We start from the raw sequence: 288358 nt of genomic DNA, 5'->3' as shown, positions 1-288358 counted from the left end.
GTACACCATCAACATAAACCATCAGGGCACTATATATTACTGAGCAACCTCCAGTCTGTACATATATCTTGATACAAGCAATGCTTCTGACACCAATCACTTCCCGAGATAAAATACAGTTTGTAGGGGAGTAATTTCCACACCACATAAAACAGCACCCTCCCACAAAGGAAACATTTATTTTCATACCAAAAAATACGCTCCCAGTGCTGAGTAATACAGTCACCCAACACAAAATAAATGCAGTTCTGTACTTCCCCCCAAATTGCTATATTTAGTCTCATTTTCCAACCTAAATATTAATTTCTTACCCAGAACAGAAAGTGAATATTAAGAATCAGTTCTCAAAACTTGAAATAACTGTATATTTTCTCTACGCTCTTTTTCTCCTTGAGATTCATCAGAATTTCTTGGCCAAAATAGACTATGGTTCTAAACAATAGATATGAGGCTGCTTACTGGCAACAAATAAATTATTTCAATATGTGGTATCTCTTTCTCACGTCCCTAACAAGCCCTAGATGGATAATAGGTACCTAATGTTTATTGCATAATCTAAAAAAGCTTTTCATAATCACTGCATTTAACACACCCTGACTAACATCAAGATTAATGTATTTTCATCTAGTATAACACTCAGCTTGTGGCATATTTCAGACTTCTAAGAACTCCACAAATGATAAAGGCATACATTATTGCCATCCAGCCACTACCAAGAGGAAACGTGGTCAGGAAATTATTTTCAAAAATAGAAAATGATTTTTGCATATTAAAAATTTTTAATTTAGTTCCATTAAGGTAAAAAAATTCCATGAGAAATTAGGACTTTTAGGTATTCCTATGTTGTTCCCTCTTTCAAGAGTCTCTGAAAAGAGGAACAAGATCAGGAATTTAGTGAAATGAATCAGATCATAGAAGCCAATCAGACCTAATTTAGTAGTCGATCAGATTTGTCAGGAAGGTTTTTTAAATGTTACTCCATACCATAGGGCATTGGTGGAGCTGAGCTCAAACTACAAATTACCACTGGATTTTATCGGAGTGTTCCTCTGATGTACTTTAAAAACGAAAGTGATGGATCTATTATTCCCATACCTCCCTCATCCTAGGAACCTACACATAGGTAAAGCCAAATCAGATCAACTCTGACCACTGACCATTTGCTATGATTTATAGTAGCAATCGCAACAGCTATGCATTTGAAGTAAGAAGAGATATATTTTTAATATTTATTTAAATCAGAAGGTATTCTCAGTTTCAATCCCTTTAGATATTACCTAGAAATAAGAATCCATATCAATTCATACAGTTTTGCCAGAAAAGAAAAGACCAGCATGAGAACATTATTTCATACCCTACCAGACCAGGAAAGGAAAAGAACAGATTAGAAGAGAGCGGGTTTAAAAACAGTCAGGTCTGACTTTATGACTAATTTATAGTATATATATATGAAAAAAACTACAAAATTTCTAAAGCTAGGGCTCTGGAGCTTACCACATGTATAACCAAGTATCTACTAGCCTTTGTCCTTATTCCTAGGAGGGTGACTCTAAATCCTTGGAATTTCCTAAGAAAAAGGAGTGTCTTTGTTATTCATGCAATCGTTGACTCACTTGTTGTGTGACTCTTTGCAGCTCCATGGACTGTAACCTGCCAGGATTCCTCTGTCCATGGAATTTTCCAGGCAAGAATACTGGAGTGGGTTGCCATTCCCTCCTCCAGGGGATCTTCCTGACCCAGGGATCTAACTCAATGTCTCTTGTTTCCCGCATTGGCAGGCAGATTCTTTACCACTAGCACTTACCTGGGAAGCCCTTGACTCATTTTGAGTTTATGCTAATTAAATGTTAGGGCTCTTGATAGTTGGAGGATGAAGGCTGATTATCTTATTAGAGGACTGAGACTTCAATATGTGATATCTGCCTGACCTCCCAACCTCTGGGGTCTGGAGATTCAGTTCAGTTATGTGGACGATCATTCAATCAGCCATGCTTACATAATGAAACCTCAATGAAAACTATTAGCACCAAAGCCTGAGGCACGTTCCTGGTTGGTAAGTGCGTTGATGTGGCAGGAGTTTGATGTGCCCTGAACCCATGGGGAGATAGCATGGAAACTCTGCATTCAGGACCCTCCCAGAGCCAGCCCTATATGTCTCTACATTTGGCGGTTCCTGATGTACATCCTTGATAATAATCTTAATCATAAGTCCAGCTCTTTCCTGAGTTCTTGAAGTTGTTCTAGCAAATTATTGTATCTGAGAGAGTGTTATGAGAATGCCTTAGATTTGTAGCCAGTTGTTCAGACGTGCAGGTGGCCTGGGACCCCTAAATTTACAGCTGGCATCTGAAGGGAGGGCAGTCTTACAGGGGACCATGCACTTAAACCTATGGTATCTGATGTTAACTTTGTGTGACCTAGATGGGAGGGATGGTGGGTGGGTGGGCGAAAGGTCCAAGAAGAAAGGGATCTGTGTATACATATAGCTGATTCATTTCATGGTACAACAGAATCTAACACAATGTTGTAAAGCAATTGTACTTCAGCAAAAAGCAATAATAAATAATTTTTTTAAAAAACTGTATTGCAGTGTATCACTGAATGTCCCCAGCAGGTATCTAAATGCCTACGTGTCTTTTGCTTTAAACTGGTTAAGGAAAAATCAAGGACAGTGCACCATCATAGTTATACAACTGGAGCATGACAGAAGGGAGAATAAAAGCCAACTCTCCAAGGCTATTCTTCTACCCATAAAGATAGAATGTCTTGCCACACATCATGCAATCACTCATGTTGCTATCATCCTGCTTTTACTATCCCAAAAAATACACTGGCAATGTTCTATTGCAACCCTGAAAGATATCAAGTTTGATACTTGCCTCCAAAGAAGATTGTTAACACTGTCCCTGAAGAAATCTGAGAGTAAATAATACAGTTCCCATCTTCACATTTCAGTAAAATACTGATGGGGATGTCTGCTTGCTAGATAAAACATATCTATCTTTTTCATTACCTGGAATTCTTTGGACATATCCACTTGACCTCAGATTCCTAGAAATTTTCTGCCTCTTGCTTTCATTTTCTAACACTAGCAATATAAAACAAACTGAAACTTTATATTCGTATCACAGATAAATTCTAAATATAAGTCGAATTTATAATCTACAGTCCCTTAGAAGGTAATGGCTTTGCAAAGAGAGGTACAATATAAACAATACAGGCAGAATGAATTATATCATAATGCCATTTCTTCTGTATTCTTTGGATTTACCTCTTGAAACTTTTTTCTTTTTTTCCTTTTCTTTTGAAAGATTAAGTATATTAAAAGCTAAGCTTATAATTTAATGGTTCTCAGTGTTACACTGGATCATAATATAAAGCTATCTACTCTACACAAAAAATATAGTCAATACTAAACTCTTCTATTAGAAACTATTCATTTATTTTTTCCATGTGATTCCTTTAAGGTAAAAATTTTCTGAATTTTGCATTGTTATTTATAAAATAATTTCTTTCTAAAAGAAAATCCATGTTTAAATATTCTTTATTTGGTAAGAAAATAATAGAACTCCAAAAAAATCTCAGAAATGAACAAAAGAAAATTAAATGATTTACTCTAAATCATGCAAATAATGAGGCTAGTTAAGTGCCAAAATCTGAGTGGTTTTGCAAGATTTGGGGCTATTTCTATTACGTTACTTCTGCTTCCATCATTGGTATTGTAACCAGTGATTTCAAGGACTATTTAGAAGGAAGCAATTATAGAATACAATCATTAAAAGTAGTGCAAAGAAATAGAAGAAAACAAAAAATGGGAAAGACTAGAGATCTCTTCAAGAAAATTAGAAATACCAAGGGAACATTTCATGCAAAGATGGGCTCAATAAAGGACAGAAATTGTATGTCCCTAACAGAAGCAGAAGATATTAAGAAGAGGTGGCAAGAATACACAGAAGAATTGTACAAAAAAGATCTTCATGACCCAGATAGTCACGATGACATAATCACTCACCTAGAGCCAGATATCCTGGAATGTGAAGTCAAGTGATGCTTGGGAAGCATCACTACGAACAAAGCTAGTGGAGGTGATGGCATTCCAATTGAGCTATTTCAAACCCTGAAAGATGATCCTGTGAAAGTGCTGCACTCAATATGCCAGCAAATTTGGAAAACTCAGCAGTGGCTAACTGCCAGGGTCCAGCCCCAGTGGATCCAGGGTGATTCAAAGGTGGGGATGGAGTCGGCGTCCTTGGAAATAACTTATTTAATTACAGATAGAGAGGGATTAGAAAATTAGCAGAGAAAAAGAGGCTGAATAACTTGGTTCACATGGAATACCAATCACCACCTACGTAGGCTGCAGGCATCTTCCTGTTCTCCCCAAGGAGAGGAGGCACTGAGGCCCCCCTGGTCCGATCTTAGAAGCCCAGGCAAAATTAGTAGGCTTGGTGGGTACCCATGCACCAGATGGGAATTTGGCCAGAAAATAGTAGGAGAGAAAAAGAGGCTGAATAACTTGGTTTACGTGGGATACCAATAAAATTCCAAGACAAGGAATTTGCACCATCTATGTTGGGCCACCGGTGCCACTTGAATATCGGAAGGTGCTCCTCCTTGGGCTCCTTCTCGCGTGGGCTTGAAAACCGGGGCAAGTAAGCAAACATGGCGAGCACCCACGCTCCAGATGGGAATTCGGCCAGAAAAACGGGGAGCAAGAAAGAACGACATGGGGGAATCAGTCTTTCCGGAAACTGATCCCGATTTCTTTATTTTTAAGTTTGCTTATATACCTTTTGTTACACATAGGGATGAATACAGAGTCACATGGGGGTCAGCAGTCCTGACCTTTATCAAAATCAGGTGCTTTACATAAAAAAAAGATCTTAGGGGTTTTACATCATCTTCTGGCCATGAGGCCTGCTGACATTTTACGACCCTTTCTTTCTGATAACCAAAAAGTTTATTTTTTCCAAGGGTGTTTTTTCTTAAACCAGGCACCACCCTCCAAATAAAGTTGCATTCCTATAGGGTGGGGGTATAGTGAGTTACAATCAAAAAAGGAATTTATTTAACCCAAGGTTAACATGATTAATCTTAAAGGTTAATACTTATTTCTCCTATATGTTAGTTATATTCATTATAAGGGCAGGAAATATGGAGATTTAGCAGCAAACATCAGCCCAACAAATGAAAATCTTTTCACCAATGTTCCCCTTAAGATCTATTTAGTCTTAAGATAGTGATAAAGTTACATTTTTACATAGCAAGGACACAGTGATTTATAACAAAGTACAGTGACCTATTACAAAAGAGAAAATTCATTAACTCAAAAAGTCTAGTATTGCTAACCTTAAAAACTACTGTATTTCCTTTTCTATATTCCAAATACATTGATTAATATATTCCCAGGTGCCTGGCAGCAATTATTGACTCAACAATGAGAAAAGCCCTATGCTAATTAAGACTTTCAAAATACTCCAAACTCTCTGTGCTGTTTATGGTTGAGAGGTAGTAAACAATCATGTGCATAGTGGCAGGAGTATGGATAATCCTGTCACACAAGTTAGTCTGTCAGCAGAGAGGTTTGACCGGAGACACCCTTGTCACACCCAGGGCAGGGAATTAGCAGCAATTATTGGCACAACAAATGAAAAAACCCTTCACCAATATAATTCCTAACCAACCCACTATACTGACAATTTCCAACTTCCCAAAGGAATTTGCCTTTAGTAAGTCTAAAACATCTCCTGCCTCTCAGGTTGGGAGGCTGTAAACAATCACATGTGCCGATGAACCTATACAGGCGGGCTAGATAACCTTCAGATGAGTCCGTAAACTGAAACACTCTTGTCACGCCCAGGAATTTTAATTGACTTGGAGCTGCACGTTTACTCCTTCTCTGAGAGAACCAGTGGGGAACAGCCCCCCACAGGCGAGAGCATGAAACAGTAAAGTAGATAGACTTTGGTTTTGGGGGTAGATGCTCCGGAACAGGGGGTTTCCTGAGACTTGATCACGCCTTTACATATGCCAAGACTCCTTCCTCATGACCTTTGCCATGGGCGGAGTTCCTCACGCTGGCCCGCGGCAGCTAACAGGACTGGAAAAGCTGCAGTTTTCATTTCAATCCCAAAGAAAGGCAATGCCAAAGAACACTCAAACTACCGCACAATTGCACTCGTCTCACAGGCTAGTAAAGTGATGCTCAAAATTCTCCAAGTCAGGCTTCAGCAATACGTGAACCATGAACTTCCATATGTTCAAGCTGGATTCAGAAAAGGCAGAGGAACCGGAGATCAACTGGATCATCGAAAAAGCAAGAGAGTTCCAGAAAAACATCTATTTCTGCTTTATTGACTATGCCAAAGCCCTTGACTGTGTGGATCACAATAAACTGTGGAAAATTCTGAAAGAGATGGGAATACCAGACAACCTGATCTGCCTCTTAAGAAATCTATATGCAGGTCAGGAAGCAGCAGTTAGAACTGGGCATGGAACAACAGACTGGTTCCAAATAGGAAAAGGAGTATGTCAAGGCTGTATATTGTCACCCTGCTTATTTAACTTATATTCAGAGTACATCATGAGAAACGCTGGGCTGGAAGAAGCACAAGCTGGAATCAAAATTGCCAGGAGAAATATCAATAACCTCAGATATGCAGATGACACCACCCTTATGGCAGAAAGTGAAGAACTAAAGAGCCTCTTGATGAAAGTGAAAGAGGAGAGTGAAAAAGTTGGCCTAAAGCTCAACATTCAGAAAACGAAGATCATGGCATCCGGTCCCATCACTTCATGGGAAATAGATGAGGAAACAGTGAAAACAGTGTCAGACTTTGTTTTTTGGGGCTCCCAAATCACTGCAGATGGTGACTGCAGCCATGAAATTAAAAGACGCTTACTCCTTGGAAGAAAAGTTATGACCAACCTAGGTAGTATATTCAAAAGCAGAGACATTACTTTGCAGACTAAGGTCCACCTAGTCAAGGCTATGGTTTTTCCTGTGGTCATGTATGGATGTGAGAGTAGGACTGTGAAGAAGGCTGAGGGCTGAAGAATTGATGCATTTGAACTGTGGTGTTGGAGAAGACTCTTGAGGGTTCCTTGGACTGCAAGGCGATCCAACCAGTCCATTCTGAAGGAGATCAACCCTGGGATTTCTTTTGAAGGAATGATACTAAAGCTGAAGCTCCAGTACTTTGGCCACCTCATGTGAAGAGCTGACTCATTAGAAAAGACTTCGATGCTGGGAGAGAGATTGGGGGCAGGAGGAGAAGGGGACGACCCAGGATGAGATGGCTGGATGGCATCACGGACTTGATGGACATGAGTCTGAGTGAACTCCGGGGGATGGTGATGGACAGGGAGGCCTGGCGTGCTGCGATTCATGGGGTCGCAAAGAGTCAGACACGACTGAGTGACTGAACTGCACTGAACTGAACTGAACTGAAGATCATGGCATCCGGTCCCATCACTTCATGGCAAATAGATGGGGAAACAGTGGCAGACTTTATTTTGGGGGCTGCAAAATCACTGCAGATGGTGACTACAGCCATGAAAATAAAAGATTCTTATTCCTTGGAACAAAAGTTATGTCCAACCTAGACAGCATATTAAAAAGCAGAAACATTACCAACAAAGGTTTGTCTAGTCATGGCTCTGGTTTTTCCAGTAGTCATGTATGGATGTGAGAGTTGGACTGTGAAGAAAGCTGAGCACCAAAGAATTGATGCTTTTGAACTGTGGTGTTGGAGAATACTCTTGAGAATCCCTTGGACTGCAAGGAGATCCAACCAGTCCATCCCAAAGATGATTAGTTCTGAGTGTTCATTGGAAAGACTGAGGTTGAAGCTGAAAGTCCGATACTGATGCAAAGAGCTGACTCATTTGAAAAGATCCTGATACTGGGAAAGATTAAAGGCAGGAGAAGGGGATGACAGAGGATGAGATGGTTGGATGGCATCACCGACTCAATGGACATGAGTTTGGGCAAAGGGAATTGGTGATGGAGAGGGAGGCCTTGCATGCTGCAGTCCATGGAGTCACAAAGAGTCAGACACCACTGAGCGACTGAACTGAACTGAAAGTAATGGAATCTTGCCTTACACAACATTCCATTTTGACCATTTTCAAATAAGTATAACTGAAAGGCAATCCTGTCAAGTGTTTATATGACATAGACAAAAATGTGGCAAGATATCCACCAAGTTATCAATGATGAAAAGTCATACTGGGAAATGGAAAACAACTTGAATATTTTACCTTGCATATTTTTGTAATACCTATGTCTTACTTTTGTAATTATGTCAACTTTGAAATTCAAACATCAGACTTCTTAGATTTTTGCTGTTTTTAAACTTTTTAAATTTTCTTGATAATTTCCCAAACCAGGTTGATTTACTTTCACACAATGAAAAAGGATAATTAACAAAAGACACTCTCCTCTGCAGTCATGGTATGCTAATTTCTAGGGCAATGTCTGTGGCTGTGGATCAAAAAATGTCAGAGTAAACTGAATGACATTTTTAAAGTTTCAAGAATGGATAGCTCAAGGGCCAGAGGCACTGGCATATTCCATTCTGTAACTAAGAAGCACAGAGGACATATCACTTAAATCTATAAAATCACAAGAGGTTTAAATAACTAGGTGACCACTGATTCATTCCCATACCCTGAGAAACCAGGACTGAATCTCACCAAAGGCAAAAGGAAGACACCTTTATTATAAATAAGATACATTTCAACATAGCTAGTAGCACTGTAACCTCTGTTATTGAGAATATGTTTGGCAGAACATATGAGAATTCAATCTAAACATATACATTTAGCTGATTCACTTTGCTGTACAGCACAAACTAACATGAACATTGTAAAGCAACCACAAATGTGTGTTAGTTGCTCAGTGTCCAATTCTTTGAGACCCCGTAGATTGTAACTAGCCAGGCTCCTCTGTCCATGAAATTCTCCAGGCAAGAATACTGAAGTGGATAACCATTCCCTTCTCCAGGGGATCTTCCAACCCAGGGATCAAACCCAGGCCTCTTGCATTGTGGGTGGATTCTTTTCTGTCTGAGCCACCAGGGAAGCCCAATTATACTCCAGTAAAAGTTTTTAAAAATAAAATAAAATTTGTAACATGATGTAAGAGAAGTTAAATACAAAATAAATGGATTCTGAAAGTTTAAAACAATCTCTGCCACGTCTTATTGAGGATCTAAGAGCTTTGAAAAATGTTTTTAAAAAGCCAAAACAGTTAGGATTGTCACATACATATACAATGCACACATTCGACAAATTAGCACATTTAGCAGAAAAGCATACAGTGTAGACTAGGCTGTTCACAAGAGAATCAAATGGTTTCATGGAATGAGGAGGGAGGTGGGAGAGGGGTTCAGGATTGGGGGGGGGAACACATGTACACCTATGGATGATTCATGCCGCTGTATGGCAAAAATCACCACAATATTGTAAAGTAATTAGCCTCCAATTAAAATAAATAAATATTTTTTTTTTTAAGTACACAGGGCTTTATAGGTACTGAGGTCAGGTCAAGAGACAAAAGGCTATGGTTTGTGATGAACAGCCTTTAAAAATGTCGGCACATCTCTGAGACTCTATACAACTAATCTTGAAAACTAAATTGGGGCCTTTCTGAGATCTGAGCCCAGAGTGCCCTCTTCCCACCCCTGAGATAGAGTTTGGTCTACATTTACCTTTTAAAGGTTACAGTGAGACTCTACCAGTATCCTTGACAGAGAACACCGCATTAGAGTAACCAGGATCAGAAATATTTCCCTGTCTACACTCTTAGGTAGACACTGTTAATACTCTCTTTAAGCAACAAACCTTGTTGGGGAACTCAGTGAAGTATTACAAATTCTATCTTTATTTCATAAGCCTGCTTTCTCATTTAGTAGAAAGAGCTACCTTCTCACTCTAGAAATGGACTCACTTTAATATTCAAATATCCAGGGACAGGCATTTTGGTACCGTCTGATGCCATGGTATCAGGATCCAATCATTTCAGCAAGCATGTACACTGGCAAGCACAGGCGAAACAGATCCAATAGACTGTCTAGTGTAGATGAATGACTGTGTATCTGAATAAATAGAAGAGAGAAAGAACAAGAAGAGGTAGAGGGAAGAAATAGACAGCACAGGATAGAGGCAGCAAGCAGTGAATGGTGCATTTGGGTGGACCAGAGAGTCAAACTGGGGATAGTTCACCCCTGAACCCATCAGTCTTCTGGAGCACAAGGCTGAAAAAACCCATAGTGGACATGAGCAGTGTGATTTGGTAGAAAACATGATTGATTTAACGTCAGAAGATTTGGTTCTAACTAGCAGTGTGACCTAAGATGAGTCACTTAACCTTGACCTGAGCTTCATTTTTAAAATAAAAGTATTAGATTAGATTATCTTTATACTTCCTTCAGGATCTAATATACTGGGATTCCATCTCTCTTTATGCTGTGTAGCAATTGTAATCAAATCAATGGACAGAAAAGAATCTCAGCAGATTATCAAATTAATGAGGATAAAATGAAATCTGAGATTTAAAAGCTCTTCAAAAAGTATTACATGTTTTATGAGAGGTAGGTATTATTATCTCCATTATTGATACAAAGTATCTGATGTAAGAATTCTAAAATAAAAAGCAGTCTAAAGTTTCCAAATATTTAACAGAGAGGCCATGTATTTCTATTTAGGCAAGTGTCAAATTTGATATGTCCTTATACTTTATTATCTTTTTCAAATGTCTACTCGCAGTTATTTTGAAGCTCCATAATGGAGTAGTAAGTCCTTTATGTTCCTGTTTCCATTTCAATTTGATTGGAAGCATCTCCAGAGTAGGAATCATGTCATTCATCTATGTATGCATGCTGCATGCTAAGTCACTTCAGTCGTGTCCGACTCTTTGTGACCCTGTGGACTGTAGCTCATGAGGCTCCTCTGACAATGGGGATAGAGAATCCTACAGAATACTGGAGTGGGTTGCCATGCCCTTCTCCAGGAACTCTTCCTGACCCAGGGATCGAATCTGTGTCTCTTACATCTCCCGTACTGGCAAGCAGGTTCTTTACCACTAGCGCCACCTGTATACAAAGCCAATTTCATGGGAGAAAATATGGACCAAAATTCTTTGGAAACTGTAAAAAGTTATACAGACTCCATATCCTGGTAAACTATAAAGGGCTCTGTAAACTAAAGAACAGAAAGAGAAGGAGTAAGTGCTCAATGGATGTTAGTTAAATTCAACTCATTTGAACCAAAGGATTTGGGTTCAAAAGCTATGCAGAACAAGGGTATTATAGATGTAATCGGAGAAGGCAATGGCAACCCACTCCAGTACTCTTGCCTGGAAAATCCCATGGACGGAGGAGCCTGGTGGGCTGCAGTCCATGGGGTCGCACAGAGTCGGACATGACTGAGGGACTTCACTTTCACTTTTCACTTTCATGCATTGGAGAAGGAAATGGCAACCCACTCCAGTGTTCTTGCCTGGAGAATCCCAGGGATGGGGGAGCCTGGTGGGCTGCCGTCTATGGGGTCGCACAGAGTTGGACATGACTGAAGCGACTCAGCAGCAGTAGCAGCATAGATGTAACAGTGAGTCTACGATGAACCCCTCTCAGGTTTACTGCCAAGAGTTTGCTGAACAAAATTCAAGCCGAAAAACAAAAGGAAGAATTTAACCGCATTTCTACAGTTGGGATGCAAGGAATATTAACTTGCCAAAGATGTCTGGAGTAGATAATAATCTGGTATCCCTGATCCTAAGAAGAAGTGTAAAGAAAAAATTGTTAATGAAATATTTTTGAAGAGAAAAACTACATTGCACAATAGATGGCTAAGCAATAGTCATTCTCTAGTTTATCAACTGCTTCATCTGTGTCTCTGAAAATGTCTTGAAATAAAACAACCAGAATATAGTTCATTTATGAGCGCCACATTCTGTAATCTCACATTTTGCCATTATATCAGTATTACAATGATCTAAATCTGAATCATTTGGCTTACCATCAATGTAAAATTTTAAAGGAAAAAAAAACTGCAACAGAAGGGAGAGTTTGAAAAAGTAAAATAAAACTTTTTTTCTTATTTACACAGACTTGGTCTCCAATCCACTCTTTACAACAATCTCTGATTATAACATTTGGCTAAATTTATGTGAGTTTTTTTTCATATTATCAGTCTCTTCCCACAATATTTTAAACACTACAAACTTGAATTTCCTCCTACGATATTCTTGCAAATTCTTCTAAGTCCTTTAATTGACAACAGTCTTTTTTTCCCCTTCGTATCATTTTTAATTCATTGTCTTGCTGCTGCTGCTGCTGCTAAGTTACTTCAGTCGTGTCCATCTCTGTGCGACCCCATAGACAGCAGCCCACCAGGCTCCTCTGTCCCTGGGATTCTCCAGGCAAGAATACTGGAGTGGGTTGCCATTTCCTTCTCCAATGCATGAAAGTAAAAAGTGAAAGTGAAGTCACTCAGTCGTGCCCAACTCTTAGCGACCCCATGGACTGCAGCCCACCAGGCTCCTCCGTCCATGGGATTTTCCAGGCAAGAGTACTGGAGTGGGGTGCCATTGCAAATTACAACATCTTTTAAAAAGAAAAGCAAAAGAAAAAAGTACATGACCGTAAAATATCACTATAGACTATTCAGCAGTAAAATTCAACACATTGAACACTTTCACTAGTAACTGTAATATTTTCCTATTTGCCTTATTGGGCATACTTGGGTGTTCAAAGCACTTTGCTAACAAAATGTCTGTTACAGTTAAACACAGTAAGTTAGCCTGTAATTAGGAGGTATAGGGCCTGACCAGGCTTAATTGGGAATGCCTGCCTTTGATCTGTTTCTTAGATGAGAGAAAGCAACCTGCATTAGGGAAGAAGTTCAAAATGTCAACTAGTAGAATGCACACAATACCTGTGTGATGGCAATCAATTCATCATCAACCCCTTCATCATGATGACTTTGCCAACTGTTCATTAGTTTCTTGTGCACAAACACTGCAGACAGATATCGAGTCATAATAAATGCCAGTTATTACAGAACAGGAGAGACAATGTAAATAAGACTTCCCAATCAAAAAAGGGATGTAAAAAATAGAAATTTTTAAATGTTTTAATCTTTTCCTTTTGATAAAGCCTTTTGGATTCTACAACCCCAAAATCTCATTTCAAAAACCTATAGCAAAATTGCTTCAGTAATTTATTATCACTAATACTATCCTGCTGATGAACCTTGTATCAATACTGTTCATCTTTATCTTCTTCTTTACCGTCACGACTACAACCACCACCACCATCATTATCATCAATATCATCATCTTTACAGGACGCTCCACTGAAACAAAATCTAAATAAATGGAAATGGTACTTCTAAAACAAATAGATTTAGAGATTATATCCTTTAAAATTATGATATTTACATACTGGTTTGTGGGTGGGGGGACCTGCTTTTAATAGAAAAATCACCCCAATGGATTTAGTATAGGGTTTAATTTTTAAAACTTTTAAAATATAACTTTTTAGGAAACATTTATTATTGAAACCTACAATACTAAAATTCCCAATTTAGTCCAATTATCTACAGGTTTACTTAGCTCTGACCTAGGTCCTGTCTACCACCTCATCACTTCATCATAGCAATCTTGCCTACTTGATCAAGGAAAGACAGACAAGCTCTGGAAATTTAATGAGCTCTGTCTTGTAAAGTGAGTCTGAAGGACAAAGGGCTGTTGTTATTGAGTGTGTGTGTGCACACATACATATGCTTACAAGTGTTGACTGACAAACATCTAGTGCTTATTTTCAAATCAACTATGCTTACAGAGAAGAGAAAAAAACATGGAATATTTTAATACACAATTTACTTCTAAATTCCATTTTAACCATGGAATATGACCTTTGTCATCTGCTATTAATTCCTGCTAAGTAGCAAAGCCAAATGTTAATCCTTATTCAGTGGTAACTAATCAGAAACAAAAGCAACACACCTTAAATGCCGGCACAGGAGTGCAAAGAAGCCCAGGAAGCATGGATAATCCAAAACTTCTAAATAATTTAGTGGTGGCCACATGTTAGTAGGCTCTCCAGAACACAGCTCTATTGAATTCTCAGCTTTCAATGAGGGGCTTTAGAAAAAGAGTGTGCATTTCCTCAAAAAGAAGAACGGAAGTCTCTTATTACCTAAAACTAAAGGAAAAAGTCTTTACCTCCATCATGAAGGTGTGCCTTCATACGGCTTGAAATCATGACAGTCGCCATTTGCACTAACTTTTCTGCCAGATTCTCAAAACACAATACATTCTACTTTTTCTGAAAAACCAAAACCAAAAAACACCTGTCTCTCCTTCCAGTGATGAGGCCTGAAACAGGTATTCCCCGAAGTCATTCTGACACGCCTATTCCACCCATGCTCTGCATTGCTGGCCACACACACCACATAGCCTAAAACAAAATCTGCATCTCTATACATTCAGTTCAACTGAACAAGCACTTCCTAAATGTAGTGGTTAAAAGCAGGGGTTTTAAGTCAGAGAGACATGGGTTCCAAGTGTGACATGACCTTTTATTACAGTGTGAGCTTGGAAAATTTATTTAACTTCGTTGAGCCTCACTTTTCTCATTTATAATATGTAAATAATAAATAATCATTGTAAGATTAGATAGAATGATGTCCATAAAGTGCTCACCCTTCAGCTGCTTGATATCTAGCACAGAATAATCCTATTCTCTGTAGAAGCCTTTGCACCAGTTGGTTTGTCGTTGGGTTTTTTTTAATCATATATTTATGCTTAATTACACTTTTTCTTCTTTCACTAGTCTGCCTTTTTCTTTCTTTTCTTCTTTTCCTTATTTTTTTCACCCACTGCCAAATCTTATTCTCCCAGGTGAAAGTGGGAGGAATATGGCAACAATGAGGAAGGTTGGCGGAAATGCTCAAAACTTGAAGAAACGGCCAATTAATTTTACATTCCTCTTCTCTCCATCCACCACACACACACACACACACACACACACACACACATACACACACACACACACACACTCTCTCTCATGCACACTGGATACTTCAATTCACTCAAACAAGTGACCAGTATAAGACTGTTTTAGCTACAACACTGGCCTAGATACCAAAGCAACCAAATCCGCGTCACAAATTTTGCATGTACACCTGTCAGCAGCCTTAAACCTTTGGCTCTACCAACTTTCACCTTTAGCAACAAAACCTCAAAATAAGAAAACCAAGTGGGAAAAATCACCTTTCAGCTACCAAGTGAGGCGAAACCATGTTGTGGTTATACAGAGTATTAAAAGCCAAATATAAATATTCAAGAAATTAAATCCCTGGACCTTTATAGATTTCACTTCAGGGCACAGTAATACACAGAAAGACAGCAATATTTTTAATTTAGTTTCTTAGAATGAGAGAGAACAACCAGAGAAAACTATCTGCTAGTCACAAAAACAGCAGCATCTGATTCTAAAACAATTCCTACTTTGATACATAAAATATATGAATCCATGCAAATACATCTTCTGAAATATTAGCACAAGATAAGATAAACATTTGTAAGACAAATATTGCTAGTGAGAATTTTCATCATGGAAATATTCTGTCCAATAACAAGGAAATAATCTAATTCCTAAAATTAGTATATTTTTTAATTTAATTGAACCATTGTACATTTTAAAAACACCAACTCTAAAAATTGTTTAGTCTGCAAAACAACGAAAGTATAGAATCAGAGTTATCTAATTTCCCTCAAAAGTAAAAATGAAAGTGACCTGATTAACTTAATCTGTTTATACCAAAGATTCTCCACAAAAGAAATTTTCTTTGATTTCAGATCACTGAAATAGGGATCATGGGAGTAATTGTTTAAATTATCTCTTTGCTTAGCTTGCCATGAGCATACCTAGTATATTAAAATAACCTGACTCAGAAAAGTTTATCCCCTGTAGCTCCCAGAAGTATGGGACCATAAGTAGTTATTTTTCTGTTAGAAGCATACAAAAGTATCTATAACAAAACCCAAAATAAAAGAATTATTTACAAATTTCATTTTGCATTTCTGTCCATGAGGGTCTTTTACTGAGGATGACGATAATATTGTACTTTGTGGATAAATTAAAGACTTTAACACTCAGGCTGCCCTCCTTATCCCCTTACTTGTTTAGTGATAAAGACTTGGGATCTATTTTGGCTTTATCTGAGATATTGAGCAAGTCTCTTTATCCCTCTTCTTCTCTCATCTGTACAATTGATAAAATACCTTCTCAATATATATCACAAATTTGGGAATCTCACAACTCACTTTGAAAAATGTCTACCAGCTAAAGGGGTAGGAGAGCTTTAATAGTCTTGCATGTTCAACAAGAATATATCCTGGGAGCATTTGCCTAGCAAGAACCAACATAAAATCACTATACTTGAATTTCTATAGATCAAGGAGAACATTTTCTTTCCTATAGGAATTCTTCAAAAGCCTTCGTTGTACCATGGTATTTCCTTCTTTAATTCATTCCACATTTTGGTAAAAACAGAAGCAACATCAGATTATCTCATAGAAGACATTTGTGTATGGCACATGCTTCTTTTTTAACTTCTTATATATAGGTCTTTTTTCTGCAATGAAATAACAAACTCCGTCTTATATATACCATACATTTTAGTCCCTCATGTAGTTCCTGACATAAGAAGTGCTCAAAAAAAATTTATTCACCTGTCAAATATTTATTGAGCACCTACTGCATGGAATACCTTGAGCTCTGCTCAGGAATACAGTGGCCTAAGACAGTCCATAGGCTTTGCTCCGATGGACTTTACAGTCTATAAGGGGCATGTATCTGTGCTCAGTTGCTCAGTTGTGTCCAACTCTTGTGACCCCATGGACTGCAGCCCATGGGGCTGCTCTGTCCATGGGCTTCTCTATGCAGGAAAACTGGAGTGGGTCACCATTTCCTCTTCCAGGGGAATATTCTCCACATAGGGACTGAATCTGTGTCTCCTGCAAGGGGAGCAAAGCACATATTTGTTTAACCTTCATTCATCATTGAGCACTCACTGTAGGTCAAGAACAAATAAATACCCAAATATCTTTATATTTACAATTGTGATCATTCCTCTGAATACGAGAGGCACCAGGAGCTCCTCTATGAGAGGCGTTTAGTTATCTCAGCAGGTGTTTATGAATTCAGTCAAGAAGTATTTATTGAGCTCTTATAAGAGTGAGAGCTTTCACAGAAATCTCAGATCCTACACCCCCTGAGTCTATCCAGTATCTCCCTTCCACTCTCCATGCACCCATGCTTCACCATCCTCCACGTTTCCATGACTGTTGCCTCCATGATCCATTTGTCTGCAATGAAACTGTTTCCAGAACTATAAAAACAAAATTCACATATTCGAGTCACAGAACAAAACCTTGCTTTTAGAAAAATGCTATGGGATTTTTGGTTAATTATGAAGTATGCGTGACTTAGAAATTGGTTTAGTAGCTGATATATATGGCTATTGAAAGCCCTCCCGAGGTCTGTTATCAAAAGAAAGTGAAAGTGTTAGCTGCTCAGTCATGTCTGACTATAACCCATGGACTATAGCCCGCCAGGCTCCTCTGTTCATGGGATTTACCAGGCAAGAATACTGAAGTGGGTAGCTATTCCCTTCTGCAGGGGATCTTCCCAACCCAGGGATCAAACCCAGGTCTCCTGCAGTGCAGGCAGATTCTTTACCATCTGAGCCACATGGGAAGCCCTCTGTTATCAAAGGGGGCAGTGAAAGAAATAACATCCTCTCCAGTTTCTAATGTAAAAGACTGCTTGGGAACCTGATCCACCCAGCTTTCAGATACATCTAGTTCCATGAGGGAGAGGGTGGGCCGAGGGCAGATCCCTACAGATATAAAATATGATTCTAAAGTGAGCTAAACTGCTTCTAATAAGGACCTTCTATTAATAATCCTTCTGGATTTGATGGATCACATCAGTGGGACAAATAAAAAAGATGTTCTTGTGAATTGAGGGTGGGAGTTCTTCCTTCCCAAGAATCAAAAAAGGAGGGACCTAGTCCCCCTTTACCTCCCTCTCTGGCTTATTTACTCGTGTTGGAAAGGAGCCTCCAGGGCGTCCAAAACAATTAAAGCGGAGTCTGCTCTCTCAGGAGGGGAGGTCTGTGTGTGAGAGCCGGCGGGCACGGCGAAGCCCTTCCACCAGCCAAGTGCTGGCACAAGGGCTAAGCTGTGACATTACATGCTAGAGGACAAAATTCACAAACGCAAAGCGGGGAAAAATTTGAATCCTGGCCTCCTTCTTCCTAGTGCAGCCTCGAATCTCTACTTCAAACACCCCCCAACAAATCAAACAAGAAAGGCAAGCAATAAGCTAAACCCACCACCCAGCAGGCACAGGAAGATGGGCTGGAAGGGTAAGTCGTTTCTTTGAGCTCATCTCACATGCAGCCAGCTGAATATAAATTTCCCTCTATCTCATCAAGCTCTCACTGTTTGGCCTCCTCTGACTGATATTGGCTCATCATACTTAATCTAGGGTGAAATTTCCTCGTCTGAGCTAAATTACTCGCAGCCATCAAGGGAAGCGATATTTATTTTTCGTGGGGCTAATGACCTGTCCCCCAGACCCACCCACTGATGGTTATTTACTGGGGCCCAGATGCTTGAGCTCAAAATGAGTGCTAATGTCAGCAGGTGCCATCCCTCATTCAGCTCAGTGATTGAATTGGAGCGATCCCATTGACATTGACTCTGTGACTTTTAAGGCCATTACCCTCAGCCAGAGAAGAACCTCTCATCATGGCTATGACAGTGACAGCTGATTAGCGACAAATTACAAGCAGGAAGGTGCAGAGGCTTTAGTGGGCAGGGAAGGACCAGTGCTAAGGGTGAGAGGTGTGGGGAGAAAGAATAGTAGGGAGAGAGAGATGCGGGGGGGAGCAGAGAGGAGGCAGAGGGAAAACCTCATACACTCCTCTCCAGTATGTTGTTTAATCAGTTCTTAACTAGGGCCCCTGAGCATACTTATGTTTTGCATCTATCTGAGTATTATATTTAAACACACAGAAATTCACATGTGTTTAAACAGACACTTATGACTCAATGCACAAACCTTTCACAAGGAAGAACGCTTACCTAGGAAACTTAGGTTGTAAAAGAGAATATAATATTTTAAGAAACAATAATACATAGACTATCCAGGCACAAAGAATCTTTCACTAAACAAAGCAAATAACCATTTTCTCTCTTATCTTTCTGTGTATTTGAGATTGCACTGACCAAAAAAAGTTTCCTTTGGAATTTGTTTGTTTAAAAAATGTTTTTATCATCTGTAGCCAGATGGTCTTAGTAGCCTTATGTGGATTGCTGCTTGAAGAATATGAATGTAAAGTTCTCAATATTATCTTAAATCAAAGCTAGTTCTAGGAAGCCACTCAGTTCCTCTGACTGTTTATTTGGTAGACTTTAAATCAAAGCTTTGGGGGGATTTTTAACTTAATTATAAGAATTAAAAGTTAATTCCTGAACATCCTTTAAATTGAAATTGATTTTGCTTTGTTTTCTGTTAGGGGGCATGTAGATTGTCTTGGCGTGTTTTGTAGTTAATCACATGATTCCAAAGGCTCCCTGTAACTCAGATGGTAAAGAATCCACCTGCCTTGTGGGAGACCTGAGTTTGATCCCTGGGTCAAGAAGATCCCTGGAGAAGGGAATGGCAACCCACTCCAGTATTCTTGCCTGGAGAATTTCATGGCCAGAGGAGCCTAGTGGGCTATAGTCCATGGGGTTGCAGAGAGTCAGACATGACTGAGCGAATAACACACACACACAAATAATTCCAAACTTCAATATCCAGGAAGGGAAAGTTTGATTGAGAATTCTAGTTAACTCAAGATTTTGAAAGTCAAAACCTGAAGACTTAAAGAACACCAACAGTTGTCATTCATACATCAATTAAAAAATATAATAAAACATCAACAGAAACGCTGACACTGATGGTTGAGGCCTTAATACTTTTTAGTTAAGTAGCAGTTTGGGCAAACACCTTGCATTCTGGACACTCCATGTAACAACACACTGAGAATGGGGCTCTAACAGCCACACCAGTGTTCCTCCAGCCTCCACAGCCTCACAGAAGTTAACCCACCAGTAAGAGGGGCAAGACCCAGCACCCACCCACTCCCCCTCTGGTGCAATGCAAGACACTGTGAACAAAACCAAGGGAAAAACTGTAGCATGCTCCTGTCCCTTTTTCTTTTTTTTTAATCAAAGTATAGTTTGATTACAATATTGTGTTACTTATTACTATACAGCAAAGTGACTCAGTTATACACACACACACATATATATATATATATATATATTCTTTTTCATATTCCTTTCCATATGGTCCTTCTACCTCTTGATCTTTATAATTAATATCTCCTCTTTCAACCTGCTTCCTTCCACAACTCCTGTTCTCCTTGATTTCACATACGTTCCCTTGGAAGTATTGAGTTGGCCAGAAAGTTTGTTTGCGTTTTTTTCTGTAACATCTTACAAAAAAAACTTTTTGGTCAATCTAAGACCTTCCACCTGGGTGGGAACTACTCCCAACATATTTGGGAACGAACAAGATAAAATATGCTTTTTGTCAAAATTATAACAAAATATAACACCTCTTACAAAATATCCTATGCCAGGCTGAAGTTGACTAAAATGTCTGCAGAAATGTGAAGAGGGTGCATAGCGAGCCCCCACCAGCTGGCAGGTGCTAATTTTACATGTCTCTTCCCAGCTCTGCGGTGAGGGAGGTCAGGCTGAAATCCTGAAATCAACCAACATAGGAATATTGATAGCACAGAAATCAGCAATGCTATAAACCAAGATTTGTGTGTGTGTTGTTGTTGTTGCTGGGTTATTTTTTATTTTAATCCCACCCCTCTAGGTCATCAGAGAGCACTGAACTGAGCTCCCGGTGCTCTACCACAGGTTCCCACTAGCTATCTATTTTACAGATGACAGTGTATATGTGTGTGTGCTAAGTCGCTTCAGTCGAGTCCAACTCTTTGTGACCCTATGGACTGTAGCCCACCAGGCTCCTCTGTCCATGTGATTCTCTAGGCAACAATACTGGGGTGTATTTCCTCCTCCAGGAGATCTTCCTGACCCAGGGATCGAACACACATCTCTTATGTCTCCTGCACTGGCAGGCAGGTTCTTTACCACTCAGGCCACCTGGGAAGCCAGGTAGTGTATACATGACAACCTTAATCTGCCAATTCATCCCACCCTCCCCTTTGCCAATAAATCTGTCCTCTACATTTGCATCCCTATTCCCACCCTGGAACTACGTTTATCTGTAGCATTTTTCTAGATTCCACATACATGCATTAATATATGATATTTGTTTCTATCTCTTCTTCTTTTCCCAGAAAGTCGGTTGTTTAACTTTTACCAGCATACACCACTGCATGTTGTCTGTTGTTCAGAAACACATTTGACTGCTGGGGTAAGGCCAGCCTCTGGGATGTCCGAGAGGGTAGACAGGGAGAAATATGGCCCTCCCACATGCTTTTCTATCTTCTTGCTGATAAATCCGCATTGTGAGTTTCCACAACAGATATACTTTTGAAGACTGATTGCTAACAGCAAGAAGCATACTTCCTGCTAAGTGCTCTTATGTCAGCACCCATGGTGGAGCCAATAAATACTTACTCATCATTGTCTTATGATAAAACATAAAGTTTATTCACAGCAGCTTTTAGTTTATCTCATGATTGAAAGGGGCCCTTCTTCCTGTAATTCACATGTGCATGCTCAGTCGCTCAGTCATGTCTGACTCTTTGTGACTCCATGGACTGTAGCTCATCAGCTCCTCTATCTGTGGGATTCTCCAGCCCAGCTTACTAGAGTGGGTAGTCATTCCCTTCAGGGGATCTTACCGACTCAGGGCTCAAACCTGGGTCTCCTGCATTGCACGAAGATTCTTTACCGTCTGAACCACCAGGGAAGCCCTTTTATTGGAATAGGCATGTTCAAAGTATTCAAATGATAAACAAGACCTCAGTCATCCACAGGAAATGAAAGAAATCGACTGATAGACTGATCTTTTTGAAGCTGCATAAATCAATGAGTTTAGAGATCTTCTGTTCATAGTAAAGCACAGAAAACTTTGAAGCTTTATTCAAACAGTGTCTATCACTTTTCATTACTAAAGGCACTAAAAATTATCTTACCCCTCCAGAAACGTACTAGCTCTCCATCTTATCCACTCCTGTGACCTCAGCTGAGAGCTGCATACTCTGGATGGCACAACCCTTTCTCCAGCCAGGCCCACCTTTCAGACTCCACATCCACCTGCTTACTGCACAGGCCCATTTGCTAATCTCACAGGCACCTCACACTCAGCATGGCCCAGGCGGTATCTATAGTCATCAAAGCCCCCTGCAGCCCGATTCTCCTCCCATGCTCTCTGTCACTGGAAGTACCCAGGCACCACCCTAGAAACCATCCTTAATGCCTTCTTAGCCCTTACCTTCAACTCCTGTACCAATGAACAAAGGAATCCTATAGATCTTACCTTCTAAATCTTCCTGTAGTCCATCCACTGCTGTAGCCTTGCAGCTATTAATACTATGCCAATTCAAAGCACTTTATCACACCTCACCTTGACTTTCCCACAGCCTGTACCCTGGTTTTGCCAGTGTCTGAACTTATATTTCTCCACTTTGCTCTCAGAGCAGCCACAGCAATCTCTCTAAAATAAACTCTGGGCCAGATCCCTCTCCTGCTCAAATTCCTTCAGTGGCTTCCAGAACCCCGGACATGAGCTTTTTGCTGTCCTTCTCTCAGGGTCACTTCCCAATATCCACCACACCACACTCTATGAACATCCTTGGACAGCATCCTGTGCTCTCTTACCCTTTGGGTTCTCATGCATGTTGCCTCCAATACTCTTACCCTTCTCCCAGACTTAGCTGACTCCTACTTATCCTGCAAATCCAAGACTGGACAACACTACCTCAAGACAGGAAGCTCTCCTTGACCTCTCAAGGACAGCTGGTTGGGTGTCCCTTCCTCCTTGGTGTCCCAGCAGGGCCCTACAATTCCAGCCCTTCCCACAACAACCTCTAATCTCCCTAATTCCTTCACTGCTATATAAAGTCTTTTCACTAGAATATGGTCTACTCCCTGCAAGTGCTATGCACCTGATGAAGACTTGATAGATTTTCATTGCTTGCCCAGATGAGCAAAATGGATTAAAATTCACAGTGAATCCTAGTCCTAGTACCTAAGTTGTCAAGACTGGGTAGGGAGAGGGCCGTGACTTCAAGACAAAGTGGACCTCAGATCTCAAGAGTCTTTGGGCCTCCCCAGCTCCCCAAATCTTTTCCTCTTCATGTGCCTCTGCTGACTTTGATTTCACATTTTCCAAAGCTTTGTCCTCATATTTATCAATACCATGTGAGGCAGGTTTCTCTAGGGGATCCACCAACGCAGTGTCTAACCTGCTTACACCTTGACATGGGTGTTTAGTGTCCTCTGTGTTCTCCCAGAACCTGACTCTGTGCTCAGATATCTCAGCCTCACCTAGATACCTTCTCCGTGTGTGTTGACAGCAACTTGTGATCATCTAGGCACTTCTCTCCAAAAGGCAAAAAGGCATCCCTGACTAGTAAAGCAAAAACTGAAAGGCTATTTCAGAGGATCACAGGATCATAGGATCACATAGCTGTTTTGAACACTGAATATATAAGAGTTAATGTCTAAGTCTCCTCCTTCAATGTCTGTTTTTTCTGTTGGGAAGAGAGAAAGAGACTAAGTTCTAAAGAACTAAAATTGCACCTGATATTTATAACCAAGGTAACTGGGACCGCAGAGCCAAGGACATGAGCAAAGTAAAATACTGCATGGGAAAGCCAAGGTACTAAAACATGATAAGGAGAATTCAGAGGGTCACCAAAATAGAATGGGATCAGGGCTTCTATCCAAGTCAGGATATGGAACCAGAGAAAAATAAAAGCCAAAGAAAGTGTTAGGAAGTCAGAAGGAAGGTGAAGGCAGTTTCAAGTCCATACCCTAGAGTGGCCTTGTGTATAAGTCACCAGAGAACATTGAGGGTGTGAGTTGAACCAACATAAGGAGACAGAAGCAGCATTCAGACATATGAGAAACTGTGTGGCATTAATGACCACCCATAGCAGCAAGACCCTGAGTAAGCTACCCAACCTCTCTAAACCTCAGCTTCCTTACGTGAAAAAAAAAAATTGGAATCAATCATCATGTATACACAATACATTTGTTATAAGAATTGAAGTAACACACAAAAAGTGAGTAGGCCATTGTTTGGCACATGTTAAGTGTTTAATGAATAACACTGATTATCATTATTAATATTATTATTATTCAATTGAAATTAATTCAGAAGGTAGCCCAGATAACAACCATATATTTTTTCCATGTACTAACAGTATTATTTGGGCCTCCCTGGTGGCTCAGAGAGTAAAGAATCTGCCTGCAATGTGGTTGGGAAGATCCCCTGGAGAAGAGCTTGGCAACACACTCCAGTACTCTTGCCTGGAGAATCCCCATGGACAGAGGAGCCTGGGGTCACAAAGAGTCAGACATGACTGAGCAACTAACACAGCACAACAGTATTATTCAAAATTTATCTTAAGAATATAAAATTAATACACAGAAATCCCTTGCATTTAAGGAAACAATTTCATTCACCATTGCAACAAAAGAATAAAATACTTAGGAATAAATCTACCTAAAGAAACAAAAGACCTATATATAGAAAACTATAAAACACTGATGAAAGAAATCAAAGATGACACAAATAGATGGAGAAATATACCATGTTCATGGATCAGAAGAATCAATATAGTGAAAATGAGTACACTACCCAAAGCAATCTAGAGATTCAATGCAATCCCTATCAAGCTACCACAGTATTTTTCAGAGAACTAGAACAAATAATTTTATAATTTCTGTGGAAATACATAAAACCTCGAATAGCCAAAGCAATCTTGAGAACAAAGAATGGAACTGGAGGAATCAACCTGCCTGACTTCAGACTATACTACAAAGCTACAGTCATCAAGACAGTATGGTACTGGCACAAAAACAGAAATATAGATCAATGGAACAAAACAGAAAGCCCAGAGATAAATTGATGCACCTATGGACATCTTATCTTTGACAAAGGACGCAAGCATATACAATGGAGAAACGACAATCTCTTTAACAAGTAGTGCTGGGAAATCTGGTCAACCACTTGTAAAAGAATGAAACTAGAACACTTTCTAACACCATACACAAAAATAAACTCAAAATGGATTAAGATCTAAACAAGACCAGAAACTATAAAACTCCTAGAGGAAAACATAGACAAAATACTGTCTGACATAAATCACAGCAGGATCCTCTATGACCTACCTCCCAGAGTAATGGAAATAAAAGCAAAAATAAACAAATGGGACCTAATTAAACTTAAAAGCTTTTGCACAATAAAGGAAACTATAAGCAAGGTGAAAGAAAAGCCTTCAGAATAGGACAAAATAAGAGCAAATGAAGCAACTTCAGTTCAGTTCAGTCGCTCAGTCATGTCCGATTCTTTGCAACCCCATGAATTGCAGCACACCAAGGCCTCCCTGTCCATCACCAACTCCAGTTCACTCAAACTCATGTCCATCGAGTCGGTGATGCCATCCAGCCATCTCATCCTCTGTCATCCTCTTCCCCTCCTGCCTCCAATCCCTCCCAGCATCAGAGTCTTTTCCAATGAGTCAGCTCTTCGCATGAGGTGGCCAAAGTATTGGAGTTTCACTTTTAGCATCAGTCCTTCCAATGAACACCCAGGACTGATCTTCTTTAGAATGGACTGGTTGTATCTCCTTGCAGTTCAAGGGCCTCTCAAGAGTCGTCTCCAATGCCACAGTTCAAAAGCATCAATTCTTCTGCATTCAGCTTTCTTTATAGTCCAACTCTCACATCCATACATGACCACTGGAAAAACCATAGCCTTGACTAGTTGGACCTTTGTTGACAAAGTAATGTCTCTGCTTTTCAATATGCTATCTAGGTTGGTCATAACTTTCCTTCCAAGGAGTAAGTGTCTTTTAATTTCATGGCTCCAGTCACCATCTGCAGTGATTTTGGAGCCCCAAAAAATAAAGTCAGCCACTGTTTCCTCATCTATTTGCCATGAAGTGATGGAACCAGATGCCATGATCTTAGTTTTCTGAATGTTGAGTTTTAAGCCAACTTTTTCACTCTCCTCTTTCACCCTCATCAAGAGGCTCTTTAGTTCTTCTTCACTTTCTACCATAAGGGTGGTGTCATCTGCATATCTGAAGTTATTAATATTTCTCCTGGCAATCTTGATTCCAGCTTGTGCTTCCTCCAGCCCAGAGTTTCTCATGATCCTTGGGTCAGGAAGATCCCCTGGAGAAGGAAATGGCAACCCTCTCCAGTATTCTTGCCTGGAAAATCCCATGGATGGAAGAGCTTAGTAGGCTATAGTCCATGGGGTTGCAAAGAGTCAGACATGACAGAGTGACTTCACTTTCACTTTACAAATATTATACAGTATGGATACTGATTATTTGTTAATTACGGAGCAACTGCCAAATAATTAATCTCAAAAATATACAAGCAGCTCCTGTAGCTCAATTCCAGAAAAATAAATGACCCAATCAAAAAATGGGCCAAAGAATTAAACAGACATTTCTCCAAAGAAGAATACAAATGGCTAACAAACACATGAAAAGATGCTCAACATCACTCATTATCAGAGAAATGCAAATCAAAACCACACTGAGGTACCATCTCATGCCAGTCAGAATGGCTGCTATCAAAAAGTCTACAAACAATAAATGCCGGAGAGGGTGTGGAGAAAAAAGAACCCTCTAACACTGTTGGTGGGAATGCAAACTAGTACAGCCACTATGGAGAACGGTGTGGAGATTCCTTAAAAAACTGGAAACAGAACTGCCATATGACCCAGCAATCCCATTGCTGGGCATACACACTGAGGAAACCAGAATTGAAAGAGACATGTACCCCAATGTTCATCACAGCACTGTTTACAACAGCCAGGACATGGAAGCAACCTAGATGTCCATCAGCAGATGAAGGGATAGAAAGCTGTGGTACATATACAGCCATTAAAAAGAATGCATTTGAATCAGTCCTAATAAGGTGGATGAAACTGGAGCCTATTATGCAGATTGAAGTAAGTCAGAAAGAAAAACACCAATACAGTATACTAATGCATATATGTGGAATTTAGAAAGATGGTAACGATGACACTATAAGCAAGACAGCAAAAGAGACACAAATGTAAAGAACAGTCTTTTGAACTCTGTGGGAGAAAGCGAGGGTGGGATGATTTGAGAGGGTAGCGTTGAAAATTGTATATTATCATATGTGAAAAGGATCTCTGGTCCAGGTTTGATGCATGAGACAGGGTGCTCAGGGCTGGTGCACTGGGATGACCCTGGGGGATGAGATGGGAAGGGAGGTGGGAGGGGGGTTCTGGATGGGAACACATGTGTGCCCATGACTGATTCATGTCGATGTATGGCAAAAACCACTACAATATTGTAAAGTAATTAGCCTCCAATTAAAATAAATAAATTATTTTTTTTAATAAAATAAAATTTATCCCAAGAATTCCTAGGTCTGTTGACCTATCTCTGAGAGGTCAGTAATAAAACCATCCTGTTCCCCCTTCTGAGTTTGTAACTAAAGGAAAAATACATGTATAATTCAGACAGATGGAGATCAAAACATTTACCGTAAAACATTTACTGGTAAAATTGTGCTAGAGAACACAAGTGAGATTTTGAGCCATAAAGCTGGCTGGTGTGCCCCTGAATCAGACTCATACCCCTGGGTATGGGCAGCTGGACGAGCACAGCATAGAGCTGCACTGCCAAGTGGTGTGAGCTGAGTGGATTGCACCCTCTGTGCAGACCTGGGAAGGTCTGGGCCATGCTCTTTGCTTCTCCTCCCAAGTCACCTTTCAAGCCAGGCTCTTCTCCTTCTCCAGGGTAAAGAGGAGCCAGTAGGGATCTATAGATCCTAAGCAAGCTTCTGCTTGGAGACAGGACTCGGGGGTAAGAGTTCCTGCCTAGCATGGCCTCAGCTGCTGCACATCCTACTTCAGAATATGTATTCCCACCAAAAACCATGGAACTACAGTATTCATTAGCCTAAATTTCCTTTCTTGAAAGCCAGCACTATTATACTATGAATTGCATGATTTGTTGTGAGAGATGCTGAAGGACTGCAGATTTTTCATGGCAGTCCTTGCATTCCTCATCTCTGGCAGTCACTCCTCCCCACCCTCTAGTATACGGGCTGAGCCCCTAACTGTGCCACTCCAGCCCTCTCGATAAAATCCAAATTGCTCAGTAATCACTGCTCATCCACAGAATAAATTCTATCTCCTCTGAGAACTGTCCTGAACCAAGCATTCCAGAAACTGGCTGAACTTTGGCTAGTCCCCTCCCGCTGAAGCCCTACAAAACATTCCACATCTTTCTCCAAGTTACAATGCCCCATCAGAGTCTCTTCGAGCCGACATCCTCAATAAAGACCCAGGCCAATTATGCTCTAGTTTATTCTCCTCCACATTGGCATTCTCTATTGGATCATTCTACCAAATCCATAGGCTGAAACTGGCTCATGTTCAATATCATTACAGTGCATTTCAAATGCAATATATGAATGTATCAAACCATAGAGACATATAAAATTCTAGAGCTGAGAGAAAGGGACTGTTGGCTTCACAAATAAACCAAGTTACCTTAAATGGCCCTTGTGGTCTGACACTGACAACTGCCTATTTAACTGTGGCCTTCTCAGCAAACTCAAACAATTCAATGTATTAACTTCAATGTGATTCTTAGGCTTGATATGGCAAAATGAGTATGTTAGAGACCCCAGGAAAGAAAAACTCAAGGATGACAAATTAAAAAAAAGTTACTCCTCCAGCATAATAAAATCAACATAATCCACTGCCCACAGTACTTACTGCTTCAAACAAGTCAAAAGATCACTTACTCACAAGCTATTTTGTGCAGGAAAAAAATCAAATGGTAGAAAATGCCAATAGCAATGCCTTTTGTGGTGCTTCAGATGGTGGTGCAGTAAAACTGTCCCCGAGTGAGTCCAGACTGCTGCAAGTCAAAGCAGTAGTGTTATCAGAGAATTGAGGAAAGGGAATGAGCCTGTGACCCCATGAGGGGCCTATTCACCATAGAGTGTTTGTGAGACAGAGTATCCAAACAAGATAATGTCCTCCTCACCATTTTGACTGGTCAATTTGGATGACATATTTTGGGCATCTCTGCTGATTCCATGACTGCAACTTGTACACCGTCCACAAATCCCCATCTGCAGCTACAGATGGTCCACAATTTTTTTCCAGTGTTTATAACAGCTCTTGGAGGTGGGGTGGGGAGAATGAAGGTTTTGCAGCCAAGCTACCCCAGTCAGGTGAGCGCTCAGTCCTACTGAACTACAGTGCATCCAAAAAACAAATTCACAGGGCTATACTTACTCAGTGCTGGCAAACCATGTCCCAGGAATTCTGCTGTGGATATACGCAAATGCTACCTCATAGGAAGTCATCGTGGGTGCAGTGCACATCATTGAACTTTCAGAAGTGTTGATTGAAAGGATGCTTTCCTTTCAGAATAATGTACACTTCCAATTATGACCTGGACATTATAAAGCTGTGCCCTCCAATACAATAGCCATCAGCCAAGTTTGGTTATTTAAAGTAACTAACATTAAATACACTAACAATTCAGTTCCTCCATATGACTAGACACATAAAGTACTCAACAGCCACATGTGATTCATGGCTGCCATACTGGACCACTCAGAAACAGATCCTTCTACTATCACAGAACTTTCTACTGGATAGTGCTATCTCGGAGGAAAATGGCTTTATCAACAGTGAATACTTTTGCTATAATTTTATTGAGTCTTAACACCTCTGAATTTGCCCAATGCTTTTATTCCTGTCCCACAAACCTCCTACAAGATATTTTTACAGCAAGATCAATGGCTTCTGTTTTTTTAAGGGAGGTACCAGAATGACTGTCCTAAAATATCTTGCAAACCTCTGGTGACTGTCTCCACACAATTAAAAAAACTGAATACTAGATTTTTAGACTCTTGATAGTTCTGCAGAATTTGAGATTACATGTAGACTTGGAATGAAGGTATTGCTCCAGTAACTGTCTCTACTTTGCCCAGTTCACATTTACAAACAACTGACTGAGAAGGGCTTCCTGTCTGCATTACTTAATGAACAGAATGGCTAGTGGAATGCTAAGCATCCCCTATTCTCATCCTCACAACATGGGTTTATTGCTTTTATCTTGCCCACATCCCAATTTTATTCATGAGAATATGAACATTGAGAGAAGTTAGCTTATTAACTTATTAAAATAATTCAGCAGAGCCAAGCCAGGAGCCAGGTCTGGCTGACAACACTGCCCCTGGCAACTATGGAAGACTGTCCCTTGCTGAGTTAGATGCTTTATGAACGCTCATGAGAGCATATCCAAACAATGCATCGGTGAGCACACCTGTATTGTGATTTCTTATATTTCCATGGAGTTTATGATGCAAGAGAGAAACATGCTCTAGAAGCTACACCAATCATTGGCTCTCAAACCTGATACTTTTAACTCTACCCAGAAACATGTGCAAGTGAGGAAGACTTCCCATAAACCCAGGGAAATCCTTAATTGTTCACCTGGCACAGCAAAAAACAATAGTTTATATTCATAAACACAAAAAATGTTTGGCAAACAATGTTTACAGCTTTATTTTTGGTTGGTGGGTGGTTTCCCCTGCTCTTGTTTAAAAAACAACTATCATTGATATTGAAAAATTATATATACTAAGGACTAACATGTTATGCTAAGAGATAACTGGAAGAAAAGTTTGCTATTTCTCCATCAAATATTTAGTCATGCAGTTTTTCACAAGAAAACTGACTCACATTGTTGGTGTCACTAACAAAACTTCCTTTCTGCCAAATGTTGTACTTTTTGTTTTGTGCCAGTTGGCTGCTGTCTTCCATAACTAAGGCAGCTGCATTTCAGCAGAGAAAGAAGTACAAAGAGACGAAAAGGTCTACTGGGATTTCTTCAAATGAAAGGAGTTGTATGGGTGTGTACACATAGAAAAGGGGTGTGAATCAACCTTTTCTTACAAAGATAAAGGAATTATGTCTTAAGAAAGAGCATAGACAAGCTAATGGAAACTCTTACAGAGAAAATCTCAGAACAGTGTATCTACTTCTAGTGTTTAGGTTTGTTATCTTCAGGTGAAAATGAGACTTTTATTATGGCTCATGTCATTATTAAATCTGTTCTAAACACTATTACATAGGACAGCTCTCTATGACCATGAGTGTTGAACACAGGACAAGATGAAGGGGAACTAGTCACATGAAAGAGATCATATATCTGTGTATTTATTTAAATAACAAAGTAATGTATCCGTTAAAAGAAGTCAGGATATTATGATAATTTTCCACCAAATGGCAGTAAAGTTTTTGAACAAAGGGTGCTGTTTTTAATATATTCAAAGTTGCTTTAGGAGCTAGTTAGTGATTGTTTTTTAATAACTATACATAAAGACCTTTTTAGGATAGAAAAATATACTTGTCAACATTGTGACTGAGCCTTTTATCCCAAGAAAGTACTTTTTAACTTTTAATTAAAATATAACATATTCAAGGACATGACTATTTGAGTCAAGCTATAAAACCTGTAAATGATAGAAGTGTTCGTTTACTCCTTTGTTTGTCCATCCAACAGGTATTTGTTAAATATCTGTTATCATCCTGGCAACATGCTAGGTGATGGTCATTTAACAATAATCAGAATTCAAGATGGCCTTAAATTGATAAACTTAAAACAATACTAAGAAAAATACCAACAAGACTTTTTATGGAACTAAACAAGTTTACATGAAACTTCACATTTTAAAAACAAGCATGTAAAAATAATCACAAACATATTGGGAAAAAAAGTTATCTGAGGAGAAGACATGAGATATTACACATACTATAAATAAAAGAGAAGACGCTAATACATGAATATTTAGACAAGACGAACAGAATAGAAATTGCAGAAACAGACTCAAATACACATGGATATTTACTATATAATACAGGTAACATCTCAAATCATGAGCACAGATATAGTTTTTAGTAAACTGCTTTGGTTAAACAGAATATCTGTGTGTAAAAAGATAAACTATGAATATCCAACATCATATACAAAAGTAAATTATAATAAATCAGAGATCTAATATTGAAAAATTTAAGCTATACACTGCTGCTGCTGCTAAGTCGTTTCAATCATGTCCGACTGTGCGACCCCATAGACGGCCTCCTGCTAGGTTCCCCCGTCCCTAGGATTCTCCAGGCAAGAACACTGGAGTGGGTTGCCATTTCCTTCTCCAATGCATGAAAGTGAAAAGTGAAAGTGAAGTCGTTCAGTAGTGTCTGACTCTTCGTGACCTCATGGACTGCAGCCTACCAGGCTCCTCCATCCATGGGATTTTCCAGGCAAGAGTACTGAAGTGGGGTGCCATTGCCTTCTAGAAAGTAAATGGGAAAAAGCTTTCTAACTATGGCTTAAAATCAAGATTCACTAAAAGAAAATACTGATAAAATTTATTTCCACATGAGTTTAAGAAAATATCATAAGCAATATCAAAAATCAAATAAAAATCAAAGGAAAATATTTATAATACATAAAATGGGAAAAGAGCTAATGTCCCTAATAAATAGAGAACTCAAAATCAAGGGAAAGACCCAGAAACCTGATAGAAAGAGACAAAACAAATAGGTAAGCAATCATTTGAAAATTATTGAAAGGTGGCTTATAAACATATGAAAATATGTTCAATCTCACATATAAAAAAAGAAAAATTAAAACTACATTGAATATTTCTCAAAAGAGAAAAAATTCAAAAGTCTGACAAAATATTCTATTGATTAGAGTAAGGGAAAATGGACATTCTAACACATTACTGCCGAGAATGCAGAATGTTGCTTTATTAGAAGGTAAGTGTAACAATATCGAAAAAAGCTACATATGCACCTAACCTTTAACGTGGTAATCATACTTCCAGAAACTTGCCCAGAATACACACTTCTAGCACTACAAAAATACATATATAAAAAGTTATGGCCTTGTAATTATGCAATGTGGAAATATCCTAATTGCTCATATATAGGAAACTATTAGACTATGATAAATTCACAGAGTGTAAAAGGGAATAAGATGGGTCTCTGTGAACTTATAGAAAGAGATCTGTTGTCTATCATGTTAAGTGGGGGGGAGACGGTATAGAATATAAAAATGTATAAGTTATATAAAATGTGCTGACTTCTGTGAAAAAGATGTAGAACTATACATTTATGTACACTTTGTTTTTCAAAAAAAAAACAAAAGGAAGGAAAATCAAAAATTACAAGTGTATGCTGGGACAAAGGAGGGGGGTAAGCAAGATAAAGGAGATGAAGAGGGAATAATAATTTTCTAAATATTTCTTTTTGTAAAGTCTGGGTTTTTTGAACTATATTAGTGTTGGAATAAATCTACCTATGTAGGCAAAAGACCTGTACTCAGAAAACTATAAGACACCAATGAAAGAAATTTAAAAATGACAGAAACAGATGGAAAGATATACCATGTTCTTGGTTTAGAAGAATTAATATTGTGAAAATGACTATACCACCCAAAGCAATCTACAGATTTAGTGCAACCCCTATCAAATAACCAATGGCACTTCTCATAGAATTAGAACAAAAATTTTGCAATTTGTATGGAAATACAAAAGACCTTGAATAGCAAAAGCAATCTTGAGAAAGAAAAACACATCTGGAGGAACCAGGCTCCCTGACTTCAAGCTACACTACAAAGCTACAGTCATCAAGACAGTATGGTACTGGCATAAAAACAGAAATGTAGATCATTGGAACAAGATAGGAAGCCCAGAGATAAACCCACACACCTATGGTCACATAATCTATGACAAAGGAGGCAAGAATATACAATGGAGAAGATGGCCTCTTCAATAAGCAATACTGGGAAAACTGGACAACTACTTGCATTAAAGGCCTAAGTGTAAGACCAGACACTATAAAACTCTTAGAGGAAAACATAGGAAGAACACTCTGAAATAAATCACAGCAAGATCCTTTTGACTCACCTTCTAGAGTAATGAAAAGAAAAAGAAATAAATAGAACTTAATTAAATTTAAAAGCTTATGTACAGCAAGGAAACAATACACAAAACAAAAAGATAACCCTCAGAATGGGAGAAAATATTTGCAAATGAAGCAACTGACAAGGGATTAACCTCCAAAATATACAAACAGCTCATGGCAGCTCAATATCAAGAAAACCAAGCAACCCAATCAAAAAATGGGCAGAAGACCTAAACAGACATTTGTGCAAAGAAGACATACAGATGGCCAACAGACTCATGAAAAGATGTTCAACATCACTCATTATTAGAGAAATGCAAATTAAAACTACAATAAAGTATCAACTCACACAGATCAGAATTGCCATCATCAAAAAATCTGCAAACAATAAATGCTAGAGAGGTATGAAGAAAAGGGAACCCTCTTGCACTATTGATGGAAATGTAAATTACTGAAGCCACTATGGAGAACGGTATGAAAGTTCCTTAAAAAACCTAAAAAGAGAACTACCTTATGACCTAGCAATCCTGCTACTGGGCATATATCCCAAGAAAATTACAATCCAAAAAGACCATGCACCCCAACAATCATTACAGCACTATTTACTACTTACAATAAATAGTCAGGGCATGGAAGCAAACTAAATGTCAATCTAAAGATAAATGGACAAAGAATACATAATATTTATGATAAGTGGAATAACAGCCATAAAAAGGAACAAAGTAGGGTCATTTGTAGAGACATGGATGGACACAGAGTGAAATAGAGTGAAATAAGTCAGAAAGGGGAAAATAAATATCATGTATCAAAACATGTATGTGGAATCTAGAAAAATGGTGATGAACCTCTTTGAAGGGCAGGAATAGAGACACAGATGTAGAGAACAGACCTGCAGACATTGGGGGAGGAGGGGTGGGGTGAATTGGGAGATCAGGGTTGACATATATACACTATTACATGTGAAATAGATAGCTAGTGGGAACCTGCAGTATAGCAGAGGGAGTGCTCTGTGGTGACGTAGAGAGTTGGGATGGTGCGGGGAAGGAGGTCCAAGAGGGAGGGGATATATGTACACATATAGCTGATTCACTTCATTTTACAGCAGAAACCAACACAGCATTGTAAAGTAATTACACTCCAAAGAAAATGATGCTATGCAAAGGATAGAACAGAAAATTGAATAAATACACTTTGATAAATTGAATAACTAGAAGAATTGGGTAAATTTGTAAAAAAAAAAAAAATACAGCCTACCAAGACTAAAGAAATAGAATAAACAGAAAATCATGAAGAAATAGAAAGGTCAATAACAAGTAAGGGGACTGAATCTGTAATCAAGAATCTTTTAACAAACAAACACACTGGACCAGATGGATTCACTGGTGATTTCTATCAAACACCAAAGAAAGAATTAATGTGGATTTTTTCTCAAATTCTTCCCCAAAATTAAGGAGGAAGGTATATTACAAAACTCTTTTTATGAAGCCAGTATTACCCTGTTACCAAAGCCACAAGAACACCACAAGAAAAAAATTATAGGCCAATAACTCTAATGGAAACAGAGAGAAAACTCTCAACAAAATACTAGCACACTAAATTCAACAAGACATTAAAAGGAATATACTCCATGACCAAGTGGAATTCATCCCTTAGACGCATGGATGGTTCAACATATGCAAATCAATGAATTGTGACACATGACATTAACAGGATGAAGGATAAAAATTATATAATCATCTCAAGAGATACTGAAAGGTATAAATGAAAGACTTAAACATGAAACGTGGAACCATAAAGCTCCTAGGAGAAAACATAGGAAAAAGCTACTTGACATTGGTCTCTCAGCAATGATTTTTTTGGTATAATAGCAAAAGGACAGGCAACAAAAGCTAAAATTAAACAGTGAGATCACGTCAAACTAAAAGTCTTTCGCACAGCAAAGGAAAGAATCAACACAAAGGGAAAAAAAAATCTGCAAATATCTAACAAAGGGTTAATATTCAAAATATATAAGGAATGCATGTAACCCAATAGTAAATAAATAACCTGATTAGAAATGGACAAAGGACATGAATAGACATGGCTCCAAAGACATACAGATGGCAAATAGGCATATGGAAAGGTACTCAATATCACTAATCATCAGGGAAACACAAATCAAAATCCTAATGAGATGTTACCTCCCATCTGTTAGGATGGCTATTATGAAAAAAAAAAAAAAAAAAAGAAAACAAGAACAGTGATGATATGGAGAAAAAGAAATCCTGGTAAACTATTGGTGGGAAAGTTAAATTTGTAGAGCCATTTTGGGAAATAGTATGGAAACTACTAAAACATTAAATATAGAATTACCATATGAGCCAATAATCTCACTTCTGTGTATTTAGCAAAAGAAAGAGAAACACTAACTCAAAAAAGATATATCCACCCCCATGTTCACTGCAGCATTATTTATAATAGCCAAGACATAGAAGAAACAGCTTAAGTGTCCATCTATGGATAAAAGAAAATGTGATAGATACTATTCAGCCATGAACAAGAAGGGGAAAAGAAGGCAATTTGATTATATACTCAGTGTAAAGACGAACTACAAAGAAAATCTGAATTCCATTTAGTAAAGTTGCTGACAGTGATGGTAAAGAAGTATTCTGAAACTACTTTAAGTGTGTGATATAATTTAACAAATGTGTAAACAGAGTGTGTGTCAGTCACCCAGTCATATTCAACTTTTGCAACACTATGGACTCTAGCCCTCCCGGCTCCTCTGTCCATGGGATTTCCCAGGCAAGAATACTCGAGTGGGTAGCCATTTCCTCCTCCAGGGGATCTTCCTGACCCAGAGATTAAACCTAGGTCTCTGGCATTGCAGGAGGATTCTTTGCCATCTGAGCTGGAGCCAAGGTCCTCATGGTCAGAAAAAAGAGCTACAAATAAGGAATGCGTGTGCTAAGTCACTCAGTTGTGTCTGACTCTTTGCGATCCTATGGACTGTAACCAGTCAGGCTCCTCTGTCCATGGGATTCTCCAGGCAAGAATACTAGAGTGGGTTGCCATTTCCTCCTCCAGGGGATCTTCCCAACCCAAGGATTGAACCCATGTCTCCTGTGTCTCCTGCACTGCAGGTGGATTCTTTACCCACTGAGCCATTGGGGAAGCCCCCACAAATAAGGGATGCAGGAAAGTAATGAATAACCTTGAAGTGGCTTGGACTGGAATTAGAAGTATCCATATGAGGAGGAAAGAAAGGAAGAAAGAGGATCATAGAGAGAGACAGAAAAGGAGATAAATAGATTTCCTCGCTTATTCTGCACATACACACACACACGTTTAAAAATAAGTGACACTGCAATAGCCGTAAGTATAGCAAGTACCTAGATCTTAGTTTACAAATATCTTCCTCTACTAACAAGAACCAGAGATCCTTGGAATATAGCATTCCAAGAATGCCTTTTTTCTTCCACAAAGTAAAGAAGTTCTCAAAAACTATATAAACATGAAAAAGAAAAGAACTTAGGAATCAGCTTAAAGGGGCACCCATCAGCCAAATCTGGGACAATTTGAGCATTAAAATGAATAGTGATAGCAGTTGATTATAACGAACTTAACTTTAAAAATGCGTAAGATCACACTGCTAATGAGATAAGATGATAGAAGGAAAATTCTTCTGTGTATTAAAATGCCAGTTAATAACTATTAAAAGACTTAGTTATAAAATATTATTTTACAGACATCATGGAAATGACTGATACACATAAAAACCACAAATAAATGCTGAAGTGAAAGCTTAAAGGGGAATAGAATATCTACAATGTCTTATATTATCTCCCCACAGATAAATTATTAACTAAAAAAGGGAACACCATAACTACACAGTGGAGAAATTAATGAATATCACATTAACTGACCAATTAAATTAATATCAGCAATAATGAAACAAACTGACATTGTGCATCCCAATGTGATACAGTGGGGGACAAAACAACAGATATCATACTTTCGATAAAAATGCATAACTTAGACATGTGAAAACAGTCAGACAAATCTTAACTTGAGGAATATCCTTCAAAACAATTGGACTTCCGCCTTCAAAATAAATGCCCATGTTGTGATAAAGACTGAATCCTGAATCTATGCTAGATTAAACTGAGCTGAAGGGACCTGATATCTGAATGCCATGAGAGATTTTGAACTAGGTCCTGAATTTGAAAAATTAAGGCTATTATTTAATTAGCTGGCAAAACGTGTGTATGCTAGATAACAACATTGTTTCAACATTAAATGTACTGAATTTGATCACTGTACTGTATTTTTCTAAGAGAATTTTCTTATTCCTCAGAAGAAGAGGTTGACATTTTAAGAAATACAGAGGAATGATAACTGTATTTTCAAATTGATCAGCATAAACAATACAAGCAGTAATAAGAATACACATGTGCACTTGTGCATATGTGTACGTGTGTGTGTGTGTGTGTGTGTGTGTGTGTGTGTGTAGACAGAGTAATAAAATAGAAGGGGCAAGTGGTAACAATTGGTAAAGCTGGGGAAAACTTCTACAGGAGTTTGTTGTATTATACTTACCCTTTTCAGTTTTACTGAGGTATAATTGACAAACAAAAATTGCATATATTTGAGGTACACGATATGATGATTTAATAAACTTCCTTGGTGGCTCAACAGTAAAGAATCTGCCTGTAATGCAGGAGATCCGGGTTCGATCCCTAGGTCAGGAAGATCCCCTGGAGAAGGAAATGGCAACTCACTCCAGTATTCTTGCCTGGGAAATCTCATGGACAGAGGAGACTGGTTACAGAGGGCTACAGTCCACGGGGTCAGAAGACTCCGACATGACTTAGCAACTAAACCACCACACATTATGAAATGCTTACCACAGTCAGGCTAACACACATCCATCACCTCAGACAGTTACTTTATTTTTGGTGTGTACAGCTTCAAATTTACTGTACATTTGAATTTTGCAAAATAACCAATTACTTTCTAAAAGAAAGCAATCACTTTCTCAGAATGATGGGAAGATGTTAAATAATTATACATGAAGAATGAGAAAGACACTGGGAAGAGAGAAGATGAAGCAAGACAGGCGTTGTTTTTTTTTTAATCCACTCCCCCCTCCCATGAAAACAGACATAGAAAATAGAATGGCAAAACCAAAGGCCTATAGACAACATCTACAACAAAACTACGGGATACGGTATCCTCAGGAACTCCAAAAGATGAATAGGTATGGATGAACCACCATCACTGTAATATCAGCTACAGGATCCCTGTGGAATCAAAAACAGTCTAAGGAGAAGTAGAGGGAAGGCAATAGGGATTCTCAGAGCTTCAGAAGACCAGACTCTCAGACCTTCCCAACAGTAAATGCAGCGGGGAAAGATGAGAACAGCCACTGAAACTGGAAACGTGCTACAGACTCCAACTCAAGGGTGAATGCAGACAGCAGTAAGTTCTGGTGGTGCTAAAACAGTCTTGGCTCAACAAACTATCAAAATTAGTATACCGAATCTCACTTTTCAGGACAAAAATCCCACATCAAGAAAAACTGCTTGGAGTAGAATCTAACTGAGCAGGATACAGATAATAAGCGCAAAAAATTAAGGAGGACAAGATAAAAGTGTGCCAGATGAGCAGAAGAACAACTCAGGAAGTATGGAGAGATCACAGTAAGAAAAAACATAAAGACTGTCAGAGCAGTAAAGTTAGGACAGATATCAAGGACATAATAATGTCTTGAAATTGTAAGAATACACAATAAAAAAGCAGCAGTAAAGAGTCATGCTCAAATTTCTTTTATGGAAAGTTATTTTATGGAAAAAATAATAATAAATAATCAAAGAAAGCATGCCAGAAATGTATGTTGACAAAGAGATAAAAATATAATAGAGTAAAAGGAATTAAAAGAAAGGACAGACACATGCTTGAAAAACAAATAAGAATGAGGAAACCACACAAATGAAATGACTGAAGGAAAGGAACATTTGAAAAGAGGGGTAGCAGAATTTGGGAAAGAATTAGAAATAAAAGGGAAAAACTGAATTTTTAGATTTTAGAACATGAGGCACAATGACTAAATTTTAAAGGACGCAAGAGTAGGGGCTTCCCTCGTGGCTCAATGGTAAAGAATCTGCCTGCAGATGCAGGAGACTTGGGTTCAGTCCTTGGTCTGGGAAGATCCCACATGCCTCAGGGCAACTAAGCCCAGTGCCACATCTACTGAAACCGCGTGCTGCAACCACTGAAGCCCGTGCATTTAAGAGTCTAGGCTCGGCAACAAGAGAAGCCACTGCAAAGAGAAACCTGCACGTGGGAACGAAGAGTAGCCTCAGCTCGCTGCAACTAGAGAAAGCCCGCACAAAGCAAGGAAGGCCCAGCACCGAAAGACTCAAAAATAAACAAATATCATATGGATAAATATACTTGTTGTAAAAGTATGATGATCTGTATCGAAATAATAACCTTAGTTTCAGAACTGTAGCCACCTTTGGGATTCAGAGGAGAATGCAATGGAGGAGGGATACTCAGGGGTCTGTAATATTTTATTTCTTAAACTGGATGATGAGTACAAATGTATTCTATAAATTATCATTTTGATATAAATTAAATATTTCCCCATTCATTTTAAGAGGGGGAGGCTAGACTGAGATTCCAAATCCAGAGGTTACATCTGATGAACAGGCAACAGGAAGTCACTTTCCACCACGGTATAGGGATTCTGGGAGACAGCAGTGAGCAGAGTTCCCCAGACAGACCTCAAATGGTGAGGTTCTTCCCTAGGCCTTGAGAAGTGAAAAAGAAGAGAAAACTCAAGACAGTTCGTGGCTTCTTTCCTTTTACTTGCACCCCTGAACTCTTCTTTACACTCAGAAGGACATGCGGAGGAAAATTCAGCCAAGAGGACACTTTGGATAAATTTCACATGCCAAAATCCAGCAGGGCTATGTTTCGTGTCATTTAAATGTTGCCTCAAGGGAACACTAACAAATAGGAAACTTCTCTGCTACCTCCAACCTGGCAAACCTCAAGCTTTAGACTGTGCCCTTTTTATTTGGGGTGACAAATATGTTGAGTTTTATTACTGCAGCACATGACTTTTCTACTCTGCCAAGCACATAATATTAGTTTATTTTATATCTAACCAGTTGGTAGTGACTTCTGTTCTCAGCACGGCTGACTAAAATTAAGAGTTCATGCAGAGTGTGTCTCTCTCACCCAACCTAGCCTCTAGCATTCCTGCTGTGAATTCCCATCTATATATAGAGAAATTTGCTGACAGAGAATATCTCTCTGTATTTGAGTTGTATGTATGTGTGTGCTCAGTTGTACCTGACCACATGCGACCCCACGGACTACAGCCCACCAGGCTTTTCTGTCCATGGGATTCTTCAGGCAAGAATACTGGAGTGGGTTGCCATTTCCTTCTCCCGAGGATCTTCCCAACCCAGAGATCCCACCTGGGAAGCCCACAGAGAAGTATACACAGTTATAACACATAGTTCTTTTGCTATGAAAAACTTAATAGTGTTAGACTTTTCTCATCTTTGTAGTTAAAAGGCTGGACTTGAATTACATGTTTTAAAAGGTTGCATCCAGCATGAAAATTATATTTATTAATTTCTGAACTCTGCAGTTTATAATTGTCAAAACATTTTAGAATGTATTCTCTCATTAAATCCTGACAATATGCCTGACTATGCAGAGAGCACTTATTATCGCCGTGATCCTCATGAGAAAACATGCCACAACCCACTCTGCAATGTGGTCTGAATTACAGCATAGAAGAGCCTGGAGCCCACCATTTTCAGGTCCTAGACCCAGATCTTTCCACCATATAGAAATTTATGTTTTGAATTTTGGGTCTATACAGAGACACAACAATCAAGGAAATGTAGCTTTACCAGTATTCAGTGTTTGCAATTGACTTAGATACTACGATTAGATGGTCAATAGTCAGGGCTGCTGAGACTGTTCTGGTGGGGGAAAAAAAAAAAAAAGGTGTGTATCTGAAGGGCTGTGGGAGATGCTGTACCCAGAGGAAGTGGCTGAAATCAGAAACATGAAGCCAGATGTGGATCGATACTCAACATGATCAAATCAAGCCAATAATTTGTACCACCTGCCCTGATGCCCTAACTGCACCTTCCTCCCATACAAACACCTGCAGACAGGGTTCTCTGTGCATCCTCTAAGCACAGTCCCAAGCCATCCTGTACAGAGGGAGGAATGAGTGAAAAGCCAAAGCTTGGGGGATGCAGGGAATAAGGAGCATTTGAAAACATCTAGTGCTCTGTGTAAGAAACACAGTGAGTACTTGCAAGTCAGTACAGCTACAATTAAAGTTTGCTTTCTAACTGTGTCCTTAACAGCTGATGAGTGCATGAGTGCTAAGTCAGTTAAGTAGTAGTCAACTCTTTGCAACCCCAGTGGACATAGCCCTTCAGGCTCCTCTGTCCATGGGATTCTCCAGTCAAGAATACTGGAGTGGGTTGCCATTGCCCTCCTTCAGGGGTTCCCAAATCCAGGGATCCAACTTGCATCTCTTGTGTCTCCTGCATTGGCAGGCAGGTTCTTTACCACTAGCGCCACTTGAGAAGCCCATAGAGATGTATATGTAGATATAATACATTTACCAACAAGTGTCTGTTGACAGTGAAAAAGCAGGTTGAAATTTTATGAGGTCTTTTTAGACTACTTTTGAGATTAAAATAAACTTTTGTTATCATGAGAAGTGGACGGTTTGTTACTTATGTTTGATTTTTTTAATTTAAATAAGTAATGGGTAGTTCAGTCACTCAGCTGTGTCCAACTCTTTGAGACCCATGGACTGCAGCATGCCAGGCTTCCCTGTCCATCACCAATTCCCAGAGCTGGCTCAAACCCATGTTCATCAAGTCAGTGATGTTATCAAACCATCGCATCCTCTGTTGTCCCCTTCTCCTCCTGCCCTCAATCTTTCCCAGCATCAGGGTCCTATCCAATGAGTCAGTTCTTTGCATCAGTGGCAAAAGTATTGGCACTTCAGCTTCAGCATCAGTCCTTCAAAGGAATATTCAAGGCTGATTTCCTTTAGGATTGACTGGTTTGATCTCCCTGCAGTCCAAGGGACTCTCAAGAGTCTTCTCCAACACCACAGTTAAAAAACACCAATTCTTCGGCAAACAGCTTTCTTTATAGTCCAACTCTCACATCCATACATGACCACTGGAAAAACCATAGCCTTGACTAGACAGACCTTTGTTGGCAAAGTAATGTCTCTGCTTTTGAATATGCTATCTAGGTTGGTCATAGCTTTTCTACCAAGGAGCAAGTGTCTTTTAATTTCATGGCTGCAGTCACCATCTGCAGTGATTTTGGAGCCCAAAAAAATAAAGTCTCTCACTGTTTCAATTTCCCCATCTATTTCCCATGAAGTGATGGGACTGGATGCTATGATCTTCGTTTTCTGAAAGTTGAGGTTTAAGCCAACTTTTTCACTCTCCTCTTTCAGTTTCATCAAGAGGTTCTTTAGTTCTTTGCTTTCTGCCATAATGGTGGTGTCATCTGCATATCTGAGGTTATTGATACTTCTCCCAGCAATCTTGATTCCAGCTTGTGCTTCACCCAGCCTGGCATTTCACATGATGTACCCTGCTGCTGCTGCTGCTGCTAAATCGCTTCAGTCGTGTCTGACTCTGTGCGACCCCACAGATGGCAGACCACCAGGCTCCCCTGTCCCTGGGATTCTCCAGGCAAGAACACTGGAGTGGGTTGCCATTTCCTTCTCCAATGCAGCATATAAGTTAAATAAGCAGGGTGACAATATACAGCCTTGACATACTCCTTTTCCTATTTGGAACCAGTCTGTTGTTCCATGTCCTAACTGTTGCTTCCTGACCTGCATACAGGTTTCTCAAGAGGCAGGTCAGGTGGTCTGGTATTCCCATCTCTTTCAGAATTTTGCACAGTTTATTGTGATTCACACAGTCAAAGGCTTTGGCATAGTCAATAAAGCAGAAATAGATGTTTTTCTGGAACTCTCTTGCTTTTTCAATGATCCAGCAGATGTTTGCAACTTGATCTTCAGTTCCTCTCTGCCTTTTCTGAATCCAGCTTGCACATCTGCAAGTTCATGGTTCATGTACTGTTGAAGCCTGGCTTGGAGAATTTTGAACATTACTTTGCTCACCTGTGAGATGAGTGCAATTGTGCAGTAGTTTGAACATTCTTTGGCATTGCCCTTCTTTGGGATTGGAATGAACACTGACTTTTTCCAGTCCTGTGGCCACTGCTGAGTTTTCCAAATTTGCTGGCATATTGAGTGCAGCACTTTCATAGCATCATTTTTTAGGATTTGAAATAGCTCAATTGGCATTCCATCACCTCTACTAGCTTTGTTCATAGTGATGCTTCCTAAGATCCACTTGACTTCACATTCCAGGATGTCTGGCTCTAGGTGAGTGATCACACCATTGTGGTTATCTGGGTAATGCAGATCTTGTTTGTATGGTTCTTCTGTGTATTCTTGTCACCTCATCTTAATACCATCTGCTTCTTTTAAGTACATACCACTTCTGTCCTGTGTTGTGCCATCTTTGCATGAAATGTTCCCTTGGCATCTCTAATTTTTCTTGAAGAGATCTCTGGTCTTTCCCATTCCATTTTTTTCTCTATTTCTTTATATTGATCACTGAGGAAGGCTTTCTTATCTCTCCTTGCTATTCTTTGGAATTCTGCATTCAAATGGGTATATCTTTCCTTTTCTCCTTTGCCTTTAGCTTCTCTTCATTTCTCAGAAATTTGTCAGGGGACTGGAATGCAAAAGTAAGAAGTCAAGTGATACCTGGAGTAACAGGCAAATCTGGCCTCGGAGTGCAAAATGAAACAGGGCAAGGGCTAATAGAATTTTGCCAAGAGAATGCACTGGTCATAGCAAACACCCTCTTCCAACAACACAAGAGAAGACTCTACACATGGACATCACTAGATGGTCAACACCGAAATCAGACTGATTATATTCTTTGCAGCCAACGATGGAGAAGCTCTATACCATCAGCAAAAAGAAGCCTGGGAGCTGACTGTGGCTCAGATCATGAACTCCTTATTGTCAAATTCAGACTTAAATTGAAGAAGGTAGGGAAAAACGCTGGACCATTCAGGTATGGCCTAAATCAAATCCCTTACAATTATACAGTGGAAGTGACAAATAGATTCAAGGGAATTAGATCTGTTAGACAGAGTGCCTGAAGAACTATGGGTGGAGGTTCGTGACATTGTATAGGAGGCAGTGATCAAGACCATCCCCAAGAAAAAGAAATGTAAAAAGGCAAAATGGTTGTCTGAGGAGGCCTTACAAATAGCTGAGAAAAGAAGAGAAGCTAAAGGCAAAATAAGTAATGTGAGTTCACCTCTATATTCTCTGTTACACCAAACTGTTGTCTATCTCATAGTATAATTGGATGTTGGCAAAGCATCTGACCAAAAATCTCATGATACATTTGTGGTTACAGTGGAGATGTACACACAGAGTTTGTGCAGCTAAGACCACTATCCACTGGTTGAGTAGTGGTGACAATTGATGAAGGGATGGTACCTTGAAAGGCAAGTTTGTGTGTGTTCTGTTGCTCTGTTGTGTCTTGACTCTTTGCGAGCCCATGGACTGTAGCCTGCAAGTCTCCTTTGTCCATGGAATTTTCCAGGCAAGAATACTGGAGTGGATTGCCATTTCCTTCCAGGGGATCTTCCCAAACCAGCAACTGAACCTAAGTGTCTTGTATTTCCTGCATTGGCAGGCAGATTCTTTACTGCTACACAACCTGGGAAGTCCAAAAGGCAGGTTGACTCCTAGTGACTGGACTAAGCCACACCTCCACCCTGCCATCCTACATTGTAAAATATTCAGCCTTTGGCACCTCAAATTAGCACACTGATGGTGTATTGATTATGTTGATCTAACAATCACATGAAAATGGGATGATTTTTACCATAGATGAGAAAACCAGAATCTAAAGTGTTCTATATTATGGCCCTCATGCAACAAAATTTTGTTTTATTAGAGATAAATGCAAACTCATTTATCCATCAAACATGCATTTCCTAGATACCTTGCACCACACCCCCAGTGCCGGTGTTGAGGGAAGTCCTGATCTTCACTGCTGACACTTTCTTCCCAGTGGAGACACATTCATTCATGTAACATCTCTGATCTCCCTCACCTCCTGCCGGGTGGCTAAGCTACTTTTCAGTCTGATGAGTTGGGAAGAAGCCTCATGTTTCCTGCATTGGCAGACAGGTTCTTTACCATTAGCGCCACCTGTGTAGGGAATAGTGAGTACTTGCAAGTCAGTACAGGTGCAATTAGTTTGTTTTGTGTCCTTAAAAGTTGATGAGTGAATCCGGAATGAATGACTGAGGGTTCAGGGCATCTTCCAACTCAAAGGAAATATTTAAAGAGTGTGCAAAGGATAGCACCTGCAGGCCTTTCTTCTTAACCAATCCTCTAATTAAGATAAAGTTGATTAGAAAGTAGACTTACTGGACTTTCATAATGGTAAAAATAAATAAATAAAATATCAGGTTAGAAGTATATGGAAAGCAATACATGTCATCCATACCAAAAAAAAAAAAAAGCTGCACATTTTTGCAAAGACTTCTATCTAAACTGGGAATGCACATTACCATTTTTTTAATGTTTTCAAATACACTTCTCCCAGTGATCTCATGAAATAGCAGGCATTTGAGGGAAGTTTTTAGCTGAGCTACAAATATAACCAGGAAAGTACCCAGATTACTGGGGCATCATGCAGCCTGAGGAATTTTCCCAAAGGAAACAAAACTGTGTAAATCATGCCCCAGTCAAGTAAGAGACCACTGGCAGCACCCCAGAAGCTCCACAACAACTCAAGTGTCTCCTGACACTTCCACACCCAGTAATTCCCGTCCTGACTTCTCACAGAATAGCTGCATTTTGTCTTAAAACCGAGGAAACTGGGATTTAGAAAACTGCAATGCCCTTTCCACAGCTATACAATTCTTTAGCCACCCAGACCTGTGATTCCCAGCTGGTGCTCTGCTTTTTATCCCGAACTGCTAGATTTTCCTTCAATTTCCTAAAAAAGAGGTAGTTCTTGTACCCTTTGTTGCTCACGTGCACTTAAAACTGAAAGGCAGCTGCAATGATTAATATGGATGTCAAAATATGGTTTGTTATAATATTCCCAGCAGCAAACACCACTCCTGGTTGCTGCCTTTCTGGTGGTGGTTTAGTCCTTTTAGTCGTGTCTGATGCTTTGCAACCCCATGGACTGTAGCTTGCCAGGCTCTCTGTCCATGGGATTTTCCAGGCAAGAATACTGGGGTGGGTTGCCATTTCCTTCTTCAGGGGATCTTCCCCACCCAGGGATTGAACCTCGGTCTCCTGCACTGCAGGTGGATTCTTTACCAACTGAGCCTTTCTATTCTGTGTTATAAATGAACTCATACTGAAAAAATAAAATATCATACTAATTTTCAGCCCTAGGTCACACAGCTAAATAATTACATTCATGTCATCTTCAGAATGCCACATGTTGCCAATATATTCTTCTTTTTCAAATTCTGGTGAAATAGCTATGAAAATGTTCTAAATTTGATTGCAGTGATAGTTGCAAAACTCTGAAAATAATCATTGAATTGTACAGTTGAACTGGGTAAACTATATAGTATGTGAATTATATATCAATAAAGCCATTACACCCCCAAAAATCCTGGTGAAATACTCTAATATTTTCTAAAGAGGAAAGACTTCCTAGCAAGTACAAGAGAAACATAAAAATAGCATAATCCTCATAACTACTGATAATAATAGTTTCTATAGAGAAATAATTCATTTCTTTAGAAAAGTTAATGCAGGGATTCCCTGATGACTCTGTGGTAAAGAATCCTCCTGCCAGTGCAGGAGACATGAGTTCAATCCCTGGTCCAGGAGGATCCCACATGTCATGGAGCAACTAAGCGTGTGAACCACAACTATTGAGCCTGTGTTCTGATAAGCTGGGATTCCCTGATTGCTCAGTTGGTAAAGAATCTGCCTGCAATGCAGGAGACCCCGGTTCGATTTCTCGGTTGGGAAGATCCCCTGGAGAAGGACTAGGCTACCCACTCCAGTATTCTTGGGCTTCCCTTGTGGCTCAGCTGGTAAAGAATCCACCTGCAATGCAGGAGACCTGGGTTTGATCCCTGGGTTGGGAAGATCCCCTGGAGGAGGGAAAGGCTACCCACTCCAGTATTCTGGCCTGGAGAATTAGATGGACTGTATAATCCATGGGGTCTCAAAGAGTCAGACATGACTGAGTGACTTACACTTTCTGATGAGCTGACATTTAAATGAGCTGATCTCTCTCTCTCTGATTTTCCTTCAGTGTGATGAAAAAGAATTTGCTATGACATGATGGTTTTTCAAAGTTATCACCTTACAACTTCCAAGTACAATAGATAGAATAAGCTTGGTCCAAAAATCACTTTAAAGAACCAAAATATTTTATTTAGAGCAATTTTGCTTAGAACCCATTTATTTTGTTTAGAGCAACTCTGATACCTCAGAATTCAGTCAACAGATCAGAATTCATCTAAGCCGTAGTTTTTTAAAAAGAGAAATGATGGCTGTTCTGCTAACACATTTCACACAACCGCAGATAACAAGCCTACAATAGCTGAAGACTGTTAAGATTATGCAGGAAAAAAATCTCATCCCTAAAAGAGTAGGGAAGCAAAAGGCTTCAGTTCCTTATTAATGTCAGCATCAGAAACCAACCGGAAAATAGCAAAAGTCAAAACAACTTCTGAATGAGGTAATATAGAAACACCATTCTTACTATTGCACTGAATTATTCAAAAATATAATGAAATTCCAGGAAACATCAGATGCTGCAGGTACATGAAGATAATTTTGTTTTTATAACCAATTTCAGGCAGATAAATACTAGAATCCTTTCCAATTTCTCCCCTATGAAACTGAAGTGTCACCAAGATTTACAGCCCCTCAAGTTCCCTTTTCAGAGGAACATTCATTTACATAAACAGATAATCCTAGATAAAAATTTCCATTAGACAAAGGTGAAATGGATCAATTTTCTCTGCCAAGACAAATCTTAAATCTTGAACAGATAGGGTCATTATTACACCAGCCCCATTTCAGAAATAATGTATTTTTAAAAAATCAGCCGATAGCAGCCATTTCCAGCTTTCCAATTATCTTTAAGAAAAGCTTATTCTGTGGACAATAAAGCACATTACTGCACAATATGATACAGTCCATAAAGATCACAATGTTTTATGAAAGGTTAAAGAAAGCTCAGCACATTTAGGAGAATGTCATAACCCACAAAGTCTTTCAAGACTCAGCTACAGCCGTGGGCGGGCTGTGCAAATATTGTGATAGGCAATGTAGTATTCCTTTTTCAGTATCAAAACAGTGAAAAAGAAAGCATATGCCAGGATGATTCTATTGTGAAACCTGGGATTCCTACAGATAAGATGAGAGAGGCAATCAAATCACAAGAAATAACTCTCCTCATTTTTGAAGCAACCAGATTGTCACAGGAGAGTTATCACCTGACAACAAGGCAACTCCATTTTCTTGGTACCCAGTGCTTGCTTTCTTGTTTTCTCTTCAGGCAACTTTTTCATGCTGCTTCATGAATATTAATTTTTAAAAAAAACGATAGCTATTATGAAACAGTCTCTGATTTTTTTTCCCATCCTTTGAAAAATGTCTCAGCAGTTTTAACTGACTGAGGAAGGAAGGGATGTGTGCAGTGATATTCACTGTTTTAATTAAGTTGTTTTTGCAGTTTAGTCACTAAGTCATGTCTGACTCTTGGCGATCCCACAGACTGCAGCTTACCATGGGATTTTCCAGGCAAGAATACTGGAATGGGTTGCCATTTCCTTCTCCAGGGGTCCTTCCTGACTCAGATATTGAGCCCATGTCTCCTGCTTGGTAGGCAGATTTTTTTTTTAACCACTGAGCCACCTGGGAAGACCAATTATAATTAAGCAAATGTAGTCAAAAATTCTTGGATGCCTGATTGAAGATGGTTTTGGTATATGAGCATGGAGATTTGGAGACCAATCCATATTTTCTTCTGTACTAACCAACAACCACATGAAAAATTTCAGAGGTTAACATTCTCTTACCAAATTAAGAGAGGAAGACCTCACTCTACAGAAAGAACTGACCACCTATTATGGGCAAGGCTACAAGAGGGAAAGGGTATAAAGGAGACTCAGTCTCAGTCCCTTGAGAAATTTACACATATCATGGAGGGTACGAGTGGACCACTTAAGGAATGCTGTATTTAGCTTCAGATTAGAATGCAGAAAAGAAGATGGAAAACAATTCAGTCAGATTCATTCCATATACAAGCACCCTGAAAACAAAGCAGCATTGCAAACACCCAAAATTATAGTTTAAGGTAAATAAACACTTTCAAGAATCTTGAGACAGTCACTGATACTTATTCCACATTATCCAGGGATGGGAAATATAGCAGCATCTTTTACTTTTATTTTGTATTAATTTTTATTGGAGTATAGTTCCTTTACAATGTTGTGCTAGTTTCTTGCTGTAGAGAAAAGTGCATCATTCGATTTCCTCCCCATTTAGGTCATCACAGAGCAGTGAGTAGAGTTCACTGAGCTATACAATATGTTCTCATTAGTGATCTATTTTATACATAGCAGTGTATATATGTCAGTCCTGATCTCCCAATTTATCCCACCCCTCCTTCCTCCTTTGGTAACCATAAGTTTGTTCTCTACTACGGTGAATCTTACTTCTGGCTCCCAAATAAGTTCATCTATACTATTTATCTAAATTCCATATATATGCAGTATTATATGATACTTTTTTTTCTCTTTCTGACTTACTTCACTCTGTATGACAGACTCTAGGTCCAGCCATGTCTCTGCAAATGGTACTGTTTCATTAGTTCATTCCTTTTTCTGGCTGAGTAGTATTCCATTGTATTACCTATATTATAGATGTATATTACACCTTTATCCATTCATCTGTCAGTGGACATGTGGGTTGCTTCCATGTCTTGGCTACTGTGGTGCAATGAACTTCCGGGTGCCTGTGCTGTGTGCGCTAAGTCAGGGCCAACTCGGTGCAACCCTGTGGCCTGCAGCCCGCCAGACTCCTCTGTCCATGGGATTTTCCAGGCATGAATACTGGAGTGGGTTGCCATGCGCTTCTCTAGGGGATATTCCCAACCCAGGAATCAAACCTGGGTCTCCTGCATTGCAGGCAGATTCTTTACTGTTTGAGCCACTAGGAAAGCATGGCTTTCCCTTGATACATACCTAGGAGCAGGATTGGGGGGTCATACAGTAGCTCTCTTTTTAGTTTTTTAAGGAACATCCATACTGTTCTTCACAGTGGCTTCACCAATTTACAGTCACAACAACAGAGGGCTCCCTTTTCTCCACACCCTCTCCAGCATTTATTATTTGTAGAATCTGTGATGATGGCCATTCTGACCAGTGTGAGATGACACCTCACTGTAGTTTTGATTTGCATTTTAATACTTAGTCATGTTGAGCATCTTTTCATGTGTCTGTTGACCATCTGTAAGTCTTCCTTGGAGAAAAGTCTAATTAGGTAGTCTGCCTATTTTTTGATGGGGTTGTTTGTTTGATATTGACCTGCAGGAGCTATTTGTATATTTTGGAGATTAATCCCTTGCCAGTTGCTTCATTTGCAAATATTTTCTCCCATTCTCAGTGCTGTCTTTTGTTTTGTTTATGGTTTCCTTTGCTGTGCAAAAGTTTTAAAGTTTAATTAGGTCCCATTTGCTTATTTTTATTTTCATTACTCTTATTTTTGTGTATGGGGTTACAAAGTGTTCTAATTTCATTTTTTTTCACATACCTGTCCAGTTTCCACAGCACCAATTATTGAAGAAATTATCTTTTCTCTATTGGATATACTTGCCTCTTCTGTTATAGGTTAGGTGTCCATAGATGTGTGGGTTTATTTCTGGACTTGCTATCTCATTGCATTGATCTATATTTCTGTTTTTGTGCCAGTACCATGCTGTTTTAATTACTGTACTTTGTGGTATACTGTGAAGTCAAGGAGCCTGATTCCTCCAGCTCCATTCTTCTTTCTTAAGATTGTTTTCACTATTCAGGGTCTTTTGTGTTTCCATGCAAAGTGTAAATTATTTGTTCTTATTCTGTGAAAAATGTCCTTGGTAAATTGATAGGGATTGCACTGAATCTGTAGACTACGGTTCAGTTCAGTTCAGTCGCTCAGTCGTGTCCAACTCTTTGCGACCCCATGAATTGCAGCACGCCAGGCCTCCCTGTCCATCACCAACTCCCAGAGTTCACTCAGACTTGCGTCCATCGAGTCAGCGAGGCCATCCAGCCATCTCATCCTCTGTCGTCCCCTTCTTCTCCTGCCCCCAATCCCTCCCAGCATCAGTCTTTTCCAATGAGTCAACTCTTTCCATGAGGTGTCCAAAGTACTGGAGCTTCAGCTTTAGCATCAGTCCTTCCAAAGAAATCCCAGGGTTGATCTCCTTCAGAATGGACTGGTTGGATCTCCTTGCAGTCCAAGGGACTCTCAAGAGTCTTCTCCAATACCACAGTTCAAAAGCATCAATTCTTCGGCACTCAGCCTTCTTCACAGTCCAACTCTCACATCCATACATGACTACTGGAAAAACCATAGCCTTGACTAGACAGACCTTAGTCAGCAAAGTAATGTCTCTGCTTTTGAAATATGCTATCTAGGTTGCTCATAACTTTTCTTCCAAGGAGTAAGCATCTTTTAATTTCATGGCTGCAGTCACCATCTGCAGTGATTTTGGAGCCCAAAAAAAGAAAGTCTGACACTGTTTCCACTGTTTCCCCATCTATTTCCCATGGAGTGATGGGACCGGATGCCACGATCTTCGTTTTCTGAATGTTGAGCTTTAAGCCAACTTTTTCACTCTCCTCTTTCACTTTCATCAAGAAGCTTTTTAGGTCCTCTTCACTTTCTCCCGTAAGGGTGGTGTCATCTGCATATCTGAGGTTATTGATATTTCTCCCGGCAATCTTGATTCCAGCTTGTGCTTCTTCCAGCCCAGCATTTCTCATGATGTATTTTGCATATAAGTTAAATAAGCAGGGTGACAATATACAGCCTTGACGTACTCCTTTTCCTATTTGGAACCAGTCTGTTGTTCCATGTCCAGTTCTAACTGTTGCTTTCAGGCCTGCATACAGATTTCTCAAGAGGCAGGTCAGGTGGTCTGGTATTCCAATCTCTCTCAGAATTTTCCACAGTTTATTGAGATCCACACAGTCAAAAGCTTTGGCATAGTCCATAAAGCAGAAATAGATGTTTTTCTGGAACTCTCTTGCTTTTTCCAAGATCCAGCAGATGTTGGCAATTTGATCTCTGGTTCCTCTGCCTTTTCTAAAACCAGCTTGAACATCTGGAAATTCACGGTTCATGAATTGCTGAAGCCTGGCTTGGAGAATTTTGAGCATTACTTTACTAGCGTGTGGGATGAGTGCAGTTGTGCGGTAGTTTGAGCATTCTTTGGCATTGCCTTTCTTTTGGCATTGCCTTTCTTTGGGACTGGAATGAAAACGGACCTTTTCCAGTCCTGTGGCCACTGCTGAGTTTTCCAAATTTGCTGGCATATTGAGTGCAGCACTTTGACAGCATCATCTTTCAGGATTTGAAATAGCTCCACTGGAATTCCATCACCTCTACCAGCTTTGTTTGTAGTGATGCTTTCTAAGGCCCACTTGACTTCACATTCCAGGATGTCTGGCTCTAGAGGGGTGATCACACCATTGTGATTATCTTGGTCACGAAGATCTTTTTTGTACAGTTCTTCTGTGTATTCTTGCCACCTCTTCTTAATATCTTCTGCTTCTGTTAGGTCCATACCATTTCTGTCCTTTATCAAGCCCATCTTTGCATGAAATGATCCCTTGGTATCTCTAATTTTCTTGAAGAGATCTCTAGTCTTTCCCATTCTGTTCTTTTCCTCTATTTCTTTGCATTGATTGCTGAAGTATAGACTACAGTAGTATAGTCATTTTCATGATGTTGATCCTTCCAATCCAAGAACATGGTATATCTCTCCATCTCTTTGTGTCACCTTTGATTTCTTTCATTGGCATCTTACAGTTTTCTGAGTACAAGTCTTTTGCCTCCTTAGTAGGTTTATTACTAGGCATTTTATTCTTTTTGTTGTGATGACAAATGAAACTGTATCCTTAATATCTCTTAGTGTATAGGAATGCAGGAGATTTCTGTGTATTAATTTTATATCCTGAAACTTAACCAAATTCATTGATGAGCTCTAGTGGTTTTCTGATAGCATCTTTAGGATTTTCTATGTATAGTATCATGTCATCTGCAAATAGTAATAGTTTGCTGTTTCTTCTCTGATTGCTGTGGCTAGGATTGCCAAAACTATGTTGAATATAAGTGGTGAGGATGGAAATATTGTCTTGTTCCTGATTTCAAAGAAAATGCTTTTAGCTTTTCACCACTGAGTAGCATCATTTAAAAACACTGAAAAGAAATTATCATGGGAAGATCCACTGAAGCCTAAGTTATCATTTTTTTTTTTTTACTTATATCTTATTCTTTTATTTTTCTATGTTTGGATATCTTTTTATTTTTTTATTTTTTTTTCTTTTTTTCCTTTTTTTTTTAAAATTTATTTATTTATTTTTAATTTTTACTTTACAATTCTGTATTGGTTTTGGCATAGATTGACATGAATCCACCACAGGTGTACATGCGTTCCCAAACATGAGCCCCCCTCCCACCCCCCTCCCCACAACATCTCTCTGGGTCATCCCCGCGCGTCAGCCCCAAGCGTGTCATATCCTGCATCAGACATAGACTGGCATTTCGATTCTTACATGATATTATACATGTTTTAAAACTTGGTTGTTAAATAAAATTCAATTCCTTTATAACAAGTACAGTCTTTAACATTATATAACTAAAACTAGATTAAGTTTAGGAAATAAATTACCCTTGATATCATAATCCAAGTAGATATTCACACTATATTTGAGTATTTCATTTACAGGAAATAGCAGAGCCAAATATGTTCAGTTTATTATTCTAATAACATAAATCACTTATATGTGTCTTGGTCTATTTTGGCTGCTAAAACAAAATACCACAGACTAGACCGCTTGTAAACAACAGAAATTTATTTCTCACAATTCTGGGGGCTGGAAGTCCAAGATCAGGATACCAACATGGTCAGGTGAGGGGCTTCTTTCAGGTCATATACGAAAGGGGTAAGGAAGCTCTCTTGGCCTTCCTTTATAAGGGCATTAATGTAATTTATGAGGACTCTGCTCTCATGACCTAATTACTTCCCAAAGACTTTACCTCCTAATACCATCATGCTGGACATGAGGATATGAACATTTGAATTTGTCAGGAACACAAATATTCACACTACAGCAAGATATGAGAAGAAAACGGTAGGTATAGGAAAAATCACTCTGCTCTGTATTTCCAAAAAGCCTTGTGGACAAACCTGGACAAAAGCCTTGGACAAACTTGGACAAAAGCCTTGGACAAACTTCCAAAAGTTTCTATGTGATGGGCCAAAGTAGCAAGGGAGATAGACAGAATGAAGCCACTTGGTTGTCATTTGGATGATAGAGATTTACAAGTTTTAAAACAAAGAAAGAAAAAAAAAAAAAGATGAGATTGGATTGTGTTTCCAGGATTGAGCCAGTTAGACTGACCAAAGACAAATCACTTCTCTTGATTGAACATTCTCATGCAGCGCTAGAGAGAGGAAACCAAAAGACCAGTGTTTCCCCTTCTAATAGCTGTCCATCCAAAACTTCCTGCTAGTGCTATTCTTCCTTCCTGTCTGCCTTCCTTTCTTCACTTGCCCAGAAGGAGGACCACCAGGGGAAAGCTTGGGTGAACTTTCCCTTCATTATAACTGGTAATGCCTGTGAGCAAAATTCTTAGCAGGAATAGAAAATATAAGTCTTCAGTGAGAAGGGAGAAATAATTTTTCACTTAAATTGGCACCAGACTTTTTGTCTGAGGGGAAAAAAAAAAAAAACACCTTGAAAAGTACATGGAATAGGAGATGAGCTCCCAGGGGGGCAAGCTATGCTCTGAAAAAGACAAGGAAAGAAATGTGTTTGTTTCAGTGATGGGGGGACACCAGGCTAGAAGGGAAGCAGGTAGAGCCAGAGAAATGGGAGAAGGCTGTAGGGCGCACAAAGTGACTTAGTCTTCCAAATTCTTAGTAAAACCCACAAGAGTGTTAGTTGCCCAGTTGTGTCCGACTCTTTGCAACCCCATGGACTATAGCCTGTCAGGCTCCTCTATCCATGAAATTCTCCAGGCAAGAATACTGAAGTGGGTAGCCATTCCCTTCTCCAGGGAATCCTCCTGACCCAAGGACTGAACCCGGGTCTCCTGCACTGCAGGCAGATTCTTTACCACCTAAACCACCAAAGAAGCCCACAAAAACCTCACCACATGTTAAATGTGAGCAGATTCCATATAGAAACCAGTAAAAGAACAAAATAGTAACTTGCAAACATTGAAGGCAAAGGTTGGAACAGACCATACACCCATGAGCCAATGAAATTAGTAGATACCTTTAGGAGGCCTGAACTCTAAAGGGCTGTGGGTTGAAGGTAGAAGGCAAGCCCACCTTGCTGTCAAGGTTGAAGAGGTCCCAAGGATCAGTATGGAATAAGTTTTGTAAGCTGCCTTTTGGTTTGTAAGGGATCTTTACAGGATAAATCAATATGGGAAAAATGAATGAGGACCTTGTGGTATAACTTTTACAACCTCACTTTTCTAAGTGTAGGTGCACCTTAAATGTCATTTTAACTTTTTATGCGCATGTAAATAGCTATTATTTCAGTTGCTGGAAGATTAGTCATAACATCTAATGATGTGGAGATTGTTGCCTTATAAAACTCACAGCTGGGTGGCTACATGGCTCAAGGCAAAAGCCTATTTTAAAACCCATTGCTTTAGGAGGAGAATGTTTATTAAAACATTATATCTATTAAAAATATATGATGCATCATTGGTAATTCTCTGTGTTGCAATGCCAACCAGTTTTTCCAGCAAGGCATTTTGAGTTGATACCTGGAAACCTGGCAAGGTCCACAGCCTCATAATTTATCAGTCCATCAAAAAATAAATAAATTCCAATAACCAGAAAGTAAATCACCAAAGGTGCCTGCATAGCAGCCCATAAACTCATGTTTACACAGGCTCCACGGGGGTAGCTCTTGCTGTCAGTCAACTATTTCTAAGCTTGTCAGGAAGTAAATGTTCACAAAGGAATAAATGTTTGATCTCTTTGTAACAGAAGTTGAATGAATTAATAATAAAGATATAGGAGATGGGCTTGATATTTGTAAAATATAGAAGTGAGATGAGAAAAAGACAAAAAGCTAACAACCAAAGTGACAAGGGCTAAAAAATCATTTAGAAATGCTGGAAACTCTGTGTAATTAAGCTAGTTCTACCTTCAACAGCTCTCACAATGTTACTTAAGTTATAGAAGAAAATGGATTTTTCATCAACTTGACAGCAACAAACTGTGAATAACTTGCATAAACTTAATTTCCCGAGAAACCCCTGACTTCCTTATTGTGCCATCAGTCCAACTCAGCTGCCTGCTTGTACTTAAAAGGAGGTCTTATCCATGGATTTTCTAATACCTAAAATAAATATTTCATGAAGATGTATATGGTCTGGACTTAGTACGAGTCCCATAAACATGTCACACCGAATCCAGGTCTTTTAATTGCACTGAGTTTCTTTCTGCTATCCAACTTTGTACAATTATTTTTGCATAATGCTATTTCCTTCAGGATAGACAAAGGAAGGCAGAGATGAAAATGTTCAAAGAAGGTAAATGTGACAAGGCACATGGATACTTTTTTTTTCCAACAAGTTTGAAATTTGAGATTTAATGTCAGGTTTATCTTTGGCTTTCAGCTATCTCAGTTCTCTATTTTTCACCTTCAAGGAGATGCAGAAGCAATGAAATGGGTTATTACTGGAAAGTGAAACTAAGTAAGTAAGCAACTTTTTAAGCCAATGGCATAGAAACTATGGGCTTCCCAGGTTGCACTAGTGGCAAAGAACCTGCCCACCAATGCAGGAGACATAAGAGACAAGGGTTCAATCCCTGGGTCAGGAAGATCTCCTGGAGGAGGGCTTGGCAGCCCACTCCAGTATTCTTGCCTAGAGAATCCCCACAAGCAGAGAAACCTGGCGGGCTACAGTCCATAGCGTTGCAAAGAATCAGAAAGAGTCAGATATGACTGAAGCGACTGAGCATGCATGCACATAGAAACTTATAAACCATTTTTCCAGAATCCAACTGAGTGCTCGATTTGGTGCTGATCTCAGTCCTCTGCTTTTGCTGTCTCCACATTCACTCACTGATAAAGGACAGCTCTGGTGCACCACCCAGCTCCTTGCTTCAGGACTGAAGCACCCATTTCCCCTGCTCCCTGGATGTGCTGGCTGTGGGTACTGCCCTCAGAAAAAGGGAGCTGCATCACCCCAAATCAAGCAAACTTCCCTGGGACAGCCACATACCCAGCAACGGGTCAATATGGGAGTACCAAGGCCCAGTCCCCTCATTCCTAGTGGTTCAGATGATAAAGAATCTGCCTGCAGTGTGGGAAACTCAGGTTCAGTCCCTGGGCTGGGACGATCCCCTGGAGGAGGGCAGGGCCACCCACTCCAGTATTCTTGCCTGGAGAATTCCATAGATGAGGAGCCTGGCAGGCTACAGTTCATGGTCACAAAGAGTCAGACACGACTGAGCGACTAACACAACACCCCTCACCTCAATTTAGAACCTCTCTAAAGGGTTTGTCAAGCTTCAGAGTTTCCTGTGGCATTAGCTGAGGGCTCTGTTGAAACTATATCACAGTTCAACTCTCTTTCTGCCCAATCCTACTTCTCAAACAAGTATTGTTCCTATAAGACTCTTACAAAATTTGCTGCACACAAATCTCTACCTCAGAGTTGACTCCCTAGAACCTGATCTACCTGGACTGAAACCGAGAGAGGAAAAACCTCATTGAGAAATACCCAATGGTTACTTTTTTGTTCCTGACCCCTCCCTACTGTTCCATCTAAGAGGCACCCTTTTGCTAACAGCCACCTACCTTTACCAAGGGTGAAAAATCATATTAAACTTTATAGAAAACTCATGTTGGGGGAAGGAGATAAGGAATAATTCAGTAGAACAGTAAATGTCTCAATATCACCTTATTCAATACTCAATAGTCTTCATGGAGCAAGCTTGATCATATTCCTGAAACAGGACGAGGACATAGAGCTGAAGTTGAATAACTCATGAAGATTCCCAACAGGAGACAGATTCATTCCAACCAATTTCCATCTCACTGAATCAGTAACTCCCTCAAGTGAAGCTTTCTGCTTTATCTAGGGCTCCACAGATGGAAATTTCAAAGCTTTCATACATCAAAGTGCTGGAAGGTACAGATCACCTCCTTCCATCAAGGCTTTTCTCCAACTACTGACTGAACCCAGGTTTCCTGCTTTGCAGGCAGATTCTTTACTGTAGGCACCACCACCTGTAGTGAGTAAAATTATTCTCCCATCCTTAGAGTTATTCATCCAGATTTATTTGGGAGGAAGAATAAATGACTTAACATGTAGAGTTTTTGTTTTGGTAGTCGTGGTAGATTAGTTTCCTATTACTCTTTTACCAAATTACAAACATAGTGGCTTGAAACTTGCAATTCTATAGAAGACTTCATTCATTCAGGAGTTCATTCTGTAGACTTCATTCCAATTGGTCTTACAGGCTAAAATCAAGGTGTTGGCAGGGCTGTATTCTTTCTGGAGGTTCTAGGAGAGAGTCCATTTCCTTACCTGTCCAGCTTCTAGACGCTGCCTATGTTCCTTGGCTTGTGGACCCACCCTCCATCTTCAAAGACAGTGTAGCATCTTCAAACCCACCTCTCTCTCTGCTTGTATCATTACATTATTATTTCCTTCCTCTGATTTTTCTGGTTCCTTCTTACAATGACATTTATGGTTACATTAGGGTCAATAGATAATCCAAGATAATCTTCCCATCTCAAAATTCTTAACTTATTCACACACAAAATCCCTCTTGGCATGTAAATTTGACATATTCACAGGTTTCGAGCATTTAAAAAAAACAGATATCTTGGGGGAGGAAGGGCATTATGTGGCTGATCATACATGGCTCTCCATTTTTCCAAGGAAATGAAAAAGCATGATCTAAATCCTCCAGGAGAACTTGTTTTAAAGTTCAAGTCACAGTTTCACCTCATAAATACCAGTGCAGTCTCCTCCCCGCAGTGCTGCAGCTGCATAAGCAAACATCACTGTGCTGATGGAAACTCACCCATTCAGCTGCCTGGATTCTGTGAACTCAGATGGGAGCCTATAAATTTAGTCAAACTGTTTTTGTGGAAATTTCTCCCAGCTTTACAGGAGTGGAAAGCTAGGATGACAACCTTTTCCTGGACAGGCAAAAACTGGAACAACTTTGTGACTAAAATTACACTCGAACACTCTCAGGCATAACTCAAGAATCAAAATGATGGATTATAGAATTTGATAACTTGTAGGACTCGTAAGGGGTCTATTTAACAAATTCTTTCATTTTACCAATGAGAAAACTAAGGAGTAGAAAGATTAAGTCAAGCTCAGCAGTCTCTGAGTGTCAAACCTGAGATACAGCCTCTATACCTTCTGCTCCACTGCCAGGAGGAGATGAGGGGAGGAACACAAGAAAAAAGGCAGGCAGGCCAGAAGGAAGGAAGGAAGGGAGAAAGGGAGGGTAAAATAGAAAGAGGAAGGGAAGTTGGAATTTAAAATGATTTTGCTATCCACCCTGTACTAAACCTCACACAAGTCACTTTTCTGCATATTATCAATGTCATCCTTACAAACATCCTGAGTGACAGAGGTATTGCCTTCATTTTTCATCAGTCAAGAAAACAAAGTTCAAAGCAATCTGGTATGTCTACTCAAGTTCAGACAACATCAGCTCTTGATCAAGAAGGATAAAGGGAGAGACAAATCAAAGTCACGTATAAACCAAAACCCTGATTAAAACAGAGCTCTTCAGACCCTATTACCAAATGAATTTATATAAACATATTTCCTTGTAATTATTTCTAATATTTAGGAATGCACTTACCACTCCACAGATGTCCAAAAATATAAAAATAATTTTAGTGCAACTCATTAGGAACACTAAATACCACATGTATCACTTGATGAGAGATCACTAAAAGCTTGTTAAAAATCTAATTTCTAGTTGCTTCCTAGTTAATCTCTTTTTTCTACATATTAGAACAGAATCAAGTTGGGCAGAGAAGGAGTCTCAGGGCTTCAGTCTCCTCTTCCTTCCCTTTCTTAAATTCCTCTACCCTGTCTTCGTAGTACTTGAATCCACAGCCATCCATCCAAACTCCCTTTGTCTCTGCTTAAACTACAGTTTCCTCTTTAAGGATCCATTGGCTAAAGGCTAGGGTCCAGAACTAATCTGATTGTCTAACTAGTGGGGAGAGAGGTAGGAGGTGATGGTTACCTAACAGCTGCAAGCAATGAAAGCCTTCAGATATGCACTTTCAGTACACTTTCTATTAATGATAAAAAAAAAGAGAGAGAGACCACAATCCCAAATAAGAAACGACCATAACTAGGTAGCTGACTATTAAAAGATGCTTGCTCCATGGAAAAAAGTTATGACCAACCTAAACAGCATATTAAAATGCAGAGACATTACTTTGCCAACAAATGTCCATCTAGTCAAAGTTATGGTTTTTCCAGTAGTCACATATGGATGTGAGATTTGGACTATAAAGAAAGCTGAGTGCCAAAGAATTGATGCTTTTAAACTGTGGTGTTGGTTTGGAGATGACTCTTGAGAGTCTCTTGGACTGCAAGGAGATCAAACCAGTCCATCCTAAAGGAAATCAGTCCTGAATATTCATTGGAAGGACTGATGCTGAAGCTGAAACTCCAATACTTTGGCCACCTGATGCAAAGAATTGACTCACTGTAAAAGACTCTGTTGCTGGAAAAGATTGAAGGCAGGAGAAGAAAGGATGACAGAGGATGAGATGGTTGGATGGCATCACCAACTCAATGGACATGAGTTTGAGTAAGCCCCAGGAGTTGGTGAAGGACAGGGAAGCTTGATGTGCTGAAATTCATGGGATCACAAAGAGTCAGACCCTACTGAGCGACTGAACTGAACTGAACTAAATGAAGCTGAGATGTGAACTTCACTTTCCAGGATTCCCACATCTTTTCTTCTTTATGATTCACTGCCTAAAAAGCAGGAAGCAGAAGAGGTATGTGCTCAATAGCTGGCTTCAAGGCACATACAAACCCAGTATCATTTTGCATCATGCAAGAAAACAGAAAATGAAAGTTGTACACAAAGTGAATTTTCATTAAAAAAAAAAAATCACAAGTTGCCACTGACTTTGAAGATGCTTACAGAGATGCTTCTCAACAAGCCCTATAAATGAGCTTCTCCCTTGGCCTGGAATGCTTCTTCAGCTTCTCTGCCAGCCAACCCACCCTTCACACATGCACACACACACATACACACCTTTCCTTGGCAGCGTCTTTCTAGCCCTCCTCATCACTTCATCATACAAGGCTTCCAAGACCCTCCATATTGAGTTTAAAACCCACCTGATCCTTTCATTGTCTCTACAGCTCTTCTCACAGATGTTAGTTGAGTCAGCATTTGTTAGTAGACTAGAACAGTATTTGGGCACCAGGTTCTGGAGCCAGTCTTTCCTGGATTAAAACATCAGCTCTGTCATTTATTAGCTGTGTGATCTTGAGCAAGTTTCTTAACCTCTAGTGCCTCAGTTTCTTCATCTGCAAATTGGAAATCAGAGTATCCACCTCCTAGGATTATTGGGTGGAATATGTGAAATAAAGCAAATGGACAAATGTTCACCAATGAGTTCCAAGTGAAGACCTTGGGAGGAATGAGAAACTTGATTATAAGGGCTGTTGGGAAAGTCATGTCAGAGACTTAATTTGCTTGTGACTTTCTAGGCTGTTATCCAGGCATGCGCTTGCATGAGGAAACTAAGTATCAGTAGAAGTCCCCCATAGGTTGTTTGGTCAAACGAAATGAATGCCAAAGCAGCAATACAATGGAGTAGCTTAACTAAACTCTGGACAGATATTTCTCCATTATCTTAAAGGACTGGTAAAGAGGGTTCTCCAAACATATGTTGTGTTCACACCCACACACACACATATCATGAGCTCTTTTCCCCACCTCTCATTATGACTACATTTTCAGATAGTAAGTACCCACTGTTTCTGTCCTTTTCATGGGGCTCTTGTACAAATCCAAGGACTCGACCTGTTGCTCTATCCTTCGATGTGACTCTTAACCCTGTATCAAGCCAGGCATCACTACCATCTATTCAATGCAGAATACCTGGCAGCCTCAGCTTTTCTTCTCAACTGAGGCCTACCTATGAGCATATGAGATTTCTATTCATATTTTTTAATAAACACACAAACATCAATCATTTACCCACCTTATAACTCAATGGTTATCAAACACGAATACATCTGCAAATCTACAGAGTTCTGCCAACTCCTGTTTAAGAGCCATATCCCAAACTTTAAACTAGTGAAAAAACTTCAACTGGTTTTAAAAATTAGAGCTAATTAAGATTTATAAAATCAGATTCAATTTTCTCTTTGAAATCTCTTTCATTAGTTCACTAACTATCCATTCAGTGCCTCGTACATGGGCTTGCCTGGTGGCTCAGACAGTAACGAATCTGCCTGCAATGCGGGAGACCCAGGCTCAGTCCCTGGGTTGGGAAGATCCCCTGGAGAAGGGAATAGCTACCCACTCCAGTATTCTTGCCTGGAAAATTGTCATGGACAGAGGAGCCTGGCAGGCTACAGTTCATGGGGTCGCAGAGTGGGACACAACTGAGCGACTAACGCAAACACACACACATGCGGGTTAGTTTGCTCGGCACTGAGGATGCAATGGTAATCAAATATAGACCTGGTCTTAGTTCATGAGGAGCTAAAGGTTTACTTCGTGAAGTGGGCATGTCCAGAGAATACTTTCTCCAAGGCTACAGACAGTAACATGTAGAACTCTGTCTGAAAAGCCATTTTTCTGACTTGAATACAATGCTTGCTTTAAAAAAATTTTTTTCTAATTAATCAAGAAGATTGAAATTTAGAAATCATGGAGAATGACTGTTCAAACTTAAGACTAAGGGAAAAGCCAGATAATATACAAAATCATAGCTTTTTTTAACCTATCATGAGAACTGAAAACATAAAGCTAAATTAATTAAAAGTAAGGATGACCCCATTCTAAGAGAAAGGAGACCAATAAATGCTTTCATCTGTGGAGAAGTAGTAGGCGGCAGAATGCTTCATAGAGGGGAAAAGGAGAAACTAGCTTAAAATAATAAAAACTATTAAAAAAATAAAGTCAAACTTGGTTCTTTGAAAAGATTAATTCAATTGATATATGCTTAACAAGTCTTATCAAGTGAAAAGGAAAATATATATTATTACTACTAAGAACTAAAGAAGGACTATCAGGATAGATGCCCTAGATTTTAAAAGAATAAACCTGGAATATTATAAAAACTTATGTCAATAAAATTTATATCTTTAATGAAAAGGACACACATCTTCAAAAACACGAACTTCAAAATTTACACTGGAAGAAACTGAATACCTAAACAGGCCTATATCTATTAAAGACATTAAATATGTACTCAAAATCTTTCTACAAAAAAAATTCTAAGCAAAGTATGCCTGACAGGTGATTTCTACTAAATATTCAAGAAAGAAAAAAATACAAATACAAAAACTCAGAAAATAGAGGTTAACATTCTCAACTCTTTTATGAAGAGTTGGGAAGTTAGCATAATTCTGGACCAAAAACCTGACAAAGATATTACAAGTAAAGAAAACCAAAGGACTAGATCCTTCATAAACTTTTTTTAAAGAAAAGAAAAAAAAAACCCTGAAACCTGCATCAAAAAAAGAAAAAAAAAAAACAAACAAAACAAAACCATGGTCATGTAGAGTGTATCCAAGAAAATCAAACTTGGTTTTATATTTAAAAAATAAATCGGCATACATCCGCTACTGGCCATTATAGATTAACAAGTGTTAGTTACTCAGTCGTATCCAACTCTTTGTGACTCCATGGACTGTAGCCTGCTAGGCTCCTCTGTCCATGGCATTTTTCAGGCAAGAATGCTGGAGTGGGTTGCCATGCCCTCCTTCAGGGGATCCTCCCAAGCCAGGGATTGAACCCATGCCTCCTGCGTCTCCTGTAATGCAGGCAGATTCTTTACCACCAGGGAAGCCCCAAGAGAGTAACAAGGACTAGCTTTATTCTCCTGCTTGAAACAAACTATAGACAAAATATATGAAATAAACAGTGGTTTGAAAGACACTTGACATCAGGTAATAAAGAACAGGGACTCCTACAGGGGGAAAAGAGGCGTGCCTTAGGATTGGGCTATGTCTTAAGACTCAGAGTTTTTAGGAAGAGAGACCACCGGCAGAGACTCAGAGACTCACTGAGTAGGAAGACACTGCTGAGGGTTCAAGACTCCCAAGGCAGCAAGAGTTTGCTGTGGTACACCAGAGAGGAGAGGGCTGCACAAAGAGAAGACCTGAGCGATCTACCGTGAGTCATTCTTGGGTATTTATCAGAGTACTTACCAGCACAGACACATAAGGAAGCTACCCAAGCTCCAGGAAAAAAAACCACCCTGAGGTAGAAATGCCTGGTACCTACACAGGACTGTAAATAAAAATGCCTATTCCCACCAACCAGACTGGAAAACTTTAAGATTCATGGGGCTTTAATTAGAGTATATAGAAGGTCTTACGTAAGCAGTGGAAAACAATCCTTGAATGGACACTGTTCAAGCTTACATCTAACAAATCAAGACCCAAAGGATCAAACAGTTTCCAAGTAATTTAATGACATTCCAGAACAACACTCAGGTATATTTAAAAATACCCATCATGCAACAGGATAAAACTCACACAAATTTTAAAAATTCCAGGCATATAAAAAAGTAGGAAATCATAACCCATAATGAGGAAATAGTTAGCTGAATCCTAATAAAAAATAACATAAATCATAGATTATTTTAAAATGCATTCCATAAGTAAAAAAATTAAGCAGAGACATGGAAAATATAGAAAAGAACCAAATCAAACTTATAGAGATGAAAAATACAATATGTAGGGTAAAAAATACTTTGAATTGGACTAATTGCAGATTAAACGTAACAGGGAATAATAAGATTAGTAAACCTGAAGGTATAGATACTATCCAAAATAGAAATAGAGAGAAAAGAGAATTTTAAAAGAACAAATAGAGCAATAGTGAGCTGTGAGACACCTTAATGCAGTCTAGTACATGTAAAATTGGTGTTCACAAAAGAGAGGAGAAGGGCATGGGACAGAAAGATAGTTTGAAGAAATCACGGCAAAAATTTTCAAAATTTGATAAAAAACTATAATAGCTCCAAGCAACTCAAGAAAAATAAACAAACTCAGGCATAAGTAACATGAAAAACTACACCAAGGCACATCAGAATCTCATGATCATCTCATTGATCATTAAAATGATCTATCTCATTTTGATCAACCGATCAAAATCGGTTTTATAAAGAAAATGAAAAAAAAAAACAGACTAAATGCACACACATACAAACACACACACATTACAAAGAGTGATACAAAAATAAAGCTGATGACAGATTTTCTGGGGGAAACAGTGCAAGCAAGAAGGCAACGAAGCAACATCTTCAAAGTATAAAAGAAAACTGTCCATCTAAATTCTGTATCCAGTGAGCATATCTTCCAAAAACAAAGGTGAAATAGACTTTTTCAGACACAGGAAAGAATTCATTACCAACAAACTGAAAGTTTGGTGATGAAAAAATTCATCACCAATAAACTCACACCATAAGAAATGTTAAAGAAAGTCCTTCAGGAAGAAGAAAACTGGTACAATATGGAAGTATGGCTCTATTAATACATAAGGGAATGAAAAGCACAAGAAAAGTAACTACTCAATTGAAGATATTAGATATTTTCTTATTTAAATCTTCTTAAAAGATAATTGTTAAAGATAATAGCAATGTAGTGTGCAGTTTACAGAATACATGAGAACAAAATATATGATAACAGTAGCATAAAGATTGGGGAATATAAGAAATATACTATTTTCAAATTCTTATACTATATGTGAAATGGTCTAGTAACATTTAAAGGCAGACTTTTATAAGTTAAAGACGTGTACTATAAACCCTAAAGCAAAACTAAAATTGAAAAACAAAGACTTATAGCCTTAAGCCCAAACAAAAGGAGATAAAATAGGATTATGAAAAAATGTTCAATTAATTCAAAAGAAGGCAGAAAAAGAACAAAGAACAGGTGGGACAAACAGAAAACAAATATCAAGATAATAGGGTTAAATCTAACCATATCAATAAACTTAATGAAAATAAATGGTCTGGACAAAGTTTGTCAAACTGAATTAAAAAAAAGAAAAAGCAAGACGAAATTAAAACATTGTCAAGAAACAATTTGTCAAATATGAAGACTTGAATAAGCTAAAAGTAAAAGAATGTAACAAGATAAAATTACTAATAAAAATAAAAGCTGTGTGAACACATTGATATCAGACAATATAGGACTTAGAGGGAAGAAAATTATCAGAAATAAACTGGTATTTTGCAATGATAAGAGGGTCAAATCAGCAAAAGGACATAATAATCCTAATATTTATAGATCTAATAACAGAGGCCAAAATACATAAGCAAAACTGATGAAACTACAAGGAGAATTAGACAAATACATACTTATAGACTGAGATTTAAATACTCCACTCCCAATAACAGAAAGGGAAATTATATTGAAGATTAGGGTAAGTATAAAGGAAATTTGATCATGGATGAATTTCAAAATATACTCTATGATAGAAGCCAGACCAAAAAAAAGAAGAGTTCAAACTATATAATTTTATTAAAGCAGAAGTTGGAGGAAACTTAAAGTAATTAATATGTATATTAGAAATCAATAATCTAATCAATAATCTGAGTTCCTACCTTAAGAACCAACAACAACAACAACAAAAAAAGAGTTAAAATAAAATGACTTAAATAGAAAAAGAAACACTAAATATCAAGAAGTGACATTATCAGTGATGCAATGCATATTAAAATAATACTCAGGGGAAAGTCTAAACAACTTTATGCCAATAAATTTCTCAAGTTAGATGAAATAAACAAAAACTTTTGTAAGATGTGAACGACAAAAGCTCAAGCAAGAAGAAGCAGATAACATGGGCAGCCCTATATCCATTTAAAAAATTAGATCTGTAGTTAGAAACCTTCTGTCTAAAGAAACTTCAGTTCCAGGTGGTTTCGTTGGGGAATTTTACCAAGTATTTAAGATAGAAGAATGACAATCCTAAATAATCTCATCCAGAAAATTGAAAAAAAAGGAATACTTCCCAGTTTATACTATGAGATCAGCATTACCCCGATATCAAAATAAAGAACATTATAAGAAAATTGCAGACCAATATTTCTCATGAAAAGAGATGTCAAAAATATAAGAAAACTTTAGAAACTGAATCCAATAATATTAAAAAAGATTATATACCATGACAAACTTATATTTATCCCAGGAATGTAACATTGCTTTAACATGAGAAATCTATCCATGCTATTCAGTCTATAAACAAATGAAATAAGATCTTTGCAGAATAGGCACATAAAGCATTTGACAAAACTCATCATCCATTCGTGATAAAATCAAGCAGGAAAACAGGAATTGAAGGGAATTTTCTCAACCTTATATGATGCACCTATGAAAAACTTAAGAGCTAACATCATACTTAAAGATGAAAGTCTGGAACAAGACAAGAATATTCACTCTCATTTCTTCTATTCAACTCGGTAATGAGATTCTAGCTAGTGAAATAAAGAAAGGAAAAGAAATAAAAGGCATACATGCTATTTACAGAATAAATAGCATATAAAACTGTCTCTGTTCACAGAAAACATGATCATCTGTGTAAAAGTTTGATGAAATGTAGAGTAAAAGCTACTAATAAGTGAGTTTATGAAAGTTTTAGGATTTCAGCTCAGCATATAAGAACCAATTGAATTCCTATACACCAGCAACAAGTAATCAGAAACTGAATGTTTAAAATGTCATTTATGATAGCATCAAAAATACACAATACTTAGGGATAAATCACACAAAAATAGAAATCCCGAACACTGAAACCCTGAAAACATTATTAAACAGAATTAAAGAAAAACAAAATAGAGATAGCACATACAATGATCAGAAAGTATCAAGACAGTGTGTTGCTGACTTAAAGTGAACTTGAGCAAACAGGACAGTTCAGAAATATACCTACAACATATATGGTCAATTGATTATCAACAAAAGTGGCACGTAAATTTACCGAGGAAAGAAATTCTTTTTTGCAAATTATACTGGAATGATTAGATATCCATGATATCCATGTGGGAAATAAAAAGATAAACCTCACCTCCTACCTTACTCCATGCACAAAAATTGACATGAGATGTAACACAGATCCTCACATAGAATCTAAAACTACAAAGCTTCTAGAAGAAAGCTTAGGACAATATTTTCATAATCATAGACTTGGTAAAGATTTCATAGAACAAATAAAACTGCTAAAACCATAAAAAGAATGTCTTGTTCTTTTTAAAGTAAGAAACATTGTGTTTAAAGTCCCTTTACTGCCATCCACAATACTGTCTCCCCACTCTCTTCTTCAATACAATAAGCTCTTTATAATTAATTGTTGCTGGTAGTGGCATCAATACTGTGTGATGGTGGTGGCTGTGGGAGGGAGGAAAGGAGGACTAGTAGAGGAGGATACAGAGGAGGAGGACAAAGAGAGAACAGGAGTTCAGCTGTTCCTCTACTAAGGACTATGAATAATTCCAGCTTCTTATTATTGCAAATAATTCCAGCTTCTTATTATTGCAAATAATTCCAGTTTCTTATCATTGCAAAGAGACTATAATAAACAGCCTTGTACATGTTTCCTTGTACATTTGAGCTAGTATATCTTTACAAAAGTGGGATTTAGGGATCACAAAAATTGCTCTCAAAGAGCTTATACCTAACTAAAGTCTATGAGTACAGAAGGTATTTGTTGTTGGGGGATGGATATGGAGCTTCTGTAACACCACTGCAATTGATTCCCTTCTTAAAGTATAATAAATGCTTAGCTGTGGTTTTGAAAAGTGAAAGTATTAGTCACTCAGTTGTGTCCAACTCTTTGTGACCCCATGGACTGTAGCTCACCAGGCTCCTCTGTCTATGAAATTCTCCAGGTAAAGCTGCTGGAGTAGGTTGCCATTCCCTTCTCCATTGGATCTAACCAACCGAGGGATTGAACCTGGGTCTCCTGCATTGCAGGCAGATACTAAACCATCTGAGCCTGTGGTTTTGAAAATGTCCACAATTTAGTGAGAGATAGACAAAGATGACACTGGGAAAGTGCTGCACTCAATATGCCAGCAAATTTGGAAAACTCAGCAGTGGCCACAGGACTGGAAAAGGTCCGTTTTCATTCCAATCCCAAAGAAAGGCAATGCCAAAGAATGCTCAAACTACCGCACAATTGCACTCATCTCACATGCAAGTAAAGCAATGCTCAAAATTCTCCAAGCCAGGCTTCAGCAATACGTGAACCATGTATTCCAGATGTTCAAGCTGGTTTTAGAAAAGGCAGAGGAACCAGAGATCAGATTGCCAACATCTGCTGGATCATGGAAAAAGCAAGAGAGTTCCAGAAAAAACATCTATTTCCACTTTATTGACTATGCCAAAGCCTTTGACTGTGTGGATCACAATAAACTGTGGAGAATTCTGAAAGAGACGGGAATACCAAACCACCTGACTTGCCTCTTGAGAAACCTACATGCAGGTCAGGAAGCAACAGTTAGAACTGGACATGGAACAGACTGGTTCCAAATAGGAAAAGGAGTCCATCAAGCTGTATACTGTCACCCTGCTTATTTAACTTGCAGAATACATCATGAGAAACGCTGAGCTGGAAGAAACACAAGCTGGAATCAAGATTGCCAGGAGAAATATCAACAACGTCAGAGATGCAAATGACACCACCCTTATGGTAGAAAGTGAAGAGGAACTAAAAAGCCTCTTGATGAAAGTGAAAGAGGAGAGTGAAAAAGTTGGCCTAAAGCTCAACATTCAGAAAATGAAGATCATGGTATCTGGTCCCAGCACTTCATGGCAAATAGGTGGGGAAACAGTGGAAACAGTGTCAGACTTTATTTTGGGGGGCTCCAAAATCACTGCAGATGGTGATTGCAGCCATGAAATTAAAAGATGCTTACTCCTTGGAAGGAAAGTTATGACCAACCTAGATAGCATATTCAAAAGCAGAGACATTACTTTGCCGATTAAGGTCCATCTAGTCAAGGCTATGGTTTTTCCAGTGGTCATGTATGGATGTGAGAGTTGGACTGTGAAGAAAGCTGAGCACCAAAGAATTGATGCTTTTGAACTGTCATGTTGGAGACGACTCTTGAGCATCTCTTGGACTGCAAGGAGATCCAACCAGTCCATTCTAAAGGAGATCAGTCCTGGGTGTTCATTGGAAGGGCTGATGCTGAAGCTGAAACTCCAATACTTTGGCCACCTCATGCGAAGAGTTGACTCATTGGAAAAGACCCTGATGCTGGGAGGGATTGGGGGCAGGAGGAAAAGGGGACGACAGAGGATGAGATGGCTGGATGGCATCACCAACTTAATGGATGTGAGTTTGGGTGAACTCCAGGAATTGTGATGGACAGGGAGGCCTGGCGTGCTGCGATTCATAGGGTCGCAAAGAGTTGGACATGAGTGAGTGACTGAACTGAACTCAACTGAACTGAGACAAAGATACAAATGATCACATATGACAAAGTAAAAATTATAGTATAGGCATGTGAAGTAGGAGTAAAAAGTAGGAAACTGTCTAAGAAAGCCAGGGAAGTTTCTCTTTCTCACACACACACACACACACACACACACGCACACAAAGGTATCTGAACTGAATCCTAAAGAACAAGTGCAATACTGAGAAACAGAAAAAAAAGTCTTAGAAGAGGGAGAGGGCAGAACATGTCATGAAAAGGGTGCCTATAACTCTGTCTTCAAATGCCACCTGGATACAGGTTCCCCAGAAACTTCAGGAAAATCACAAATGTTAACAGGGATGGAAATATCCTTCAACCAATTTTGCATTTTACATATGATGTGTCTGAAGCTCAAGCCCAAACTGATTTTCCCCAGATGATAAGTAAAATTGTTAGTGAAAAACTCAAGGGCAGAATTCAGGTTCACTTATTTTTAGCTCACTATTTTTCCAATACAATGAGCTGTCTCCATGAAGCAACAAAGAGCACTTTAAAAAAAAATAAATAAAGAGTACTCCTTCTGTAATCAATATCCTTTTATTCCTAATTCATCAGGTTCAAAAACTACTACTTTCAAACAAGATACCATCAATTAATACATATATGTGAAATCTAGAAAAACGGTACAAACTAATCTATTTGCAGGGCAGGAATAGAGATGCAACGTGGAGAATAAGCCAACAGACACGGTTAGGGGAGAGGGTTGCCATGAACTGGGAGATTGGTATTGATGTACATGCACAGCCATGTGTATAAGAGATCGCTAGTGGGAACCTTCCCTGGGCTTCCCTGGTGGCTCGGACAGTAAAGAATCTGCGTACAATGCAGGAGACACAGGTTCAATCCTTGGGCTGGGAAGATCCCTTGAAGAAGAGAATGGCAACCCACTTCAGTACTCTTGGAGAATTCCACTCCAGTATTCTTGCTGGGAAAATCCCATGGACAGAGGAGCCTGGCAGGCTACAGACCACGGGGTTGCAAAGAGTCAGACATGACTGAGCGACTAAACAACAACAGTGGGAACCTACTGTATAGCACAGGGAACTCAGCTCAGTTGCTCTGGGGTGACCTAGAAGGGTGGGATGGGCTGGGGGAGGAAGGTTCAAGAAGGAGGGGATCTATGTATACACATAGCTGATGCAATTCGTTGTACAGCAGAAACAAACACAAGTTGTAAAGCAGCTATACCTCAAATTTTTAAAAAGCCCTATAAAATTCTAAAAGGTTTTCTGATTCACAACATGTTTTATTACTAACCATGACTCAGTTTAGTTTTTAAAATTGACAATCTATGAATACTAGTAGAATAATTTTAGATTTACCACATTATCAATAATTGAAAATTAATAAATTATTTATAAAATGAATACATTACTGGTTGGCCAAAAAGTTTGATCAAATTTTTCAGAAAAAAAAAAATGGGATTTTCCATAACATCTTACAGAAAAACCCAAACAAACTTTTTGACCAGTCCAATACATATTAAATGTACACTGTATGCAATACTGTGTTGGGTGCTCTGGAGCACACAGATGTTGCAATTGGCACCTATTATCTACCCATCAGTTTATTTGTGCTACTTAGTGGTTTAACTCATATGACATTCGAAATATCTGGACTTGATGCTGGCTCCACTTACTTGCTATGTGATCTTGGCCAAATAACCAAACCTCTTTAAGCTTTGATTTCCTCCTCTATAAAATGAAGTAACAATGTTACCCAGTTTATGAGCTGTCATGAATATTAAGTGAAATGAATTCAAAGCAGTCATCATATTGCTTGATACACAGTAAGTGGTCATTAATATGTAATGGCTGAGATCATCATCATCACCATTTTTATCATTTTAATCTTGCCTTGGTGATCAAGGTCTACACTTTAGCTTGGGTCTCTAGAAGACAGATACTGGATCAAGATTAAGTGCTGGTGCTTTCTTTGGGATGTAAAAAATTGAAACCAAGGCAGTGAAAGCCATACAGGGCTCCTTCAGATGAGCTATGTGACTGTGTGGTTGGAATTGCCCATGGGAAAGAGGAAGAAGAGGGCAGGGATGTTTACTTTCTCCTTCCCATCTTCAGTTTCCCATGGATCAAAGTTTTTTCCATGGGAATTAGCACATCACACTTCTGGACTGTGTCACCCAGCTCTTTAGGTGGCCACATAAGATGGGAAATGCCACACCCAGGACAGTGGGATTCCATTCAAGTCTAAAGTGATGAGAGGAGTCAGAAACTCAGAGTTGTAGCCAGAAAACCTGACTTTACTGCAGCAACCACAGACTGTGACAGCAGTTTCTATCTGAGTGTACATAAAATCTATGTCAGATAATCTCTGGTTCTCACATACCAACAGGATAAAATTAGATACCATTAATAAAAGTGCATTAGTTAGGCTTTACTGCAATAATGCTGCATAACAAATAATCACTGAAGTTTAAAACAAACAAAAAAAGTATTTCTCCCACAAGTCTGCAGGCTGGGAGTGAATTAAGTTCAATTTCCAGTGGTCATGTGTGGATGTGAGAGCTGGACTGTAAAGAAAGCTGAATGCTGAAGAATTGATGCTTTTGAACCATGGTGTTGGGGAAGACTCTTGAGAGTCCCTTGGACTGCAAGGAGATCCAACCAGACCATTCTAAAGGAGATCAATCCTGGGTGTTCATTGGCAGGACTGATGCTAAAGCTGAAACTCCAATACTTTGGCCACCTCATGCGAAGAGTTGACTCATTGGAAAAGACCCTGATGCTGGGAGAGATTGGGGGCAGGAGGAAAAGGGGACGACAGAGGATGAGATGGCTTGGATGGCATCACCAACTTGATGGACATGAGTTTGAGTGAACTCCAGGAGTTAGTGATGGACAGGGAGGCCTGGTGTGCTGCGATTCATGGGGTCACAAAGAGTCAGACATGACTGAGCAACTGAACTGGAACTGGGAACTGGAAGCTCAGCTTGGCCAACATTCAGGCTGGTTCCTTGCATCTCTGATTCTTAGTGGAGTCGCTCAGTCGTGTCCAACTCTTTGCGACCCCATGGACTGTAGCCTACCAGGCTCCTCTGTTCATGGGATTTTCCAGGCAATAGTACTGGAGTGGATTGCCATTTCCTTCTTCAGGGGCTCTTCCCAACCCAGGGATGGAACCCGGGTCTCCTGCATTGTAGACAGACACTTTACCATCTGAGCCACTCTGATTCTTGGACCAAGCAAAAGGGCTGTTGCTACCTATGACCTGTTCTTCTCATGGCAGATTGCAGGTACTTAAGAGAGGCAGAAGGAAGCTTGCCATGTCTCTTAAAGCCCTGGCTCAAAGCCAGCACACTGTAGCTTCTATGATAAACAGAGACGATAACTCACAAAACCAAATTTATAATCCACATTGTCCTTCTAGCAGTGCCCCTAATCAAACCAATCCCTATCTTTGATAGTTCCTATTTCTTCAGGATAATCTGTATTTATTAATACCAACAGTAGCATGGATATTTAACAAATTTGGTTTCCATATTCACATTCTGAATCCGTTGAGGTATCGCTTCATCATCTTCTTGGTACTAAAATTTGACTATTGAACACAACTTAAATTTTGCTTCATTAACCAGACCATTTGTTCTTATTAACACCCCCAAAGATAAAGGGCATCTAGAGAAATGCAGAACTCCACGTACAATGCATTCATGAACTGGAATTCAAAGTTCCTAAGCAATAGGGTTCTCGATACCAAGAATAGCCTAGCTGTTCCCTAGCCTTCTTCCAAGCCCCATGTGTTTGCTTAGTTAACACACTCAACTTTTTTTTTTTCCTTTTACTACTGCCAGCATTGCAAAGTCAAAATAGCTGTGGAGGAACAAGCTGTTCTGCCTCATGTCTCATCAACATTCCTTGCTCAGTGTATCAAAACACAGAGAGCACACAGCGCAAAGGCAACAACTCCAAAAAGTTCCCTATTGGGGATTTGCTTCCTGTGAAACTATCCACAGCTGCCTACTCGGAACAGAAGAAGAAAGGTGGGTCTCCCAGTTAAATCCAAATGAAGTCACAGCAAGCAGGTATGGATTAGTCTCACTGTGTTACTTGAAAAACAAAAATCATTATGTAGGCCTGCATGAACTAACAGCAAGTTAAAACGTGCACAAAGTTTTCTTTCCAAAGAATCAGTTTTAAATTATTCAGTTCAGTTCAGTTCAGTCGCTCAGTTGTGTCTGACTCTGCAACCCCATGGACTGCAGTACACCAGGCTTCCCTGTCCATCCCAACTCCCAGAGCTTGTGTAAACTCATGCCCATTGAGTTGGTGATGCCATCCAACCATCTCATTTTCTGTTGTCCCATTCTCCTCCTGCCTTCAGTCTTTCTCAGCATCAGAGCCTTCTCCAAGGAGTCAGTTGTTCACATCAGGTGGCCAAAGCACTGGAGCTTCAGCTCCAGCATCCGTCCCCCCAATGAATATTCAGGACTGATTTCCTTTAGGATTGACCAGTTTGATCTCCTTGCTCTCCAAGGGACTCTCAAGAGTCTTCTCCAACACCACAGTTCAAAAGCATCAGTTCTTCGGCACTCAGCTTTCTTTATGGTCCAACTCTCACATCCATACATGACTACTGGAAAAACTATAGCTTTGACTAGATGGACCTTTGTCAGTAATGTCTCTGCTTTTTAACGTGCTATCAAGGTTAGTCATAGCTTTTCTTCCAAGAAGCAAGTGTCTTTTAATTTCAGGGCTGCAGTCACCATCTGCAGTGATTTTGGAGCCCCAAAAAATAAAGTCTGTCACTGTTTCCATTGTTTCCCCCCTATTTGCCAAGAAGTGATGTTAGGGGAAGTTATATCTGAAAGTTCATTTTTTTAAAAAGTCACTGAGCCAACATTGTAACCCAAATCACCTTACAAACCTCAGAAGGATGTTCATTTCAAATAGCAGTCATATTGTAAGCCATCCTATGCCAAGTACATAAGTCCATTTAAAGAAAGCTAGGAAGAAAGATTGATAAGATGATCACTGCCATTTTCATTCAGGCCACAGTTAAGCTAATCAACGTTGCCTTTAAGACAGAAAAAAAAATCAATAGGAGAAAGACTAACCTATTTTCCCCTATTTGAACATATGCATGCATGCATGCTCAGTCGCATCCAACTCTATGCGACCCCATGAACTATAGCCCACGAGGCTTCGCTGTCTATGGAATTTTCCAGTGGGTTGCTGGAAAATACTGGAGTGGGTTGCTATTTCTTACTCCAGGGGATCTTCTTCACCCAGGGATGGAACCCACATCTCCTGCATTAGCAGGCAGATTCTTTACCACTGCGCCACCTGGATAGCCGATTTGAACATATATAAAATTAAATATTCAATTTATAGTCTTTCTCTTATACATGATCTTATAATTCAATGAATATCTATCCCAACAAAATAGTTTCTATTAATATAGATAAACATGAAATTCTCATTTAACACGACAATGGTTCAGAGTTAGAATTAGGATAACACTTGAACTAATACTTAATAATTACTAATATTATAACTTTCAGAGGAGACACAATGAAAATAGCCAGAGAGAACATTGGTGAGATGGTAGTGATATTTTTAGAATACTGGCAAGAAGTTGTTGCCTTCCCAATAAAAGCCAAGGTGATCTAAACCACCAGTCCCTTTTACCTCTGCTTCTACTTTCCTACATCATACAGAAGAAAACTTTCCGTGGCATTCTTTCCAAACAGCTATCGTAAACAATTGTGCTAGACACATGGGCGATAGCCACATGCCCTACATCAGTCTTGCATTAAGGCCAGAAAATGAGAGAGCTATAAGAAGAACTGTATGGTAGGAAAGACGATACACTAAGCCTAAAACTTGTGCAACTGCAGATAGAGAAAATGATAATTCTCTGACCACAGAGGTCATGTTTAACACAAGAAAACATCAACTGAAAGTAGACTATGAGGATTATTATTTAGTACAGTACTCACAAGAGAAAATGGTATGGAGCCAGGTGACAAAAATAAAGAGATTATGAATAAGATAGACCTAATCGTGTCCATATTCTCTCTTTGCTCTAAAATGTTTCACTTACATTTTGGTGATGAAATATTAAGAGTCAATGTTAGCACCTCATAGTGGGTATAACAGCATTTTTGAAATTTGCTGTTTTAGTCATTATGTGGAGAATTCCTCTATTTATTATGGCTAAAAGCTATGCTGCTATAATAAAAACACCTGCATACTCAGTTGCTCAGTCATATCCAACTCTTTGCAACTGCATGGACTCTAGGCCACTAGGCTGCTCTGTCCATAGGACTTCCCAGGCAAGAATACTAGAGTAGGTTGCCATTTCCTTCTCCAGAGGATCTCCCCAACTCAGAGATCGAACCCACGTCTACTGCGGCTCCTGCACTGACAGGCAGATTCCTTACCACCGAGCTACCTGGGAAGCCCAGTAAAAAGGCCTAACAGTTAATAATCATTCGTCTTCCATTAAACAGCTCTGAAGACAGCAATGCATTTTGATGGGACAGTTCTGTTCCATTCCATCATTTGAGTTTCCAGACCCCTTTCACTATGCAATCTCATCATCCTCCAGAGCATTACTATTACCTGGCATGGTTGAAGCTGGATGACCTGGGATTCCAGTCGGAGGAAAAGGGAAGGCATGAAAGAGGCGCACCCACCACTGACTTCAGGACTGGGGTCACAGTTTAGACACCTCACCCTTCTTTACCTTCTGTTAGTGAGAACTTAATCACATACGAACGCAAAGGAATATGGGAAATGTGGTCTGATCTTATTTTTTTAGAGTCACTGTATTATTTGTGGATTGCTTCCTTATAGAAACTTATCCTTTTACTCTAATTTCTGGGCATGCGAAAGAAGAGAATAAATTTTGTTGAACAATTAGAAATCCCCATATTTATAAAAATAGCATGAAAACAAGATGATTTTTATTTGTATGTTTAAAATCTATCAATAAAAAAATCAATTCTGTTCACAATCTATCCCTAAATCATAGGGAAAAATTCAATGGAAAGAATTTCAGAGATAACCAAGTTTAAATCTCATGAGAAATTGAGGCCCACAGGTGTGAAGTTGCCTGCTTAAGTAGCTCGTAAGAAAAACTAGACTGGAATCCATGTTCATACAGTCTCAGCCCAACATTTCTCTCAGAATGGCATGAATTAGCTAAAATATGCACTTGATTAAGTCAGGAGACTTAAAGAGATGCAGGTTTGATCCCTGGGTCAGGAAGATCCCCTGGAGGAGGGCATGGCAACACACTCTAGTATTCCTGCCCGGAGACTCCCATGGACAGAGGAGCCTGAAAGGTTACAGTCCACAGGGTTGCAAAGGGTTGGACACAAGTGAAGCCACTTAGTACACACACAAGTCATTTGAACACCTCTAGTCAATCAAAAAAGGTCGGGGTCCAAAGTAGGTATTTTTTCCTCCTAATTTGGTGGTTTGGCTATCTAACAAATTCAGAAGATCCAATAAATGCTATGCATTTATATATTTTATATTTTAATGTAAATAATTTACTTACATGAAAGAGGATTTGGAAAGGACTAGGGACTGTTCTGTGCATTTAGCAGCATCCTGGCCTCTACCCACCAGATGATAGTATCAACCCTCTGATTCCCCAGTTGTGACAACCAAAACTGTGTCCAGACATTTTTAAACAACCCCTGGGGAGAAAATTACCTCCAGCTGAGAGTCACTAATTGAGCCTGTTAGAGGGGTTAAAAAGAAGCAGGATGTGGACAAAAGATCCCAGAGAAAACTGTAAGAATGAACAAGAATTGGAGTAGGCTAGAAAAATAATCCTCAATAACTGAGTAGCTTAAAACAACAGAAACATTTTCTCACAGTTCTGGAAGCTAAAGTTCTGAAATTAAGATGTCAGCAGGGCTGAAGTCTCCAGGGAAGAATCTTTTTTGCCTCTTCCAGCATCTGATCATGGCCAGCAAGCCTTGTCCTTCTTTGACTTGTAGATGCATCTCTCCAGCCTCTTCCCCTCCCCCCTCATGCATGTTACTTCTCTGTGTTCACATCTTCCACTCGGCTTATTAGAGCTTCCCTAGTCTTTTGACTGCAAGGAGATCAAACCAGTCAATCCTAAAGGAAAATCAGTCCTGAATATTCATTGAAAGGACTGATGCTAAAGCTGAAACTCCAATACTTTGGCCACCTGATGGGAAGAGCCAACTCATTAGAAAATACCCTGATGCTGGGAAAGATTGAGGCAAAAAGAGAAAGGGATGGCAGAGGATGAAATGGTTAGATAGAAGCACCAACTCAGTGGATATGAATTTGAGCAAACTCCAGGACAGTGAAGGACAGAGGAGCCTGTGGTACTGCAGGCTATGGGGGTCACAAAGAGTCGAACACAACTTAGCAACCAAAAAGCAACAACAACTAATCCAGTATGACATCATCTTAAGTCGATTATGTCTGCAAAAACCCTATCTTCATAGAGGGTTCAACTCAGTTACAGGTTATAATAGTAGTTAAGCAAGATTTAGAAAAATGAAATTTTATCTTTTGTCTGCCTGAGTTTGTGGCTTACAGTTTGTACCACTCACAGTCAATAAAGAAAAAAGTAATGGCTAAAAGCTGTATATTCCAGATCTTGACTAATAAACTATGTCTCTACTATGGCTCTGAAGAAAATTTAGAATCTTCTTCCAGCATAAAAGACAGCTGTATCTGAACATGTGCTAAAACCATCCATTAATAAAGGAAAATCACTGACACATATAATTGACTCTTAAAACCTTTTTTGAAAAATTAACTAACCTGAGTTAAAATAAAAAGAAGAAAGTATGAAGAACTTTCCCTCCCTCGCTAGCAGAAACTTTTCTGCTTCAATGTGTTTTTCTTCTCCTGCAAAACTGATTGGGAATATCATGGTAACAGCACTAAGAGAGGGCATTCACATCTAATATGTGATTTTGAGCAAAGCCAAAAGAAAAAGAGAGGAGAGCAAGACACAGAAAATGGTCTATTAACAAAAACTACACATTCAAATAATTCATTGGTGGACTCAAAAATATACCCACATTTACAGAAATTCATATTTCCTTCTATTTGACCCACACCATTAAAAAAATCATGCACTATTGAGAATGTCAGCAATGCACCAAGCTGAATTTGATGCGAAAATTCTAATGGAAAAAAACACAGGATTTATTACAGTATCCAGCCTTTTTGTCTAGTTTTTAAAATTTTTTGTTGTGGTAAAAGTCACATAATATAAAACATACTATTTTAACCATATTTAACTGCGTGGTTCAGTGGCACCAAGTACATTCACATGATAGAACAACTCTCAATGACATGCATCTCCCGAATTTTTCATTTTCCTAAACTGAAACTCTGTCCCCACCCATTATGCACCAACTCCCCATTCCCCCTCCCTACCGCCCATCCCCCAGCCCCTGCCATTTACTAACATACTTTCTGACATACACACATTACTATGTATAAAGTGGATGACTAATAACGTACTATATAGCACATGGGGAAAAAAAAAAAAGAAGGTACAATCTGTGTATAGGACATATATATAGTAAGCTAACCTTAAAAAGAGTGAAAAGTGTTAGTTGTTCAATCATGTCCAACTCTTTGGGACCCTATGAACTTTAGCCCACCAGGAACCTCTGTTCCTGGAATTTTCCAGGCAAGCATACTGGAGTGGGTTGCCATTTCCTCTTCCAGGGGATCCTCCTGACCCAGGGATGGAACTTGGATATCCAGGGATCAAACGTGGATCTCCTGCATTCAGGCAGATACTTTACCAATTGAGCCACCAGGGAAGTCCTTAAAAATGCCTTCCAATATACACTGAAAGTGCTAGTCTCTCAGTATAGCACTCTTTGTGACCCCATGGACTGTGGCCTGCCAGGATTCCCTGTCCATGGGATTCTCCAGGGAAGAATGTTGGAGTGGGATGCCACACCCAACTCCAGGGGATCTTCCTGACTCAGGGATTGAACCTGGGTCTCCCACACTGCAGGCAGAGTCTTTAACATCTGAATACACCAGGGAATACATTCAGTTCAGTTCAGTCGCTCAGTCATGTCTGATTCTTTGTGACCCCATGGACTATAGCGCCAGGCTTCCCTGTCCATCACCAACTCCCTGAGCTGGCTCAAACTCATGCTCATTGAGTTGGTGATGCCATCCAACCATCTCATCCTCTATCATCCCCTTCTCTTCCTGCCTTTAATCTTTCCCAGCATCAGGATCTTTTCCAATGAGTCTTCGCATCAGGGGCCAAAGTATTGGAGTTTCAGCTTCAGCATCAGTCCTTCCAATGAGTATTCAGGATTGATTTCCTTTAGGATTGACTGGTTGGATCTCCTTGCAGTCCAAGGGACTCTCAAGAGTCTTCTTCAACACCAGACAATACATTAGGCAGGAAATATATTAGGTGCTTTTCCAGTGGTCATGTATGGATGTGAGAGTTAGACTGTGAAGAAAGCTGAGCACCAAAGAAATGATGCTTTTGAACTGTGGTATTGGAGAAGACTCTTGAGAGTCCCTTGGACTGCAAGGAGATCCAACCAGTCCATTCTAAAGGAAATCAGCCCTGGGATTTCTTTGGAAGGAATGATGCTGAAGCTGAAACTCCAGTACTTTGGCCACCTCATGAGAAGAGTTGACTCACTGGAAAAACTCTGATGCTGGGAGGGATTGGGGGCAGGAGGAGTAGGGCATGACAGAGGATGAGATGGCAATACTGACTCAATAGACATGAGTCTGAGTGAACTCCAGGAGTTGGTGATGGACAGGGAGGCCTGGCATGCTGTGATTCATGAGGTCACAAAGAGTTGGACACGACTGAGCAACTGAACTGAACTGAAATGATATTAGGTGCAGACAAATACTGCTTGATTCCATTAATTCAAAGTACCTAGAAGAGTCAGATCCTTCTTCTCTATTTATCTGTTTGCACAGAGGAAGAAGACACAAAGAAGACAAGGCTGAAGAAGACAACTGTCATTCCCCTGCCAACAGGCAGACAGGCAGTACTGAACAGAACCACCTGACCAAGCCACGTGGCTGAGGGATGCCGAGATCCTGGTCCCCTCCCAGCTCTGCCCTGGCTGGCACATGGCTAACACCTCCACCACCAAAGACACGGTACATCTGTATGTACATGAGCACAAACTACACAGAGAAGATATGCTTCACACATGAAAGTTTTTGAGTTCCTACTATGTACTAGGCTCTGTTTACATAGCTATAAAAGTGAATATCAAGGATGACAGCAACATAGGAAAGACACAGGAGAGGTGGTCTGAAGATTGAGCTGGGGATACTGTTGCTTGGCATTGACCCTGAGTCCCCTTCACAGTTACCTTAAAGAGTTAGGGGTGAGAAGACTAATGTTGTGTGTGTGTGGGGGGGTGTCAATATTTCAGTTGAATATAAGCCACACAAACCTTTTTTAATTAAACTATTTATTTGTATTATCATAAATAGTTAGCTGTTGCATTCAAACCTTTCGTTTTTAAAAAAATTTTGTTTATTTATTTCTGGCCACACCACACCACACCGCATGTAGGTGGGATTAGTTCCCTGACCGGGGATCAAACCTCTGCATGTGGGTGGGATTAGTTCCCTGACCGGGGATCAAACCTCTGCCGCCTGCACTAGAGTCACTGAGTCTTAACCACTGAACTACTAGAGAAGTCCCCCACACAAACCTTTTAAGGACTTTTCTTCTCCCCTTACTTCTTTATCCCTGATCATGTCACTGTATTGTTCTAACCACATGACTTTCTCATCAAAGGGCAAAGAAATATAAAGAAATCTAAACATAGATGGTTCTGGAGATCATGTCATTTGATAAACCACAGACAGGATTCTGATAATATTTAAGTGCAATGAATCCTGGGGAACAAAGTTACATAAAATTTCTCAATCATATTCACCATTTATTTTGTGGTAATCCATCAGTCTGGTAGATTGTTGAAAAATGTGGCAAGCTGAATCAGTTTTTAATTCATCCAATCATAACATATAGATCAATTACCAGCATCTAGTTGTTTGATCACCCCCAATGTGTTCTTAGTACCCAAAGTATTTACTAAATGGTAACTTAAAATAATCATCTACTCAAAAAGAGAAACACTTACCTGATTTATTAATGTATCCATCAATCCAGCAAGCCAGCCAGCCAACAATACTTATTAACCACCTATTATATGCCAGACACTGTGCTAAGCAATTAGGGATATCAATAAGAAACTAAATGATCCAAGTCCATGAGAAATTCATAATATTGTACACTGGTCTCAAATACTTTTTGCCATACACCACAATCAGGAAAGGGCTTCCCCGGCAGCTCAGTGGTAAAGAATCTGCCTGCAATGCAGAAGACGCAGGTCCGAGCCCTGAGTCAGGAAGATTCTCTGGAGAAGGGAATGGCAACACACTCCAGTATTCTTGCCTGGAAAATTCCATGGACAGAGTAGCCTGCCAGGCACAGTCCATGGTGTCACAAAGAGTCAGACTCGACTTGAGCATGCACAGAACACAACCATCAGGAAAAAAATTTTGAGCACATATACCCAGTCCCAAAAAATGTAAATTTCCTAATTTATAAATTATGAACAAGTATTGGAAAGACTGATGTTGAAGCTGAAACTCCAGTACTTTGGCCACCTGATGCAAAGAGCTGATTCATTGGAAAAGACCCTGATGCTGGGAAAGATTGAGGGCAGGAGGAGAAGGGGACGACAGAAGATGAGATGGTTGTATGGCATCACCGACTCAATGGACATGGGTTTGGGTGGACTCTGGGAGCTGGTGATGGACAGGGAGGCCTGGTGTGCTGCGGTTCATGGGGTTGCAAAGAGTTGAATGCAGCTGAGCAACTAAACTGAACTGAACTTAACTGAATACTGTAGTAATAAAGTATGTGTGTATATATAATACACACTACTATATTCACAGAATGTATATCTATATGTAGCTAGAGAGATAAATTATATGAAAATAAATCAGAGTTAAAAGGAATGAAATGAAAAATAAATAGTTCTAAACAGAGTAAAAGAGTTCAGAGGAAAGAAGCAGACCCTTGAGTTAGTAACAGCAGGGGCTATCACTGCTCTTCTAAGCACTCAGTGGCCCCAGTGTGGCTCCATCCACATTGGTCCCAGCCATTGCTCATGCCAGTCTGCCCTGTTCCATCATGATGACTGCAGCCTACAAGATGCCCAGGTGTGGGAGAGTAGTGTCAGCCAGTCCTACATAAATGATTTAGAATAAAATTTAGGGGACAGAGAAAAATAGTTTTGCTTTGGAAAATCCAAAGCCACCTTAATTTTAACTTTGTGAAGAAATCTAAAAGAGACTTCAGGTTACTAACTGAAAGCTTAAGTAGAAAAAAAAAATTATCCATGAGCTCTTTTTTGTAGTCATTAATAACACAACAATGAAAAGCCAAATTCTGCCACATTATTGGCAACCATCCTTATATCACTAAAAAGAATGATCTTATCATTGACAGATGCTAAGACTCAGTGGTTTGAATCACACCATGTGTTACAAATTAAAAGGGCTAAAATCACAATAATGCTAATCTAGAAAAGACCAGGAGAAAGACAATTGTTAGAGGATGCAGGACCAGCATTTAAAAGTAACCACAAAAAAGTTATGCATAAACATATTAATCCAATATGCGTCGAGCAAGTCTTGGTCTAGTCTGCACAAACCTTTCAATGGAAAAAAGTATCCATAATATGTTTCTATTTCTATTAAATATATATATGTTTATACATAAGAAAAAGTACAAGAATATATTGTTATTATTTAGTTGCCAAGGTATTTCTGACTCTTCCAGACCCCATGGACTGTAGCCCACCAGGCTCCTCTGTCCATGGGATTTCCCAGGCAAGAATACTGGAGTGGGCTGTCATTCCCTTCTCCAGGGATCTTCCCAACCTAGGGACTGAACCCACATCTCCTGCTTGGTAGGCAGATTCTTTACCACTGAGTCACCTGGGAAGCCCATATAAGAATAAATACTGAACTGTTATCATTACTTGTACATGGAAGGAAGTTGGGAAAATGGAAACTTTTACCTTCTTAAATATCCATGTCTCTAAGTTTGAATTTTATAAGGATAATTTTACTATGCTTGTAATCTGGGAAAATATGTAATTATTTTCAACAAACAAACAAAAACTATTCAAAGAAATCATATTATGGTGTAATAAAAAACATATTGAACTAGAAATGAGTAGCACGTGCTTAGTCACTCAGTCACGTCCAAATCTTTGTGACTCCATGGACAGTACCTCTCCAGGATCCTCTGTCCATGGGATTCTCCAGGCAAAAATACTAGGAATACTAGAATAGGTTGTCATTCCCTTCTCTAGGGGATCTTCCCAACCCAGGGGTTGAATCTGCACCTCCTGTATGGGCAAGTGGTTTCTTTACCGTCTGAGCCACCAGGAAAGCTTTGGGTTCAAAAGATCAATGCTGTCACTCAGCAGCCATGAAATAGATGGTCATTAATAGCAGTGAATGCTGTTAGAGCAAGAAAATTAAATCAGTTGACTCCAAAGAACCCCTTACATTTGCCTGAGTCACTTCTTTTGTAATTCAGCCTCTTTCATATATATTATATTCCAGCACTGCCCTCTACCCACTTATATGCTACATTACAACCTACTCAAAAAGATGGGCTTTTTTTCCACCCGTAACGCACATATTAAAGATATCATATAATGAACTTTCATCTTTACAAGACCTCACAGATTCTTCGCTAGAGGATGGGCAAGCAACACTGCTTGGCAGAAGATGAAACAAAGTAAAAGTGTTAGTCGCTCAGTTATGTCCAACTCTTTGCGACTCCATGGTCTGTAAACAAAGTAAAAGTGTTAGTCGCTCAGTTGTATCCAACTTTTCACGACTCCATGGTCCATAACCCACCAGGATCCTCTGTCCAGGGAATTTTCCAGGCAAAAATACTGGAGTGGGTTGCCATTCCCTTTTCCAGGGGATCTTCCCAACTCAGGGATCAAACCCTGGTCACCTGCACTGCAGATGGATTTTTTACCATCTGAGCTGTGAAAGATGACATGTATGTATTGAATGGTCATCTCTGGAAAGTGAGAACTATCTTCAAATCCTCACTGGGAGGCTCCCCAGCCAGTGACTCAGGAGAGCACTCCATCTCTCTGTTCTGCTGCAAAATGGCTCATCCAAAGACCTGAGAAACCCTGGGTTCTAGTCTTGAATCCATTTCTACGCTGTGCAGCACCCAGGAAAGTCCTTTAACTCTGGGGGAACATTCCAGGTGCATATGTAAAACTGAGGGTAACTTTTCTGTACCACATGAGTTCATGGAAAGGGATTCCTAGGGAGCTTCTTGAATTTTATTTCAGCAAACATTTAGCAAGTGCTTTTATGTGCTAGATATCATGTCAAGAACTGGACATGAGTGCGACATGGCCCCTCCCCTAGTGTTCGCTATCATAGTATCTCAAATTGATACATGGAAACAGACATGAAAGGCATGCATTTCCATTCATAGATTCATTTCTTCACGTTAAAGATGAAGCATCCCTGGGCCTTATCCTCAAGGAGGTATTTATTATTAATATTTGGTTTACACTGATTTACAGAGATAGAAGTGAGAGTGGGATTTTTGAAACATCATTTTGTGAATCAGTATATAGGAAGCACCTACAATGTCCGAGTCACTAGGCTCGATGCCAGGAATACAAAAAAGATAACAATTACTTCCAAGAAGCTGACAGGAAACAAATTAGAGAGCAAGGCAATAAGTGCTGGACTCTGTGACCGATCAACCACTCTCCTGGTAGGCTTGAATTTGTCCCTGAGGAAGGACACAGGATCAGATCTTAAGAGATCATTTCTTACTCAGTAACGAACAGAAGAGAAGAAGGGTAGCCAAGAATACCACCTGACAACTGGGGCAGAAAAGGGAAAAGGTTAAGAAAAGGTCCTGACTGTGCCAGGCTTCGCGTAGCATAAGCATGCTGGAATTTAGGTTCCCTTGACACTAGCAGTAGGGGCTTTATTCAACCACTGAATTCTGGGAGAGTCTCAGATCATCTTTAGTGAATAAAGCCTCTGGGGATAAATTTCAGCTGAGAACAAGGAATGGGGGAAAGCTCTGAAGATACCCACATGAACAGGGATAGCAGTGGACACCTAGGACCAAATCAGACTTGTAATCTGGGCTCCTGGAACTGACGGCTCCGGGAGCACCGCTTCTGTGTGTGTGCTCAGTCACTCAGTCACGTCTGACTCTTTTCAGCCCTGCGGACTGTAGCTCACCAGGCTCCATTGCCCATGGAATTTTCCAGGCCAGAATACTGGAGTGGAGACCCATTCCCTTCTCTGGGGGATCTTCCTGACGCAGGAACTGAACCTGCATCTCTTGCATCTCCTGCATTGACAGACAGGTTCTATACCACTAGAACCATCTGGAAGCCCTGCACTGCTTTTGAGTATTTCTCAAACTTCAGTGCAGGAAAAAAATCAATATAATTTCTTGTACATCCTCCAGAGAATCTGGGTCTATGGTTCTGCTGCTACTGCTAAGTCGCGTCAGTCGTGTCCGACTCTGTGCAACCCCATAGATGGCAGCCCACCAGGCTCCCCTGTCTCTGGGATTCTCCAGGCAAGAACACTGGAGTGGGTTGCCATTTCCTTCTCCAATGCATGAAAGTGAAAAGTGAAAGTGAAGTCGCTCAGTCGTGTCCTACTCTTCGAGATCCCATGGACTGAAGCCCACCAGGCTCCTCCGTCCATGGGATTCTCCAGGCAAGAGTACTGGAGTGGGGTGCCATTGCCTTCTCCATCTATGGTTCTGGAGAGAGGTAAGTCAAAGACTTTGCTTTTTTTTTTTTTTTCCCTCCCCTTAACTAACATCCCCTAGATTCAGATGCACATGATCAACAGACCACACTCTTTAAGAAGTACTGCCATCAGAGCCGGTCTGATGGAAGAGGTAAAATTTCCACAGCTCTGAGATATGAAACTCTAAATGTTTCCAAAGTGTGCAAGAAAATCAGATGCTGTCTCTGTGTATGACACACTGACTCACCAGAGCTGCAGGGGTAAAAATATTTTGCGCATTTGCCCAGAAGCAACAAGAAAGTGATGGAAGCCTAGAAGAGTGTTTTTGTAAATACCATGGGATAGTCATTTTAAAACTGCTATTTCTGGGCATGCTGCTAATTCTGCTTTACTCTTCCATCCTGTCCTGGCATGTCTCTGAAGGGCTATACACTGAGCGTGGGGCCTCACAGGTGGCACTAGTGGTAAAGAACCTCCCTGCCAATACAGGTAGATGCCAGAGACAAGGGTTCAACCCCTGGGTTGAGGAGATCCCCTGGAGCAGGGCATGGAAACCCACTCCCAGTATTCTTGCCTGGAGAAACCCATGGACCGAGGAGCCTGGTAGGTCCATGGCGTTGCAGAGTCGGATATGACTGAAGCGACTTAGCACACGCACATAAATCTAAGCACGACAGGTAAAGAATCCTCCTGCCAATGCAGGAGACGTGAGTTTGATCCCTGGGTCGGTAGGATCCCCTAGAGAAGGGCATGGCAACCAACTCCGGTATTCTTGCCTGGGAAATCCCATGGACAGAGGAGCCTGGTGGGCTACAGTCCATGGGGTCACAAAGAGTTGGACACGACTGAGTGACCGAGCATCACGCACGCTGAGCAACTGCCGCAGCACACACTGGAAGGACAAGCAGAGGCCCAGGTGGAGGTGAGTAAGGCTGACGCATGGTGCCTCTACCCAGGAGCCAATCTGATTTGACCAGTCATTTTCCCAAGCTCAGTCACACCAGCCCTTCCAAGAAAAGGGGAAAAAGTCATAAACGAGGTGGAGAGAACAGTTCAACATGAGGCATAAGCAGAGGCCAGAAGCTTTTCACTGATCTAAGCTGGAGCTTGCCTTTCAAAAAAAGTCTTTCTTTCAGTTTTCCTAAAGAAAATAGCACAACAAACTATCTTCTTTAAGCTAAAGACAAGGTCAAACTGCAAAGCTATTCAAAAAGTATGTGAACTTAATCATCAAGGTTTCTTTTTTTTTTTTTTAATGTCATTAATAATTCTAAGGGCTTCCCTGGTGGCTCAAATGGGAAAGAATCTGCCTGCAATGCAGGAGACCTGGGTTCAATCCCTGGGTCAGGAAGATTCCCTGGAGGAGGAAATGGCAATCCACTCCAGTATTCTGGCCTAGAAAATTCCATGGACAGAGGAACCTGGTGGGTTACAGTCCACGGGGTCGCAAAGAGTCAGACACAACTGAACAACTAACTTTCTTAACTTTTAATTTTACCTTACTGTCAGGCTGATTCATACTTAGGAAATCAGCTCAGATATAGGTAATAAATAAATTTTTTTTTTTTTTTAACCTTAGAGTACCTACTTTAAAAACCACTGTTTTCTTGCCCTATCTCAGAACAAGGCTCAAGTCAAGGACTCAGTGGGTAACATTCTGCAGGGAAAGACTGACATCTGCAGGAGTCCTGTGTCACTACATGGGAGAATCCACAGGAATTCTCAAAAATCTGCCAGTTCCGCAATGTTCAGGTTTCATACTCAGAGTGCTGCCTGGCATACCATGGACTCTCAACAAATGATGGCTGTCATTTTCAAGATGGTCATGTTAGTCGTAAATGCATTTTTGCACTTCTTGAAATTAAAAAACAAAAATTTAAAAAGCTCAAAGATGAAAGGAGTCAGAGGTTCATCAAATTATTCTGATCATTCTTGTTTTTTCATAGAAACCCTTCCAGACAGACAAGAATCTTGTCTTGTTTCTAAAGATATTACAGAAAGAATTCCATAACCTCGCCCATCCACACTGTGGCTCAACAATCTCCAGGAGAGCCAGGCTCAAGCAAACTTCGGTTAGGTTTATAAATTTAATTTAAGAAGCTCCAGTTCTCTTTTCAGAATAGACACACCTCCCAATTTTAGAACAGGCTTCCCAGGTTGCTCAGTGGTAAAGAATCCGCCTGCCAGTGGAGGAGATGTGGGTTCAGTCCCTGAATGGGAAGATCTCCGGGAGGAGTAAGTGGCAACCCACTCCAGTATTCTTGCCTGGGAAACCCCATGGATAGAGGAGCCTGGCGGGTTATGCCCATGGGGTCACAATGATTCAGACACAATTTAGCAACTAAGCACAATTTTAGAGTATCTATTCAATAAACATTTGCTGTGCACCTACTATGTTCCAGGCATCTCAGGTACCACTAGGTAAAGTACCCACTTGCTAATACGAGACACTTAAAAGACTTGGGTTTGATCCCTGGGTTGGGAAGATCCCCTGGAGAGGAAATGGCAGCCCACTCCAGTATTCTGGCCTGGAAAATCCCATGGACAGAGGAGCCCAGCGGGCTGCAGTCCATGGGAACAAGTCGGACACAACTAATGCAGCTTAGCACATGCTATGTCCCAGGCACTCCGGTATTCAGTCCGTGGTATTCAGCATGGTGTACAGTGGGAACTAGACATATTTCCTGCTCATGAAAAGTTTCCAGTCTGCTGATCCTAACCCCAGGGGGCTCCTGCTTCCTTTCCCCTGTCTCCTACCTCTTTTTTTTTTAAGCGCCTCATTTGTTTTTCCTTATAAGCACTTGATGCCAACTTCCTGTAATCTTCCTCACTTTCAACAAAACTAAACCTCCTGTGCTTCATTTTCACAGGGCTCCAATCTAGGTAGAAACTAGCTGACCTGGTAAACTACTCCAGGTGAAGGGCTAATGGATCCTATCACCAAGGTGATTTGAACACATATTTTAATGGGGTCTTCCTGAAGAAGACTAAAATCATTTAGACCTTTGTGTTGGGCTCATGGAGACAAGTGATGCAGTCCTATCTCACCCATGTGCTAACTAGTTGCCAGAGGACAGAGTCAAACCCTTGATGTTTTTGGTTTAATGTCACTATTTAAATCTATTTCCTTATTAGCCTCAATAGAGTTGAAACACTCAATCACTTTTTATCGTAGAGTAACTCCTTTCTGTTCCTGGTCAATGTCTCTTCTCATTCTTCTTTATGACATACAGAGGCCGCTCAGAGTAATGTAAAGCTGCCATTGAAAAATACAAAATGAAGTCAGCTTGCATTTTGCATCAATTACACTTATTTTCCTAAATTCTGCAGAGCAAGTAGTCAGGTGGAATGGCTACCACTATCGAAAGTATCAATTCAAATCAGATACAAAATGATCAGAAAGCTACTATTCCTGCTTGTTATACATGGTGATCACTCCAAACAGTTGTGATCTGTGCTCCTGGCCATTTGCCAAATGAGTGTTTGTTTAAAATTTTGGCTCTGTCAGTGCTGATCTTGTTTCTGATAGCATGTAATTATTCAAAATAAAAATACATTAGTCCAAATTAAGAAACACAACTCCTTCACTTAGTTGAACTGAATTATAGTGGATATATATTCATTAACAAGAAAAAGAAGTCAAGAAATATGAAAATAGGGTTTGTGTCCCAAGAAGCCAAGTTTTTCAATGGTACATAACTGTTTTTCTTCATACTAATATCCACCTTTAATACTAAGAAGGCCCTTTAGCAGATTATACCAGCTACCCTTCAATATTTCCTTGGATTGACATTTTTTAAACTTTTATATCTCCTGGACAATATGAACAAAGTGTATAAATAAACCTTAGGAATTTATTTCTCAGGAAATTAAAAGTGCCATAAAAGAGTTTAGGATTAACAGATGCAAACTATTATATATAGAATAGATTAAAAAGGTCCTACTCCATAGCATAGGGAACTATATTCAATATCCTGTAAAAAAAATTATGGAAAAGATATGAAAAAGAATGTATGTGTGCAAAGCACTTTACTGTATAGCAAAAATTATCACAATATTATCAAAATATAAATCAACTATACTTCAACAAAAAAAAATTTTTAAGATAAATCCAATTTTTTTTTTTTAAATGCCACAAGAAAAAGGAACTGAACAGTATAGATGCTTTTTACATAGTACACTTTGTACATGTTATTTCATGTTTCTCTTGAGAACCCTGTCAAATCAGGTAGATTGCTTAGAATTATCTTCACCTAACAGATGAGGAAAATAAAAGCCAGGAGAGACTCTGAAACTTGTCAGTAAGTGACATTGTTCATATTCACCTTCATGTCCATCTGGGTCTAGATTACAAGCACCTTCCATGACACCTGAAAAACATTATTCTAAGTGCAGGGTATGAATTTCTAATGAAAAGACAGACTTGGTATGAAATGAGAATGCTATCAAGGACGTAGCACCTTTATGGTGTCCAGTGGAACACATAAAAATAGAAAAAAATTTAAAGGGCTTTATGGTGGTGCTGTAGAAGACTCTTGAGAGTCCCTTGGACTGCAAGGAGATCCAACCAGTCCATTCTGAAGGAGATCAGCCCTGGGATTTCTTTGGAAGGAATGATGCTAAAGCTGAAGCTCCAGTACTTTGGCCACCTCATGCGAAGAGTTGACTCATTGGAAAAGACCCTGATGCTGGGAGGGATTGGGGGCAGGAGAAGAAGGGGAAGACAGAGGATGAGATGGCTGGATGGCATCACTGACTCAATGGACATGAGTCTGAGTGAACTCCGGGAGTTGGTAATGGACAGGGAGGCCTGGCGTGCTGCTATTCATGGGGTCGCGAAGAGTCGGACACGACTGAGCGACTGAACTGAACTAAACTGATGATTACACATTTAATGTACATTAGTGATTAACAAACTATGTTGATCATTTGTGGGGGCTTTTAAATGTAATTTTCAAAGAACAGCCATTTAGAGATTAAACATTATAGTGCAGTGTGTACACATCATTGGTGAGAAATTTAACCTCACTATTGCTATAAACAGTTTAGGATAAAAACCCTGACTCTGAGAGTAATGAAGAAGCTTATCACATTTAAGCTTTATTGATTTCTGCTCTGCAGTATGTTTCAGTGTATTTAGAATATCGCTCTTGTGGCTAATATGATTGATTGTGCAATTAGTTAAAAACAGATTTATTTGATCCTAATCTTCACTCTAAAGATTTTGAACAATGCTATTACATCATTCCTTTATCCATTAAAAATTTTTGTAAAACAGTTTGGGGTTCCATATAAGCAAGCAATTGCCATATGACCATGGCAAACACTGCATTTGGGAGCATTTACACCCAGTAAACAAAAAAATATGTTTACCTGAAAATCTGTATACTATTGTTCCTACAGCTATATTTGTAATAGACCCAAACTGGAAAAAACTCAGATGTCCTTTAGCTGGTGGCTGGTTAAACAAACGGTGGTACATCCATACTATGGAGTACTATTCAACAGTAGAAAGAAACAAATTATTGCTGTGTAAAACAATCTGAATGAACTGCCAGGGAATTATACAGAGTTGAAAAAGGCAACTCTAAAAGGCTACACAATGTATGATTCCATTTATATAATATACTTAAAATGACACAATCACAGTACCAGAGAACAGATTCATGGTTGCCAGAGGTTAAGGAGAGGGTGAGAATAAGAGTGAAGTAGGTGTGGCATTAAAAGACAAGAGGAGAAACCCCTGTGGTGATGAAAACATTCCATACCTGGACAACTTTGATATTATAAACCAGTGTTATCACTGAGGGAAATAATACTATTATTTCTTACAACTGCATGGGAGTCTTCAATGATCTCCAAAAAAAGTTTATTGAAAAAAAAAAAGATACTGAACACCTAAGGCACTGGAACTACAGAAAGAATAAAGATTCCTCAAAGGACACTAAATACCTACAAGTGAAAGTGAAAGTGAAGTCACTCAGTCGTGTCCAACTCTTTGTGACCCCGTGGACTGTCGCCCACCAAGCTCCTCTGTCCATGGGATTCTCCAGGCAGGAATACTGGAGTGGGTTGCCATTTCCTTCTCCAGGGGATCTTCCCAACCCAGGGATTGAACCCGGGTTTCCCACATTGGAGGCAGACGCTTTAACCTCTGAGCCACCAGGGAAGCAAGAAAGAAGGTAATTCCACAGTTGTGTGGTAAATTTCTCTATTCTGCATATATGTCAAGGAGACACAGAGAAAAAGCACTGAACCTATCCGTTCAGTTCAGTTCAGTCGCTCAGTCGTGTCCGACTCTTCTCGACCCCATGAATTGCAGCACGCCAGGCCTCCCTGTTCATCACCATCTCCCGGAGTTCACTCAGACTCATGTCCATTGAGTCCGTGATGCCATCCAGCCATCTCATCCTCGGTCGTCCCTTTCTCCTCCTGCCCCCAATCCCTCCCAGCATCAGAGTCTTTTCCAATGAGTCAACTCTTCTCATGAGGTGGCCAAAGTACTGGAGTTTCAGCTTCAGCATCATTCCTTCCAAAGAAATCCCAGGGTTGATCTCCTTCAGAATGGACTGGTTGGATCTCCTTGCAGTCCAAGGGCCTCTCAAGAGTCTTCTCCAACACCACAGTTCAAAAGCATCAATTCTTCAGCGCTCAGCCTTCTTCACAGTCCTACTCTCACATCCATACATGACCACAGGAAAAACCATAGCCTTGACTAGATGGACCTTAGTCAGCAAAGTAATGTCTCTGCTTTTGAATATACTATCTAGGTTGGTCATAACTTTTCTTCCAAGGAGTAAGTGTCTTTTAATTTCATGGCTGCAGTCACCATTTGCAGTGATTTAGGAGCCCAAAAAAAGAAAGTCTGACACTGTTTCCACTGTTTCCCCATCTATTTCCCATGAAGTGATGGGACCGGATGCCATGATCTTTGTTTTCTGAATGTTGAGCTTTAACCCAACTTTTTCACTCTCCTCTTTCACTTTCATCAAGAGGCTTTTTAGTTCCTCTTCACTTTCTGCCATAAGGGTGGTATCATCTGCATATCTGAGGTTATTGATATTTCTCCCGGCAATCTTGATTCCATCTTGTGCTTCTTCCAGCCCAGCATTTCTCATGATGTACTCTGCATATAAGTTAAATAAGCCGGGTGACAATATACAGCCTTGACATACTCCTTTTCCTATTTGAAACCAGTCTGTTGTTCCATGTCCAGTTCTAACTGTTGCTTCCTGACCTGCATACAGATTTCTCAAGAGGCAGGTTAGGTGGTCTGGGATTCTCATCTCACATGCTAGTAAAGTAATGCTCAAAATTCTCCAAGCCAGGCTTCAGCAATACGTGAACCATGAACTCCCTGACGTTCAAGCTGGTTTTAGAAAAGGCAGAGGAACCAGAGATCAAATTACCAACATCTGCTGGATCATCGAAAAAGCAAGAGAGTTCCAGAAAAACATCTATTTCTGCTTTATTCACTATGCCAAAGCCTTTGACTGTATGGATCACAATGAACTGTGGAAAATTCTGAACCTATCCGTGGAATAGGGTAAATGAAAAGATTTCCAGAGAAGGTGATGCTGCAGCAGAGGCTTGAAAAATTACTAGGAAGTATTCTGGCAAAGAAAGGGGAGAAATTGGTGAAGGCATTCCAGCCAGAGGGAGCAGCAAGGGTCAAGGCAAGGAGATTGGAAGCAAAGTGATACCTTTAGGAAACTGAAATTCGGGATGTGCTGTGTCTGGTGGGTCAAGTTGCTGGGAGAGACAAGGCTCATGTCAGTCCTAAAGCACAGTCCAGGTCTCAACATATATTATTTTAAGAGGCTTGAAGTATATCCTGTAGGGCATAGCTAGAGATTATAGGTCTGTCTGTCTGTCTGTTTACAGCAATAAATAAGATGTAGCTTTTAAAGGTCATGGAGGAAGAGACTAAATTGTGAGCTGACGGTGGGGACCAGAGGTAGCCAGTGATAGGTGATAAAGATTTAAACTACAGCAGAGACAGGACTTCCCTGGTGATCCAGTAGTTAAGAATCCATCTTCTAAAGCAGGGGATGTGGGTTTGATTCCTGCTAGGGGAACTAAGATCCCACATGCTGCAGGGACAACCCAGCCTACCCGCCACAACTGAAGAAGCACACGTGCCACCACTAGAGAGCGTGTGCAGCACAACTCCTGAGCCCACGTGCTCTAGAGCCCGTGGTCCACAAGGGAAGCCTGTGTGCTGCAACTGGAGAAGTGCCCGCAACAAAGTGCTGCACTTCTGCAACGAAGTGCTGCAACGAAGACCCAGCACAGCCAAAACTAAATAAATAAATAAAATTAAATTTTAAAAGAACCCACAGGGCTTCCCTGATAGCTGAGTTGGTAAAGAATCCACCTGCAATGCAGGAGACCTTGGTTTGATTCCTCGGTCAGGAAGATCCCCTGGAGAAGGGAAAGGCTACCCAACTCCAGGATTCTGGCCTGGAGAATTCTATGGACTGTATAGCCCATGGGGTCGCAAAGAGTCAGACACAACTGAGCGACTGTCACTTCACTTCACAGCGGTGACAACAGGAATGCAGAAAAAGGGTGGATCTGAGACACTAAACAGAGACATAATGCAACAGTATATGGTAACCGAGTGTGATAAGGGAACACTCTGAGGCATGACTGAAGATGAGCAGGGTTAGAATGCTGCTTCCCAGCCCAGAACAGACATCCCTAATTAATAATCATGAAAGTGTTGAAAAGCGAAAGTGTTAGTTACTCAGTCATGTCTGACTCTGTGCGACCCCATAGACTGTAGCCCACTGGGCTCTTCTGTCCATGGAATTCTCCAAGCAAGAATACTGGAGTTGGTTGCCATGCCCTTCTCCAGGGGATCTTCCCGACCTGGGTACAGTGTGTGTCATGAGACACATCCAAGTAGAAGTATGTAATAAGAAACTGGATATTTCGGTATATAACTTAGGATGAAAATTGGGACCTGGCATTCTAATAGCATGTATGTGGTATTAATAGCATATATGTGGAAATTAAATCAAGATAGTTACAGTCTAACTATAGTATGTAAAGGGACAAGAAAAAAGATTAAGAGCAGAACCCTTAAGAACATGGATATAGGAATTTCCTTGAAGGTCCACTGGTTAAAACTCCACACTGCTAGTGCAGGGGACATGGGTTTGATCCCTGGTCAGGGAACTAAGATACCATATGAGAGTGTGGCAAAAAAAAAAAAGAAAAAAAAAAAGGATATCTATGTGACAGACAAATAAAGTGACTACAAAAGGGACTAAGATAGTATGTTAAGAAAAATAAGAAAACCGGGAGAGCATTGTTACTGAAACTGAAGGAAAGAGAAGGAAAGTAGTGAGCAATTAAGTGCTACAGATAAGTCAGTAAAATAGCACTAAAAAGAACCTATTGACAGAGATTTGGAAGAGATGGTGATGATGGTGGCATCACAGATTTTGAACCCAGTCCAATCCAGGTTGATCTCCTCTTGCAATCTTAAAATTTAATTGCATGTGCAAAGGTCATTCCTTCAAATAAGGTGATATCCACAGGTTCCAGTAAAATAAAAAATTTATATGCTGCCTGATAATAAAATTATTTTCTGTTAAGTAAATTCCATGTTTCATTTTTAAGTGAACCCGTTCACTTACAAAAAAGTAGTGTCTCTGCTTTTTAATAGACTGTCTAGGTTTGTAAGAATATACAAGAAGGAAGGAGGGAAGGAAAGGAAAGGAAAAACATCTCACTCATCCACAATGTTTCATGGAGCCCCCATGTCTCCCCATTCCAGATCACGGAAAGTCATCCTATAAAATAAGGCACAATCTGAGTTTCCCCAAACTTCAAACGCCCATGTGATACAATTTCCCATCCTGTCCCTTCAAGGGCACCGAGATTTCTGCTAGATGCAGCTATGGATGTCCCCACCAGGCGTTATTCCTCCATCTGGCATGCCACTGAAGCCTTCTATCCAGCATCATAACTAAAGAGCCAGAGTGCTCAAAGTACTAAAAGCCCAGTGCTACGTGAGGGGAACTGTGCTCTCTCCCTTCCCTGCTGTCTCCATCAGGTGCTCCCAGTGCAGTGTTTCTCCTGTTTCCACTGCCTTACAGACCTGAGTGAAAGAACTCTTCCCCCCCTTTTTTTTTAATTCATAGACTTCTTTTTCTCTCTAGGATTCAGACACAGATTGTTGTATACCTATCTTTTCATATTTGTCCATTCATTTCAAAAGTGGGGGGTTAAGTATTTAGTGTGAAAGAAGGCTTAATTTAAAAATCAAAACACATAAATATTTCTTTAGAGAGAACTGACAGGAGTTATAAAGTATTGAAGTCAGTCCAGAAGTCATTTTGCAGCAGGTCTCATGACAATCAAAGTAGCTTCCATTCTTAGTTTTTCACTCCAGTGGTCCCTCTGTTACCATGTACAGTCCTCTGCCTCTGATGATCTCTGGGCATCTTCCTACTTCTGTTTCAAATACTGGGCTGGAAATACTCTTCCCACATTTCCAGGCCAAATTCCCAACAAAGAAACTGATTGAAGAAAGCTAATTACCATGCCACTTGCATGGACATTTGTGTTACGACATCTCATGGGCCACTGATCCACCTTTGGGTCAGCTGTGGCCACATGGTAATCTCATGTGGCACCAGCATGAATACACTCAGAAGAGCCTCCCAGAAGGGTGGCGAGAGGAGAGATGGTTGGATGGCATTCAATGGACATGAGTTTGAGCAAATTCCATGATATGGTGAAGGACAGGGAAGCCTTGTGGGCTGCAGTTCACGGGGTTGCAAAGAGTCAGATGCAACTTAGCAACTGAATAGCAACAATACACAGAAAACTTTAGCAGAGCTAAGGTGCTGGCCACAGAGTAAATTTTTAAATATTAATTTTAGCTTCATGGCTTAAAGAAGATTCTCAAAATTTCCTTTTACACAGTTTAAGTCCATTTAGGATTTATCTAAATTTTTCTAGTTTTATCTATAATATATCTTCCATTGAACTCTAATAATAGATTCAGCTTGTTGGGGCTAACAATATGTTTGGCAGTTTTCTAAGAGCGTTTTATGGATTCACTGATTTAACCCTCACAACACAAAGTTCTGTTATTATCACTATTTTACTAGTAAGAAAACTGAGACACAAAAAGGTTAAATACTTGTACAAGGACACATAGCTAATACATGGCTGAATTCAAACTCAGGTAGTTTAGAAAGGCTTCAAAGCCCAGAAGTTATAAGTAAACCATGCTGTTGCTGCTGCTGCTAAGTCGCTTCAGTCGTGTCCGACTCTGTGCGACCCCACAGATGGCAGCCCACCAGCCTCCCCATCCTTGGGATTCTCCAAGCAAGAACACTGGAGTGGGTTGCCATTTCCTTCTCCAGTGCATGAAAGTGAAAAGTGAAAGTGAAGATGCTCAGTCGTGTCCGACTCTTAGCAACCCCCATGGACTGCAGCCTACCAGGCTCCTCCGTCCACGGGATTTTCCAGGCAAGAGTACTGGAGTGGGGTGCCATTGCCTTCTCTGAAGTAAACCATACTGCCTCTCAAACATCAATACTACTTGCACAATAACAATACACAAATAATTGGCATCATGAGTGACTGTTACCATGGCAAAACACAGGCTAAGGATTCTACAAACATGGATGCAAAACTGACGTTCTCCCAGTTGCCATTATGACTAAACATCTGCATTATAACTGGAAGTCTGTGACAAAGATATAACATTTGCTCTAAGCATTGTATAAGCTACACCACAAGTTTTGCTATATTCCACTTTTATCACTCATTTCACTAGATTTTCTCATTTCCATTGCAATTTCTTCATCAACCCCCTAAATATTTAGAAGCATTTGTTTCAATTCCAGACATTTGGGGGTTTTCCGTTTTCTTGTTAATTTCTAGTTTAAGTCTATCATGGTCAGAGAAAATACTCAGTGGGTTTGATGCTTTGAATGTGTTAGGGCTTTCTTTACGGCTCAGTGTATGTTCGATTTTGGTAAAATTCTATGTACATCAGATTTCTCTATTTCCAACTACTTCAAAAGACTGACCTTAGCCGAGAAAACCTCTGACACCAAGTGTGTGAGATTCCAAGAATAACCGGTAAGAGTTACTTCTAGTTCTTATTTTTCTTCCAGTTAGTCTTTTCTCCTTGATTTTCAGAATGAAACACATACTGCTTCTAATTAAACACAGAATAAGAAAAAACCCGCTGTACTTGCTATACAGTTTCGCACTCTTGTCATCCGTAAGTAGACGCGGCCCGCCACCCCAGGCGCTCAGGTAGCGGACCTCCTGCGGAGACCTGCCTCCCAGGCACACAGGCGCGCCCGCGCGGACCCCGGCCCCGCCCCCTCCCCTCTATAACCACGCCCCCTCCCGTCGCCAACCACACCGATCGTAGCCAGGGCCGAGGGGTGGAGCCCGCAGCGGCGTGCTGACGTCAGAGAGGGCTGCGACGCCGCCCGGTCCGCCGGGGTGCTGACGGCGGTGTACGCTCAGTTCGCGGAGCCGGGCCTGGGCAGCGGCGGGGCCGTAGGACCTCGCGCAACGTCCGCTGGCTCCGGGGCGGGGGCTGCGGCGGCGGCGAAGCCCCCTCCCCGGGGAGGCGGGGCCTGGGTGAGCTCCCCGCTTGGGGAGCGGCGGCGGCCGGGAAAGGATGCATCAGAAGCTGCTGAAAAGCGCACATTATATCGAGCTGGGCAGCTACCAGTACTGGCCGGTCCTGGTGCCCCGCGGCATCCGCCTCTACACCTACGAGCAGATCCCCGTGTCCCTCAAGGACAACCCGTACATCACCGACGGCTACCGGGCCTACCTGCCTTCCAGGCTGTGTATCAAAAGGTACAGACTGGCCGCCTCCGCTGGGTGCGCCAGGGGGGAGCGCCGGCGGCTCCTCCTCCTCTACACCCTTTTTGTCTGGTCCGCCTGCTGCTTTCCCCGCTGTTCTCCGCGCCCCCTGTTCCCTAGCTGCTCCATCCTTTTCATCCTTTTCTGCCACCTCTCCTCTCTTGTGATCTTTCTTTCTCCCCCGCCGGGGTACTTGATCCATGGACTAATGACGGTAACAATGATCATGAAGTCACTATCTCCAGTGGGGCTTTGCTGTTTACAAAGGGTTCACATCCTTTATTCCATTCGGTGTTCATTGGGGGTACATGTTGGAATCGACCCCACTGGCAATGGCGAGGACATACTTGCTCCTATGTATACCTAAGCTTTGTTTATTTTTAAGGCAGCCGTATGGAAATTCAGATATTTGGGGCCAGATAAATGCCGGTATAATCGGAAACAAGTTCATATTGGCATATAAATTTTTAAAAATTCCTGATTCATGCATTTAATAGGTAGTATGGAGCCCCTGACAGTTTCCCTACCAGGTCCTACAGAGGAACGTAGGTATGGCCCTCGTTCTCGTGAATCTACTGAACTCTAGCCTGGATGACACACATTAAAGAGCTAATTACACTATTACGTAATAACCATTGTGAAAAACGCTGTGTGGGAAAAGCACTATAGCAAAGGGGGCCTATAACGGGGTGCCGCCCTCCATTAGAGCACTGTAGAAACATCTTTAAAAAAGGAATGTCTTCATCATCTACATTCTTAAAATTGAGTCCCTTGAAAGCCTGGGTTTAAAAAGAAAACAAAACTGAAAAATTAGTGTTCTAGTTCTTAGACTAGACTTCTGTTACAACTCACTTGCCTGCATGCTCAGTCTTTAAGTCATATACAACTCTTTTGCGACCCCATGGACTGTAGCCCACCAGGCTCCTCTGTCCATGGAATTCTCCAGGCAAGAATACTGGAGTGGGTTGCCATTTCCTTCTCCAGGAGAGCCTTCCTGACCCAGGGATCAAACCTCCATCTCCTGCATTGGCAGGCAGATTCTTTACCACTGAGCCACCTGGGCAGCCCTAAAACTCACTATATGTACTTAATTACAGGACCCCACTTTAAAAGAATTGAGATACTGATGTTGGTTAGCTCTAGGTCAATGTAGTGACAAACCCCACTGCTGGAATGTGAGCTATTGAGTTGCTCAAGCAGCAACCACATGTTTGATTCTTGATCTTCTTTTTGGCACCATCTTTCCACTGTTCCTTCACCCTGCCTGCCTTTGAAGTACTTCTCTAACTCAGAGTCACAAGGTGACATCACTGTCCATCTCTGCTTGGCTTCAGTGAATGGCTCCCCGCATTTGACAGTTTGATTCCTGAGTGCCATTTCCTCCCCATCACCTTCTTTGCATAAGTTATTACACAAGAAATCAGAGCTAGCTCCTGCTGTGGATGTGAAGTTCCACATGGATAGAGCGGGTAATGAATTATCTTAAATAATAGCTTTAAACCCACCTCTGCATTCTGATGTTAGGGTCTAAATCTCATAGATCAAGGAGTGAAAATACAGTGCTTTAGATCTCAGGCCGTTGAGTGAAAAAGACTTGAGTATGCAGATCTGCCACTTCACAGCTGTGGGACCTTAAACAAAAGTTAACCTCTCTCTGCCTTATTCTCCTCATTTGTAAGAATGAGGGTAATTACAGTATCTGCTTCAGAAAGTAGTAAGGACTAAATGAGTCCTTGTGTATGTAAATGCTACACCCAGCCTGGCACATAATAAACACTCAGTAAATGGTGACTTGTTAACACCATGATCTTTTAATTTGAAGCCAGATAGATGCTGATGAAGAAATTGATTGTTGATTTTGCAGCTGATCAGAGTATGTGTCTAACTTCTCATTTTAAAAGTAGATCCCCTCCTAGGGATATTCTTCTAAGTGCCCTTCCTACCAGCTTGGTGTTTTCCAGGTTCGGCTTTTGCCCTCTCTTCTTTTAGCTGCCTAGAGGGCCAGCTGTATGTCTATATCTATATAGATACTGATATCTATATCTTAAGTATAAGGAGAGGCTTAGTGTGTCACAGCTGTTCTGCCAGGACTCTGTTAGTTGGAAGGAACGTGCCATGACTGTGCCTCTCTGCTCACTTAACCAGGTTACACTGGGTTTCACCACATGAAAAGATCTGAGGTAACAGATGTGTATTGGCTGTCAAACAGTCCTGGGCTTAGATATGTTTCCTCACATTCCTGCATCTCTTCTCCCCCTCCCCAATAAAAGTAGTGTTTATACTTGGAGCTTGTACAGGATAAAGCCTGACATTAATGATACGAGGTCCGCTCTATCCTTGGTGATCATTTGATTGTGTGAGACTCCACTATGTTTATGGCATGGGAATATGGGAACCATGGTGACTGCTGCAAATTCTGTGTTAAAGTTATACATTTGCTTGCGTGCTCCCTCATGTCTGACTCTTTGCAACCTCATGGAATGTAGCCTTCCAGCCTCCTCTGTCCTTGGGATTTCCCAGGCAAGAAAACTGGAGTGGGGTGCCATTTCCTCCTCCAGGGGATCATCCTGACCCGGGGATGGAACCCAAGTCTCTTGCATTGGCAGGTGGGTTCTTTACCACTGAGCCACCTGGGAAGCCCTATTTAAACTCAAAACCAGTTAGGGCATATTGAAAGAGGTCAAGTAGTACTGATATTAAAAGTTCAGTTCAGTTCAGTCGCTCAGTCATGTTCGACTCTGCGACCCCATAAATCGCAGCACACCAGGCCTCCCTGTCCATCACCAACTCCCGAAATTTACTCAGACTCATGTCCATCGAGTTGGTGATGCCATCCAGCCATTTCATCCTCTGTTGTCCCCTTCTCCTCCTGCCCCCAATCCCTCCCAGCATCAGAGTCTTTTCCAATGAGTCAACTCTTGCATGAGGTAGCCAAAGTATTGGAGTTTCAGCTTTAGCATCAGTCCTTCCAAAGAACACCCAGGACTGATCTCCTTTAGAATGGACTGGTTGGATCTCCTTGCAGTCCAGGGGACTCTCAAGAGTTTTCTCCAACACCACACTTCAAAAGCATCAATTCTTTGGCACTCAGCTTTCTTCACAGTCCAACTTGCATATCCATACATGACCACAGGATAAACCATAGCCTTGACTAGATGGACCTTTGTTGGCAAAGTAATGTCTCTGTTTTTGAATATGCTATCTAGGTTGGTCATAACTTTTCTTCCAAGGAGTAAGCATCTTTTAATTTCATGGCTGCAGTCACCATCTGCAGTGATTTAGGAGCCCCAAAAATAAAGTCTGACACTGTTTCCACTTTTCCCCCATCTATTTCCCATGAAGTGATGGGACCAGATGCCATGATCTTCATTTTCTGAATGTTGAGCTTTAGGCCAACTTTTTCACTCTCCTCTTTCACTTTCATCAAGAGGCTTTTTAATTCTTCTTCACTTTCTGCCATAAGGGTGGTATCATCTGCATATCTGAGGTTATTGATATTTCTCCTGGCAATCTTGATTCCAGCTTGTGCTTCATCCAGCCCAGCATTTCTCTGCATATAAGTTAAATAAGCAGAGTGACAATATAGTCTTGATGTACTCCTTTTCCTATTTGGAACCAGTCTGTTGTTCCATATCCAGTTCTAACTGTTGCTTCCTGACCTGCATATAGGTTTCTCAAGAGGCAGGTCAAGTGGTCTGGTATTCCCATCCCTTGAAAAAATTTCCACAGTTTATTGTGATCCACACAAAGTCTTTGGCATAGTCAATAAAGCAGAAATAGATGTTTTTCTGGAACTCTCTTGCTTTTTCCATGATCCAGCGGATGTTGACAATTTGATCTCTGGTTCCTCTGCGTTTTCTAAAACCAGCTGGAACATCTGGAAGTTCATGGTTCACGTATTCCTGAAGCCTAGCTTGGAGAATTTTGAGCATTACTTTACTAGCGTGTGAGATGAGTGCAATTGTGCGGTAGTTTGAGCATTCTTTGGTATTGCCTTTCTTTGGGATTGGAATGAAAACTGACCTTTTCCAGTCCTGTGGCCACTGCTGAGTTTTCCAAATTTGCTGGCATATTGAGTGCAGCACTTTCACAGCATCATCTCTCAGGATTTGAAATAGCTCAACTGGAATTCCATCACCTCCACTAGCTTTGTTCGTAGTGTTGCTTTCTAAGGCCCACTTAACTTCACATTCCAGGATGTCTGGCTCTAGGTGAGTGATCACACCATCGTGATTATCTAGGTCGTGAAGATCTTTTTTTGTACAGTTCTTCTGTGTATTCTTGCCACCTCTTCTTAATATCTTCTGCTTCTGTTAGGTCCATACCATTTCTGTCCTTTATCGAGCCCATCTTTGCATGAAATGTTCCCTTGGTATCTCTGATTTTCTTGAAGAGACCTCTAGTCTTTCCCATTCTATTGTTTTCCTCTATTTCTTTGCATTGATCGCTGAGGAAGGCTTTCTTATCTCTCCTTGCTATTCTTTGGAACTCTGCATTCAGATGCTTATATCTTTCCTTTATGGCTTCCCTGGTAGCTCAGCTGGTAAAGATATTAAAAGTAACCTCCTGTTATTCCAACAAAGAATAAACTCATGCCACCTGGAAACTAGTTTGGTTTCAAAACAGCCTCAGCACAGTTGTTGCAGCATGCCTGTCTTAAAGGACATCTCCGGTGGATCCATTTGTATTTATCCTGCTTATCTCAAGTCCATTTAACTTTGCACTTGCATGTCATATATACTGAAATCAAAGTGTTAGTTGCTCAGTCATGTCCAACTCTTTGTGACTGCATGGACTGTAGCCTGCCAGGTTTCTCTGTCCATGGAATTTTCCAGGCAAGAATACTGGAGTGGGTAGCCATTCCCTTCTCCAGGGCGTCTTCCCAACCCAGGGATCGAACCTGGGTCTCTCGCATTGCAGGCAGGTTCTTCACCATCTGAGCCACCAGGGAAACCCAGTGTATACTAAAAAGGTATTTTGAAGTGTGCGTAAGCTTAGCAGATTTTCAGATGCCTATAACCAAATGTCAGACTGTGTTAGCTAGCACCCCGTTTTAATCTGCATGTTTATTTCTGTAGACACGTAGCATCTAATCTGAGCAGGACCCTGTGCTGAGAATGGTATCATAAAGATGAGTGGTGCCAGTTATCAGGGAATTGATATGCTGGAGAATGAGATGGAATTTATACATAAATAACTGAAATGGTAAATATAATAAGAGATGAGAAGGGAAAAAAAAACTGTAAGATCCCAGGATTGATGAGTTGTGGAGAAACTTAAACTAAATGGTACGTCAAATTTAAAAAGGCTAAGATGGAGTTAAGGGCTTAAAGTAGCAAGTATTAGATAACGTCTGCCACCAACCAAATTGTCCCTACCCTTATAAATGCCTCCAGTGAGCCAGCAGATCTGAATCTGAGCTGCATGTTTGTTTGTTTGTTTGTTTTTTTCCAGTTTGTTCATTTTATCTAATGAGACAGTAAACATCTGGAGTCATTTGCTAGGTTTCTTCCTCTTCTTCACGCTGGGAATATATGACATGACATCTGTGTTACCTTCAGCAAGTGCATCCAGAGAAGATTTTGTAATTTGTTCTATTTGTCTCTTCTGCTTCCAGGTAAGTTTCATTTCACAAACACTATTGTTGATAAAGAGAACTTTGGTCCCACAGGCTTGGCAGGTGGCTGTACTCTACACCCACCACTTGCTGAAAAGAGACCCAAAGCAGCATGGAAGCTAGCTTATTCGATTTCCTAATAGAAGCACCCAAAGTATGTTTTTCTGAAAGTGTATTTGAAATCCATGAAGTTTTAAAGATTGAGAAAATTTCTTTCTTTTTTCTTCCTTTCTCTACACATCTGTGCTATAAAATTAATCCAGAGATAGAAATCTCTCATTGTGTTCTATTTGCTGTCGCTTCAGTCGTGTCTGATGCTGTGTGACCCCATAGACAGCAACCCACCAGGCTCCCCCGCCCCTGGGATTCTCCAGGCAAGAATACTGGAGTGGGCTGCCATTTCCTTCTCCAGTGCATGAAAGTGAAAAGTGAAAGTGAAGTCACTCAGTCATGTCTGACTCTTCACGACCCCATGGACTGCAGCCTACCAGGCTCCTCCATCCATGGGATTTTCCAGGCAAGAGTACTGGAGTGGGGTGCCATTGCCTTCTCCGGAAGTAGAACCCTACTGTGTGCTTAAAACTTGTTTGGGAACATTTTTCACCTTTAATGTGTCTATGACTTTTGTACTTGTTTCCTTATTGTCTTAATTCTGTTGCCTCGTTTTGCTGGTATTAATCTTTTCTCTCACTTTAATGTTTGATTTCCTTTGGGCCTTTTGCACTTTCCTGATTTCAAATACTTTCAGTTTCTTCTCTGTGCCATTTCCCCTATTGACCTAACATGTGTTAGTCCCTCAGCACTTTCACTTTTCTTCAGGAATCTGTAAAAGGGCCTTTAAAAGTTATGTTTAATATTTTTTCAAACAGTTTCTAAAGAAGAAAGCTAATATAGACCAAAATCCAGTTGATATTTTTTAAATTAAAAAAAATTGCAAAGTACAGATAAACATAAAAATGGAAAGAAAAAAGTATCATCCTTCTTCCCCCAGACATAGGCCAGCACTTGCAGCAGTTAACCTGCTGCTGCTCTGAAAGGGAAATCCATAAGTCAACCACACAGCTGTTGCTTTCGTTGTGTATTCATCAGTTTCAGGCCTTCATCATCTGAACTCAAAACTCTGGACTTATATGATTAAGAAACACAATGGAAACATCCCCCTCTCCTTTTTCTTCTAATTCTAGTTTCTAGAATAAGATTTTTAATTTCTTTGAGGGAAAGAATACTCTGTATTTTTGTGTCATTATTAGAAAATTGTTTTTTCTTTAAGTATTTTTTTTTACAGTATATGCATTCTCAGGTTTAATTTTGTCCTGATCGGAGCCTAAACATCTCTTAAAAACCTATCTCCATTTTTAAAATGGAAATGAATCCATTTGCCCATACTAACCTGTCTCAGATGGTAAAGAATCTGCCTGCCATGCAGAAGACCTGACTTTGACCCCTGGGTCAGAAAGATCCCCTGGAGAAAGGAATGGCAACCCACTTCAGTATTCTTGCCTGGAGAATTCCATGCACAGAGGAGCCTGGTGGGCTACAGTCCATGGGGTCTCAGAGTGAGACACGACTGAGTGACTAACACACCTGGACACTAGACTGAGATGCTCTTATAATCAATAATCAGAAAAACTGGTTTATGCTCTACTGCTAGTCATATGGATACTGTCTCCTTTGAGGATCCCACAAGCTTTCCTCTGACCCTCGGCCTGCCCTTTATCCTCCCAGCCACAGCTGATGTTAGTTCAAGGAATATATGTTTATTTTCATAGTGATTTAAGAAAGCACTGCATTGCAAAACTGAGAAGATGAAATAATTAAAACACCTGCCAATGAAGAAATGCCTAAAGTGTTCGAGTCACTTGCTTAAGGCTGTTCAGTAGGACAGTAAAGTCCTGTTCTCCTAACTGCTAGTGCAGTGATCTTTCTGTTACACACAGCACAGCTTGCTGAAGTCACATGAGCACACCTGCCCTACTTACAAATACCATTTTTGTGATTTTTATGATATTATAACTTGCTCACCCAGTTTCCCCAGATTCTTCGAGTCAGCAGGCAGCATGGTAAATCATCAATGTAGTAATACTGATATACATTTAATTTTTAAAGATATATAACATTTTTTTTCCTCTTTCCTGCACTTTTTAAATGCTCATGCTTTCCTACCAACAAGATTAATAGAGTGCATTCTGAATAGTAGAGTGTAATTTCAGGGACTTTGCACTTTCCCAGAGATCTTTCTATCTTAGAGAAAAATAAAATTTTAGAATGCCTTTCCCTAGATTCAGTTCCTTAATATATTCAGTTCCAGAAATATTTTTTTCATATCTCCTGTCTGTATCCAGGCACTAAGCCAGGTATTGGGACTCTGGTGCAGAACAAAACCACCCTGTCATCAAGATCGAGTCACAGAAGGGAGAGTGAGGCAGGGAATTGAAGCATAAAAAATGTGTGGACCGGCCCGGAAGAAGAGACAGCTTAGCATTTTCTGGACTTGTAGGTGTTGTTGTTTGTCTACCTGAATGGAGTGAGATATTCCACAGAAGGAAACTTCCCAGAAAACAGACATACTCAATATGTCAGATAATTTTTCAGCTAGTTTTTTTTTAAACAACTCTAACAACACATCCCTTTCAAAACAGAACATACTTAGTCTAGGTTAGCTTTTCAAACATTCAGATGTCCTCTATGAATACCATATATTTTATTAATCCTTTCCACTTAATACTGTAATTTTTCTCTTTCCAGTTTTACTTTCCTTTTCACGATGAAAGTAGCTTTCTTGTTATTACTATAAGATACGCTCATGTAGAAATTCGAGCAAACAAGTGGTATTTGGAAGAAAGTATTATAAAAAGTCATTTGAAATTCCACTTCCGCGGTGGACATTTGGGGTGAAATCGCTCCAGATGTTTGTGGGTGCACACGTGCCTCACACTTGCCTGCCTACCTTTCTGTCTCCCTCCTCCTGAGCGGCATCGACTCTGCTTACTGTTTGATGTCACTCGGCACTGTGGCAATGAGATCTTTTCCAGTCAGTGAGAATGTGCCCCTTCATGTTCTCTGGATGTATCCTTTTATCTCAAGGATAATAGAAAACATAACTTCTTAAAGTTATGTTTAATTTGCTCAGTGCACTCTGACTTGCAGTTTAGTAGCCAAAGCCACAGAGCATTAAGCATTTTAGACAGCAGAAGAAGAAATGAGACTCTGGCTAGGAACCTTGTTTTGAGCATTGATATTGAGGCTGTGGGAACTGATTTGTATATTGTTTGTTTTTAGTCGCTAAGTTGTGTCCAGCTGTTTGGAACCCATGGACTGTAGCCCGCCAGATTCCTCTGTCCATGGGATTTTCCAGGCAAGAATACTGGAGTGGGTTCCCATTGCCTTCTCCAGGGGATCTTCCCAACCCGGGGATCGAAGCCGCATCTCTTACATCTCCTGCGTTGGCAAGCAGGTTCTCTACCACTAGCACCACCTGGGAACCCCATAGAATGGCTGCTGCTGCTAAGTCACATCAGTCGTGTCCAACTCTGTGTGACCGCATAGACGGCAGCCCACCAGGCTCCCGTCCCTGGGATTCTCCAGGCAAGAATACTGGAGTGGGTTGCCATTTCCTTCTCCAGCGCATGAGAGTGAAAAGTGAAAGGGAAGTCACTCAGTCGTGTCCGACTCGTCGAGACCCCATTGACTGTAGCCTACCAGGCTCCTCCGTCCATGGGATTTCCCAGGCAAGAGCACTGGAGTGGGGTGCCATTGCCTTCTCTGATAGAATGGCTAGATGACCGTGTATCTGGCCCATTTTCCCCATCCCCACTGTCCTTGCCTTAGTGTAGGCTCTAGTCATTGTTTCCTAAGGCTAGTGTTGTAACCTCTCATGTCAACCTTTCTATAAAGGTGCATTTAAAATAAAATCTTCAGTAGTATCACAGAGTCCATAATACTGAAGTTAAGACTCCTTGATGTATAGGACTTGTCCTAATCATATCATGAAAACCACATGGCATTCATTGCTCAGGGTGTTGTGTTTAATATGCTGCTTTTGCTGTGGACCCACCAGTAACCATGCGCATACCTTTGTTTCTGTCCTTGATGAATGCCAGAGCAACTGAAGGTGCAGCTCAGGTGGCAGCCCTCTTATAAAATATGTAACTGTCTTTCTCCTACAGCTCCCACCCTCCAGTGCACACATGCGCCCACAGACCTAGTTCCCTCCCTCCTCTGTTTTCTAACTGTGCTCTGCACTGTTCCTATAGGACTTCCAACATCACCATTTGCTCACTTGTCCAAAAAAAATCTCTTTGATAGTAGACAACAACAATAAACAATATACAAATAAACAATATACAAATCAGTCCCCACAGCCTTCATCTTTGTATCCCCAGTGCATGACACACAGCTGGTATTTAATGACTAGAGGGAGTTCAGCTACAGAAACCTTATCAATCTTCAGAGCAGCTAATTGAATCAGATAAGCTTTACTCTCAACTTGGCAACATATAGTCAGCATAAGTCACAATTATTTTTCCTTGAATGCACCAAAGCCGTGTTTAACTTTAACTTAAAAGTAAACTCTATACAGTGAAGTCTCATACAGGCATAAAAGATCTTGAATTAAGTGAAAAAAACAAATAGAGCAAACTATATGATTTTATCTGATTAATTTAAAATGTGTTCTTTTATGTGTATATATAGACTTCTGTATCATAGATGTTTGATATGTTCATTGAAAATATCTGGACAGACACATAAAAGATATTATCAGTGGCTATCACTGGAGAATAGATTGACTGGGTGGGGCTTATTTTTTTTACATCATCAAATTCCTTTTTTTTTTTTCATCTTTCTAAGGACATGCCTCACTTCTGTAGTAAGTAGTTTTTAAAAGGAAACTTACTCATGGATCAAAATAAGATGCAATAGATAGATTTCCTTCTATTGCACTACTCATTTAAATTGTTTATCTTATAAAATAGCTATCATTATAGATTTCTTTATGATTTTTGTCCCCGTTTTACCCATGAGGAAACTGAGGCTTAAGAAAATGATATACAGTCAGGCACAAAGCCAGAGTCTGTGTCTAGGTCTGTTTGGCTGAAAAACCTGGACTTCACCTGACCACCTCCCTGAATGTCATGCATGAGTTGCTTTTATCATTTTGTTTGTTTCACTTTGATAAGAGTTGTTTTATTTTCCCTAGGTCTGTATGCTTTGCTCCGTGGGCTATCATCTCTTTTCCTGCCATCGATCAGAAAAAACCTGTCGAAGATGGATGGCATTAGATTATGCAGGAATTTCTATTGGAATACTGGGCTGCTATGTCTCTGGTGTATTTTATGCATTTTATTGTAATAATGTGAGTAACTTAAAAACATTTTACATGCTCCCTTTCAGGTATAGGTCTTTTATCTTTCCATGATTCCCTGGAACTTCTGAGTAGACACATAATTAACTTATCAAAGAAACAGTAAAGTCTAGTGGAGGCATAAAACTCATTTTTCAAAAGGGCCCCATGATCTCTAACATCTGTTATTAGCTCCTACTCCTTTTACTGATTTTCCGTGGAAAATATATATATGCTATCTTCTGAAACTTAAACATTAAATTTTACTATTTCCCCACTAAAACCATATAGCTACCTGAGTCCTCAGATGCACATTACACATCTTTTATTTGTGTGTTGCTGGAGTTGAAGATCAAGTTAGTGCTGGTCAAAATTATGAGGCTAGGTGCTACTTTCCATTTTCCCTTCTTATCCTTTATTCCTCTCTCAGTGGGAAAAAAAAAGAAAAAGAAAAGTATATCTGTGAATGTGTTGACCCATATTCTTATATAAGAAATATATTTTCCTTTCCTTAGTCTTATATTTAGAGTTAGACCTAGAGACAGACCAGATGGGTGGTGAGTGTTTTTAACAAATGTTTCTACTCTGAATTCTAACATATCTTATAGCTCAAATGGTAAAGAATCTGCCTGCAACGCAGGAGACCGGGGTTCAGTCCTTGGGCTGGGAAGATCCCCTGGAGAAGGGAATGGCAATCCACTCCAGTATCCTTGCCTAGAGAATCCCAGGGACAGAGGAGCCTGGCGGACTACAGTCCATGGGGTTGCAAAGAGTCGGACACGACTAAGCAACTAACACTTCTACTACTACTCTGAATTCTTGATCACTGCTGCTTTCTGAGCCTCAAGTTACAAAAGTCAGTTTTTGCCTTGGGTAAGCAGCATTTGAAACACTGTGATCAAATTATACAGCAGCTGATCTGAATATATTGACCAACTCCCTCCTCATCTCATGTCTCAGTCAAGAAGGCAAACTGAACCTTCCATCTCAAGACCTCCCATTCAGAAAGTCCTCACTGACCCGCCTCTCTTTTTCTCTTGCCCCCCACCACCACACCATTTTCTCTTTTCCTTTTATCCTTTTAGTTCCTTCCCTTTCAGAGCCAAAACTGAGCTACTCTGCCAGGAACAGCAGACCTGCTAGTCACAGGATGAGAGTCTGTCCTGTCTGAGCCCTCCCCATGGAATGAGGGTCCAGACCATATCCCCAGCCTTCACTCCCTGGGAGGGTGGGCTGCAGCACAGGAGACCTCTGATTGTTGGAAATTCTTAAGTAGGATCTTTGTCACTCCACAATAATAGAGAAAAATGGCAACATTGCTAGAGTGTAAAACTAGCAAAGTGAAAAATCAGAATTTGGTTTGAATGTAAGAACATTATTAATGATAGCCACTTATTCATAAGCCATTTGTTCTTCAGGCCTGATTACATTGGAATGGAAGCATATAATTAAATATATATGCCATTTACCTTGTTGAAAATTGATTTGATTTTAGTAGTAAACTGCCCATATCTGCTCACCTTTCACAACTTACTCGTTTTACATGAAAATGTTGACATCTTTAAAAACAGGCTTTTGAGTATGTAATACTAGAAATTTTTTGCTTATTCTGTATTTCTCTGAAACCGGTTTTTTGTTTAACTCTTCCCAAGCATATCTGATAATCAAAGAGACTAGTGGGAAAACTGTAAATCTTTTTTCAGAAGAACCAGAACTCCAAGGTAGATTAAAGAGGAAAAAAGCAAAAATCTGTTAGAGCTAATACAATCCATAATCATTTAAAGGAAAAATTGTTTTCTTCTGATATCTCATCATTTAACCAAATATTCAGTTGCTCTAATGGCACTTTACCTTTTAAGGAACACAGGCTGCTTTGAGAATGAAATTGAAAACTGTGGACCCTCCATCCCAGATAATATGCGTTTGGGTGCAGACTGATCAGTCATTTTGACATGTGAGTTTCATGAAGTTGTAATGGTTCCAGAGAAGTCCTTGGAGCCCAGGTTAAGAATTCTGTCCTAACTGAGTTGTTAGGACAACTAACAGCTTTTGAGCTTCAGGACTAGCTTTTCAACCTCTCATTTAGATACCTAAATATTCTGTAAGTCCTTCACACTTGATATATTTTGAAATGAATGATATTTCATGTTTCACCATTTTCTACCCTCAATACACACACACCCTCATCCTGGATCACTTTGTTCATTTGTTCCACTAATAGAAGCCATCTGCATGGCCTTTTCTACAGCAAACAGTTGACCCATCCTCTGCTGCCCTATCCCATAGACAGTCAACCAGTAAAATTTTAGTTTATTTCAAAAATGTCTCCTGAATCTGGTGCTCACATCTGTCTTCTTGTTCAGCAGCAGTCCAAGCTATTTTCTCCTTGAATCAAATATTTAATACCCTTCTAGCTAGCTTCCTGTCACCTCTTTTTCTTTTTCTTTCTTTCTTTACACTGATGTCAGAGTTATTCTAATAAGTTAGTTTGAAAAACAACCACATCACCTTTTTCTCCAAGAGCTCTGCTATTCCCTCAGCACCAGCTTGGAAAAGTTACAAATACATAGCCAAACAATGTGTCTGCCTTTCAAGTTCCCGTCACAAAACTTCCTTGCTCCATTGCGCTTTCTTTTCCTTGAGAACTCCCTCCTCTCACAAAATCTTACATATTCTTAGGGACCCAGGTTAGTTGTCATTTCCTCTGTGAAGCCTTTTTTAACTCTTCCAGGTAGCAATTGCTCCCTCTTCCATGCTCCTACAACATTCTGTTCATAACTCAACTGCAGTCCTTATCCTTTGATTATAATCATCTCTTTATACGTCCGCCCCACTCATAGCCTGTGAGCTCGCCCACTGAGCTTTGTCTTTGTTGCCACAGGACTTCACTTGCCCCTGGCATATAATAGGTACTCAGGGAATGCTTCTGTGTGAATTAATGTGTTCTTTACCACCTCACTTTGGGGTCTGGTTTGTCATCCTAAGAGACCTAACAATTGTATGCAACGTGCGTTGTTTTAAAGAAGGAAGGTAATCGTGTTTGGAAGTGAACATACGAAAATAAATACAGTTTGGAATGCGTCCCGTGGAAGCCAAAATCAAAAATTGCTCATTTCCTTCCCTTATTGTCAATGACAATTAAAATGCGATGTCCTTTCTTTCTAGTATTGGCGTCAAGTGTACTTGATCACTGTGCTTGCTATGATCCTGGCCGTGTTCTTTGCTCAGATCCATCCCAATTACCTCACGCAGCAGTGGCAGAGGCTCCGTTCTATCATCTTCTGTTCAGTTTCTGGGTATGGAGTCATCCCTACTCTCCACTGGGTGTGGCTCAATGGAGGAATCGGTGCTCCTATCGTTCAGGTAGGCTGAGTGTGGTCAGTATGTTCCCGTTCTTTTTATCCTTTTAATTTCATTCCTTTGGGTAAAGTAGTGTACTCCAGCCAAGTGGGTGGGTCTTTGTCATTTGAGGGCACATTTATAATTGCATAATGATGTAGTAAGTTTTCACATCTATACGTTAGTAAATAAATAAAACATACTCTGAGGCATAGTTTCTAACTACTATTTTCTTCTGAGATGTTTTTCTGTAAGATGATACGTTCTTAAGTCTCCTTCTGTTCCCCTTAGAATGTAAATATCCAAGTCCTCCCTGTAGAGGAGGACTCCTAAGTTTCCAGTTTTTTGTCACCTGGGGCAAGGTCAGTGCCAGAAGAAGCAGCTGATTTGCTTGTTTGTGGAAGGGAAGGAGTTGGGAAGGATTTATTCTTGGGCCTCTTGAGTCTGCAGTACCTGTGGGATGTTAAAGTGGAGATCAGGTGTGGATTTAGCTCAGAGATTGAGACTAGTAGTAGAGATTTGAAAATCTCTTGGCAGCTAGAGCCATGGGACTGTATTCTACCCTGCAAGGATTTATATTGAGAAATAAAAGACCATTAGTTGTTATGGGGAGAGCTAGAGTACATTAGGAAGAACCTCAGTGAGAATTCCTCAGCATTCTTGAGAAGGGAGTTAGAAGTAAGACCTAAATTCTTAGAGATTTGTATATAAATGCTCTAAGTATGTGCTAGGAAGTAAACGAGAATTTTTAACGTAACTTAATTATGCTGAGAAATCTAGAAGAAATTTCATGCACTTGGTGCAAAGGTACCTTTGGAATAATGGAGAATTAAATGCAGGTTTTATTCAAAAGAATTATATTTTTTTAGAAGAGGAGAGGCTAATGGTAGGTTATAAGACTAAAAAATTGGGATAAAGATGTGATAGTGGTAATGAGTAACTTCAGTGATCCTGGTATCTGTGAAAACATCAGTTTTGTGACAGTTTTGATGCCCAGAAAATAGAATGGGGAAGTGCCACTCTCTTAATAGATTCAGTCCTAACCAGAAGTGAATAGTTGTTGACACAGAAGTGAATGTTTTGGGATGAGGGAAATGCATCTTTTTAAGCTTATCGTATGGAGAAGGAAATGGCAACCCAATCCAGTACTCTTGTCTGGATAATCCCATGGATGGAGGAACATGGTAGGCTACAGTCCATGGGGTCACAAAGAGTCAGACACGACTGAGCGACTTCACTTTCACTTTCAAGCTTATCATAAGCTTATCTTGTTATTAAAGAAAGAGAACCAGACCTATTAAGCCAGTAGATTTTTAAGAAATTCAGAAAAAAAAATAAGTGTTGGGGAGGGCAGGGGGACACTTTCCTGTGTTCAGCAGTCTTAGAAATATGGCTTAGGAAGACTGGTTCTCTAAGATGGAAATATTATATAAACAGAGATAATCCCAGTACAGAAACAAAGGGAGACTTCCAGAGAAATTCTCCAGTAAGGTCTAGTTTTAAAAAGATGGAGAGAGAGGCGCTTGACCAAAGATGCAAAGTTCCGAACAGCTAATCCTGGAGGTACCGTGGAGCTCTGTTCTAGAATGTTTGTAGAGTCTGAGGTTGCTTGTCTGAGAACATAGGATTCAGGGGAGAGGGGCTCCATGGTGATTCTCAAATATGTATAGAGGGAAGAAAGTCATTTGTTTTATTTCTTAAATGGCTTCTTAATAAATCAGGTTTATAATCAGAATTAGGAACAAGGTGTATAAATTAGAGCTGGCTGATTTTCTTAGGGCAAGGAAAAGCTTTCCAAGAGAACTTTGCACAGTAGTATTCAAGAGAATCATTTATCTGGGATGGTGGAACAGATATCACTGTTGGGCTGAGCCTGTTGGGTCTTTTCCAGCCACAGATCCCTGTTTAGTCTCTTTGCTTATTCAGCTGGTTACTCCATTCCCACATGTATTTCTACCCAGGCACCCATGTTGTAAATGGGAGTTGGCTGCCCTTTGCAGTTTCACCCTGGTGAAGCTTTTTAGCTGCTCTAGTGCCCTGACCCTTAGGGCAGCCTCTGTGTTCCACTCCTATCAAACGCTTCCTAAAGTATTTAGAGCTAGGTTTCTATTACTGGAGACTGTCTATAAGATTTAATAGACTTAAATCCCACCTAAGAATTCTAATTCTATGTGTTTAATTATATTAATTAGATTTATAATATCGGTAAGTTGGAAGTTCAGTCACAGTCGGGAGATCTGTGAAAAACTATATTTTGCTTTTCAGGACTTTGCACCCCGCGTAGTTGTGATGTATGTGATTGCTCTTCTTGCTTTCCTGTTCTACATTTCCAAAGTTCCAGAAAGGTATTTTCCAGGTAGGTATATGTTTTTATAATGGATTTATGACTTTAGTCTAAATAAATGGTGGAGGTATATATGTCAGAGCATCAAAACAGATTTTTTTTCCCATATTACTGATTATAGAATGGCTTTTCTCAAATGTTATCTAAAACTTGAACTCTGATGGCTTTCACAAACATTTTCTTTCATTCTCACAATAGAAGTTGAGTCCACAGACAGGGTTACCACCATTTCACTTCACCATTTCATCTCACCATTTCAATAGTGAGTTCTCAACCACTGCTTTTTTGTGGAGCGTTTTGTTCCACAAAAGTTGCTTATGCTTAAAAATTAATTTATATATGCAAGATTCATAAAACAAACTAGAAACAAAGGAAAATAATAGGATAATGAAAATAAGCCAGGTTTAGGATTACTTAACAAGTATCTGTGGTAAGTTTCTATAAAATATATAAGGCCCATCAGCCTGACTTTCAGCTTCCTGGCACCCAGTGGTAAGAGGAAATTAAGGATCTTCATGTCCCCAAGATTTACCCAAGCCAGGAACTTAAGGACAGATTTCCCTGCCTCAGTTTAGGTAAAAAAGCCTTCTGATAGAAAAGAACTAAGAGGACCCTGGGTAAAGAGAATAATGGTCACCAAAGCATGGATTTGCTTGTTTCGGAGCTTCAGTTCTAGAGCCTGATGACTTAGGTTCAAATCCCTGATCAGCCCCTCATTACCTGTATGCACTGAAGTCACACAAGATTTCTCAGACCAGTTTCCTTCTCCGAAACCTGAAGATAATGCTTTTCTCTCCTGGGTATTAGATGAGAACGAGCATGTGAAATATTTAGCTCAGTTTCTCAACAAGTAGTGAGTGCTCAGTAAATCTTAGCAGCTGTAGTTCCAGTGACCCCCGCCCCAGTACGTAAATGAAATAAGTGACTTAGGAAGGGACAGAGGGGTGCAAGCACAGGTGAGCTTTGGCGCCAGTCAAGAATAACAGGAGGCAGAGAGCAGTGGCTTTTCGGTGTGGGGGCTGAAGGTGGGGATCTGTTTAAGTTCAAATTGAAAATTGTCCTCCTCCTCTCTTGGGTTAAGAACCTCTCCCACGGTGAATTGAAGATAGCGTGCCGCTTGTCACATGTGTTGGGGAAGAAAAAAGGATGAGAAACCATGAACTAGAGAATGACTAGACCGCAGAACCTCAGGCATTCCTCTGTGCACGTGACCTTTCACTACTGGGTTTTAAATAAGGGTGGAAATACAGAGAAGAACTTGTGTATAAATGTTTGGATTTGGGAACATAACTCGGACATGTCCCTGAATTGAAGACCCACCCATGTTCTAGGCAGGGTCAGAATTCTCCTCAGAAAACAGTTCTGGTGAAATACATTTTCATATCATTTTATTAATAATTATTTTATTATGAATTTCTTCTTTTTCATACATACAGGTAGAAAATTAACTAATGAAAGTTCTCTACACTTGTGATTATAGCAATCATGTTTTTAGGCCCTAAAATATTCAGATCAAAAGTTCTCAGTTGTCTAATACAGGACACCTATAAAAGGTCAAATGTTATGTAACTTAACTTTTGTCAAGATGAGCTTGACATAAAACGTGCCCCATGTAGCTGAGTGTGTGGTACATTTGTGCAGGGGAGAAAACACAGTCCATGAAAAATGAAAAGTCTCTATAGGTAAAAGTGATAGATAGTGCCAGGTGTGCATGAATGCATGGCTTAGAAACCTTGTCTGGCCAGGTGTGCATGAATGCATGGCTTAGCAACTGGCCAGTCCTCACTGGCTCGAAAGAGAAGCACATTGTAGTGGTGGGGAGATGGTGCGTGAATACTGTGAAATCAAAAACCTTTTCAAACCTAAGAACTTACTTTCAGGTTATGTCAGGGTTTTTTTGTTGTTGTGTTTTTAATGTAAACATCACAGTGGCATTTGTTGGGTTCAATGATCCCCAAGTTCTCCATGGACAGAATTCAGTGAATCTGTGATATTTGCATTACAACTGATCAGGTTTATGAGCCTCAGTATTTTATGCTTTAAAAATGAGTATGAACTTCACTAGGCTGTCAAACGGTTCCATGGCACCAAAAAAAAAAAAAAAAAAATAAGGGAACAGAAAGGATTCTGTTGACTTACACTTTAAAATCTACATACTATACTGATTATTGTCCTTGGTAGAGAAGACAGAAGGTTAGAGAATATTTACATTATGTGACCGTAGATGCACCAGGAATTACATTTCAATTTCTATAGTTCTTTATTTTGTTATTTTTCAGTATGCTTCTTGCTGCTGCTGCTAAGTCACTTCAGTCATGTCCGACTCTGTGTGACCCCTTAGACGGCAGCCCACAAGGCTCCTCTGTCTCTAGGATTCTCCAGGCAAGAACACTGGAGTGGGTTGCCATTTCCTTCTCCAATGCAGGAAAGTGAAAAGTGAAAGTGAAGTCGCTCAGCTGTATCCAACTCTTAGCGACCCCATGACTGCAGCCTACCAGACTTCTCTGTCCATGGGATTTTTCCAGGCAAGAGTACTGGAGTGGGGTGCCATCGCCTTCTCCATGCTTCTTACCTGTTAGTTATTTAATCTCCTTGGAATTTATACTGTAACCAGAGAGAAATTAATTCTCCAAGTTGTCATTCCCTTTTCCAGAGGATCTTCCCAACCCAGGGGTCGAATCCAGGTCTCCTGCACTGCAGATTCCTTACTGTCTGAGCCAACAAGGAAGCCTGTATATGAACTAACCAGCCTTAGTTAATTAACTTATTTTTTGTTGATCAGTTGCTCAGTCATGTCCCACTCTTTGAGATCCCATGGACTGCAGCACGCCAGGTTTCCCTGTCCTTCACCATCTCCCGGAGCTTGCTCAAACTCATGTCCACTGAGTCAGTGATGCCACTCAACCATCTCATCCTCTGTCGTCCCCTTCTCCTCCGGCTTTCAATCTTTGCCAGCATCAGGGACTTTTCCAAGCAGTTGACTTCGCATCAGGTGGCCAAAGTATTAGAGCTTCAACATCACTAATTACATTTTTCCATTTGTTCCATTTGTCTGATAGTACAAGATGCAGGTCTGAGCTGTCTCCTTACACACCTGCTTAAAATTAAAAATGCTTCAAACAGACTTATACCCAAACACAGCTGTGTCTCTGCTTCATGCCTAATTAACTCCATGATTTGTAGCACTCATTTCCATTGCTTCTCTCATGTGATGTCTTTTCCTCACCAGATATATATGTTGAGACATGGGAGACGAAAGGTCAAATTCCTGAAATTAACCACATCGAGATTTTGAAAAGACATTTGGAATAGTATTTCTGAAATTCACCAGTACTCTTCATGAATACAACCTTAAAGTCAGACTCAATATGAATTAATCTTTTTTTTAGAAAACATTTGGGTCTGTATTAATCTCAGTTTCTGAGACTGCCAAAATCTTTTAGCTGCTCAGTCATATTTTCAAGGCCAGAGATGGAAGTATATTTTTATTTAAAGTCAAAATCAGTTCAGTTCATTCAGTTGTGTCTGACTTTTTGCGACCCCATGGACTGCAGCATGCCAGGCTTCCTTGTCCATCACCAACTCCTGGAGCTTGCTCAAACTCATGTCCATTGAGTCAGTAATGCCATCCAACCATCTCTCATCCTCTGTCATCCCCTTCTCCTCATGCCTTCAATCTTTCCCAGCAACAGGGTCTTTTCCAGAGTCAGTTCTTCGCATCAGGCAGCCAAAGTATTGGAGTTTCAGCTTCAGCATCAGTCCTTCCAATGCATATTCACGACTGATTTTCTTTAGGACTGACTGATTTGATCTCCTTGCTGTCCAAGGGACTCTAGACTAATTAGTACTCATTTCTCTCTACCTTCCCTTGCAGGACAACTAAACTACCTCGGATCAAGCCACCAAATATGGCACATCCTTGCAGTAGTGATGTTATATTGGTGGCATCAGTCGACAGTGTATGTCATGCAGTATAGACACAGCAAACCCTGTCCTGACTATGTTTCACATTTGTGAATTCAGGTATGGCCGCCTGGGTGTATTCAGTTGTTAAGCAATATATAATGGGGAGCTCTAGACCCCACTGTTTCTAAGATTCCCATTCATTTTTCCTTTTCCCTCTGATTGGGTAATTTCATGAGTAATATTTTATAAATAAGGAAAAATATACTTGGGGATCAGTAATAGTAAGTGCGTTGTGGGCCCTTAAGACTACTAACTTGCTGCTTGTACAGAAAGTGAAAATTGTAGTTGGTCTTCCCTAAGAATCATCTGACTAACCTGAATGTGAAGCCAGTACTCCTTTTCCTGAGCACCAGCTTAACTTCCTTAGGAAGGGCTCACCTCTGTTATAAAGTGGAGTTCTCTTGTATGGTTCCTTTCATAGAAGACAGAGTAGATGATCAAGTTTAAGTGCCTAATCAAGGCAATGTTTGTGATGGCCTGTGCTCAAAGCAAGCTAATCGTGCTTCTGAGTAATCCCTAGCCTTTCTATGGCTGGTTTGTGAGAAACCAGCACTTCAGATCTTATTTCCTGTAGGTTCTCTTCTTAGGAGCGCTGCACTTTTTAGTTTGCTAGAACAAAACGTTAAACCTCTTCTTCAAGTTGAGAGAGGCGTGGAGAAAGGGAAAAGACCTTGCATTGTCATTTCTCATCCAATAAAAATCATACCAACACAGGTGACAAATTCTGTGGTCTCATTACCAAGTTATGGGCCATTTAAGCTTTTCAGTTTCCAGTATTATGATTTCATCCCATATAGAAGAGTGGAGCTCCTGCCCATAGATGGCAGGTTTGGGGCTCCAGAATTCCTATAACAGCAGACTTTTCACCTCTCTGAGTTTGTGGTCTTAATTTCTTGATTGATGGGGATTCCCAGGTATATGGTGCTACTTTCAAGGCCACAGAATCCACATGGCCCAGTTCTTGACACTGAAATGAACCTTAAGCCTTAGAACAAAGTCATGCAGATGCCCCATTTGATGACATGATTAATTCACCTGCGCTCTGGCCTTTCTGTCTGTATGCATGTGTTAGTATTGCACTGAGAACTCACAGTACATTTGGGTCTGAGACTTCATTATATATATTAAAAAATAGATCTCGCTGCCCTATACCACAGCCTAGCACCCTTGTTTTCTGGTCTTCTCATATGCATAAGTTAAATCCCTTAACGCAGTCATTCATAAAAGTGTTTTTTGGAATATAAAATATTATCCAAGTTTCTGAATGGGTTGACATGAGCTGCTTTAATTACTGGTGTATATTCAAAACTTTGAACTTTCTAAGTATCAGGAGGTGTTGATTGATAGTAAAGTTTATTCCCCAAATGCCACTTACACATTTGATATTCAGAATGTTAACGTGCCCTAGTTTATGCATCTGTAAAATTTTGTATTTCTTTTCAGTGTAGTGTTGCTGGCATATGAACTCCCCATGCTAGCATCTCAGCAAGGTGAATTCTCCCCGAGTAGACTAAGGGCACACCACATTATACCCATTATTCTGATGGAACACCGCTTCGAAAATGGTTATTTTAAAAGAACTGGCCAAAAGAAAATGGCCAGAAATTTGATCCGTATGCTTAGTGAAAGAAGATTTTGGTGAAATGATAATAGGATATATTTTCTCTAAAGTATCCATATTGACTTACATGATACTATTGCTTTTAAATAGATATTTTGTCATTTTTGCTAAACAGAATATACTGAGTAGTTATATAAAAATGAAGGAAAAGTCTATTTTAGGTCTGGCACCATTTTTAATTATAAAATCTCAAAATGAAAACATTAAAGTTTCATTTTTTTCCAATTTTTAGAAAAAGTCCTTTTTTGTTATAGTGTATGAGTTATTTAATCCTTGACTTCTGAATTAATTGATAAAAAGGACCAATTTTAAGACTTCTTGAACTTAAAAAGCATACAGGTCTGACTGAAAGGAGAACTAAATTATATCATTGTGAACATTTCATCTTTTTATGAAAATACTAAATATTGTAAGAAAGTTCTTTTTTATCTTTACTATGATGTACTTATTATAAAGTAGGGAATGAACGAATGTGGGTTGCTGTCAACTATAAGCACTTCTGTATATCAGCATTTATTGACCACCTACTGTGTGCACATCACTACTGGCAAAAATTTTAAGACATTGTTAACATTAAAGAATAAATATTTAAAAATTGCCTATGAATCTGAGCCTTGTAATAATGTAGATTTTTGTTTTTGTAGATTAAAATAAGATTTTAAAAGTACACTAGTCAGCTACAGTATTAAAGTACTAAAAAAGACTGCTTTTAATTTTACCAATGTGTAAACTATAAAAGCTCTTTACCTATAGACTTTACAAGTACATTTTAAAATTATTCATGACTGTTTTAAATTGTCTGAAGTAATTTGTAAGGTTGTCGTTAACTCATTTAAGGGAATTATCTTTCTACATAAAACCGCTTTCAAATAGCAAGATAGTGCTTGTCTTCTTGTTACACTGAGAGCAATTCAGTGAGCTGCATGGCAAAATGTGTATTATGTAAATAAACTGGGTTTACTAAATATATAAGCGCTGTTTGTCTTTCTTTATAATACATAACAGCTTCACAATCATGTTTTAGAATCAGGAATGAAGCTTCAGGGAGTGTGTGTCACATCTCTGGCATCCCACCTGGACAGAGTAACCGATTTGAAGATTGGCATTGACTGGCATAAAGCTGTACAGCTCTCCACTCGGCAGGTACCGACCTAGAGATATCCTTTGCTTGCCCTGCATTAAGTATCAAGGGGCATAGCCTGCACGTCTAGATTCCTGGTGAGCCGAGTAGATCTGTATTCACTTGTAATGATCATTCTGGGCAGTTTCACCCCTGCCAGAATATGTGCAATGAAGAGTCAGCTCAGCTCTTTGGGGAGGGGCAGAAGTGTCTTTTATTTATGTGCATTATCACAGTAACTGTGTTTATACTGAAAAGAGGTACAGATGCAATTGGGTACCAACATCCCCTGAAATTCTTTACCATACTTGCTGAGTAGGAGAGTGAGAGAATGATCCCAAACTTGAAACTACCTTTGAGAAAATTTTCAGGAAGGAGAAGCAGTAACACTGTGGGCGGGGGTCTCTTATGAACAGTGAAACTTCCATCCTTAGAGGGCAGGCATGATAGCCACTGAAGTCTACTTATACTCTGCAAACCCAGGATCAAAAACACTGCAGAGCACACATGTAAATTCAGTAGTGTCAACAATCTGAAGCAAAAGTGAACTGTCTTTTTAAAGGTGCAACAAAGAAAACTTCAAAAGCTCATGCTTTTAGGAGGAAAATATTAACTGCATCTTACATACGATGCTGGAGTTGGACTTTCTTAAAACGAGATTAGCTTGCTCAAAGTAAACAGCTCTAACTGAAGCATATATTCTTCTCTGAAGTTAAAACTATAACCAAATTTGCACAGTGGCACAGTCCACACTATGCATTTTATATAACTTATATGTGATATTTTGCTCCTTTGTACCATTAATTTATTAAAAAGAAACAAGGCCCTTATTTTCCCATATAACCTTAGATAAATGTTACAGTTTCTCGGGGTGGCGGTGGGGGGGGGGGGAGGGGTGGAAGTGCATTTCTAACAAATAAGTTGAATCTTTCCACAAGCCACCAATCTGAAACTCCAGTTTGTGGACTAATACATAATATTATGATCTCAACACCAAACTTAGTCCATCAATCCAATAAATAGGTTTTCTGTTTAACATGCCAAAGCCTCGCATCTGTAATCAAGTTATTTTATTTAACTAAATACTTATTAACAGTGAGAAAATGTTACCAGTTTTTAAAGAGTTTAAAAAATAAATTTTATATAAGGCAAAAACTATGCTAAATATTCAAAAGCTACTTCAGAGTCTTATGTTTTTACCTTATCTTCATCACTGTATCAGTTATTGTAATCCCTGAACAAATCATATGATCGTTTTGGTTGTACAGATGCTAGGTCAAATATTGTACAAACACAAAATGTATTTTCTTACTTAAATCCAAAACTGGGTGCTCCTTAGACCAGAGATCTAATCTTAATCATTTTTCTCCTCCGTTAGCTCATGCATAATAGATGCATGTGAATGAAAGAACTGACTAGAAGTTGGCATCCAAAATTTTTAATAAGACGACAAATAATGAAAAACTCAAAGTCACTGATTATAAAGAATATGCAATCCATTTGGGATTTATTGCATTTAAAGAAAGCAGATTATTAAAACAGTAGGTATGATAAATACAGTAAGAAAATAACTTTAAATTTCAAACAAAACAAAGTGAATGAGGGATAGGATTCAGTCAATAAGAATAAGCAATGTAAAGGCAATATAGTACTAAAATCAGTTAGTGCTTAATTAGATATAGGAAGGAGGAAAAAAAAGCAACTGATTCTATTTCATAACAGTTTCCCAGCTGTATCTGAGGATTGAAGTTAACTTTAGAAAGTATGATCTTAACAATTAGAAATATAATAAAGATGAAAATCAGGTTTATTAAAAGTTAAAATTATTTGCTTAGTGGTACATAAAAGGCTTCAGAAAATTCAAGTTTAACAAAAAATGGAAGTGTAATCAAAGAAAGTGCACTTAAAGCTGTTTGCCAGCAATTAAAAAGTAGCCTATTATTATTACTATACTGCTTACTATTAGATGACTTTTCAATCACAAAAAGAGCATAGTCATAAAAACAATTCTCTTTCAAAAGTAGCACAATAAATTTTTAAATAAAAATAACCCCAAATGATGGCCCTTTGCATTTTCATCTTTCTACCTTATTCTTTTAGTGGCTTTTGTAAACCCTCACTAGGAGTGAATGTTCTTTTAGCAATGATTGTGGTTGCAATTCCATTCAAAATGTAAAAATTCACATTAACTCCACACTAGAGATGTGACATGTGCATGCAAGCGCGGGTTTATATATTTACCCTAATGTATAAACCCCACTGTGTATAAAAGTTTTTATATAAACTATCGTTATGTTATTCTCACAGTAGATCTGTCAGTTCATTCTCACAGTAGATCTGTCAGCTCAACACTGGACCTAAAATGATAAATGATAAGTAATTTTGCTTTAAAAAAAGAAGAAGAAAATGTTTACTGCACAGTCTACATATATTAAAACAAATGTACCCAAACTCCTCAGAACCACTGATACGAATACACGTGTACCTTCTCTCAATGCTGATATGAAGTACCACAACCTAAAATAAGCCAAGCAGAGAGTAGGAAAGGCCTCTGCCTGCTGCACACCAGAATAGAGGAGGGTTTCCCACCAGCAAGATGAGGATAGCAGTCTGTCCCTGTCACACGACAAACAGGGGAGGATCCAAAGCTGCTTCTGTCTACAATTCCAAATAATGGCATAATTGGGCCCGAGTACACACACACACACACACACACACAGAGGAAAGGGCTCTGCCTGCTGCACACCACAGTAGAGGAGGGTTTCCCACCAGCAAGATGAGGACAGCGGTCTGTCCCTGCCACACGACAAATGGGAGGATCCAAAGCTGCTTTTGCCTACTATTCCAAATAATGGCATAACTGGGCCCGAGTACACACATACACACACACAGGGCGGAGGTCACATCAGTGGAAGAATCACACTTTCCTGATGGAATACTTCTGAATAAATATTCTAGTCAGTTTCACCCAGCCCACCACCTTTCCTCCTCCACCTAAAACATATATACCAAGTAACTTTTGTGTCCTAGCAGAATGTCTTACATTCCTCAGTGCCATAGAAGCTGGTCTTTTCAACGCTTAACATTTTGCTGAAGTGGTAACATTAAAATAATTAAGCAAATGGTCTGCTTTTTAAAAGATAATTCAAAACCAAGAAGCATGATTAAAGCTGTTAGGACAGAAATAACTTTGGCCTCAGACTTTTGCTAGCTTTGTAATATGTCACTTCCCTTTGTGATGTTCAAGTATTACAGGTTTAGAGTTATGACGACTTTACATGCTAAAGAAGCACAGAGGACAACTGATTAATAGAGACATGATTTCTTTTCAGCATTCCTTCCTTATACAAGAACTGGACCATCCCATAATAGAGCCAAACCGAGTGCTGTGTGCCAAGTATGCATTAAGCTCTTTCACACGTCTTGGGAGCTTCTCATAATTCTCACAAGGGAATTAGCTGGGCATCAACTGTGTAGAGTGACCTACAGTCTAACAGTAGTGGGAAAACATGATGGGAAATGGAAAGCGACCCTAATCCTATACTCCTTGAGAAAATTCCTCCACTTGAACACAAAGGAATCTCCCCATTTCTATCCCATTGGGTCCCCTATAAGTACTAAATGTTTCCTCTTGGCTGTAATCTCAAGAGGAAAGTCACTGTGATATAACAAGCATATGACTGTCAATCTTTTAAACAATGTCAAAGTATTTCTTTAGAATTTATCCAGCATTATAAGCCAAAGTGTCTGTCAGTGTACAAATCATTTAAAATTATTCAGTGTATTGAAAATGAGTGTAAGCAAGGCCTTGGTATCTGACAGACTCTAGTTATTTCATATTACATCCCAAGGGGACCACACTAATTCATCTGTACCCCTTCTAAATTATGAAACTCATGAGGTCTAGCAGAGACAAAGGCTAATAAGGACTAAAATAGTCAAAGAAGCATCTTGTATATACATCAACCAACAGATTTTCATTAACAGATTGTTTGATACAAACCTACTGTAGTTCATGAATTGACTGTGTAATCATCAACTCTTCACTTTTAAAAGCAAGTATCACTTGAATCTACTTTGTAAAGTTTTAAAGAACATCTACTTGAGCATTTGCATTAGCAGTATTAATCAACCTGAGAATCAGAAAGAGAAAAAAAAAGGTGCAAACATATAACATTTGCCTTTGGCACAAGGACAAGTAAAACTGGAGCGGTTGGGTTCTAACATTTACGCAGTAATGACTGTCATGATTGATCTGTCTCTGCTACACATCATTCACATATTGCTTCCCTGTTTGTCCACAAATCTGTATCTGATTTAAAACATAGAGAAGCAAGAAAACATAGAGGGTTTAGTTACAGATACTTTGTTTCTTTCCAAGTTTAGAACTATGAAAACAGGCAAATAGCTCATCCCAGTTTGGGCACTGTATTTGAGATTCTAATAAGATACTGATAAAATAGATTTTAATTGGGCTCAAAGCGTTAATTTAAAATACAGCAATCAAGGAGAGTGCCAGCTGATAGGAGTTTCTACCCTTTTCTGTAAATAGCTTTAATGGTTCTAGAAACTTCTAGATGTTCACTTGCAAGGCAGGGACAGTTAACTGTAACTTAAAATGGAGACACAGGAGAAACAGACTGTATTCACATCAATGATTTCTACCTTATTAAACAATTTCTATAAAATCTCAAGTTTCTCATTAGGATTTGTAATGTAAAAATCAAAAGGCAATTTGGTAGCTGGGTTCTTTTCACTAAAGTCATAATCGGCTAACTAGCAGAGTTGAGATGCTAGCCCCTCATCACCTTGACACCTTACAGCCACTCTCAGATCTCGGGTATTAGTGCAGAGGTACTTGCGGCAGGATGTGCAAGGCCTGCCCGTAAGGCTTTGTGGGATTCGCTCTTCTGTTCTCTTTATTAAAACTACTCCACCCTTCAGACCTAACTCCAAAACTGCTGCTCACCAGATGACTTGGGGAATAGTTGGTGAAGGTGGTTATTTAATAAAGCACATTATTAAATGCGACATGATTTTACACTGTAAACGTCTCAGAAACTCAGGGTTTCAGCTACATATTTTTCCCTAGAATATTTCTCTATGGCCCTTGTCCTCACTCCCAGTTTTTCCAATAATCTGTTTTACTAGAGACATGATAAAAGTTTTGAGCTAGAAGCCATTCAAAATCAGAATATAAAGTGTTCCTGAAGTACTACTGAGTGTTTTTTCCTCTCTTCTATCATCATTCCTTTTTTCTCTGTTTTTCCACCCACCAGCTAGCTATCTCTAGTTTTTGTTTTAGGCTTCTATGTAATAGTCCATATTAATGGCACTTGTTTTTTTAATGAAACAGTTTTAGGCACAACAGTCAGTGACTTCTGGCTCCTCTTTGTTAAGAGAAAGGTGTAAGGACAAAAATCTCTGCACTCTCCAGATAACTTTCCCATGCTTTATGAGAAATGAATATTTTTTTTAACCTCGTGGAAATTAGAAGAGATGTTTTTTAAAAAATACACAAATGCAATTTGTGTATATACAAGTAACCTTAGTTTTAAATGCTAGATTCTGGAATGAGCCTGGGATGTGCGCACAAGTGACATTCTGTTTTTATAAAAATAACGCCACAACTCCCGGTCGCTTTTCAGGGGCCACACGCGTTCCCTAGATTTCTGTGCGGTCAGGTGGGGGAGCCGAAACCCCAGGTTAGAACCTGCCACCTTCACTCCCTTTGCACCTGCGTGAAGAGACGTGGAGTCACTACCCTGTGCAGAGACTTCCTTTTTCTATTTGGTTTATTTAAAAATCGCCTATTCTGATTGACCTGTAAGAATGAATGATATAAAGAGCTATACAAATAAATTTTCTTTCAAATTCATAAAACTATTCATACTTTTTTTTTCTTTGAAACAGGAGTTAATACCAAGAGTCCGTCTGAAGTCCTCTACTGTTTAGAAGGAAACGGAGCAGCACCGAAGGGGTCTAATTCGACGGGCTGGGGCTGTTGGGGCTGATGGGAGGTGATGCTCTGCACCACGAGTTCTGTGAAGGGCACGGCACCAAAATCATCCATTTTCAACGCCTCTGCCCCGTGGAAGGAGCCGTGCAGTGAATTCGGCCGGGGCCTCCCGGGCAGGACCGGGTTGTGGTCGGCGCTCAGGCCCTGGTGCGGGGAGTGCCAAGGCAGGTCCGGAGGGTGGAAGGGCTTGGCCCCGAAGGGGTCCAATAGACCCTCGTCAGCTTGCAGGACGTGCCCGCGGTCCTTGCCATCAGTCAGGGCCACGCTGATGTTCTCCTTGGAGTCCGAGATGGTCAGGAACTCGTTGCTGCTCTGTGAGTCCCGGCGGCCCACCCTCCTATGCCGGCGGGCCCGCTCGGGGGTGCGGAAGGCAGGCTTGGCCGGCTTCTTGGCGCCAGTCGGGGTGCCGTGGTGCCGCTTCCCGTTGCTCTTGGCCGTGTCCTGCTTGGTGCGCCTCTGCCGGGAGGAGAGCTTCTGTAGGCTGCGCTGCTTGACTTTCTGCTGCGGACTGCCAGTTATCTCCTCGAAGGGCACCAGCCCAAAAAGGTCCTCGCCGCTGTCACTTTTACTGGCGGACGGAGGGAAGGGCTGGAACGGCGTGGAGCCAAAGACATCCACGCTGGGGGGGCCAGCCGGCGCGGCGGGCGCCGCGGGCGCATCGCGCGCCATCACCTTCTTGCTGAAGGGCGCCTTGGTGAAGACATCGAATTCCTCCGGCTCGAGCCCCGCGGCGGGAAGCCGGCTCTGCGGAGAGAGGTCCTTCTGCTCCCCCTGTTGGGGCTGCTGAACCCGTGCTGCGAAGAAGGGGACAGCGCCAAAGACATCAAACTCGGGTCTGGGAGTCCCCGCTCCCACGTGCAGGGGCACCCGGGCGGACGTGAGGAGTGCTGCGCTAGGACCCTGGGCCGCTCCACCGCCGGCTGCGTCCCTGTAGCCTGGGCTCGCGTGGCTGTACTTTGTTTTGGCCTGCTCGTAGTCTGAATCGGAGCTGTGCTTCTCCTCCTCTTCCTCATCTTCAGAATCCATGAGCAGAGGCCTGTGCCCCATGTTTTCCGGTTCAGTGTCGTCGTCATTAAAATCTCCTTGTTCTCCCTGGAGAACTTCCTCATCCTCCTGCTCTTCCTCCTCGCTGCTCTTCGGAGAAGGGGGATCGGACTCAAAATCACTCTCAGATTCGTCGTTCCCCTTTTGCACTTGAGCACGTACTAATGAATTCTCTGAGGTTTTCTTTCCAGTCCGGTGGTCTTTAGAGACTGGACTTCCTTTTGTATTCTTGATAGGGTTTGCAGTGCCGTTTTCTTGATTCATGGAGGGATGTTCAATTTTCTTTTCAGGAGAACCTGCCAATTCAAACAAAAATTGTATCATCTCAATGCATCTCAAAAACCATTTGCAGTAAACATCATGTACTAATACAAAGCCTTACAGATTGCTCATATCAGTTCCCTTATAGGAAGACTTATTGGGACGTCTTTGTCATTAGGCTCTTGGGTGGGTGGCTGGGGGTGGGGCGTGACGCACTTGGCCCCTAGTTGATGGTTAGGTCCTTCAAGCGCAGACCGACAAACTTGTGTTTCTACCCTACACACCACCTACTCACCAGAGGTAGTCACTGACAGCTGTCTTACTTATAGTACCCAGAATAGGACTCTGAATATGGTACACAAGCAAATTTTCTTCTCCCAGCTTCAAAATAAGATTATCTAGCCAATTGCCCTGCCAAGATCCCCCATTCACCCCAACCCTATGCTTCTGTTTTGACTCTGTTATGAAGTTTTCCTTTGGAGATCAACAAGCATGAACAGCTTATCTGCTTAGATATGTTTCACTGTACTATTTAAAATTGGCATTCTGGGATTTTATTGTGAACAAGTATCTTATGGGCTGGGTGAACATGAGCACATCCCCATAGCCTGATCCAAGCTGAGGACCAGTTACTGAACTGCGACGTATCAAGGACATCTGCCTTCCCAAGAGGACACATTTAACTGTGTCCTTTAACTGTCACACCTGTACTAGTAGACCCTGTATTAAAAGCACTCTACCTTAATGAAAATCAACTGTCAGTATGGTTACTGTATGGTAGGTGACAAAAATGCATCAAACAGTGTTCTCCAATTTCACTGCATGCTACATACAGAGTAAACATAGAGTATGTTAGCTTATATGAAAGTATATGGCCCTCCCACCACACTGGTGTACTGGATTGATTTTCCAGAAAAGTAGGAAACAATTTGAATTGATCCAATTACATATCCATTCATCCCTTCCCCTCTAAGATCAGATATTTTCAAAACAATTAGCTAGGCTTGGGAGTACAGTCTTTAGCCATGAAAACTGAATACCTTATGATGGATGAGCTATTACTTTCCCATGATTAACTGGTGTGTCCCCATGGCACAGGACACCTCCAAGTTACTTCCTTCTCTTTGAAAGTCAGCACTGTTGTCTTCCTACCTCTCTGACTATTCCCTCTTGTTCACAGTTGTTAGCGACTTCCCTTTCACAAACATCTCCTTAAACACAGATGCTCCGCAGAGTCCTAACCTTGACTGCCTCTCTCCCTCTATGTCCTGCCCTGGGTCCTAACTACTTGTATGTTAAACAACGTTTATACCGTAATGACTGGATCTCTAATAGTTACCATACATACTCACCGAGCCTAGTCACCTAATACTCTCATATATATATATATATATATATATATATATATATTCTACCATTACTTTAAACTCAGTAATTTCAAAAGAGATCATCTTTTCTCTTAAAACGTGCTCCTCACCAGTTCCCTCTAAAGTAATGAATAATATCTCCATCTACCAAATCCTGCAAACTAGCAGAAATCTGGAAACCATCTTCCCCTTCCACCAGTGTTTTTAAAATCACAAGGATCGGGTCCCTCCTCTCCCTCCACCAGCTGTGTATCCCACCCTCTCCTTATCTTCACTTAGCAACTCCTCAGGCTCTCAACTTCCCTGCCTGCCTCCAGTCCTTTACCCCTCAAAGCAGTTCCTCTACACTATCACCAGAATGACCTCGCCGAAGTACTCACCATGTGGCTACTGCTGAAAACCCTTCAGTGTCTCTCTAAAGTCTCCATCCGCAGCCCAACACAGAGGCCCTTCTCCACCTAGCTTCTGTCCTTGGACACCGTGAGCCTCGAACCCTGATGTCTCCCATGGGTATTCCTCATTATAGCCACACCGAAACTCTCCCTGCTCAAATTCAGGAACTGAATAGCTGTGGACAAGGGTTTTGGGGCTATTGCTATCTAAACTGTTAAGGTTTGCTCTCAAAAAACAAGGAAACATAGATCTGGGGATCAAGGAGCACTGTGCTATTTTAGCCTCTCACACATAATACTGCCCTCGGCATGAACGCCCTTCTAGCACTCCACTCCCACCTGACTTGCCCAGGGTGCCTAGCTGTATTCTAGCTCATGTCAGAGCCCTTTTGAGGCACCCCTCGAAAAACACCCATATTTGGTGGTCCTGATGAAGCTCATACAAGCCTTAACTGTAGCACCTACTTAGACACAGGCCTATTTATCATTTACCTCATAGATCATTCCCTAATGCTGTGCTGAACCAATCAATGTATGTTAAGCAAAACAAGTACTGTAAGCTCACAGCTACAGACATACATATCTAATACATTCAGGATACAATCAAGAAAGCTACATAGAAAAAGAAAACCTCATGTTCAGAGTTCTTAGCTTCCAATCCAGTCACATTTTTTTGATTCAACAAGACATTCTATAGGGTAGTTGGTTACTTAGTCACTAAGTCATGCCCCACTCTCTGCAACCCCATGGAGTGTAGGCTGCCAGGCTCCTCTCTGTCCATGGAATTTCCCGGGCATGAATACTGAAGTGGGCTGCCATTTCCTTCTCCAGGGGATTTTCCTGACCCAGGGATCAAACCCGTGTCTCCTGCATTGGCAGGGGGATTCTTGACCACTGAGCCACCAGGGAAGCTCTTTACTATATGATATATACTGAGCGTAACACTGGTGAATAAAATAAACATGGCCCCTGCCTTCGAAAGTTTCGGAGAGTATAAAGAAACCTCAACTGTGACTAGCACTCTGAAATAACAGAGCAGAGGTGTTAAGTCGTGGGGCAGGGGGCAAGGGTGCATGAAGCTAGTCTGGACAGTTGCCCAAGGCCTCCCTAAGGAGATGACAGTTAAGACAGTTATGTGAGGAGAAGCCGGCCACACAAAGGGCAGGCAGAGAGGTGCTCCGAGTAACAGGTACGGCATGTGTGAAGACAAAGTCAAGAAAGAGGGTGGCTGGCATATTTGAAGGACTGAAAATAGACCAGTGTGCTCAGAGTACAGTGAACAAGGGCGATACTGCTCAAGAGGAGGAGGGAAAGAAAGGGGAAAGGACCATATCGTGAGGGTCCCTCTAAGGCCATGATAAGAAATCTGCATTTTGTTCTAAATTCAGTGTGTAGTAGGGAACTGTCATGAATTACTTAAAGTGCAATGATCAGATTTAGATCTCAAAAAGATTAAGTGACTACCATATAGAAAAAAGACTGAAGAGGGTGGCTGCAAAAGTACCAATCAGGGAGAGGAAATTGTCATTAAGTTAGAAGTTGGGTTTCCCTAGTGGCTCAGATGGTAAAGAATCTGCCTGCAAGGCAGGAAACCCAGGTTCGATCCCTTGGTCAGGAAGATCCCCTGGAGAAGGAAATGGCAGCACACTCCAGTATTCTTGCCTGGGGAATTCCATGGACAGAGGAGCCTGGCAGGCTACAGTCCACGATGTCACAAAGAGTCAGATGCAGCTGAGCAACTAATACCAAGTTAGAAGTTATGGTGGCACGGAAAACAGAAGTGGCAGAATTAGAGACTGAAGAGGAAAACTCTGGATGGATGACAATGCCTTTAATACAGAAGAAAAGAGTCAAGAATACACTGGGAAGTAGAGGAGATTATCAAGAATTTGGTCTGGGCACAAAGTTTGAAGTATCTATTTAAGACATTTGAGTGTGAGCAAAGTATCTGTGGCTTGAGCACCACGGTTAGTTTCTGGCTGGAGAAAATAGACTTGGGAGTCATCACTATACAGAGAGAGGGCCAAGTCTGAAGGAAACCACTGAGGAAGAGAGTACAAGAGAAAAGGGGATCCATCACTAGGTATAAAACATTCAGAAGTCAACAGAGGAACCTGCAATGCAAACAGGAAAGTGCCAGAGAGGAGGACCACAGCCAGGTGAGTGCCATGTCGCCTAAGCTGAGAGAGGAGAGTGTTCCCAGGGGAGGGAACGGACACCAACAGGGCTGGGTGATGCAAAGAGGCCCAATAAACTGAGGATGGAACAGCCATCAGCCAACAGCTCTAGTCAGCTCACGCAGGTTGACAACCTTGAAGTGGGGAGTCAGGGGGAAACCTGGTGGGGCTGAGCAGTGAGGGGGAGAGAAGATTCAGAGATTTCCATCAGTTTATACTTAAACACAAATAAAATCTTCAATGCATTATTCATCTGCCAGTTCCCTGAAACCAGCCAAGAGCTATATGCTGTGTCTTTACATATTCATAATAAGCTTATCTTAAATCCTAACAGATTAAAATCAAGTCAAATGCGGATTCTCACTTGACTTCTCCGTATAGCAGACTTCTGATATTAAAAAGAAAGCTTGCTTTTAGATTAGCCAGAGCATTTATTTCCATGAATTTTTATCTCAAAGCAAAAATGTAATGGCAGACTTGCAACCATCCCTCACTATCTTTAGTGGGATAGTCCCTCTAAGAGACATGCTAACGTATTACTCCTGAGGCGACCTGCCCACCACAGAGAGCCACAACACGCACCCCTCATTCCTGCTTGCGGACACCTCCAGGAACAGTCCAATATCTTCCCTAAAGTGTCTTCTGCAGAATGCTATTCCCATAAGAACCTAACAGTTCTGTGGTCTCAAGCAACTGAGTATACATTTATAATGTAACCCCCCAACACCACCACTCATCTGGAAAATGCTCATCAAACAAAAGGTGCGGACACATCGTACACAAAAGAATGTGACTTAATGAAACCTAGTTTCCCCCATTTCCTTCACTACGAACACTTTTATTTACACGTTAACACCTATTAACCTTTATATACAATTCTGCACAAAGCACTCAGGGAAAATGCTGCTCTATTAATTCCCCTGGAAATTTTTCCATTTCTAGGGCACAGAGTTCTGTTCCTAGAAGTCTTCTGGAACATTTAACACAGGACAGAGGTCCTCCAACTGACCTTCTTTCGGTACTCTTACATTAACTCTAGTCTTCTAAATTGTTTCCTTTACACAACTTGTCAACATTGCTTTCCAAAACACATTCATCACCTTCTACTTCCTACTCTGCCTTTTGTCAGCTTCTCAAAGTTGTATTAATACAGGCTGTATATTTCTTTGTTGTAAAGCGCTATACAGATCTACTTTTTAAACTATCAGCATGGATATAAATTTGTGGGGATTTCCACTTACCATTTTTAAAGCATCTTTACAGGTTTCCATATAGTCCATTAGTAATTCTGATAGAGATGTAACAAAACATTGTATGTGTAACATTTAACTAGAAGCCTACAGAATGCGCCTCTAGGTTGTTTCTAGTTATTTTGGATTTTAAATAGAACTATGATCATGCACTTTTTTTTGGGGGGGAGCATGTTTTTACTAATAATTTCAGTTTAATGATTTACTGTTATTCCTTCCTTATGCATGATTAATACACAGCTAATAAAATTAACCTAGTTAACAACTAAGACCAGAGCTAAATCCTCTGATCTGTATGAGGGAACACATATTATCATATTACAAGAAAATAATACAGTAATAACAGGCTCATAGGACTATTATAAAGAAAGGACTTAAAATAGTGCCTGACACAAAAGTACTTGATAAAGTGTTTAACTGTCATCTCCAGGACAAGGCCAAACTCAATAATCTCACACATCATACTCCAACTTCCTACCTACTTTTCTGGACTCAATGGTTGAAGATAGACTTAAATGAGAGGGAAGAGTAGGGAGAGGGTACAAGAGGGTGCAGTTCTATGGATAATTCAAGAGTGACTCGGAACCAAACAAATCACCAGGCAAACAAATGTATATTCACAGACCACAAGGGTGCGTTTTGGATCCTGGAAACATTCTCTCTGGTTTTTAAACAGCTATAGTTAACAGCACAACATAGGAAATTCAAAGGACTGCTTTCAAAAATAACATGAAAAGACACATGAAATGATCTATCCTGGCTTTATGATTTCAGATTACATTTCTGAAAAGTATGGGCAACTGGGGAAATTTCTGGTTGGTGTAGACAGACTGGTTTTATTTCTTTTATCATCACCTCTTCACAAAACTAAAACAAGCAATCAAAAATATTTTCCAAATTCCTTTTTTCTCCCATATGATCATAACCCACCCTGACCCTGCTGAAATGTTTCTCTGCTTCTTCATCCTTCCATTCCTCGTAACTTAGTGTGGAGACAAGAGCAGCAACAGGCCTCTCTGCCAGCATCCTAAGAGCAACACAAATACTAAGCACCATGAAGCCCAAAGTTAAACACAAGTAGTCACTGCTCTGCACCACCCCTGGCTAGGGAAAAGGTAAATTCCAAAGCTGCAAGTTTCAAACATTCCAGGTAAGGTTTTACTCTCTGTTAACAACAGCCATCTACTTAATTGTCCTCTCTTTGGTGCAAAACGATAAAAAAAACTGAGAAAGAAATGGAAATTAAAGGAGGGAGGGATAAATGAGAGATTGGGATCGACAAACTCACACTACTATATATAAAATAAATAACTAATAAAATCTTACTGTATAGCATATGGAACTCTACTCAATACTCTGTAATGGTCTTTATGGGAAAAGAATCTAAAAAACAGTAGATGTATGTATACGTATGTATAACTGATTCACTTTGCTGTGCAGCAGAAAGTAACACAACATTGTAACTCAAATACACTCCAATAAATTTTTTTTAATCATTTCAATATATTCTAAGACTTTTAGTCCTGTTCCACAGGCACAAAAGACTCAAAATAAGAATTACCAAGTTATAAAATTGGTTACCAACTGTACTTTAAAATGTAACTTCACAGCTGAATGCCATCAACTTTTTCAACCCGTTTCTTTGCCTAAACATATTCCTGTAATTAAAAAAATTCAGATATTCCTACTGCTTGCTCTTGGTGCCAGATTGCTTTTTCCAAGTTGTTAGAGCAAATATTACACATTTGCTATAAAATTTAAATCAGGATTATTCCACTGCTTAAGTTAATTTCCCAAAAGGATAGCCTAAATATGTTGCTTTATAATTCAATAATCTCAAATCCTAATAATCCCTTTATTTACTGAGATTTATATTATTAATGTAAAAATGGCTGGTTTTCAGGTAGGCAGAAGGGGAGTTACAGTATTTTCAATAACCACCAGGAACATGTATTTAAAGTGTAAACAAATGTCTAGAGTGTGTTCAGTATCACATCTCAATTACATTCTTCTCCATTAACTGATACCAGTAATACACCGTATAAAATGTCATATATTGACTAATTTTTATTTTGGGCTCTGAGTAGCACAGTCTTCTTTCCTTAAACTAAATATAGTAGATTCTGGCTTCCAGTCAGGGTACTTTTTTCTCTGCTTTGTGCCTTGGAACTACAAACTGTAACAATTTCAGCTTTGTGAGTAATCTTTTGAGGTTGGGTTTGATTACTGGAACCATCCAAAATCTAATGGGAGCCAAATCCTGAGAAGAGGGTGAGTGACGAAGACAGACAATGCAGATACAGGTAAAGTATGAAGAACAGCCATGACTTTATGAAGTCTAAATTCTCACGTGGCATGTGAACTTGTCTCCTTGGGGAAATTCCATGTATTGGCGGGGGGAAACATGGAAGTCACCAAAGTATTGACAGAACCTGCTGACACACGAAAATTCTCACTGCTTTATGGCTTCATATGTACTTCTGCATGAAATATCAACACAGTAATTCAAAGCTAACAAAACGGTGCTTCAATTATTTAGTACTATGCATAAAACAACAAGTATTTACTAAATAAGTTAAATACCAAATTAGCCATTTGGTAACTGCCCGTATCAAAATAGATAGCATACGTCCCTCCCCTCATCAAAGTGTCCTTTGATGATTCGTGTTCTCATTTGGAGTTAGATACGACTTAGTGTTTCAGTTTCCTCATCTGTAAAGTAGGGACAGCAGCAGTGTCCACCTCAGAGAACCGCAGCAGAGATTAAAGCCAGAGTACAGGTGAAGAGCTTGCCACAGCGGCGGCACGTCGCAGGCGCTCAGCAGAGGGCTGTCTTACTGTGCTGTCTCACACCATCATTTCATGAGTATGGAGTACCCACCACACACTGCTAACGGTCCTGAGAAACCAACCAGAGAAGACAGTAACTAATACTGTCCTGAGCGCAAAAGAAGTGCCAAGGGGCTTTCACACATTAATTCTTAACTCCCCCACCACTGAAGCTCCCACAGTAACATTAGGGTGAAAATGCTCTGTCAGCTAGCTCTGCTATAATCTTTCCCTTCAGTCTTATGAACCACATCTTCAAAAATGTTCCCCTTGCTTTCTATGTCAGCTCACTGTCATGACTTCCTACCATTTTGAAGATATGCCAGGCTACCAACCAACGCTCATTCCCTGGCTTTCTCGTTTCTCTTCTTGTTTCTTTCTTTTGGTGATCTTAATCCTGCTTCATAGTTTCAACTATATGTTGAAAGCAAAAAAACAAGAAGAGATTTTTAAAGACAAGACCAATCTCTTTTAACACAAAAGTAATTTGAAATTAGAGAAAAGCTGAATGACTTGCCCAAGTTTAAGGCCCAGTTACTTCTCTGCTGATGACACTAGTTTAAAACTCTCTTCTGTAAATTCTATAAACTATCAGGAGAATATCATCACCAGCAAACATTCAGTACAGCTTAAAACCGACCCCTTACAGAATATAACCACAGGCTTGCCTTATGTTTCTTTTATACCCCCCTTTACAAACCTATGCCTGAAAATTTTTTAAAAAAGAAACAAAAAACTAATAGAATGAGAATGGTATTGCTTCTGTTTCAGCAAACAGTGTTTGTTGAACACTATGATAAATATCTTAATCATATAGGGTTTCCCCGGTAGCTCAGCTGGTAAAGATCTACCTGCAATGCAGGAGACCCTGGTTTCATTCCTAAGTCAGGAAGAGCCCCTGGAGAAGGGACAGGCTACCCACTCCAGTATTCTTGGGCTTCCGTGGTGGCTCAGATGCCAAAGAATCTGCCTGCAATGTGGGAGACCTGGGTTTGATCCCTGGGTTGGGAAGATCCCCTGGAGAAGAGAACGGTTACCCAATCCAGTATCCTGGCCTGGAGAATTCCATGGACTATATTGTCCACGGGTTCGCAAGGGACACAACTTAGCGACTTTCACTCACCATAGGGTTAAGTTCTAGAAATACTATACGGCTTTATCAACAAATGAAAACACAAAGAACTTTACAAAATCCATGGAAGACAGACATCCAAAAAAGTCTCAATTTCCTCACATACAGAATGAAGAAATAAAGGCAATAATGGAACTTACGTGATAGAGCTAAACATTTATAAAATCCATCTTATCTAGTGAAAACTCATTAAATATTAGGGTATGTGATAGCAAGTTTACATTAGATTACCAAAGTACACTTTGATAGTGAATTCATTCAACAAGGTATTATACAGCATGCAAAGATATGATTAATTCCTGACTTCAAGGAACTTATCATTCATTTAAACAGTTGTGAAAGTGTGTTAGTTGCTCAGCTGAATCAGAATCTTTGCAACCCCATGGACCATAGCCCACCAGGCTCTTCTGTCCATGGAATTTTCCAGGCAAGAATACTGGAGTGGGTTGCCATTCCCTTCTCCAGGAGATCTTCCTAACCCAGGGATTGAACCCAGGTCTCCTGCATTGCAGGCAGATTCTTTACCATCTAAGCCAACAGTTGTGAAAAACACACACTAATCTGATTCTAGTGATCTGGAAAATGACTGAACAAGGTAAAAACTATTGGGAGATTCTGAAAAACAAGCTTACCTAACCAAATGAATTTAAGAACATGAATTCATCTATTCCAAGCTCAAATTTTCATAAAAAGATATTTCTAGATATTAAAATTTCAAAGACATCATAGTCTTTCAGTGTCCAAAAGAGGATTCCAAACTCAAAAGCTAAAATTTCTCAATTTTCATAGACTTTCATACAGTTTATTAGTATTTTTAAAACAAATACTTTGTATAAAGAATGAAATCCTAGTTAATGCCACACTATACATATATATATATATATATATATTTTTTTTTTTTTTTTTTTTAATTTCTTGACTGAGCCACATGACATGTGGGATCTTAGGTCCTCAACCAAGGATCAAACCCACACCCCTTGCATTGGAAGTGTGAAGTTTTAACCCACTGGACTGCTAGGAAAGTCCCAATGCCACACTATTTTAAATAAATATGCAAATGCATTTCTAAATCACATAAATGAACCTTTATATAAACTGTCTTTAGTTTTATATATAAACCATATGAATAATTTTAAAAACTTAAAATATTTAGAATACGTCCAAAACAGTGTGAGGAGACGGGAATATTTGCATCTTACCATTCATGTTACCACTCTTTTAATCAGGTTTCCATCTTCGAGAGGACAGTTCTTTTGCTTATAAAGCAGGTGGTACATTTTTAATCATATAAGAAGCTTCCAGTTTCAAGAAAATTTTGATGTTCTTTTCCTTGCTATCGGATTATAGAGGATGAATGGCTTGAAACTGCTATTGTAATTACATGCCTTCTGTTGTCTCATCATTTAGGGTATAAGGGAGGGGCTGTAAGACTTGGAATTGGAAGCATACTGCCTGCCATCATTTCTCAGCAATTTACCCCACCAGACCCAAGGATTACTGGATTAGAAGGTTTTATCAAAATCTGTACAATTTCTCAGAACACGAGCCAAGCAACAAGGCCTGATAATAAGAAGAGAATCATACTAGAGGTGGGTAATATTTGCCAGCCAGATTAAAAATGCCATAGAACTGACATTTCTATTATGTTACTCCTCTTACTGTAGGTTTTTATTTAGAATAAGACACTCAAAACTTGGGAAATCAAGATGGTGGAGAATTAGGACATGGAGTTCACTTCTTTCCACAATACATCAAAAACCCATCTACAAGTGGCACAATTCACACAGAACAGAATATATACTGAACACTGGTTTAAAAAAAAAGTCATGCAACAGTTTCATTTTGCTATTTTTACAGAACAGAGTTTAGCATCAGACAGAGCTGGATTATAAACTATCTGACCTTGGGCAAGTCACTTGCCCCCACTTCAGAGCCTCAGTTTCCACTGTGTGTATACAGTAGGATTCAACAGTAGTAACCACTGCTGACACTCTAGAAGAGGAAAATTCTTGATCTTCAAGAATCAGTAGAATCTCCAAGTTCTAATTAGAACCTGAAGGTATGGAGCATTCCAAGGAAGTGCTCACAATAAAAGACTGCTTGATTTCTTAAAAGTTGCTCATAGTTATTCATTATAGAATAACTTCATAACTCATATTCATGTGGAGAAATTAAGAGCATCAGCCATGAAATTAAAAGACGCTTGCTCCTTGGAAGAAAAGCTATGACAAACATAGACAGCATATTAAAAAGCAGAGACATTATTTTGCCAATAAAGGTCCGTCTAATCAAAGCTATGGTTTTTCCAGTGTTCATGTATGGATGTGAGAGTTGGACCATAAAGAAGGCTGAGTGCTGAAGAATTGATGGTTTTCAACTGTGCTATTGGAGCAGACTCTTGAGAGTCCCTTGGATTGCAAGATCAAACCAGTCAATCCTAAAGGAAATCAATCCTGACTATCCATTGGAAGGACTGATGCTAAAGCTCCAATACTTTGGCCACCTGATGCGAAGACCTGACTCATTAGAAAAGACCTTGATGCTGGGAAAAGATTGAAGGTAGGAGGAAAAGGGGATGACAGAGGATGAGATGGTTGGATGGCATCACCAACCAGATGGACATGAGTTTGAGCAAGCTCCAGGAGCTGGTGATGGATAGGAAAGCCTGGCATGCTGCAGTCCATGGGGTCGCAAAGTCAGACATGAATGAGTGACTGAACAACAACAATTTCAAGGAAAAATTAAAAAAAAAAAAAAAATAGAATCACTAGACTCTAAAGGTATAAACAATACACCTCATCATGGCTTATATAATGATCCAGCATTTGGAATGACGATTTGTAATAATTTATGTTTCAGTAAGTATTTGCTATATACCATGTGACCTTTCCCATCCTTAAATTCAATTTAACTTCATATTAGATAACAAGATCCAAGAGGTAGGTTAAGGTCAGGGAGAGTAAGGGAAGTTCATCACACCTAATTAAAAATGAAATGTAACACAAGAAATCTAGAATTTCATTGACAGAACTGTTCAAAATCTGTATGTTTCAGAAGTTGAGGGAGGGTGTTTATTAAAATTAGATAGTCCAGGCTGTAACTCAGAGAGTCACACATCCCACGTTAGTATACAAACCAACAATGATGTCTCAGGGAGAAGGCAGGCTGGGTGCATTTCAAGACCAGGAATGAATACCACGCTTTTAACAGATATGTATATGTGTATACTGTACTAAATACTGGTAGTGAATGCTTTAATAAAAATAGAAATGGCACTGTTAAAACTGTCCTTGGTGGAGGAACAGCTTCATAAACTGGGTCTACACTGTTATGAAAAGATTTCAGTCAGTAGTTAATTAGCTTATTAATACTGTTCAGTAAAACACTAAGATTTTGGAATTCAGTAGTAAGTAGTAAAAATACTATTTAATAACACTACCAGTAACAATAGCCACAACAGCAACCAGCACTGAGGATCTTTGTGTTTTCTATAAACATGCTCTCATTTAATCCTTTCAATAATCTTATCAAGTATCTAATAAGCAAAGTTGCTCAGTCGTGTCCGACTCTTTGCCACCCCATGGACTGTAGTCTATCAGGCTCCTCCGTCCATGGGATTTTCCAGGCAAGAATGCTGGAGTGGATTGCCATTTCCTTCTCCAGGGGATCTTCTCGACCCAGGAATCGAACCCAGGTCTCCTGCATTGCAGGCAGATGCCTTACCGTCTGAGCCACCAGGGAGAGTTTTTAATATCAAGTATCTAATACCATCCCCAATTTAAGATAAAGAAACCCTCCAGGAAACACTCTTAGTTACTGTGTTGTGTTCTGGATAACCAAATCTGAAAGGCTGTAACACTGCCTCAGTGCATTATCAGAAATCCTGAACACCTGTATCTTATTTTGGTTTTATATTCACGTTTTTCTTTTGTTATTGCTCTCTCTTATATGAATTTTTCTAAATGGTAGTGATGAAGCCACATATGTAACTTGCTTGAGTGAGAAATAAAACAGAACCAAAGAACATGGTCGACAATTACCTTGAATATATTAAACAAAATCTTTACTTTCTGATAAAGCGTGATTTCTTCTACTGCACTTCCTTTCTCTAAGATTAAACTCAGTTTTTCCACTATCATATAAGCATACACACAAATCCATTTATGCCAAAGTGGGATCCTATTCCATCCTTGTATTTTCAACAGTGTTAACTAGGCAATTACTTTGAAAACATTATTACAAGTATTCTTAAATGGTGAATAATAACAATATTTAAATTCTGGATTGAAATCAAAGAAGGAATAAGAAGAAAAGAATAGGTAATTTGTTACAAGTTGTGACAAACAGAAAATCACTCATACTTTTAAAATGCAGCTACAGCATGTATAAACTAAGAAAACAGGATTTTTAAGCAAAAGCTAAGGACAAAAATGTCTGTAAAAGTATTTCAAGTATATAAAAGGGGAGATATTTTCATGCATGAAAACAGTATCCAATGATAAAGGTAGAAAGAAACAGTTAATATTCTACTACACAAATCAGCATTTTTAGGTGTCAGCAAAAGGCACAAATTAACCCAATGGAAAGAACATTAAGAAAACTAGGATAGCTAGAGGCTAAAATAATTTTCTGTTCTATTTTCTGTAACTAACATCTGATTTCAACCTCGATTTTATAATAAGGGTTTTTGCCTTTGTTACTACTGTTGTTGTGTGTTTTTTTTTTTAATGATAGTGATGTTCCATATGTAACTTGCCTGAGTGGGAAATGAAAGGAACAGAACCAAAAGGATCCTCTGGAGGATGGTTATATGGAGCAGAAAGTGGCTCTATATTCTTATCTGAGGCTGCTCTTTCCTCGAGCCTGTCTGCAAAAATAAGACGAACAAAACAAAAAATAAAATAAAAACAAAATGATCTTTGAATTTTAAAAAAAGTGGCACACAGTACAGATAAAAGTGAAAATTAAACAAAGCAACAGCCTTCTTGAAAAATATGAGATTCAAAGTTCATTTGTTTAAGTATTAGGGGGTAGTCCTGAGTTTAAATACGTATCTGTTTCTACAAAGGCAAGTTTAACAATATAATCACAGTGCTAGATTTCACTAAATATAATTAACCTAACAAATAACTTAGGTTGACTTATTTAAACAACAGTTATCTTTAACTTGTAACATATTAGGTCTGAAGTTAAACCCCAATTATTAAACAGAGATATATTTGGCAAACTTTCTCTAAAAATACACACAAAAAAATACAAATAGTCATTTATTCATAAAAGAGGAAAATCATATTTTTCAATAGCAATAAAATGTAATTCATTGTATGCTAATTTATTTTGTGTTACTGTTGATTTCTCGTATTACTTGGTTAAACCATCCTCATACATACAAATATATAGACATTTCTCTACTAAATTAAAAGCCTTAACAGAATTCATTTTTTCCATTCAATAAACAGTTGATATCTAGTATGTGCCAGGCACTGTTCTAGAGCATGGGCATACAATAACAAGCAAAAAGAAGACTCCTGCCCTCATGGAGGTTACATGCTGGCATGGAAGAACGACTAATAAGAAACATGAGGAATACAGACTTAAAAACAAAGCTAGAGAGAAATATGTACAGCAAGATAAAAGGAAATAAGGGAGCAGGCACAGGCTGCAGGAATAAATCGAGTGAATGGAGTGATGCCAACAGGTGCCTGGTGAGAAAAGATTCCCAGGAGGTGGAAGTGGATTCCTGAGGAAGAACACACCAAGCAGACAAAGTGCCAGAGCAGAGGCTCAAGGTAGGAGCAGGTCTGCTATGTGTGAAGATTTAGTGTATCCTGATTCCCTAGTAGTGATTATTTTTCCCTGCCCTTAAACTCTGTACAACGCAGGCACTTTATTGACAACTTCTGGATTTCTGTAAAATGTCTGTTTATCCTCTGATTCTTGATAATCAGATCCATTCTACCCTTACAGATATTTTCTGCATTCCCGGGACTGTTCTGTTCATGTTTGAGGAATTCTGTGGGTAAACTGGCTTCTTCCCAGGCCAGGTGGCTCAGCAGTAAAGAATCTGCCAGCCGATGCAGGAGATGCGGGAGACCCGGGTTCGATCCCTGGGTCGGGAAGATCCCCTGGAGAAGCAAATAGCAATCCACTCCGGTACTCTTGCCTGGAGAACCCCATGGACAGAGGAGCCTGGTGGGCTACAGTCCACGGGGTTGCAGAGTCAGCCAGAACTAATCGTCTGCACACATGCACGCGCACACACACGCACACACGCGCACACACACATAAACTATGCTGATTTCATGTGAGTTCTAAGGGATGGCAGGATGGGGAGGAAAAATCCAGACAGAATAAGACTTCTCTAAAAAGACTTGTAACTGCAGAGTGAGGTAAAAAGCCCCAAGTTAAAGCAGCAATCTCTTAGGACAGTGCTTCTCAAATTTAATGTGCATTCTAAACACCTGGGGAGTTGTTAAAATGCAGATCAGACTGGATGGTTCTGCAAAGGATCTTGAGATTCTCAATTCAACAGGCTCCCAGATGCCAGGACACTGCTGGTCCAGGGAGTGCAGGTTTCAGAAGACAAGGCCCTAGAGTCTATGGTATCTTGACAATACTTAATCACTGCTATGGACAACTGATCCTTGAAACACCTTTATGATACAATTATCAGTTTTATGGTTAAAACTAAGTCTATTAATATCCACATCAAACTTCAGGTTGTTTAAATTTTTACTTAAAATTTTGAATGAAACACTAATATTTTAAGGCAACAAACCTGACAACTGATTTATGTACAAGTAAAACTTTCAAAATTCAAGGGTTACTTTCAAATCCAATATAGAAATGGAAAGCAATGAAAATTCAATTTAGATGTTCTTTTTCAAAATATTCACTGTATCCTTAATTCAGGAAATCAGTAACAAATACTGTTTGTACTATGAAAAAATATAAAGGCTACCATGTAGGAGTAATATTTTTTTATATATGGGGTCCCTACAATTAAAAATGTGAAGACACTGTTCTGTACAAAATTCATGTATCCAATTATTTCAAAACAGGAAGCAGAATAAACTCACTATCAAGTGAATCATGTTCTCATTGTTTCTCAAAATAGGATAAATTTTTCCAAGAAGGATTTTTTTTTTAATCATTTAGATTTCTAAAGTTCACATGATAATCTGAATCCCAGGGCACAAAATAAAAAATATACATATTAATTTTTTAAGTTATCAACTATATATAAATAAAAACTAGTGAAATGGTATGTAGAGTTACTTTTCAAATACAGTCACCCCTAAAATATATTTAAGCTCCATTTTCAAAGAACTTTCGTTTTCTTTTTCTGAATTGTTTTCTTTTCATTAGAGTAAAACTTAAGCTTGATTTATAACTTACCTCTTCCTGCCTTCCCAAAGGCATTTGTGCTGAATGAAGACAGTATTTTTTCAAGAATTTTAATAGATACAGATGGCAAAAATAGACAATTTTAAAATTTTAGAATCAAATTATATTCTATAATATCATCAGAAAAATGAATATACTCTAAAAAGTTAATTCAACAGCTTATATGGATGGATAATGGCTTTAACAGCCAAAAGATTAAAGAATAACGTTTAAAAGTAGAGTCATCATCTGATACTTTGACACCATTCTAATATGCCTGAAAAGTTCTGTTATTTTGCCCTAAAAGAACAGCAATAGGTCTGAATCAGGTTAAAATGATGAGAGTTAATGTTTTACCACAAACTAACTTTATATACTAACGTTAATATCTATTTCATACTGTGGCTTCAGAGGAAAAAAATGCACATTCAGTAGAATATGCAAAGGAGCCACAGACTTTAGTTTCTTCGACTATTCCTTTTAGTTATTTTGATGCAATTTTAAACAGAAATAAACAATAAATCCATAAACAAGAAAATATATCATCAAGTATCACTTTTAATTAATGTGTAGAGCTACACAACTATTCAAAGGCAAGTTAAATTTTCCCAAAGCAAACACTCGTATTCTAATGAGTGCTTAATGTATTAAAGATTATGACAATTAGATTTCTAAAGTTAACACATGAATCTGACTGTTTTGATACAAAAGACCATGAAAAATACAAGTTTAAATTTTTTAAAAATATTGAGACTAGCTTTATTAATAATGCTTAATTTCAATGTAATATTTTGGTCTTAAATAGGAACAGGTTAAAAATTCCAAACCATAAATATTGTTATACCGAAAGCAAAAGCAAGAAGAATTTGAGTCGTATTTTATCTGTTAACTCCCGTGGCCAGCTGGATTCCACTGTTTTCTTAAAAATGATTAAAAAATGGTTTTTTAATTACAAATTACTAATATCTTAGAATTTTAATATCTCAAAATTTTAGAATTACTGCCTGCAAAATATACACAAGTAGAGTATTTCTTAGATAGTATATCTTTTTTCTTTTTTTAGAAAATAAATAACCACATACTATTTTAAAAATAAAACTTCAAATGGCAATGTTTTATTCTGAACAATCATTATATGGGCAATGCCAGTATTTTTAAGGTCCAAACATACAAGTATTCAGTTTCTCACTGGAAAGCTTTCATAAGCCAAATATAAAAAAATCTTTAAAAAGACTTTGAAAAATTGTTGATAAATATCTGTGCTGATAAAAAAAGATAAATTTGGTATTTCAAATTCATTGGTAATTTATTCTCCAATTTGGAAAATGTTGATAGAGACAGAGGAACCAACCAGTAATGACCAACAATCAATTTTCACTACAACATTAGTGTATTGAAACTCAAGGTTCTAGAAGAGATCCATCTGTGTAATTTAAATCTTATCAAGTAGATCAAATATGAGATACCTTATTGCTTGTGAGTGAAAGGAGTGCTAACAATGACTCAGTTTTACAATTAAGTCAAATCTGGGAGGAAATCTTTCTAAACTATATTCTATACATTACTGATTTCTTCATAAACTTTATTAAAGACATTTCACTTTTTTGAACCCCATTACTGTGACTATCAATTATTAGAAGCTTCCCTGGTGGCTCAGTTGGTAAAGAATCTGTCTGCAATGCAGAAGACCTGGGTTAGATCCCTGGGCTGGGAAGATCCCCTGGAGAAGGGAATGGCAACCCACTCCAATATTCTTGCCTGGAGTATTCAATCTCTTTCCATGCTGTCATAAATCACTTCTGCTGTTGACAAGTTTGCCCACAAAACCCCTTCCATTTGTTTTTTTAATTGCCTGTTGAGAAACCTGACTGTTTAGATATAATTTTAAAATGCTTTTTTATAGAAAAATGACCTCAGAAATAAGACCCCAAAGACTTACACAGAAGGTAAAAAAAGTGGAAGGGGCATTTATGGAGTGCCAAGACTCTTGAAAGACATTACTGAACCTTCTTGACAACCCTATGAGATAAGAATCATTATAACCAGTTTATAAATGAGCAAGTGAACAGCAGTTAAGTGACTTTACAGAGTTAAACCTAGTTAAATGGCATGGCCAGGTATCCGAATTCATGCTTTCTGCTGCTATGTGCTAATTTAAGTAAATCATCCTTGTGACAATGAGTTCAATAGCTCAGGGACCATCTAGGCAGTTTTCCAAATGGCTGAGTTGTTTCCAAGTCTGACCTTTAGATAAAGTTCCTCCTGCACTTTCATTTGGAACCTAATATCTTTTCATAACTAATACTGCAATGAACTCTGACTCTCTTTGGCATACACGTGTATACAAATACATACAGAAATTATACATGTGAGCAGACCTTAAAGTTTGAAAGCAAATAGCCGGTTAAGAGTTTTACAAGCTAAATCCAATTTTTACGAAGTATACATGAATATCTGTATGCCATTTCTGCCTATCCAAAGTAACTAACACTTGGTGTCATCATAAATTCTAGGGAGCTTAGAGTAACATTTTTATAAGGTACAGAATAATATGAATACTTTACCCATTCCATAAACTTATTTTTTAAAACAGTGTGGAGAGGAGTTTTCACCCAGAGAGTAGAAAATACTGATTTAGCAAACCTTAATTACTATCCTGCTTAGAATACATTAAAATGAATATTTTAATTTTATCTTTTGCTTTAAAAATAATCCTATAAATTACAATGATTGGTTACCCCCTATATCTCCCTACCATCTCCCTAAAGGAAAGAGATACTTTTCTTTTTTAGAAACCTTGCTTTTTAGCCAACTCGACATAAATTGTAGGAAAAATGCCAAACAAAAAATGTTGTAGTTTAAAAATAAATTTTTTAATGAAAAAATGTAAGATTGGTTTTACCAAAATTAACAAACCTTTATTAAAGGCTCAGAACTCATTTTTATATCTGTATTTAATCAATTTAATTTTTTCATAATCATATAACCAATAAGTAAAATACAAATTTAAATTCCAAACAACTATTCTTACATCAATTCAGGGCATTTATCAACTTTAACATAAAATATATATCAATTTGAAACAAAGTACTTCACCTAATAAATGTTCTCATAAGGCCAGTTACCTAAAACAAAAGAGAAACTAGGAACTGTAACTAATGACCTTTCCACATGCAACATGGGGAAAACCACTTGGCACAGGCACTCATGCGCGCGCACACCCAAGACTCAGAAAACTGACCATTAAAATTTCAGAAGTGGGTTTTCACTACTGCTTCACAAGCTCAAAACACTCCACACATCTCTTTTCCAAAAAATAATTTCTAAAATATGTATGGTGAGGTTTGACAAATGTATTAGGTAGTTTAATAAAAGGCAATGATTGCAAGTAAAAACATTGAGATATCTGATATAAGATGGAAAAGAATTTATTTCACTTTTGCCATACCAGGATAACAAAGCAGCCCTTTTATGTCACCAATCATTCAAAGGGCATTACAAAACATTAACATAATGTAGTAGCCCGTGTTTTCTTTCAGGCACTTTCAAAGGGCATCTCAGACCCACAAAATCTTCTAATGAGTGTGCAAGAAAACAGAGCTGCAAAATGATTAGTAAGGCAAGATACCAATGTCTCCCTTTTTATTTGAACATTAACTTTCCATTTTTTGGAGGTTTCTGAATTAACATTCAAAGATATGCAGTATTTAAGTGTTAGGAATCAACATATTATCAGTAATCTTAGGTTTAATAGCTACTATCAAGCAACTGATTTCTAATGCACACAAGATAGTATGGATAGTATATGTAAAAGAAGATGGCCTGAATTTTGCCCTCAAATGCACAAAAAGAATTTTCTCTTTAGCATCCCAAACAGTCTTTGGCCTTGCTGAATAATTACAGAGCTGTTATTTTACTGTGAAGCAAAATAAGCCTTCAAGTGTCCCTTACTTGATCTGAGAAGGTCAAATTCTCTGTCCAACAGTTCCTCTTCTGTTAACTTGGAGAAATTGTCCTCTCCAAAAGGATTCCACCCTGACATATCAGGTGGGTTACTGATATTCTTCTGATTTGTCATATTTGCAACTGCCTCTTTACCAGCAACTGACCTAGAGTAAAAATTAAAAAAGGAAAAAAAATTATAACTGAAATTTTAAGTGGTCCTGGTTCATACTTTATAAATACTTGATAAAGCAGATCACTTTATTATGATGGAGGTGGTAGATAAGGACATGCATTGGGAGAGGGACCACATGGGATTTGAATCACCTCCATAAAGGTCACTAGCTGTTCACCCTTGGGCAAGTTCCTTGACCTCTGTAGGTCTCAACTTCCTCATCTGTGAAACAGAAGCAGCAGTATCTACCTCATAGGGTTACTGAGAAGATTAAATGATTTAATACATGTAAAGCAAAGAGAACATAAATAAATAAATAAGCCTTCAATAAATATTAACTATTATTATCATAGTGAATAAACCTTAAACTGAAAATCAGTTGCCATAACAAACAGTACCACTCTAAAATCACTGATAATTGTTAAAAAAAATAATAATAATAAAATAAAATCACTACTGAATAAAGTGATTTTATGCCCTGTTGTGCTGAGACACCATAATAGCTTTGCTTTTGACAATAATTTTCCTTTTCCTTTTCTTAGCCTTAAAAGCTGCTGGATGTTGCTAAGCCTTATCTGCGGACAGCAGTTAGCAGGATTAACTGATGAAAACGGAAGGAAGGACAGAGACGCACAGGGACCAGAGGAGAGGACCAGTAAGAGAAAAGGGGGAACTCGACAAAAAGATGGGCTCCAAATTCAGGAGCCACTTGAATTGATGCAATGACTCCAACTCCACTGTAACACCCACTCCCACAATGATTTCCTTTGTGTTCAGTGGAAAACTACTTGCCTGTTGGCACTATAAGAGGAGTCCATCATGGGTCCAACCTGAGCTGGAAGTGATGGAGAGTAGGACACTAAGGCTGGGGAGAACTCTTGAGGGGAGGTGAGATACTCTGGTGATGCCTGTGGTTGAGACTGCTGATGCTGAGCGAGCATCTGCTGCTGCAAGAAAGCCTGCTGATACTGCTGCATCTGAAACAAAACATGCCATCACACAAAACAACGCTCAAGGGCACGAAGCACTATCAGCAGTGCACCTATTGACTTCACTCCTTCCTTTTCACACTGGCAACAAATCAGAAACTGGAAAATCAACTTTCATCTGAAGGAGCAGCTTCTGCAGAACACTACAACAAGGGAAAATAAATCTATTTAAGAAGTTGTTTAACTGGACTTATTATAGTGATCACTTTGTAATACAGACACACAACAAATTATGATAATCTACCTGAAACCAACATAATCTTATGTCAATTATGCCTCAATTTTTAAGAAACTGGAAAGTTAGGCTCACCTAGCAGGATTCAAAAATTCTCCTTTAAATAGTTTAAGAAAAAAACAATACAGTAGTTTAAAGTCACTTAGTATGGTGGTTGCTATAAAAAAAAAGGTCAAACTATTCTCTGAAGCAAATGTAATTTTCCTTTGGGCTTCCTTCTTTTCTTACTTTTTTTTATTCAGTAGACATTTGTCAAATGAAAGAAACACACGACAAGATATCTTGGGTAAGCAGTCATATCCTTATACTATGAGATAAGAGAAAAATACTATCAGTCAATTATGATCTGCCAAATCCAGGTTCAACCCCATGTAAAACTGCTTGAGCACACATAACTGGCTTTGATAAAATATATGTTCACTAATTAACTTGAGTTAATTCTGAATTATTAAATTCTAGAAAATACTCTTCACACTGTGAATTCCAACACTGGAGTGTATACTCCAAAAGCAACCTCTAAACGTTACGTAACACTTACCATTACAGGATACTGTGATGCAGGCGGTTGCGGCTGACACACCGAATGCATTAACAGCTGCTGCTGAAGCATCTGTTGCTGCTGCACCGCATGCTGATACTACAATTTGAAAAACAAATTCAATAATATTACTCATGCCATTTTTGTCCCATAGCCTTTTATTTTGAAGTATTGATCCTACCATAACAATGACTTGGGTACTCAATAGTCGAACACTAATGTGAAATATCTATAATCAGTAAGTGACTGGAACTTACATCTGCTTATTGGAACTGGATTCAAAATAATCAATGCAACATAACAGATTCAACTAAAAGCAATTTCCAGCACAGTTTAAGGATGTCTGGAAGAAACCTAAACCCATTTACTAGTTGATGAAGACCCTGAAGTGATTTGTCTGCAGGAATTATAACAGTAAATTCCCACTCTCCTCTGTCTCCCCTTCAATGATATCTTCTGGCCATCCAATGGCACCCCTATTTAACTCCTCTTCACTCTGGGTCTATCAGTCAAGAGCAGACCACGAATGTACCCATAAGAAGTGTCATGCATATAACTGGCTCAAAAATAGTTCAGGAAATGATGGAAGGATGATAACAACAGCCATTAAATTTAAAATAGTTTAGTAACACTAGAAATCTGCAGATTCTGATGAGGCAAAGGACAGAACAGAAGTTAAGGTCATTTTTTTCTACGTCCCTTCTAAATGCTGACCCTCATACACCTACACACATACATAACAAACACATAACCCAAAACAGGCAAAAAAAGAAAAACATAAAAATAAGAACAAGAACCCAAGACAATGCTACCTCTGAAAGCCTACCTTTTCAACAACCTTATTAGTCTGTATATATATGAACTCAAAATGTAACTCAAAAGATACTACTCATCATAAACTGCAGTACTTACTTGTGGTGCCAAATGACTGGGTGAACATTCTTTGCTTCATAAAGCCACAATGCAGCCTATTTCCACAGAGCATTCTTAAGTATCTCATAGAATGCAAATAAAATGCATTTTCTTTAACAAGCAGGAAACTGAGCAAACTGTTTACTTCAGTCCACCGTTCAACGTACCCATAACTCAAAAGGGAATTCACTGTTATTTACAATTGGCATGAATTTCACAGCTGTAGAAGCTATATATAAAAGTACACACACTTCTGTATCTCAAGTAACAGAATCACCTGCTGCATATAAGCATCCTGAAGAAGCTGCTGCTGCTGGTGAGGATGATGCTGCTGCAGATGAAGCTGCTGCAGTCTCCAGTCTCCCTGCTGTAGCTGCTGAAGGACTCGATGCTGCTGTGGAGGCTGCTGAGTGGGCCCCTGACCCAGTAAAATCTCAGGGCCATTTCCAGGTTTCAGTGGTCCTAAAAGAGGTTTTCAAAAAATTATATGAACATAATCATGATTTCAAGGGAGTAGGATGGATATGAGAATTGGAACTGAAATATATACACTATTACATATAAAATAGATAACTAAGGAGAACCTACTGTAGAGCACAGGGAACTCTGCTCAATGTTCTGTGGTGACCTAAATGAGACGGAAGTCCAAAAAAGGGGTGATATATGTATAGGCAGAGCTGAGTCACTTTTTTGCACAGCAGAAACTAATACAACACTGCAAGGCAAATAGACTCCATTTCATGGAGTAAAAATTAAAAATATTCATGATTTCAATAAAATGGTTGGGTTTCAAAACACTCATTTCAGTAGTCATTAGCCAAGGCATTATATCCTTATTTTATAGAAACTTCCATATGAATGCAGTCTAAATGGATTATTTACTATAGCAAAAGTATTCATGAAAGTTAATTTTGACAGTTACAACTCATGAACAAGTCACTATCTTAGAAACATGTCATTTTCCACTCTATTTCCCCATGGACACACCAGCCAGGCCAGTCTGAAATATTCCACATTTTTCAATTGTATGATGAGTCTGAGTCTGCATGCTGAGACTGCATGTTTGCTGACAGGATTCTCTAACCAAAATGACAGTTTCCACGCACTGCAACTGTTGCTATCCTTTAAAATTTATCTCAAATCTCTCCTCCTTGTTCTTTCATCTAAAGTTTCCACTTGGTTTTATAACATTTATCTCAGCATTGCACACATTAACTGGTTACATGGCTATTTCCTAACTAGTACCACTGAGAGATGGGGTGAAGACTTATTATTTATTTTAGCACCCCAAAGAACTTTTTATATAACAGATATTCAAAGTTAAATGCTACTGTAGAAAAATCTACAAACACTGGCTCCTAAATAGGCATTTATTTATAAGCTTTATAAACTGTACCACAGGAAAACCCTACAAATAAACTTCAGAAATAACCAAAAGAGGGTGAAATACACAACTTAAAAAGAGAAAATGACAATAATTTCTATATTCTCTTCCAACAAGTTACTGTAAACTCAAATGTGACTATTTAATCCTAAGGGGGAAAAGGAGGGAGCATGCAAGGAGAAAGAGAAGGACTCTTTCTCATCAATGTTAATGTCTTCAAACCTCCACAGGCCTTAAATACAGCATCTCTATGAAGACAGTTTTATGACCATTTCTAACTCTTCCAAAGCAAAGTTATGACCAACCTAGATAGCATATTAAAAAGCAGAGACATTACTTTGTCAACAAAGTTCCGTCTGGTCAAGGCTATGGTTTTTCCAGTGGTCATGTATGGATGTGAGAGTTGAACTGTGAAGAAAGCTGAGCAAAGACTTGATGCTTTTGAACTGTGGTGTTGGAGAAGACTCTTGAGAGTCCCTTGGACTGCAAGGAGATCCAACCAGTCCATCCTAAAGGAGATCAGTCCTGGGTGTTCATTGGAAGAACTGATGTTGAAGCTGAAACTCCAATACTCTGGTCACCTGATACAAAGAGCTGACTCATTGGAAAAGACCCTGATGCTGGGAAAGATTGAAGGCAGGAGGAGAAGGGGACGACAGAGGATTAGATGGTTGGATGGCATCACCAACTCAATGGACATGGGTTCAGGTGGACTCCAGGAGTTGGTGACGGACAGGGAGGCCTGGTGTGCTGCGGTTCATGGGGTCGCAAAGAGTCAGACACAACTAAGCGACTGAAGTGAAATGAACCGAACTCTTCCAATTACAAGAAAATGCATGTTTCCTTTAATTATTCTTGAAAATGTTTATAAAACACAAGGAATCTGTATGCACGTCTGGCCACTTGATGCAAAGAGCCGACTCATTAGAAAAGACCCTGATGCTGGGAAAGACTGAAGGCAGGAGAACGGGACGACAGGGGACGAGACAGTTGGTTGGCATCACCAACTCGATGGACATGGGTTTGGGCAAGCTCTGGAGACGGTGAAGGACAGGGAAGCCTGGGGTGCTGCAGTCCACGGGGTCACAAGGAGTTGGACATGACTGAGCAACAACTCTTAAAATTATAAGAATATGCATGCTCCTTTTAAATTATTCTTGAAATTGTTTATAAAAATACAAGGAAGCTCTATGCCCTATGCATACAGATTTATGCATAGCTCTCCAAAGTCTATTGCTGTTGTCACTGAATCTCTAAGTCATGTCCTACTCTTCTGTGAGCCCACGAACTGTGGCTGGCCAGGATCCTCTGTCCATGGGATTTCCCAGGCAAGAATACTGGAGTGGGTTGCCATTTCCTTCTCCAGGGGATCTTCCCAATCCTGGAATCAAACGCATGTCTCCTGTATTAGCAAGCAGAGTCTTTACCACTGAGCCACCTGGGAGGGCCCCCCGAACATATTAAGTTTAAGAAAAATCAAGCTGTAGAGAACTGTATTGAGCATGAATGCATTTGTATTTAACCCAACATGAATTATTTATATCTGTGTTTATACATGCAAAAACATAAAAAGGACTGGGAGGAGGTACACCAAACTGTTGCTAGTCTACTACAGGAAGAAAAAGAATGGACATATCTACAGTTTTCTGAATATTACTTCTTTGTATGAATGTTTTTTAAAATTTTATTCATGTGTTACTTTTATGTAAGATTTAATGGGAAAAGAAATCTTAAGAGATGTATACATATAGGGGGAGGGGTTTTTTTTTCCCCAACTTAATCTGGAAGCATGTAAGAAGGAAAAGTACTGCCCCTGACATGGGGAGGCAGGCGTGACACCCCTGCATAGAGGATTCTCCTGATAAATGTGAACAGTTTTACAGAACACCAGCATCAGACAAGGCCATCCTGTGACCATGATGGATCATGCCAAGTTCCCTCCATAATCATGTCTCAACACTGGCAAAATCAGGAACATTGTCCAAACCACAAAAATGACCAAACTTCTCTCAATCCTGGCCAATATGACTGAATGCTGCTTCATTTCCAAATGAGGCTTTTCCATCTCTCCTTCTACATAATGATATTATACCCCTACCTCCCCCAAATTACCAAAAACAAGCCCAAACCCTTTCCTAAGTCTTTTCAGACACCTTCTTACTGAGATACTCCCAAAGATTTCCAGGGTATCTAAGTAATAAACAAAATTTATTCAAATGTAAGTGTGTTCCTAGTGGTCTCTGGCTGAAGGGCTAAAATAAATGATAGGTAGGACTAATAGCATTCCCAACCCAGAAAGTTATAAAAAGGGAAATTAACATTGAATGCTTACTATGAAACAGAATTTTCCAAGATACAATACACCTTGCTATTTACTCTTTAAAACAGAATAGCTGTTTTCCCATTTTACAGAAGAGACAACAGTGAGGCTAAGAAATGGTAAAATGGGAATTAGACATAAAGACTTCGTATTTCCCTATTTTCCCTTTTATTCCTCTGTCCGGTATACCTGATCACCACAGGCATATGTTACATCAGATAATATACTGTCTTCTTGAGCATATAGTTTACTTAATAGTAGTAATAATAGTTAATAGTGAACATTCCTGAAGGGCCTATTATGTGGCAGGCATTACAGTGAGCAGTCATTTAATCTTCACAGCAATCCTATACTTTCATAATACATATTACTAAGAAACAGAAGATACAGGACTGAAATTGAGGTTCATGAGACTCCACACATGGGTTTTTATCCACTGTGTGTGAGTGCTCAGTTGTTTAGTCATGCTCGACTCTGCAACCTCATGGACTGCAGCCTTTCAGGCTCCTCTGTCCATGGAATTTTCCAGGCAAGGATACTACAGGGGGTTGCCATTTCCTCCTCCAGCAGATCTTCCCAACCCAGGGGCTGAACCCACATGTTCTGCATCTCCTGCACTGGCAAGCAGAGTCTTTACCACTGCACCACCTGGGAAGCCCGTTGAGAGTGTCCTAATTTAAAACATACTGATTGAAAACAATTTTACACAAATGCTTTGTAAGGCTAGAGTTTCAAATTCTTCCTTTCCAATACAATACAGAATTTTCTATACTCTTGAACTTTAGTATCAACTTCAAACCCTACTAGTTGATGACAACTCTAGGGATGAGCAAGTTGTGAGCTTTTTGTACCATACTTTTATACTGCCAGTAACTTACCATTGCTGAGAACTTTAGGAAAATAACTACCTGAGCTTATTACACATTAGTAGCTTTATCTTTCTTAAAGTACTATGTAATATACCTGCTTCACAATAAGTCTGCCAATAATTTACATTGCTAGGTAACCAAGCCATAAAAGGTTTATGTAAATCAACTATAAAGGGGACGAGGATGGCAGGGCTGTATTACCTTTTGGCCTGTGATTACCGAATTCACCTGGAGCAGGGACTTTAACAGGTGTTGCTGAACTTTGAATGCTCAGCACACTGGGAGTGGCGGTAGTGGAATTGGCCTTTGGTCTTTGCCTTGGTGCAATTGAGGTTTCTGTTGGTCCAATGGTGTCTGTTATTCTACAACAGAAGAAGACATGTCATTCCAAATACTGAGATTATTTCTAATTTACTATTTGTTCTATGAAGCATCTATTTCAGCAGATGCATATTTATTATTATTGATGATCATGTTAGTCCTCTTGGCTTCTTCCTAAGTCTCATTATCAAGTATGAAATGTTAATAAAGATAAGGAAGTAAATGAAATAAAATGAACCAACTTCCTCAAACCAGACTGCTTCCACTCATAGTCTGCCACTGAAGCTGGCAGAAAAAAAGAGTATAGGATTGCTCTTAAGGAGATAAAATAAACACACAGCAGCCTTCTCAGTAAGGTTTTAGACAAAACTGAGAGCCAACTTTCTAAACCAGTCAGAAAAATAAAAATAAACAACAAATAACAGTCTTCCTTAGCTTGGACTCAGCCTATGAAAGAAAGAATATGTCCCAGGGCACATAAAACAAAAGAAGCCAAAACTTTTAACAGGTGGAGCTACCGGCTCACCTTCATCTTTTTGAATCTTTATCGCTGCTTGACTTAAAACACTGAATGGAAATTATATAAAAGTTTTCACACTAGAACCTAATTTAGGTCACAGATGTGAGTGGTCAAATGGAAATCAGGAGACACTAAATATAATCTGAGAAGACACTCCTCTTTCAAAAAAAGCCACAAAATTGTTTAACTTACATAGTTATCAACTCTGCTTTTTATAAATTCAATACAAAAACTCATACTTTTTAATAGGTCTAAGTTCACTTTTCAAAAGGACTGCGATAAAATCTCTTTACCAAGTTCCCTTAGCACATTTTCAAATGACCTGACACTTAAAATTTTTGCCTATGTATGATTCATCAAGTAGACATCTGCAGCATGTAGAGAAACTCCTGTCTACCTTAACAGACCTATACATCTGTCTACTGCACAGATTTGTAGTTCTCTTCTCTATCTGTAGACACCACAAGAGGGAGCCCTGTCAACAACCATCTTCTCAGAAAGAAAGGAAGTGAAATTGAATAGAAAGACTTTGGAAAATCATAGAAATACACTGCATACGGGCAGTTTTCTGAAAATAGTATTTATGTTTTAGATGGAATGCAGATGATACAATGAAAACTGAACTAAATTTATGGCAATAAAAGATCCTATGTGCATCTAACCAATTATCTCATTTAATCTAAACAAGTATTTATTGAGTTCAAATTATGGATGTGGCACTAAAGCCCATGCTATACTCTCTAAACTCAAGCAATCTGGTGGAAATATTATATACAGTCTTTCCATTTGTCTAACCATTCTTTATTCAGGGGTAGTATAGGCAAAGCCTCACCCTGCCTTGTTCTTATTTTATTATAAATCACTCCACAGAAGATTCACAACACACACAAGCACAACAAACCTCTAAAAACCACATCGAAAAGCTGTGCAGACTTCCCTGGTGGCTCAACTGTTGAGTCTAGCGTTGCCTAATTTACTTCCCTAATGCACCAATATCTATTAAACAATCACTGTTACTGATACCCCGCAAACATGACGTACCCAGTCTTCAAAGAATTACAGTCTACCTAGGAAGACATGGCACATGTTTCATGGACATAAGACACAGAAAAAATAATTAGCACCAACACTAGTAATGTCGAGAGTTTGACAGAGGGGTTATTCTACCTTTAACCTAACTTGGCTAGAGAAGGCTCGGGTGAGAACTGGAGGTACAAAAATAAATATGATATGACTTCATCAGACAGTAAAAGATATTAAGCAGCCTGTGAAAAAAAAATGGGAAGAAAATGCCTGGATGAATTAGGCAAAGTGAAAATACAAATTTAACTGAAATGAAAAACTGAGTAATTACTGGTATCAACACTGCTATACAACCTCATTTGCACTACTGTAGCTGACACAGAGCTACAGTAGTAGCTTTTTTTGGTTTCTTTTCTTTTTGCTCACTAACCTGAACAATCTTCCTAAAATATAAACTCTCTCTTCTCTTAAAATCCTTCAGTGTTTCCATCTGCCAGGACAGTGATTCTCAACCCTGCCATCTTGAAGATACAAATCATGTTTCACATGTTTAACATTCCCAAGAGCAGATGCAAATTTGGGGGGATGGAAAGGAACTTTCAAGAAGTAAAACAAAAAGTTCACAGATTGAAGGTAGGGCGGGCAGATAGTATCCATAAAAGTTTTAAAACATGTAAATAATGATGAGGTGAGGTGAAGTCGCTCAGTCGTGTCCGACTCTTTGCGACCCCATGGACTGTAACCTACTAGGCTTCTCCGTCCATGGGATTCTCCAGGCAAGAATACTGGAGTGGATTGCCATTTCCTTCTCCAGGGGACCTACCCGACCCAGGGATCGAACCTGGGTCTCCCGCATTGGAGGCGGATGCTTTTAACCTCTGAGCCACCAAGGAATACTGGCTATTTAAAGACTCCCCTTCTCCCCCTCATTGGAAATAGGCCTTTCACATGGAAAAAAAGATTAATTTTTTACCATTTAAAATTTTTACTGATACTATCACTAAAAAGTAAATTTATATTGCTGACCAGTAAGGATCAATGAACCCTATTATTTAATATACATAATATATAGTTTAACATACTATGAATAGCACTGTGAATTTTTGTTAACTATTTCGTTTGTAAGTATATAGTTATAGCTTGTGTCATGGTGAAAAGACATTCAAAGCATTATTTTTCAACTGACTCATGCACTTAAAAAAATTTACACTTACTTAAAGATTTAATCGTTGACAAAATAATTATTTTAAAAGACAACAATAAAACTAGCTGACAAGCCTGACAATAATTCATAATGACCATTCAACTGTAACAGCAGCTGTTAACTCCAGCTATATCATGAGTAAGACAGTCAGTCATACTGGATCCCTGCAAGTTAGATGTAACTTTATTCCTCTGTCTCTTACTCAAGAGTATTTTAAATTCAAATGAATGAAGACAATAGTTTTAGAGTGATGCTATATCTTTTTTAAAAGTTAAGTCATTCCCAATTGATATTTCAACAATTTACAAATAGCAGATTATTTCTAACACATCTCACAACCAAGTTCCAAATAGCAAACTGACTACGAGGTTGAAAATTCACCTGCCTAAAGGCCAAAATCCAAATTTCTCAGCATGACACAGAATAAAGTTGCTCATGACTGACATTCACCTGCCTCCTCAGCTTCATTTCCCACCTCCGGCAGATGTGCCCTTATTATGCTCCAGTCTTGCAGCTTCACAAAGGCTGTTCTCACCTGAAAGGTCTGCCTGTCATAGCTTCCTACCCATTACTCCAAGTGACTAGACTATTCATCCTTCAGAAGAGCTCAGCAACTCCCACCCCCAGGGAAAGGATGCCCCCTGTGCTCCTATCCTCTGTGCCCAGTCTTTCCCTTCCTCCACTCTCAGCTGCCTGATCACTGTAAGTTGTAACTGTTCGCTGGTGTATCTTCACTTGAATATGAACTCCTTAGAAATACACTGCTTCTTTTTCTTTGTGTTCTCCATGTCAATATCCCGCATATAACAAGTGTGTGACAAATGGTTTTATGTATTTCACGTCAAAATACTTGGCATAAGTGAAATACAATACAAAAATCAGCTATGATCGAGAAATCTCCCCAAATATAAAACCATACCTGTCTGATAATCTAAAACACAGTCCTGTCTATTCACTTTTAAACTCAAAAAAAAAGCATGAGAAGAAAAAGTTATCATCAATTCAACCATTACGCAAATTTAGGCCTTAACCTACATAATCTGGATCAAACACTGATGTAGTGAATAACTATAAAATTATTTAAAACACTATACTATTCCATGGGTCTCAAAGAGTCAGACACAACTGAGAGACTGAACAACAACAAATATTCCTCTATTGGTCTTAAAAATGTTGCCACTGTAACTATTCATTGTAAATTACATACAACTCTTTTCATTAATCAATAAAAGGTCATTACAAATAAAATAAAACATAATATTTCATGAATTAGTTGTCATGTGATGAAATAATGACAAGTCCCACCTATAAGATGACCCAACGTAACATCACCAGTTACACAATCACTTCATGAAGGTGGAGAGGGAGCAATTCAAGTGTGACTACTGTCAAACCCTGTTATCTCATACAAAAAAGCTTATTTTGAACTTGCTGTCTCAACATCATGCTACGTGCAGTAAGGAATACAATATTTTTTGTGGGTGAAGATGCTATTTAATCAATGACATCTGCTAGGATTAAAAATGAGTACTGTTCCCCCCACCTTTTTTTTTTTAATAAATGCCTTTTCAAATTTCAGCATAGCTTTGCCTACCTGGCTTTTATTTGGCTTTTCCTAGAAGCTGCTTCACTAGCAGTCATCGGTTCAGGAAGAGTTGAAGGAATAGGAGAATTCTTGGAAGAAAAAAATAAAATTTTTCATTTTCATTTCAATTGCAGAAAGTTTTATTGAAACACTACAAATATATTCTTAAACTTTAAGAGCACTGTCTGTAAGAAACTATTTCTTCACCTTTTCACTTTGTACAAGTTGACTCATATTTGCCCAATCTAATGCACAAATATCACTATGTGTTACACACAAGAGTCACTTTCTTATTTGTGTTCCAGAGAAACCCTTGGAAAATAAACAACAATATTATTATATATATATATATTATATATATATTATACCCACTTTACAAATGTGTAAATCTGGGGTATAAAGGATCACATAATGACTATTTCACACACTGGAAAAGAAGCAAACACCAAGTATATGAATAAAGTGTTGTTTTACAGACTGGAGGTAATTTTCATGACATTGTCAAGTCCAGGAAACAAGAGCAGAGGCTTCACTCATTTGCTTCTGCTCTCTAGTGGTCAGTTTACAATAATTACTCAAAAAATGTCACAAAGTATTCAATAAATGTTTGCAGAGTGAAAAGCTAAAAATCCAGGCAAATGTTAAATAAAATTCATTACTAGAATGTGCGCAATGACTTTCAGCTTCAACCGAGAATATATTACATTGACATAACAAGAACTTCAAAAATCGAAAAGGAAAGGCACCAAATTCCTTCTTTTTTCTTAGGGGAGTGGATTAAGTTATACACAAAGGAAACCTATAAGAAAAAGCCAGGCCACTCAAGTTGAAAGCAGCTTAAAATCAGTGTTTGATTCTAGACCTTGACAAGTTAGCAGACTTGCCATGTACTGTTAATCCAATACAGTCAAGTACAGGGTGCAAGCAACAGATGCAATTCAAAGCCTTTTGATGGTATCAGCTATAATACAGCTTCCTTGAACGACACACTGGGTTTTACAGTTATTATTTCTAATCCTCATAATTATCATCCTTGTTTTACAGAAAAAGTAACAAACGTTAAGCAACTTCCCAAAATATACAAAACCAGTCACTGATAAAGACAACCGAGCCGAGCTCAGTTCAGTCCCCCAGTTGTGTCTGACTCTTGGTGATCCCATGGACCGCAGCACGCCAGGCCTCCCTGTCCATCCCCAGCTCCTGGAACTTGCTCAAACTCCAGTCCATCGAGTCCGTGATGCCATCCAGTCATCTTATCCTCTGCCGTCCCCTTCTCCTCCTGCCTTCAATCTTGCCGAGCATCAGGGTCTTTTCCAATCAGTCAGCTCTTCGCATGAGGTGGCCAAAGTATCAGAGTTTCAGCTTCAACATCAGTCCTTCCAATGAACACCCACAACTGATCTCCTTTAGGATGGACTGGTTGGATCTCCCTGCAGTCCAAGGGACTTCTCAAGAGTCTTCTCCAACACCACAGTTCAAAAGCATCAATTCTTTGGCACTTGGTTTTCTTTATGGTCCAACTCTTACATCCATACATGACCACTGGAAAAACCATAGCTTTGACTAGACAGACCTTTGTTGGCAAAGTAATGTCTCTGCTTTTTAATATGCTATCTAGCTTGGTCATAGCTTTTCTTTCAAGGAGTAAGCATCTTTTAATTTCATGGCTGCAGTCACCATTTGCAGTGATTTTGGAGCCCATGAAAATAGTCTCACTGTTTCCACTGTTTCCCCATCTATTTGCCATGAAGTGATGGGACTGGATACCATGATCTTAGTCTTCTGGATGTTGAGTTTTAAGCCAGCTTTTTCACTCCCCTCTTTCACTTTCATCAAGAGGCTCTTTAGTTCCTCTTTGCTTTCTGCCAAAAGGGTGGTGTCATCTGAATATTTGAGGTTACTGATATGTGTCCCAGGAATCTTGATTCCAGTTTGTGCTTCATCAGCCAGCATTTCACATAATGTACTCTGCATATAAGTTAAATAAGCAGGGTGACAATATACAGCCTCAATGTACTCCTTTTTCAATTTGGAACCAGTCTGTTGTTCCATGTCCAGTTCTAACTGTTGCTTCTTGACCTGCATACAGATTTCTCAGGAAGCAGGTCAGGTGGTCTGGTATTCCCATCTTCCCATCTCTTTGAGAATTTTTCCACAGTTTGTTGTGATCCACACAGTCAAAGGCTTTGGTGTAGTCAATAAAGCCAAAGTAAATGTTTTTCTGGAAGTCTGTTGCTTTTTCTGTGATCCAACAGATATTGGCAATTTGATCTCTGGTTCCTTTGCCTTTTCTAAATCCAGCTTGAACATCTGCAAGTTCATGGTTCACATACTGCTGAAGCCTGGCTTGAAGAATTTTGAGCATTACTTTGCTAGCGTGTGAGATGACTGCAATTGTGTGGAAGTTTGAACATTCTTTGGCATTGCCTTTCTTTGGGACTGGAATGAAAACTGACCTCTTCCAGTCCTGTGGACCTGAACCCACTTCTCTCCATTTACAATGCCTATGCCCTGTATATCAAGGGCAACCGAACTTTCTCCGTTTACAGAATACTGAGTACCTCAGCCATTTTTCATGACACCCCCGGCCCCACCATGCTCCCCCAAAATCTAACAGTCCTGCTTTATCAATAGTTAACTAATAATAGTCTGTGCTATTTCAGAGATGTCACTGTGATCCTCTCAATGATGTAAAGTGTCCTGCAGTAAGTGCCATCAAGTCTACTGTAGCTCCCCAGAGCACCCCAGCACATATACTTTGTATCTGCAGCTTTGCATCAAAAATACTAATTACAAATACACTGTTAGATCACTTGTCATGAAACAAGTGACTTTGAAAGTATATATACCCACACATGATGAAATGGATTTTAAATTCATATATACTATGATACTTATAATACAAAAACTACTTACATTAATGTTGGAGACTGGGCAATCCTTTTTGGCAAATTTAAACGCAAAATATGACACTTGAAATATATCGGGTCTCCGCTCTGGATCTGGTTCAAGCATGAACCCTACAGGAATAAATCAAAATGTTAAGAAGTTTCACTGAACTCAGAAGCAATTAGAGGCACATTAAAAAGATATATACTTCCATTCTAAGATTAGTGATGCTTCCAGTAAACTTTGGGAATGTTTATAGAAAATACAAAAATTGTTATTTTATACATTATCCTAAGCTAAAGATAAATGAGTCCTAGGACAGGTCGGTAGTGAAAGCATGAATTACAAATATGAATATTCTTCTGAGACTCTGACACAAAACAAAAAATGAGTTTAGTCAACACTGGGGAATTATTCAAGAAAATTTCTGGGCTATAGTAAGGGTCCTTATTTTCACTATTATCTAAAATAATTTTAACATATCTACTAATATTTTTAGACATCTATTAATTTTTATGGGCTTCTGAATTATGAAGAGGAAGACTAAACTGTATGCATTACAATCTATTTAACAAAGTAGTATAGGGAAGTAGTACAAGGTTGGCACTACAGTTTTTTTAAAACACGTTTTCTTCTGACACTGATGACAGCAATATTCATCATAGTTCTGTATTTCAATATGCTATCCACAACATGTTTAGAAATACAAACAAAGTTTTATGGTTCTATTTTGAACAGTTTTCACACCAGTCCTACAGCACTGCTTGAAAGGCCTGACCTTTTTTCTAACCAAAATGGCTACTACATTTCCTGAACTACTTGCTAAATTACAATTTCACAAGAAGGCCAACATTTATACTCCATCCTATACATGAAAAAACCATACTTTGTTACAGTATTCTTCATGTTCTAACTCTGCTTCATTGATTAAATTCTTATCAGGTTCAAATCATTTTTAAACCTATTTGCAATGTAAAATTTACAGCATTAATTAGACAATATTCTGAAATTTGCTAACAAAACTATGTTTGGAGATAAAAGTATATAAATAACTACCTTAATATTACAAATCAAAATTGAATCCTTTCAATCATAAGTAATATCTGAACAAATATGTAATACATCTCTGACAGCATGATAAGTTAACTTGGTTAAAAACATGGTTGTATGGCAATTGACACTAAGCACAAACAATTTATTTGGGAGATTCTGAACTCAGTTTTATTATATTCTGCATGTCACTTCATTTTATACACTTTAAAAGGCTAACATATACCACTTATAAAATTGATATTTTATTATTTTATCATCTGTTAGAACAAAATAACTCAAAACATTTAATTCTAATATTTATTAGTTGATACTCAACCTCATTCCAGAAAAGATCTGAAAAATCTACAAGGTTTATTTTATCCTCCAAAACCATATTTTATCTTGATAGCAACAGACATTGTTTCAGAAGCAACAACAGTATATGATATAGGAATACATTTATACAGACTTTTATAAATGCTTATCCATGTAATTTGTAAAAATGAAACAAATCACAAGAAACTTATAAAATTCATAAACCTAAAACTTTTCTATCCTAACAATTCAGTTTATTTGGCCTTTAAAATCTTATTTCAATACTAGCTAATTATAAATATTTTCCTATAGAGGACTTGAAGTGGTATACAAAACTGTAATTCTTTTTTAATATATGAGAAAATTAAGACTAATAAAAAAGTAATGGCTAAAAGGGGAAAAAAGGGCAAAAAGAGGGATAATGTTGTCAGTAAAGAAATTACATATGTTTGGTCCTACAAATGCAAGGCCAAAACTGGAAAAATTTAGCTCTCTAGCTGTCAACACAGATAGGGCAACATGATCCATTGTATGAATTGCAATATTCTTAAAAACAAACCAGGTGCTAAGAAAAAGCACCACTTCTAACATTGAAAGCAAAGAGTAAATTCTCCTTGATTCTTTCTAAAGATGGTTCACACTGATTGAACAATATCCCTAAGAAACTACAATGAGTGACACACAGTCAGGTCTTACACCCGCCTTCGTGCAGACCAGTGACATAACAACAAAATGCAGTTCAGGAGAAGAAATTCTACAGGAGTATGGCAACCCACTCCAGTACTCTTGCCTGGAGAATCCCATGGACGGAGGAGCCTGGTAGGCTGCAGTCCATGGGGTCGCTAGGAATCAGACATGACTGAGCGACTTTACTTTCACTTTTCACTTTCACGCATTGGAGAAGGAAATGGCAACCCACTCCAGTGTTCTTGCCTGGAGAATCCCAGGGACGGGGGAGCCTGGTGGGCTGCCGTCTATGGGGTTGCACAGAGTTGGACACGACTGAAGTGACTCAGCAGCAGCAGAGAACAGTGAGGGTACGAAAATACACTTCCCTGGCATGGCATAATCTTGGGAAAGGTTTTTTGAGTATCTAGAGAGGAATGGCAATCCTTTAGGCAACCCTATACATTTCCTTTCTTTTACAGTAGACGAGAAGCATTGAAGAGAAATAACCAAGTTTGAGCTTTTATGTTTTCTAACCGTTATCTGTATAGGTAACTCTCTCTCTCTCAAGTTAAGCATAGCACATCTCCTAATGATTAAGTAACCAGGCTGTCGGTGGATTGACATCATCTTACAAGCAAACAAAAAGGACCTCTAACTCCCCTAACTCATGTTTTCATGTGGGAATACATTTTCTGGAGGCTGTGTAGTTTGTCTGTTGTTGCTGTTTACTCGCCAAGTTATGTCCAACTCTTTTGCAATCCCCTGGACTATAGCCTGTCAGGCTCCTCTGTCCGTGGGATTGTCCAAGCAAAAATACTGGAGTAGGTTGCCACTTCCTTCTCCAGGGGATCTTCCTGACCCAGGGATTGAACCCAGGTCACCTGTTTGGCAGGTGGATTCTTTACTGTCTGAGCCACTGGGGAAGCCGCCCCTGGTAACAAAAAGGTTGGGGATTGCTGGGTTAATGAATACACACATCTAATTGATCTAAAAGTAAATCAAGTTACTAAGTTTTTTAGAAAAGACAAAGAAGCTAGAATACACCCGTTTACCCAACTTAAAATGATTATGTGAGTCACCACAAGACCATTCCCATTAACTTTGCTTCTACTGCAAATATAAAATCAACTTTAAAAAGTATACATGTATGTGTATGTTAGTCTCTCAGTCATGTCTGATTCTCTGTGACACCACAGACTGTAGCCTGCCATGCTCCTCTGTCCATGGGATTTCCCAGGGAAGAATACTGGAGTCAGTTGCCATTTTCTCCTCCAAGGGATCTTCCTGACCCAGGGATAGAACTTGCATCTCCTGTGTCTTCTTGCATTGACAGGCAAATTCTTTACCACTAAGCCACCTGGGAAGCCCAACAAGTGTTGGTAGAATGTGGAAAAAAGGAAACACTGTGCGATGTTGGTGGGAATGTAAATTGGTACAGCCACTATGGAAAACAGTATGGAGGTAGGTCAAAAAGTTGAAAAAAGAACTATCATATAATCAATCCATCAATCCTGCTTCTGAGTATGTATCTGAAAGAGACAAAAACACGAACTCAAAGAAAACTGTCTGCACCCCCAAGTTCACTGCAGCATTATTTACAATAGCCAAGACAAGAAAGCAACTTGTGTCCATCCATGGATGGATGGAAGCAGAAAATGTGAAGTGTGTGTGTATGTATGTATATGTACCAATGGAATATTATTCAGTCATTAAAAAAGAGAGAAAGAAAGCTTGCCATTTGCAACATGAATAAACATGAGGGTAGCATAATATGCTAAGTAAAATATGTCAGACAGAACTGTGCTGTGCTTAGTCACTCAGTCGTGTCTGAGTCTTTGCAACCCCATGGACAGTAGCCCGCCAGGCTGCTCTGTCCATGGGATTCTCCAGGCAAGAATACTGGAGTGGGTTGCCATGCCCTCCCCCAGGGGAATCTTCCCAATCCAGGGACTGAACCCAGGTCTCCGGCATTGTAGGCAGATTCTCTACCAACTGAGCCATCAGGGAAGTGGGTAGCCTATCCCTTATCCAGAGGATTTTCCTGACCCAGGAATCAAACCAGGGTCTCCTGCATTGTGGGCAGATTCTTTACCAGCTGAGCTACCAGGAAAGCCCAGGTCAGACAGAGAAGTTCATTATGTGAGTAACATAATGATTTTATGTATATATGTACTATGAAATGGGTCACCACAGTAGATACAGCAAATATCTATCACCTCACAGAATTAAACATTGTTTTCCCTTGGGATGAGAACTCTTTAAGATCTACTGTCTTAGCAACCCTGAAATATACAGTACACAGTACAGTTTTTTTAACTATAGTCACATGCTGTATATTACACCTCAGGACTTACTTTATAACTCTAAGTTTATACCTTTTGACCACCTTCATCTCTTTCGCCCATCTCCCACCTTTGGCAATCAGCAGACACTGCAAGATCCTCAATAAAATCCTCAGTCCAATTGTGATAAAATCACTATACTTAACAACAAAACCATGCCACTGATATGGTGGTTTATAACAAGGGCTTCAAAGAAAGGTTATATTTCAATTGGCTAGAACACTCAACAGCCAAAGGAAATTCCTCAATCTATTTTTTGAGCATTCCAATTAATCGGAGTTCTTTCATGCTCCTAATGCCCTAAATTTTGCAATGAAGGAAGCAAGCACCTGGTTAAGACAGAGCGGCTGATGGGTCTGATGTTTATTCATATATACTCAAAAGGTATACTTGCTCTTTAAAAAAACATTCTGCAAAATGGCAAGCTAAAAATAACAAGGCTAATGGGGAAAGAGAGCTGGGACAAACCACTGAAAACCTATACAGCTCAGTCATCAGAACACTGACAAAAACATTAATTGGTATCTGAAAAGGTAACTTGGACTGCCCAGGCAGGTAGCTTATTTGGCTGAAAGCTGTCAGAAGGACAGAAAAACATATCAAAACAAGACTAGGAGGTTCTCCACCAATAAAGATAAAAGTGCAGTTCTGAGCCAGCAAGGATGCTCTTCAGGAAGCCATCCATTAGCAGAGAGTCACACAAAAGCTGAGAGGTAGACCTCTCTGGGAAGGAAACCCCAGGTACAAGCACTCATATTTAATATTCTCCAATTAGAGCTGAAAGTTCATGCTGGCAGTGAAGCAGCCAAGCTTAGGGCTATTTCCTTTCCCCTGTAAGTTATAACATTACTTCCCTTACGCCATTACTCTGGTTCCCCTCACCTAGGAAAAACACTCTATGTGAAGCAGTATAATTTTTGTGTTCAGCTGACATAATCCTCTAATTTCCAACATGTATGGGCAAATCCACATTAAAGAAATGTGGATTTCTTTAAAGAAACAAAGAAGATTATGCTTTAAATAAGTTTGCCAAGTGAAGCAACATATATCCTTTTATGCTCCATTTTGATTGTTTTTCTTTTGGAGTGTTTGCTCTTTTTTTTTTTTTCTGAGTTAAATGAGCCTCATAAATTACAAAAGTTAGTCAATCACCAAATGTATAACAAATCATCTTTTGCAGAAATTATACAATGTGCATATTCAAGAAATTAAGTTACAGTATCTGTCGAAAAGGAAGAAAAAGCTCTTAAAAGAGACTGTAAGAAAAGTTGAGGCATTCTTTTGGAATGAAAGGTCCACAGGATTACTCCTTCTAATTATTACACTAGGTTGCTTTCTGATTTTGTAATCAACAAGGAATAAACAGTAAAAAACGTGGCAAATAAACTACAATTTTAAATTGGAAATAGTTTGATCTAAAGAAGAAACAGATCAGGTTATTTTTATTTCAAAACTACAAAGTCTGAATAATGAAATGTTATGCTGTAAAGTTTTTCCACAAATTCCAGTTTCCTTAATTACATAATCTCTATGTTCTATAAAAGCTTATCTAGAGCTTAAAAACATCCATATACTAATCAGTAATTAGTCTACTTTCATTCCTATAAAAATCTTATAAGCATCTTTTTTTTAAGTTTTTTTTGATGTAGATAAATTTTAAAGTCTTTATTGAATCTGTTACAATATTGCTTCTGTTTTATGTTTTTGTGTTTTGGTTTTATGGCCGTGAGGTATGTGGAATCCTAGCTCCCCAACCAGAGGTCAGCACCCTCTGCGTTGGAAGGCAAAGTCTCAACCACTGGACCACCAGGGAAGTCCCTGAACATCCTTTTAAATGTATTTCTTGACTATAGTAGTTCTACAAAATTATAATAACATGAAATTAAAAGAGTAGTTTTAGGTAAAGGAACGGAAATAGCAGGCCCTACGTATAGTACCTTACAATTCTTTTCATAAATTGTCCAAGTACTTACTTATTAAGCAATGTATGTTATGGGAGTAACGAGAGTTGTCTGGGATGGTAAAGCTGCCGTCACAGATGGCAACCTGGCTCTCACCAAAAGGAAGAGTGAAGAAACAAAGTTTATACAGTAAACATCCCAGGGCCTAGAAAACAAAGAAGCATGAATATCATCAGAACTCAAGTATCAACTTAATCACAAGAGCAAACAAACAAAAAAAAGCCACAAATGAAAAACTAAATATCTTATTTAAAACACAAAAGCTTAATGTTTCTATGTTGGCTCAATCTTTTCACAAATTACAACTTAATGTGTATGGCTAGATGTCTGAATTCATGCTCTCATAGAACACTAGATCATGAATGACAGAACTAAAATTAGAAGTGACTACTTTCCTTTGGGAGAAAAATTACATTTTTATTTCTTTCACAAAGAAAATATATATTTAGTACCCAGCTAGCATGTAACAACCAACAAACCAAGCACAAAGCTCCTTGTAGCAGAATATTTCAAAAATTCACTATAAAACACATTTTAAAATTCCAGGTTTCAAATAGGAGTTAGCCAGCACAGTTAAATTTATCAGACACCCATCAACACTGATTATTCACTGAGCACATGTCATTTTACAGTATAAAAATTAGTTCTCAACTTCTAAACATAATCCTACCATTTCCATTCTATATTATACTAGTCGTATTTGTACCTGAGTAATCTATATAAAATTCAGAAAGGGCCCTGTCTGCTTTGCTTGTATGGATTCATAGTCATCACAGTGCCAATAAATCTACTTTCTGACAACGAATACAGAACACCCTAAGACACAAATTGTGTCTGGAAAAGTAGCACAGGAAAGTTTTAGCTAAACTGCCAACTGCTCAGATCTGAGATGTGGTAATAAAATGTGATTTTCTGCTCAAGAGATCATTATGCTGTCACAAGAAATGTCACCTACAAAGCGTTATGAGTGTAAGGGACAATTCTAACTCTAAATTGATTACATAAAATTATCCAGTAGTTACTATACAGTTACATCAGCAGTAACTGAAATCTGGCCTATCTAAACATTAGCACATCAGCTTTCCTTTGTTGGCTTTTTCTTCACACAGCAAGCTGGCAAGCCAATTAACAAATACACTAGTTTTATAACTGCTACAAAGATCACAAAATACAGAATTACCTTTCTGAGTTCAACAGTATTAATTTACAAAACATTATTTTAAATATTACAATAGTCCTTTAATGAAAAAAGTTTAAAGACTCTAGAAAGTTCAATATATTCGTTCAAAAACATTACTAGATTATTTACTATGTGACTAACAAAACTACAAAGATTCTGAATGGAAGTAACAAGTTCAATGTGGCTTTAAAAAATTTATGATGCATTTTTCTCTAAGGAAGATATTTTCAGCTTCTATACTGCAAATTGTGCATAAGGCTTCCTTAACAGCACTAAAAAAATGACTATTAATGGTGTAATATCTGCATTAAATTACACCTCTCCTCTGCCCAGATGACAGTGAGGCAAAAGAGATCTGCCTTTTAGCCAGTTTTATCTTGTCAAACAAACCTTCAGTAATGTGTCTTTTGTTAGAGTATACCTTGTGGGAGTTCCCAGGTAACAATTTTAGATAGCAATGCCAGTGTACTTCAAAAACATTAATCTAAAATACTCCGCTTCACAGACTATGAACACAAGGAGGTGTCCTAATTTTTTTCACACCAAAGGCATTTCCCTCTTTTTCCATTTGATACAATGAGAACTGTTCAGGAAACAGGAGGGAATGAATGACCTCATTTTGAGGATTGAGTATCACCATCTTCCATTTTCCCCATTAAACGGTAACATGAAGCATCTCTCACTGAATTTCCTATTGGTCAATAAAATCAGCATCCTAGTTCTCAGGATAAAAATAACCTACAATAGAAATTTCAAAGTAAAAAATAAATTTCTCCAAAATACATACGCTATATGAATACTTTAACCTCAATATCATAACTCTCTAAATACTATTCTGAAATAAGATCAAAATATAGCTCTTAACTGATATGAACTAATTTTCTTTTCTCAATATTCTCAAATTCACACCTAAAATGTTGTAGGCATTTCATCTGAGCTATGACAAGCATAAAAATGGTATCATGGAAATTAAAACTCTATCTCTGTCAAGCATATAAATACACATTCTTTTTTCTGATAATTTTTCTGGCTTCTTTTTTATCTTTGAGTATCTATTTGTCATCCTACAGCTATATCCAGTTACCCATTATAGAAATACTATTCCATATAACTAACCTGTAAATGGAATAAATTTTAAACTTGTTGCTGTTTAGTTGCCAAATTTAGTCCAACTCTTTTGTGACCCCATGGATTGCAGCCCTCCAGGCTCCTCTGTCTATGGGATTTCCCAGGCAAGAATACTGGAGTGGGTTGTCATTTCCTTCTCCAGGGGAGCTTCCCTGACCCAGGGATCAAACTCATGTCTCCTGTGTTAGCAGATGTACTCTTCACCACTGAGCCACCTATCACTGACAATTTAGCCACCCTGGCACGTTCTAAGCCTGGGGAAAAACAAACAACAAAGACAGACTCCCTCCTTTTTGTTAAGGCATTGGGTAACAAACATGTTCTTAAAAGACTTTTTAAAAATCAACCCTTGATGATTTCAAAACAGTAGTCAAGGTATGAGTCTTGTTTCCTCCGCTGTTGAAATACTCTTTTAGGTAATGTGGGTTTCAACACTAGTCACAAAATTAAGCCAGGAAAAGACTTCCACAGTCACCTCCTCTAATTAATACCTTCATTTTATAAATTAAGATTCAACTGAATTTGTTTTCTACATTATACTACAAGCCATTTACTATAGCCATTTAATGAATCAAATGTCAATGCTGAGAACAGCCAACTGAATTTGAGTCATACAAGCTGGGGATCTGTAAGCAGGAGCAAATTAACTAAATCAAACCTATTTGTGGTTTCATTAAATTACATATATGGTTAAAAATTCAACTACCACAAGATTTAAGAACCACTGATGAAAAAGTGTATATTAGTAGACAGAGGGAAAAATATTGTAGATACTCTTTATTACCTTGCAAGAATATTTCCCAATCTCTATAAAAGCTCTGGTCAGGAGAGGAGCACCAAGAAGATACTCATTTGGTTTCACCCGTTACACTTCACTGCTTTCTAAATATTATGCTTTAAAATGAAACCAAATGACTTTTCTTGTAAACTCTAGAAATACTTCTGAATGTTTTTCCTCAATTCCTAATATGGCCACTGATGGCAGATATGGCTGAATGCTTGTTAAATTTAAATGAATTCACATTTAAAATAGTTTCCTGCTAGTTTATTAAATACAGAGAAAATACATTTCACTTATGAAATAACCTCAAAAGAGGTATTGACACTCTAACATAAAGTTCAACTCTAGAGACACATGTTGTGTGTGTTAGGTACTCAGTCGTGTCCACTTCTTTGAGACCCCCTGGACTGTAGCTCCCCAGGTTTCTCCATCCATGGGATTCTCCAGGCAAGAATACTGGAGTGGGTTGCCATTTCCTTCTCCAGGGGATCTTCCTGACCCAGGGATCGAACCTGGGTCTTCTGCACTGCAGGCAGATTCTTTACCATCTGATCCACCAGGGAAGCCACAGAAACATGTTATACCTCAATAATTCAATCTCTATAGACGCTAAAGAACCTCAATATACAGAGGTTAGTCAACGGTATGTTTATATTTTTTTTTAAATTTTACTCATGTTAGTTTCCACTAAAAAGATCCTAAAATACTTGAGAAAATTATAAGCATAACCAGTTAAGAGTTATGGCCAGCTTTTCCAAAACTGCACTCAAATCAAAAAAATTTTAACAATCATATATAATCTAAATTCTAAAAAATACTGTGATAAAAAGTTACATTATGTGGAAACTGTTTACTTGCTATTTTATACCTAAGTTTTCCATCTCCGGATCAAGAAGATATGTGCTAATATTTTTCTTCTGCTATGTAAGCTTTACTGTCCACCACTCTCTTCTACTTATCAGGAAATAACCTTGTGGAGGACAGGGGGAAGATAATCAACTGAACTCAGATTTTGTTAATTTGGTTAGTGACAATGCCAGCCTTTCATGGCCTTACCCAGATATCAGCCTTGGTGGTGACAGGCTTCCCTCCATAAAGGTTGATCATTTCAGGGGCTCTGTATGACAGAGTTGTATACCTGGCAGTAAATAAGTAAAATGGAGTGGAGATATAAAAAAAAAGACATACTACATTGTTTCTACATAAAATACTACAAAATCTTTCAGGTTCAATAACATTATAGAGAAATAAAACTATTTTAAAAGCTCATTAAAAGCCCATCAAGGATTAAACAATACAAAGCATTATACATGTTTTTATTCAACAAGTGCAACTGCATCTTTAATAATAAACACAATTTTTAATAGAAAAAATTAAATAAAGACAATGTACTGGAAACATGGTTTTCCTTGAATTTCTTAAATAAAATAGTACAATTTAACTATAAAAATATCCTTATCAAAATATTTTAGTTGACTAATTTAAAAGTAAAACTTCTACCCTCTCAAAAAATTAATTTATATGTTTATTAAGCAGTTTGTTTTTATGAATCCTAACATAATTCCTTACACATAGTAGTAAATCTCCTCGAGGTTTGTTTTTATAATTATTCTTTTAAAAGTAATCTAGTTGTCATAATTAATTATTATTAATTACATTAAGTACACTTCCAAAATTGTTAGCCTAAGTAGTTTGGAACTAAAAGGTACAGTGAATAAATATTTACAAGTATGAAAACTCCAAATCCACTATGAACAGAATAAAGTATTGCTCAATTTCGTGGGAGAAATTATTAGAATATCAAAAGAATTCCTATATTATGGCATAATTTAAGATTCACTTTAAGTGCTTTTATGTTTTTCTTTTACATGAAGTATCTTAAAACTCAATATTCTACCATCTTATTCTTTTCAAATCACCCTAACTGTGATACATTCTGAATGATACTACTACAGAGGAGTGATCTAAGAAACCAGAACAGAAACTACATGAGGACAGGCCTTTTTTTTGGTTCACTGCTATACTGCAGCATCAACAACCGTGTCCAATATGTTGTACGCCCTGTTAACTGAATAAACAATTAGACCATTAATTCCTGTGAGCCACTAAGTACAAGAACCCATGAGCTTATTACGTTCATCACTAGTGTACAATTCTGCTAAACTTTAGCTATATACTTCAGATCTTAACAGCAAAAAATTAAACTTTCAGCAAGCCAAAGATGCTTGAGCAGAATTCTGTAACAGTCATTATATATCACAACCAGTAACTTTTAAAATTATATGTATATACATATACCCACAAGAAGCCAATTCAATAATTCATTGTTCTGGTGTTCTTCAGGATGTTTATAAGTTTACTAAGGAGTTTGTTTTTATGGAATCTTAACATAACCATCAGAGGCTGTTCCTGAGTAAAAATGCAAGTCTAGAAAACCATAGTTTTATACAAATGGACCAGAGTAAGATCAGCTCCGCTGCTGCTGCTGCTAAGTCGCTTCAGTCGTGTCCAACTCTGTGCGACTCCATAGACAGAAGCCCACCAGGCTCCCCAGTCCCTGAGATTCTCCAGGCAAGAACACTGCTCTATTTGAGCCTATTTCAAAATACATGTCACAGTTCAAACAAAAGCTCCTAGGTAGCCTTAAACAACTGAGAATCTGTGAGGAAGTGAAGAAAAGTAACTTAGAAAAAGGGAGCTACTTAGAAAACCCTGTTCTTACAGACCTTTCTGCATTCTGCATCATTCTATTAAGATGATCAAAGATTTACAAACAGTACTATTTTCTGAAACTAGAAAACAGAAAAGCCAGGGAGAAGTCCTTGCAATACTCTAGCAACCATGGAAAATACAAGGTTACGAAAACGTAAGGCAGATATGACTTATATTTCTACCAAAGAGTTCTCCAAAACAGTATTATAAAGTAAGTTTTCCACACAGTTTTCAATGCAATAATATCAACTTCTTAATAGTAAATACGAGGTCAAAGTTTAAATATTTTGCCTAACAAGCACAAATCCTCACTCAGTATCAATAAACACAAAGACGTTTAATTGAAAAATAATAACTTCAAACTCCCTTTAATGATTCCACTAATTACTACAGCTTATTTAACAAATTTGTTAAATTTGATTCATTTGTTAAAATGTAGATGAAAATTTTGCTTCCATGGTAAAATGTATTTCCTATTGAACTAGATGAGACGTAAACTAATCAATTATATCACATAGAAAGATCTTAAAGAGATCTATTAATGGAATACCTAAAGTTTAAGCTATCAGAGCTGGTCACAGACTCAAGTTACCTAAAATTCTCATGAGACAAAACAAAATTAACACTTACTTTTTAATTTCTTCTTCTACTGTATTAACTCCATCTTTTTGAGGATTAAGAAATTTATTTGTGGCACTGCCAAAGTCACAAAGTACATAGTTTCCACCATCATTCAACAAAATATTTTCTACCTTCAGAAAAGAAAATCAATAATTAGTAGTATTTTCAAAGTGAAAATTGTCTTTTTACGACAATGTTTTGACACAATAAACACCAAATGACTTGTTTTATACACATACACACACCTCCTACACACACACATACACAAGTATATATAGAGAGACGGTACCTCAAACTGTGAGAAAGGACAATGATTCAGAACAAAAATACATGTTACTTTATCTACTGCTTCTCTCACTAAGAACAGAGGAGTGCTTCTTCCATACCAGGATGAGTTTTGCAAGAGTCAAGTAACCCTTTTTGTTGTAACATGTTAAGTCACTAAGTTGTATCCGACTATTTGTGACCCTATGGACTGTAGCCTGCCACGCTCCACTGTTCATGGCATTTCCCCGGCAAGACTACTGGAGTGGTTGCCATTTCCTTCTCCTGGGGATCTTTCCAACTCAGGAATCAAACCCGTGTCTCCTGCATTAGCCGCTGGATTCTCTACCACTGAGCCACCTGGGAAGCCCTCAAGCAACTGTAAGTCCTCTCTATAACTGCTTCTACAAGAGAGAACAGCTAGTGGCAAGTGAGTCTATACCCTACCTCCATTTTCCTCCTTTTCTGACACTTCAGTTTTTCTACAGAAAAAAACATAAACCATTCCAATTCCACCTCTGATTAACTCCTAGTTCCATTTTTATCGAAAACATTACACTGAAAAACACAGATCTAACTTTGTGTCTTAACTTAAGAGATCGGAGTCATAAAAACTTAAAGTCATGCGCACAGTTTCTAAAACAGGAGAGTGTGGGTTCACAGCCCAACTGTGCTACTTACTATCGCGTGTACCCTGGACAATTTGCCTAACGACTCTGTGCTTCAGTCTCCTTACCTATAAACTGGGGGAAATAACATCTGCTACATGAGATTGTTGTAAAAACTGTAAAAGCTGAATGTATTAAAACATGTAAAAAGCTTGGAACACAAATGAAATAAGGTAAGCATTCAATAAATGACACTATTATTATTAACTTTTTTACAGTATTTTTATGACATAGCCTTGAATGAGTAATTAAATTTCTCTCCACGCTACCAAAATACTCACATTAGTTTCTTTATAATTTTTATATTTCATTTTAGTTTACTTTTAAACATACTTGTACAAAATAAAGATTTATACAAGCAATCTACTTTAAAAAAGCTACTTAAGCAGGTACGAATAAATTTCCACATGTAAAAAGAACTAACTCTATTCAATATGGTCTATATAAAAGTATGCAATTCAATGTCTTTGTTTTAAAGCCAAGGAAGATTTGGCTGAAAACATCAACTTTACATTAAAAAAGTTAATGAGCTAAAATAGCACAAAAACATCTGACCAAATTATTAGGGAAAATGTAAAAGAGCTGCATATCCAGAAGAAATGAAATGAAAGATGCTACACTGATTTTCCAAATTAAGAGACAGATGTGGAGTCAAACACTGTCATCTTACCTTAGCTTGTATTCTTTAGCATAAGTTTCCCTAAAAGATGCTTTCATGGTTAACAACCTATATTCTGAGTAACATCTTCTATTCTCTTATATCTTAAGAGCATTTTATTATCACTTTTCAAAGTTGTGTGTGCTGAGTGCTCAATCACTTCAGTTGTGTCTGACTTTTTGCAACCATATGGACTGTAGCCTGCCAGGCTCCTCTGTCCATGGGGATTCTCCAGGCAAGAATACTGGAGTGGGTTGCCATGCCTTCCTCCAGGGGATCTTCCCAACCCAGGGATCAAACCCGCCTCTCTTATGTCTCCTGCACTGGCAGGCAGGTTCTTTACCACTAGTGCCACCTGGGAAGCCCAATAATAAGTCAGAATTGGGATTCATTTATTCAGTAAATATTTACTGAGACTCTGCTATGTGCCAGGCACTGTATGAAATGCTTGGATAAATCATAACAAAAGAGAGAAATCCCTGCTCACAGAGAGCTTACCTTCCAATGGAAGAGGACAGAAAATAAAACAATAGTCTTAATACATAAGCAAATTACATAGTATCTGAGAAACTGACAAATGATAATAAACAGTAAAACAAGTAGAAAATGGAAAGATTATGTTGCAATTATAAATAAGGTGGTACTAGCACAGGACTCTGAGAAAGTGAATCTGAGTGAACTCGAAGTGGGGGAAAGGTTTACCTTGGGATATCTGGGCACAGAACATTTCAGAAAGAGGAATTTTTATAATCTTAGTGTTTGCAAGTATCAAAGAAGACATACGTGTTTGTAAAGAATGTAGTGATAGCTCAAGCAATATAATTCCGGGAATATTCAATCCCCTTTGGGCACTTTTTCCAGTGTAACAGGTGGGTACCATATACAAAAGGTCAGATTCATGAAAATGAAAGACAAAGTGACCTTAAAGTGACAATCACCACCAAATTATAAGAAATTATCTAAAACTGTAGCAAATTATAAATAAATAAGTAAAGAGACCCATTTACAGTGACCTCCAATATCTCTGGAAAATTCCTTGATGCTTAAAATGAATTATAGGAAAAGGAGGAGTGCTGGAAGGACAGTGTGGAGCGACATCCAACCTGAGTCAGTGATGTTCATATTCTTGCTCATGTGAAACTTTTTAAAGAAGCCTGCTCAGTACAACAGAAGCAGAGTAGGGAGCACAAAATCCATCTCTACAACCATGCGAGAAACTGTCAGGGTCATGGAAAGCACAGTTTCAGTTCTACAATCAGTCTCTACATGGCCTAGGGAAACGCAGCAGAGAATGGAGACCGATCTCAGTCCTGGTAACAGGAACTGCTTTAGATGAAGACGGTCCAAGGACATTTTAACTCCAAAGTTTAAAAGGCAGTAATCCATAAGGAGTCTAAAGTTCATACCTTGAGATCCCGGTGAATTATCGGAGTCTTACACTGATGCAACCTTGCAACAGCTTCACAGGTATCACAGAATATCTGTAACACTTCTACTTCCGTAAAGCCAGTCTGCAGCTTCTTATTCATCTGATTCACTACCTGCCCAGCTAACCAAAAAAAGTAATTTTGATTACATTTTTAATAAATGGAAGACTACCACAGACAAAGAAATTAAGAAATGACTTTATGGTCTCAGGTAATGGGAAACTGGCTTTTTCATAATTTTCCTGTAACGATGCTTATTATACACCATATTCTGTTGATTCAATGACATACTTTTTTTTTCACATTTTACATCTTTGAAATGAGAACATCTGATGTTCTCATTTTAAATAACTGATATTCTGCTGATACCATTGGCCGTATTTTAACATTTTAACAATTCCAAAATCAAGATGTACCTTGTAACTGATGGCATCATAAATCTGAAGCAACAGTTATTCAACTATGCTAATTTTGAGGGTAAACATTAGTGAACAAAAATAAAGTCTCTATTATCACAAAATCTATACCTAAAGGTAGAGATAAATTACTACACAATCACACACATAAGTATTTATCAAAGTTGCATACAACAAGTATTGTATGAGAAAAACCCAAATTTAAATTGGTAAAGGATGGGAAGAAGAGACTGGCAGAGAAGGCCTATCTAAGGAAGTGATTATTTATGTTTAAACTGAAGGTTAATTAGAAGTTAACCTGGCAGAGATTTGGGAGAACAGCCTAGTGACAGCAAGTGACATGTAGAAAGGCCTCTAGTTTGGGAAAGAGTTTGATGATTTTGAATAAGTTAAAGAGAACCAATGTGAGTATGGTCTAGAAAGCATTAAGAAGAGAGTAAAATAAGATGATACTGATGAGAGAGAGAGAAATTTTAGATTTTATCTTGAGAATCAAGGAAACTTCCTGATCTGATTTTGAAAAGATCTTGACTGGGGGATGGAGGAATCACAAGAGAGAAAACTATAAAAGACTAATGTTCTAAACCAGGTTAAGAGATAACTTACCAGGGCAGAGTAACTTACCAAAGTCAAACAGCCACACCAACAAGCCCTGAGAGAGTTATTAAATAAGTACTGAGTGGACTACAACAACTGATAGCATAATGGTGACAATTCTTATACTAAAAGAAAGTTTACTATCATATTCTCAGAATACAAATACATGATTCATTCAGAAAACATTCTAACCTAAATAAAGTATGTAAATTTAAAAAGGCAAACTTGTGTTTAGGTTTGAAACTTTCCTTTAATAAGTTTGAATAAATGAATGTCTGTTATTTTGTAATGTGTAAGAAGGTGCGTGGAACAACACCTGGTTCCAAATTGGGAAAGGAGTACATCAAGGCTGTATATTGTCACCCTGCTTATTTAACTTATAGGCAGAGTACATCATGAGAAATTCCGGGCTGGATGAAGCACAAGCTGCAATCAAGACTGCCGGGAGAAATATCAATAACCTCAGATATGCAAATGACACCACCCTTATGGCAGGAAGCGAAGGAGTACTAAGGAGCCTCTTGATGAAAGTGAAAGAGGAGTGAAAAAGTTGGCTTAAAACTCAACATTCAGAAAACGAAGATTATGGCATCCGATCCCATCACTTCATGGCAAATAGATGGGGAAACAAATGAAACAGTGACAGACTTTATTTTGGGGGGTTCCAAAATCACTGCAGATGGTGATGCAGCCATGAAATTAAAAGACGCTTGCTCCTTGGAAGAAAAGCTATGACAAACCTAGACAGCATATTAAAAAGCAGGGACAGTACTCTGCCAACAAAGGTCGCTCTAGTCAAAGCTATGGTTTTTCAAGTAGTCGTATACAGATGTGAGAGTTGGACTATAAAGAAAGCCGAGTGCCGAAGAATTGATGCTTTCGAGCTGTGTGTTAGAGAAGACTCTTGCGAGACCCTTGGACTGCAAGATCAAATCCCAAAGGAAATCAGTCCTGAATGTTCACTGGAAGGACTGATGCTGAAGCTGAAACTCCAATACTTTGGCCACCTGGTGCAAAGAACTGACTCACTGGAAAAGACCCCGCTGCTAGGAAATTGAAGGCAGGAGGAGAAGGGGATGACACAGGATGAGATGGTTGGATAGCATCACCGACTCGATGGACATGAGTCTGAGCAAGCTCTGGGAGTCGGTGATGGACAGGAAGCCTGGTGTGCTGAAGTCCATGGGGTCACAAAGAGTCGGATACAACCGAGTGCCTCAAGTGAAGAAGGTGCATATATACTTGTTCCTTCTATTATTACTGTCTAAACAGCATTCTCATATGTTTTCTGAAACAGCTAGTTTTTCCTTAGAACTTTAAAGCAGAGGAAAAAAACATTAATTTTGCCCATGAATCCTCAATTTTGAGAAAACTCAGGTCTATTTGGTTATAATCTGTTCAAAGTATCTCATATAAGACTGAGGCACCTGACTATGCAGCAATTTTCTCCATACTTTGTCAAATGTCCTGGCTCATTTTATGCAAAAATTAAACAGTAAAAGAAGTGGTTTATTGGTGTTTATTCATATTATTCAAGCTTCTCTGATGGCTCAATGGGAAAAAAATCTCCCTGCAATGCAGGAGTCCTGGGTTTGATCCCTGAGTCAGGAAGATCCCCTGGAGAAGAGAATGGCTACAGACTCCAGTATTCTTGCCTGGAAGAATTCCACGAACAGAGGAGCCTAGTTGGCTACAGTCTATAGGGTCACAGAGTCAGACATGACTGAGCAACTCACATACACACACACACTTTTAAGAGTCCCTTAGACTGCAAGAAAATCAAACCAGTAAATCCTAAAGGAAATCAATCCTGAATACTCATTGGAAGGATTGATGCTGAAGCTCCAATACTTTGACCACCTGATATGAAGAGTCAACTCACTGGAAAAGACCCTAATGCTGGGAAAGATTGAAGGCAAGAAGAGAAGAGGGCGGCAGAGAATGAGATGGTTAGACATCACCGATTCAATGGACATGAATGTGAGCAAACTCCAGGAGATAGTGAAGGACAGGGAAACCAGGCATGCTGCAGTTCATGGGGACGCAAAGAGTAGGACACAACTTAGCAACTGAACAACAACATTCACGTTATTCAACTATCATTTCACAGTTAAAGAAATCATAACCTTTAATTCATTCTATCTCTTGCAAACTTTCAATGTTTTAATGAGTAGAATAAATTTTAAACAAAGAGTCAGTATTTTTTCCCTTTAGAGATCTTTGGGTTAGAAGCCTTGAATTACAAAATCTAAGTTCCCAGAAAAAGCTAAAAGCTCTATCTGAGCCACACGTCAAATGTAGAAACAAATGAAATTTAATTATTCAAAACCGAAGTCTTCTAAATAGATAGCGTATTAAAAAGCAGAGACATTACTTTGCCCACAAATGTTGAACAGTCAAGGCTATGGTTTCTCCAGTAGTCATGTACGGATGTGAGAGCTGGACAATAAAAAAGGCTGAGCCCGAAGAATTGATGCCTTTGAACCATGGTGCTGGAGAAGACTCTTTAGAGTCCCTTGGACAGCAAGGCAATCAAACCAGTCAATCCTAAAGGAAATCAACCCTGAATATTCATAGGAAGGACTGATGCTGAAGCTGAAACTCCAATACTTTGGCCACCTGATGCAAAGAGCTGACTCGCTGGAAAAGATCCTGATGCTGGGAAAGACTGAAGGCGGAAGGAGAAGGGGATGACAGAGGATGAGATGGTTGGATGATATCATCAACTCAACAGACATGAGTTTGAGCAAGCTCTTGTGAGACAGTGAAGGACAGGGAAGCCTGGTGTGCTTCAGTCCATGGGATCGCAAAATGTCAGACACAACTGAGCAACAACAAGACATTAAAGTATTCTAATGAAAAATTTAAAAATCATATCCAAAAAGCAAATATTGCTGAAGACTGAAGGTCTTTTAAAGTAAGATGTCGGTATCTTCCAAATCTTTACATATTTTTCAAACAGATATCATCCCCTAAACAAAACTTTTATACTCTGCCCAATTTCATGATTAAAATTTAAAAAGTCACCATTTTTTCTATCCTCAACAATCTTCATATTTCTGAGATTGCACTCATTACCATTTAATTTAAAATGCCAAACAGTGCAACCTACCATCTTATTTAAATGCTGATATGACTTTCGGAGAAGGCAATGGCACCCCACTCCAGTACTCTTGCCTGGAGAATCCCATGGACGGAGGAGCCTGGTGGGCTGCAGTCCACGGGGTCGCTAACAGTTGGACACGACTGAGCGACTCACTTTCACTTTTCACTTTTCATGCATTGGAGAAGGAAATGGCAACCCACTCCAGTGTTCTTGCCTGGAGAATCCCAGGGACAGGGGAGCCTGGTGGGCTTCCATCTCTGCGGTCGCACAGAGTCGGACACGACTGAAGCGACTTAGCAGCAGCAGATATGACTTTATTTTTTACAAGATAATTAACTTTCATCTGCCACAGACTGTACCACTGGCCCCCCCACAAATACTCACTTCCTTAAAAACTGAAGCTCATTTGGTTCCCCTTTTAAAATGTCTTCTGAATGACAATTTTAATTAAACTCATTCAGGGTTATGATTATGCTCAATTATTTTTAAAAAGTTATCAGTAGTCAAGGGCTATCAGTCAACTCTAATCAAGCTAAGAATTAGCACCTTAAATGCTAGAATTCAGGAAAGTAAAGAAAATCAGTATTGTCTCCTTCAAGCGATCATAATGCTTTACAGTAGAGAAGATAAAAATAAGGAAGAATAATCACAAAAATATCTAATTGTTTATATAAGTTACAAACATATCACAATAGATACTATAATACTGATTCACTTCATTTTCCTCTGTCCTTCCCTTCTTACAAGACTGGAGTAAAATAAGACTAAATCTTTTCAATTACCATCACCATCCTCCTCCTCCTCCTCCTCTAAACTTCAGGAACTGACCAGAGTTCCTGGTATGATAGTTAACAATCATAACTGTTTTAAGAGAATCTAAATATAAAACAGGTCTTCCTAGAACCCAAACTGCCAGTTACAGTCTGGGGGAGGCCAGGTGTGCATGGGGGGAAGAAGGCAAGTTTGCCGGTAATTGACTAGTTGACCCCTTCACACATGTTAAAGTTTAAAAAAAAAAAAAATCAAGACTTTGATTATAATTCTTAAGTATACTCTACAAGTAAATATTTCTTTGAAAATAACACATTAGATCCAAATAAAAGGTAGTTTTCTATCTTCTGATGTTTACAAAAGACCACATAAATTTATAAAAATTATAGATCAAAATGTATCCTTTAAATTTATTACATTCAATATGCCCAAGAATAACATAGTAGCATTCTGGAAAAATCCTATAATACTAATATGGACACAGCATGTTCTTCTTGGTTAGACTATAAAAGAAATGTACAGGGATCAGGAAATGTGATTGCTTAGATTTCCTATTTTAAACCCAAAGGCATTTTTCTAATTGTCCATTTACATGTGCTCATATCACCAAAGCAACAATATTATAAATTATTTTCCAACAGCATTCCTTAATTAGACAAATAATTAAAGCTGAGGTGCAATGAGTGTCCAGAATTAGATAACAGCTGCCCAGGGAGAAACCAAGACACCTAATAACCCATTTTATGAGCAAATTCTTTTGGCATAAAACAAATGCAGAGAAATACTTACCTCGACAATATTCCATTAAGATAAGCACTTCCCATACATTATCACTAATTGAATTTACAGCACAGTCCAAATAACCCACGATATTTTTGTGACCAGATAGCTCTTTCTGCAAAAAACAAACAAAATTTAAAAAACTGGAAAACATGTATTTTAAACATCTATTGTTAATAATTTGAAGTTTAAACTAATATATTTAAAGAATTTCAAAAAGTAAAATTTAAGTATGGAATCTGACATGTTTAAAAAAATTTCTGCAGTTTCGATGGAAAGTTTAGTTACACATGACTGTCATTTTCTAATAGACAGAAAGTTAACGAATATTCATTTTTAAAATCAATGGAGAAAAAAGACATCACTTTTGTTCATTCAAAACAATACTCTTCAAAAGTGAATACACAAGAGAGCACTTTGGGACTCAAGAATAAAATACCAGATTTTATATGGTATTTTAAAATATGAATTGTTAGTTCATAAACTAACAACTATACTCCCACTTGTCTATTTTCTCTGCAACAGACTGCAATTTATATCCACCTAGTTAAAAGAATTTATGAATGTATGTACTTTCAACTAAATAACCTAAAAAATAAACAAGTAGCTAAATAGGATTCCTATAAAGAAACTATAGATTAAATATAGTACTAGCATAACGAGTACAAGGAAATAAGAAAATGGGAAATCTGACACTTTGCTCCTAGTATAAAACAATCATCAATATACAATAAGGTTAAAAACAATAATGATCTAAATTCATTGTGTCTTTAAATTTAAAAACTCTTATCAAGAATACTGTTTAAAATAAATTACATCCACTATAATTAAAGAAAAAAATCTACTTTTAACTATGCAATATAATTTGAGATATTAGCTAATGGCAGTTGAACATGTGAATAATTCACAAATAAACATAAATAATGGAGGATTAGTCATCAAAAAACAGTTGGAAGAAAAAAACTGCTCATCTCACCAAACTATCTTCTTTCAAAGCATAAGATCTGATTGTTAACTGAGATTGATGATGACTATGTTTTATAGCTCTCAAACTTAAATTCTATTGAAGGAACTATTACAATATAATAGTAACATATCTGTGCTCAAGCTAGAAAACAGTCTAAGGTTTCCTGTTATCTCAGAGTAAATCTTTTCCCTCTTTGACTAACAGCCTTACCTGAAAAAAAGGCAAGTCTCAAAGTCTAATCAACTCTAGTCTAGCTGAGGGATAGAGACAATAAAAGCAGAATTCAGGTAAGTCATGTTGTATAAAAGCACCTGTCTTAAAACAGAAAGGATCAAACTACGTGTGTGTTGATAGAAATGTTGATCCAAAATAAGAAAATCTCCCTCATAGCAGTTGGGGAGGTCTGACAATAACAAGCGTTTACAAGGAAGTGAAAAAACTAGAACCCTCCTACACTGCTAGTGTGACTATAAAATGGTTCAACTGCTGTAGAAAACAGTTTAATGGCTCCTTAAAAAGTTACACATGGAATTATCGTATGACCCAGCAATTCCACTCTTAGATATATAGCAAATGAACTGAAAATAAATACTAAAAAAAATACATATATATACAGCAACACTCACAGTAGCCAAAAAGTAGAAACAGCCCAAATGACCATCACAATGGTTTTTTAAAAGTCCATCAATAGATGAACAAATTTTGATATATATACACAGCATATATTATGGAATATTATTCAGCCATAACAAGGAATCAAGTGCTAATAAGTGCTACAATGTGGATGAATCTTAAAAATATACTAAATGAAAAGACGCCAGACACAAAAGGTCACATACTACATGATTCCATGAATATAAAATATCCAAAAGACACAAATCCATAGAGACATAACATAGACTGGGTGGTTGCCAGGCCCTGAACAAGAGTGGGATGGGAGCTACTGCTTCATGGGCAGGCGTTTCCTTCTGGAGGGATGAAATGCTTTAGAACAATAGGGGCAGTCTGTACACAACACTGTGAATGCATTCAATACCACTGAATTGTTCACTTTAAAATGTGAAGTATAAAATGTATACTGTGTGAATTTTGACACAATAAAACAAAAACATTAAATATATATATTAGCACTTGATAAAGAATGGATGAGGAGGAGGAAGAGGAGGAGAACAGAGAGAAGGAGGGGGAACAAGAATAAGAAACTACCCAGAGCATTGACAATAAGCAACTCTAGACAAGAAGGAACCTTTTATTCTGTAGTTTTCTTGAACTGGTTAGTCTAGTTAACTGAATTACTGAAATTTTCTTTAATGGCCTAGTAAAGTATTTTTCACTCTTCCTAATATTTAAGAAGAAATTTTTTTCCTTACTGAAGCATACCTTACCATATAACTAGAGTACACACCTACACAAAAAAAATCAATTCTACAGCATGATTTTTAAAATGAAAAGCAAAACTAACTTTTGCCTGTGAATACAAGCACATACTTTTATTAAATACCCATGGGGATGATAAGCACCAAATTCAGGATAAAGGCTTCTTTCTGGATGAGGATAACAGTATAAAGATGACATTGGAGAGGAATACACAGAAGGCTTCAACTGTATCTGTAAGCTTTTAATTCTTAAGTTGAGTAGGGGGTGAAGTGGTATTCACTAGTCCTCTCAATTTTTCTATTATCAGAATATTACATAATTAAAATGTATTTTAAATAGAAAAAAAAAAAGCAGAGAAGCCTTCCTGTTGAACTACTATAAGCAAGGGAGGAGAGGCAGGAGTTGGCTGTATTTAGCCCTAAGTGTGGCTTTAAAGAGTACTCTCCAAAAGTTTTCAAGATGTGCGTGAGCCAATAAGCAGCTTGCCCAAAAGCTGATTAATGTTATGCTGCAAAACTGAAAAAAAAATACAAGTTTTTCAAATGGAATTACTCTCACTTACCATAATTGTAATTTCCCTTTTACAAATGTTGAGGTCTGTCGTGTTATTGACATACATTCGCTTTAATGCATAACGGTGTCCACCATGAGTCCGCACCAGGAAAACCGTGGAGAAGCCACCTACGAAAACAAGTACCAATTAAATATAAAGAATTTGAAACTACCGCTAAAATTATGTAACATCACTGAGGAGCTTAATCTCAGAAGGAAATAAAGTGACTGTACACAACACAAAAGTAAGGACAGTAAGCAACTAATATATTAAATTACAGCCAAAACATTGGCTTCCTATACCAATCACAAACTAGCACATATAGGATAATATGCTTCTCACGTTACATGCCTCTCTTTTAAAGGTTAAAATATTAAAATAGTATCTGAATGGGAATATTTCTTATATGGGATATGGAAAATATTACAACTATATCACTATATCTGGCATATACTACTGATCATCTACCCATCGCCCTCCCCATCTCCATGATGACAAAACACTGATATGATCAGATATAAAACACCAACAGGCTCAGATGGGTGGGTCCCTCATTCACTTCTAGGGGGTGGACTGACATTGTATTAAGGTGCTAACGAGAACTTCATTTCCTCGTCAGCAACTGATTCAGGACTGACTATGCTAATGGGACATATAGGAAAGTCTGCTGAGGGTTGCAGCAAAGATTTTCCATCCGCGGGTGGGGGGTGGGGGCCGGGGGCAGAGGGGGAGAGAGTTTTACGAAGAAGGCCTTTCTCTTCCTTCCAGCTTTTGGATTTTGTTGTGTAAGAACGTAATGTTTAGACCTAGGGTAACCATACGTGGCTATGATGGAAAAAAGAGTAAGAGAAAAAAATGACCCAGAATACTAACATAGTTAGGCTACTGAATTAGACAAGCCTTTGGGATCTCTCATGCTAGATAACAAATGTCCTCATTATTTATGCCACAGTCTGTTCACTGCACCTGAGAAAGCATCAATATCTGAAATATACAGGTATTCTAAAGAACAATTACTTCTGTTACATTTAAACAAAGATTTCCACCTGAAGTTTTTAAAACTCATTTTGGCATAGGATATTTTATGTCACTTTCATCAGTTTGATAGTCCTTCTAGAACGCTTCCCTTGTGGCTCAGCTGGTAAAGGACCCGCCTGCAATGCAGGAGACCTGGGTTCGATCTCTGGGTTGAGAAGATCCCCTGGAGAAGGGAACAACTACCCACTACAGTATTCTGGCCTGGAGAATTGCCATGGACAGAGGACAAGTAATTAATGTGTTTAGAACATAACTGTTGAGTCACTTTTGAATTAACTAAGTGCTCTGGGTGGGGCGGGGGGAGGTGGTATTTTTTAGTCCCTTGTTAAATCTAACATCTAACATTATTTAACTTATATGCAAAGTACATCATGAGAAACGCTGGACTGGATGAAGCACAAGCTGGAATCAAGATTGCCAGGAGAAATATCAATAACCTCAGATATGCAGATGACACCACCCTTATGGCAGAAAATGAAAAGGAACTAAAAAGCCTCTTGATGAAAGTGAAAGAAGAGAGTGAAAAAGTTGGCTCAAAGCTCAACATTCAGAAAACGAAGATCATGGCATCTGGTCCCATCACTTCATGGCAGACAGATGGGGAAACAGTGGCAACAGTGGCTGACTTTATTTTTCTGGGCTCCAAAATCATTGCAGATGGTGACTGCAGCCATGAAATTAAAAGACGCTTACTCCTTGGAAGGAAAGTTATGACCAACCTAGACAGCATATTCAAAAGCAGAGACATCACTTTGTCAACAAAGGTATGTCTAGTCAAGGCTATGGTTTTTCCAGTAGTCATGTACAGATGTGAGAGTTGGGACTATAAAGAGAGTTGCGCACAGAAGAATTGATGCTTTTGAACTGTGGTGTTGGAGAAGACTCTTGAGAGTTCCTTGGAATGCAAGGAGATCCAACCAGTCCATCCTAAGGGAAACCGGTCCTGGGTGTTCATTGGAAGGATTGATGTTAAGCTGAAACTCCAATACTTTGGCCACCTGATGCAAAGAGCTGACTCATCTGAAAAGACCCTGATGCTGGGAAAGACTGAAGGCAGGAGAAGAAGCAGATGACAGAGGATGAGATGGTTGGATCGCATCACCGACTCAATGGACATGAGTTTGGGTAAACTCCGGCAGGTGGTGATGGACAAGGAGGCCTGGCATGCTGCGGTTCATAGGGTGACAAAGAGCCATACACAACTGAGTGACTGAACTGAACTGAAATCTAACATATGCTAATTTACTTGACATAACCTGATTACAACTATAAAAATTTTCCAATCACTACCAAGAAGTCAATTCATCAGACATAATTTGCTAATTATGTCTCTCAGCTCCTAATCAGTATTTTTTTTCCAAAGAACTGAAAATCCAATTTTGAAAAAGTGACATAAAATTAGATACCATTATCTGTTTTCTGTAACTGAGATCCTCAACTCATTTTCTTGCCCAACACATTGATGGACCCTACTCATTCCCCAAGTGACAGAGATTGTCAATGGAATTGGGAGAAGGCATCAAAGCTGAGAAATACGATATTATGAAACTGACTCAGTGAGGATCATCACTGTATGCCAAAATCCACGAAAGGTTTATGAAAAATAGGATATTCACATGGTGTCAAAGCATCAAAAGGAAAAGCATTTCTTTTCACAAAAGAAATCTGGGGGTGGCTAATACTGGCATTAATATGGACATTACATGCTTCCTGATGTGATAGAAAATGAATTAAACAGCATCATCTGTGAAATATCTTTAACCTAATAAATCTTAAAGGCCTAAATTCCACTTTACAGATAACAGGGGCTAAAATAATAAGGAAAATAACACAAAGTGACACTAAGACAAAGTCTGGGACCCTGACTCTGGTTAGTTGTCTTGTACAGTATTCCATATGTGGAGGACAAAAATGGAGCAGAATCACATTACCATCAAATGTAACACATAGTTCTTGATTAATTACTAGTTTTAGAAGAAACCATAAAACATGATTTTTGTTGGTTAACTATTTGAAAGTTGTTGTTGCTGTTATTGTTTAGTCATTAAGTTGTGTCTAATTCATTTGCTACCCCATGGACTGTAGCCTGTCAGACTCCTCTGTCCATGAGATCTTCTAGGTAAGAATACTGGAGTGAGTTGCCATTTCCTTCTCCAGGGAATCTTCCTGACCCAAGGACTGAATTCATGTCTCCTGCACTGGCAGGCAGGTTCTTTACCACTGAGCGACCAGGGAAGCCCATCTGAAAGTAAGATCATTTTCTTCATTAGTAGGTAATGGGCATACCCAAGACTTTCTGTGAAGGCGGCCTCTTTACTTGTTCTGGAGCTTCACCCTAAGGGTCAATCTTCAGGTCTGATCCACATTTGGTGGCCTACAAAGGAACACAGGCTTTGGTTGCCATCTTGGCATTCTCCCTCTGCCCTGCTCCAGCTCAGTGGTATCACCCAGAGAAGAGCTTATACCCTCATCTGGAGTCCCAGTTTCTGACCCTGCTACTCAGGGGAGACCTCCAGATCACCTGGTTCTGGTGGCGAGCAGACTTTTGGTCTCATAAGCCTGTACATATCTGCATACTTTTAAAAGCTGGTGTCTGAGGATTTGACTTCCAGGAAGCCTGCAGCCAGGTGCTGAGATTCTGCCCTTTGGGACAATGACAAGTCAGAGCACATCCAAAACTACTGGTAGGTATTAAAAATGTAACAGGCTACCTGGACAAGGACAGATGTTTACAAGATAACCAAAAGCTGAGGCAGGATTGAATCTCAAAGTTCATTCTTACACAGGGCCACTCCTTCCAAACTGACCAGCTGTTCACCTATGGTATAGAAACCAACACAGAGAGACAAGCAAAATGAAGAAACAGAGGAATATGTTCCAAATAAAAGAACAAGATAAAACCTCAGGAAAACAAAAACCCTTAATGAAAGAGAGATAAGTAACTTATCTGCTAAAGAGCAATAATCATAAAGATGCTTACGAAACTGAATAGATGAACTGTGAGAACTTCATCAGAGGTTTAAAAAATATAAGCAAATACCAAACAGAAGTCACAGACCTGTAGAATACAATAACTGAACTGAAAAATACACTAGAGGGGTTCAACAGCAGACTGGATGAAGTAGAACAAAGAGTTCAGTCAACTCTAAGACAAGGCAGTGGAACTCAGCCGATCACAGCAGCAAAAAGAAAAAAGAATGGAAAACAGTGGAGATAGTTTAAGGGGTCTATGGGACAACATCAAACGAACTAAAATTCACAAAATAGGGCTCCCAGAAGGAAAAGAGAGATAGAAAGGAGCAGAAATCTTATCTGAAGAGATAATAGCTAAATTTTCCTTAACCTAAGGGAAAAAACAGATATGCAGATCCAGGAAGCCCAGAGTTCCATAACTTATATGCAGAGTACATCATGAGAAACACTGGACTGGAAGAAACACAAGCTGGAATCAAGATTGCCAGGAGAAATATCAATCACCTCAGATATGCAGATGACACCACCCTTATGGCAGAAAGTGAAGAGGAACTAAAAAGCCTCTTGATGACAGTGAAAGAGGAGAGTGGAAAAGTTGGCTTAAAGCTCAACATTCAGAAAACGAAGATCATGGCATCTGGTCCCATCACTTCATGGGAAATAAATGGGGAAACAGTAGAAACAGTGTCAGACTTTATTTTTTTGGACTCCAAAATCACTGCAGATGGTGACTGCAACCATGAAATTAAAAGACGTTTACTCCTTGGAAGAAAAGTTATGACCAACCTAGATAGTATATTCAAAAGCAGAGATATTACTTTGCTGACTAAGGTCCGTCTAGTCAAGGCTATGGTTTTTCCAGTGGTCATGTATGGATGTGAGAGTTGGACTGTGAAGAAGGCTGAGTGCCGAAGAATTGATGCTTTTGAACTGTGGTGTTGGAGAAGACTCTTGAGGGTCCCTTGGACTGCAAGGAGATCCAACCAGTCCATTCTGAAGGAGATCAACCCTGGGATTTCTTTGGAAGGAATGATGCTAAAGCTGAAGCTCCAGTACTTTGGACACCTCATGAGAAGAGTTGACTCACTGGAAAAGACTGTGATGCTGGGAGAGATTGGGGGCAGGAAGAGAAGGGGACAACCCAGGATGAGATGGCTGGATGGCATCACGGACTCGATGGACGTGGGTCTGGGTAAACTCTGGGAGATGGTGATGGACAGGGAGGCCTGGCGTGCTGCGATTCATGGGGTCGCAAAGAGTCGGACACAACTGAGCGACTGAACTGAACTGAACTGAAAGATACCCACATCAAGACACATTATAATTAAAATATCAGAAGTTAAAGACAAGGAAAGAACATTAAAAGCATGAAGAGAAAAACAAGTTGTTGTTGTACAAGAGAACCTCCAATAAGACTATAAGCAGATTTTTCAGGAGAAACTTTGCAAAGGAAGTGGCATGATATATGCAAAGTGCTGAAGGCTGAGCGCTGAAGAATTGATGCTTTTGAACTGTGGTGTTGGAGAAGACTCTTGAGAGTCCCTTGGACTGCAAGGAGATCCAACCAATCCATTCTGAAGGAGATCAGCCCTGGGATTTCTTTGGAAGGAATGATGCTGAAGCTGAAACTCCAGTACTTTGGCCACCTCATGCGAAGAGTTGACTCATTGGAAAAGACTCTGATGCTGGGAGGGATTGGGGGCAGGAGGAGAAAGGGACGACCGAGGATGAGATGGCTGGATGGCATCACGGACTCGATGGACATGAGTCTGAGCAAACTCCGGGAGATGGTGATGGACAGGGAGGCCTGGCGTGCTGAGATTCATGGGGTCGCAAAGAGTCGGACACGACTGAGCGACTGAACTGAACTGAACTGAACTGAAAGAAAAAACTTCTAACCAATAATACTCTACCTGGCAAAGTTATCACTTGGAAGTGAGAGAGATAAAGAGTTTTCCAGACAAGCAAAACCTAAACGTGCTTATTACCACTAAATGGATCTTAGAAGAAATTTGCTAAATGGACTTCTTTCAGCTGAAAAGAAAGGGTACTAAGTAGTAACAAGAACACATAAATGAACAAGTCTCACTGGAAATATAAATACTAGTGAAGGTAAAAGTTTAACCATTTATAAACTAGTATGATGGTTAAAAGAAAAAAGTAAGAAAAATAACTATGATTACAATTAAGTGATACACAAGATAAAAAGATGTAAAATGTGGCATCAATAATATAACATGTGGAGGGGAAGGAGCAATAATGTTGAGCTTCACAATGGGATTAAACTTCAGTGTTTTCAATTTTAAATAGACTACTGCAGATATAAGTTGTCATATGTTAAGACTTGGTAACCACAAAGCAAAGAGCCTATATAGGCATACCTTGGAGATATTGCACATTCAGTTCCAGACCACTCTAACAATGCATACTTCAATAAAACTAGTCATACAAATTTTCTGGATTCCCATTATATAAAAAGCTATGTTTACTATAGTTTATTAATAGTACAGCAGCATCATGTCTTTTAAAAATGTGCACACTAATTAAAAAACACTTCATTGCAAAAATATACTAACTACCATCTCAGCCTTCAGGGAGTCTTACTAATAACAGCAAATGTCACTGATCACAAATCACCAAGGAAAATATAATGATGAAAAAGTTTAAAATATTGAAAGAATTACCAAAATGTGACACAGAGACACAAAGTGAGCAAAAGATGTTAGAAAAAATGGTCCTGATGGACTTGCTCAATGCGAAGTTGCTACCAACCTTCCATTTGTTTAAAAAAAAAAAAAAAAAGGCAGTATCTGGGAAGTGCAATAAAATAAAGCACAATAAAACAAGGTATGCCTGTAGTAAATACAGACAGAAAATATAAAGAGAAATATAAGCACACCATTAAAGAAAATCATCAAACCATAAAACCATCAAAGAAAAAAAAAAAAACAAGAGAAGACAGGCACAAAGAACAAAAAACATGAAAAAAAAAATTAGTGAAATGGCAGTAAGCACCTACTTAACTGAAATGTAAATGAACTAAATTCCCTAATCAAAGACACAGAGTGGCTGAATAAATTTTTTAAAAGACCAACTTATATGCTCTCTACTAAAGGCTCACATTAGATGTAAGGACACCCAGAATCAAAGTGAAGGAATTAAAAAAATATTCCATGCAAATGGAAACCAAAAGAAAGCTGGAGTAGCTACACTTACATTAGACAAAACAAACTTGAAAACAAAGACTGTAATATGAGACAATGAAGGGTGCTACATGATAAAGGGGTCAATCCAACAAGAAGATATAACATTTGTAAATATTTCTGCACCCAAAATAGGAGAGCCTAAATATATGAAGCAAATATTAACAGACTTAAAAGGAGAAAGAGACAGTAACAAAATAATATTAGATGATTCATAGCTCAGTTGATAAAGAATCTGCCTGCAAGGCAGGAGACCCCAGCTCAATTCCTGGGTTGGGAAGATCCCCTGGAAAAGGGAAAGGCTACCCACTCCAGTATTCTGGCCTGGAGAATTCCATGGACTGTATAGTCCATGGGGTCACAAAGAATCAGACACAACTGAGGGACTTTCACTTCACTTCAAAAGTCAAAGAAAAGTTGAAAGCTCTTCCACTACGATCTGGAATAAGACAAGGATATCCACTCTCACCACTCCTATTCAACATAAAACTGTCACTATTCACAGATGATATGATATTTTATATTAAAAAAAAACCCTAATAAAGACTTCATTTAAAAAATTGTTAGAATAAATGAATTCAGTAAAGTTGCAGGATATAAAATCAATACACAAAAATATGCTGCATTTCTATGCACTAATAATGAATTACCAGAAGAGAAATTAAGGAAACAACCCCATTCGCAACTGCATAAAAAAGAATAAAATACCTAGAAAAAATTTTAGCCAAGAAAGTGTAATATCTGTATCTTGAAAACTACAAGACATTAATGAAAGTAACTGAAGAAGGCACAAACAGATGGAAGATACTTCATACTCATGGAATGGAAAAACTAATACGGTTTAAAGTTCCATACTATTCAAAGCAATCTACAGATTCAATGCAATCTCTATCAATTTCAGTGGCGTTTTTCACAAAAATAGGACCAAAAATTCTAAAATTTGTATGGAACCTATAAGTTTCCCATGGAGCCAAAGCAATCTCAAGAAAGAAGAGCAAACCACCACACCACGTGTGTTCCCATAGCCGCTGTAGCATTATTCACAATAGCCAAGATACGGAAGCAGCTTGGCCAGTGATGGGTGAATAGATTTAAAACCTGTGCCACACACACACACACACACACAGAGAGGAACAGTACTCATCCATGAAAAAGAAGGAAATCTTGCCATCTGTAACAACATGAAGGAGCCTCAAGGGCATTATGCTGAGCGAAGTCAGTCAGATGGAGAAAGTCAAACACCATATGATCTCTCTCACATGTAGAATCTAAAAATATTTTTTAAATAAATATAAAAAAACCTAAGCTCACAGACAGAATAAACTGGTAGTTTCCAGAGGTGAAGGGTGGGGGGATTGGAAGAACTGGGTGAACCTTTTTTTTTTTTTTTTTTTTTTAGTTTAAAAAAACTGAAATTTTTTTAATGAGGGGCGTAGGGTTATCCTAGATTTTAAATGAGATTATAATCAAATACCTAATCCTCGATTAAACTCTATTTTGAAAGAAACCATAAAACGTGCTTTTGGCTAGCAGTGAATTACCTAAAAGTGAGTTGTGAATTCATGTTATTTTATTCTTAGTATTAATATTTCATGAGTATTTAAACACACATACATTCTTAAAATGCAGACATTATCCTATATAATACCTTTGTTCCACCTAAGAAAATGAACAATAATTCTCCTAATGCACAGTCCTGACTCAAAATTATCCATGTTTTTAAAAAAATGTATGAAGAATGGAATGGTAAAATGTTATCAGTAGTTGAATCTAGATGATTTTCATATGGTTATTAACAGTACTACTCCTTCAAATTTTCTGTACATTTTGAAATCTTTCATAATAAACTTGGAAGAAAAAGAACAAGAGACTCAGGATGTTTTTCTCCAAGTAATTCCTCTCTCCCTTGCCATCCAACAACCCCACCACCACCACTGAGAATTATTATTTTACAAGAATAACAATGCTGCTGCTGATTAGCCAGACTCATAACTTCCCCAAAGGCACCATAAGTCTCTCGCCACAGAAAATGTTTATGGTATCTTAGATACCTACGGTTCCAATATCCTGATACACACAAGCACTTCATGTTTATGAAAGACTGGGCTTTAGTAGTGTTTACTTCTATCAAGTTTGTTTCCCTGGGGAATGAAGAGAGATGAGAGGAATGGATATAATTACACATGGTCTTTTTCTGTATTGTGTATATCATCAGACAGCATGCTAGTCAACAAGATAGAAAAAATACTAAGCCGTCAGCAACTTCTGGTTTCAACCACTGCCAAAGAAAACAATGTCATTTGAAAACTATCTTCAAGTTAAGTGGAACAGGCACTTATTTGGCTGCAGGATTTGAGCCAATGACCACTGGCCTGTGATACATCAGACTTTCGTTACTCTAGGTTAAAGCAAGGACTCCAGAAGTTTTATTTTTAAAAGTGAAAATATCTCTAAAAAGAATTACTAACTTAAATTCATGCTAAAGTTATCATATCCGTTTGTGCTATCTGGTACAAGGTAATGAAAGAATAAGTCAGGTACATTTGACTGGCTGGAGAAAAGAGGGGGGAGGTGGAAAGAGAAAAGGCAAGAGGACTGCATTCACACAGCCCTAACTCCACACAAAGGCCTTCCCTGGTGGCTCGGACGGCAAAGGGTCTGTCTACAGTGCATTGCTGTGCACTATCTTATTTAGTTCTCGTAACGTTATGAAGCAATTTAACTTAGGCCCGTTCTGCAGATGAGGAATAAGCTAAAAGCTGAGAAAGAAGGTAAGCACCTAGTCCAATTACACAACACTGATAAGATGAAGCCAGAGGGGTTTTTCTCATAAATCTCATGTTGTGATGTTTTTATATCCACACCTGTCTTTGTTACTCCAGAAGAAAAGTCTATGTAGGATCTGGGAATAAAATTACAATTTAGGAGAAACGAGAAAAATGGGGTTACTGAGAGGAAACAATGTCCTCCCCTCCTAATACCCAGAGTTTTCCTCTTGATAAGAGGAAATAATAATCTCTAGTTCCTCTGCCTTTCACAGTAATTATACCTATTATACTTAGTGCCTCTCCCTTCAACTGGGTCATAAGCTCTGTAAGGAAGAAACTGCATACACCTCACTTATCCCAGTATCATCAATGCCTTCCACCTTGCCTGGCACTCAAATATTTACTGATTGAATGACTTAACATTAATAAACTGAATCTGCTACAAACAGTTTAACTGACAAATTACAATTACTACACTGATCTTCTGTGAATAAAAAGTAATTAACCACTGATTCATCATTTTGACTGGATATTGGACTTTTAATATACACTACAAATTTAGAAGACAGAATTTCACTTCTTTACCATGTAAATCATTCATTCATTGGACAATATATATTAATTGCTCACAAGGTACCAAGCACTGTTTTATGTGCTAGAAACAAAACTATAAGTAATTCAGAGAAACCCCTGTACCTTTTGTGAGCTTATGTCCTAGGGAGGTTGAAACAAGATATACAAGTAAAATATATGCCATATAAAAGATGACACATTCTGAGGAGAGAAAAAATTAAATTTGAGATGGATGGTAGACTGTAAATCTGTGTTGGGCGGAGGGAGGGATGAGGTTGAAATGCTTAATCTAGATGCTAGATGCCTAGAGAAGCCTGGCGTGACTTTGAATATTCAAAGATGGGAAGTGAGGGAATGAGCCACAGAGATAACAGGGCAAGTTCATTCCAGGGAGATAAAAGAAGGTATGCAAAAGCCCTAAGGAAGAAGCCTACTGATCCGTTTGAAAAATAGCAAAGGGACCAGAAAGCCTAGAGCAGAATGGACAAAGGGCAGAGTAACAGAAAAAAGAGGTCAAAGGGTTAAAAGAGAGCCAGATCACACAGGCTCTTGGCACCTGGTCCCATCACTTCATGTCAAATAGATAGGGAAAAGTGGAGAAAGTGACAGACGTTCTTTTCTTGGACTCCAAAATCACTGTGGATGGTGACTGCAGTTATGAAATTCAAAGACGCTTGCTCCTTGGAAGAAAAGCTATGACAAACCTAGATAGCATATTAAGAAGCAGAGACATCACTTTGCTGACAAAGGTCCATATAGTGAAAGCCATAGTTTTCAAGCAGTCATGTACAAATCTGAGAGCTAGACCATCCAGAAGGCTGAGCACCGAAAAAAAATTGATGTTTTCAAACCATGGTGTTGGAGAAGACTCTTGAGAGTCCCTAGCACAGCAAGGAGATCAAACTAATCAATCCTAAAGGAAATCAACCCAGAATATTCATTGGAAGGACTGATGCTGAAGCTGAAGCTCCAACACTTTGGCCACCTGATACAAAGAGCTATAACTCACTGGAAAAGACCCTGATGCTGGGAAAGACTGAAGGCAAGAGGAGAAGTGGGAGACAGAGGATGAGATGGTTGGATGGCATTACTGAATCAGTGGACATGATTCAGAGCAAACTCCGGGAGCCAGTGAAAGAGAAGGAAGCCTGGTGTGCTGCAGTTCATGGAGTCGCAGAGTTGAAAACAACTCAGAAACCAAAAACAACAACAAAGGGACCAGAAATTCTGCAGCAGAATGAGCAAAGGCAAATGTAACCAAAAAAAGGTCAAAGGGTTAAGAGGGAGCCAGATCACACAGGCTCTTGGGTATGGATGAGGGTAAAGACGTTGCCTTTTGCTCTAAGTAAAATGGGAAGCCACGGAGCAGGAGCGACTTACCTGGATCATATTTCGACATGGCCGCTCCAGCTATCTGAGGAAACAGAATGAGACACACAACACTGGAGGTAGGGAAGCCGGCTGGTAACTACTACACTAATTCTGCTGAAAGATAACAGTGGTGTTGAGCAGGGCAGTGGGACTAGTGAGAAATGGGGAAAAAAAAGAAATCTAGATACAATTTTAAGATAGAGCTGACAGGATTTCTTGACAACCCTGGATGTGAGAAAAACAGGAGCTAAAAATGACTTCAAGGTTTTTGGACTGAGAAGGTGGAAGGATGAAGTCACCGCTGAGATGGAGAAGACTGTGCTGGAAAACAATTGAACACGCATCTCTCACATCTCTGCCTATTTGCAGGCAGAGGCACTGACTGTCTTTGCTCTGGACGATCTTTTCAAGACTGTCTATGTAATGAACAGCTTCAGAAAGACAAGAGCCCCTGTACCTCCTTTGGAGCAAAGGGAAGGTTTGTTTACTGCCCAGGATAATAATGATAATACCTGGCCCCCAACTCTCCTGGAGCAAATATAATAACCATTATAAAAACATCTGGTTCCCTAAACTTGGTGTTCCTCTCCTGTAAAACTGAGTTGGCCAAAAAGTTAATTTGGGTTTTGAACCTTTGCCAACTCAGTATAACCCCACTATACGCACAGGCATACCTGGCTCTTTCACGTTGCCCTCTGGGAACCGAGGCTCTAGGAAGTGGAGCAAACCCTGGTATTCTGGATACAGATACTGCAGTAACAAAATCCTTTCTCTCATGTCTTCTGTCAGAATCTATGAAACTACAGCAGGCTAATTCAACTGGTTGTTTAGTCAGTAAGTCATGTCCAACTTTTTGCAGTCCCGCAGACTGTAGCCTACCAGGCTCTGTCCATGAGATTTCCCAGGCAAGAATACTGGAGTGGGTTGCCATTTCCTTCTCCAAGGGATCTTCCCACCCCAGGGACTGAACCTGCATCTCCTGCATTGGAAGGTGAGTTCTTTACCACTGAGCCACCAGGGAAGTTCCAACTTACAAGTAAGGTAAATCTCAAAATCTTAACAGTTCTTAACAGACAACAGGGAAGGTTTGGGGTAGAGTAAGTTCTCAGTCTGGGACATGTTAAGTTAGAGATGCCTGTTGGACATTCAGTTGGGATGTGGAATTGGCAATTCGATTTCCAAGTATAAACTCCAGAGAAAGTAGCAAAGGGAAAGAGATATATTTAAGAGCTATCCTTATTTATACCTTAGTTTTTAATCAATCTATCATTAGCTATAGACAAGAGGATAGTTGTATTCCTGCATCCCAAAAAAATTTCCCATACACAAAAAGTAAAGCCTCATTAAACTTGTCATCAAGGATGCTCTAAAATCGATAATCTTTTATATGCTCTTGGTGGATGTGGAAATTAGTAAAATATTTTCATCATAACCATACTTTAAGATTACATACCATGTATTAAGAACCTTAAAATATTCATATTCTTCTTCTCATGATTTTATTCATAGAATTCTACCATAAAAAAATTATTAGTGAAAAAGCAGAAACCTGTATTTCAAGCAACATGCAAATAAATATGCAAATAATGTCATATAGGACAACAGTTTGTGGAAGCATTAAAGATGCTTGTAATAACACTATTATAATTTTAAACATATAATAGACTACACTAGGCCCTCCATATCCACAGTTTCCACATTTGCAGATTCAACCAACCAAGACTGAAACATCCCGCCCCCCAAAAAAAAAAATTCCATAAAGTTCCAAAAGGCAAAAGTTGAATTTGCCACATGCTGACAACTATTCCCACAGCATTTACAATGTATTAGGTATTATAAGTAATCTAGAGATGATTTAAAGACTACAAGATATACGTAGGTTACATGCAAATGCAATACCATTTTATCTAAGGGACTTGAGGATCCTCAGATTTTGGTGACCCCAAGTGGTCCTGGAACCAATCTCCTGTGGGTACCAAAGGATTACTATATATACAAAGCAAGCTCAATTGACTTCAGGCACAGCTGCTTTCAGGACAGTCTCTTGTCTTTCAAAGAATAAAATTCCTTTTTTTAGTTCACTAAGTTGAGATGTATTCAACTGCAAACTTTTGTTTGTAGTTTAAGAGAGTCCTACATAGGCATCAAGCACATGAGCAGTAGGATCAAGCTTCAGAAGCTAGCCCTCATCTATAAGGTTATTTCTATAGAATGCAAAGATCATGCATTTCTCATTAACTAAGAATGATATAAAATGTTTCCAAAGCAGAAGCTTACAAACAAAAATCAATGATTTAGCACTGTGATACTCCTGCATTTGGGGTGTTAGGTAACAGTAAGATAAAGTGGGTTAATACCATATAATGTGAATGAAAGTTGCTCAGTTGTTTCCAACTGTTTGCAACCCCAGGGACTATACAGTCCATGGGATTCTCCAGGCCAGAATACTGGAGTGGGTAGCCTTTCCCTTCTCCAGGGAATATCTTCAACCCAGAAATCAAAGCCAGGTCTCCCGCGTTGCAGGTGGATTCTTTACCAGCTGAGCCACAACAGAAGCCTACCATATAGATAGTTTCCTGCAATACTTAATACCACTTTAGGATCCAGCTTATACTAAACAAAAGAAATTATATTTTGCTGGTATAGACATTATATACCCAGACTCAAAATATGAATAGTCACCAAAGTTACTAACACTGATTTCTTCCACAACATTGCTAAAAATGTAACACAGTTCTCAAATACAGTTTGAAAAAGACTTCGCAGACTCATCATAAAATTTTTTTGATAACTACAATATGGGAAATTTCCCACTTTTTGAGACGGAACAGAATTTCAAAAATAGTTACAACCTGCCCCTAACCAAGTCAACTAAACTAGATAAAAGTTTTTGATAGGTTTCAATGTTTTGAGATGGAAAGAAAAAACAGTGGAAGCCAGTACATGAAAGGTCAAAAAATTAATCTGTGTATTTTATAAAATGGTCCTAAAATTTTTAATGACTTCTGAAACATGTTAAAATTACTTATCAATGGACAAAAAAGAGATTACTTCATGAAAATACTCATTTATTTGTAATTTTCATCAAAAAGATCAAACTTATACATACATATACACTAATTTCTAAACTATTTTTATGAAGTTCAGAAAGAAAGAAGCTATTATGTTTAAAATTAACTAGCCTTCTATTTGTCATCTCAATCTTATTTCACATGTATATATGAAATTCTAATAAGATAGACTTGTTTTCACGTACAAATATCTAGCAATACATAACATTATATTACATAATCCTATATAATATTAATAGTTAAGTAGCATAATGGTTATATACTGCACAAATAGCAGAAGTGGGTTTTAGAAACATACTTAGTTAAGTATTTACTCTCTTACCCTTCTAGGCCTCTATCATTTATTAAATTATGTTAATAGTTACAGATAATCTCCAGGGATACTTTAACTCTCAGGAATATGAGATAAAAAGTAGTCTAAATACCCCACAAGTTTGTAAGAAATACGGATAAACAAACTATTGTAACAAGTGGGATAAAAACACTATGTTCAAAGCATATGGAAACCAATAAAGTTGTAGTATATGGAGAAAAATCAGAATAGCTGCAACTGAAGAAGTAATAGGGCTTCCCTGGCGGCTAAACAGTAAAGAATCCGCCTGCAATGCAGGAGACGTAAGAGAACAAGGTTCGATCTTTGGGTCGGGAGAAGGGCCCCTGGAGAAGGGCATGGCAACCCACTCCAGTATTCTGGCCTGGAGAATTTCATGGACAGAGAAGCCAAGTAGGCAACAGTCCATGGGGTCACAAAGAGTTGGACACAACTGAAGCAACTAAGCAGAAGAAAGAAGTAATGTATGAGCTGAACACTGAACATGTGTAGTAGTTCCCCAAAAACAAGTATAAAAAACAAGTGGGACACTTCCAAAATAGAAAAGTTAAGAACCTTCAAAAAGCTATACCTCCATAAAAGCAGTAAGAACACTGGCAAAAATTGTCAACACCTATATTTTCACAACTCAGGAAATTACACAAAGACTTGCAACAATTCAAGGAGTTTTTATTCAAGAAAAATGACACTCTCAGTAAAAAGAGTGAGCATTCTCATTATTCTCTCGCAGCTCCACAGCAGTCTTGAAAAGATAAAGCTCACAACTACAGTAAACGCAAAAACTACTAGCCTTGCAGCCTTGAAGACAATGGAAGAAATAAAACGGGCTTAGAGCTACCAAAAAGCCCAAGACTCCTCACTATCAGATCTGTCAGGTAGCTCTCTGGAAAAGCTCCATTCTCAGGGTTTGTTTTCATTTAACCTGACTCATTCTAGTTCTGTAACTAGAGAGCTTGTTTAAAACAATCAACAGCAATTGTATAACATTGCAGCCATCTCTGGCAGTGAAACAAGTTGGGATAATAAGAAGTTGACCAAAAATATTTACATAGAAAAATTGGAAATGAGATGTCTATAGAGGGCTTTGAACAGCTGTTACACATTCATGAGAACTGAGAAGGCCACACACATATACAGAGCAAAATGGCACACCCAGGGCAGAACTGAGAAGGCCCTAGCCTCTCATCCCTTATTATCCCCAAATAGCCCTAGCATTCTATAGAACGCTGAGGTTCCATAGAAGAAGGAAGACCAGGCTAAAGTAAGGTAGTGTTGTAAACTGTACGAGAGAACTGAATTTATGCCAACACTTACATAAAGTCCTTTGGCAAAAGCTGGAAGACTTATGGATTCCAGGTGTTTAAGGAAATATCTGTTCTATCATTATCTGACTATTTACTAACAGAGCAAAGACCAGTCTTTTTCTCATTAAAGAAAAAAAAAAATTCAGGCTTTATACAATTACTGAAGAAAAGTCACTAAATGAAAAAAAGAAAAAAAACCAGTAAATCCTAGGGAGTGGAGGAATCTGATTTCCAGAATTGCCACATCTGTCATTTAAAACATGTATTTTTCAACAAAAATTTATCAGCATGGAAAGAAACAGGAAATTATGGCCCATATGAAAAGTAATGACAAACCTAGACAGCCTATTAAAAAGCAAAGACATCACTTTGCTGACAAAAGTCCAAACAGTCAAAGCTACAGTTTATCCAATAGTCATGTACAGATGAAAAAGTTGGACGGTAACTACAATTACTGAACCCCACGTGCCTAAAGTCTGAGCTCTGCAACAAGGTAAGTCACTACAATGAGAAGCTCGCACACTGCAACCAAGAGTAGCTCTGCTCACTCCAACAGGAGAAAGCCCACACACAGAAACGAAGACCCAGCACAACAAAAAATAAATTTAAAAAATAATAATAACTGTAGCAAATAAAGATACTGCCATCCATCCATGTCCATTCTCAGTCACTAAGTCATGTCTGACTTTTTGTGACTCCATGGACTGTATCCTGCCAGGTCCCTCCATCCATGGGATTTTCCAGGCAAGAATACTGGAGTGGACTGCCACTTCCTCCTCCAGTGGATCTTCCTGACCCAGGGATCAAACCAGAGCCTCTTGGGTCTCCTACATTGATTGGTAGATGGATTTTTTACCACCACACCACCTGGGAAGCTCCCAAAGATAACTGCATTAGTAATCAAAAAACATCCAACCAAGAAAAGCCCATGTCCAAATGACTTCACTAGTGAATTGTGTCAAATGTTTAAAGATGAATTACACCAATCCTTCACAAATTCCAAGAGGAGGAAACACTTTTTAACGCATTCTACTAAACCAAACATGTCACAAGAAATTACAAGCCAATGTCCCTGATGAATACAAATGTGAAAATTCTCAACAAAACAATAGCAAACCAAATCCAGGAATGTAAAGGATTACACATTGTGACCAAGTGGACAGGAGTGCAGAAGGTTGGATCAACATATAAAAATCACATAATAAAACATGTTAATAAAATAAACAAAAACCACATGATCATCTCAATAAAAAAAGAAAACCATGTGAAAAATCCACTCAATAGTGAAAGATGAAAACTTTCCCTGTGCAATCAGGAACAAGACAAGATCGTTTGTTCTTTCCACTTCTATTCAATATGGTGCTGACTTTAGCCAGGGCAATTTAAGTAAGAAAAATAAATGAAAGATCATTCAAATTTAAAAGTGAAATTATCTATTTGTAAATAACATAACATGGTACATAGAAAATCCTGAAACACCCACACAAAAAAAGAGCTAACAAATAGTTCAGCAGGTTACATGATACCCAATCATTATTGTAAAAATGAACTGTATTTCTATATAGTAGCAATGAACAATCTGAGAAATTAAGAAAACAATTCCACTGACAACAGCAGCAATAATCTTTAAAAAAAAAAAAAAGTAAATTTAAGAGATGAAAGATTTGTATACTGAAGAGTACAGAACATCACTGAAAGAAATTAAAGATCTAAATAAGTGTCAAGGCATCCCTCATTCATGGACTAGAAGAATGAACTCTTAAAACAGTAATATTCCCCAAGTACTATCAAAATTCCTATTAAAAACGAAAAAACAAACTCCCAATATTCCTATCAAATCCCCCCTCCTTTTTTTTTTCCAGAACTAGACAAGTTGATCTTAAAATTCATATAGTAACTCAAGGGACTTAAAAACAGTCTCGAAAAGAAAGAAGTTGAAAGACTCACTTTCCAAATGCAAAACTACTGGACTTCTCTGGTGGTAGAGTTGTTGGGAATCTGCCTGCCAATGCAAGGGACACAGATTCAATCCCTGTTACAGGAAGATTCCACATGTGGTTGGGCAACTAACCCCACGTGCCACAACTACTGAGCCTGCCCTCTAGAGCCTGTGAGACACACTACTGAAGCCCTCACACCTACAGTCGTGCTCTGCAACAAGAGCAGCCACCATAATGAGGAGCCTGCACGCTGCAAGGAAGAGCGGCCGCTGCTCATGGCAACTGAAGAAAGCCCGCACACAATGAAGACTCAGCATAGCCAAAAAAAAAAGTTTTAAAGAATAAAAAAATTTAACACTATCTACCAAGCTACAACAATCAAAACAGTGTGTTAGTGGCAGAAGGACAGACATATATAGATCAATGGAACAGAACTGAGAGCTCAAAAATAAGCCCATACATTTATGGTCAATTGATATCCAGTAAGAATGACAACAGAATGAGAAAAGTCTTTTCAATAAATGGTGCTAGGACAACTGAATATTCACGTGTAAATGAATGAAGTTGGACTTCCACCTCACCCCACATAAAGTTAACTCAAAATGGATGAAAGACCTAAACATAAGAGCAAAAATTATAAAACACAGAAGAAGAAATTCCCTGGCAGTCCAGTGACTAAGACTGCACCTTCTAACTCAGGGGGTGTGGTCTGATCCCTAGCTGGAGAACATGCTGCACACTGTGGTCAAAAAATAATTAAATAATAAAATCACTTCATTTAAAAAAAAAAACTCAAAAAATAAAAGAAGATATAGGTGTATGTCATAATGACCTTGGACTAGGCAATGGTGTTAACATGACACCAAAGTACAATCAACCAAAGGGGGGAAAAATTGGAAATTTATCAAATTTTAAACGTTTATGCTTCAAAGAATACTATTAAGGTGAAAAAGACAACTGTGCTGTTAATAAAATATTCAATTTGAAACTCTCAAAAAATGTGAAAGATAATCCAAAGAAAGAGAGAAGATATTTAAAAATCCTTCACCTGATAAAAATCTAGTATCTAGAATCTATGAAGAACTCTTACCATTTAACAATAAAAGACTAATAATTCAATTAAAGAGCAAAAGATTTAACAGCAGTTTCCCGAAGTGAAAGTCACTTAGTCGTGTCTGACTCTATGCAACCCCATGGACTATACAGCCTATGGAATTCTCCAGGCCATAATACAGGAGTGGGTAGCCGTTCTCCCTGCAGAAGATCCCTTCTCCAGGGGATCTTCCCAACCCAGGGATTGAACCCAGGTCTCCTGCATTGCAGGTGGATTCCTTATCAGCTGAGCCATCAAGGAAGCCCAAAAGAAGTTATATAAATGAGTAATAAGCACAGGAAAAGTTGCCCAGGATCATCAGTAATTAAGGAAATACAAATCAAAACCATAATGAGATACCTCTTCACACCCTCTAGGATGGCTTTAATCAAAAAGACAATGCACTGGTGAACACACAGAAAAACTGGAAACCTTCATAAATTTCAAGAGAATACAGTCACTCTGGAAAACTCTGGCAGTTCCCCAAGAAGTTAAACATGGAGTTACCATACAATCCAGTAACTCTATTCCTAAAAATATACCCTGAAGAACTGAAAATATACATTCACACAAGTTGATACTTACAAATCCTTCACCTGATAAAATTTACACAAGTTTTGTGTACAAAAACTTGTACACAAATGTTCATAACAGAATTACTGATGATAGCCAAAAAGTGGAAACAACACGTATATGTCCATCAACTGATATACAAATAAAATGTAGTATTACCCAAAGAATGTAATATGATTCAGCCATAAAAATAAATGACATAGGATACGTGCTAAGACATGAATGAAATTTGAAAATATGCTAAGTGAAAGAAGTCAGACATAAAGGCTACATATGACCCCATTTATATGAAATGCCGAGAACAGGCAAATCCATAAAGAAAAGAAACAGAATGCTCACTGCAAGGGTTTGGAACCAGGAAGGAAAAATGGGAAGTGACTGACAATGAGTACAGGGCTTCTGTGGGGTTGATGAAAACAGTCTAAAATTAACAGTTGTGGTGATCCAAATACACTAAATATACAGACCGTCCCTGACTTACTATGTTTCACTTATGACTTTATTTATGACGGCGCAAAAGCAACAGACATTCAGTAGGAAACATATTTCACATTTCAAACTTTGATATTTTCCTGAGGTAGGGTTATAGAGTAGGACATTCTTTTGTGATGCAGGACAACAGCAGTGAGTCCCAGCTCCCACTCAGCCCAATGGTCACAACAGTAACAACCGAAGCACTGACAGGCATTCAATAAATTACACGACAGTCAATACTTTACTACAAAACACGTTTTGTGTCAGATGATTCTGCCCAACTCTAAATGGGCAAATATCAGTATTTTGAGCATGTCCAACATAAGGCAGGCTAAGTTATGTTTGATAGGTTAGGTGTATTAAAATGCTTTCAACTTGTATTTTCAACATACAATAGGTTTACTGGGACATAGCCCTGTTGTAAGCTGAGAAAGATCTATATACTAAAATATACTAAACTTCATTAAATCATACATTTAAATTAAATTCAATTATATGTAAATTACATTCCAATAAAGCTTTTATTTTAAGCTATATTCAAAGAACTTAAGCTATGTTCAAAGAATTACAATTAGCTCCTTACAGCTGAAACACAGGTCCCAAAACATGAAGTTATGGGTGAGGCATGGTAAAGAGTCAGAAATAATCCTCATCATGAAAGATTACTGCTAAGATCATTATGCTAAGATGACTGAACCCTGCCCTGCAGGAGATAAGGAAATCACAGAAGGATTTTAGGCAAAGGTTTATATTCATCAGATTACCATCAGAAAGTAATTCTCTAGTAATTATATTCCTATACAGGAGCAACTAAAAGAAAAAATAAAAGATATTATTTATGATATCAATAATATCACCAACAAAAGCACCAAGGAATAAATCAACTAGAAAATGCGTGAGAGATGTATGAGGTAAATCATAAAACATTAATATAAGACAAAGAAAACTTAAATCAGTGCAGCTTCCTATATCTATATATTTATGAAAAAGAAGGCTCCATGTTACAAAGCTTTCAATTTCTCACAGATTTGATAAATTCAATATCATTTAAATAAAACCTTAATAGTTTTTCATGGAATTAGATGTCCTGATTCTAAGACTCATATGGAAGTACAAAGAACTAAGACTAGCTAACAATATTTTTCAAAGAAATAAGATAAAGGAATGGGGTTAGTCACTTTCCCAATTATCAAAATTATAAACTCTGATGATATTATATGGTAATGGCATAGAAACAAAGAACCACTGAATAACAAACTCAGAAACAAATCTACTTATATATGAAAGCTATCTAAAAATGTATAAATATCATCAGAAACACTGCATATATATCACTGGGAAAAGGATAAATCAATTAGAGCACTATCCCATAACACATCAAATAGAAATTTGATGACAAAGATATAAATATTAAAAAATAAAACATTAAAAGTTTTAAAAGAAAATGTAAGTAAAGGTATGTATGACTGAATTTCTTACGTTAAAGACTAAAAAGATGAAAACTAATAAAATTTACCATATTAAAATTTAAATGACAATTTCGGCTTCTAGCAACATGTTAGGCAGACTTCAGAGTCAAGGTAGATCACCTTTGCTAGTTATCAGTCCACTTCAGTCGCTCAGTCGTGTCCGACTCTTTACAATCCCATGAACTACAGCACACCAGGCCTCCCTGTCCTTCACCAACTCCTGAAGTTTACTCAAACTCATGTCCACTGAGTCAGTGATGCCGTCTAACCATCTCATGCTCTGTCGTCCCCTTCTCCTGCCACCTTCAATCCTTCCCAGCATCAGGGTCTTTTCAAATGAGTCATTTCTTCGCATCAGGTGGCCAAAGTACCGGAGTTTCAGCTTCAGCAGCAGTCCGTCCAATGAATATTCAGGACTGATTTCCTTTAGGATGGACTGGTTGGATCTCCTTGCAGTCCGAGGGACTCTCAAGAGTCTTCTCCAACACCACAGTTCAAAAGCATCAATTCTTTGGCGCTCAGCTTTCTTTATAGTCCAACTCTCACATCCACACATGACAACCGGAAAAACCATAGCCTTGACTAGATGGACCTTTGTTGGCAAAGTGATGTCTCTGCTTTTTAATACGCTGTCTAGGTTGATCATAACTTTTCTTCCAAGGAGCAAGCATCTTTTAATTTCATGGCTGCAGTCACCATCTGCAGTGATTCTGGAGCCCTAAGAAATAAAGTCTCTCACTGTTTCCACTGTTTCCCCATTTATTTGCCATGAAGTGATGGGACCAGATGCCATGATCTTAAGTTTTCTGAATGTTGAGCTTTAAGCCAACTTTTTCACTCTCTTTCACTTTCACAAAGAGGCTTTTTAGCTCCTCTTCACTTTCTGCCATAAGGGTGGTATCATCTGCATATCTGAGGTTACTGATACTTCTCCCGGCAATCCTGATTCCAGCTTGTGCTTCATCCAGCCCAGCGTTTCTCATGATGTACTCTGCATATAAGTTAAATAAGCATAGTGACAATATATAGCCTTGACATACTCCTTTCTATATTTGGAACCACTCTGTTGTTCCATGTCCAGTTCTAACTGTTGCTTCCTGACCTGCTTACAGATTTCTTAAGAGGCAAGTCAGGTGCCCTGATATTCCCATCTCTTTAAGAATTTTCCACAGTTTGCTGTGATCCTAGTTTCCTAGTATAGTACAGTTTATAGTATGTTTAGTATAGTATAGTATGTTTTCTAGTATGCTGCTGCTGCTAAGTCGCTTCAGTCGTATCTGATTCTGTGCGACCCCATAGATGGCAGCCTGCCAGGCTCCCCTGTCCCTGGGATTCTCCAGGCAAGAATACTGGAGTGGGTTGCCATTTCCTTCTCCAATGCATGAAAGTGAAAAGTAAAAGTGAAGTCGCTCAGTTGTATCTGACTCTTCGTGACTCCATGGACTGCAGCCCACTAGGCTCCTCCATCCATGGGATTTTCCAGGCAAGAGTACTGGAGTGGGGTGCCATTTTTCCTAGTATAGTAGTCCTTAAAATGCTGGAACATAATCATGGAGACAGATCAAGAGAATTCCTTGAAGCAAAAAGAAACAAGAAAAATGCATGAATCCATAAGCTTCACTGGACAGAGGCCAACACTGGAAATAAGGCAGAAGGCCACAATGGGACCACCACATAAAGCCTGGATCCATCCACAAAGCACCCTCAATAAAAAACAGAAACCAATGCATCCCACAGATGATGCTAAAGAGATGCATGCACTGGCCTTAGCTTCAGCTCTGAAAAAAAGTGGGAGAGTCGCCTGAAACTTTTCAGGAAAAAAAAAAAATTCTAAACCAACAATTTATTAATAGCTCAGATGGATACACCCAGAATTCTGGTAGAGAGAAACTCATATTCTCTAGAGGAAGGCACTCAAACCTCAAAAAACTCTACTCAGTGAGATTCTACAGACTGTGAACACAGAACAAACAAACATTTTTAAAAGAAGGAAGGAAATCACTGAGCATTCAAGAAACCAGCCACCATGAACAAAAGTCAGAAGGAACAATCAAACTACACAATGAGACCAGAAAAGATTAAAAAATACTGGAATTACCAAACACGGAATATTAAATAACAATGTTCCGCAGATTTAAAGAAACAAAATAGGAAAATAAAAGTATAAAAAGGGACTAAGAGGTTATCAAAATTGACAAGGCCAAAGAACTGACCAGGCAATTTTATAATACAAATTGAATTTCTAATATGAAAAATACAGTAACTGAAAAGTGGAAACCACAGATGAAGTACACATGAAGGAGCAAAACCGGGAAGAGAAGCTGAATGCACAGAATGATGGCACTACCAAAATGCAGGACAAAGGGGCAAAGATGGGAAACGAAAAGAAAAGTCATGAGGCTTGGGGGACACAGCGAAAAGATTCAACATACATCCATCACCTAGGAGAACTGAGAAAAGGCCTTATTAGAAAGGATATCCTTGAGAACTGTCCACAACTGAAGAAAAACACCAATCAGCAGATTCAGAAAACTCAAGGACTCTACAGTAACAGAAAACCAAACTTACACCATCACAGTAAAAGAACACAGCAACAAACAGAAAATATCAAAGCCACCAGTAAGAAAATGCAGACTACCCATAAAAGTGATCAGCGTGACCACCAACCCCTCAAAAATAAAAGGAAGAAGGCAGAGAAATGACACCTAAATGCTGAAAGAAACAAACTATCTGCCTATAATTCTGTGTCAAGTAACTCTTTTTAGAGTGAAGACAAAATAAAACATTTTTCAAGCTAACAAAATGACCTTGATTAAAAGAACTTAAAAGGAAGAATGTTTCAGAGTAAAAGCAGCTGAGTCTGGATGGAAAGCCTAACATACAAGAAAGAAAAGAAGGAGGGGAAAAAAAAGAAGATAACTGTTAAACACTGACTAACAGGCAAGTTTGGCCGTGGAGTACAAAATGAAGCAGGGCAAAGGTTAACAGAGTTTTGTCAAGAAAACACAATGGTCACAACAAATACCCTTTTCCAACAACACAAGAGAGGACTCTACATGGACATGACCATATGATCAAAACTGAAATCAGATTATGTTCTTTGCAGCCAGAGGTAGAGAAGCTCTTCACAGTCAGCAAAAACAAAAATTGGGAGCTGATTGGCTCAAATCACGAACTCCTATTGCAAAACTCAGGCTTAAAACTGAAGAAGGAAAACCACTAAGGGATTGAGGTATGACATAAATCAAATCCCTTATAATTATACAGAGGAGGTGACGAATAGATTCAAGGGATTAGATCTGATAGACAGAGTGCCTGAAGAACTATGGACAAAGGTTCGTAACGCAGTACAGGAGGCAGTGACTAAAATCATCCCAAAGAAAAAGAAATGCAAGAAGGCAAAGTAGTTGTCTGAGAAGGCTTTACAAATAGCTGAGGAAAAAAGAGAAGTTAAATGAAAGGGAGAAAGGGAAAGAAAGACCCTGTTGAGTGCAGAGTTCAAGATAATAGCAAGGAGAGGTAAGAAATGAACAGTGCAAAGAAACAGGGGAAAACAACAGAATGGGAAAGACTAGAAATCTCATCAAGAAAACTGGAGAGATCATGGGATCATTTCATGCAAGGGTGTGCACGATAAAGGACAGAAATGGTAAGGACCTAACAGAAGCAGAAGAGATTAAGAAGAGGTGGCAAGAACTATACAAAAAAGGTCTTAATGACCTGGATAACCACAACAGTAGGGTCACTAACCTAGAGCAGGACATCCTGGAGTTTGAAGTCAAGTGGGCCTTAAGAGGCACTACTGTGAACACAGTCAGTGGAGGTGACAGAATTTCAGCTGAGCTATTTCAAATCCTAAAAGATGATGCTGCTAAAGTGCTGCACTCAATATGTCAGCAAATCTGGAAAACTCAGCAGTGGCCACAAGACTGGAAAAGGTTATTTTCATTCCAATCCCAAAGAAGGGCAGTGAGAAAGAATGTTCGAACTACCAGACAATTGAGCTCATTTCACATGCTAGCAAGGTTACGCTCAACGTCCTTCAAGCAAGGCTTCAGCAGTACCTGAACTGAGAACTTACAGATACACAAGATGGGTTTCAAAGAGGCAGAGGAACCAGAGATCAAATAATCAGTATTCACTGCATCATGGAGAAAGTAAGGGAATTCCAGAGAAACATCTACTTCTGCTTCATTGACTACACTTTAGTGTAGCCTTTGATTGTGTGGATCTCAACAAGCTGTGGAAAATTCTTCAAGAGATGGAAATACCAGACCACCTTACCTGTCTCCTAAGAAACCTATATGTAGGTCAAGAAGCAACAGTTAGAACTGGATGTGGAACAACTAACTGGTTCAAAATTCAGAAAGCAGTATAACAAGGCTGTATATTGTCATCCTGCTTTTTTCACTTCTATGCAGAGTAAAACATGTGCAATACGGGGCAGGATGAATCACAAGCTGGAATCAAGATTGCCAGGAGAAACATCAACAATCTCAGATATGCAGATGAGATCACTCTAATGGCAGAAACTGAAGAGGAAATTAAAGAGCCTCTTGATGCGGATGAAAGAGAGGAGTGAAAAGGCTGGCTTAAAACTCAACATTAAAAAAATGAAGATCATAGCATTGGTCCCAACACCTGACAGCAAACAGAAGGAGGAAAAGCAGAAACAGTGACAGATGTTATTTTCTTGGGCTCCAAGATCACTGTGAACAGTGCCTGCAGCCATGAAATTCAAAGACATTTGTTCCTTGGAAGGAAAGCTATGACCAACCTGCAAAGTGTATTAAAAAGCAGAAACATTACTTTGCTGACAAAGGTCTGTATATTCAAAGCTATAGGTTTTCCAGTAATCATGTATGGATGTGAGAGTTGGACCATAAAGAAGGCTGAGTGCGGAAGAATTGATGCTTTCGAACTGCAGTGCCAGAGAAGACTCTTGAGAGTCCCTTGGACTGCAAGGAGATCAAACCAGTCAATCCTAAAGGAAATCAACCTTGAACATTCACTGGAAGAACTGATACTGAAGCTCCAATACCGAGGCCGCCTGATGCAAAGAGCTGACTCACTGGAAAAGACCCTGATGCTGGGAAAGATTGAAGGCAAAAGAAGAAGGGGGCAGCAGAGAATGAGATAGTTGGATGGCATCAGCGATTCAATGAACATGAATTCAATCAAACTCCAAGAGATAGTTGAGGACAGAGGAGCCTGGAGTGCTGCAGTCCATGGTGTCACAAAAAGTCAGACACAACTTACCAACTGAACAACAATATAAAACACTAAGTATAATTCCAATTTATAAGGAAAAGAGACAATAGTTGCAAAATCCTGGAAAATGACATCATAAATCAGGAAGAGAGAATGGTGATGCTATGGAGGAGTTGGAGCATTCTACAGTTCTCATAATATTCGTGCATTAAAGAAATATTAACTATAGCCTTCTATTGTTGTGCCCAGTTCCTCAGTCATGTCTGACTCTTTGTTGCCCCATGGGCTGCAATCCACCAGGCTCCTCTGTCCATGGAATGTTCCAAGCAAGAATTTTGGAGTGGGTTGCCATTTCCTACTCCAGGGGATCTTCCTGACCCAGGATTCGATCGGCTTCTCTTGCGTCTCCTTCATTAGCAGGCAGATTATTTACCACTGTGCCACCTGGGAAGTAGTCTTCTATTAAACAACTACTAAAAAAATAAGAGGGAAAAATATATATATAGCTTCCAATTACTGGGAGGTGGGAGAATAAGATAAAGAGAACCTTCATCAGTCCAAAAAGATCAAAAAAAAAAAAGAATTTTTATAAAAGATAATTATCCAGCATTGTTTGACAAGTGAATAGAAGTCAAGGGCAGAAGAAGAGACAAGTTAGAAAGGAATTTCAGTATGAAGGAAAAAGTCTCAAACAGATACAGGAAGAGGATTAACACAAGGTTACTGGGACATTCATACATACACTCCCACACCCCCACAGAGCTACTTTAACAGTCCAGGCAAAATAAAGATATTTATAGAAAGGAGATGACAAACTCATCTCTTGTTTCTCACCTAGGTGACTATGAGTGGGCTTCCCTTCCAATGGAGTCAGAGAAGTTGTTGATTTGGTGAGAAGTTCAGGTTTTTTAGATCATGTATACAACAGAGGCAAAGAGTATACTACAGAGATAGAGATTTGGGGAATTTGTGTTTGTGAATAAATCCATCACACAGATACTGAGGGGGAGTAAAGGACAGGTAAAACACGAACACTAGGCAAATGAAAATGAGCTCTATGGAATGTTTTAACTTTATCTTAAAACATTTTGGACAACTGCTGTTAGGAAAAAAAATACTAAAAGAAAACTCTTCTTTAAAAAACATTTGAAATACTGTGTGTGTTAGTTGCTCAACAGTGTCCAACTCTTTGCGACCCCATGGACTATAGCCTGCCAGGCTACTCTGGAATTCTCCAGGCAAGAATACTGGAGTGGGTAGCCATTCCCTTCTCCAGGATATCTTCCCAACCAAGGGATCGAACCCAGGTCTCCTGCATTGCTGGCTGATTCTTCACCTTGGAAGGTTTACAAAGCCTTTAAAACACTCACCCTCCGAAAACTTGTTTATAATTTCAGTATCAGATATTTACTGTAGATAAGCAAGGCAATTCAATCTAAATCCCATTAGCAAGTGAATTCTTCCCCATTTTTTTGATATTTACAATATAAATTACATTTTTATTAAATGAAAACAGCTTTACTTCCAAGTTTTGAAGACAGCTGCAGTTCAAGCCATTCCAATTTAAGACATTAATATGAAATGATGAGAGAAGGCAAAACCCATTTTTTTCAACACATAGAAATTAAGCGAACTTAACACTACACAACTTCTGTCCATAACTACATTCCACTATCTGGTTCATTAAAGCAGAATTAAAATCATACATAACAGCTCTGGTTAGCAAATAAAAACCACAAAAAATGGTTATGACTGTGCATGAGATAGTTGGGAAGCATGGTAATTCCACATGATTCAAAACAAGAGAAACATCTTCTTTAAAGTCACAGGAGACAGAGTGAACTGAACAGGATATGTTAACTTCTCCTGGTATTATCCCTTATCACTACACTGGCCCTAACATGTTGATGCTTATGCATGCACTTTGTCTAACGAGTTCAAAGTGTGCCAAGTAAACACAGCGCCTTCTGTAATTACTTCAGAAGAGGAGGAGGGAACTGCTGAGAAAAATCACCCCATGGAGCCAAAGTATCAGCAGAGGGCCAGTATCTATTACTTCAAGGCCTGATAGCAAAACCTTGGCTCAGAAAACAGATACATATTTAAACATTCTGTGTAAGCCTAAGAAAAGCACACTCTACAAGTTCAAGTTGGTTTATCTTGATGTTATTAAACACAAACAAGACTCAAACTGAAAGACTAGCCAGCATTAATTCCTCCTTTTCAAAGACAGCTCAAATTTATTTTCTGATTAATTAGGCCTGTCAGGTCGAGTGGCGCATATTTTTCTCACGGGCCTCTAACACTCCCTGGGCTTAATATTCCATTGACTGAATCTGTATTTATCCTACTAATAGAAAACCATCCAGTATTATTATCCAACTCGGTGCTTCCCAACCACCTGGCCAGCGCCCTGGGAAAATGATGTGAATGACAGAATCTGCTTTCAGTCTGAGTTGACCTCCAACCACAGGGACCTCCAACCACAACAGGGCCACTTTGAGGGCCGAGGGGAACCATCTGGGCACACCTACAACCCATCTGTGCATACTGTTAATGACCACAGCATATTGGTAAGGAAGAATTTGGTCAAACTCTTCTGATACTCAGCGATAAGGCTGAACACAGCCTTACAAACATTTTATGCACTTTTAATAAAAAAGCCAATCTTACTGAGAGAAACTGTACACAAAACCTTTAAATACAGACACACACACATACCCCCAAATATTGGCATCAGCAGCAGAATCTCCTCCCCAAAATCAAGTAAGTATATATAGGTTAGAAAAATGAATTCTCTATATTCTTGGACTTTATTTTCATGTATTAGTACCTATAGCCACTATTATCTAAGCTACTAAAACACAAAAGCTTGAATACATTTTTAAATTATAAAAATCAAGGAATATACCACAGGGGTAATTTGCATAATACATATATACTCTCTGAAATCTGCACAATTTATATATAGGCAAATTTTCCTGAGGAAAGTATCTATATAACGTGTGTGTGTGTGTCTCTCCCCTTCCTTACACTGTCTGAACTGGCTATAACGTGTGTGTGTGTGTGTGTGTGTGTGTGTGTCTGTGTGTCTGTGTCTGTGTGTGTCTGTGTGTGTCTGTGTGTGTGTCTGTGTCTGTGTGTGTCTGTGTCTGTGTGTGTGTGTGTGTGTGTGTCTCTGTGTGTCTGTGTGTGTGTCTGTGTGTGTGTGTGTCTCTCTCCCCTTCCTTACACTGTCTGAACTGGCTATAATGTGTGTGTGTGTCTGTGTGTGTGTGTGTCTGTGTGTGTGTGTCTGTGTGTCTGTGTGTCTGTCTGTGTGTGTGTGTGTGTGTGTGTGTGTGTGTGTGTCTCTCCCCTTCCTTACACTGTCTGAACTGGCTTCTAAGGGTACCTGACCTTTGTTAGCCTCACATACCTTCTCTTTAAAAATGGACATAGTTCTGTTGCCATGTCTACTTAAGAACTGGTGAATACATTAAATTTGGCAATGTAGAAGAAAGTTCTATATATAATTAGAAGTCTCTATCAAAATATGTCAATATGCAATAACGTTATAATGTTTATCATTGGTATTTTTATCTGTTACAATGGTCTATAAAAAGATATTTCAAATTTCATTCAGAACAAGTACTATTAAAAAATTAAAACAAGCTTTGTCTTAAAAGCACTGATACCAAGACTTTAGTTTTCTCATACAGATTGTGGATCTTTAAGACATGTAGGTTTATATTCGAACATACTTTATCCGAAAGAGCATAATAATGTGTACTTCTGGTTAACAATGACTAAAGTAAAACTCTCGGGGAAGAGATTTCAGATACCCACTGGAACTTTCCTAAAAATATTCCCACCTGAAGTAATCTGTTCAGAGACTACTGTCAGAAAGTCACACCTTTGAAAGGATATGATCACAGCTTTTCTAAGAACAAATTCTTTTCAAAGTGAAATAATTTATAGAAATGCAATAGAAAGAAAGCTGAGGAAAGAAGTAAAACCAGTTATCTCCTTCCATGGTGAGGTTCTATATATACTAACAGTAGTTCTAAAAATTTTTCCCATAAACTATAAATGAATTAATGCACTGTCCCCCTTGACCTTAAAGGACCTGCGTAATAAAGATCAGCCTTTCAAACAGTCTAGGCAACTTTCCCACAGGCACCCAACAAGTACTATCTCCCCTTATCCTTTGTTTCTTTCAAATAAAATCTAACAAGGTTTCTAGTAATTCTCACACATATGACTTCAATAAAATAGAGATGCTATGCTCTTGGAAAGGAATGCTCAGTACTATCAATATGCTCAACCCCAAGTTAACAGGCAGTTTTGAGTAATGTCAATCAACAGAATTATATGGAGTGCTCATTAAACTTGATGTTTTCCCAAAAGATCTCTAAACCGAAGATTAAATCTCTGGGATTTATGTCCAGAAACCTGTCCAACAGCACCCCAGGTAAAACTTAAGAATCCCGGCATTAGTCCTGTTGTCTCCTAATGATCAATCTAAGGCCACTAATAAAACAGATATTCATCATGAACTGCTTTGATCACTTCAGAGGGTATTTTTTTCTCTCTCCCTCCCCTAGGAGACTGGCTAAAGAAGAATGTGACCTGTGGAAACAGCAGCACTGGCATCACTTAAGAGAGTGCTGGTAATGTAGAACCCCAGGCCCTACCCCAGGTGCTCTGAGTCAGAAGCTACTTTTTAACAAATCCCCAAGTGATTCATATACTTATTAAGAGTCTGAGAAGCAGTATATTAGAGAATACGACTCCTCAAAATTACTTTTAAAAAATTAATACACTTAATGTGAACCAGGCTTCCCTGGTGGCTCAGCTGGTAAAGAATCCGCCTGCCAATGTGGGAAGTGCAAGAGATGCTGGTTCTCTGGTTCCGTCCCTGGGTTGGGAAGATCCCCTGAAGAAGAAAATGGCAACCCACTCCCGTATTCTTGTCTGGAAAATTCTGTGGACAGAGGAGCCTGGTGGGCTACAGTCCATGAGGTCGCAAAAAGTCAGACACAACTGAACGTGCATGCACACATTCTAAAGAGAACCAGCTATTCGAGTCCAAAGCTATTCCTTTCAAACGTCCCTGCTGTCACCAGTCCCTCAGACACCTCATCACAACTCCTGTTCATAAGGCTGTAATGAAGTAAAGATAAAAGATTATTTTAATAGTCCTTTCACATACCTATGGATATTCTTCTCTGCTATCATAGCAAAACATAACAATTACTCACTTCTTAAAAGTCACTGCAATATGCAATCTCAAAACACATCACTGAATTTTTTGCACGCTTACATTGAAATCCAATGGTCAATCTTATATTAGTAACATCATGTATTAGGAAAATAACAGTTCACCGAGTTTAAGAAATTCTGTTACCCTTTTTAAAAATTGTATTTGTAAACATTATCACCTATCTCCTGAGAAAAGCCTTTAGGCGGTAGGAAGCTATCAAGTTCACAGAGGCAGATACAAGTTGTCCAAAATTCTAACTTTCTTTTGAAAAATCAAATTCTGTCATTAACAACACTTGTATTCCTTGAAGTGACAGTCTCACTTCATTTTTTGAGAAAATGTGAGCCAAATATCCAGATCTAAATGAATAACCATAGTTTGTCAATCACTTTCAAAGAAAAATAAGTGTTCCACGAAAAAAGCAGCAGGTTCAGCACACAACTGCATCACCTAAGTGCTCTTCCTCAATTATACCACCATAAACTTCACCATGCAGCAAGTGCTTTATGTATACTTTCCATTTCTTCACATATTAAAAAGATGTGAACTTATGAATGGCCAATAATAAGCACATGAAAAGATGTTCAACACCACTTATCTTTGGTAAAATGCAAATCAAAACCACAATGATACACCACTTCACACCCATCTTGGATGGTCATTATAAAATTTTAAAAAGAAAAAAACAGAAAACAGCAGGTGTTGGTGAGGACATGAGAACTTAAAATGATACAGCTGGCCACTATGGAAAACAGGATGACATTTCCTCAAAAAATTAAACACAGACTCATTCATACATAAGGCAGCAATTCTGTCTCTGGGTCCATACCAAAAAGAAATGAAAGCATGGGCTTGAGTAGATATTTATACACTTATATTCATAGCAGCGTTACTCACAATAGTCAGAAGGGGGAAATGACCAAACTGTGTCCACTGATGGTGACTAAACAAAATGTGACATTCCATTCATGGATTACTCAGACTTAAATTCTGATACATGCTACAACACGGATGAACCTCGAAAATGTTATGGTAAGTCAAACAAGCCAATGAAGAAAGGGCAATTCTTGTATGATTCCAGTTATATGAGGTACTTAGAATAGTCAGATTCATAGGGTCAGTAAGTAGAACAGTGGTTACTGGGACTGGGGAAAAGGAAAATGTGGAGTTAGTGCTTCATGGATACAAAGTTTCAATTTGGGAAGATGAAGAAGTTCTGGAAATGGATAGTGGTGATGATGGCCTAACAATGTGAATGCCACTGAACTATCAACTTAAAAATAGTTAAAACAGTAAATTTTATGTATATTTTACCACAATCAGAAGGAAAAAAAAAAAGACACGTACTTTTAAGATTAAGAAAAGACTTTTTACAGCTGCACCAAAGAAATTAAGAGAAAGTGGCTTTAAAAAAACAAAACAAAACTGAGCGCATGTGACAGCGAAGAACACAACGACTAATTCATTTTGGGGCCAACCGTGTAGATTCGTGTTAAAGCGGTTTTAACTAGCATTGCTTTCAAACTGTCAATGAAAATGCCAATAAAGTGTAAAAGGCAATTATGTCTTAAAAGTATTATGAAAATAATTCTGACCTGATAGACCCCCATCAAAAGGTTCTGAGGACCCATCCCCCTGGAGCCCACAAACACCACTTTGAGAACCATTACTGAAGCCTGTTCTTTCAGAAGTCAGTGATGGAGGAAAGACACACAAAAGACCGTGAGAAACCTTTACTTTTGTTTTGTCTTTTAAAATGAGAGAAACAGGCTGATATGTTGAATAGACAGAATAAGTAATAAGGCACAAGTAGAAACGGGGCTGGGGGGAGAGACTAAAGTTGGAAGTAAAGGAGACACCCATATCAGAGGTAGACGGAGGATGGGCATGGTTGTATTTTGGCTTTAAAAAGGCTCTAAGTGCTGGGAATGTAATGTACAGCATGTGACAATAGTTAATAATCCTGTATGTATATCTGAAAGTTGCCAAGAGAATAGATCTTAAGAGGTCTCATCAGAGGGGAACAAGTTTGTAACTATGTGTGGTGATGGACAGACTTATCATGGTGATCATTTCACAATGTATACAAATGTGGACTCATGTTGTATATTTGAAACTAATATAACGTTATATGTCAACTCTATTTCAATTTAAACAAAAAAAAAACTCTACTTAAAAAAATACAAACACTAAATAAATGTTTCTTGATAATGATGGTGACAGTCCCATGAAAGTGAAAGTGAAGTCGCTCAGTCGTGTCCGACTCTTAGTGACCCCATGGACTGCAGCCTACCAGGCTCCTCCGTCCATGGGATTTTCCAGGCAAGAATACTGGAGTGGGTCGCCGTTGCCTTCTCCAGGGGATCTTCCTGACCCAGGGATCGAACCCGGGTCTCCCACATTGTAGACAGACACTTTACCATCTGAGCCACCAGGGAAGTCCCATAGTTTAATAAAAAATATTAAGAAATTTTCTTTTAATATTTTTAACACATAGATCAAGGACCATTCCATTCTAACTTTTCACTCGCATGTGTATAAAAATATGCCACATATATCAGAGAAGTAATGTCATGTCATTTTTAAGAAAATTCGTATGATGTCACATGATCTTATTTCCTGCAAAGACTCAGAAGTGTAGTACTTTCAGGTTTAAGACAAATGTATACATGCTATGATCTAAAGATAAAAATTTGAAAGATCCCGTGTCTTTTCTTTTTATTTTGAATAAATGTAGCACAAACTGGTTAAATGAAATGTAAAAGGGGATTTGATATTATAGCACATTAGACTCTAAGCTTTAAAGTTCCCATAACCTTGAACTAGGAACAGAAGGAAGTAGGGGGTAAGAATTCATCTGTTTCTCTTCTTTTCACTTTCTTTCCTCCCTACCAGGAGGTTCCAGATATTGCTAAGCTAGATTCACAAGAAGACGCTAAAGTAATGTGATTTTATCTTACTTTACAGTTCACAAACACATTATTTCACTCAGAGCTGAATCTTTCTAAACTGAGATAAGACTAATTTGGGGGAAGGTATAATTCTAAACCTTTTAATGTTAATTCTGACACCTTAAACAACTGCAACAAATGCTTTCATGGCCTCAGCAAAGAGCAAAGTGAAAAAACTTTAACTCAAACATGTTTGGGAATACCTCCTTCCACCTCAGACTCCTCAGGTACCCATTAATACTCCAGCTGCCTCCAAAATATTAAAAGTCCTCTGATCCCTTAAGTCTGCTCAAAGTCCCACTCCAACCAAAGGCCAAAATTTGAATGTGTACAAGTGCCAATTAGAGCCCACATGCAGTGGAAAGAGTGCTAAGTACTGAGACCTGAATTCTGCCCTCCACAACCAACACTAACAGTGTGATTTTGAGGGCTCATCCCTTAATCTATTTTCTCATAGTTAAATAAGGGAACTAAAATTGGATAATTGCTGCAATTACAGGAGATTTAATGAGGCTCTAGCATTTTAAAAGATAGACTGTCAGTCCAGCACCACCAACTCCAATTAATAGACCACTGGGGATATTCTCTGAAGGAAGCTGACAAGGCCTTTGCCTTCATGCAGATTCTTGTACACCACCCACCACTCCATCCCTATATTTAGTCTTCCAAAAAAGCAAAACTCAACAGAATTGACCTCAGAATATCCATAATGGCCCACCGTAACCTTTTAAAATACTTGTAACCTTTATTAAGATAGCTACTATTTTACAGTGAGGACCAACTTGAACCTTAACTCTGTAAACAGGAGTTTCTCATGCTAGAAATTTATGGGCCATCAAAATAGTTACATCCAACTCTGAATAAGATGGATTCATACAGCACCTTGCAAACTCACTTCTAACATGATACTATGGGCAAAATGCCATACACAAACACATGCTTTCTTTCAATCCATGGATTTGCAACATTTCTCAAGTCCCCACTTCAGTGAGCTGAAAAACAAAGCTGTAACAGCTAGTTCACTGGATTTTAAATACATACATATAACTATCAATTTGAATTGAGATCCTTAAAATTTTATAAATAATATTTTATTAAAAGATAAAAAATGAACAAAGATTTAACAGTCTGGTTAACTATTCACCAGGATTTGAACTAGGCTAGTTGGAAAACAAAATCCTCTTTTTCAGGTCTACATTTCTGCACTACAGCACTAGTTAACTGTTTTACCAACTTCTCTCATTGATCACAAAACAGACCATTAAAAGCCTAAGCACAGCTGAACACATACTCATCCTACTTCTGGAAAAATAACTCAAAATCCATGTCCTACTGATCATGAGTCAGTGGAATATTTTTTGTTGCTGTTACACAAAGAATAGGCACACCATTACTATTCAGAAGGAGAGAGTCTGTTATGCAGAAAAGAGAATGAAAAAGTGGGTCATGGTCAGTGATGCATAATCCTACTCTCTAGAAAAATAGTCCTGACAACATGCATTAAGTAAAACAGTTTACTGTATTGTAAGTGCTAATATCTTAATGATTCCAGAATGAATATCAAAATTTAGACTAACCACTGACCACCTCATTCAAAAGACAATAGTTAAGTATGTAAAAATCCCCATCAGTTCAAACAATGGCTCAGCCACACACACATACACACACACACACACACAATCTAAGGAAAACAAGTAAATATAGCAATTAGGCAAGGGAAGGAGGGTGTTAGAAACCTCTCTTTCAGAAAACCAAAAAAGAAATACAAGAATGCTAAGGGTGGTAATGATGAGTTACTAAGAAAACTGCATAAAGACTTCGTTTGCTACCCTCTGATCTGTTATGCTAAGGCTTACAAATTTCCCAATCAACAAAAATTCAAAGCTTCTCTGGTAGAAAATGAGCACCTCCAATATCACAGACTAACTAGAGAGGTCCTTCAAAGAAATAATCATATGTTCCTTCAAGCAGAGCATTAAGGAGATGCCCCTCTTGCTAATCTCTCCTTCTCTTAGATTCCAGCTGTCACTGTAAACCTTGGTACCATCAGTCACTGAAGAGAAAGCCTTAGCCATCTGATCATTTCCAACACTGATACTTCCTTAAGGTTCGTTACTCAGAGCACATACACTAGGCCTCTTCAGCTCACTCTCTGTCCCACAGTCGTGGCTTTCTTAAAGATGACATGGGTCAGGGGATTTTACGCTAGAGTATTTCTGAGAGTCATACCTCATAAGAGCAACGCAGTACCCACAAAACAAAGATGCACTATTTGTGTAATCATAACGGAAGTAAAACAGGCTAGAAATTCAAAAATTAATCTGGTTGTGTTTTTTCATCTATCTAGACAATATTGTACCTACATTATTATAAATGCATCTACTTATTTTAATTTTTATAAAGGGACATAACTTGAAAAATAGGGCCAATCTGTTCCTAAACATCAACTGAACAACAGGATACGTCAAGTCTAGTTTGCTATCCAACTGTTTAACAGTAAATTTGTACAGGCCTTCGGACTGTTTTCAGTTCAAAACCTCAATCTCTTACATGTATCACAAGTATAGCACTGCAAGAGATAAATGATGAATATAAGCCAAGTTTTAAAGGAGCTAAAAAGGATTAAAAAATCTTGCAGTAGAGGAAACTTTTTATCAGCCATTTTCTTGGAATAGAACAAAGCCATGTAAAATAAGTGCAACATGAGAAACAGTTGCTACACAAGGCATCAAAGGAAGACATAACTGCACTCATTTGGTTGCACATAGGGCTTCATGGAAAAATAAAGATTGCAATTAATTAACTGTATATTAAATGAGTCCAGCAAGATCCCATTTCAACAGACCTGGAGAGGCAGGTATCTGAAAACCGGGAATGATAAAGCATGAAAGAAGCGTAGGAGACAGAAACACATGTGCAGCCGTGACATACACCCAGGGGAGGAGTGAGAGATGAAGGTGGAAAGGGGTTTGGAGTCACGTTGCAGAGGACCTTGAATCCCAGAGCACTGAGTCTGCACTTTACTTGCTTAAGCAAATAAGAGGGTGACAAAACCAGAAGCCCACTTCCAGAACAGTTAGAAGGAAGACAAGAGTCGCTTTGATGAGGAAAGAGCCTAAAAGGGGAGGAACAGCCCACAGGAGAATGTATTCTTTAAGAAGTATTAGGGACCCAAACTAGAGCTGACAGCAATGGAAACAAAAAGTAACGAGTTCTTCACACATAACAGTTAAACTTTCTGGCCATAAACTTGCTCAGAGAAAATATTACTATAACCCTTCCTCATATATTCTTTGTAAGCAAACATTTGTAAAACGAGTTTCTTTACTTTCAGATACCCTTCAAAAAACATATAAACGACTCACTTGGAGATAAATTAAAATGACTAAAGCAGCAACTAAGGTGCCTCAGGCCTTGAACTGGGCTCTGAAATGCCATGCTGGTCACCCGAGCATCAGTCCTCTACCTTGAGGCTAATTAATACACAAGGTAACTTCTTATAAAAGACTCTTTCCAACGCTTAAGAAATAGCTTTATACCATGTAATAAATAAATCGCTACCCTATACTGAAGTTTGCCAAAGAACACAAATGTATGATAACCACGCACAATCCTTTCATTACGGTCTCAATCCTAAAACTGCTCATCATTAGCCCTCCTTTCCCATGCTCCTCTCTTATCGGCAGGAGCAGTAAGATTCTGGTACATAGGTAGAATCAGCAAAAATCGAAACAGAAAAAAATGTTACAGATTTATCTTAACCCACTTCATTTTTTTCCTTGAGGAAACTGAGGTCAAAATGTCACAATGTGAGTTAGTGGTATTAAATGGGATTAGCAAATGATCTAACTTCCAAGTTTCACCTTTTTTTTTTTAATAGTTGCCTCCAAGAAGGCACCATTTCAAAATTTAATTAAATTTAAAACAGGAAAACTAGTAGCAACAAATATTTCACATTTTAAAACAATATCCATTGCAAAGTGCCTCTCTAAAGGTTACATCCCAAACTATGCCCTCAAGGTTACTGGAATTCTAGGACAAATCCAAAATTCCATTAAAAAGGCCCTCTGTAAAAGGCCTGACAACCACTTTCCTAAGTCTTGAAACTTAGCAGAAATGTGCTGACTGATCTCAACTGTAAACATGATACATACAGACTGAGAATCTCCAAATTAACTAAGCACCCAACTATTTAAAACAGCTCAGTCATTAACCACTCAACGTCCCAACCGAGTCCCCTAAAAATAGTGGCTTGTGGGTACATAAATGGCTCACCAGATGGATGCAGGATAAAAATCAAGGAATGAGCAGCCTCAAGCCTTTGCAGATGAAACCTCGTGCAGCTTTGAAACTGCCTCTTAGTTTCAGAATTCCAGATCAAGGCTTTAATCATTTGATAGCTATCAAATGTGTTCTAATAAGTATGTATGTTCTACTTTGAGTTTTGACAACAAAAGAAAAAAAAAAAAGGAGAGAAGGGAAGAAAGAGAACCCCAGATAATACACAAGATCAGTAAAGAATACCAAAGAAGATCAGGAATCAATGTAAGGACAGACATCAATTCTACCTTCTAATATGTTACTTAATACTTCTAACACCAATTTTCTATTTTTCCCTCTTGCGAACTCCATAGTGTAAAGATACTAACAAGTATTAATTTATTCCCATTATTTTTAAAATAACCGAAGACAACCTTTCCAATTTGCTCAACATGAAAATGTCAGTACTAACCCCACAAAGTTGACTACAGCTAAAATCACAGAAATCTGACATATCAGTGCAATTTAGCACCTTTACTGGAGATAAATGGGCCTCCCAGGTGGCTCAATGGTAAAAAAATCCACCTGCCAATGTAAGAGATATGGGTTTGGTCCCTGAGCTGGGAAGCTCCCCGGAAAAGAAAATGGTAACCCACTCCACTTTCTTGCCTAGGAATCCCATGGACAGAGAAGCCTTGCGGGCTACAGTTCATGGGGTCTCAAAAGACATGACAGCAACTGAGCTCACACGCACTGGAGCCAAATGTACAATTTCCACTACATATTGTTGAAGTACGGGAAATTTAGCGTTAGTATCTTGTCCTTGAATAAACTGCCACATCTAAAGAAAATATATCAGTGATCAAAATTACATCCTAGGAGCTGTCCCTACAATGATAACATAACCCAACACAGAAGCATGTGTCAACAAGATTCTATGTAATACCCTTTGCTGCAAATTACTTTCACATTATTGTGAAAACGCATGCTGCTATCAAGGTCAAAATTCCATATAGCTAACAGGAACATACAAATTATATGTGGCTGAATGCCATATAATAACTATCTGATCAAAATGATTTGGTATTTTTACAAACATGTGACACTTACTTCAGGACAAATGTACCACCTAATCTAAAAGCAAGTTACTACAATGCCAGAATCAAATCTCACTGAAAGCTTACAACTAAATCTGAACCGGAAATTAATCCATATTTATTGAGAGATTTGGCATACAGTTAGGTACTGTCACAAATTCTCTTGTCAATATCACACATTATCTATGGATTTTCATACTAGGTATAGGCTACGTGTTACAGAAAAGCAAACGTTTCCTGACAGTTTATTTCAACATCAACTGAAAATTACTGCACAGAACTAAAGATACAGAGATAAATAAATAAGAATCTGTCCTCAAAATATTCTCCATCAAAAAAAAAAAAAAAGACTGTCAAAATCAACTGCAGAATATAAAACAATTTCACAATGGCATGTAAAAATGCTTTTCTGTTTTTTTAACTCGGCCACTTTTGCTACATAAAGAAAAATACAATGTCAACAGAGAAAGGTGATTTAAGGGGGCATCCACATTATTCTTTGCTGTTTCAAGGAAGCTAAATGAAATGCCAATTTGCAAATGTGTCTTCACCAAAAGTAGAAAATTCAGGGTCCCCAGGACTAAGCAGAAGACCTCTGAGGGGACAAGAACTAAAGAGTCCTCCACTGGTACTTCTTAATTTGCAAATTAGGTCCTAAATTCTACTGAACAATTCTGGTTTCCCAAAAAAAGTCAAAAATCATTTCCTTTGAAAAGTGTTTGAATGCCTATGGTGAGGCAATCTTTGTGACACAGAAAGCAATTAATGGAGTGTCCTTCTGCCTCGAGAATTTCACTATCTGCTAGGGGCGTTGAGACAGGAACAATAATTAATCACCGGTTTCCAAGTGCTTACATAATTGTATCTCAAGACAAGAGATTAAATGTGATAAGAGAAGAAAAAGCAAACAGCTACAAATGTCCACAGGAAGAAGGGAGTGATCAGAGCCAGCAGTTAGGAAGCTAAGGTTAGAGAGGCAGAGTGAAAGGCAAGCAGGAGATTCAACCCCGGAACCAGGAGGCGAGAAGCACACTGTGGTGGGAGCAAAGAGCATTACCAGAAAATAATCACAGCTAAGTTTCGTAAGGCAGGTGAATGACTGAGCACACACAATCATGAACTTGTTGTTTAGTCGCTAACTCTTTTGCAACACCATGGACCGTAGCCTGCCAGCCTGTCCATGGGATTTCCCAGGCAAGAATATTGGAGTGGGTTGCCATTTACTCCTCCAGGGCATCTTGGATCTTCCCAACGCAGGGATTGAACCCTTGTCTCCTGAACTGGCAGGAGGATTCTCTACCTGAGCCACCAGGGAAGCCCATTATAATCACGAATGCCTGACCGAAAAAATGTAACCAAGATGACTTCTCAGCAACACAACTGTTCCCTCCCTCCCTTCACTCCTCAGTTTCAAGGCATCAGATTCTCCTGTATTCCTCTGCCTCTGGCAGCTCCTTTTTAGTCTTCTCAGTCTCTGCCTACTCTTAAATCTCAAGGCATGCTTCCTGGACCAGCAGTATCTGCACTGATGAGCAAGTTGGTAGAAATGAAAATTACAGACTCTGTCCAACCATACAAAATCAAACTCTGGATGTCAGGCTCAGCAATCTGTGGTTTACCAAGCTCTCCAAATAAATGATTCTAATAAACTCTAATGTCTGAAACCAATGTTCCACAGGAGTCCTTCATGAGAGCCTTGCCCTTCTCATTCTACACGCTCTCCTTCACCCATCCTCTCCCAGGGCTTAAAATAACAGTCAAATAAATGCTCACTAATCACAAGTACCTGTCTCTAAGCCCAAACACCTTTGCTGAGTACCAGACCATATATACTCAGCATCCCACCTGACAAGTATTTCCTCCCAGATTTCTCAACTAAACATGTCTGGAAGTACTGGATGTTCTTCCAATCTCCACACCCAACCCCCAAATTCTGTTCCTTCTCTACTCTTCCCACCTCAATAAAAGCAACTCCATCCAAGAGGTGCATAACCAAGTTATTCTTCATACTTCCTACAACACCCACCTCCACGTAATCCACACCAGGTCCTCCCAGTCAAGCATTAGTAACATTAGGCTCCATCCCCACTGCCACCCTCTTAACTAATCATCTAATTTGTATACCTCTCAAACAGTCACCACAGAGCAAACACCACGAGCTTACGAAAACACAAATCAGAGCATGTCATGGCCCAAATTTAAATCCTTCACTAGCTTCCCACCGCCTTTTCAGATAAAAATCTAAATGCCCAACGTGCCATACAAAGACCTAGATCCTAGTCACCGCTCCAAAACCATCCTGGTTCTTCTTTCACATGATTTATTCACTACGGTCGATGGCTCTGGACTTACTTCAGTTTCTGAAACTTTCCTACAGAGGAATTTCTCTCTTCATGACATACTCCGCCTTCACACCTCTGCCTTTACTTAACTCTCCTCATACTTCAGATTTCTGCTAAAATGTCAAAAATAGCGGGGGAGGGGGCTTCCTAATCCACCAATATAAACTGAATCAGTTATCTGCTCATAAAACCCTATGCTTTCTTGTCACAACAATTATCTAAACTGCTAACTACATTAACCTGACTGATCTTATCATCTACACTAGACTGTAAGTTCCATAAAGCCAAAGAAAGGTTTTGTTCTCTTAGTACAGAGCTTGGCATTTTTTTAAAGAAGGCATTTCATAAATAGTTAGGGAATAGGAACAGTTGTTGATATCTTTATTAACTCCTCCCCTTCTGCTGTCTCTCTTAGGAACTTCAACTTACATGTTACTGGGTAGCTACAGATAATTCCTGCATGAAACATCATGCTTAAATACATAATTTTTCTTACTGATTTATACTGCAAAATCATAAGTACTTTACTACCTTTCTGTTAAATTAACAATGAGAATTAACTGGCACCTAAGCTAAATTCACCCTACTTGCAGCAGTTAACTAGAGTTACCAAGCTACTTTTACAGAAATCTGTAGTAAATTCCTGGCCTCCAATTACTGACAGTGCCAACAACCCCTGCCTCCCACCATGACCATGTCAGAAAGTCCTATGCACCCAATTATATTCAAAATATCGTTCCTATCCAGCCCCATAACCTCATGATTAGATTATGTCAACAAATTATGAATGGTGTCCTGCCCTCTACACTGCTCCCCATTTAAGGGGAAAAGTCCCCTACTGAAGAACCCACTCTTCCCATTATCAATCTACATTAAATTCTTCTGACTAGAGTGAAGTCATGTTATCCAAAAGTGGTCCTATGTTTTAGTAAAAACTTGGAAGGTGACATTGAATTATATGTGCTTGACAATTTGATACTGTTTCAAGCTAAAATTTACATATGGATCTAGCTCATTTCTACGGCCTAACCTAAAACTGAACTTGCATTCCTGAAACTAAACAAAACTGTTTTTTGAGGAAAATCATGAAAATGCCTGTCATATCAGTTGTTTCGACTTTTAGCGAGAACTAAAAAGGTGCACGTTCTCAGCATTTTCCAACACACATATTCTTAACTAGAAAAAGATTACGATATGAAGTATATAACATTTCAGAAAGGAAACTACACCAACACACAACATAAGTATACCCCTAAGAATCTAGGGTTTTAAAATTATATAGACCATATAAAACATATATGTGCATGTGTATATTCACACACAGCTGATCTTCATTATTTGAGTTCATATGTGTAAACTTACTTGCCAAAATTTATTTGTATCCCTGAAATCAATACAATATCCCAAAATCAAAACAATGGCACTTTCATAGTCATTTGCAGACTGCACAGTGGCGAAAATTTTGAGCAGGCCAGCTGGCATCAACGAGGTATTACTCTGCCTTCTTTCAGCTCTCAAACTGAAAGCAAGGGCCCTTTTCAAGGTCTATACAGTGTCATGTTTTTCTCATTTTTGTGTTTTTTTACTGACGATTCTGTTGTTTAAAACAGCCCTCAAGCATAGTGCCAAAATGTTGTCCACCTAGCATTCCTTAGAGCAAGAAGGCTATGATGACCCTCACAGAGAAAATCTGTGTGTTTGCTAAGCTTCATTTAGGCACGAGCTACAGTACTGTCACCCTGCTTATTTAACTTATACACAGTACATCATGAGAAATGCTGGGCTGGAGGAAGCACAAGCTGGAATCAAGATTGCTGGGAGAAATATCAATCACCTCAGATATGCAGATGACACCACCCTTATGGCAGAAAGTGAAGAAGAACTAACGGCCTCTTGATGAAAGTGAAAGAGGAGAGTGAAAAAGTTGGCTTAAAGCTCAACATTCAGAAAACTAAGACCATGGCATCCAGTCCCATCACTTCACGGCAGACAGATGGGGAAACAGTGGAAACAGCGTCAGACTTTATTTTTCCGGGCTCCAAAATCACTGCAGATGGTGATTGCAGCCATGAAATTAAAAGACACTTACTCCTTGGAAGGAAAGTTATGACCAACCTAGATAGCATATTAAAAAGCAGAGACATTACTTTGTTAACAAAGGTCCATCTAGTCAAGGCTATGGTTTTTCCAGTAGTCATGTATAGATGTGAGAGTTGGACTATAAAGAAAGCTGAGTGCAGAAGAATTGATGCTTTTGAACTGTGATGTTGGAGAAGACTCTTTGAGAGTCCTCTGTACTGCAAGGAGATCCAACCAGTCCATTCTAAAGGAGATCAGTCCTGGGTGTTCATTGGAAGGACTGATGCTGAAGCTGAAACTCCAATACTTTGGCCACCTGATGTGAAGAGCGGACTCATTGGAAAAGACCCTGATGCTGGGAAAGATTGAGGGCAGGAGGAGAAGGGGATGACAGAGGATAAGATGGTTGGATGGCATCATCAACTCAATGGACATGGGTTTGGGTGGACTCCGGGAGTTGGTGATGATGGACAGGGAGGCCTGGTGTGCTGCAGTTCATGGGGTCGCAAAGAGTCGGACACGACTGAGCAACTGAACTGAACGGTACTGTTGGCCATGAATTCAATGTTAATGAGTGAACGAACAATATACGTACTAAACAAGGTGTCTTTAAACAGAAACGCACATAAAACAAGGTTTATATTGTCTGGCAAAAACGTGAGCAGAGACTTGCGGTACCCTAACACTGTATTTACCCTAGGCACAATGACTCCATATTTGCTAAATCACTGTTGACGACAACTTTAAAGAACATAAGTTCTATGAATAATGAGAATGAAATATGTACATAGGGAGGGAGACAGGTAGCACTCCCACCAGGCTGACTGAAGACTCAAAGACACTGCAGAAGTCATTCCGAGCAACAGCAGGGCAAAACACTCAGGACACAGCATCCAGAGTCCTCGCTCCATTTAAACAACACTGACACAAAACAAAAATGTAAAACCTACTAAGCTTGTTTTTTGCTATCTTTGCTTCTACCTTTTTCCCATTCAATGGTAAACCTCTCCCCAATTCAGGTGCTCTAAACGCTAACGCCTTTTCAAAAGCACTTGCCATAATCTTACAACTGGGCAAATGTATCTGTAAATTAAAGGAATGATCATTCTTGAATGTAAACCGCATTTGTACTTAAACATCTACACTGTGGCATATTTGGAAAGAAGAGAGAATATGAAGCATATGAAATGACACTATATCGTCAGAATCAAAGAGTAAACCGAATATAGGTAATTTCAGTTGTGCGTGTGCTGGGAAGAGAAGAAATACATAAGGGAACAAGACCAAGGACTCAGCCTTCCCTCCACGGAAGGCCAAAAGCCTAGGTCCAGGAGCTGGGGTGTTGGGGGCGGGGTTGGGGTGGGGGGTGGGAGTAGTGCCCTCTTTCCAAAGAGTTTGTTCAATGCTTGCTCCCTCCTAACACTTGACTGCAGATTTTTCCAAAAGAAATGACAAATTATGGCAAAAGGCAGCAGAACATTAACAGTGACATTAGTGACTGAAAAAAATTTTCTTTTAAATTTTTTTGTGTGTGGTTGAGCACTCCCCTTTTGAAATTTTTTTATTTGCATTTTCCAAAATTACTTTTTGTTGAAAATAGCTTGCTCAGAAGTAATCACAGGACATGCATGGAGCAGTGGCAAAAGCTACAAATCCAAAGTCTACTTTCATGAAATGTTGATGATTTCCTTCTATTAAATAAAAGACTCATCTGGGGTTTAGTGAAATGAAGTGAGTGTAATATTACTCAAGTCACACTTGAATTAGTTACTGCAGTTCAAAAGATAGAAGTACAGCATGTGAGTTAACAGCCATGTCTTCTGAAAACCTACAGCTTGAGCTACAACTAAAACATTTGAAATTCCTGTAACATAATGCGATAGGAACTTTCACAGCGTAGTAAATCTGTCTGTCAACACCCATTACCATACACTCATTATTTGACAAGCTAAGGATCCTCCTCCCACCTCTGTAAGATTCAGCCAGGCTCATTACTAGGGGCAATGGCTTGCCAAACAATGCATCCATCTCTGAACCATTCAAATCTTTCTCTTTAGAGTATTTTATAGACAATAACCTTCATTTTTCCTCTTGTACTCATTTGCTATTGTTTACAGCATTTCAAAAAGCACAAGTGGAATCTCAGTCTACTGTCTCCAAACCACATCAACAACTAGCTCTCAGAGAACCAAAACTACTGTCTTTGATTTCTTCTCTCTTAATCTTGGAACTTAAAAGGGCCATTTACCAAGAAATTTGAAGAAGGAAAATGGCAACCCACTCCAGTATTCCTGTCTGGAGAATCCCATGGACAGAGGAGTCTGGTGGGCTACTGTTCACGGGGTCACAAAGAGCCGTACACAAGTGAGGGACTAAGTACACCAACAAATTATTTCTTGAGAAGTATTTTTTTGGTAGTATCATTCTGCGATTAAAAACTCAAAAGCCAGTGAAACACGTGACAAAACAAGTTATCTACAAGCCAATTATACACGATACACAAAACTAAAGTGTAGGATCTTTTTCTTTTTTTAAAAAGAGTAAACTTTTTTGTAAGCAGCCCTGCAACTGTTGACATAACCCGGTAAAGATAATGAGGGTTCCCAAACAAAACTTCTCAAGTGAAAGTTAACCTTTCCTACCGCCTTTTAAAGTACTATCAAAGAGACGTCCAGCAAGGATATGACTGGTCTCATAGAGAAGATTCTAAATAATAAAGCGGACTTCAAGTTTACCGGCTCCCTCAATGGCAACCCACTGACTGAAATCTGGGGCAAAGCATCACCTCCAGCACGCGCACACACAGAAATAAATTGTTTTTCAACTGATGACTGAGCAGGAGCAAACCCAGGCGGAACACCCGAGGCTGCGGGGTCCTGAGCCCTGCGCCGCGGGTGGAGAGGCTAGTGCAGGACAGCCTACTGAGCCACAGCGGGGAGACAGGAGACCCAATCCAGCTCGATCTGAACCTCTAATGAGTCACTGGTTCAATCATGACACCGCAGCCCTCGCTAAGACGTTTCCTATTTATCTCCCAGCCTCAAGAGGGAGTGAAAATGACAAACTCGTGCTGAAAGAACTGTGCACGGGTCAGAGCTGCCGGCGGAGAGAAAAGTCGACTTAGGCGCGAGCCCCCCGCCGGCTTGGCCGAGGAAGCAGGAGAGTGAGCCGCGAGGGCGCGGAAAGAAGCGGGAGAGAACGGGAGAAGCTACCGCCACACCCCAGCCCTCCCTCACCTGCCTGCCCGAGCCTCCCCGGGCGCCCGTACCTTCGGCCAGCGACTCCTCCAGGGTGACCTGGTAGCGGCCGACCGCGAACACCCGGACCCCCACGGACGAGCTACCGGCCCCGGCCCCGCCGGCCCCGCCACCCGCCGCTCCGCCGCCGCCGCCGCCGCCCTCCGACTTGGGCATTCGAGAGAACTTCTTCATGGTCCCGCCGGCGCGCTGGAGGGCGCGGGACGCGCCTAAGGGCGAGCGAGAGGGCGAGCGCCCGGCCCGGCGTGCGCGGCCGGGGCGTCCGCGAGGGGTCACCGCCCCTCGCCTGTCCGAGTGTCCGTGCGCGCTGCGGCCCGCCGAGCCTCACATTCCGCGCGCCCCGAGCGCACTGCCCCGGCCCGGCCGCCCGCTCCGCGGCTCCGCTGCAGCTGCCGGGCTCCCGCAGAGGGCGGCGAGGAGGGCGGGGACGGGGCGGGGCGCGAGGGGGCGGGCCCGAGTGCGGGAGCGACGCGGCCGCCTCCGCCAGTGCCTCGGGCGCCCTCGCCGCCGCGCGAGGCGCCCGGAGCGCGGACCCCGGAGGAGGGCGCCTGAGAGGGAGAGGGCCAAGGGGGCGGGGCGGCCGGTCCCTCCGGGGAGTGGGCTGGACCACTCAGGCCTCACACCCGCTGGACCGCACCGCCGCCGCCCCGGCCGAACCTGCACCGCCCGCCACTCGCGGCCGTTGGCGGCGCGGCGCCCCTGCCAACCGCTCGCTGAGGCAAGGCGCCCCGCGCAGGCGCGTTGCCTGCGCCGCCGGAAGTGACGGTTCCGGCTCTTGTCACGTGGAGGGGGGGGACGGGGGAGGCGATAGTGGGGGTTGGGGACGAGGGCGAGGTCCGGAATCCCGGGTCGGGGGGCCTGCCTGGGAGGATTCAGGCCGGTTTCCTGAGGTCCCGGCTTCGAGCAGGGAGGTGGTCAGGGGACCGGTTTTGGCTCTGGCTGTGCGGTGAGAGGTTCGTATGTCACTCGGGGGCTTAAAAATGCCGCCAACAACTTCACCCCTGTGAAGGGACTTTTCTCCGTGCATTTCGAAGTCGTTTTTCCAGAAATTCTCCCGAGAACCTTCTTCCGCTCGCCCACCCCCGAGCGTGGGAGGTGGGAGCAGCACAGAACTAGAGCGGATTTCAGTAACCTAACTTCTAAAGCCGTGGTGTCGCACTCTGTGTAACAGCCGCTTGTGCTGGGAGCGTTTTGCGGTTTATAAATGACTTACAAGTACTTTCAGAATCTCGTGTGTGCTCTGCAACAACCCTGCGAAGTATTCAGAACAGGTATTCAGTCCGTTTCAAGACCTTTCATCACCTTTGGGCATAGAGTTTAACGGCCTTGCCCAAGGTCACATGGCTGGCTTGTGACAGAGGTGCGACTGCGAGGGCCATCCTTTGATACTTAGTTTCATACTTCGGGCCATTCGGGAAAAGTAGGTTAGGCTCAGATCGTCGAAAAACGACAGATTTAGGACTGTTTGCAAGCAAAACCAGTCATTGCCCCCCCCCCCGCCCCCTGAAAAAAAGGGTTTGGCCATTAAAAAAAAAAAAAAAAGACCCGTTGCATCCATTTCATAAACTGCAGGAATCTCAGTGCCTGCGGCGTGAGGCAGGCAAAGTGAACGTTGGTGTAAGATGTTCAGAATGGTAAGGAATGGGAAATCACAGAGTTCATTCTCAAATACAGCCTGCTTCCCATCCATCCCCACCCGCGCGCACCACCACCCTGTAGTGAATACAGGCCCACTGTGGCCAAACGTTCCATTTGTAAAGGAGACATCTAGGGGGTTTTTTCCCCCCTAGTAGGGCATTTCCCAAGTTTTTTAAATGTAGGCCAAATAAATTGTGCCTGCAGGACTCCAATATGCACCTTCTGTGAAAGTAAGATACTGTGGTTCTATCCCCACCATGCCCCGCCCCCCATTTCTTAATCCAACTTTTTAATGAGATACAGGCAGAAACGTTAGGAAATGTACTTAGGCAAAAGTTTTGGGGCTTACAATCTTCCTTTTTTTTTTTTTCCTTCCCGTCTGCTATTTCGAGAGAAGCTATTTCTGCCAACACAGTGCTCTGGATTTGGGGCATTTTTACTGCATAACCCACTAAGATTCTTCATCTAGAGATGTGACCTTTGAAGCACATTCCAGCTCTATGGAAGCCAGATTTATATGCAGATCATTGATGTCGTGTGACAATGGGGGATTTCCATTTAGAAATAAACAGACCGTTCTCCTAACTGGGGGTTCACTGTGGAGTCTCATTCCTACGGTATTCGAATTATAGTTTTTCAAGCTGAATAACTGAGAAATTTCGTTATTTCATACAATGGCAAAACTGCAGTCAGCCTACCATGGAAAGTTTGGGCCTAATAGGCTTCACCTGATGACCGCACAAGAGTAAGGGAAGTCTCCTGTGATCAGTTTGGGAGCCAGTTTACCACAATTGCTGTGGTTTAAAAAAAAAAAAAAAAAAATCACTTCTATGTACCCAGATAACCTGACTTCTGACTTGGAAGTTGATCATTAAAGACATAGGCCCCGTCTCAAAAATTATGGGTAACACTAAGCAATATATTCTTTTAATTTTTCACCAAACACATAATAAAAAATAGGAATATTGTTTGATCTCTGTTTACTCCACAATATTCTGTGACAAGAATGCAAAAACATTGTGTTACTAATAAGAATGCCAACATTTACAAACACTACCAAAAGATGTTGATATTAACTATCAGATTGTATCCTTAGCAACTCTGTAAATTAAAATTGAGTGTCCTTAAACCAATTTGTAGGCAGAAAATGAGATACTAATCAGTAGAAAACTATAGTGAGAATTCTAGTCTTAGTTTTGCACTCCTTTCACTTGGGCTTCCTGTTGGAAAATCTCTAGGAAAACTGGATAATGTACATCCTGATGATGCTAACCACTGTCATCAAGGTGTCTTAACAGAACACAGGTATAAAATAGTTTAATAAAAGTAAAAAAATTACATTTCAGGGTTTTTTTTGATATGTATGTCAATCTTTCAAATGTTTATAGTTGCACTGCAATGAAAATAGTTGGAAACTAGCCACATGATAAAGACTTTTTTAAAAAGCAGATTGTTTCAGCTTGCAAGGTTTCATGTTACAGTATACCTATAAAGTCAACAAATCATTGTAGCCAAATGAAGCATTCTGAGATCCTCAAATGGGAAAGAATTTGACAATGGATGGGGGTGGGGGAGATTATTGTTATATTTCTTGTCTTCTACTGGAAAGTTATAATGCTTCTTGTTACTTTGATTCTCATCTTTTTTGCACTAAGGTGGCTCTCAAAGACATATGTGAAGAAAGACTGGCATGAACAAAGTATGCTCATCCCAAAAGGCTTATTCATACCAGTGCCTTAATTACTTTTATAAGTCATCTCTTCCAAAGCCTGATTGATCATTTTTCCTCCCAAGTCAATGTTTTCCTTTGATGATGTGTCTTCAATCATTATTAACCTCATTATGTTTTACTAGCAGGAAAAATTATCTTCCCTGCCTAACAATTACCTTATACCTATGCCTGTATCTTTGCTTTCCAAAAAAAAGGTAGTCCTAAAGCCCATTAAAAGAACATATGCATATATATATATTGGAAAAGGAAATAGCACCCCACTCCAGTATTCTTGCCTGGAAAATCCCATGGACAGAGGAGTCTGGTGGGGTACAGTCCATGGGGTCACAAAGAGTCGACATGACTCTGTGCATGTGTACATGCACATCGGTTTATCCATTTAAAAATACTTTTAAAGTATCAGTAATATTTAAATCCTCTGTTAAGACTACTCAATGTCATTAATAATACCTGTAAAATATGTATATATGCATGTAAGAAAGATCACTCTCATAGCTTAAAATACCAAGATGCTCAAGAATATTCTTAATAAGAGAAATGACTCATGTGACATAAATTATTTTTCTGTGATAGAATTTTTCCTATAACTTTTACCATGCTTTTAAAAAAGACTGCAAGAAGTAGGCAACTTTACCACCAAGAGAGGTACTTTGATCCCTGACCCCGTTGAATTGGGGATGGGGAGGGGGGCAGTCCACCAGGTAGGCAGCACCTCAGGCTCAAACCTCATGTCAGGATTATCTTGCTGCCTCAGGAAGCATTTGTCCTCGAAATGGATTACAGTCACGTCTGGATATGTTCCTGCCCTCCCTCTTCTTGTTAGCCTTTGTATTTTGCTCTTGTGGCCGAGCTACTACCCTGCTCCCAGTTACATTCATATAAAACTTAGCAGAGCATAAAATAACAACTAACTTATTGGGCACTCGCAATGTACCAGTGCTATTTAAAAGTACATATACTAACTCAGTAATTCCTCATAACACTGTGAAATAACACTTCAAATTACTGCTACTTTACAGAGAAGAATACTAATTCACAGAGAGATGTGTAACACATTCAAAGTCTGTCTTATGACTAGTAACAGGTTTCAAAACCAGGTAGTATGGCTTTATAGCTAATGCTCTTAATGACCACACCATGGAGACTCTCCTTGAAAACACACAATAAACAATACGATTGCTACAGTCTAAGGTGATAAGATACCCTCCTATGCCCTCGGGCCATATCACTCACTTAACAAGAGTGTGCTACTTAAGTTCAGGGAACCCTGTTATGATAAGTGACAATTTCTGATTAGGTATACTGAAAGGTGAAGTCGCTCCATCATGTCCGACTCTTTGCGACCCCATGGACTCTAACCTACTAGGCTTCTCCGTCCATGGGATTCTCCAGGCAAGAATACTGGAGTGGATTGCCATTTCCTTCTCCAAGGTATACTGAAAAGTTAACAAGTATTCGCTGAACATCTCCAATGGGTAAAGCACTGTGTATTGGGGGAGTAACTAGATGATGAAAAGTTGAATAAAGTCAAGATTTCAGAGTTTACGCTCTTGGGGGATGGGGGGAGACATGTACACAGCCATAACAGAGGCAGAGAGGAAAGATTGTGCATTGAGATAGAGTTGACTGTAAGTTCTGGACAAAAATCATGGTCTCTAAGGTTGTGCAATGATGAGATGTTGCCTTCAAATCTCCTGACAGTATGGTTGATATTATGATCATCAAAACTTCTGGGAACAGAAAAACAGCTCTTCTGAGTTTGGAAGCAGGTGGGCAATTCCTATGGACAGATAGTGAATCATGTCCCCATGTATTGAACTGATGCTAAATCTCTGCATTTGCACAATATTCAGATTTACTCAAGCAACTCTTTAAGTTACTATAGAGGAACACAGAGAAAGAAAGAGTTGAAGCTAAAGTCAGCTTTTGCATCAATCCCTTATCAAAATTCACTTCTTATTTTACCCACATTTCTGTCATCTGTGATAGAGACTATTTATTGATACATTGTGCTGCTGCTAAGTTGCTTCAGTCATGTCCGACTCTGTGCAACCCCATGGACGGCAGCCCACCAGGCTCCCCCATCCCTGGGATTCTCCAGGCAAGAACACTGGAGCGGGTTGCCATTTCCTTCTCTAATGCATGAATAGTGCTAAATATGAACCAACATACAATAACACATGTAAGTCACGGAATTTCAAGCTGGAAGGCGATATAATAAATGGAAAAACTGAAGAAGGAACGGGAACATTTATTGAGCGTATAGTATGTCTCTGGCATTGTGCTTAACACTGTATGTATTCGATCCTTTCACAAGGGAAGTAGGTATTACTTGCCTGACTTAGAGCTCTCTCACTCCAGCCACCCTGAACCATTTTCATTTCTTCCCAAGCTGTTTTAGGCCCCAAGGCTCACACAAGATAGAATGTCTTGTTCTTTCTCACAATCACCTGATTCAGAGGATGACTATATGGAACTCAAGGGCCATGTCCCTGTGAAAGCTTTCCTGACCTCTGCCATCTGCCAGTCCCAGGTAGAAGGGACTCATGTGTCCCTCACACGACTCTTCACAGACATCTAGAACCACACTGATCACTTATTATAAAGGCTTCATGCCATGCCTGTCACCCTCTGCTGCCGTTGAAGAGGTTTAAGGAAAGGCACTGTGCCACATTGTTTTCTTAAAACCCAGATCCAAGTAACATGCTTATGAAAGTGAAAGTGAAGTCGCTCAGTCATGTCCGACTCTTAGCGACCCCATGAACTACAGCCTACCATGCTCCTTCATCCATGGGATTCTCCAGGCAAGAGTATTGGAGTGGGTTACCATTGCCTTCTCCTAACATGCTTATAGTGAACATTTATTTAAGACTTTGAATAAATGTGTGAATAAATAAGTGAATAACTTAGCCAAAAATCTAGTAAGTGGTAGAGTGAGGGGGTTGAGGCCAGGCTCAAATGTCAAGTATGTCTGAAATCCCCAGCATCTTAGCTGTTCTACACCTGAGTCTTATTCATCTTTAAAATAGGAAGAATACAGGTTGTGGGGGATATTTTTTGGCTGTGCTTTATGGCCACAGGATCAGCTCCTCAAGTAAAGCCTAACATACTGTGTCCTTTAATTGCAGACTGTATATAAATCTGTCAAATAAAATATAGTTTTTATGTTTACCAGGCACATTATAGGTGTTAAATACTTACTAAGGACTTCCCTGGTGGCGCAGTGGCTAAAAATCCAACTGCAAATGCAGGGGGACACAGGGCAACTAAGCCAGTGGGCCACAACCACTGAAGCCCATGTGGCTAGACCCAGAGCTCTCTAATTAGAGAAGCCACTGCAATGAGAAGCGAGTCCATCGCAGTGAAGAGTAGCCCCTGCTCACCACAATAGGAGAAAGTCCACGCAAAGCAACAAAGATCCAACACGGCCAAAAGTAATAAATAAATTTTTTTAATTTTTTAAAGAATAAAAAAATAATTAAACAAAGTGCCTGGAAAAGAAATGCCACTTTGGATTGGTATTTTGAAATGTGTTTTTTAAATTACATTTTGGATTCACAGAAAGGAATAAAAGACAGATGTTTTGAGGGAAGAGTTGCAATCGATCGGTGTATAGGTAAACAAAGATAAATTTGACTGTACTTTGGTTTAAAGGTAAAATAGAGGTTTCCTATTATAGATCTTTCCTTGGAAAAATCTTAATGAAGTGTAACCCGATATTATATAAAAGCTATTTTTTTATCACTTATTTTCATCATGGGGAATATCAAACACCACCTTAGTGCATATTTCAAGATAACATGGAAAATTTTTATGTACCCACTTCTTAAGTTATAATGTTTATAAATTGCTTTTTGTTGACCTTATCCAATTATATAATTTGCCTTTTGCTCTAAATATAATATTCAAGGAAATAATTCTTAAAGGATAAGTGTACTTTTTAACCTTTTAATTTTTCATACTTCAACAGACACCTTGTTTCTGTTCTGTCTTATCAGCTGACAGCACTGGGCCCACTTATAGGGACCGATTAAAAACATTTTTCCCATTTACTATGACAACACCCAGCTAATGTTTGCTGATAAACTAGTAGCAAGTCAGAACATCTACAAGATGCAAGAGGAAATAGCACTCCTGAGTAAAAAGTTTTACTCAAAAGTGGAAAAAATATTTATAGCTAAAATAAATTTATTGTTAACGTTTTTTTAAATTTTACTGTTAACATTGTTAACATTTTAATAAAATTCTTGTCATTTTTATCCAAATGAAATATTCTTTTTCTAAGTCCCCGTTTACATCCTTTTCATAAACTGGTACATTTTTATAAATCTAAACTTATAAATTTGACATATGTGTGTGTATTTAAGCAGCTTTTTGCTAAAAGGGTCATTTGGTATTGACAAATATTAAACTCAAATTTTGCACACATATATAAATACGCTTGGTCTTTGAAATATGTCTAACAGTACATTTTAAGCAAAATAGTTATTATAAGAGATATTTTATATCAAAGAGGATTAACCAACTATAAATTTGGCCCATTTAAACTTGGAACTTTTTTATGTCAATATGACAAAAAATACTTATCAAAACCTTAAAAAATTAAAACAAATAATATTACATAACAATTTTTTAAAATTTATCACCTATTTTGATAGCATTTACACACAGCCTCAAAGACAAAGAATTACTTTAGCAACTTGGCTGTCCTTTGCGTAAAAAATTAATTACATAGAGCTTTTTGCAGGTCTATACATACACATGCACACAGCCTTGTAGTACTCACACGAGAAAACAGAGTTAAGACTTAAGATCAAAACTTTACGCCAAACAGACATTGAATCTAGTGGGTATAGGCATGTTTTCTTGTGTTCATGCTCATTGTGTATGTTTTTTTTTAAACATTTCTTCTGTTCTGACCTGCACATTTTCTCTTTGACTCACCGTTGTTGCCTTCCTCACTTACAGCTCATCAGCTTTCCTATAGTAGTCATAATGAGTAGTCAATCCCTGTTTCTCTAATAATGAAAATTCTAATTATTATCCTCTATAGTAATGCCCTGCACATCAGGGTAAATTTTAATTGAAATGTACACTATATGTACATCTCAGATAAAAATAATGACCGCTAAGAGAAACATCAGTGTCTCAGTTTAATAAAAATTTTAAAAATGTAAGCTCATTCCCTTATTTAAAAGAGATTTAAGTTCTTCTTCATCAGAAGAATCCATCATTAGCAATTCCAGTAGAACATTCATTAATATTTCATGTCGTCACATCTCTATTCAAAAAAGTGACACTAATTCAACCAATTCAACCAATTCAATATATCTGAATTACTGAGATTTTATAAACACCTTATAACCAAATCTAAAACTGATTTTTTAAAAGAATTAAAATGCAAAAACTATATGTACTTTTAGTTATATGAATGTTTAAGGGATGTCTTTTATTCATACCTACTGATTAGAATACCTACAGAATGTATAATCAAAATCAAATTCATAGCTATCTATGCTTTTTCAATACTTATGAATGTAGTAAATATTATTTATAACAGCACATTCAAGATGGTATGTTATTATGTTATAAGAAATACATTTCTTAACCAACAAGCCCTATTGGTTCTTGGACATGTAAAGCAGTATATTTCATGAAAGAAACAGAATATAGCTTGATTATTTCTGTTTTTAATTGACTGGCAAAAAGAGAAATGAAGATTGACAATTTTACATAAATCTTATTTTCTCAGAGAAGTGTGTGATATTATATAAGGGCTATAGTGTTGGTTAAGTTGCCTACATTCTAATGTATAACTGTTAATTTATGGATTGTGCATAATGCATGACAGCTCTGAAGACAAATTTAAGGTTTCCACATGCCACTATTTTGCTTGATTTGTTAAGTCTGTTAATATGTGGTATTTGTTTTATTAGAAATCCAGCAAGAGCAGAAAATAAAAGCTTTCTCCAAAAAAACTGAAAACCTTCTCTCTAGTCTCATAGGTTTGGGCAGAAGGGAATAAAATTAGCATTGACAGAAAATTGGCACCCAATATCCACATGCGGAATTTATATTTCTGAATTCTAATATCAGGATTACCTTTTATAAACAATCTGGGTCTTTGTCAATTCATTTAATTTAGGCTTCACTATTAAACAAATGCTTATTACGCCTACCACCACATGTGATTCTTTTAAGAGATGATGTGATTAATAAGGCACATTCTCTTTATTCAGGAATTACAGCCTGATGAAAAGAAAGATACGTTTATATCTTACACAAGGCAGAATGCTAAGTGCTGGAATAGAGATAGGAAAAGCTAAAGGAACATAGCAGAAAAGATAAATTTTAGCTAAGGTATTAAGGAGGGCTTCATAGAGGAGGTGGCATTTGAAATGGATATTGGAGAAGAGTTGAAATTCCATCAGATGGTTATAATAGATTCTGTAAGAATGACTTACCTCCCATCTCATTCCCCTTTAACCGGTACTACATTTTCTTTTTTTCACAGTATTCATCTTCTAATTTATTATGTGTGTGTGTGTATATATATATATATATATATATATAAAATTCTTTTTTTTTTTTTTTACCATCACTAGAATATAAGTATTCAGACACAGATCTTTGTTTTGTTCACTGATGCACTTTAGTGCCTGGCTCATTGTAGGCACTTGGTAAATAAATGTGGAATGAATGAATTAGAGGGAAAAATATAAGTTAATCATGGAGTCAAAAAGTCCAAGGTTTGTTTGTTTTTTTTCAAAGTTGTGTGGCTGACATGACTATGAAAGACATTTAATAGCCACATGATGTAAATCAAAAAGAAACTAGATGTAGAATGAAATGGCCTAAGTTTTTTATATTTTTCTTTGTTTTCCCATTAAGTAATGAAGCCAGTTTCTCTGCAGCTCAGTTTCTCACCTGAGAAATTGATGGTTAAACTGTAATAACATGAGTTGATAAATACTTGTGGAATAAATTATACAGCATGAGTTGATAAATACTTGTGGAATAAATTATACAGCTAGTTCTAAAATCTTTATGATCTTTAGCCATTTTACATTTATTTGTATATATTTTATCTTTATTGGGGATTTGCTGCCCTGAAATTGTACTCTCTTGCCAAAGTCATCTCTATATCATCTCAGCTTATTGTTTTAAAAAGTTGAATTCTAGGGCTTCCCTGGTGGTTCAGTGGTAAAGAACCTGCCGGCCAAAGCAGGAGATATGGGTTTGATCCCTAATTCGGGAAGATCCCACATGCCACAGAGCAAGTAAGCCCGCTGGCCACAACCTCGGAGCCTGTGCTCCAGGGCCCAGAAACTGCCCGAGCCCACGTGCTGCAACTACTGACGCCCACGCACCCTACAGCCCATGCTCTGCAACAAGAGAAACCACTGCAATGAGAAGCCTCTGTACCACACTACAGAGCAGTCCTCGCAGCAACGAAGACACAGCACAGCCAAAAATAAATAAAATAAAAAGGAAGTCACATGATCTTTAAAAAAAAAACTGATTCCTATGAAGTAAATGTAACCTCTCTGTCAAATAAAATGATATTGAATGAGTATGTCCAGCATTTGCTAAAGTCAGATATATCTCAATGTAACATAATATGCAATGTCAGGGTCTATACACACAGATCTCAGCTGTCACAACAATTAGCTTTACTATTCCAAATTGCATCAGCTCATAGAAAAAGGGATTCTTTTTCTTTTTTAGGGACAGACCCATGCAACTAGAGTCGCTAAAAATTCAGTCCACGGTATGATAGTATTAACAGGTTGGTATCTGTTTTGCAGATTTTCCTTGTGAATAAATCTACATTTTTCCTTATCTGTAATTCATAGTGTTCATCATTCAGTAGTGTCCGACTCTTTGTGACCTCATGAACTGTAGCCCACCAGGCTCCTCTGTCCATGGAAATACCTGGGCAAGAATACTGGAGTGTGTTGCCATTTCCTTCTCCAAGGGATCTTCCCAATCCAGGGATCGAACTCAGGTCTCCTGCATTGCGGGCAGATTCTTTATTTCTGAGCCACCAGGGAAGATATTCATAGGTTCATTTATTTATCTTCCTCATATTTTTCTTCTTTACCTTGTATTTTAATCAATATTTAGTAGAATCATCAGCCATTTTTCTCACTGTCTGTTTCATCCTTTTCCAGTAGATTTCTGAGATGTTCAAATGTTCTGTATCTGACAGTCCAATATGATAGCCACTAGACATATATGGCTATTATTGAGCACAGGTTTAAATAAGCTCCAGAATACAAATATATTCAAGTTTCGTTTTTTAAAAATGACTTACCACACCAAGAAGTGGGAAGAACTCAAACTGATACTATTTTTTCAAAGGTTCCATAATGAATGAAACTAAGTTGACTGAGTTAATCTCAAACTTGTATTTCAAAAATAAGACAAAAGATGCCAACAGTAAGATGACAAAGATATTAAAATTATCTAACAGAAACTTTAAAACAGTCATAATTAAAAGCTTCAGTGAGCCATTAAAAACACTCTTGAAACAAATGGAAGGGTATAGAAAGTCTCAGAAATTAAACAGAAGATACAAAGAACCAATTGGTAATTTTAGAAAATTGTGGGAAAATATGATAACCAAAATAGAAAACGCAGTAGATGGATTCAACAGCAGAAATAAGGGCACAGAGGAGAGAATTAATGAGCTGGAAGATAGAGCAGTAGAAGCTATTCAATCTGAACAACAAGAGAAAAATAAATTTAAAAAAATGATGAGAGTCTCAGGGACCAGTGAGACCAAAACAAAAGATAACATTGTGTCATTAGAGTCCCAGAAGGAGAGGAGAAACAGTGAGACTGAAAAAGGACTTGAAGAAATAATTACTGAAAACTTGCCAAATTTGGAAGAGGCAAAAACCTGTAGATTCAGGAAGCTTAGCAAACCCCAAACAAACTAAGCCCAAAGAAACCTATACCACCAACACAGAAAAATTACACTTCTAGTAATAAAAACTTTTGAAAGCAGCCAGAGAAAATGACATTTTACTGGAGAGGGAAAATAATTCAAATGATAGCAAATGTGTCATCAGAAATCATAGAGGTTGGAAGAGTAGTATATCATATTTTAAGGGCTAAGAGAGAAGAACTGTCAATCCAGAATGCTTTAATATCCTTCAGGAATTAAGGAAAAAAACAAGAAATTCTCAGATAAAAGAAAACTAAAAGAGTTTAACATCAACAAACCTTCTCTAATAGAATGACTGAAGGAAGTTCTCTAAACAGGAAGGGAATGATAAAAAAGAAAGCTTAGACCATCAGAAGAACATGATAAGCAAAAATATACAGTAGGTTTTCTTTCTCCTCTTGGTTCTAAATTAAGATTGATGGTGGAAGCCAAAAACTGTAACACTGCTGTGGTTCTACATAGGAAATATTTAAGTTATGTGTACTGTAAATAAGGAACAACAAAGGAACACACAAGGAGGTAAGTCTCACATAATACGCAACAGTCAACTCAAAATGGATCTTGGAGTCAAATAGAAAGCTTAAAACTATAAAACTTTTTTTAAATGTAGGAGAAAATATTTGGTATGTAGGGCTATGCAATGTGTTCTTAGATTTGACACCAAAAGCATGATGAATCAATGAAAAACTGATGAGTTGGACTTTGTCAAGATTAAAAAACTTTTGCTTGGGAAAAGCCCTGTTAAAGATAAGCTCCAGACTGGAAGAAAATATTTGTAAACCACATATGTGATAAAGAACTAGTATCTAGAATATATAAAGAACTTTCCAAATTCAATAGTGAAAAACAAAATAGTCTGACTGAAAAATGAACAAAAGATACAAACATACATTTCATGAAAAGGATATGAAAATGCACGCACATGAAAAGATATATAATTATATAAACCATCAGGGAAGTGTACATTTAAACCACAATGTAAGTGAATACCTACCTACTGGAATGACTAAAATTAAAAAACAGTCACAACACCAAATGCTGGCAAGAATGCAGAGAAAGTAAATTACTCAGTACATTGCGGGTGGGAATGTAAAATGGTACAGCCACTCTGAAAACCAGTTTGGCAGTTTCTTTAAAAACGAAACATGCAACTACTATACAACCCAGCATTTGTGTTCCTGAGCAACTATCCCAGAGAACTGGACTTTATGTGAAAACCTGTACATGAATATTTATAGCACCTTTATTCATATTATCTGAAACTGGAAACAACCAGATGTTAAAGATGTCCTTTAACATGTGAAGCTATCAGGGCTTCCCTGATATCTCAGTTTGTAAAGAATCTGCCTACAATGCAAGAGACCCTGGTTCGAATCCTGGATCGGGAAGATCCCCTGGTGAAGGGATAGGCTACCCACTCCAGTATTCTTGGGCTTCCTTTGTTGCTGAGCTGGTAAAGAATCCACCTGCAATGTAGGAGACCTGGATCCAGTCCCTGGGTTGGGAAGATCCCCTGGAGAAGGGAAAGGCTACCCACTCCAGGAGAATACCAGAATACTGTGTCGCATAGAGTCTGACCTGACTGAGCAACTTTCACTTAACATATGTAACGTTAAACAAATTATGGTACATCCCTAGCAAGGAGTATTATTTAATAAAAAAGGAAGGTATTCTTGATGCATTCAACGACCTATATGAACCTTCAGAGAATTATGCTGAGTAAAAAAAGCTGATCCCCAAAATTGCAAACTGTAACCTTAGAACAAATTATTCTATTTATGTAACATTACTGCTAGTTCCTTTGTAGCCTCAGTTCAGTCACTCAGTTGTGTCTGACTCTTTTCGACCCCATGAATTGTGCACAGCATGCCAGGCCTCCCTGTCCATCACCAACTCCCGGAGTTCACTCAGACTCACGTCCATCAAGTCAGTGATTCCATCCAGCCATCTCATCCTCTGTCGTCCCCTTCTCCTCCTGCCCCCAATCCCTCCCAGCATCAGAGGAAGTCAACTCTTCACATGAGGTGGCCAAAGTACTGGAGTTGCAGCTTTAGCATCATTCCTTCCAAAGAAATCCCAGGGCTGATCTCCTTCAGAATGGACTGGTTGGATCTCCTTGCAGTCCAAGGGACTCTCAAGAGTCTTCTCCAACACCACACTTCAAAAGCATCAATTCTTCGGCGCTCAGCCTTCTTCACAGTCCAACTCTCACATCCATACATGACTACTGGAAAAACCATAGCCTTGACTAGACGGACCTTAGTTGGCAAAGTAATGTCTCTGCTTTTGAATATGCTATCTAGGTTGCTCATAACTTTTCTTCCAAGGAGTAAGTGTCTTTTAATTTCATGGCTGCAATCACCATCTGCAGTGATTTTGGAGCCCAGAAAAATAAAGTCTGACACTGTTTCCACTGTTTCCCCATCTATTTCCCATGGAATGATGGGACCAGATGCCATGATCTTTGTTTTCTGAATGTTGAGCTTTAAGCCAACTTTTTCACTCTCCTCTTTTACTTTCATCAAGAGGCTTTTTAGTTCCTCTTCACTTTCTGCCATAAGGGTGGTGTCATCTGCATATCTGAGGTGATTGATATTTCTCGCAGCAATCTTGATTCCAGCTTGTGTTTCTTCCAGTCCAGCGTTTCTCATGATGTACTCTGCATAGAAGTTAAATAAGCAGGGTGACAATATACAGCCTTGACGTACTCCTTTTCCTATTTGGAACCAGTCTGTTGTTCCATGTCCAGTTCTAACTGTTGCTTCCTGACCTGCATACAGATTTCTCAAAAGGCAGGTCAGGTGGTCTGGTATTCCCATCTCTTTCAGAATTTTCCACAGTGGCTTTCACTGCTGGGACCTGGGTTTAACCTCTGATCAAGGGAGTGATCCCACAAGCTACATGGCACAGCTGAAAAAAATAAAGTGTGTGTATGTGTCAGTATGTGTGTGTTTATGTAACCTTATTGAAATGACAAAATTATAGAAATGTAGAAGGTACTAGTGGTTCTCAGGAGTTGAGGAGAGTTGAAAGTAGGATGAAAGTAGATGTGCTCTTGAGGGTTCCTTGTGGTGATGGAAATATTCTATGAACTGACTGGATCAGTGTCAGTGATATCCTACTATAGTTTTGTAAGCTGTTACCAAAAGATACATAGGATCTCTCAGTATTATTTCTTACCACTGCCTGTAAATTCACACTTATAAAAGTTTAACTAAAAATAAACAATTGTATGAGTCAATTCATGTTCAGCATTAAATTATTTAAGTTTAGGATTTTTTGTGAAATAAAATGGAACTTTATTTTAGCTTCTAGCTGATCAATAAAAATGAATTCATCTTAGTTTCATCCTTTAATTCTTAATGCTATAGTCCAGATGAATGTTTTATTACTCTCACTTAGAATTACTACTCTCTTGTTTACTAATAAGGAGTTCATGATCTGAGCCACAGTCAGCTCCCAGTCTTGTTTTTGTTAACTGTATAGAGCTTCTCCATTTTTGCTGCAAAGAATATAATCAGTCTGATTACAGTGTTAACCATCTGGTGATGTCCATGTGTAGAGTCTTCTCTTGTGTTGTTGGAAGAGGGTGTTTGCTATGACCAGTGCATTCTCTTGGCAAAACTCTATTAGTCTTTGCCCTGCTTCATTCCGTATTCCAAGGCCAAATTTGCCTGTTACTCCAGGTGTTTCTTGACTTCCTACTTTTGCATTCCAGTCCCCTATAATGAAAAGGACATCTTTTCTGGGTGTTAGCTCTAAAAGGTCTTGTAGGTCTTCATAGAACCATTCAACTTCAGCTTCTTCAGCATTACTGGTTGGGGCATAGACTTGGATTACTGTGATATTGAATGGTTTGCCTTGGAAACGAACATTGATCATTCTGTCGTATTTGAGATTGCATCCAAGTACTGCATTTCGGACTCTTTTGTTGACCATGATGGCTACTCCATTTCTTCTGAGGGATTCTCGCCCGCAGTAGTAGATATGATGGTCATCTGAGTTAAATTCACCCATTCCAGTCCATTTTAGTTCGCTGATTCCTAGAATGTCGACGTTTACTCTTGCCATCTCCTGTTTGACCACTTCCAATTTGCCTTGATTCATGGACCTGACATTCCAGGTTCCTATGCAATATTGCTCTTTACAGCATCGGACCTTGCTTCTATCACCAGTCACATCTACAGCTGGGTATTGTTTTTGCTTTGGCTCCATGCCTTTGTTCTTCCTGGAGTTATTTCTCCACTGACCTCCAGTAGCATATTGGGCACCTACTGACTTGGGGAGTACCTCTTTCAGTATCCTACCATTTTGCCTTTTCATACAGTTCATGGGGTTCTCAAGGCAAGAATATGGAAGTGGTTTGCCATTCCCTTCTCCTGTGGACCACATTCTGTCAGACCTCTCCACCATGACCCGCCCGTCTTGGGTTGCCCCGCAAGCATGGCTTAGTTTCATTGAGTTAGACAAGGCTGTGGTCCTAGTGTGATTAGATTGACTAGTTTTCTGTGAGTATGGTTTCAGTGTGTCTGCCCTCTGATGCCCTCTTGCAACACCTACCATCTTACTTGGGTTTTTCTTACCTTGGGCATGGGGTATCAACACCGATATCAGATTGATTATATTCTCTGCAGAAAAAGATGGAGAAGCTCTATACAGTTAACAAAAACAAGACCAGGAGCTGAGTGTGGCTCAGATCATGAACTCCTTATTGCCAAATTCAGACTGAAATTGAAGAAAGCAGGGAAAACCACTAGACCATTCAGGTATGACCTAAATCAAATCCCTTATGATTATACAGTGGAAGTGAGAAATAGATTTAAGCCCTAGATCTGATAGATAGAGTGCCTGATGAACTATGGAAAGAGATTCATGACATTGTACAGGAGACAGGGATCAAGACCATCCCCATGGAAAAGAAATGCAAAAAAGCAAAATGGCTGTCTAGGGAAGCCTTACAAATAGCTGTGAAAAGAAGAGAAGTGAAAAGCAAAGGAGAAAAGGAAAGATATAAGCCTCTGAATGCAGAGTTCCAAAGAATAGCAAGAAGAGACAAGAAAGCCTTCTTCAGCCATCAGTGCAAAGAAATAGAGGAAAACAACAGAATAGAAAAGACTAGAGATCTCTTCAAGAAAATTAGAGAGACCAAGGGAACATTTCATGCAAAGACAGGCTCGATATAGGACAGAAATGGTATGGACCTAACAGAAGCAGAAGATATTAAGAAGAGATTGCAAGAATACACAGAAGAACTGTACAAAAAAGATCTTCATGACCTGGATAATCACAATGGTGTGATCACTCATCTAGAGCCAGACATCCTGGAATGTGAAGTCAAGTGGGCCTTAGAGAACATCACTACAAACAAAGCTAGTGGAGGTGATGGAATTCCAGTGGAGCTATTTCAAATCCTGAAAGATGACGCTGTGAAAGTGCTGCACTCAATATGCCAACAAATTTGGAAAACTCAGCAGTGGCCACAGGACTGGAAAAGGTCAGTTTTCATTCCAGTTCCAAATAAAGGCAATGCCAAAGAATGCTCAAACTACTGCACAATTGCACTCATCTCATATGCTAGTAAAGTAATGCTCAAAGTTCTCCAAGCCAGGCTTCAGCAATACGTGAACCATGAACTTCCTGATGTTCAAGCTGGTTTTAGGAAAGGCAGGGAAACCAGAGATCAAATTGCCAACATCTGCTAGATCATGGAAAAAGCAAGAGAGTTCCAGAAAAACATCTACCTCTGCTTTATTGACTCTGCCAAAGCCTTTGACTGTGTGGATCACAATAAACTGTGGAAAATTCTTCAAGAGATGGGAATACCAGACCACCTGACCTGCCTCTTGAGAGATCTGTATGCAGGTCAGGAAGCAACAGTTAGAACTGGACATGGAACAACAGACTGGTTCCACATAGGAAAAGGAGTACGTCAAGGCTGTATATTGTCACCCTGCTTATTTAACTTCTATGCAGAGTATATCATGAGAAACTCTGGACTGGAAGAAACACAAGCTGGAATCAAGATTGCCAGGAGAAATATCAATCACCTCAGATACGCAGATGACACCACCCTTATGGCAGAAAGTGAAGAGGAACTAAAAAGCCTCTTGATGAAAGTAAAAGAGGAGAGTGAAAAAGTTGGCTTAAAGCTCAACATTCGGAAAACGAAGATCATGGCATCCAGTCCCATCACTGCATGGGAAATAGATGGGGAAACAGTGGAAACAGTGTCAGACTTTATTTTTCTGGGCTCCAAAATCACTGCAGATGGTGATTGCAGTCATGAAATTAAAAGACGCTCACTCCTTGGAAGAAAAGTTATGACCAACCTAGACAGCATATTCAAAAGCAGACATTACTTTGCCAACTCAGGTCCGTCTAGTCAAGGCTATAGTTTTTCCAGTGGTCATGTATGGACGTGAGAGTTGGACTGTGAAGAAGGCTGAGCGCCGAAGAATTGATGCTTTTGAACTGTGGTGTTGGAGAAGACTCTTGAGAGGCCCCTTGGACTGCAAGGAGATCCAACCAGTCCATTCTGAAGGAGATCAGCCCTGGGATTTCTTTGGAAGGAATGATGCTAAAGCTGCAACTCCAGTACTTTGGCCACCTCATGGAAAGAGTTGACTCATTGGAAAAGACTTTGATGCTGGGAGGGATTGGGGGCAGGAGAAGAAGGGGACAACGGAGGATGAGATGGCTGGATGGCGTCACTAACTCGATCGGCGCGAGTCTGAGTGAACTCCAGGAGTTGGTGATAGACAGGGAGGCCTGGCGTGCTGCGATTCATGGGATCGCAAAGAGTCAGACACGACTGAGCAACTGAACTGAACTGTTTACTAGTATAACTAATCTGACAATTGATGATTAGTTTTCCTTTAAAAGATATTGATTTGAGAAGTGCTCTTATCTTCAAAAGCTCTTGGAATTTATATATTATTCAAGTCTTTGAAAAATATTGTATCTTTCTCTAATTTGTCAGGCAGAGAAAAGAACCACCATATTCAATGGTTTGTCTTCTATCACTGCTGTTTTTACTTTTGGACTAACGTGTTTTAGATTGTTGGCTGTTTTTACTTCATCATCCAAATTTGTTTCAATAAAAGCAAGAGTCTAAATAGAAATAAAAACTACTGCAGTGTCTTCATGAGAGCAAAACTTTCCATACTATTCATTCATTCAACAAATGTTTGCTGAGTGTCTGTTATATTTCGGGCACTATTCTAGAGGTAGGGGAAACAGTAGACAAAAAATTCCTGTCTTCATGGAGGATTTATATTCTAGAAGGAAAATGGAAACAGGTAACTGAAATATATAGCATCTTGGATAGAGATAATTGCTATGGAGAAAAAGGCAGAAAAGGGGACTAAGGAATGTAGGTTAATTAGGTGCATTATTAAATAATTTCAGCAGGGAAACTCTTGTCTTATTTATAACAGTGAATAATCACACTGTAACATGTTTAAATGTAAGTTTCCTAACTGCTGCTGCTGCTGCTGCTAAGTCGCTAGTTACTAGTTAATCACTCAGTCGTGTCTGACTCTTTGCCATCCCACGGACTGCAGCCTGCCTGACTCTTTTGTCAATGGAATTCTCCAAGCGTACTGGAGTGAGTTGCCATTTCTTTTTCCAAGTTTCCCAAAGGTATTTACAATTCTCAGTAAAAGACTATGGCTATAGAAGAGGAATTTGCAATGTTTTTCTATACTGTGGTGCACATGACTAGTGATATTCGTATGTGTGACACACTCCCATAAGTGAACCAGTGACGAGTGAGACTTCTTGTGTGCCATGAGTAATTCCTGGTACCCGGCTATAATTCCACCTTTCACTCAGGAAAAGCAACTCAAATGTCATTGAGAATGAGTGAGAATATATGCTTCTGGGATTGTCTTAGATTTGAATATACCTTTAAAATACATTGGATCCCCTGGAGAAGGGAATGGCTACTCACTCCAGTATTCTTGCTGGAGAATTCCATGAACAGAGGAGTCTGGTGGGCTACAGTCCATGGGGTTTCAAAGAGTCGGATACAACTGAGAGACTTTTTTTTTTTTAATTTTAAAAATGTAGTCCTTTATTGGTTGCAATACACAATTTATTTCAACACATTTGCATGTTGAATCATTGACATTGAACGTAACAGCAATTACATGTAATTTCTAGTTGGTAATTAGTAATATCTAGTTGGTAAGTCACAAAACTTCTGCCTATTTCTAGGGAATAGGCAGCTACAACATCGATTTTACAAACTGGAATGTTGAGTCAAAGGGCAAAAATTATAGAGTCAATAGTTTCAGAATAGTTTCAGAGGAACACTCCTGATGGATATGTCAATAGAAGCTGAAATTTTGGAATTAAAGCAAGCAAATACTCAGTAGGCTGAATGACAGGCAAATTTTTGTAGCTTAAAAGTTAAGTAAATCCATTGTTATTCTATTGGTACTCAGTATTACTACTCATTGGTTCAAAACATTTCAAATGAGAAAATACCGAGAAATAACTCCATCCAGCCCAAAAAGCTGAAGGTAAAAAGTCCTTTCCATAGGAGTTATTTTCAATGCAATAAGCATTTATGAAATGTCCACTATGGAATAAGCCTGTGCTATGCACTGGAGGCCAAAGAGAATTCTTTTACTGATTTAAAATAGATCTAGTTTTTATTGATTAGTATATAGTCTAACGGTGTTGGCCTTGATATGTCCTATATGGTAGACGTATCATGAGATTATGTAATTAGATCTTGGCTTAGAAATTTTCAGGAGGAAAAAATCCAATAAAAATGAATATGATGTCAAATGCCTCATTTATTTTGGGGGATGAGTGAAGTATGAGACAGGGATTTAAGTAAGGAATCACTTGACCCCATACTCAGTAGAGCGGGTGTACTATGCTGGTTATCACTCACAATTCCAAGTCCTCATTTCATCCCTGATGAAAGGAATCTTGAAAATTACCTGTCTCTACACATTTTCGGGAATCAAATTCAGTTTGATCATGTTTATCATGCAAAACCAAGCCTTAATAGGAAACTCCTCAACATGGTACATGAGTTCCCACTGTAATATGCTGTATCTTGGTCTACAGGGTAGATGAGGGATTCTCTGAGGTTCCCACCTCCATGCCTGCCTTGTATGGCAAAACCAATACAGAATTGTAAAGTAAAAAAAATAAATTTAAAAATAAATAAATAAATAAAACTAAAAAAAAAAAAAAGCATCATATGGACTTCTTCAGCATTAAGGCTAAATCCTCAGAACACCATTCTCTTTCTGTTCTCCTCACCCTCCAAAAAAAAAAAAAAAAATTAAATGACTCCTTACTCATTTTTCTAGTCAACAGGAGATGCAATTACAGATACAGAAGCACTGAGTTGGCCAAAAAGTTCTTTCAGATTTTCCGTATGCTGTTATAGGAAAATCCGAACGAACTTTGTGGCCAACCCTATACTTGGAAATGCTAAGCATATCCTTTAGTCTTAATTCTAATTCTTGGAAGTGTGTTCCAGAGCATGCATAAAGAGAGCTATCTGCCAAAGTTATTGTGGTTAATAAGAATTCCACCTCCCCCCATGAAGTTAGCATAATTCTGAACTTAGTTGAGCTTCCTGGTGGCAAAAAGGCTCAGTAACAAAATTTTTTTCAAATGCTGAGTCTGGAAAAAGGCCAAATGAATGACTCAGTCTTAAGACTTAATCACTACATATACTGTGTCTATGGAGAAGGCAATGGCACCCCACTCCAGGTCAGACACTGAGTGACTTCACTTTCACTTTTCACTTTCATGCATTGGAGAAGGAAATGGCAACCCACTCCAGTACTCTTGCCTGGAGGATCCCAGGGATGGGGGAGCCTGGTGGGCTGCCGTCTATGGGGTCGCACAGAGTCGGACACGACTGAAGTGACTTAGCAGCATATTATGTCTATAGCAGAATTTTTGCACATTTTCATTTCACATCTATATTTAATTGGCAGGACTTAGTTGACCAAAATGTAACATTGTAAGTTATCTCATGGTTAAGCATCTTCACAGGTCTTCAATGTTCATTTCTTCAGCAAGAAAAGAAGCATGTTTCACATGTGATAATGAGTAACATAAAATCGGGATTCATTCATTCTTTTAATATTTGACTGTTGAGTGCTTACTACATACAAAACACTGAAAGGAAATTAACTGTATTTTGGGGTCTTTTTTCCTGTTTACTGTTCTTCATTAGTCATGGATGATTGAGTTGACTGAGCTAGAGTTTATCACACTCAGATACTTTGCTGGTTTGATCTGGCTGTGGTTTCTTCTCTTTTTCTACATTGGCAATAGTGGCTATGTCCTATCTTTTGCTTTAAGCAAACACTTCTAGGGCTAGGGCAATGCAAGCATTTAGAATTTTAAGTCAGACACTACCTCTAAGTTTTCTCATTTACTAAAAAGAAGATAAACTTTAAGACTCTTTTTGCTTAGCCATTTAGGATTTTATGATGTTAGTTTATAAATGCTGACTCTAAGGGAAAATGTTTTTGCAACCAAAGTTCCAGGGAGCCTATGGATTTCCCAGGTGGCTCAGTGATAAAGAAAGAATCTGCCTGCCAGCACAGGAGATGCGGGAAACACAAGTTCGATCCCTGGGTTGGGCAGATCCGCTGGAGAAGGAAATGACAATCCACTTCAGTATTCTTTTTTTTTAATATAAATTTATTTATTTTAATTAGAGGTTAATCACTTTACAATATTGTATTGGTTTTGCCATACATCAACATGAATCCGCCACAGGTATACACGTGTTCCCCATCCTGAACGCCCCTCTCTCCTCCCTCCCTGTACCATCCCTCTGGGTCATCCCAGTGCACCAGCCCCAAGCATCCAGTATCATTTGCTTGGAAATCCCATGGACAAAGGGGTCTGGTAGGCTACAGTCTACGGGGCAGCACAGAGTCGGACATGACTGAGCACGCATGCATGGTAAAATTAAGTAGGTGAAATTTATCTTCTGTTCTTCTGTTCCTCTGACATTTCTCTCTCTCTTTTCAACACCCATACCTCCCACAAAGGCTTTAGTATTCATGCCCTAAAAGGTAGGAATAAGGAGGACAAATTACCTCCCGCTACTCAGTAGCTTTATAACCTTGGGTAAGTTATTTATCCTCCAGGCCTGAGAGTCCTCATCTATAAAGTAGGAATTATCACAGTATATTTCACATACAGTCACTATGGAGACTGAATAAACTATCGAATGTGAAGTATTTAGCATATGTGTATGTACACATTAAAGATTAATGAAAAGTTGGCTAGCTTTTTATTTTGCTAAGTAAGGACATTAAGGAAAAAGCAGAACCTCCATCTACTATCACAATCATCTCATAAAAGAAATGACATAGTACCATCCAAAAAGGAGAACATAACCTCAGAATTTACAATTTTAATTTGAAAAGTTACTACATTGTCTTTGTTGCTCATGTTTCACCATAAATCAATGAAAACTTCACCTTGTGCCAATCTCAATCTACAGATCTGTATTTGGAAACTGGTGTAGTGACTTTCCAGTTGTCTTTTTCACCAAAATTTACCTACCATGGTCTCTTTTCCTTGAAGCCCAACATTATAGCTCACTGGCCTATAGTGGATGCAGATGGATAAATGTATTCATCTTTTCAAGAACATGTGCATGTTCTAACCAATTATGAAAGCAGTGGTAAGAATTTCAGACCAGTTGTCAGTTCTAGGGGAAAACAGTGTGGGTGCTGGTGCCCTTTTCAACATCTTGAAAGTCCACTTGCTTTATACATGCTTACAGCTGGCCCTATGCTCAACCTTCCTTGTGTTGAGGAAATTTACATCTGCCACAGATAATCTGGACCTTTGAGAGGTTTTCTCAGCAGCAACTGAGGACCACACTTAACTATCACTGTAAATGAAATAATGATCAGACAATTTTCCTAATTATATTTCAATTTATGCCACTTCTGATCAAAGCTAATCATCCTTAGATCTTTGACTATCATGACCCTAAGGGAAAACTTATCTGGGGGTAGATTTCTTCCAAGGATTAACATAAATGAGGCCTGTCATGCCTTAGGGACTGGCCATCGGAGGTGGGAAATGATGGGCTTTTTTAGGGGCTAAGGCAGCAGCACTGAGGCAACAAGACTGGATTTCATTTCAGATGTCACAAGTGAAAACAACGGTATAGCCTACAGGGCACTATGATGACAAGTGTGGATCTGGCATCAGAAAACATTAATTCAAACCTAAAGTTAGACACCTATCAGCTATGGAAAGTAGTTAATCTTTCTATATTTCAGTTTCCTGAAAATGGGTTAAGAATAGTACCTACATCACAAGCCTATTGAGAGGATTAAACACGTTAACTCATGTGAAGCGTTTCAGCACAGCGTCTGCCGTGGTGAGCACTGGTTAATGTCAGCTCTGTGTTGTTATGCACACTGTAACAGGATGTGCCCACTCAACTGCCAGCCTCATTAACCACTTGTACTAAGTATATTTGCTATTTTAGTCAGAGCCTACCCTGAAATCACAAAATATGCAAACTCAGGTCCAGATCTGAGCAAATGCAAGACATCTCTTGGAGTTCCCCTTTTAATCGGTTCCACAGAAATATCCCAGCCTTTGCTGAACTTTATTTTACTTCCTCAAATCACCTCTCACTTCTCTTTTGTTGCTAATGTCAGTCTTGTTTCACTCAGATTGTTTCTAAGAGAGGATTTTCTTTGTTGTTGTTTTCAGTTTGGGGTATTGTGATTGACAGCACCTTCTTCCCTCATGAGCAAATATTACTTGGGTTGCCTAGTGGGTGGAACATCTCAATCCACATTATTTCTCAAGAGTGATGCTCAACAAGTTTGTCTTCAGTGGTCAGATTTCATCATTGCAGCCAATTTTCAATTATCCACATGAAAAGTTTGGTCCAGATAACAGAAAATTACAGACCCTAAAATTATGATTAACCATCCAGTAGAGTTGAGCCAAACGTCAGTATGTACCCAGTGACAATACCAATCTAGTTAAAGGAGTATAGTCTCCCTGTAATCTCCTTGAAAACCTATCCTTTGATATGGATACTTGACATATTCTCAATTTTATGTTAAGTGCTGAGAAATTAAAGCTTCAAGTCCTTGCTTCCAATGAGGTGGTGGCTCCTACATTCCTGTAAAATAGAAGTTCTAGAGCTAGGTCTGTCATAGGTCTGGGCTCATCTCAGGTAATGTGTCAACCATGTGGCTAAGTCATGACTATGGCCAGGCCATTATGCACACAACTCATCTCCAGCGCGTACACCCCAGGGAGTGATCAGTGTACATCTGGCCTGCTTTATCTTCCTAGAACTAGCTTTGGTACATAAATAGAGGGGAAAGTGCAATCGGAAGCAACCCATTTCAACCGGGGAATGCAGCCCATTTCAACGGGGGAACGATGAGACTTTTAGACATGTCTTCTTCACATCATCTGCTCTACCTTTCACCATTGCTTTTATCCCCTGAGGTCATACAAGACAAATCCATTCTCCTTCTTTGAATATTTGGAGAAAGCTATTACTTCCTCCCTGTCATTGCCATTAAGAACAGCATGACCTTGGCAAAATTACTTCAACCCTCTGAGCTTTTTCTTTTTTGCTTTTTTTTTTTTTTAATTCTGGAAAGGAGGGAACTGGACGACGTGATCTTTAACAGATTATTTAATTTCAATATTATATAATTCTATGAAAAGTCTCTTTTGATGCCAGAGTAGAATGGTTTATAAACTGCGTTGTTGTTGTTCTTTTGTCACTAAATCGTGTCCAACATATTTGCAACACCATGGACTGTAGCCTTCTAGGCTCCTCTGTTCACGGGATCTCCCAGAATATTGCAGTGGATTGCATTTCTTCCTCCAGGGGATCTTCCCGACCCAGGGATCAAACCCACGTCTCTGTGTCCCCTTTACTGGCAGCCAGGCTCTTAACCACTAGTGCCACCTGAAAAGCCTCCTATTAACTATATACTATATCCTATAACATACAATGTGCTTATCACACATAATTTCAAATTTCTCATAATAATCCTATGGGAAAATTATTATTTTTACTTATAAGTGAAGAAACAAAGGGTCAAAGAAATTAAATAAGCCATGTTCTGATTTTCTGATACTAGCCCTCTGCTCTAAGATAGGTTTTATCTCCATTTTATATTTTCTTGAGAAATTAACTTTAAAATCTCTGAGCTTGGTTGTCTTTCAAATGGGTCTGAAAACAAAATCGAGCTGACCTTCAGTTTAGCAGACAATGTGTCATGTTCTGTGGTCATTGCCAAGAGATATAGTGAGGCTGCAGGGGTTCATTTTTGGAGAACCGAACCTAGGCTTACCAAGCAGGGTAAAGGTTTGGAAGTTGATAAGAAATCAGCACCAGAATTCTCACCAGTACTTTTACTTTTTTATTTTTTTTAATTTATTTTTAACCAGAGGATAATTGCTTTACAATGTTGTATTACTTTCTGCTGTACAACAGCGTGAATCAGCCATGCATATATATGTGTCCCCTCCCTCTTGAACCTCTCTCCTCTCACCAGTACCTTAAAAAAACGGAAGATGGGCTTCTCTGGTGGCTCAAATAGTAAAGAATCTGCCTGCAATGAGGGAGATATGGGTGGGATCCCTGGGTCAGGAAGATCCCCTAAAGAGAGGAAGAGCCACCCACTCCGGTATTCTTGCCTAGAGAATTCCGTGGACAGAGAAGCCTGGATGGCTACAGTCCTTTGGGTCACAAAGAGTCAGACACATTGAGTGAATAACATTTCCAAAGATGTTATCATACAAAGACAGTCATTCCTCCAGCATACAATCACCAGGGCCTGCTGTATACCAAACTTTGAATTAGTCACTTTTACTCAAATCTTTCATCTATTTCTCATATGAACTCTGTGAAGCACCTCTTAATGCATGTGTAATTATTCTTTTACACAGTGGGTAAATGACTTGTTCAATCAGTAAGTAGAAGGTCAAGATTATAACCAAGGCCTTTGGGTTCCACATTCCAGATCTTCCCACTCTGCCAGTATTTCCCAAAGTGTGTTTCAGTTCACTTTCATTTCCCAAAATCCTTTTCCAAAAAAGAATGCCACAGTTAGATTCAGCACACAGTGGTATTCCTTAGAAGTTTGTAGCACTTATCATATTCAAGTTTCCCAGAAATTTCTGGAAAGGAAACGTGTTTAACAATTTCCTTCCTAGATTTCCCTAAACTTATTTGCAAAGGCACTTTTTAATTCAATTAACACATGTTAATATCATGAGTTATTCAAATCCTGTATACCCCTTTGAGAGATACTGTACCATACCAACCTATGTTAGAAAGTACTTTCTATAGAAAAGAATTCTCATCATAAGCTATCCTTTTTCTTCATGTTAAAAATATATATTTTCCCATGAGTTAACCAATAGATCTCATGAGACTGTAAGCCAGATGGCTACAGCAATTTAACAAACTTCCTGGCTCTTTACCTAAGAGAATAGAATGTTGCTGTAGAATTATACAGACGAGACTACCAAATGGGAATAAACAAGTATTCCATTTTCTTATGTTACATATTCTACATTCTGAAGGAATTTATTTATGCATGAAACATACCATTTACCCCTTTCCCAAATTCTTGTTGCTTGACATACTTTACATTTTTATTCCAATGAGAAATGAAGGAAAAGGAGTTGTTGAAATATTACAGAGAATTTTGTGATTGCTTGAATCCATTAATGATGCCTGGCATGTTTTAAAACTGGGATTGGAAATCATTGTCTCTAATAATTAAGTTGGGTTTGGTTATGAAATTAGTTACAAAATTCAACTGTTTGGTCCATTGCTTATTTTTAAGATCTATTGCCAGTTTACATGGGTTCTGTGGTAGGTTTTAACATTTTTAAAAAGTAATTTTTTAGTTGGTAATCATGTGTCAACAGCAATCTTGGAAATTTCTCAGTGAAGGTCATTGTTTAGGAAGTGAAATAAAAGTTTCAGACGATGACACCCAGAAAGGCCAAACTGGGGATATGTATTTTATTGAAAGTAACTGGAAAAATAAAAGGGAAAAACGCTAAGCAATTCATTGCTAGAATGCACATAAGCTTCTTTTGATGTTTGTCATTAGTGTATATAATCAAGTTACCTATTGCTGTATTACAAAGCACACCAAAGCATAGTGGAATAAAACAACAAAATTTTTTATTGTATCTCACAGTTTTGTGAATCAGGAAATTGGCAATGGTTTAACTGGGTGATTCTTCTGCTCAACTTACTGGCAACTGAATTGTTCCTGAGTTCAAGATGACTTTCCTACATTCCTGATAACTTGATGGCATGGCTAAGCCTTTTTCCCTCTTTATGTAGTCTGAAGACCTCTCTTTGTCCTAGGGTAGTTAGACTTCTACTCTCCAGAGGGTAAGTGGACTTCTTACTTGGCCTTTAAGAGACAGAAAATAAAAACTATGGGCTCCTAGGGTCTGGGCCTGAAAACTGAGAAAGGGGCTTCCGTTCTTTCACACGTATTCTACTAGTCAGAGAGTCTGAGACAGCATAGTGCTCAGCTCTCAGGAAAGGTGCCAAAGGGTTTGTAATCATCATCACCAATCTTGAACATAGGCTAAGACACTTTGTCAGAAGGGTTTGTGTCATGAAGGAAAGAATACAAACACTCCCCTGAATGTTTAAACTGTTAGCCCTTTGATACATAAGTCTTTTTATTCATAAAGCCAACATGACTCTGTAAAAACATATACGATATGATACATCTATATTAAGTTGTTTTATTTAAGAATTGTATATTAGTTCTGACTTTAGATTTGAACATTTCTTCTGTCATTTTAGGCCTCTTGAAGCACTTTAAGCTGTTGAGTCATTTGTTTGCTATTTGCTGTTACTAGCTATGATAGCTCAGATTTGAAAACTATCTCCAAATAAGCACCACCACAAGTGATAAGGTGCTACAAACCTGCCGGTATTCACACCTCAGTGATCAAGATGACAACGGCTACCCTTCACTGGAGATGATAGAGCTGTGCCTTTTCACCCAAGTAGAGCTCTGTTTTGGCTTTGAAGTCTTTCTTCTTATCTATGAAGATTTATAAGCTCTGAATTCTTGGGTGGTCAAAAAGTTTGTTTGGGTTTTTCCATAGTATCTTATGAAAAAAAACCAAATAATTTTTTTACCAATCCAATATTTCAGAAGAGTTGCAGCGTTAAGTTTGACTTGGGTGAGACAAAGGGCACCCTGTGCAACCCTTTCACCTCCACCCCTTTCTTTGTCTTGTCTCTTCTATGGTCCTTTCTTACATTGTCTAGGGTTCACATGATCCCTCTCACTTAACAGATTTTTAATAAAAACTATATCTTAATGAAAAGAATGATTTCACTTCTTAAACAATGATTTCATCTCAGACAGATAATTATACAAACATTCCTCAGTGTATTTTTTCTTTATAATCAAACAGTAAGATGGAGCCAGTGTTGGGAGACTGAAGCTCTGCTGAGGGTAGAGCCTAAGCGTCCAATCCAGCCAGCTGCCTATCTTTGCAAATAAAGTTTTACTGGAACACAGCCACGCTCATCTGTTTACTTATTGTCTATTACTGTTTTCATATTATAAGGGCAGAGTTGAATAATTGTGCCAGAGACCATATGGCTGGCAAGGCCTGAAACATTTACGATCTGGTCCTTTATAGAAAACATTGTCGAGGCCTGGGATAGTATAATTCCTTTGGAATTTTCTTAGGAAACTAATTTGATTTTGCTTGTTCTAAATATACTGATTTTGCTGTGGGTAATAAAACATTGACCAAATCACAGCTTTTTAGTCTCACGGATAAATAGATAAATATACTTCAATAAAACACTGAATTTTCAGGGATAAAAAGGCCCTCCATGGGACTATGTTGCAACTCACTTCTGTTGCTGCTGATCTGACTTTTGTAATTTATTGAGTTACTTGAAACAAAGGCAGCCTCAGAGCTAAGGGCCATGAATATGCAGGAACAAATGAGTCAGACAAGGGAATTATGGCCATGGTGGCCCAAATTTTTGTCAATATAGTCCCTCTGTCCTGCTTTTGAAGACTTGGTTCTGACTCATATAATAATTGAGCATAAGGGATACTCCAGGGAAATCTCCGGATCATTTAGAAGGACAAGTATTTGTCCATCTCCTGCATGTGTTAGATGATGCTCCATCTACATATGAAGACAGATGGTTGATAATACACAGTGTTAGCTGGGGCATAAGTAAACTAGCCTTCATATCACTATTTGTGAGAGTATAATTTATTTCAATGTTTCTAGAAGGCTAAATGTTTATCTTAGAATTCCAGTGCTAATATTTCCCTAATGAAATAATGAATGGAAAGTAGATGTACAAATTTATTTACAAAGATATTTATTGCAGCTGTATTTGTAATAACAAAACATTGGCAATGATTTATATATCAATCATAAGAGATTAAAAGTAGTAGAATAAAGGAAAACTGTGTATAATATTGAGGGGGAGAAAACAAATGATAATACATACAATTTCAACCCAATTTTCTGTAAACACACACATAATTTATACATAGAAAAGTCCAAAAGACACACAATAAAAATGTAGTAATGATTTTTATTATTGAACAATGCCTTTTTTATTTTTATTATGAACAATGATTTTTATTATTATGAACAATGGCTTTGTGGATAATTTTATTTTGTACTTTGAATTTTTTCATATTTTACAAAATTTCCATAATAAGCATGTATTACTTCTCTGATTAAATAAAATAACAACAGATATTTATTTAAAAGGCTGTATTAGAGATTTTAAAATATCCTCAGCTAATCAACTGTTTATCTCACCTATGCAATTGAAAAGAAAACTAAAGAGGCTTTTATTGTTTTTTATGGAATTTACTTTGTTGGCTGAATTCATGTATTTGTAATTAGGTAGGCTGGACTGGAAGAAACACAAGCTGGAATCAAGACTGCTGGGAGAAATATCAATCACCTCAGATATTCAGATGACACCACCCTTATGGCAGAAAGTGAAGAGGAACTAAAAAGCCTCTTGATGAAAGTGAAAGAGGAGAGTGAAAAAGTTGGCTTAAAGCTCAACATTCAGAAACGAAGATCATGGCATCCGGTCCCATCACTTCATGGCAAATAGATGGGGAAACAGTGGAAACAGTGTCAGACTTTATTTTTTGAGCTCTAAAATCACTGCAAATGGTGACTGTAGCCATGAAATTAAAAGACACTTACTCCTTGGAAGAAAAGTTATGACCAACCTAGATAGCATATTCAAAAGCAGAGACATTACTTTGTTGACAAAGGTCCGTCTAGTCAAGGCTATGGTTTTTCCTGTGGTCATGTATGAATGTGAGAGTTGGACTGTGAAGAAGGCTGAGTGCCAAAGAATTGATGCTTTTGAAGTGTGGTGTTGGAGAAGACTCTTGAGAGTCCCTTGGACTGCAAGGAGATCCAACCAGTCCATTCTGAAGGAGATCAACCCTGAGATTTCTTTAGAAGGAATGATGCTAAAGCTGAAACTCCAGTACTTTGGCCACCTCATGCGAAGAGTTGACTCATTGGAAAAGACTCTGATGCTGGGAGGCACTGGGGGCAGGAGGAGAAGGGGACGACAGAGGATGAGGTGGCTGGATGGCATCACTGACTCGATGGGCGTGAGTCTGAGTGAACTCCGGGAGTTGGTGATGGACAGTGAGGCCTGGCGTGCAGCGCTTCATGGGGTCGCAAAGAGTCGGACACGACTGAGTGACTGAACTGAACTGAGGCTTCCCCAGAGGCTCAGTGGTATAAAATCAGTCTACAGTGCAGGAGGCCCAGTTTGATTCCTGAGTGGGGATGATCCCCTGGAGAAGGGCGTGGCAACCCACTCGTTTTCTTGCCTGGAGAATCCCATGGGCAGAGAAGCCGGTGGGCTGCAGACCATGGGGGTCACAAAGAGTTGGACACTACTGAAGCAACTGAGCACAGCACAGGCTTAGCTATGGGTTTTAATTTCTCTGTGTCTCCTAAAAATTGGTACAAATTTTGAGATGGGGTCTATTCTATATCTCTTTTCTAAATGCACACTTTTTCTTTCCATTAAAACAGGAAATACTTTTTCCAGAACAAAAAATTTAGCTACATTTCATTTCCTAATAAGAATTTATAGTTCAGTATTTATATTATTTAACTTCTCATGATGCTCTATTATATTCATGGAAAGCATGATTTTCAAAGATAAATATGGAGATTAAACATCCAAGAACAGTCTTTTGAAATTTAATATGTGTTTTCTCTTGAGTGTCATGCTTATAAAAGATGGTGCCACAGCAATTGTCAGCTTAAATCCGAGAGAGGGCTGAATTCTCTCCCCAGATGAATCAAGTCACTTACAGTAAAGAGTTCAGTCCTACAGGCTCTTCTGCTACCTGGCCGTACATCTGGTGCTGCCAGAACTGAGAAGGCCAATAAATGCACCTGTTTGGGGCCAGAAGCACCTGACTGGACTTTGCGACTATAACCAAGATCAATTTATGTCTTGCAGGCCACTAAGCATCCCAGGATTTATTGGACTTTTGGCCAGTGGTAGTTTGGAAACTTCAAGTTCTAGGTTGGTGCAAAAGTAATTGCAGTTCTGCATTGTGGAAGTTTACTGTTTGATAATGGAATTTGTTCTTAAATAAATGTGGTTATGTTATACATCATTATAATGCACATTTCTTGGTTCATGGTATTTTAACTAATGACTTAAGTCATTAATAAGTAATGACTTATTACTTATTTATTGTATTTTATATTTATTTCAGACTAGGGAAATGATATTAGACAAAAAGCAAATTCGAGCGGTTTTCTTATTCAAGTTCAAAATGGGTTGTAAAGCAGTGGAGACAACTTGCAACATCAACAATACACTTGGCCCAAGAATAGCTAACGAACATATGGTAGTTCAAGAAGTTTTGCAAAGGAGAGGAGAGCCTGGAAGATGAGGAGTGCAGCGGCTGGCCATTAGAAGTTGACAATGACCAACTGAGAGCCATCATCGAAGCTGATCCTCTTACAAATACATGCTGCTGCTGCTGCTGCTGCTGCTGCTAAGTCGCTTCAGTCGTGTCCGACTCTGTGCGACCCCATAGATGGCAGCCCACCAGGCTCTGCCATCCCTGGGATTCTCCAGGCAAGAATGCTGGAGTGGGTTGCCATTTCCTTTTCCAATGCATGAAAGTGAAAAGTGAAAGGGAAGTAGCTCAGTCGTGTCCGACTCTTAGTGACCCCATGGACTGCAGCCCACCAGGCTCCTCCGTCCATGGGATTTTCCAGGCAAGAGTACTGGAGTGGGTTGCCATTGCCTTCTCTGACAACTACATGAGAGGTTGCCATAAAACTTAATGTTGTCCATTTTATGGTTGTTTGGCATTTGAAGCAAATTGCAAAAAGCTCGATAAGTGGGTGCCTCATGAGCTGACCACAAATCAAAAACAAATCATTGTTTGAAACTGTCATCTTATTTTATGCAAGAACAATGAACCATTTCTTGATCTGATTATGATGTGCAATAAAACATGATTTTATACAAGAACCAGTGATGACCAGCTCAGTGGTTGTACAGAGAAGAGGCTCCAAAGCCCTTTCAAAGTCAAACTTGTACCAAAAAAGGTCATAGTCACTGGTGGTCTGCTGCTGGTCTGCTCCACTACAGCTTCCTGAATGCTGGTGAAACCATTACATCTGAGAAGTACGCTCAGTAAATCGATGAGATGCACCCAAAACTGCAATGCTTGCAACTGGCATTAGTCAACAGAAAGGGCCCAATTATCCTCCGAGACAACACCCAACCATATGTCACACCACCAATGCTTCAAAAGTTGAACAAATTGGACTACAAAGTTTTGCTTCATCTGCCACATTCACCTGAAACCTCTTGCCAACAAACTACCACTTCTTCAAGCATCTCAACAACTTTTTGCACGGAAAATGCTTCCACAATCAGCAGGAGGCAAAAAATGCTTTCCAAGAGTTTGTCAAATCCTAAAGCATGGATTTTTACACTAAGGGATAAACCAACTTATTTATTGTTGGCAAAAATGTGTTGATTGTAATGGTTCCTATTTTGATTAATAAAGATGTGTTTGAGCCTAGTTATAATGGTTTAAAAATTTTTAATGATTTAAAAAAAAAAAAGGTCTGAAACTACAAGTATTTTTTCAACCACCTAATATTAGTTCTCCTTTCAATCACCCCTGATCAGATTGTTTAGAATATAAACAAACATTTTCTATAAATCTAGTTACAGAATTGATTTGTTTCTAACAAAGGACTCACAGAAGCTGTGTGAAATCAGAATGTAAACAATCTTCTAGCAACTGTGAAAGAAAATAGAATGTTTTCAACAACAGGTGGTAAAGCAGATTGCTTTAGAGGAAGTATTAATATTCATTAGGAAAGTTATAATCTTAGCTTTGGGCAAAAGGTAACCAGGGATATTCGGCATCCATGCAAAATTTTCTATACTCCTAGTCCTGCTAGAAGTCCAAACAAAACCTTTAGACTTTATAGTAGAGCTTACCAAAAATTTGGAGCTATGTGGCTTGTTTTAATTGGAGCTATCTCTCTCTCTTTTCTTTTTTTTGCATTTCCATTGAGAAAAACAAAGCTGTAGTTATATCAGATGTTGGTCTGTGTTAGAATAGATTTGAAATAAGTGTTGATAGATGAAATGTTTTAAAACTTACATTTTTTTAAAGGCCACATTTCAAAGCTTTTCACAAGTGTTGCAAATAACCTTATAGATTCTCCTGTATTTCGTGACATTTTTATCTTCACTTATATTACATGCAGTAAGACTCTCACAGAGGAAACAAAATATTACTGTAAATGTTCAAGGCAAAAGAGCAAGTATGTGCCATTTAATTTCAATACATACAGTTACTAATTCAGCATTCTTGCCACTTTATACATTTTAAACAAACCCATACTAATCTAGAAGCATTTGGTTTCTAGTACATGGAAATGGGAAGAAGGAAATTTCCTTGACAAAGATCTGTATCTTGTTTCACATTAACATACTGTCAACACATTTGAGCTTTCAGTTAATTGTGGTTAACTCAAGAAATGAGATCTTTTGAGTATCAAATTTACTATTTCAAATCCTTAGTGTAACACCTGCTTTGTCTTCCAGTAGATTCTTCAGTTGGAATTGTTAGATGATGATGATGATGATAGAAATGGTCCTCCCTGGATATCATGGATACTGTTTGTAGGTATTACCTGATACCTGACTGCATCTAGTTTCTTATTAACATGACCTTCACTTTTTGATTAACTACAAACATTCTAAGATTATGCAAACCAGGTATTTTGTGTATTCCAGGTTTCTTTTTTCCAAAAGATTCAAAATCCTTCCTTCTCTCTATCTCATTTTCATGTCTGACATGTCATCAAACTCTGACCTACTGGAAAATATTATATGTTGGAAAAAAAACACAGGCTTTGAGGTTAGACACCTGAAATTTCAATTCACTTTTAATCTATCTGTATTGTGGTCTGAATGTGTGTGTGTCTCCCGCAACTGCGTATATTGAAATCCTCACCACCAAGGTGATGGTGTTAAGAGATGGAGACTTTGGGAGTTGATTAGGTCCATGAGAGTGGTGTGTCTGTTAGTCACTCAGTCGTGACAAACTCTTTGTGAACCCATGGACTGTAGCCCTCCAGGCTCTTTCGTTCATGGGATTTTCCAGGCAAGAATACTGGAGTGAGTTGCCATTTCCTTCTCCAGGAGATCTTCCCAACCCAGGGATCAAACCTGGGTCTACCACCTTGCAGGCAAACTCTTTACCACCTGAGCCACCAGGGAAGGCACGAAAGTGGAGCCCTCATGAATGGTATCAGTAAGTTTATCCCATCCAAGAGACCACAGAGAGATCTCTGCAAGCTTCTACGTTGTGAGTTTACAGCAGAATAGACATCAAAGGAACTGGGCTCTCACCAAGCCTCCAGAACCATGAGAAAAAGATGCTTGTTGTTTATCAGCTAGTTAGTCTATGTCATTGTGTTATACAATCTGAACAAACTAGTATGGTCTGTTTGGCAAGTTTTCAGCGTTTTCAGAGATTTTGACTACATGTGAAAGAATAGTTAGCTGCTGCTGCTGCTAAGTCGCTTCAGTCGTGTCCGACTCTGTGCGACCCCATAGACGGCAGCCCACTAGGCTCCTGTCTCTAGTTAGGGCAATTAGAAGAAATACTTTCGCTGATTGCTGCCCTGGGACTCAGGCAGGTCAGAAATCTCTGATTACAAATATTCTCAGGTTGAAATTTGTTCTTCTTGATAAGAAAACACCTTGAAACTTAGGAAGAGTTCAATGTAAGTTTAGAAAAGTTTGAAAGAATCCAAATCATGCCATGAATATTTTTTTATTAAGATGGAATCTGTACATATCTAGCATTCTTCTTCTCCATAAATGGCTTCTAAATATCATGTCTATCTGTTAACAATGTCAAATAATTAATACTTCTCCGGGAAAATTTTCCTAATTAGTTGAATTAGTTAGAATACACTGTACAGAGTCTTCTCCTTTCCTATATAAATTAAAACATATTTTCACCAAGATTTATTTGTTCATCCATTTATGTATGCAACAGATATTTATCAAGTCCCTTAAAGATGTCAGATGTTCTAAGTGACTGGCTGGGAACACAGGAGCAAATAAACTAGGTGAGGTGGCTGCTCTTGCGGAGTTTACATTCTAGTGGAATTAGAAAACAGATAAGAACATTTCACAGAGTGATGATAAGTGCTCTAAAGAAAATAAAACGTTAATTGGATAGAGAGTGATTAGGGGAAGTTTAACTTAACTGAACTTACACAGACAAATGGAGGACAGCCTAATCTTATTGCAGAGTCCTCTGGCTACAAAGAGAGAGAAGCAGTGTTTCCACATAGTTCCTGAATGTATTTTTTATCAACTTAAAGAAGACTCTAAGATATTTTAAACTTATATTTAAATTTACATTTAAGGGCTTCTCTGGTGGCTACTTTGCCGACTAAGGTCCGTATAGTCAAGGCTTTGGTTTTTCCTTTGGTCATGTATGGATGTGAGAGTTGGACTGTGAAGAAGGCTGAGTACTGAAGAATTGATGCTTTTGAAGTGTGGTGTTGGAGAAGACCTTGAGAGTCCCTTGGACTGCAAGGAGATCCAACCAGTCCATTCTGAAGGAGATCAGCCCTGGGATTTCTTTGGAAGGAATGATGCTAAAGCTGCAACTCCAGTACTCTGGCCACCTCATGCGAAGAGTTGACTCATTGGAAAAGACTCTGATGCTGGGAGGGATTGGGGGCAGGAGGAGAAGGGGACAACAGAGGATGAGATGGCTGGATGGCATCACTGACTTGATGGGCGTGAGTCTGAGTGAACTCTGGGAGTCGGTGATGGACAGGGAGGCCTGGCGTGCTGCGATTAATGGGGTCGCAAAGGATTGGACATGACTGAGCGACCAAACTGAACTGAACTGGTGGCTCAGCGGTAAAGAATCTGCCTGCCAATGCAGGAGGCATGGGTTTGATCCCTGATCAGGGAAGATCCCACGTGCCATGGAGCAACTAAGCTGTGTGCCTTGACTATTGATGAGCCTGTGCTCTAGTGCCCATGCACCGCAGCTATGGAAGCCTGCATGCTCTAGAGTCCATGCCCCACAAGAGAAGTCACCACAGTGAGAAGCTGGCACAGGGCAACCAGAGAGTCGAGCCCCTTGCCACAACAAGATAAAGGCCCAAGTGGCAACAAAGACCCAGCAGAGCCAATAAATAAATGACAATTTAAATGTGTTAATAAATAAATTTATATTTAGACATGCAAATAATTCAAAATATATGTTCCCTTGATTGTTTGTATGCTAAATTTGACTGTGAAATACTCTACTCTTGGTCTACAGTCTCTAACTACAAGGATCACTTGAACTTTCTCTTCCTTAAATTTTAATTCATTTGATTAGTTCACAATTTTTATAGGTGTCCTTTAGGTGTTTTGGGGAAACCACCTTAAAAGTGACTTGTGTTAACAACAGTGATGGCAAAGACAATAAATCATCAGCCAAGTGTCAGTTTATCTCTTCTGTATTATCATTTTTAAAAAGTCTTATACTTTCAATTGCTGAAAAACCACCTTCTTGAAGAGAAACAAAATCATAACTTTTTGTCAACCGTGAGATCATTTGGAAATGATTCTTTCCTGCTTCTGCTCTATAAAACTTTCAGGAACTAACAGATGTGCCTCTGTTGTGGCTACAAAAAAAACTATTCTGTGTTCCTCTGAAGAACAGGAAAAGGATATAGAATAGCAAACAAGTGTGATGAATGGACGTGTAACTTTCTTTTCCCAAGGACAATAAAATATTCACACACCGGATGACAAGTTCACTTTTTCTTTCCCTCTTTCCAACCAAACAGTTCTGTCATTTGGGAATCATATTCTTGAGTGATCTCAGAGGCACATATTATTTTATAAAAGATACTTTTAAAAGCCCTAACAACTCACGTGCTGTACTGGATGAGTTAAAATCAGTTTTGACTCCCTTCCAAGCCTTGGGAAGAAGTTATATTAGTTCTCTCTCATTCTGCTAGAAAGTCTGTGACCTGAGTGAGAGCACCAGTTTGTGCATCTATGTGATGTTTAAACGGAACAAAACAGAGAGATGCAAAGAATCTAAGTCTGTGATGACATCATTGGACCACTGAATCAGCCCAATTTGGATCCTGCCCTACTTCTGGATTCTGTTATATAAGAAAATAAATGTGGAATCTTTATTCTAGAACAAATATTGGATAGAGAGAACTAAGGCCAAAATTCAAGAAGGCTGAAGAAACTTTGAGGCGATGAGCTTCTCACTGAAGTGAGTTTAAGGCATTGAATCTTTTAAAAATTACATTCAGATGAAGATTAAAGATGCTTTTGGCTACAATAACAGAAATCACTGCTGGAAATGGCTTCACTTATAACGTTTATTTTCTCATATAACAAAGAGTTCAGAGGTGGGGCAGGATCCAAGTTTAGCTGATTCAGTAGCCCGATGATGTCTCTGAATCTCTTGGTTTTGCTGTCTTCAGGAGTGGCTTTATCCCTTTGTTTTTCTCTTTCTTGGGAGATGGCTGTCTGTGGTTATTGAGCTACAAACGTTCTTCTATGTGTCCAGAAGAGAAACCCTATCTGCTAACCAATCAGATTTTGGGTTAGGTATTCCCCCCAAAACCAATTGCAGTTGCCTGGGAAACACCATGCATAGATTGCTCTAAACTTTAGACTAATCATGATAAGGAGGCAGGGATGGAATCACGTTTCTTTAAAGCACGTATGGCATGGGAAAGAAGTTATTTAAGGAGTAAATGGGAAATAGGTGTTGGGTAGGGCAACCATTATCATTCTCTGTCTCAAGATACTAAGATAGTTTAGGAGGGATATTACAAGACAACAACTTTTGAAACAATCCAAAAAACAAGAAATATTCAAAACTAGAATGAAATTTGACCACAAACAACAGACCAATGACCTTGACATCAATCCTAGTTCAGAATCAAAAACTGGTCCTGAGAAGCTGCAGACAGCTGCCCAGACTACACACTTCTCACTCCATCAGCTATGTAAATCCCACGAGTTCCCCACCTCTGCCCGAGACTTCTCATTTCAGTCACCCCAAGCCCTTTGTCAAAAAGCAAGCTCTTCTGTCTTACTATTATACCCGGTCTCCTACATCCTTTTTTCTTTTGATCCTTTAATTACAAAACAGTCCTCCCACATCCCTAGTCTCTTCCCCAAATGCTTTATTTTCCCTTCTTTGCAATCTGAGGTCCTTCTTTACTCTGTGTGTGTGAATGTGTGTGTGAATGTGTGTGAGTGTGTGTTTCTATGTGTCTGTGCACATGGGTGTGAAGGTTTTAAAAGGGATATGAGTACCACCCCTTCTGCATACCCTACCTTCCACCCCTCCCTACTCTGAGTGGCCCCTTAATTTGGCCATGCCTACAGCTTTACTGGGCTTCCCTTGTAGCTCACTCGGTAAAGAATCTGCCTGTAGTGCAGGAGACCTGCGTTCGATCCCTGGGTTGGGAAGATCCCCTGGAGAAGGAAATGGCAACCCACTCCAGTATCATTGCCTGGAAAATCTCATGGACAGAGGAGCCTGGTGAGCTGCAGTCCATGGGGTCGCAAAGAGCTGGGCATGACTGAGCAACTAACACTTACTTACATACTTACTTACTTACAGCTTTACCAACTTGAGTCAACATAAACTTTTTCTCACTATCAAGTTGAAGGAACAGTACAGGGAAAAATAGGTGTCTTTGGAGATGTAGACCTAGGGAAGGCTTCACAGAGGAGATGACACTTAAACTGAGCATGTATAAGCTAAAAGAGAAAACCGCTCATGTTGAAGAAATCTGTTTAATATGATTACATCACTAGGAAAGGGATGAGAGGCGAAGCAGGACAAAAAGATAGGGGTCATCTCTGGTGGTTTAAATCCAGGCCTCTCTAGTAATTCAGATTCAATTTTTCTGGGATGGAGCCTGGGCTTAGCTGTGTTTAAAAGGTCCACAGGTGGTTCCAACATACAACTGGCTTGGGAACCATTTCTCTAAAGAGATATTGAAGTGTTTTAAGTGGGTTAATAACAGAGATCTGGGTGGGACAGCCTGAAGAGAAGCTGTTTAAAATGGGAAGGGAACCTTGAAAGCGCTCTGGGAGTTGGAAGGCAGTAGTGTTGGTCGTGTCTGACTCTTTGTGACCCCATGAACCGCAGCACGCCAGGCCTCCCTGTCCATCACCAACTCCCAGAGTCCACCCAAACCCATGTCCATCGAGTCAGTGATGCCATCCAACCATCTCATCCTCTGTCATCTCCTTCTTCTCCTGCCCTCAATCTTTCTCACCATCAGGGTCTTTTCAAATGAGTCAGCTCTTCACATCAAGTGGCCAAAGTACTGGAGTTTCACCTTCAACATCAGTCCTTCCAATGAACTGATTTCCTTTAGGATGACTGGTTATCTCCTTGCAGTCCAAGGGACTCTCAAGAGTCTTCTCCAACACCACAGTTCAAAAGCATCAGTTTTTAAGTGCTCAGCTTTCTTTATAGTCCAACTCTCACCACCATACATGACTACTGGAAAAACCATAGCCTTGCCTAGATGGACCTCTGTTGGCAAAGTAATGTCTCTGCTTTTTCATATGCTGTCTAGGTTGGTCATAACTTTCCTTCCAAGGAGTAAGCGTCTTTTAATTTCATGGCTGTAGTCACCATCTGCAGTGATTTTGGAGCCCCCAAAAATAAAGTCTGACACTGTTTCCACTGTTTCCCCATCTATTTCCCATGAAGTGATGGGACCGGATGCCATGATCTTCGTTTTCTGAATGTTGAGCTTTAAGCCAACTTTTTCACTCTCCTCTTTCACTTTCATCAAGAAGCTCTTTAGTTCCTCTTCACTTTCTGCCATAAGGGTTGTGTCATCTGCATATCTGAGGTGATTGATATTTCTCCTGGCAATCTTGTTTCCAGCTTGTGCTTCTTCCAGTCCAGCATTTCTCATGATGTACTCTGCATAGAAGTTAAATAAGCAGGGTGACAATATACGGCCTTGATGTACTCCTTTCCCTATTTGGAACCAGTCTGTTGTTCCATGTCCAGTTCTAACTGTTGCTTCCTGACCGGCATACAGGTTTCTCAAGAGGCAGGTCAGGTGGTCTGGTATTTCCATCTCTTTCAGAATTTTCCAAGTTTATTGTGGTCCACACAGTCAAAGGCTTTGGCATAGTCAATAAAGCAGAAATACATGTTTTTCTGGAACACTGACGGGTCTAGAAGCCAAGAACAGGGGATGGCCATCAATGTCAACGTTCTAGAGGGCAGTACTGGGCCTGAAAAGGGACTATTGGATTTTTCTTATTAGCGGTATTTACAAGAGTAACTTCAAATTACTCAGATCAGAGTCACCAGGTTCAAGTGGCGATAGACTACAGAGGAGGAAGGATATTTGGTTGTGAAGAGATGATGACTGTAGTAGAAATAGAGGTGTTTATAATTTAGTGTGAAGTGATTGAAGTATATATAACACAGGAATGAACCTGTGTTACCAACAGCATGGATGAAAGTGATTATGTGTTACATATTAGTTAGCCCAATATGAGTGGATCCTATGATATGATCATCAATTTCACGCATATGGTAAGAGTAACCACCACTCTTCCCACTGTGCTAAGAGTGTGCCACCCATGAACAAGTAGCTTGTGACACTTTTCTGTTCAGCACTGGTTGGATCACACCCAGAGAGCTGTATTCCACTGTGGATATCATCACTTAACATCTTTTGGGGGGTTCATCAACAAACCGGGGGCCATGTAGAGGAAACTGGCCAATATATGGTTGCTGTTGTTTAGTCACTAAGGTGTACCTGACCCTTTTGCGACCCCATGGACTGTAGCTTGCTAGGCTCCTCTGTCCATGGGATTCCCCAGGCAAGAATAACTGGAATGGGTTGCCATTTCCTTCTCCAGGAGATCTTCCCAACCCAGGGATCAAACCCACTACTGCATTGGCAGGTGGGTTGTTTACCACTGAGCTGCCAACACATTAAAGGGAATTAGAACCATGTCATGTGATGGATAGCTTTAAAAAAGTTGGAACATTTTGCCTGGAAAGAAAGAGATTTGAGAGGACATAGTATTTTATATATTTGAAGTTCATGATGTGGAAAATGAAGAAAGCATTCCATAAATTCTTGGGAGACCACTCAGGCTGTCACCAAAGAAAAATTATTTTGGGAGTCTGGAAAAATAGGGAGAGCTTTTTCCCAAGTCAGAATAGGAATGACTTAATGGAAAAGAAAGGCAATGACCTCCTTGAGAGAAGTCAAATTAGACAGTTTATATCATAACAGAAAGTATGTACAGAACTAGAGAATTAGTGTCCAATACCAAGGGAGTAGAAAGTAGATCAAGGAAAATACCCCCTCTAAGCTTGGAAGGCAACGTGGTTGCTTTAAGCAACTGAAGTATAAAGGACCATACATATCAGAGAGGAAATAAGAATATTGATATTAGGTAAAAGGGCTTCCCTGGTGGCTCAGGGGTAAGGAATCCACCTGCAACCCAGGAGCCGTGGCTTTGATCCCTGGGTTGGGAAGATCCCCTGGAGGAGGGCACAGCAACCCACTCCAGTGTTCTTGCCTGGAGAACCCCATGGACAGAGGATCCTGCTGGGCTACAGTCCATGGGGTCACAGAGTTGGACATGACTGAAGTGACTTAGCATGTGCACACATTAGGGAAAAATGAAGGATATAGATTTTATGAGCTTATATCTCTATATCTAAAGATATCAGTATCTCTACATGTAACACATGTCATCCTTACAAAATATTCAAACCATATATAAGCATAACAAATAAAAAGAAAATAGTGTTTTCATGTTCGAGGGCCTCTAATAAGTGATACTTGTTACTCATCCAAATTCAGAACCAGTGAGAAATAAGGAATCAGGCAGATAGCACATCAGCTTTGTTACTGTTGGGTCCACTGGAGAAGCTATAGTCTAGGTGGGAGACAGCTGCGGGCTTGCTAATACCAAACCCAAGGGTAGCACTTACCCTAGGGTCATGGGGAACTCTTCACAACCACAGCCTCCTCTCCTCAGAGGGTCTACCTCCCATAACTTACAGACTGAAACGAAGGATGGTTTCTGCCGAAGTCTGCTTCCAGAGGGGAAGAGACAGTGTGACTGAGTCACACTTGTTCATTTCTTCAAACCTACCAATCTACCCCTTCACCCAGGAATGGTAGTTCTCTAATACCTATTCCTTTCCTGGAAATAAGAGTTGGAGAGAATAAACATATCCCATCATATCGTCCACACACCTCCAAGGAGTGGAACAAGGAATAAGCATCAAGAGGTCAGAAGTGTAAGGGAAACTCTCCCCACAAAGAAACCCAAGAAGTAGGAATAAGTTGTTTCCACCACCCTCCCTGCAGGAAAGCACCGTTAGTGGTTTGGAGTTGTTTGGAATTTATTCTTCTAGATTGTTTTGGGGGGCGAGGGGGGATCAAGTTTACAGTTTTTTGTACAAAAATCAGAGCAATATTAAGTAAACTAATTTACAATTATTTTTTTGCTTAATGATAATTTATAAACATTTTTCTTCCAAATAAGTATATATAAATAAATCCAACTTCCCCCTTTTTTTTTTCAACTTCCCCTTTTTAATCATAATCATAATTTCAATGAATTATGAGTTTTTCTACTGACTGATATTAAAATCTTCCTAATTTTTACATTTCTATTAAAATTAATGCCATGAACACCATTGTTAATACAAGGAGACAGATTAATAGTGCTGTTTCATGTATAATGAACTTATTTAAGCATAGACCAGATGATGACTTGTCAGGTATGATTAGAGGCTGTGGAAATCTGTGCATGAGCAGTTAAAATGGATGACAGTTGTGAGTTGCTGGCCAGTGTTCATTCACAGACCTTTCCCCCATCTTATCTGTATTGTGTCTACTTACTAACTCAGCAAGAGATTTCCTGACCAAAATTTCCAAGAAATTCAGGAAAGAAATTACATCAGCACATGACCTTTGAATCCAAAATCTCAGCTGTTTTACCATTTTCTAATGAATTTCCTCAGCGCCTCTGTAAATCAGGTCATCACGGTAAGGAAAGGGCCAGCCACGTTTTTAAAGGCAATAGCCAACACTACCTTTTGTTTTCAAGTGGGGGAAAGTGTGGCTGTTTATAATCACTTCCGAGTGAATATTTCCTCTTTTTTCTTAGTGAACCTAAATATGGAGTCTTCGATAGTATTAGCTTGTCAGCGTTTTGACCCTGAAGCTATATGACTCAAGTTTGCTGTTTTTGAAAGAAACTCTATGATAGATTTTTTTTCATAATTTCATTTATTTATTCATTTTTGGCTGTGCGGGGTCTTCACTGCTGCTCAGGCTTTTCTCTAGCTGCGGTGAGCAGGTTTCTCATTACACGGCTTCTCCTGTTGCAGTGCGCAAGCTCTAGGGTGCATGGGCTGCAGTTGTGTCTCCTGGGCTCGAGAGCACAGGCTCAGTTGTGACACACAGGCTTAGTTGCTCCACAGCATGTGGGATCTTCCCAGATCATGGATCAAACCCGTGTCTCCTGCACTGGTAGGCAAATTCTTTACCACTGAGCCACCAGGAGACCCCTGATAATAGATCTTTTGGAACCTTTTACCTGGAAATAATTTTATTACAGAAAATCTCCATAAAGAGTATGAGGAACACCCATATACTCTTTACCCAGATTCTCTCTCTCTCTTTCCTTCAATTTATCCTTAAAAGTTTAGAAACCTACATGTATCATTTGTATATGTATGTATATGCATATATGCATACCATTTTTATATGTATGCATATATGCATTTGCATACATATACAAATGATATACATGTTTTTCTGAACTTTTAAGAATAAGCTCTATGTGCCTAAAAATAAATATTCTCTTACATAGCCACAGAACAGACTGTAGTTTTTAACATTGCCTTTCTCCTTTCTTAATTTAATAACAAATTTAAATCATACTTTTATACATCTAGATCTTACTTTCTAATCAAAATGCAGAATAATACTTTGAGGACTTATCAGATAGTTCTAATTTGTTTTTCTACAAACATTCCACGTTTTACACATGCCTATGCTCCAAACTCGGTAGATCTCTGTCTTTTCTTGAATTCCTTTTGGAAAAACAAAGTATGAGATAAGGACTTAGGTGCAGGCTGTTTTTGGAGGAGATGATCCTAGGGAGCCAGAGTGAAGCACAGGAGGGGGATGAGCTGAGGAAGTAGGAAAACCTGTTAATAGGATACATCATGTAATCCACAAAGCCCACAGAAATGTCCACGTGAACAATGATGTGCTGGAGTAGTTATCCAGATTCTTATCCCCACTGAGTGAGAGTCCCCCGGGGGAGATTTTAATTCCTTACTTCAAGGCTGAATTTCAACTTATGGAATACCTTTTAAAATTTGATGTTAGTGATACCGAGTTGACACAAGAATCAGTGAATTTATTCACTAATAGATGCTTTGGCTATAAAGTTCACATCACTTTTTCTAAGAAAGAACAAGTTTTGCCAGTGAGGACACAAATATTAAACGAAAATGATTTTTTGGCACTACTTCAGTGGCAAGAAAAGTTTCAAGTATGTTTGAAATAATTTGGATATGGGAATATACTCTTCCAACTGCAAAAGTTATGAAATCTAAACTCACAAAATATTTCTGATAAAAGCTTAAGATTCATATTGAAATATTCTGTATATAAATAAAATACACATTGGATTTTGAGAATCTATATCCTATATACAATTTTAAAAAATATTTTGCTTTTTCTATTGATTTATATATTGAAATAATACTTTTGATACCTTGAGTTAAATACAAGATATTGTTAACATTAATTTCACCTGTTTCTTTTAACAATTTTTAACTTAACTACTAGAAAATTTAAAATTATGTGTGTGACTACATTATATTTCAATGGGAGAGTACTGCTCTAGATAATTAATTGTAAAACTTAGATAACAATAAAGTTATTTAGAAAAGTAGCAGGATTTAAAGTTAATATGTAACATTTAAATTTCTTAAACCTCAAATTTCTTAACGCTTATTTGCAGAGGCACCCCCCAAATAGAAAATGTTTATATTAGACTTTACAAAGCACATTGAGTATGCATACAAAGAAAGCCATAAAACATTCCTGAAAGACACAAAAGAAGATTAAAACAAATGGAGAAAGTCTCTTAGCCTCGTCTCAAAATATCAGTTTTGTACCTAATCTGGAATTTTAATGTTATCCCAGTAAAAACACCAACACTTTTTTTCTGGTGCTAGACAAGTTGACTTGAATTAAAGTTCATATGGAAAAAATAAACATT

General features: G+C 39.0%; 2 protein-coding genes across 8 annotated transcripts; one reads left to right on the top strand and one right to left on the bottom strand.

The window, feature by feature from the left end:
- Positions 1–101620: 101620 nt before the first annotated feature.
- Positions 101621–142003, top strand: PAQR3 (progestin and adipoQ receptor family member 3). 6 transcript variants are annotated; one of them, XR_005720549.1, is made up of 8 exons: positions 101621–102019; positions 107480–107642; positions 112840–112995; positions 116149–116346; positions 118588–118678; positions 122541–123734; positions 133412–133419; positions 141992–142003. XR_005720549.1 is itself a non-coding variant. In XM_040237175.1 (7 exons), the coding sequence occupies exons 1-6, from the start codon at positions 101835–101837 to the stop codon at positions 122681–122683; spliced, it is 936 nt and encodes a 311-aa protein (XP_040093109.1). In that variant the 5' UTR covers positions 101621–101834; the 3' UTR covers positions 122684–122689; positions 131287–131367. The 6 variants fall into 6 exon arrangements, 2 of the variants coding, with proteins under 2 accessions (XP_040093109.1, XP_040093108.1); XR_005720547.1 differs by lacking the exons at positions 133412–133419; positions 141992–142003 and adding exons at positions 125278–125396; positions 131287–132811 and having other exon boundaries at positions 122541–122689; XR_005720548.1 differs by lacking the exons at positions 133412–133419; positions 141992–142003 and adding exons at positions 125278–125471; positions 131287–132811 and having other exon boundaries at positions 122541–122689.
- Positions 126796–241505, bottom strand: BMP2K (BMP2 inducible kinase). Of its 2 annotated transcripts, XM_040237171.1 has the most exons (16): positions 241096–241505; positions 192471–192589; positions 189574–189679; positions 183874–184016; positions 180887–181008; positions 178601–178682; positions 174468–174600; positions 168164–168267; positions 165257–165336; positions 160796–160956; positions 156299–156483; positions 155110–155208; positions 154140–154324; positions 153182–153339; positions 146601–146711; positions 126796–132732 (listed from the first exon to the last, which is right to left on the bottom strand). In XM_040237171.1, the coding sequence occupies exons 1-16, from the start codon at positions 241256–241258 to the stop codon at positions 131318–131320; spliced, it is 3366 nt and encodes a 1121-aa protein (XP_040093105.1). In that variant the 5' UTR covers positions 241259–241505; the 3' UTR covers positions 126796–131317. The 2 variants fall into 2 exon arrangements, with proteins under 2 accessions (XP_040093105.1, XP_040093106.1); XM_040237172.1 differs by lacking the exon at positions 146601–146711.
- Between the last annotated feature and the right edge of the window lie 46853 nt (positions 241506–288358).

This window comes from Oryx dammah, unplaced genomic scaffold (assembly GCF_014754425.2).
Source record: "Oryx dammah isolate SB20612 unplaced genomic scaffold, SCBI_Odam_1.1 HiC_scaffold_3, whole genome shotgun sequence".
In the NCBI taxonomy this organism is placed as follows: domain Eukaryota; kingdom Metazoa; phylum Chordata; class Mammalia; order Artiodactyla; family Bovidae; genus Oryx; species Oryx dammah.
This window is presented reverse-complemented; position numbering and strand designations above follow the sequence as displayed.

Coding starts and splice junctions, on each gene's coding strand:
- PAQR3 (XM_040237175.1), top strand. CDS start 101,835: ATGCATCAGAAGCTGCTGAAAAGCGCACATTATATCGAGCTGGGCAGC. Junction 112,996..116,148: donor ATGCATTTTATTGTAATAAT/GTGAGTAACTTA, acceptor CTTTCTTTCTAG/TATTGGCGTCAAGTGTACTT. Junction 118,679..122,540: donor TCCAGAAAGGTATTTTCCAG/GTAGGTATATGT, acceptor CTTCCCTTGCAG/GACAACTAAACTACCTCGGA.
- BMP2K (XM_040237171.1), bottom strand. CDS start 241,258: ATGAAGAAGTTCTCTCGAATGCCCAAGTCGGAGGGCGGCGGCGGCGGC. Junction 160,957..165,256: donor AAAAGCCAAATAAAAGCCAG/GTAGGCAAAGCT, acceptor CTTCTGTTGTAG/AATAACAGACACCATTGGAC. Junction 155,209..156,298: donor AGGATGCTTATATGCAGCAG/GTGATTCTGTTA, acceptor TTCAAATTGTAG/TATCAGCATGCGGTGCAGCA.